General features: G+C 52.8%; 10 protein-coding genes across 27 annotated transcripts; 5 read left to right on the top strand and 5 right to left on the bottom strand.

Moving 5' to 3' along the window:
- The first annotated feature begins 3,599 nt into the window (after positions 1-3,599).
- LOC120498326 (glial fibrillary acidic protein) lies at positions 3,600-8,997 on the top strand. 2 transcript variants are annotated; one of them, XM_039700906.1, is made up of 9 exons: positions 3,600-4,290; positions 4,745-4,805; positions 5,156-5,239; positions 5,316-5,477; positions 5,726-5,851; positions 6,048-6,268; positions 6,392-6,435; positions 7,045-7,130; positions 7,542-8,997. In XM_039700906.1, the coding sequence occupies exons 1-9, from the start codon at positions 3,869-3,871 to the stop codon at positions 7,581-7,583; spliced, it is 1,248 nt and encodes a 415-aa protein (XP_039556840.1). In that variant the 5' UTR covers positions 3,600-3,868; the 3' UTR covers positions 7,584-8,997. The 2 variants fall into 2 exon arrangements, with proteins under 2 accessions (XP_039556840.1, XP_039556839.1); XM_039700905.1 differs by having other exon boundaries at positions 5,156-5,251.
- Positions 8,998-11,385: 2,388 nt separating this feature from the next.
- CCDC103 (coiled-coil domain containing 103) lies at positions 11,386-15,460 on the bottom strand. Its single transcript, XM_039700881.1, has 4 exons — positions 15,391-15,460; positions 14,622-15,081; positions 13,544-13,676; positions 11,386-11,946 (listed from the first exon to the last, which is right to left on the bottom strand). The coding sequence occupies exons 1-4, from the start codon at positions 15,458-15,460 to the stop codon at positions 11,479-11,481; spliced, it is 1,131 nt and encodes a 376-aa protein (XP_039556815.1). The 3' UTR covers positions 11,386-11,478.
- EFTUD2 (elongation factor Tu GTP binding domain containing 2) lies at positions 15,070-36,757 on the top strand. 3 transcript variants are annotated; one of them, XM_039700806.1, is made up of 28 exons: positions 15,070-15,084; positions 15,458-15,563; positions 16,115-16,280; positions 16,694-16,772; positions 18,802-18,877; positions 19,408-19,473; positions 19,725-19,760; positions 20,708-20,798; positions 21,639-21,721; positions 22,191-22,357; positions 23,359-23,483; positions 25,049-25,112; positions 25,467-25,557; positions 26,358-26,493; positions 26,782-26,909; positions 27,904-28,097; positions 28,232-28,343; positions 28,589-28,729; positions 29,176-29,277; positions 29,755-29,837; positions 31,422-31,508; positions 31,765-31,891; positions 32,332-32,419; positions 32,765-32,883; positions 33,279-33,373; positions 34,498-34,651; positions 35,550-35,657; positions 36,194-36,757. In XM_039700806.1, exons 2-28 carry the CDS (start codon positions 15,459-15,461, stop codon positions 36,287-36,289), a joined length of 2,919 nt encoding a protein of 972 aa, XP_039556740.1. In that variant the 5' UTR covers positions 15,070-15,084; position 15,458; the 3' UTR covers positions 36,290-36,757. The 3 variants fall into 3 exon arrangements, with proteins under 3 accessions (XP_039556740.1, XP_039556739.1, XP_039556741.1); XM_039700805.1 differs by lacking the exon at positions 15,070-15,084 and adding an exon at positions 15,106-15,128; XM_039700807.1 differs by lacking the exon at positions 15,070-15,084 and adding an exon at positions 15,252-15,266.
- Positions 36,758-40,935: 4,178 nt separating this feature from the next.
- GJC1 (gap junction protein gamma 1) lies at positions 40,936-65,324 on the top strand. 6 transcript variants are annotated; one of them, XM_039700810.1, is made up of 4 exons: positions 40,936-40,952; positions 61,381-61,494; positions 63,478-63,550; positions 63,681-65,324. In XM_039700810.1, the coding sequence occupies exon 4, from the start codon at positions 63,700-63,702 to the stop codon at positions 64,879-64,881; it is 1,182 nt and encodes a 393-aa protein (XP_039556744.1). In that variant the 5' UTR covers positions 40,936-40,952; positions 61,381-61,494; positions 63,478-63,550; positions 63,681-63,699; the 3' UTR covers positions 64,882-65,324. The 6 variants fall into 6 exon arrangements, with proteins under 6 accessions (XP_039556744.1, XP_039556748.1, XP_039556746.1 ...); XM_039700814.1 differs by having other exon boundaries at positions 40,938-40,952; positions 63,481-63,550; XM_039700812.1 differs by lacking the exon at positions 40,936-40,952 and adding an exon at positions 42,834-43,054 and having other exon boundaries at positions 63,481-63,550.
- Positions 65,325-80,233: 14,909 nt separating this feature from the next.
- Positions 80,234-90,880, bottom strand: ADAM11 (ADAM metallopeptidase domain 11). Its single transcript, XM_039700902.1, has 26 exons — positions 90,762-90,880; positions 89,297-89,484; positions 87,925-88,001; positions 87,518-87,584; positions 86,605-86,690; positions 86,461-86,527; positions 86,265-86,313; positions 86,094-86,161; positions 85,722-85,796; positions 85,562-85,633; positions 84,821-84,987; positions 84,661-84,745; positions 84,489-84,579; positions 84,302-84,353; positions 84,047-84,146; positions 83,708-83,779; positions 83,537-83,629; positions 83,353-83,433; positions 83,222-83,272; positions 82,655-82,718; positions 82,487-82,586; positions 82,294-82,413; positions 81,710-81,878; positions 81,521-81,635; positions 80,964-81,054; positions 80,234-80,544 (listed from the first exon to the last, which is right to left on the bottom strand). The coding sequence occupies exons 1-26, from the start codon at positions 90,817-90,819 to the stop codon at positions 80,499-80,501; spliced, it is 2,304 nt and encodes a 767-aa protein (XP_039556836.1). The 5' UTR covers positions 90,820-90,880; the 3' UTR covers positions 80,234-80,498.
- A 1,175-nt stretch (positions 90,881-92,055) lies between these two features.
- Positions 92,056-105,445, bottom strand: DBF4B (DBF4 zinc finger B). Of its 4 annotated transcripts, XM_039700861.1 has the most exons (12): positions 104,847-105,293; positions 104,552-104,692; positions 101,994-102,185; positions 100,644-100,694; positions 99,964-100,033; positions 99,047-99,117; positions 98,311-98,347; positions 96,412-96,454; positions 95,445-95,561; positions 95,157-95,283; positions 94,427-94,536; positions 92,056-93,929 (listed from the first exon to the last, which is right to left on the bottom strand). In XM_039700861.1, exons 4-12 carry the CDS (start codon positions 100,653-100,655, stop codon positions 92,552-92,554), a joined length of 1,965 nt encoding a protein of 654 aa, XP_039556795.1. In that variant the 5' UTR covers positions 100,656-100,694; positions 101,994-102,185; positions 104,552-104,692; positions 104,847-105,293; the 3' UTR covers positions 92,056-92,551. The 4 variants fall into 4 exon arrangements, with proteins under 4 accessions (XP_039556795.1, XP_039556793.1, XP_039556792.1 ...); XM_039700859.1 differs by lacking the exons at positions 104,552-104,692; positions 104,847-105,293 and adding an exon at positions 105,305-105,445; XM_039700858.1 differs by lacking the exon at positions 104,552-104,692 and having other exon boundaries at positions 104,701-105,293.
- Positions 105,446-105,492: 47 nt separating this feature from the next.
- On the top strand, positions 105,493-114,536 carry CCDC43 (coiled-coil domain containing 43). Of its 2 annotated transcripts, none has more exons than XM_039700863.1 (5): positions 105,493-105,981; positions 108,853-108,940; positions 111,110-111,245; positions 111,806-111,861; positions 113,132-114,536. In XM_039700863.1, exons 1-5 carry the CDS (start codon positions 105,757-105,759, stop codon positions 113,317-113,319), a joined length of 693 nt encoding a protein of 230 aa, XP_039556797.1. In that variant the 5' UTR covers positions 105,493-105,756; the 3' UTR covers positions 113,320-114,536. The 2 variants fall into 2 exon arrangements, with proteins under 2 accessions (XP_039556797.1, XP_039556798.1); XM_039700864.1 differs by lacking the exon at positions 113,132-114,536 and adding an exon at positions 113,004-113,037 and having other exon boundaries at positions 111,806-111,916.
- A 1,423-nt stretch (positions 114,537-115,959) lies between these two features.
- On the bottom strand, positions 115,960-134,271 carry MEIOC (meiosis specific with coiled-coil domain). Of its 4 annotated transcripts, none has more exons than XM_039700872.1 (8): positions 134,215-134,268; positions 132,281-132,403; positions 127,307-127,464; positions 127,075-127,179; positions 123,888-125,727; positions 121,751-121,885; positions 119,521-119,701; positions 115,960-117,695 (listed from the first exon to the last, which is right to left on the bottom strand). In XM_039700872.1, the coding sequence occupies exons 1-8, from the start codon at positions 134,218-134,220 to the stop codon at positions 117,403-117,405; spliced, it is 2,841 nt and encodes a 946-aa protein (XP_039556806.1). In that variant the 5' UTR covers positions 134,221-134,268; the 3' UTR covers positions 115,960-117,402. The 4 variants fall into 4 exon arrangements, with proteins under 4 accessions (XP_039556806.1, XP_039556807.1, XP_039556808.1 ...); XM_039700873.1 differs by having other exon boundaries at positions 119,538-119,701; XM_039700874.1 differs by lacking the exon at positions 132,281-132,403 and having other exon boundaries at positions 134,215-134,271.
- Positions 134,272-138,648: 4,377 nt separating this feature from the next.
- On the top strand, positions 138,649-212,501 carry NSF (N-ethylmaleimide sensitive factor, vesicle fusing ATPase). Of its 3 annotated transcripts, XR_005626660.1 has the most exons (22): positions 138,649-138,723; positions 151,578-151,663; positions 158,765-158,864; positions 161,632-161,671; positions 165,493-165,659; positions 167,401-167,508; positions 168,123-168,198; positions 172,672-172,827; positions 185,932-186,131; positions 188,876-189,041; positions 189,504-189,578; positions 191,269-191,456; positions 194,359-194,454; positions 195,004-195,160; positions 196,486-196,619; positions 198,063-198,129; positions 198,319-198,398; positions 205,631-205,765; positions 206,561-206,674; positions 210,445-210,500; positions 210,877-210,997; positions 211,077-212,501. XR_005626660.1 is itself a non-coding variant. In XM_039700869.1 (21 exons), the coding sequence occupies exons 1-21, from the start codon at positions 138,712-138,714 to the stop codon at positions 211,093-211,095; spliced, it is 2,232 nt and encodes a 743-aa protein (XP_039556803.1). In that variant the 5' UTR covers positions 138,649-138,711; the 3' UTR covers positions 211,096-212,501. The 3 variants fall into 3 exon arrangements, 2 of the variants coding, with proteins under 2 accessions (XP_039556803.1, XP_039556804.1); XM_039700869.1 differs by lacking the exon at positions 210,877-210,997; XM_039700870.1 differs by having other exon boundaries at positions 210,877-212,501.
- Positions 212,502-215,499: 2,998 nt separating this feature from the next.
- Positions 215,500-264,353, bottom strand: WNT3 (Wnt family member 3). Its single transcript, XM_039700904.1, has 4 exons — positions 264,273-264,353; positions 229,238-229,479; positions 219,144-219,409; positions 215,500-216,683 (listed from the first exon to the last, which is right to left on the bottom strand). The coding sequence occupies exons 1-4, from the start codon at positions 264,350-264,352 to the stop codon at positions 216,204-216,206; spliced, it is 1,068 nt and encodes a 355-aa protein (XP_039556838.1). The 5' UTR covers position 264,353; the 3' UTR covers positions 215,500-216,203.
- Between the last annotated feature and the right edge of the window lie 10,405 nt (positions 264,354-274,758).

Here is a 274,758-nt window from a genome sequence, read left to right as displayed (position 1 = left end):
CCAAAGGTGGTGGCATCTCTGCAGGGTTTCAGCAGGGAGCAGGATGTGCCCTCCAGGCTCATCTCCTTTGTTTGGGGATGTGACTTGAGGATTCCAGCACTCCCAAGAGGAATCCTGCTGTCCAGGAGGGCACTGTGGGTCCCAGCGATGCTCTGGCACTTGAACCGTGTTGATGATGGTGAGACAAACACCTGGTGAGGACATGAGAAGCACAGTCAGGGAGGGACAGAGCTGTGGAAAACAATCTGCATCTCCCACACTCAGGGATGGAGAAGGGTACAGCTGGTTGGGTCCTTGAAGGGCAACAAACCCGCCCAAAGCCCCAGTGAGGCAGGAGGGCTCACACACAGAAGCAGCTCCAGGCCTGACTCTCCCTGGGGACTTTGCCACCAAACTCAGCCCCCAGACAGAGCTGACAGTGTCCCCAGGGTGGCACCAGCCAGGGCTGTGTGTGCCAAGGCCAGGGCTGGTGCAGGACAGAGGAACACAGCCACCAGGACTCGCCTGGCAGCACTGCTCCATGCCTTCCCCTCTGAATCCCTAAAAATCTCCCAGTAGACCCCAAAGTGTTTCCCCCACTGCCCTTAATCCCCTCTCTCCCCCAGGATTAACCCCTGCAGGGCCAGAGGTGCTGGAAGCTGAGGGCTGCTCCTGTATCCTCTGCAGCCGTGGTTTGCTTGCTGGAAGGCAGAGCTGGCAGCAGCAAGGGCAGAATTCCAGCACAGCTCAGGGATTTGTGCAGGCAGGAATCCAGGAGCCACCAAGGAGCCCAGCTGGGAGCTGGCTGGAAAAGCATGCAGACACCTGGGCTGCTCCCCTGCCAGCAGCAAGGGGCTGAAGTGACAGCCAGAGCCTCCGTGTGCCCAGGCAGCCGTGACAGCCCTGGAATTGGGGAAGGGCCTGGCTGGGACTGAAACCCTCGGGCAGCTTTGCACCCAGACAGCAGAGAGCACACGAACAGAGCCCCAGGGGAGCAACGTTCCCAGCTCAGGGCGAGGGGACAGCCCTGAGGGGGACGCTGGTGCTGGCACAGTGTGCAGGTGTGCTTCCAGCCCCGCTGGCAGCAGCAGTGGGGCGAGCCCAGAGGCAGCAGCCCTCACCTGGAAGATGGCGTGGGAGCGGGAGGAGGCGGCGTTGGCCTTGGTGGCACGCTGTGCCCGGTTCTTGTTGCCTTTGGCCAACATGTCCAGGAGCTGCTCTGGAGAGGTGGGCTGGGGGAGAGCGGGCAGGGGCTGCATCAGCAGCTGGGCACGGCAGCCGGGCACCGCGGGGCCGAGCAGCCCCGGGCAGTGCGGCCGAGGCTCCCGGCAGCTCGGGGCCACCTCTGCTGCCAGCGCCTCCTTCCCTGCCCGGCCGATCTCGCCTTTGTCTCCTTGAGCCTGGAAGCTTCCAATTAAAACTGCCAGCCCGCTCCCAGTTCGTTTGTGTCATTAGGTGGGGAGGAGGAGGAAGAGGAGGGGGAGCCCAGCTCTGCCTCCCGCCCTGCCCGTGCTTTGATGGCGCCGCGTGGGAGCCGGGAGAGAATCGATCCCCGGGAGCAGCGGGTGCCCACGCAGGACCCCAAAGCTCCCCGGCCCCCGCTCTGTGCCCCCTCCACCCCTGAGCACCGGGGAGGGGCTGTCCTGCCAGCAGAGCTGTCACACAGCACGTGTCTCCAGGGATGCCACTGCTCTCTGGGGACACAAGAGTCGCTGGGGATGTGAAGGTGCCCCAAACCTGGAATTTTTGTGGGCACAACCCCTGGTGACACCAGCACAGGACAGCCAGGGGAGCACGGGGCTGGCTGGAGGCAAGGAGCTTCTGGGGTTAGAGAGGGAGGTGGGAGCTGTCCCAGTCCCACCAGTCTCACCAGTATGGTCCCTGCTGGCCCTGGGTCTCCCCAGTCTGCACCCACAGCCCTCCCCACTGGCCACTGTGGGTGGTGGCGGCCGTGGTCCAGGGAAGTGTCCCGTCCCACGGCAGCCAAGAGCCTTTCCCGGCCATCGGCTGCCATCTACTGCCAGCGGCGGGGCCAGCCCCTGTCCCTGTCCCCGTTCCCGTCCCTGTCCCTGTCCCTGTCCCTGTCCCTCCCCTGTCCCATTCCTGTCCCTGTCCCTGTCCCTGTCCCCATCCTTGTCCCTGTCCCTGTCCCTGACCCTGTTCCTGACCCTATCCCCATCCTTGTCCCTGTCCCTGTCCCCGTCCCTGTCCTTTCCTTGTCCCTGTCCCTTCTCTGTCCCTATCCCCATCCTTGTCCCTATCCCTGTTCCCGTCCCCATCCCTGTCCCTGTCCCTGTCCCTGTCCCTGTCCCCGTTCCCGTCCCTGTCCCTGTCCCTGCAGCACACTCCCAGGGACACTCCTGTCCCCCTGCTTCACCCCAGCTGCCCCTCGGGGCACCCACCCCGGTGCCACCACCTGCGGCTCATGTCCCCGTGTCCCCAGCACACGCCCATCCCCTGCCCGGGCTGTGCCCACGCTGGCCCCGTGCCCGGCCTGGATCGGCCCCCGCGCTTCCCGGCAGGGCCGTGCCCTGGCACACGGGCTCCTCGCGGCGGTGCCGCGGCTCTGGCTCCGCACAAAGCCCCTTTCAGCCGCAGCAGAAAGCCCCTGGCAGCCCCCGTGTGTGTCACCAGGGGCAAAAGGCCCCCAGACTCCGTGCATGTGTGCCAGTGCCACGGGCATGCACACTGAGCGCTGTGGGATCAAACCTTCCCACGGGGACCTGGGAACACTGGGGACAGGGACCGGGGCTCCAGGGCCACCAGCCAGCCCGTCCACAGCCCATTGGGATGGGGACTTCCCCGTGTCCCCAGCACACGCCCATCCCCTGCCCGGGCTGTGCCCACGCTGGCCCCGTGCCCGGCCTGGATCGGCCCCCGCGCTTCCCGGCAGGGCCGTGCCCTGGCACACGGGCTCCTGCCGGCTGTGCCGCGGCTCTGGCTCCGCACAAAGCCCCTTTCAGCCGCAGCAGAAAGCCCCTGGCAGCCCCCGTGTGTGTCACCAGGGGCAAAAGGCCCCCAGACTCCGTGCATGTGTGCCAGTGCCACGGGCATGCACACTGAGCCGTGTGGGATCAAACCTTCCCACGGGGACCCGGGAACACTGGGGACAGGGACCAGGGCTCCAGGGCCACCAGCCAACCCTTCCACTGCCCATTGGGATGGGGATTTAGAGGCTCCAGCCTCCTAATTAAGATCCCACCACCAACCCCACTAGCCCATGCAGCCAGATATCTAATTTCATAAAGACACCTACAATACCAGAAGCCCATGAAGATCTCTCCCTCTCCGTGGTGCCAAGCATTGCCATCACCCTCACAGGACTTGGGATGGGGAAGGCATGTGTGTGCCATGACCCTTCATCCTCCATCCTGCCAAGCAGTCCATGGGAATCCAGGGATGCGCAGCACAGGGAAGTGAGCTCATGCAGTCATGAGGTTTGCTGAGGTTTGCTCAGCCTGGAGAAGAGGAGACTGAGAGGAGACCTCACTGCAGCTACAACTTCCTCACAGAGGGAAGCGGAAGGGCAGGCACTGATCTCTTCTTTGCGGTGACCAGTGACAGGACCTGAGGAAGAGGCATGAAGCTGTGTCAGGGATTGAATATCAGGAAGAGTTTTTTGTGGGATCTTCATTAGCAGCACCCCCAGCGCCCCGTGGGTCGGCACCAGCTCCCACCCACGGGGTGCCGTGCCCAGCGCGGTGTCCCCCGTGTCCCCCCGGCGCCATCCCCAGCGCAGGAGCGGGGGCAGCGCTGGGCAGGGCACAGCCGCGGTGCCCGGGCTGGCTGCCAGGGCACGGCCGCCCCTGCGGGCACCACAGCCTGGCTCTGTGCCGCCCGGGGGCTCCATAAAACCCCGGGCCGGGCACACCGCGCCCGCCCGCCCGGCATGGAGAGCCGGAGCCTGCCCTCCCACGGCCGCCGCTTCGGCCCCTCCGCCCCGGGCCGGCTCCGGGCGCCCCGCAGCCCCCGGCCGAGCCCCGGGCCGGGCTCGGGCAGCGTGGATTTCTCGCTGGCCGCGGCGCTCAACTCGGAGTTCAGGGAGACGCGCAGCAGCGAGAGGGTGGAGATGATGGAGCTCAACGAGCGCCTCGCCGGCTTCATCGGGAAGGTGCGGCTGCTGGAGCGGCAGAACCGGGCGCTGCTGCTGGAGCTGGGCCGGCAGCGGCAGCGGGAGCCCTCCCGTGCCGACGGCTACCGGGAGGAGCTGCGGGAGCTGCGGCGCCGCGGGGAGCACCTGGCCACCGCCACGGCCCGCCTGCAGATGGAGAGGGACAACCTGGCCCAGCAGCTCGGCAGCCTCCAGCAGAAGTGAGGCACTGAACAGCTCGGGGCGGCCCCGGGGACCAGGGTGGCCCACCTGGGATGGGTGTCAGGCGACTACCAGGACCAGGGTGGCCCACTGGAACCAAAGTGGCAGCAGGGACGGGGATGGACACCAGGATGGGGATCAGGATCTTCCTGGTGATGGAAACCATGGTGGTGACAAGGACAGAACGGAGCCCAAGTGTTCCCAGGGGTCAGAGTGACTCCTGAGACAAGAGCAGGGTAGCCCTGGGGACCAGGGACCGGTGTGCACCAGGATTGTGATGGGATAGGGGTGACCCCTGGGAACAGTGTGGGGGTGTGTGGGCTGGGCACAAGAGCTGACCTGGGTTTGGGGGTGCTGGTGCTGTGGGGCTGTGTCAGCCCAGGGGGTCTGTCTGTGGGCTGAGAGTGACCAGCCATGGTGCTGGATGTGTCACTGTGCCCTGCTCTGGCACAGGCTGCAGGACGAGGTCACCCTGAGGCTGGAGGCCGAGAGCAACCTGGCTGCCTACAGACAGGTGAGGGCAGATCCCAGCTTGGCCTCCCTTGGGAATGGGCAGGGATGGGGCAGGGATGGACAGGGAGGTAGCAGGGACAGGGAGGGATGGGCAGGAGCAGGAACTGAGGGACTGCTGTGTGTTACAATGGGCAGGTAGGGAGCAGGAATGGAGCAGGGATGAGTGGGAAGCGCAGGGATGGACAGATATGGAACATGGATGGGCAGGAATGGCAGGAGCAGGCAGTGAGGGACTGGGACTGGGCAGAGAGAGGCAGGGCTGGGTGGGAGTGGGAGGGAATAGACATGAGCAGGCAGCTCAGGACCCGGGCGGCAGCTGAGACAGCCCCTCCTGTCCCCCCATGGTGACAGGACGTGGACAATGCTGCCTTGGCTCGCCTGGCCCTGGAGCGGCGCGTGGGGACCCTGCAGGACGAGATCGCCTTCCTCCACAAGGTCCACCAGGAGGTAACCCCGCTCTGGGGCTGGGGCTGGGGCTCCGGGGGCTGCCCTGACCCCGCTGTCCCCCCAGGAGCTGCGGGAGCTGCGGGAGCAGCTGGCCCAGCAGCGGGTGCACGTGGAGGTGGACGCGCGCAAGGCGGAGCTGTCGGCCGCGCTGCGCCACATCCGCAGCCAGTACGAGGCCACGGCCGCCAGCACCGCCCAGGACACCGAGCAGTGGTACAAGTCCAAGGTGCAGTGGGAGCTGCTTGCCCCAGGATGGATGGCCTGGCTGTCCCCTCCCGGGGTGTCACCATCTCGGGGCCGGGGTTGGCGTGCGGGGTTTGGGATCTCTGCTGTCCCCGCTAGGCCAGGGATGTTTCTCCTTGCCACGAGCTCTGGGGCCTTGTCCCTGCTGTGGAGCAGAGCAGGGCTGTGTTCCCACACCAGAACACATCCCTGCCCCGTGCTCCCCTGCCATGGCCTCGTCCCCTGTCCCAGTTTGCAGACCTGACGGACGCGGCTGCCCGGCACGCTGAGGCGCTCAGGGCGGCCAAGCAGGAGGCCAGCGAGTACCGGCGCCAGCTCCAGGCCCTCACCTGCGACCTGGAGGCTCTGAGGGGCTCGGTAGGTGACAGCTGTGGGGTGCAAGAGCAGGGACACGGCCTCGGGGAGCTGCCAGCCCCGGGGGTTCCCTGGCAGGACCAGCACCCACAGCCAGGGGAACGGCTGGTCCCCGAGGGTGGGAGATGGATGGACAATGGGGAGAGCCCCAGCTGCTGGGAGAAGGTGGCCATGGGGCTTCACAGCCCCTTGGCCCCAGAACGGGTCCCTGGAGAGGCAGCTGCGGGAGCTGGAGGAGCGCTACGCCCTGGAGACGGCCGGCTACCAGGACACGGTGGGGAGGCTGGAGGAGAACAGCCAGAGCCTCAAGCAGGAGATGGCCCAGCACCTGCAGGACTACCAGGACCTGCTCAACGTCAAGCTGGCCCTCGACATTGAGATCGCCACGTACCGCAAGCTGCTGGAGGGAGAGGAGAGCAGGTGAGAGCTCCATCCTGCCCTCACCCCACCCAGCCATGCCCCAGCCCAGCCCAGCTCCTCGTGGTCCCTCTGGGGTGTCCAGCAGGACCTCGTGCTCTTCCCAATGCTGCCATTGCCCTGCAGGATCACCATCCCTGTGCAGAGCTTCTCCAAGCTGCAGATCCGAGGTGAGGCTGTGCCCCACGCAGGGAGGGGCAGCGGGATGGGGGCACAAACAGGGGAGGCTTCCAGGGGCTCTGTGGCACCTTGGCCATCCCTGCCCCAGTCAGAGGGATCAGGAGGTTTTTCTCTGAGTCCCAGGGAACCTCCTGGGCGGGGGGAGGAGGTGCCATGGCCGTATCCCCAAGGCTGAACGTGTCCCCAAGGCTGACGATGTCCCCAGCACTGATCACATCATCATGTCCTCAATGACAACCACATCCCTAAGGACAACTGTTCCTCGGTGACAAGTGTGTCCCCAAGGACAAGCCTGTCCCCAAGCTCAATCACATCCCAAAGCCACCCATGTCCTCATGGTCCACAACATCTCCAAGGCCAGAAATGTCCCCAGCTGTCCCCGCAGCCCAACAGTGTCCTCAGGACACATCAGATCCCACGGCCTGCCACATCCCCAGTGCCAGCCCTGTCCCTGAGGCTGGTGGTGTCTCCATGCTGTCTCTCATGGTTCAGGAGTTTCCAGCCCAATCCATTTTCTTTGGGCTTCTCCTCTGGAGTGTGGCTGGGAGGGCCATACCCCGGGCAGGGTGTCACTGCCTTGTCCTGCCCATGTCCCCCAGAGACCAGCCTGGACACCAAATCTGTGTCAGAAGCTCACGTGAAGAGGAGCATCGTGGTCAAAACTGTGGAGACCCGAGATGGAGAGGTGGGAAATGCTCATTTGTGTCACCCCGCTCCATCCCCACCTCCCCACAGGGTCCCCAAGGGACTTGCACATGGGGCCACCATCCCCAAGGCCACAGGCAGCCCAGGCAGGGAGCCAGTGATCCCTGAGGGTGTGGCACGAGCTGACCGGGTCATGGTGGAGCTGTGGCTGGCAGCTGATAGAGAAAGCTGTCCTGTCCCTGTCCCTGTTCCTCTCCCTGTCCTGTCCCTGTCCCTGTCCTGTCCTATCCCTGTCCCTGTCCCTGTCCTGTCCCTGTCCCTGTCCCTGTCCCCGTCCCCGTCCCTGTCCTGTCCTGTCCCTGTCCCCGTCCCCACCGCGTTCAGAGCCCGGGCAGGCTCAGCCGGTGGCAGAACCGATTTGGCGCTCACGATCCCTCTCCTCCACCTGCAGGTGCTGAAGGAGCCCAAGCAGGAGCCCGAGGAGGTGCCCTAGGGCGGGGCAGCCGCGGCCCGCAGGTGCCAGGGGAGCCCCGGGGGCGCTTGGGGGCACCTCCCCGCCGTGCCCCCCTGGCCTCTCCGGTGCCCAGGCCCCGGGCGCCCCTTTAGGGGGCAGAGCTCCGGTCGGACCGGGCAGCACCCGCGGGGGTCCGGAGGGCCGGGATGCTCTCAGGTCTGGGGGCCCTTCCTGCCTCACCCTGGTCTCCAGGGAGAGACTCTGTCCTGTTTCACCTCCGTGCACCCTCAGACAACACGATGGTGCCAGGAGCAGCTCCCTGCGTCCACTCCCTGGCCTGGGAGGCCTCCTGCACCTCCCCAGGGCACCCGGGCCCTGAGAGCCGCGGCTGGGGGGATGCAGGGCCGAGGTCCCGGCTGGACAGGGACATTTCCCTGTCACCAAGCACTGGGTGAGCTCAGCTGGAGGCAGGGCAGGGCCGAGGAGGGAGAGGCAGGGGTGGAGAAGGGGGATGATGGAGAGGCAGGGGCAGGAGGAAGAGGAGGGTGGAGAAGCAGGATGCTCGTGGGATGGTGGCAAGGGGTGACAAAAAGGGCATCAGGAGGGGATCCTGAGGGGGCTCAGGTGTCTGGGGTGGGTTGTGGGGTTACACAGTGGCCTCAAGGGCTTCTCCTGGCACAGAGCCATGGGGCTGTCCTGATCCCACTGGGTGACTGCCACCAAGGTGTCCCCAACACAGGAAAAACAGGGAAAACCAGACCTGAGGGGTGACCCACGGCCCTGAGGCAGGGGAATCTCAGGCAGGTGAAAATGGAGAGGAGAGGGGTGCAGAGGAGGAGGAAGAGGAGGAAGGTGTCAGGGCACCTGTGAGGGCCTCACAGCCCAAGGTGCCACCTGCAGCCGAGGAGTGACGGGGGAGCCTCGTCACTTGGGGGTCACTCTGGGAGCCAGGGACTCTGGGGCTGCCCCAGCCACTGTCCCTGCCCCACACAGCTGAGCCCACCCTGCCCGGGCATTCAGGAAGGGACTGGAGGAAACCCCTTGTCCCTGGGCTGCACGGGGCCCTGTCCCCCACCTGCCCTGGCCCCCGGGGCCATTGCCCAGCCCGGTGCTCCCCACAGCCCCAGCCCCAGCCTGGCTGCGGGCACTGACCTGCCAGGACCTGCCCGGTGCCCTGACACGGAACAGCAGCACCTCCCGTGCCCCGAGAGCCTTTGGGATGAGCAGGGCTGCCCTCGGGTGCTGTCCCCTCTGTCCCCTCTGTCCCCTCTGTCCGGGGCCGAGCAGCTCCGCTCTGAGCCCAGACCCACAACAGGGCAGGAGGTGCTGTGGGAGAGCTGGGTGGTGCCCGGGCAGGAATGCAGGGGATGGGACACCAGGAGCAGCCTCCCTGCTGCCGAATTAATGCACTAACGCTGCTGCAGGATGAGAATAAAGCTAACGAACACACTGAGCTTCCATGGCTGTGCCTCTCTGCAGCCAGCACTGCCGGGCTTTGGGATTATCTGGGGTGGTGGGGACCCCCGGGAGCCCAAACCAATCCTAATGATGCAGGAGAAGGTGCTCAGGGCTGAGCCCCAGGCATGGATACACTCCGGGGGCCAGCAGCCACAAGGGACTGAGCAGGGGAGGGATCACACAGTGGGGTGGGAGAGATCCCCTTCCCTGATGGGAACCAGGGATCTCCTGGGGGTTCTTCACCCTCAGACCCAGCTCCTTGCCCACACAATGCCAGGCTGCAGCTTTGGGGCTGGGGGTGGACTGGCTGCAGCTCCTGGGGCTGGGGGTGGATTGGGGATCCTGCACATCATCAAATGTTCAAGGGCCAGAGCAGCACTGGGACCCTCCGTGCCCTCCTGGACACAGGGACAGAGGGACAGAGGGACAGAGGGATTTCTGCTGAACTCCTGGCACATCTGCTGGCACATCCTGCTCCATGCTGAGGATTAAGTGTCCCCCAAAACCCTGCAGAGCTGTCACAGCCTTTGGAGGATGTTTGAGGTGACTTTGTCAGGCACAAACATTGACTCTCAACTGTGGGGAGTTGGGTGAGTTAAAAGCACCCCAAAAGCAGCCATTCCTGAAAAAAAAAAAAAAACAAAAAACCACCAAATCAGCTTGAAAAATATTTTTCCCTTCACAAGTTAAAAAAAACCACCAACAACAAAAATTAAAAGGTATGGGTTTGCTCCAGCTGAGGAGCTCAAAAGGGACCCTGAAGGGTTTGGGACACACAGTTCTCAACATGGAAAACAAGGCAAACAAGGGTGAGAAAAGCAAGGATTAATTGGATTAAAATAGTTTGGTGGATGTTTTTAGCAGCCTCTTAGAAAAACAGCTGTAATAAATCACTGGTGCAGATCAAGAACTCTACAGTTTGGCCAGAACATCTTGCACCAGCTCCAAGTTTTCTTTTGAAAAGGACTTTATTGAGCTTTAACCCCCACTGCCAACCATGGCAGAGCCAGGAACAAATCCTGGCAGTGTGAAATCCCACCTGGAGCAAACCCTGGCCCTGTCAAATCCTGCCTGTCCCTACTGAGCTGTGCCCAAACAGGGACTTTCCCACATCAGTCCTTGCTGTCCCACTGCCCTGAGGGGAGGGAGAGCAGGAGTTTGGCAGTGTTTGACTGTTGATGGCCAGACCTGGGGAATTTCCATTGGGAGAACGGCCCAGGGTGTCCAAGTGCCCCTGGGGATGATGTCCCAGCCTGGATAGGCTCTTGAATGCCTGCCAGCAGCAGCCCAAGTGGGCAAGGATGATGATGATGATGATGATGATGATGATGATGATGATGATGCCCATGTTTGTTCCCTGTGGATCCTGTCTGGAAGCCCAGATGGGCAAGGATGATGATGATGATGATGATGCTCATATTTCCTCCCCACTCAGGGCACTCAGACCCTGACTGAGTGCCCACACAGGCAAGGATGATGAGGATGATGATGATGATGCTCATGTTTCCTCCCTGTGAGCCCTGCCTGGATGCCCAGGTGGGTGAGGATGAAGATGATGATGAAGCTCATGTTTCCTGGACCCCACCTGCCCCCTCAGCTCAGCTCTCAGCAGCTCAGCTCACACTGTGACCTGGCTGACCTGGAAAGGGCCCCAGTGGGTCTCACAGCCCCATCCTGTCACCATTCCCACAATCTCTGCTCCACTGCGTTTCTCCTGAGCCTTCCCACCAGTCCCCAGGGATTTTGCCTTTCCCACGAGCTGGGCATGCAGCAGGCTGCTCCCAGCCCTGCCCTCCTCACCCTGAGCCTTGGCACCACTCAAGCAGCGTGCCTGCTCCCACCAGAGCTGTGACTCTTGTGCTGGGGCTGTTCTGGCACCAGAATCCTCCATCCTGATCTTGGGCAGCTCCAGGACCTTCTTTTGCTGAGGTCTCCAGTGCTCAGCTGTTGTCAGGTGTGCAAAGGCAGGAGGAAAAGCACCACAGCAGCGTGCAGGGACACATGTGTCCCCTCAAGGGGTGCCACAAAGGTCAATATTCCCACACCAGGCCTCGGGGATGAACCTGGACCTGCCATCAGGTGCCTGGTGGTTTCTCCAGGGCAGGTGGGAGCAGGTGCTTCCAGTCTGCAGGGGTGACTCTGCCATTTGCTGCACTGGGTTAGGGGGAAAAATCGACCTGAATTGTCACTGCCATCAATTACATCTCCTAGAACCCCTCAGTAACTGTGGACTGGGGTGGGAGAGGAAAGGGACTATCTGGGTCTGGGTTTCTCCTCCAAAACCACCACCCTGTTTTCTTTCCCTTGAACCTCTCCTTATCCAAGAGACTCTCCCATACCCATCTGTGAGGGCGCCCTGCTCAGAGACCACAGCACCACAGCCTGGGAGTTAAACTTTATTGTGCACAGCTTGTGCCCTGGCTGATGCCCAAGTCCAGCTCTGAGGTTTCTGCTCAACCCTGGTGCTCCTGCTCCCTCAGCTGACCTGGTAACACTTCATCAGCTCCACCACCATCCTCTCCTCCTCAGTTCCCTTTTCCAGGTGGGTCTCCATGGGATGGGCTTCCCTCCCTGCCTCGCAGCTGCCCAGGCAGCCAGGCTGGCCAGCAGCCTGCCAATCCCTGCCCTGCAGCTTCCTGAACAACTCCTGGCTGCTCTGCTTCTCCGCCTGGCTCAGGAGAGCCACGTTGAGCCCGAAGCGCTTGGTGCCCGCCAGGCTCTGCAGGATCTGCAGGACGGCAGCTCTGTCTCCAGGATGGATGTTCTCTGCCAGCACTGCCAGGAACTCCCCCAGCAGGCCAAAGCCCACATCAGCCTGGAAGATCCTGCCCAGGGCCTCCCCTCCGAGCTCCAGCAGCAGCTGGTATTTCTCTGTCCCACTTTTCAAGCATCTGCGCCAGCGTCGGTGAAATTCCGCCGCGGTGCCAGGCAGCTGATCCAGCTCCTGGGGAGAAAGGGACACTCAGCTCCTTTTGTTTTGGTCCCACTTGAAAACTTTGATCCCCTCACCCCAATCAGCCCATGGACAGCTGAGATGTTTTGACCAGGGGCTTTGGCAGCACAAGGAGCTGCTGAGGGGGAAAAGGGGAAGGCAGGGAAATGGCAGGAGCCTTTAACCCTGAGAAATCTGGGAATTCCAGGGGGAAAGGGGAAGGCAGGGAAATGGCAGGTGCCTTCAACCCTGAGAAACCAGGGAACACCAGGGGAAAAGGGGAAGGCAAGGAAATGGTAGGTGCCTTTAACCCTGAGAAATCTGGGAATTCCTGGGGGAAAAGGGGAAGGCAAGGAAATGGCAGGTGTCTTCAACCCTGAGGAACCAGGAAAATCCAGGGGAACAAAGGGAAAACAAGGAAATGGTAGGTGCCTTCAACCCTGAGGAACCTGGGAATTCCAGGGGGGAAGGGAAGTGTGGATGGGCTGTGACACCAGTGTGAACACAGAGGGCTGTGGAGTGACCCCAGCCCCAAGCAGAGTCAGACTCTGCCCAGCCTGGATCCACCAGCACTGCCTGGGAAAGGATCTCATGGAGATCAGAACACTCTGAGCACAGAGAGGAAAAACCAGAGAGTGGCAGAGAAAAGGTGGGAGATGCAAACCCCAGCAAATGTGCAGGTGCCCTGTCTGGTACCACCTGGCACTGGTGGGCATGTGGCAGAGCAGAGGCTGAGAGCTGAGCTCCATTCCCAGGTAAAGGAAATCCCATTTTATGCCAGCTCTAATGAACTGCTGAGCCAGCCCTGCTGGGTCACACAGGTTGAGGGAGGAGACAGAGGTGCAGCTTTTCTACAGCCAGGGAACAAAGCAAAGTGACATCAGCTGGGGCTGGGCACAGCTGGAGAAGCTCTGGAGATCTGAGCCTGGTGCTGATGGGGCCAGGAGCAGGATTTGCTTGGGGAGAGCATTGCTCAGTCCAAGCAAACACAGCCCTCCTCAGGAGAGATGCAAAAATAAACAGAGGTCAGTGAAACCCAGCACCATAAACAGCCCTTGAGACTGTTTATAAGGCACTCCATGGAACTGCCTTATCATGGGAACATCCATGGGAAACATCCAGTGACCAGGACACCCCAGCATGGACAGAGCCAGGGCAGGGCCAGGAGGTGACCCCAAGCACAAACAGGGACAGAAAATGTCCTGTCCCTGTTCCCCCCTGCTCAGGGACCAGGGAGCTCATCAGGCTGGGCAGGATGAACCCAGCCCAGCTCTCCTCCATGGCCATCAAACCACGGGCACTTCCCTGTGCTCAGGGAATGCCTGCAGCCAGAGGCTGCTCCAGGGAGGAGCCTGGAGCTCAGCCCTGGCTCTGGGCAGGCTGCAGCTGCTCCCAGCCAGGAGGGACAGCTCCCAGGCTGCTCCCGAGTCCCACTGGGAGCTCTGGGTACCACAGGGAGGGAGCAGACTCCTCCTGAAGGGGCCCAGCCTGATCCAAACCCTGACATTCCAGGGGCCAGGAGGGCTGGCTCACACCACAGTCCTGAGTGACTCCTGCATTGCAGTTGACAGCCAGGTGCTTCCTGAGCCACTTCCAGCCTCTCCCTCACCTGTGGGATCTCCACAGCGCAGGCAGGTGCTGCCTCAGCTGGGGCTGCACAGGGATTCCACAGCACGTTCCTCCTCTGTCCCAGCCTGTCCTTCTTCTCCAGAGGCTTCAGGTGAGAAGCCAGCACAATCTCCCTAGAGGGACAGGGACAGGAGGGACACGTGGCAGGAGGAAACACTTGGAGGCTCCAAGCTGCTGCTCTGGGCCAGTTTCTGACTTTGGGGCACCCAGAGGGGCTGGAGGAGCAGGCCCTGACCAGCACAAGGACAAACCAGCCTGAAATCCCTCGGGAATCCCATCAAGGTATCTGGGGAAGAAGCCACTTGAAGGTGTTTTCCTCCCCTCAGGGATGAGGGGGCATGGGGAACGGGGCAGCCATGAACCCATGAGGGGAATCTGAGCTGGTCCCAGGATGTCCCACCAGAGAATCAAAGTCCTGGATCTGCCCGTGGATCCTGGATGGCAAAGGACAGGGAGCCCCCAGATGGATCCTGGGGATTGGAGGGCACTGGGAATGCCCAACCCTGCCCCGTGGGACAGCCCTGGCAGCCCAGAGCCCCTGGACACAGCAGGGACACACCGGGGACAGGCTGGCAAGGGCCATGGGACACAGGGGACACAGGGCACAGTCACCCTCTGCTCTGCACTCCCTGCACGGCCTGGGGAGGGGGAGAGACGGGGTGGGACTGGGAGGAGGGGACAGTGTCCCGGGGACAGCCAGGGGACACAGGGGACACAGGGGACAGTCACCCTCTGCTCTGCACTCCCCGCACGGCCTGGGGAGGGGGGAGAGACGGGGTGGGACTGGGAGGAGGGGACAGTGTCCCGGGGAGGGGACAGTGCCACCCCACTGCTGGCTACAGCCGGGCCACCTCAGGGACCGGCCTCGGAGCAGGGACAGACCTGAGCCCACACGGGGCCACCTGAGGAGCTCTGGGACAAACCTCAGAGCGGGCTCTGCCCTCGGGGCTGTTCGGGCACCCGAGGGAGGCTGCTGCCGCTCGCCCATCGCACCCCGAGGGCTCCCCGAGCCCCCGGGCGCGTTCCGGCTCCCTCGGGCCGCTCCCCGAGCCCCGGACCTGAACTGCCCGTAGTCGGGGACGCCCTGGCGCAGCGCCCGCAGCTTGGCCTCGCCCTCCCGCTGCCGCCGCTCGTCCTCGGCCAGCGCCGCCCGCAGCTCCCGCTCCAGCACCGGCAGCGCCCCGGCCGGATCCAGGCCCGGCTCCATCCCCGGGAGACGCGGGGCCGGCCTGGGGGCACAGCGACCCTCCTGTCGAGCAGCCCTGCCTGGAGGACGCGCCTGTGGCACGGCAGCGCGGCCGGGCGGGCCCGACAGCCCCGACCTTATCGCGACAGTCCCGCCCTGTGCCCCCGCTGCGGCAGCCCAGGGCCGCGCCCGCGGGTGGCAGCCGGGACCCTCTCCCGTGTGCGAAGCCCCAGCCCCGGCACAGCGCCGGCCCCGCGGCCGCGCCTCTGTCGCGACAGCGCCGCCGGTGACGGACCCGAGAACCGGGACCGGGGCCGGGACCGGGGCTGGGGCTGGTGAGGGAGAGAGAGAACCGGGACCGGGACCGGGGCTGGGGCGGGTGAGAGAGAGCGGGAACCGGGATCGGGACCGGGGAGGGAGAGCGGGAACTGGGGCTGGGACCGGGGCTGGGGCAGGGGCAAGGGCAGGTGAGGGAGAGCGGGAACCGGGATCGGGACCGGGACCGGGACTGGGGCTGGTGAGGGAGAGCGGGGCTGGGACCGGGGCAGGGGCTGGAGCTGGGTCCGGGGCTGGTGAGGGAGAGCGGGGCCGGGGCTGGGACTTCGGGCAGGGCCGGGGCTTGGGGCTGGGGCCCCGGTGACAGGGGCCCCGAGGGGGTTCTGTCACGGCCCCGGTCTCTGCCCCCCCCGACCCTCTCCCCGCCCCCAGCATGGACACCGACCTGTACGATGAGTTTGGGAACTACATCGGGCCCGAGCTGGACTCGGACGATGACGACGACGAGCTGGGCCGGGAGGCCAAAGACCTGGACGAGGTGAGGAGGGGCAGCGAGCCCGGGGCTGGTCCCGAGCCGGCCCGGGCTGCTCCTGCCCCCCGCGGGGCCTGAGAGCTCCGGGTGGGGCTGCTGTTCAAGGAACTCCCAAAATCCCTTCCTGGCGTAGAGAGAGAGGTCTGGCTGGAATGGTGGGGGGAGCCAGAGCTCCTGGGCTGGGCTGGGTTTGGTGTCAGCCCCTGGTGGGTCTGAGCCCCTCAGGGGGGAGCTGAGGCTGCTGCAGGGAGCTGGATCCCCTCTGGGGAGGCAGAGCCAGACCCCACGGCCACAGGGGGAGCAGGGGGCTGCCCCAGGGGGGATTGGGGAGCCCCTGCCCTGCCCTGCTGGCCTGTGGGTGGGCTTGTGTTACCAGGGGTGGTTCTTGCCTTGGGCTGTGGGGGGTCCCTGCAAGTCCAGGGGTGCTGCTCCTCCAGGAGCTGCTGCCAGGGCACCCCGTGGGTGCTGGGGCTGCACTGGGGGGCCCTGCCTCGGGGGGCACCCCAGGCCTGGCCCCTGGGGGCTCCACAGCAGCTCAGGGCGAGCCTTGGTTGCAGCTGGAGGATGATGATGATGATGACGACATGGGCGAGCACGACGAGGAGCACCCCGGCATGGAGGTGGTGCTGCACGAGGACAAGAAGTACTACCCCACAGCTGAGGAGGTCTATGGGCCTGAGGTGGAGACCATCGTGCAGGAGGAGGACACACAGCCACTCACTGGTCAGTGGGGAGGGGCTGGAGGGGGGGAAGGCTCTCCATGGATCCTTGGGAAGGGGGAATAGGATTCCCTTCTGCCCTGCCCCTTTGGAGCCCCCTCATAGCCCCAGGAACTCTGCAGATTTGGGCACTTGTGGTCTTTGCAAACCCAAACAAGGGTATCTTTGGAAGAACAGGAATCAGCAGAGGTGGGAGAGCTATTTGAGGCAGAAGTAAATGTATTTAACTGATCTCCTTTGATCCCTGTGTGCTGGAATGGTTCAGTGACCATCTCCTGCAGCCTTGACAAACAGCTGGGAGAATCTGTCAGCCAGGAAACTGAGGGGTTGTCAGCTCCAGTCCTCATCCTGGGGCCATTCCTGACCCTGCTTGTCCAGGGCTCTGGGAACAGTTTGTTGTTGTGTCTCTTGTTGCAGAGCCCATTATCAAACCTGTGAAAACCAAGAAGTTCTCCCTGATGGAGCAGACCCTGCCAGTCACTGTCTACGAGATGGAGTGAGTGTGGGGCTGGGGGCACGGCTGGGGCTGCCACTGACCTCAGAGCAGCCAGCTCCCAGCTTCTGAACCCAGAACAAGAGACGTGCAGGACACTTCCACAGACATTTCCCTCCCCAGGGAACATGGGCACAGGGTGGGGATGGACACAAAAGGGAATCTCACCTCAGGGGCTGAGGTCAAGCTCCATAGCAACAGCTTGTGGCTCAGGAAACCTTCTTGCAATGATTTGGGTTGCAAGGGACCTTAAAACCCACCCAGTGCCAGCCCTGCCAGGGCAGGGACACCTCCCACTGTCCCAGTTTGCTCCCAGCCCAGTGTCCAGCCTGGCCTTGGGCACTGCCAGGGGTGGAGCAGCCCCAGCTGCTCTGGGCACCCTGTTCAATATCCACATGGTCAGTGTGTAGCACACATGATATTGGGACATTCTGGGTTGATCCCAGTCTCAGATGAGGTCCCATCTATTCCAGTTTCCATTGGGAATTAATTTTTTTGCTGCTGGGTGGGTGCAGAGTGCTGTGCAGTCAGCAGGACATTGCAGCTGTTCTGGGTGGGTCTGTTCCTTGTGTGCCAAAGCAGCTTCTTGGACACCAGGGCTGGGAGAAAACCTGGAAAAAATTCCAAATTAATTTAAAATTGGAGATGTAGTATTTCAAACGAGTTTTCTGTGGAATAAAAACCATCCTGGGCTTTTCCTGGTAGAAGCCTGATGTTGGTGTGAGCATTGTGGTGGGCAGGGGGTCTGTGAGCCTGTACCTGCAGTGTGTGTGTGCTGTCTCTCTCTGGGATGAGCAGGTGGAGCTGTGGGGGTCTCTCTCCTTGGGCTCATCTCTCCACTCACACTTTGTGGCCTGTCAGGCTTTCCCAGTTTAAGTGTTCCCCTGCAGGGGCAGCTGTGGCTGACAGCAGTGCCCTGGGGCTGGGCAGTGCCTGCAGAGGGACAGGGTGTTCCTGGAGCTGGGGTTCACTCAGGGCTCCCTCAGCTGCCCAGGGCTGTGCTCAGTGCCTGCAGGGTTCAGCAGAGCTGGAGCAGAGCCCAGGAGCTGCTGGGGCTGGCTTTTCTCAGCCCTTGCTTTGGCTCAGTCCCTGACCTGGGCTCTGCATTGTCCACCCTGATCCCTGTGTGCTCTGCTCCTTCCATTTGTAATTAATTCATTTTTCTCCTAGTTGTTGGTATAAATGGTTAGGATGGGCCACAAGGAATTCCTTGTGGGATGTAGCCAGAAACCTGCAAGCTTGGTATTGATTTCCCATTTAGCCTTATTTTCAGACCAATTAGGAAGGTTCTAATCTGGGTTAGTATTGATTGCTATATTTTTTAGCTCTTAATCAAAATGTTTTACATTAAGAAGTCTATTGCATCAGTGAAAATTTAATTTGTTTAAAAAGGAAATTATTTGACAGCACTTATTCTCTGCAGGCCTCTGGCAGTGACTGCATGTTTTATAGCCTCCCATTATTTTTTAGGGGTGGTAATTTAGGATCTCAATTATGTTTTGGCCAGCATCCATCCAGAAGTGACCAGCTCATCATTACCCAGCTCAGCTGCTAATTTGAAAAAGACTGAATTCCTTGAGTCCCTGGAATGTCACTGTTTTAAGGCTTGAAAATCAGAATTAATGGTGTGTGGAGCCCCTTTCAGAGCTCCATGGGGTGCTTGTTATCCAGCACCACCATTTACCTGACTGCCTGCCATGGTTTCAGTGGAAGTGCTTCATCATCTGAGTCCATGGATGTGATTTTTGCTCCAGTACTGACTAGAAGAGAAGAAAAATATTCAATAATATTCAATTGCTGGCAGCTTTACCAGCTCTGTATCCTCCCACCCACTGCCATCTGTCTGGGACTCCAACTCTCTTGTCCTCCCCATCTGGAAAGTGGGATTCTTCCTCCGCAGGGCACTGCCAGGATAAAAGTTTGGCAAAGATTCAGGGGGCACCTTGGATTGAAAGTGTAGCTGAAAAGCAGCACCTACTTTTCTTAGACACAGCAGAAGCCTCCAACAGCCTTTTGTGTTTTGTTCCTGCAGTTTCCTGGCAGATCTGATGGACAACTCGGAGCTGATCCGGAACGTGACTCTGTGTGGGCACCTGCACCACGGCAAGGTGCTCTCCATGTCCACAAGGCAGGGCTGGGGGTGGTGACCTGCTCTGCCAGCCCTCCTGGCCCTGGTTCTCTGCAGCAGCACCTTCTGCTCCTCCTGCTCATGCACTTATTTACAGAATCCAAGGATGGATTGGCTTGGAAGGGACCCTAAAGCCCATCCAGTGCCAGCCCTGCCATGGCAGGGACACCTCCCACTGTCCCAGGCTGCTCCAGCCCCATCCAGCCTGGCCTTGGGCACTGCCAGGGATCCAGAGGCAGCCACAGCTGCTCTGGGCACCCTGTGCCAGGGCCTGCCCACCCTCACAGAGAGGAATTCCTTCCCACTATCCCCCTTAACCCTGCCCTCCAGCTTGAGGCCATTCCCCCTTGTCCTGGCACCAGGTTTCCCTGTGAAATGTGTAGATATTTTTGTGGGTTGAATTTGTAGGTTTTACAATACCCTGCTCAGCGTGCTGTGCTGCTGCTGGAGGGATGGGGCTGTGTTTGTGTGTGTCTGAAGGAGGCAGCTCCTTTCTGTGCTCTCTTCCAGACGTGTTTTGTTGACTGCCTGATCGAGCAGACGCACCCGGAGATCCGGAAGCGCGACGACCAGGACGTGAGTGAGCTGCTGGGCACTCCCACCCTGGGGACACGGGGTGGCTTCTGCACCCTGAGGAGGGGGACTGTGCATGGGGACAGGGTGCTTCAGTGGCTGGAATGTAGGATTGGGAAGCCAGAGCTCAGTCCTAGTTCTGCTTCTGTCCCTTACTTGTCACCTTAGTGATGTGCCAGAGTTATCGTGTCCTGCTTCAAACTGAGTGTCTGGTACCAAAATGTGAGACTCTGATTTTTGTTTTGCCTTTGCAGCTCTGCTACACTGATATATTGTTCACAGAGCAGGAGGTGAGTGGTCTTGTAGTGATTTTATCCAGTTGTCTCATGCTTTACTCACAGTTGTTGTAGGCAGTTTCCTTGTCCATTTTAATGCCTTTTTGTGCCTTCCACATTTTGGTTATTTTCTTTATCAATAAAACAATCTGCTCCTCTTGTTTGCTTCAGGAAGATTCCTGATCCAACTTCCTTCCCTCATCTTCATGTATGATTTTATAACTTGTTTAATGTTAAATCTACAGCAGAGTCACCCCAGTCTGGGGATAATTTTTACTTTCTTTGAGAGAAAAAGGAGGAGGGGATTTGTGGTAGTGGTAGAAGAGAAAAAATTTTTTTTCAAAATAAATACATTTCTGCTTGTTTTCCTTAGCTCTGACTCCATGTGGTTGGGCATGAGTGGGAATGTTATTTTGTGTCATGACCAGAACAATCCTTTGAAGTATTTTTTTTTCTCCTCTCAGTGTTTATACTTTATACTCTGTGTGATCAAATCTTGTGCTTTGAGGCGTAACTTGGTGGCAGCAGAGGGTGAAAGCACAAACAAACACCCACATTGTGTCTCAGGTGTTGCCTGTAGTACCTCCTCAGCTGAGATCAGGTGTGGAGGGTGCAGTGGTGGCTCACCAGTGTGACCAGTACAGATGGGAGAGCAGGGCTGGGTGCTGTGGTGATCTGAGGTTATGGCTCTCTTCCAGGATGAGTGTTTTCTTCTTTCCATCTTTCTGATTTTTTTTCTTGATCTTATTTTATGTCTGTACGTGGTGATCCTTGTGTTTCTGTACAGGGTGATCCTTTTGTTTAGCTCTCTTCCAGGATGAGTGTTTTCTTCTTTCTGTCTTTCTGATTCTTTTCTTGATCATCTTCTATGTCTGTACGTGCTGATCCCTGTGTGTTTCTGTACAGAGTGATCCTTTTGTTTATTTTTTTTTAACCTGTAATCCTGGTTTCCTGTGTTTCAGAGGGGGGTGGGGATCAAGAGCACCCCAGTGACAATTGTTCTGCCGGACACCAAAGGAAAATCTTTCCTCTTCAACATCATTGACACTCCAGGTGATTGTGCAGTCCTGAAAATCCTGCTGTGGGAAGCACTTAGCTGTGTTTTGTACTTTTTATAGCTCACTCCAGCCTAGTCCTGAGCCTTCAGCTGAGTTCATTCCTGTGAAGTCACTTCCAGCAGTACTGACCCAGGATGGTTTGGGGTGAAGGGACCTTAAAGTCCATTGAGTTCCAACCCCCTGCCATGGGCAGGGACAAGTCAGGCTCGTGTCTGTGATTAGCTGGCCTGTTGAGGGCTGGTGATGCTGAAGAGGTGTTTCTCAAGCAGCACAGGTAGAATTTTCTTTCCCAGGTATTGCCATGTGCAGGGGGACCCTGCTTTGCTCAAATGCCTCACAGTTAGACTCAGCAAGTTCCTCAGGCCTCTGACAGGCTTCTGTGGAGGGAACATAATCACAGATCAACTTGTAAGAAACTTCAGGGAAGAGGGTCTTGGGACACATCTGCTGAGCTGCAGCTCAGGGAGGTTAGAGCGCAGGAGGAGGCTGGGGGGAGAGACATCTGTTGTCTTTGAGAAGAAATCTTCCTCCTTTTCCTGAAGTGCTTGCACAGAGCTGTGAGAAAAACAGTCACAAATGTGAGGAAGGATGCCTGTCAAACAAGTTGTGTACATTCTCAAAATACAGCATTAGAGCTGAGGCTAAATGCCCATGGGGAGCTCTGGCAGCTGCTCCCAGGTCCCCATCTGAGGAGGAACCATCTCCTTCTGCCTCTCTGGGTACCAGCAACCAGAGGAATCTGCAGAGCCCTTGGCTTCCCACCCTGTGTGCTGCTACTGCTGCTGCACCAGGGCTCTCAGTGCTTCTCACTGCCCCCCTTGGTGTGGTTTTGAAGGTCACGTGAATTTCTCTGACGAGGTGACAGCCGGCCTGCGCATCTCGGACGGCGTCGTGCTCTTCATCGACGCGGCCGAGGGGGTGAGTGCCACCTGCTCCTGGGGCTCACATCCCTCCCTCTGGACTCTGTGCTGCTGCCCTGGCATGGAGGCCTGGGATGGGTTCAGCTTTCTGGGGTGAAGGGCTTTTGGAGGACAGCTGGGGAAGTGAGAGTGTTTTCCATCTGAACAGGCAGCCAGGCCTGTGGCTGCTGTGTCCAGACTGATGTGATGCTGTGGCCTGCAGGCTGATTGTCTGACTTGTGTGCATCTCCATCCCCATGATACCTAAAACTGAGCAGGTTATTTATATCAGACATGTCCATAGGCTTGGATTCAAGGGATTTGGTTGGGTTAGCACCTATTTCTGAATTTCAGGAGAATTAGCTGATTGCTGAGCTTGGGCTTTTCTGCAGCCTGGCAGCAGAGTAAGGGTCACTGGTTGCCCCTCACGCCCCAGATAGCATTTTGGGGAGGCTTTCCTGGGGCTCTGAGCTCGCTTCTCCCTGCAGGTGATGCTGAACACAGAGAGGCTGATCAAGCACGCCGTGCAGGAGAGGCTGGCAGTGACTGTGTGCATCAACAAGATTGACAGACTCATCCTGGAGCTGAAACTGCCCCCCACAGATGCTTACTACAAGCTCAGACACATTGTAGATGAAGTTAATGGTCTGATCAGGTGAGGCTGCTTGGGGTACTGCATTGGTAGTGCTGCTGTCCCTGTCCCAGGGCTCTCTGTGAGCCCTGCACGTGCCTGAAAACTCATCAGTTTGTCTCTGGATGTGTTGAGTCATAGAAAATGGGCCAGGAAGAACCACTGGGAGTTCATCTCAGCTGATACATTGAATTAAGGAGGATTGGCTCTTCCTGGCAAACTCCAGGGATTTCATTTCCCCTGCCCCATTTCATTTTTCCTCCATTAAAAAGTAGAGAAAGTGGACATCTGACCAGAGCAGGGAATTTGTGCTCCCAGATGTCTCAAATACAGTGAAATGATCCAGGTTGTATCCCAAATTGGAGGTTGAGATGTCTCAAAGCTCCTAAATACTTGCTACAAAACTAAAAGGGGATTTACTGTCTCAGCTCCTGGACAAGGATTATGATGCTGACACAGTCCAGTCTCCTTGCCAGCCCTGCCCAGGAAAGGGAGGGACATCTTAGACATTTCTGTGGGTTCTTCTGCATCCAGGGATTTTTTAACAGCATTCTGCCCTTCAAGTGTGTGTGTTTGCACACAAGCTCCCTGGCATGTCTCTGCTCAGTGTGTGCTGGCATCAGGCAGCTGGAGCAGGATAATTCATCCTGCCTAGCATGGCTGTGAGCTCATTAAACCTGTTTGGGTTAAATTATATCCCTGTATAATCTTTTCCCTTACTTGGTTGACCAACTTGGCTGCTTTTTTAGAAGAAGAAAAGTTATCTCAGATAAAAAAATCTGAAGTATTTGTGCTGGTAACTTTTTAGTTCTAGGATCTTTAAATCTTTGCATTAATGCTTGAAATTTATAGGCAGAAAATGTTCCTGACCCTGAGATTCTGATGGCAAGCAAGCTGCAGCCTGTTTAAAGATGCTTTTTGGCAATGCAGGCTCCTTGCCTGTCACTGCTGTAGGGTGTGGGAAGTGGGCTGAAGTGTCTTCTTTGGTTCATAACATTGATTTGATTTTATTTTTCTCCTCTCAGCATGTATTCCACCGATGAGAACCTCGTGCTGTCTCCCCTTCTGGGGAACGTGTGCTTCTCCAGCTCTCAGTACAGCATCTGCTTCACACTGGGGTCTTTTGCAAAGATTTATGCAGACACATATGGTGAGGATTAGCCAGAAACCTGGTGCACTTCAACATCTCATTTCCCAACCTTTCTTGTGGGGGTTTTCTAAGCCATTCAGCTTCCCCTGCACATGGCCAGTGTTTGTGTTCTGGAATTGCTGACAGTTGAGTGGTGCTGCAGAGCTGAACCTTGGGGGTTAAAAAGCAGAAACACAGTTTTAGCAAGAGATTTTCTCCTGATAAATGTTTTGTGAGTCAGAAGCCAAGATTTTTTTCATACCCTGAGCAGAAATAACAAGCAGATGAAGGCAGGTGTGTGTGTGTTGTGCTTTGCCTCCCTGTCAGCAGCTCAGGAGCGAAGCAGTTAAGCTCTTCCTGCCTTTTCCCAAAAGTCCAAGACTCAGCTGCAGCTGGGCACAAGCTTTGCCCACAAGGTTTTGCACTCTTGCCCTCTTTCTTTTTTAAGAAACTGTCTTTTTCTGGCCTGGATTTAATTTTCTGCTCCCCAGGTGCCCACTCAAGGCAATCTGCTGCATGTAGCAGTGGGCTCCGTGCTGGCATTAGCAGCTGCACAGCCCAGGTTTTTGAAGTCCCCCACTGGGGAATTTGGGGATCTGTAGGAGCTGAGAGGAGGGGAAGAAGGAGGTTGTAAAGCAGCTGGGCCAGCTCTTGCAGAGAGCTTGGCCTGAGGGAGGATGAAGTTGTTGAGGTCAGGGACTGATGGTGTCAGGACTGTCACGTGTCCTGAGAGTTTGGAGCAATAAATGAGCTCCCTGAGTGTCAGCATTAACTCAGAGCCTGCTGGGGTGAGACCCCTCCTCGGGGAGCTGAGGATGCACAGTTGGCAGGAGATGCCAACCAGGTGGGGAAGGCAGGAGCTGAGTGAGTGCTTGGAGCTGGGAACAGTGGATTCTGGTCTCCAGGAATTGTGTGTGCAGCCACCACATGTCACTGACAGGAGTTAGAGCAGCATCAGTGTCCAGACTGCAGCCATCAGGCAATTCCTTGTGCTCACACATCTGCCCCCAGCAAAAGCTTGTTTGGAACCTGCTGTAGGTTCTCATTCTGTCCTGGTATTTGTAAATTCACCATGACAGCCAGCACTGCAGTGGACCTTCAGTGCTGGGTGTTTGGCTGTGTGCTCCCTGAGAAAGAGGAAGATGGAGATGTTCAGCAGGGCAGAAAATGCTGGTGCTGAGCCTGCAGGGCCCAGGGGTGGAGGCCATGCCAGCACTGGGCACTACAGCAGCAGTCACAGATTCCTGTTTGGAAATGCAGCAGATGAGGCTGGCCTCCTGCAGCACTCCTCAGCTCTGACCTGTGCTAGCAGGGAGCTGGAGTGTTCCTGGGAAGTCAGTCTGTGAGTGCAGTGTCCCTGGGCTGCTGGGGACATCCCCACTGGACTCTTTCTGCTCATCTCTGCCTGGGCTCCCCAGGACAGCGCTTAATCTTTCACTCAGAATTGGGACGAGGCATTCACTCATCAGCATCAGTTCATTAAATTGAATCCTCAGGCTTGTTTTAAAAGCCAAAATGTAAAGATATCTAAGCTAAGAAAAAAGCAGTGACATCTGAGAGGCTTTATCATTTGCTTTTTCCTTTAGGAGACATCAATTACCAGGAGTTTGCAAAGCGGCTTTGGGGCGACATCTACTTCAACCCGAAGACGTAAGAACCCTGTTTAAATGTTTTAATGTTGTTTTATTCCTGGGTTTTTCCCTCCTTCCCCTGTAAAATGTGGACCCAAGGTGACTCCTGATCCTCTGATCCTGTGGTGTGGAATTTGGGAAGGGTTGAGTCAGCCCTCCTGGCTAATGTGAATCCATGTGGATTCACACCTGAATCCCACAAGGAGGAGCAGAGAGGCTCCTCTGGCCTTCATTTGGAGTAAGCCTGACCCATGTGTCCCTGCCAGCTTCGCAGGGGCTGGGAGGGAGGAGAGGAGCAGCTGGGAGGAGCAGAGGCTGTGCGGGGTGCTGGCAGGCTGCAGTTCTTGCTGCTCACCTCTCTGGTCTCCAACAGCCGCAAGTTCACCAAGAAGGCCCCGACCAGCAGCTCCCAGCGCAGCTTCGTGGAGTTCATTCTGGAGCCCCTGTACAAGATCTTGGCTCAGGTCTGTCACGGGTCATTGTCCCTCTCTAAGGGAGACCTGAAGATCCTGCTCCAGGCAGGAGCAGCTGGGGCTGGGCACTGGCTCTGGCCCTGTCCTGTTCTGCAGTGGGATCTGCACAGGGTGGCTTTGGGGGTGCACAGTAATCGTTATTTCTGCAAGTGCAGTGCTGTATTTGCAGTGAATAGAGCAATCCTTGCTCTTCCTTGTGTGCTTTAGTAGCAGCCAAGTGACAGTGCTTGGACTTGGAGCAAAGACTTGGAGCTCAAGTTGGATGAGGAGGAGTTGGGGGGCTCAGCCTGGAGAAAAGGAGGCTTGGGGGGACCTTCCTGCTTCCTACAGCTCCCTGACAGGATGGGACAGCTGGGGGAGGTTGGGCTCTGCTCCCAGGGAACAGGGACAGGAGGAGAAGAAATGGCCTCAGGTTGTGCAGGGGGAGGTTTAGATTGGAGATTAGGAAAAATTTCTTCCCCCAAAGGGTTGTCCAGTCCTGGCACAGCTGCCCAGGGCAGTGGTGGAGTCACCGTGCCTGGATGGATTTAAAAGCCATGTAAATGTGGCACTTGGGGACTAACATGATTTGGTGGTGGTCTTGGCAGTGGTGGGGAATAATTGGACTGAATGATCTTAGAGAGCTTTTCCAGCCTTAATGATTCCACAGTTCTATGATTTGACCCATCTGGCTCTTGGGTGAGCTGTAACCCAGTGCAGGTTCCCTGTGGCTGGTGTTTGATGTTGCCCTGGGATGTTACTGACTGAGACCCCCCACAGTGAACCTGGGAGTGGGACTTGTTGTCTTGCAGGTGGTGGGGGATGTGGACACAACCCTGCCCAGGACTCTGGATGAGCTTGGCATCCACCTGACCAAAGAGGAGTTGAAACTGAACATCCGGCCCCTGCTGCGGCTCGTCTGCAAGAAGTTCTTTGGGGAGTTCACAGGTACAAGCTCTTTATCTTCCCCTCCCAATGCTCCTTGTATCCCCAGCACCTCACACCAAGAGTTGAGGGTTATATTTTGACCAGGGAGTGCTAACTTGCACAGATCCTGCTCAGTTTCCCAAATCTAAACTATGACATCACTTGTCCCCAGGACAGCCTGAGACACCGCTCACCTCTCCCCTGCTGCTGGGGCTGCTGCAGTCACTGTGGCTTTGCCTTGTGTTTATGGAGTCCATTTCTTTCCTCCTTGCTGGTTAACTGTGTCCTCACCAAGTGTTCCTGTTGCAGGCTTTGTGGACATGTGTGTGCAGCACATTCCCTCCCCAAAAGTGGGGGCCAAGACAAAAATTGAGCACACGTACACCGGCGGCGTGGACTCCGACCTGGGGGAGGCCATGAGCGAGTGCGACCCTGACGTAAGGAAACTCCTGTGTTTGCTCTGAGTGTGCAGAACCAAGGCCAGCAGGCTCTGCTCCCCCTGCCCTGCCAGGGCAGCTGCCTCCCAGCCAGCTCTGCACAGATTTGACTTGCAGCACTCTGAAACCTCTCATCCGACGCTGGAACAAATCTCTTCGCTCCAAGGAGCTTCAGCTGCCTGCCAGGGCAGCCCTGGAGAGAGGGAATTGTTTCAGTGTGTTCAGAGAAGAACAGGTCTAGGTCAGGACTCCAGAGCATGTGGGAGCTGCAGGGTGGTTTTGTGTCCTTTTGCAGTCTTTTTGTCCCTTTTCCTTGAAGTTTAATTCTCTCTCCAAACTCTAAAAAACTGCCTGGTGCTGATAAAAATAACCCTGTGTTAGTTAGTCAGCACCTTTCCTCTCCCAACCCTTCCTCCTCCAACAGCTTGCACTGAGCTGTCATTTGGAGTTGTCTGGAGCCACCAACGCTGGCAGCTGAGTGAGAAATTTGCCTGTGACTTTTGCTCTGATGTCTGCAGAGAAAATTATTTTAATGAGTTGTGATTATCCACATAAAACTCCACAGTGGTGACTGTCACCGCATCACCAGTGTGGAGTGACCTTGTGGCACTGGAAGCTGTGATCTTGGGGAGCTCAGGTGCTCTGCCCTGAGCAGGTTTGCAGGCCAGCAGGTGACATTTTTCCTCATGGCTTTGTCCCAGCCATCATTTGCTGTTCTACAGGAGCTCCAGAACTATCCACCATGGTCATTCCAGGGCTTTCCATACAGGGCAAGGAGATGTGGGGCCTCCAGTGGCAGGAACTGAAGGACTTGGCATATCAAAACAATTATTTCTAAATTCCAGCCCATTTATCCCTTTTATCCACAAATCATAGAATATTCTGAGTTGAAAGAGATCCACAGGGATCATCAAAGTCCAGTCCTGCCAGGTCTGTGACTGTTTCTTGACTGTGTTTTGAAAGAAGCTCATTTCTGTCTCTGTGTCACGGGCAGGGTCCCTTGATGTGTCACACAACCAAGATGTACAGCACTGATGATGGTGTCCAGTTCCACGCCTTTGGCAGGGTGCTCAGTGGCACCATCCATGCTGGGCAGCCTGTGAAGGTCCTTGGGGAGAACTACACCCTGGAAGATGAGGAGGATTCCCAGATCTGCACTGTTGGACGCCTCTGGATCTCAGTTGCAAGGTACAGAAAGCTCTGGCAATTTTTTGGGAGAGGAGTTACCTGGTGAGGGACTGGGAAGGAGGGAGAGCTGCCAGAGAGAGGGAGGAGGAAGGTGCTGGAAGGTGAGGCTGCAGTGGTGCTCTCCTGCCTTTCAGGTATCACATTGAGGTGAACAGAGTTCCTGCTGGCAACTGGGTGCTGATTGAGGGCGTGGACCAGCCCATAGTGAAGACAGCGACTGTGACAGAGCCTCGGGGCAATGAGGAGGTACCAGGCCTGGCTGGCATTGCTCAGCCTTCCAGGGAGGCAGGGTGATGGGGTGCAGCCCAAAAGCTCCTCTAGTGGGGTTAAAGAATCCCTGTCTGCTGCCATGGTGAGGCTAAAGAATGCCTGCCTGATGTGGTGCCAGGGCACAAGAGCCACTGAGGGAAAGAGAGCAGCTTCACAGGCTGTGTATTACCCTGAGGACATGCAGGGGTGCAGTTTCAGCTCTTTGTCCTCTCTGGTTCCAGGCTCAGATCTTCCGTCCCTTGAAGTTCAACACCACATCTGTTATCAAAATAGCTGTGGAGCCAGTGAACCCCTCAGAGCTCCCCAAAATGTTGGATGGTCTCCGCAAAGTCAACAAGAGCTACCCCTCACTTACAACTAAGGTACTGCTGGGGGCACTTGGATTAGATGATTTCCAGAGATCCCTTCCAGCCTTAACTGTTCTGTGATTCTGTGTGTGTGTGTGTGTGTGGCTGTTTCCATCCAGTGCTGGGGGCAGCCTCTGGGCTCATCTTCAAAATAATCAGTTTTTTACCACAGGTTGTTATGTGCGTTGTGGGTCTTTTCATGCTGTTTCAGTTGATCTTATAAATTATGTAGAAATAGCAGAAAAGTGTAAATCCAGCAGAAAACCACACACCCTGCTGTGCCAGGGAAGCAGCTTTCTGCAGAGCCCAGCAGCACTTCCTCTTGGAAAAGGCTGTGGGAGCTTTCCTTGGGGTGTTCTGACTCTTAACAAGTGCATTTAAGGCTGATCCTTCCTCAGGCTTGAGTAGGAAGGAGCTGTGAGCAGGGGGACTGCCAGCTGTATCCCTCTCTTGTCTTCCAGGTGGAAGAGTCTGGGGAACATGTGATCCTGGGAACAGGAGAGCTGTACCTGGATTGTGTGATGCACGACCTGCGGAAGATGTACTCCGAGATCGACATCAAGGTGAGGGAGTGGGAGAGGGATTTTCCCACTGGAAACCCTCGACAGGGTTTTGGTCCCCTCTCTCAGAAGGATGAGAAAAAGAACCTGCCTGAACATACAGCATGGATTTTGTCACGTTCCTGTAAAAGTAAAGAAAGGCTGTGAGGGTGTAAAAGGGCCTCTTACAGCCTGACTGTCACACCAGTGGGACTGAGAGTGGCACATTGGCTTGGGGAGGAGTTTTCCATGTTCCAGCCTTCCCTGTGCTTCAGCCATTGCCTGGCTAGCATCAAATAAATAAATTGAGCAGGATTTTTAATACCTGGAATTTGATTTAAATTTTCCTGTCTCATTTGAGAGCCTCAGTGCTTCATACATGACCCTGATTAAAACACTGCCAGTTGAACCGGTTTTTCCTTGTAGGTGCTCAGAGGTTTCAAACAGTCTTTTTACAAACAAAAAAGTACTGAAAACCTTACAAACCTTTTGTTCTTTTAGGTGGCTGATCCAGTGGTGACATTCTGTGAGACAGTGGTGGAAACATCCTCCCTGAAGTGCTTTGCTGAGACACCCAACAAGAAGTAAGGGTCCTGGACGAGCTGGGATGGGAGGGGGCAGAGGGAGGGTCCATCCCTCCAGGGGGGCTGTTCCCTCTGGCTGTTGTCCCCCAAGTGGCACATGCCTGAGTGAGCAATCTCCCATTGACCTGAGCTCCTCAGGAACACACCAGAGTCCCAGGAATGTCCAAGTGCTGTGTAGGAGCTCTGAGAATGGAGGGAGCAAAGCCAGATCCACATCCTCCTTTTTCCCTAAGTGTCACACCTCAGCAGTTCTGAGAGGTGTTCTGGGATCCTGGAGCAGGTGCCAAAGAGCCCAGTACTGCCTTCAGTAATTCCCCCTAGAGTTTCATGAGCAAGAGCTGTGTGTTCTCTTATCCATATGTAATCTTGGATTTGTTCTGGTGATGCCCTGGAGCCTTGCAGCTGCTCTCATCTCCCTCCTCCTGCACCTCACAGTGATTGGAAGAGGGAGGCCTGGGAGGGAACATGGGGGAGATCTGTGTGCACAGGATGTTGCCATACCTGAATTTTCAGAGACATCATGATGTGTTGAAGTTGACTCTCCTGTGTTCACCTGTGGTTTCTGGTTCTTCTTGCCTTCCTTTATTCTGAGACAATCTCTGCCATGTTTGGCAGCCTTATTTCTGGGAACAGAGAGGTTCCATTCTTCACAGAATCACAGGGTGGTTTCGGTTGGAAGCAACCTTAAAAACCATCCAGTTCCAAGCCCTCCTGTGGGTGGGAACAGCTTCCACCAGAGCAGGTTGTTCCCAGTCTCAGGTCAGGCTTTGACCTTCTGGGCACATGGGATGACCTGTGCAGGGGCAGGTTTCAGGCATTGGGGGTTCTCTGAGGCAGCATCTGGTGTGTGAGATGCAGCTCCCAGAGACACCTTGCCTGGCCCATGGGCTCCCTCCTGCAGCCCTGGGCAGGGGCTGGATGTGGGACAGGAGGGTGGAGCCGTGCTGTCCCTCAGCTGTCTCCGTTGGGGCTGAGCAGGCTTTGGGGAGCAGCAGCTGAGCACAGGGATGCAGGAACAGCAGTGGATGGAGGTGGCTTCATCAACCCAACTGCATCCAAGCTGGTGCAGTCAGAGAATGGTGGAGTTATTAAGGTTGGAAAAGACCCTAAATGAGCTCCAGCTGTCAACCCAGCACCACCATCATGTTCACCACTAAACCATACCTACAAGTGCCACATCCACGTGGTTTTTGCACAGTTCCAGGGATGATGACTCCACACTGCCCTGGGCAGCTGTGCCAGGCCTTTACAACCTTTTCTGTGTAGAAATTTTCCCTAATATCTCACCTAAACCTCCTCTGGCTCAACTTGAGGCTTCTTCCTCTCACCCTGTCCTTAGTTCCGTGGGAGCAGAGTCTGACCCCCACCCCTGGCTGCTCCCTCCTTTCCGGGATCTGTAGGGAGCCAGAAGGGCCCCCCTGAGCCTCCTTTTCTCCAGACTGATTCCCCAGCTCCTCAGCCACTCCTGGTGCTTCAGGCCCTTCTCTGGACACATCCCAGCCCCTCCAGGGCTGCCAGTCCCTGCAGTGTTCCCAGCTAGTCCCATTTCCATCGCTGTGGCTGATGGTGACTGTCTCTCCTCAGGAACAAGATCACAATGATTGCTGAGCCCCTGGAGAAGGGATTAGCAGAGGACATTGAGAATGAAGTGGTGCAGATAACATGGAACAGGTATGAGCAATCTGGGAGGGCAGGAATGCAGCTGGAGGTAAATAACTGGGAGAAAAGGGAATGCTGGAATCTGCAGGGTGCACAGTATCAGGCAACAGCCTCTGGGCAGGGTTCCTGGTTTGGTTTCCCTGCCAGCCAGTCTGTGAGCATCTCTGGCTGAGGCTGTTTTGTGCCTGAAGGGAACAGGGTTGTAAATGCATTGTGAGTGCAGGTCAGATTCTTGTTTCCTAAAACTTCTTCCCTTTCTCTCTACCAGGAAGAAGCTGGGTGAATTCTTCCAGACCAAATACGACTGGGATTTGCTGGCTGCCCGTTCCATCTGGGCCTTTGGGCCAGATGCTACTGGCCCAAACATCCTGGTAGATGACACACTGCCCTCAGAGGTGAGGGGGGGGGGCACTCTTCAGTGAGACCCTTGTCCCATGGTGCCAGGGGGTTCCTCCCAGAACTTTCAGCAAGGCCCTGGTGCCTTTGGGGTGCTCATTGTTGGCCTCAGATCTGCTGCTCTTTCCCCACAATGATCCTACACTGGTTACCAGGTCACCTGTTATTTTTCAGGTGTTGCTGTTTGGGCAAATGTCCTCCAGTTGCCAAAATTTGCAACTAATGGCCTTGCCTTTCAGGATCCCCAAAATGTGGACTCCTAATTTACAGTGCTCTTGAAATTACACAGTGCTGGTGCTCTTGGGCTGTGAGAGGGAGGGGTGGACATGGGGGGCACAGGGGAACACTGCTGCTCTTTTGGAAACTGGCTTTTAAACACTGGGTGTTACTGGCTGTGATGAGGTGTGGTCTCTGAAGCTGTCTGTCTGTCTGCCTCTAGGTGGACAAGTCTCTGCTGGGTTCAGTGAAGGACAGCATCGTGCAGGGCTTCCAGTGGGGGACCAGGGAAGGGCCCCTCTGTGATGAATGTAAGTGGGACCTGTGGGGAAATTGAGACTGTGAGATTGGTAAAATTCTTCCATCTCTGAGCATTCAGGTGTTCCAGGCTGAAGAGGCTTGAAGCAGCCTGGTCTGGTGGAAGGTATCCCTGCCCATGGCAAGGAGCTGGACTAGATCAGCTTTAAGGCTCCTTCCAACCTGAATCACTCCTCGATTCTGTGGTATGCAGGGTTATGATGTGGTGATGCATTCCCTGCTGGAATTAAATTTAGGAGAACTGCTGGTGGCTCTGGGGGTTTGGGCATCTGGGGATGTGGTTGGTGCTGGCAGAGGACGTCCCCTGGGGTCACTGGCTGTCATTTCTCCCTCTGCAGTGATCCGCAATGTGAAGTTCAAGATCCTGGATGCAGTGATTGCTCAGGAGCCCTTGCACAGGGGTGGAGGGCAGATCATCCCCACGGCCCGCAGGGTGGTGTACTCTGCCTTCCTTATGGTGAGGCCTTGCCTGTGCTGGGCTGAGCCCCACGGGGCTGCCCGGGGTGTGGGTGCACTCTGACTCATCCACCCATCAGTGTCTGCAGTGCCCTTGTGGGCTGGCACACGAGTCCTGCAGGCCTGCATTGCAGCCTGGATGGAAACTGGTGTGCATCTGCTCCTCTCCCCTTCTTGCTGCTGCTGGGCTTGCTGGGAAGGGTGGGCATGGGGGAGAGGGAGGCGTGTGACTCGTGCCCAGAGGGAGAAAAGGTCCTTTCAGTGTTTGTGCTGTTGGTTTGGGCAGCCATGGAGCAGCAGGACCCCTGTAATCTCATCAAGCACGGAGTTTGACTGTGCTGTTGAGCTGTGCTGGTGCTGCAAGAGGCTCAGTGCTCATGTCCCTGTCCCTCACAGGCCACCCCTCGCCTGATGGAGCCCTACTACTTCGTGGAGGTCCAGGCCCCTGCTGACTGCGTGTCTGCCGTGTACACGGTGCTGGCCCGGCGCAGGTGAGCTGCTCCTGCTGCCAGCACTGGGGCTTTGCAAAGCAGCAGCGTTGGCATCTGGGCTGGTGGAGAATTCCTGGCACTGGTGCAGAGGGTGAATCTCTGGGAAGTGACAGTTGGAAGCGTCCTGAGTGATCCTGGCCCTGAGCAGTGTGGGGAGGGATGTTCAGGATCACACACAGCCTTTGGGTTGTGCCTGGTTGCTCCTGAGTGTCAGAGAGGAGAATGTACAAAGCACTGGGGATGTGCTCAGCCCTGGAGCACAGGAAGGACTTGGACCTCCTTCAGTGGCTCCAGACAAGGCTGGGAAGATGCTCAGGGGATTGGAGCAACTTCCCTGTAAAAACAGGTTGGGAGATCTGGGGTGGTTCGACCTGGAGAAGAAAAGGCTGCAGCGAAACCTTAGAGCCCCTTCTAATGCCTAAAGGGGCTCCAAGAGAGCTGGAAAGGGGCCTGGAGTGCGAGGATGTCAGCACAATGGGTCCCCAGCTGGGTAATGATTGACATAGACTCCATGTATTACAGCAGGCTGATAATTTTCTTTATTAAGAAACCCATTGCTTTTTTATACCCTAATTCACTACAGGTGAACTGAAGCAGTTCAACCTAATTGGTCCTTTACTTAAAACACCATCACCATTGATTGATTAAGAAACCACTCTTTGGTAAACAAATCTCCATAACACATTCCACATGTTCATGATACCAGTGCAGCAAGTTAAGATAAGAACTTTCTTTTCTCTGATCTTCTCAAGCCTTTCCCAGAACAATGCCTGGGAAAGTTGTCTCTTTCTCTCTGTGGCCAGAGAGCTGCTGCCACACCAGGACAAGGGGGAATGGCTTCCCACTGCCAAAGAATGGGGTTAGATGGGATATTGGGAAGAAATTCCTCCCTGGCAGGGTGGGCAGGCCCTGGCACAGGGTACCCAGAGCAGCTGTGGCTGCCCCTGGATCCCTGGCAGTGTCCAAGGCCAGGTTGGACAGGGCTTGGAGACACCTGGGATAGTGGAAGGTGTCCCTGCCCATGGTAGAGGGGGTGGGGTTTGAGGTCCCTTCTCACCCAGATTTGAGGTCCCTTCCATGATTCTGTGACCCCTAAGAATGCTAATCCTTTGGCATGTTTGCAGAGGCCATGTGACCCAGGATGCTCCAATCCCAGGCTCTCCCCTCTACACCATCAAAGCCTTCATCCCAGCCATTGATTCCTTTGGCTTTGAGACAGACTTGAGGACCCACACGCAGGGACAAGCCTTCTCTCTCTCTGTCTTCCACCACTGGCAGGTGAGTCCATGCCCTGGGGAGATGGGAAGAGGGACAGGTAGGATCAGGCACCAGGTAGGTGCTCCCAGTGCCACAGCTCCAACAGAGCAGGAAAGCTCTGCAGAGCATCCTCGGAGGATCTTGGGGAGGCTTTGTGCACCAGCTGTTCCCTGTCTGCCAGGGCTTTGTTCCCAGTCCCATCACTCCCAGTCCTGGGGAGGGAACCCTGGAAGCTGCTGCTGGCTGAGTGTCAGGGTCCTGCAGTGCCTGGGGAGAGGACATCCCCCCTGGGAGGAGGGAACCTCTTTGGGTCCACTTCATGTCTCTCTGTACAGCAGAAGTCTTGGGGTGAGGCTCAGACTCACTGATCTGCCATAGGAAGTTTGATCTGTTCAGCTTTGCCTCTCAGAGGTGGTGTTTTAAACCTGTAGGAAACAAAGTTTGGGACAAAATAATCTTCTCTGGCCACTTCTGTGTCTGGGGCAGATCAGGTCCTGTGGGAGCCACAGCTGTGAGGTGCACAGTGCTTTGGGGTGCAGCTCCATGAGAGCAGCAGCTGCAGGCTGAGCCCTAAGGCTGATGTGTCAAAGCCCAAGGCTCAGCTCTGGAACAATAAGCCTGCCTGGTTTGTGGAGGGGGTTGTCCTGACAGGACTTGCATGGGTTGTTCTGTTAGGAGGTGTTATAGGGTCTTGCAGTACTCCCTGGGGAAGGGACATGTCCTTGGATTGAGTTCTCAGCTCTGTATTATTGACTTCTCACAGGCATGGTCACCAGCAGCGACATGGGTTTGTGTGCCAGCACAGCAGGTGGGGTGAGGAGTGTCTGTGGGACCCAGGGGTGTTTCCTGTTGCAGTTGGTGTCTCCAGGAGGTTGAAGCAGCCCCAGCATCACTCTCACAGCCTGGCCCTGTGTTTCAGATTGTGCCTGGGGACCCCCTGGACAAGAGCATCGTCATCCGGCCGCTGGAGCCGCAGCCAGCCCCACACCTGGCCAGGGAGTTCATGATCAAGACCAGGCGTAGGAAGGTGTGTCTGGGGCAAATCCCTGTGCTGTGCCTCTGTCCCAGCAGCTGAGCTGTTGCAGTGTTGTCCCTTGGCTGTGCCACATCCCCTCTGTGTTCCCAGAGTGCTCTGATGGCCTTTGTGCCCCAGGACCTCCCCTGTGCTGCCCGTCAGATCCTGCCAGTCCCATCAGTGACCCCAGTCCAAAACAGGATCCCGTGCCCCTCTGAGCCTTCAGTGGCCTGGTGTAGCCCCCTTGTCCAGCAGAAACAGCAGGAACTGGTTTCTGTGCTGGTTTAGTGAGCTGGACTGAGGGGCTGCAGAGGAGCAGAGGGAATCAAGCTCCCCTGTGGGGGGCAGTGAGCTGGCAGATGTGCTCAGCAGCAGAAACCACGTTTGCAGGTTCCTGAGGAGTGCTAGATGCTTTCAAGCTGCAGAGAAGCACCTGTTTTGGAGCCTAAATAAGAAAATGTATCTTACTGTGGGTCACAAGGTCTCTTCAGTGGGCTCTCTGGGCAGTGGCTGTGTGGGGAATAACCCTGGCCTTGTGTTACCTGCAGGGCCTGAGTGAGGACGTGAGCATCAGCAAGTTCTTCGATGACCCCATGTTGCTGGAACTGGCCAAGCAGGACGTCGTTCTCAACTACCCCATGTAACCCTGCTGCCCTGGCATGGGGGCTGACCCGAGCCCTGGCTGGCACCTGCTGGTCCCTCCCCATCCCTGCTCGCCCTGCCCTGCTCCCTGAGGCTCAGGGCAGGCAGAGAGCTGCTCCTCAGGTCACTTCCATGGCTGTAGGGGTCTCCATGGACCAATTGTGGGCATTTCCATGTGGGGAGCAGCCCAGAGCCAGAGCCCTGATCCATTTTGTATTGTTGGTCTCCAGCTGCTGGTGCCTCCAGGGAGGTTTTCCTTTTGGATGGGCTCCTCCAGCTCACAGAGCTGAGCAGTGTCAGTGTGGATTCCTGAGGACTGGGCCTCCACTGTGTCAAGCATTTCAGGCAGCTGACAAAGGGGCCAAGCTGGGGGGGCAGTGCTTTACCAGCCTCCCCAGGAGGAGAAATGTGGCTTTGACCTTTCTGTACCCCTTTTTTGAACCCTTTTAAACGTTTAGTACAAACTTCCAGGCTGGGCTTGGTCTGATTGTGCCCAGACATGGCAGTGCTGGGGGAGGCTCTGCTTTCCCAGTGCTTCCAGTACACACTGTCAGGATTTCTCCCACCCTCAGCCCCAGTTCCCCCTGGCCTCAGCACTGTACCATGCCCAAGGTCTCCCAGCTGTCCCACTCCTGCCTGTGCCAGTGAATGGACTAGCCTCCCCAGGCCTGTTTTTTACCTTTCTCACTCAGTCTTGCTGAGTTTTCAGGGATTTCATCAGCTGCTCATCCTCTGAGAGGTTTTTGGTGCTCCCTCTCCACTCCCCTGCTCTGTCTCTCTGAACTCTGCCCCAGTTCTGTCCCAAGTGTGTGCTGTGGAGTCAGGGCTGATTTACAGGGATGAATGTCTCCTGGGGACATTCCTGCCCTCCCTGTCCCCTGGCTGCCCCCAGCCTGGCCCTGCCCTGTTGCTGCTGTGCCAAGTTAGGCCCTGACAGCCTCGTCCATCCCAGCTCTGGGAACTGTCCCAGAGCATCCCTGTGCTCAGAGGGGCTGGAGATGGCCCTGGGGCAGCAGCACAGTGGGAGCAGAGGTTAAAGTTGAGGACAGCCTCCTCCCCCACCCCCAAAACCTGCCAGCTGCTGGTGGAAACTGGGAGGCACTGGGCTGACATAAGCACGGGATAGGAAACATCCATGGGACGGCACATCCAGCCATCCCAGCAGGTCTCTGTGGAAACTGCATGTTGTGGGGGATAATTGAGGCCAGTGGAGCATCCAAAGCAGGAAGGGGAAGGATTTCCTGATTTCCTATCACCCCCCTGGCCATGGTGCTGCCCCACCCGTGGCCCAGCAGGAGGGTGCACTGCCGGGCTCCAGCCGTGTCAGCAGGCTCAGCTTTTCCAGGGATGCATCCTGCTTCTCCAGCCCTGTCACCAGGCTCAGCCTTTCCTGCAGGGCAGTGCCAGGAGGGTCCCCCTCACCTCCCACATCTGCCCTGGCACCGTGGCCTCACCGATGGCGTGTCCCCCCTCCATCCTGGGGGAAAGTGGGGTTCAATCCTGGCTTGGTGCAAGCCAAATACAACCCTGGCACCCCCATGGCCACGCTGGGGGTGCTTGTCACCTCCCAGTACAGCCCAGCACCAAACTGGGCCCGCAGAGAGCAGGCAGGCGTCTCCCGGAGCGAGCCCGGGATGCTGCAGCGGGCTCAGCTGCGGGGCTCGGCCGTGCTCGGTGCTGCCCTGCCTCCGGAGCCGGCTGCTCTGGGCGGCTTTGGAGGAAGAAGACATCCATCATCCCAGCCTCGGGCTCTCCAGGCTGGGTAAGGGGCCGGACAGGGCCCTGGGGACACCCGTGGCATCGCTGCCAGTGGCACCTGCCCTGGGAGAGCAGCGCCCGGGGTGATCGCAGGGGGATCCCCGCGGGTGCGGGCATCGCCCCGGCCGCAGCCCGGGACAGGGCGGCGGGACACGGCCGTGGCAAGGAGCCGGTTCTCACGCAGGCTGTCCCAGCAGCTGGGACACGCTGACCCGGCAGCCGCAGACCCGGCCCCCGCACGGGAGCTGGGGATTTTCCGCGGAAACTGCTCCGCCCTGGCAGCGGGGCTTTGCGGCTGGACCCTGCCCCCAGCTCCTGTCGTGCGGCTGGAATTTCCCCACACGAAGGATCTGTGCGGATGCCCCAAGGGATGTGCCCGCCCGGCCCGTGGCGCAGGTAAACTGAGGCACGTGGTATCACGCTCTGGGAACCCGGCGGCTCCATGCGTGACACGAGATGGGCTCAGCTCTGGGACATGCCCCGGGGATGTGTCCCCACCCCCAGCAGGGCCATCAGCAATGAGCGACCCCGTTCGTCCCCATCCCCAAGGACTTGGGAGGTCCCCACAGGATCCGACACCTTGAGCAGCCATCTCCTCGTGGGATGAGCCCCCACCCTGTGCCGTGTCCCTGCCTCCATCCTGCTCCCGGGGACCCTGACTGCAGTCCTGCTTCTACTGTCCTCATGCCTGTCTTGTCCCCAGTGCCTCCACCCTGGTCCTGATGTCCCTGTCCACAGCCCCAATCCCACTGTCCACTGCTCCCTGTGTCCTTGTCCCTGTCCTGCTCCCACTGCTCCCCGTGTCCTTGTCCCTGTCCTGCTCCCACTGCCCCCTGTGTCCTTGTCCCTGTCCTGCTCCCACTGCTCCCCGTGTCCTTGTCCCTGTCGTGCTCCTGGTTCCCCCTCTGCTTTGGTGTCCCTGTCTCCATCCTACCCCAGTCCCTGTTCTCCTTCTCAATGTCCCTGTCCCCACCCTGCTCCTGCTCTCTCCATTCCCATCTTGCTCCCATTGTCTCCATCACCCATTCTGCTCCCAGTGCCTCCATAATTTTCCTTCTCCCCATGTCGCAGTGTCCTTGTCCCCTTGTCCCCATCCTGTCCCCCATCCTGCCCCTGTTGTTCATCCTGTTTACACTGTTCCCATCACTGTCCTGCTCCCTATGTCCTTGACCTCATCCTGCTTGCAGTGCCTGTGTCCCTGTCCTGCTTCTGATTTCCCAATCCTACCCTTCTCCTGTCCCTGAACTGCTCCCAACGTCCTTGGTTTCCTCCCTGCTCCTGATGTCCCCATCCCCATCCTGTTCCTGGTGTGCCTGCCCTGCTGCCCATGTTCCTGTTCCCATCCTGTTCCCCATGTCCTCGTCCCTGTCCCAGACCTCCACCCTGCTCTTGGTGTCCCTTGTCCCCATCCTGTCCCTTTCCTGTGCTCCATGTCCCTGTCCCCACCCTGTTCCTGATGCCCTTGCTCTCATTCTGCTCCAGATGCCCCATCCCCACACCTGTCCCAGTGTCCCCATCCTGCTCCTGCTGCCCCTGTCCCCATCCTGCTCCCAGTGTCCCCATTCTTATCCTGCTCTGTCCTGATCCTGCTTCCTGTGTCCTCATTCCCCTTCTGCTCCTGATGCCCCCATCCCACCCTGCCCCAGTCCCTGTCCTCACCTCTCCTGCTCCTGCTCTCCCCATCCCCATCTTGCTCCCAGTGTCCCCATGACCCATTTTGCTGCCAGTGCCTCCATATTTGTCCCACTCTCTATGTCCCCAGCCACTCCCAACATCTTTGTCCCGTTCTTTCTTCCACTGCCTCCATCCTGCTCCTGGTCTCCATCCACAGCCCTGTCCCACTGTCCCCATCACTGTCCTACTCCCTGTGTCCTCGTCCCTGTCCTGCTCCCGATGTCCCCATCCCACCCTGTTTTGGTCTCCACATCCCTACCCTGCCCCAGGCCCTGTCCAGCTCCCTGTGTCCCTGTCCTCATCCTATTCTTGCTATCCCCATCCCCATCTTGCTCTCAGTGTCCCCATTCCACTCTGCTCCTGTCCCTATCTGCTCCCAATGTCCTCGTCCCCACCCTGTTTATGGTGTCCTTGTCCACAGCCCTGCTCCAGTGTTTCTCCCTATTCCTGTCCTGCTCCCCATGTTCTGTCCTGCTGTGTCCTTGTCCCTATCCCCCTGCTGCGTCCCCACCCTGACCCCACTCCGTGTCCTTGTCCCTATACCCCGTCCTGTATCATTGTCCCTGTCCCCTGCTGTGTCCCCCTGGTGACCCAAATCCTCTGTCCTTGTCCGTATACCCCATCCTGACCCATTCCGTGTCATTGTCCCTGTTCCCCATCCTGACCCCAGTCCCTGTCCCTATTCCCCGCTGTGTCCCTGTCCCGTGTCTGTGTCCCGGTCCCGTGTCCCATGTCCGTGTCCCTGTCCAGTGTCCCTGTCCCGTGTCCCTGTCCAGTGTCCCTGTCCCATGTCCCTGTCCCCGTCCCGTGTCCGTGTCCCTGTCCCGTGTCCCTGTTCCGTGTCCCATGTCCCTGTCCCTGTCCCCTGTATCGTGTCCCAGTCCCGTGTTCCAGTCCCGTGTCCCTGTCCCGTGTCCGTGTCCCAGTCCCGTGTCCGTGTCCCTGTCTCCTGTATCGTGTCCCTGTCCCGTGTCCCAGTCCCGTGTCCCTGTCCCCTGTATCGTGTCCCTGTCCCGTGTCCCTGTCCCAGTCCCAGTCCCGTGTCCCCTGTCCCAGTCCCGTGTCCGTGTCCCAGTCCCGTGTCCAGTGTCCCTGTCCCCTGTATCGTGTCCCGGTCCCGTGTCCGTGTCCCAGTCCCGTGTCCGTGTCCCAGTCCCGTGTCTCTGTCCCGGTCCCGTGTCCCCTGTCCCGGTCCCGTGTTCCCTGTCCCAGTCCCGCCACGGGCCGGACCCGGTGAGTGGGGGCTGAGGGCGCGGCGGGGCCGGGCCGGGCCGGGCGGGGGCCTGAGGGCACCGAGCGGCGCCACCCGAGGGGCCGGAGCCACGGGAGACGGCGGGGGGCTGAGGGGACCGAGCGGCCGTTCCGGGGGCACCGGCAGGCGGGAGCCCGAGTGCAGCGGCGGGCCCCGAGGGGACGGGGCTGAGGGAGGCGGCAGCGCGGAGGGACCGAGCCGGGCGCTCCGGGGGCAGCCGGAGGCGCCGGGATCAGCCGGGCGCGCTCCGCCGCCGGTGCTGCCGCGAGGGGCCGGTGTCACCCCCCGGTCCCCGCGTCCTCCCCTGCCCCGCTGCCTTCCGCGCTCCGGGACGGGCCTCTCCGGGTGTTTATCCCGAGCGAAGCGATGCCCGAAGGGCTTTCCCGGCCGGAGCGCCGGTGCCCGCCCGCGGCTGCACGTGTCGAGCCCCTCGGTGATGAACGGAGCGCTGCCCGCGCTGCCGAGCGCGGGAACGGAGCGGTCGCACCGGGAGACGCCACCTGTGTCACCCTTGGCCACCTTCCCTCCCGTGTCACCCCGAGCACACCTTCCCACCAGTGTCACTCCCGTGCCCACCTCTCCTGCTGTGTCACCCTGTGCCCACCTTCTCTCCGGTGTCACCCCGAGCCCACCTCCCCACCACCTGTGTCACCCCGAGCCCACCTTCCCTCTGGTGTCACCCCCGTGCCCACCTCCCCTCCTCCTGTGTCACGCTGGTGCCCATCTCTCCTCCCTTGTCACCCCATGCCCCCCTCCCCTCCGGTGTCACCCCTGTCCCCCTCCCGGCTCCGGGCAGGACGGGCCCCGGTGATCCCCAGTGTCAGCTCCTGGAAGCAGCAGCTCCTGCTCAGGATTCCTTGCCTGGATGAGCCCTCACAGCGCTGCTGGCAGCTGGAGCCAGCCCTGCCCGCAGCTGACGGGCCGCAGCCGTGCGGTTTGGCATTGCTTGAGGAAATCCTTCTCCAGCTCCAGGAGTGTTTGGGCAAAGCTCTCAGACACTGGGGGGGTTGTTGGGGGTGTCCTGTGTAGGGCCACCAGTTTGGCTTGGTGACCTTGTGTGTCCCTTCTCACCGAGGACATTCCGTGACTCTGTGCTAGAGCACCATGAGAAGAATCCTGCTCTTGTGTCAGATGAGAGTTTTGGCCTCCGTGGGGCCTAACTTTCACCCAGCGTCATAAAATTTCACGGGAATGACATTTGTGCAGCTATTTTTACTGGCCTTTTAAAGGCAATTCTCATTTCTGTTGGTAGGAATTAGTCCTGACACTTTCTGGTCAGTGTGACCTTGCTTCCCAGGGAAGTGCTGATTTTGTTCCACCGTCAAATTAATTACAAATAGGAGATAGTTCACAGGGATTAATTAGGGCATGGATGTACCATATGGATTCTGGAGCAACAGTTGGTACCACCAGGTTCTGATTTTTCACTGGGTGTTTGATTGGTATTTGGAAATGAGAGGGAGAACAAAACCTTTCTATCCGACAGACCGTTGATTGTTGTTATTATTTCCATGTCTCCTGCCTGCTCTAAGTCAAGGATAATTGGTTAAGAAAAACCCCAAACTGTCCCTTCCTGTTAGAAATCTGTGTCCTGGGGATGTTCAATGAACCAGCTGTCAGTGCAGTTACCAAACCCTCCGTTCTTCAGGTCATTTAAGGGAAAATGCTGTTTTCTGTCAAGACTCGTGTTTAGGAAAACGCAAGGTGCCTTTCTCTGTATTTTTGGTACTTTCCGAGTCTGTTCCAAAGTTGTGCTTGTGCTTTCCTGAGGGAGCAGGTCAGCTCGGCGCTGGAAAGCAGGATGGGTAAGGAGTTCTAGGAGGGAATTTGAGCCTTGCTTGACTCGGAGGGAAATCCCTCAATTCCAGCAGCGCCTGCACTGACTGGGGAGCAGCAGGGACGCAGCTCTGTGGTCACTGGTGGCTCTCTGGGGGTGGGCTGAGCTGTCACACACTCTGCTGCTGCCTGGCCAACGCGCCCAGAGCTCCAGCGAGGGGCTGGCCCTCGGTGACACCGGCTGCGGCAGTGCAGGGCTGGCTGTCCCCGCGGCTCTGGGCATGGCTGCGGGCACCGAGGCAGCCAGGTAAGAGCTGAGGGGCTGGGGCTGGGCTGAGCGGGGGTCTCGGAGCCTTTCTCTGCTGAGAAGAGCCCTTTTGCAGGGTATTTCTGCAGATTTAGGAACTTGTCTGACATTTCCAAACGGAAATGCCAGCAGGAGCACGGTGACAGGTCCCTTTGGAGGTTTTGTATTGCATGGAACTTTCTCTGCTGAGAAGAGCCCTTTTGCAGGGTATTTCTGCAGATTTAGGAACTTGTCTGACATTTCCAAACGGAAATGCCAGCAGGAGCACGGTGACAGGACCTTTGGAGGTTTCGCGTTGCATGGAGCTTGTTTTACAGGAGTGTCTCTGTTTTTTGGACTGTGCTGGAGGCACAGCTGCTCCTTGGAGTTTGTCACCCAGCACCTCTTGTCTTTTTTGAAATGTGTTTTGTCACCCAGCACCTCTTGTCTTTTTTGAAATGTGTTTATCGAGATTTAGATCAGTTGGAGTGATGAAAAGTTATTAAAAATGTTTTGTTGACAGGCTGTTCCTTACCAAAAGGTGTGACTGCCTTTGGTCCTTTTAGACTAGAGTTTGTAATTTTGTCCTTCAATTGATGGAGGAGACTATTGAGTTATTGCTAATGAAAACGTTTCCATTTACAAATTCAAGTGTTTTCTTAATTTATAGAACAATACTACAATTTTTGGGTTTTTTAAAACAACTCACAAGTCTGAATGCAGGATTCCAGACAATAATTGTCATGAAATTCTCTTTTCTAGATGTGTACCATCCTCAGCCTTTCATTAAGGGTCTTTTTTTGCCCCTCACTTCAAAGCAAACACCCAGCTCATCACAGATAATGTGCAAGTGATGCAAATACTGGTAAATAACTGGAAAATTTGGGTCAAGGACTGAGAGCACAGTGCTTGCTTTGAACAAGGCAGAGAGGAGCCCCAAGAGGGTTGGGAATGTGAGGAATTCTAGGGGTCCCAGCCCTTGGTAGGGGGAAAGTTAAAACTCAGATGCTGGGGAAATTGAGAATAATTTTAAGAATTTAGCAAATATTCTGGTACACCCTGGAGAATTTTAATTATAGGCACAGTTTCTTCTAAATAATTCAGTGGTTCTAAAGGAAATTGGTGTGGAAATTATACTGCTAAGGTGAAACTTTGTATTAAAAAGCTTTTCTGGGTTTGGGTAGTTCTAGAGTTTACAAGAATCAGTTTCTTACAAGCTGTGAAATCTAATCACTGATGGAGAGTTTGTGATGAATTTTAACACCTAAATTTGTTGATTTAGTAATTTGCTGACTGCCAGCAACTTCTGTGAGTCAAAAAAATCCCCAAACTTTCCTCATCCACCACTTTTACCGAGAAAAGGATGAGATCCAGTGCCTGAGGTTGTACCTAGGAGTGATCCAGCCACTTAGGATCAGCAGAGCAGCTTAGGAACACCGAGTTTGGAGCTGGATCATCCAGAAGGTGCCTTCCTTGGGTGTGTTATGGATTGGGTCACTGAAAATCCAGTGCCTTGGTGCTTCTCTGGGGAGCTGGAGAATCCAGAGCCACCAGGGCTTGGTGGTGCTGCTGATGCTTCATTCCTGACCCAGCTGTGATGCTGGGGAGTGAGCAGACCTCATGGAATGGTGAGCTTTCCATGGAGAGTGAGCAGACCTCATGGAATGATGAGCTTTCCATGGAGAGCTGCTGGAGCCCCACAGAGTGTGTGAGCCCAGGCAGACCCTGCTCACTGGGGTGAGTTTTGGTGTTTTGTGGTCATTGGCACCTGCAAGGGGCTGCTGGTTGTGTAAAGTGATGGAATCAGGAGTTGGACTTGGATAGTTTTTGTGGGTCTTTTCCAGCTCAGGATAGTCTGTGATTCTCAGAAGTCAGGCTGCAGCCTCACCACCAGCGCGGAGCTGGGGAGAGGAGGCTGATCTGGGGGTTCTTTCCTTACACCACTTCAATTTTCAGCACCTCGTTTAAAGGTGGAAATCACAAGGTACCTCTTTTGTGCCTCACCCTTCCTGCTGGGACAGGATTCCCTGAAGCCCAGCAGGAGCTCAGACCGGGGTGGTGATCATGAAACACTTGGAGTGAAACCCTGCTGGATAATGGACCCCTTTGTTGTCCCTCCCGGGGGATGGGCACTGCTGCCTCATTAGGGGGAAGGTGATGCTTTGCTCCCACCCTGCTCCACAGACTTTGTGTTCTGTGCTGCCACTCCACAGAGTCGACTTGTGCTCGATTTATGCATTTTTAATCTGCTTAATAGGAGGCAAATTATTGCCATTAGAAAAGTTCCATTACAATTCCCCGGTTTTTGTGGTGGCTCTACCTTGTCCCTGCTGACCTGGGGAGGGAAGCACGTCCCTGCCCAGCCAGGAGGGAGACTCCCTGAGTTACAGATGGCCCCTGGACCCCTCTGCCAGCCCCTCGCTGTGTGCCTGCTTTGGAAGGAGTGAAGGTTTTATTGCAGGAGCCCCTGGCATTTATCAGTGTTTGCAGCTGGTCTCGGCACTTGCCCTGAGCAGCAGGAGTGCAATTCCACCGTCCCGTGCTTGTGCCATGGAATAACAGGCTGTGTTTTGTATTGACTCAAATTAGGGTTAATAATGGTCGAATTGTATTCAATCACATTTGGCTTGCTGTGTTCAGTATTGCTCAGTACGTAAATTCCGCTCTTGAAAAAAACCCGTGTTTTTAAAATGCCAATATCACCAAATTTCCCATTCACTGCCCATTCTTGGTCCTGGTTTTGGGAGGCTCGTTGCTTTCCATTAAAAGCTACAAAAAGGAATTTATCTCCAAAATGCTTCTTGGAGGGGAAAGGGCAATGTTAGCATTTCCTTTTCTGACCTCCTCATACCATAAATATGAATTGTTATTGCTGCATGGATAGTGACACACAGTTCTTCCCAAATTCAGGACTGCCTGGAAGATCTGGTTGGGATTTTTAAAAACTCGACTTCATTTGGCATAAAATGAAGATTTCAGGTGAAAGTTCCTGGATGTGATGTGGGATAACTGACGTACTCGGCGTGTGGCTGGGCAGTTGTGATCTTACTGGTGATTCCTGGTGAAGGAAATACGGAGAATGGCAAAAACAAATCCCTTTTCCTTCTGCAAATATAGAGAACTTGGTGTCATACCTCACTACTGGTCAGTAATTCCTCCGTGATTCTGTTTCAAGGAAGATTGTGATTCCATTTCAAAGCAGAACCCAGGGTTTTAAGCAATAACACAAGTTACAAGGTTTTCTGGCTATAAATAAAAAAATCTATATTTGGAAAAAACAAATAGTGTATTTATGGACAAAACTGTATAAAAGGAAATGTGATGGAAAAATTGAGTCAGATGAGCTGATGTATGAAGCATTTCCCTCTGGAGTCATTGGGCTGAAAAATGTTTTATATGCCTAAACCTGAACAGATGCTTCAGCACACACACACACACAGTCCTCCCCCGGTTCATATTAGCAGTTCTGCTCATACCGCTGTGATTAATTCCCAGACCAGCCTGGTTTAGGCTCTTTCCAGGGGGCTCCGGGGTATTTCCAGCTCATCCAGGTACTTAAGCCATGCCTAGCTGTAAATAAGCGAGCAGCCCGGATTGTTAGTGGGATTTGTTTCCAGCTTTGCATTAGGCATGTGTTTAAATGACTCATGAGCTGGGATTTACATTTTTACACGGGAGTGAAGGATTTCTCTCTATTACCTTGCCTAGATGGAAATTGGTGGAGTCAGCCAGCTTTTTTGCCTAAACAAGTCCATGAAACCAGCTTTGGGCTCTTGCAGTTATTAGTTCCAGCTTTTTAGTTACAAATTTGTCAGAAAACAAGTCTGAGTGTGCGTGCCTGACCTCGATTGAGATACTGAGGAGGGCTGAAGGAGGGAGGGAGGGAGCATCCATATGGATGACCAGCAGATTGTGCCTCGTGTCCTTTCCAGTCCCAATGTCGAATGCGCAGTGGGTGGCACTGGAGGAGGCTGACAACTGCATTGGATTGTTTTCCATTGAGTCCCTGCTCTGGTGTCCTGCTCAGCCATTAATCTGCTGTCCTGGGCTGCAGGGTTTGCCTTGTAGGTGGCTGTGCACAGCATTCCCTCTCCTTTGAACATCCCCAAAGTCTTCCCCAAAAGTGTCACATCTTGGGGATGGCTCTGTGTACTTTGCTTTTCTGATGAAGGAATGTAGAAAAATTACTTCTGGGTCTGAACACGGGTCTGTCTGTGGTGTGCCTGGGGAATGCAGCTCCTGCAGGATGAGGGATGATGCTGGTGGCAGCAGGGGATGGAGCTCCTGCCTGCGGTGACATCCTGGCGTGAGTGGTGCAGCCCTGCCAGACTCGGAACAAGCCATTGCCTGTGAAGTTCTGTATCTCTCTCATGCTTAAAATAGTCAAGAGCCTGGAAGGGTGATTGTATGTCTTGTGTGTGCCCATGTTCCCTTGAGGGGGAGTTTTGACTCCTTGTTAACTCCTGGAAGCCTGGCTGTGCTGTGGATGCAGGGACAAGGATGACACCCAGCACTGCGTAGTCCTGAGGTTAGAGATGTGTCTGTAGGCAGGCAAGGGGGTGGGTGTAGGTTGTGCACATGGGGCTGGCCTTGGTGGCAGTGCATTTTTAATAGCATAAAATTAAAATAGTTAAAGTTCCTAATGTGTCTTTCAGCTGTGCTGCTCTGCATGCAGCATGTCCTCCTAAAAATCTAAAAATCTCCTGATTCTCAGGGTAAACATTGAAGTAGTTGAGAAATGACTGAATTTTACTTGCAGCAGATTCATTCGCAGGAGTTACTCAGCTGGTGCTCAGATATGGAGTTAAACTATTTTGAAATGAGAAGAATTTTCATGGTGGAAACTGTGATTCCTGAGATATTATAAAGCAAAATAAAATTGAAGTGTTTGGGAGGAAGCACATGGCGATCTTCCACAGAGCCATATGGAAATTATCTTTATTCCATGGTTCGTGTGAAGTCTTTGCTCCTTCTGGAGCTGACTTGGAGCCTCCTCCTCAGTGCTGTCCCCAGCTTGGTTTGTATTCCTCGCCTGCTCTTGCTCTCTTTGCAATCTGTGACCAAAGCCTATCGATCCGGGCGTCTGCGGAATCCCATTCCCTGGAGGGCTGTGCTGGAGAGCCGTGGACAGGAATAAATCATGGCTGCCCTTCAGGTGTTCCATTGCCCGGGGTCGTCTGGCACATGCAGAGTTCCAGGAGGCTGGAACTGAGCAGTGATTAACAGCCCCTGTGCCAGTTCTGCTCCCTCTGGTGTCTGCTGGTGCCTCTCTTTCAGCTGGTTCATGGAGGGGCTTTTCCCCCAGCCCCTGGAGCCACTCGCTCCTGGCTCCTTTGGAGCAGCCACATGGATCAGATGGAATCTTGCCTGCTCCAGAGTCCTGTTCCTGACCTGTCCCATGTGGGGCTGCAGCAGAGCAGGGGAGAAGCTCTGGACTCTCTCAACATGCACTGCTTTGTGCCTACACTTACCCTTCCCTGAGGCACTGCTCCAGCTTTCAATTTTTGAGAGTTTTCCTTCTCCTGGCTGCTCCAGGTGTCACAGCTCCCTGCCTGTTTCCCCTCTGAGCCTTCTTGCTTTTTTTTCACTGTCCTTCCCTCACCAGCTACTCCATACCTCATCTCCAAACTTCCTCCTTCTGTTCTCCTCTCTTCCCATGACAGGAGCTGGCCAGGGTGACCAGAGCCACACCATGGGTGAGCCATGGGCACTCAGGGGGACATGGCAGAGTGACCAGAGCCACACACTGTGGGTGACATGGCAGAGTGACCAGAGCCACACCATGGGTGACATGGCAGAGTGACCAGAGCCACATGCCATGGGTGCATGTCACAGGCACATGGTGGCACAGCAGCGTGTCTTGTCCTCTGACACTGGTGAAACACTGTTTTGGGCTGTGCTGAGCTGTGCCAGAGCATTCACAGAGCAGCCTCACAGCCCCAAGACCTCCTGCTCGCTGAGGCCATCTCAGGGCATATCTATTTTTAGGTGAAATTGAGATTTATTATTTTTATTCAATGTATGCATCACTTTATCCATGTGGAATTCCATCTGCCATTTTATTTCCAGGTTGCATGGACTCATATGGTCCTTGTGCTGCTCTTCATGGTTGCTTCTCCACCCCCCTTGAATATTTCCTTCAGGATGCTGGGTCACATCCAGACAGTGTCCTAGTCTGGCACAGCCAGCCTCTCCTGTGACCCTTGCTCTGACTTCCCTGCCTTGCAGGAAATGATTGTTTACTCCTACTGCCTTGCCTCCCACCCAGCTGTCTCCATACAGGGCCAGTCCCTTTTCCAGTGGCCTTTTGGGGTCCCTGCAGGAAGCCTCAGATGAGAGAGACTCTCAGAGGTTAAAACCCAGACGATCTGGAGTCCTCTGTGGGGCTGGAGGTGCCTTTCCAGAAACCACGCTGACTTTTCCCCTGGTTTATTGTATTTATACAGAAAATCAATGCCCACTGATTCTGCTCTGTGGCATTATTCCTGTGTGAATGTTGGGTTTGGAGAACTACACTTTGCCAGGATTTTCTTCACAACCCCTGTCTTGCAGAGTTGACAAGGCAGTTGCTTCCCTGTCCCAAGACAATTTTAGGAATGGCTGTGCCCAGGCCAGGGCCCATCTCCATTCTCCATTAACCCCTTGGTGGCTCCATCCAGCCCTTCCTACTGTGACTCCTCAGTTTGGCTCTTTGCTCTGTGACCTCCCCTCCAGTCCCTGCAGTGGGAACCAGTTTCCCAGTGAGTCCCAGGGGAAAGGGCTGGCGAAGAGCCTGGAACTGTTCCTGGTGCCGTGAATTGTGTGTCAAGGAGTCACATCGTTTTTCCTGGATGGGTTTGTCATCTCTTTTAGTGACAGTAAAGCTGAGCCTGTTCCTGATGGTGGCTCTGCAGGGAGACTGTGTCAAGGTGCAGGTGGGAATCTGAAGTGGGAGTGCCTGAGGGCTGGAACAGCTCCGGAGATGGGCTGGAGAGCTGGGGGTGTTCGGCTGGAGAAGAGAAGGCTCTGAGGAGACTTTATTGTGGTCTTTCAGCTTATAAAGGGACTTAGAAGAAAAACAGGGACTTTCTGCTGTCTCCTGTAGTGACAGGAAAAGGGACAACACTTTAACCTGAGAGAGGACAGGGTTAGATGGGGCATTAAAATTAAATATTTTACCGTGAGAGTGGTGAGGCCCTGGCACAGGGTGCCCAGAGCAGCTGAGACTGTCTCTGGATCTCTGGCAGTGCCCAAGGCCAGGTTGGACAGAGCTTGGAGCAGCCTGGGACAGTGGAAGTGTCCCTGCCCATGGCAGGGGAAGAACAAGATGGGCTTTGAAGTCCCTCCTAACCCAAACCAGTCTGTGATTGTGCTTGGCAGAATGGGTGCGATTGTCTTAATGACTCCTTATCAGGAGCGATCTTATCTGCAGCTAATTCCCCTTTGTGAGAGTGACCGAGCTGTGACACAGCAGATGCTCAATTACCCTTTGTTTTAAGAATGTTTTTGCAAGCAGACCGGCTGGGCTCTGTGTTAGGAAGTGGCCCAGCCCTTGGTCATGCCAAACAGAGGTGATCTGCTGGCTCCTGGTTGGAGCTTGAAGTTCGCTCTGGGATTAACAACATGTCACCAGCCTCCTAAAATCTTGGAATCAGACCGGCTGGGCTCTGTGTTAGGAAGTGGCCCAGCCCTTGGTCATGCCAAACAGAGGTGATCTGCTGGCTCCTGGTTGAGCATGAAGTTCGCTCTGGGATTAACAACCTGTCACCAGCCTCCTAAAATCTTGGAAACTTGGGAATGAGAAGCTGGGGGAAGCTTGGCACTGTCGCCCTGACCGTAGCTGTGGCTGCAGTGTCTCAGTGGGTTTTCCTGCCTCCTGCAGCCCCACATCTCAGTACACACCATCCCCTGGCCCCTCGGTGCTCCCCTGTCCGGTCTCACGCCTGACTCAAGCACTGGGGAGGCTGATCTGCCTTTGGTTTGCTGCTCATTGTCCCAGTCTGTGTCGATAATAAGTCAGATTAAATCCTTGGCCAGGGAAAGCAGTCAGGTGGAAAAACTGACCCGTCTGCCACTGTGTGCTTGGTGCAGAGTGCCTGTCACTGGGAAAAGGGCTTCTGGCCTCCTTTCATAAAACAGGAGTTATTTCCAGCTGTTCTCAGGGGGAAAAGCCCCAGTTGGTGTGTGTGTGTTTCCCAGCTGGAGTGATGGAGCTCAGGGAGTTCATCAGTGCTTCAGGTCTCTTCCCAAGGGAGTCTCAAAGTATGCAAGTCTTTCAGAAATGGACAATTTTATGTTTCTTATTTCATTACAGGGAATTTATTTTCAACAAATAACTCACTTAGTGAATCTATGCATATTTATATTCTAAATTTTATCTTTGGCAAAATAAAGCTGTTAAGACTCCTGTTGAACTCAAGCTGGAGTAACATTTTAATGCCAGTATGGCAATCTGCTGCCTTACTCTGCTCCTTGTCTCAGAATAAACTGTGTGTAAAACCAACTTTATTGAAACAAAACTCTTCAGCTGTTTCTGTGGTTTTGCAGCAACCTGGGAGAAGTTGAAGCAGCAGTACAGTGAGTGAGGAGCTGGCTTGTTGTGGACCTGTTCTCTGGCAAGGTGCTGTCCTTGGCTGGCTGTCCCAAGGCCATCCTCATGGATTGTTGTGCCATTTGGCACAGCTGGCTGCTGTCCTGCTCAGCTTGGTGCTCTCCACCCGGGGACATGCAGGGTTTGGTGAAGTCACAAGGGGCTGCAAGGCTCTCTGCTCCTCCGTGTCCCAGTGGGAGCAATCCAGGCCCAGTTTGGCAGAGCTGTTCCAAGTGCTGGGTGCCCTGAAAGCCCCAGCACGGTGGGGAGGGTTTGCAGTGGTGAGGCTTTGGTTTGCAGTGTCCTCCTCTGCCTCTGAACATCCTTCCCTCTCTGCAGAGCTGCTGTTGTAGAAAACGTGATGTGGATTTGGTGGAGTTGCAGGCTGAGGCGGTGGCTCCCACTAGACCAGACAGAGCTGGGGAATAAAACTCTTTTTTTTTGAATGTAGGTCACAGAGAAGCAGCTGCCATGTTGCAGGATGGGTGACTGGGGAGGTTGTGGCAGACTGCGTCGGGCTGCGTGGTATCTGTTTCATTTACAAGCTGTTCATGGTAGTTTTTGAGGCTTATCTATGAAGCAAACACTGTTGTGGTTTCTCTTGACTGTCATAAGATGGTGGAGGGAGCATTAGGTGTTCATCCCCATTGATTGCCTCCCGCTCAGCCAAGTGAGAGCCTTTGATTTTGATGTACAGGAGCCGACAGAATTGCTCTCTTTTGGCTTCTCTCTCCTTTCCTGAAATGGCCGTGAGAGTGATATTTGGGTCAGCTGCCTCCAGTGTGTCATTTTCTTTTGACACTCATCCCTCTGAGCAGAGGAGGAGCCCGGTGGGGAAATGCTGTGGAGCTGTTGGCTGCAGTGGAATCGGGTGTAGTTAAAGGGGTGTTGTGGTTATTTGAGTCTCTCATCACATCAAGGCAGGGAGGTCTCTGATGCCTGACTGGAACAGTATGGGAGTGAGGATGCCCTTCCCCAGACCTCGCTGCCAGAGAGCTGGAGGGATCCAGGTAAGCACATGGGTGCTGCAGCCTGTCCTGGGCTCCTGCTCCCCAGCAGAGCCTGTCCCTCTGTGCTTGCCAGGGATGCAGCACCCAGAGGTGCTCTGTGTTCTGTGCCTTCTTCCCTTTGGATCCTTGGGGGTCTGTCTGGGGAAACAGGATTGTTCCTCCTTGCCTTGCTGCAGGGCTTGGGGTCATGGTCTGAGGTCTTGGGTGGGCCCAGGTGCTGCCATTCCCTGGGTGCCACAGGTGGGTTTGCATTGTCCAGGTTCTGCTCACCCCTGAGTGTCCCCAGGTGCAGCTGGGAGTGACAGTGCTGGTGCTGGCCTGCCTGCACAGGCAGAGTTTGCAGCAGGACCTTCTCCTGCCCTTTCTTTCTTTTCTTTCTTTCTTTCTTTCTTTCTTTCTTTCTTTCTTTCTTTCTTTCTTTCTTTCTTTCTTTCTTTCTTTCTTTCTTTCTTTCTTTCTTTCTTTCTTTCTTTCTTTCTTTCTTTCTTTCTTTCTTTCTTTCTTTCTTTCTTTCTTTCTTTCTTTCTTTCTTTCTTTCTTTCTTTCTTTCTTTCTTTCTTTCTTTCTTTCTTTCTTTCTTTCTTTCTTTCTTTCTTTCTTTCTTTCTTTCTTTCTTTCTTTCTTTCTTTCTTTCTTTCTTTCTTTCTTTCTTTCTTTCTTTCTTTCTTTCTTTCTTTCTTTCTTTCTTTCTTTCTTTCTTTCTTTCTTTCTTTCTTTCTTTCTTTCTTTCTTTCTTTCTTTCTTTCTTTCTTTCTTTCTTTCTTTCTTTCTTTCTTTCTTTCTTTCTTTCTTTCTTTCTTTCTTTCTTTCTTTCTTTCTTTCTTTCTTTCTTTCTTTCTTTCTTTCTTTCTTTCTTTCTTTCTTTCTTTCTTTCTTTCTTTCCTTCCTTCCTTCCTTCCTTCCTTCCTTCCTTCCTTCCTTCCTTCCTTCCTTTCCCTCTGCTGTTTCCAGGCAGAGTTTGCAGCAGGACCCTCTCCTGCCCTTTCTTTCTTTCCCTCTGCTGTTCCCAGGCTGGAGAGCATGTCCTGAAAGGGGCTGAAGCCCTGGGATTTGTTGGCAGGTGTGTGCAGGAATGCCAGCCCTGATCCATCACACTCTCTCTTGAATTGCTGTTGGCCACTCAGGACCTGTATTTGTCATTCTCCTCACTGCAATTTTTCTATCTTTACCCTTCCATTTGCCATATTTGTTAAAATAACTGCTGGGAACACGGTTCCCGATAGGCAGCAGTACATTATTTTTAATATTTTAATAATGTATTGTTATATCATGCCAGTACCAGTAGCACTGTGTGCAGTTGTCCTGCACTGGCAGGGGGAGGGATCTCAGGTCACAGTTTCACTTGCTTATGTGGCTCAAGTCCCTGTAAATTGTCCCCTCTCCATTATGTTCATTCTTACAGGGAGAATTGCTAAATTGCTTTTCTTCTGTTGCTGTTGCCCAAACTGTTCTTCATGGTGCCCAGGGAGTGGTGACATAAAACTGATCCACAGAAAATTCCACTTAAACATAAGAAAAGCTTTTTTTTTACTGTGAGTGTGGTCAGGTGTAGGATCAGACTGCCCAATCTGGCTTTTCAATGCTTCTGTCTCTGGAGGTGTTTGATAGGATCAGGCTGCCCAGAGAGCTTGTGGTGGAGTTATTTAAAACCTGGCTGGACATGGGCCTTCAACCTGCTCTGGCTGACCCTGCTTTGGGATGTAAAATGTGGTGGTTTAAACTACCAGTTATCAGAACACTGCACATTTCTGAAAGGGATGCATTTGGTACCAGGGAACCTTCAGAAGTGACTGAAATAAAGCTCTGCCACTTACAAAGGGGCTGTCAGAGCCTCAGAGCAGTCAGTGTTGGGGTGTTTGGTCTCGTGTTTTGTCAAGTAGCACATTGTGTGTCTGAGCCAGGGTTTAGTAGCCCAGGCTGAGGAGCAGTGGTGTCTCATGAGATGTTTTTGCCTGGTCCCAGAGCTGCTCCTGGGAAGAGCTCTGGGATTTGGGAGATGAGTGCTGACTGTGTGTGACCATGGAAAAGCTGCAGGATCCCTGTGGCGTGGGAGAGTGGGAATTGCCAGCTCACACTCTGGAGTGTTCTGTGCACCTGAGTCCACTGAGGCCACCCTCACTCAGTCTGATGGTCACTTCAGCTGCTAGGAACAGCATTTCTCAAGGATGCCCTCCAGATCTTTGGATTTTAAGGGTATCAGTCCCCAGCCCTGTTGTTTGCAGACAGCCTGGGCAGTCCAAGAGCTCAGGATTTGGTTAAACACTTGGTCATGATTTCAGAGCAGCAGTGTTGGGCATTTTCTCTAGTATGGCTTGAACTTCAGATTCAAATTATTTTTAAAAAATTAAAATTGTCTTTTACCTACCCTGTAATTCCTTGTTTTCAGCATCCAGCTGAATTACACAGGGAAAGCTTCCCTGTGCTTTACTGAATTCACAGAATTCACAGAGTCACCAGGTTGGAAGAGACCTTCAAGGTCATCGAGTCCAGCCCAGCCTGAACAGCTCAACTCAACCCTGGCCCCCAGTGCCAATCCAGGCTTTGTTAAACACACCCAGGGATGGTGACTGCACCGCCTCCCTGGGCAGCCATTCCAGAACTGTATCACTCTTTCTGTAAAAAAGCTTTTCCTAATATCCAGCCTGTATTTCCCTTGATGCAGCTGAAGGCTGTGTCCTCTGGCTCTGTCAGTTCCTGGTGAAAGGGACCAACCCCAGCTGAGCACAGGCACCTTTCAGGAGCTGTGCAGAGTGATGAGATCACCCCTGAGTCTCCTTTTCTCCAGGCTGAGCACCCCCAGCCTGGTGGGTGCTGCTGGACCTGCCAGTGCTGCAGGAGCCCAGTTCCTGCAGGAGCTGCTCAAACCATCTGGGCTCAGTGGGGTTAAACTGTGGAGGAGAAGAGCTGTGAGATGTGTGAGGCTGCAGGAGAGGGGAGAGGGGGAGCAATGGTGGAGTAAACACTGGGTTGGTTCTGAGCTCCAGTAGCCCTTCCTTGGACTATTCCTCATCTGCCAGCAGGTTGTGGAGGAGGGGATTTGTTCCTGCTGCAGACTGCAGTGCCAGCACTGTGCTGATCCCCAGGGTTTGGTGTTGGTGTGGCCCAGGCTGCCCGGGGAGCCGGGGTTTCAGTGCAGGCTGAGGCAGCACAGGTCTCTGACCACTTTGTTTCCTCCTTGATCTCATTTCACATCACCACAGTGCTGCCATCACCTGGGGCTCCTTCTGCCTCCTGACACCTGGATCTGCAGGCTGGGTGTGAGGAGCAGCCTCAGGCTGGTGTTAGGCTCCAAGAAGTGCCAAACTGGGAGCTCATTCTCCCCGTCTCTGAGCTGGAACACCTCATTCCCATCCTTCGGAAGGGACGCTGCTTGCTGAGCGCGTGTGAAGGGATTCAGCCTGACACGGACCCCACAACGGGCCTCCAAAAATCTCACGAGGTGACAGAGCCTGTACAGCCCGGCGTCCATTTCCCGTGGAGCCTGTTGGCACTGCAGGCTCCTGCTCTCGGGTGAACTGGAATCAGGCTCAGCCCGTCCTGTGCCCGTTGTGCCCGCGCGTTCCGGGTGCCTGCCCTGCACACGCTGCCTCCCGCAGCAGCATGCTTGCTGTAGGTGCAGCAAAAGCTGGTTTGGGCCAGCACAAAACACGTCGTGATTTCATTTGAATTTTGTCACTGCGGGGGAGTGTTGCTAAAATTGTCACTTGGCTTCCCATGTTAGCAGTACCTAGAGGGCACGCCGAGGCGACCGGAGGTTCATGTCTTAGCTGCAAATTCCAGTTTATCTGTAAGCTGAATGCTCGGGTGGGTATATGTTGATTTTCAAAAAGATACGTACTTGACATCTTTATTTTTTTGACAGCGCAAGAGTCTTATTATATCTCTACCTCTTACCCATATTTTCCTGTTCTATTTATATCCCACACAGGATCTGTGGTCTCATAATTCAGCGTGGGGTTTTTTAGACTCGGGGGATTGGTCTGGGAATCAGCAGAGCCTTGTTAGCATGCCTGGGATTGGAAGGCACCATTCAGAAATGGTTTCCAAATTGACATTGACATTGTGGCTTTCTCCAAACCATTCTGTGCTGTTGCCACGTGAGCCCTGCCAGATGACAGAGGATTTACTTGAAAGAGCACTGTGTGCTCTCCAAAAAAGTCCCAGCCTTTTCCTTCACAAATATTCTATAAGATTAAAAATAAAAATTCAGTGCACTCTTCTTATTCCTTTTCATCTTTATTACTGAAAATAGGAGTAAAATTGGTGGTGATTGAAGCAATTCCTTCACAGAGGATAGAAGGGTGATAGCTGTGAGTTCTCTTATCCCAGGGGTATCCCCACATCCTTGCTCTTGTGTCACTCAGGACAGTGGACACTGGAATTTCTGCTCAGGGAATGCAGGTGGCATCAGCACAATGCTCACCAGGGTTCAGGATGTGTTGGCCCCATTCCAGTGCTGGGTCTGGCCATGCCTCTCTGCTTCCTTGAGCAGTAAAGTCTTACTAATTTTCCAGGGGATGTGTTGGCCCCATTCCAGTGCTGGGTCTGGCCATGGCTCTCTGCTTCCTTGAGCAGTAAAATCTTAATTGTTTTCCAGGTAAAAAAAAAAAAAAAACAAAAAAAACACCAACTCCTCTGCTTCAAAAGTACTTGTAAATCATGTAATTTCTTACTTTTCAATGTAAATGAGATCTGAATGAATAATACTAATTATTCATTCATCCTAATTCAAACACTATTTTAATTAGCCTGTGGGCCCAATTTCACTTTCATGCAGCATGAAACCTCTTTTGATTAACAACAGAATTGCCATGCATTACTTCTTTTTTTTTTCCCTGCTCAGCACATGTCTTTTTAAACTGCTTAAAAACAAAACAAAACAAATAAATCATTAATAAATTAATCAAATTTCATTAGCATGACCTGGGAAGACATAATTTAGAGAGGAAAAAGTCTTCTGTAGATATATTCATTCTCCTTAACAACTGCCTTGAGGCTACAAAGCCTTCAGAGAAGCCTTGTCTGAGGAGGTGCTGGTGAAATACAAAAATTTGGGGACCCTCCACCACTCATTGCCATCAAAGGGCAGGGACACCTTCACTAGCCCAAGCTCCATCCAGCCTGGCTTTGGACATTTCCAGGGGTAGCCCCAGCTGCTCTGTGCCAGGGCCTGCCCACCCTCATGGTAGAATATCCCCAATGTCCCATCTAACCATGCCCACTCACATTTAAAAGCATTGTCCCTTGTCCTGTCACTACAGGTGTTGATGAAATGTCCCCATTTTTCTTACAAGCTCCATTTTTACGAGAAGGTCACAGGATGGGCTCTCCTTCTCCGTGCTGAATGTCCCTGTTGTCCCAGCCTGAGGTGCTCCAGCCCTTGGAGCATCTCTGTGGACTCCCACCAACAGCTCCACGTCTGTCCCATGCTGGGGCTCCAGAGAATTCCCCCCTTGCTGCTGCCCACCCTGCTTTGGATGCAGCCTGGGGGCAGTTGGGTTTCTGGACTGTTGCTGGTTCACATCCTGTTCTTCAGCCTCCAGTGTCCCCAGGTCCTTCCCTGCAGGGTTGCTCTCCATCCCCCACCCCAGTCTGTGCTGCTCTTGGGGGTTGCCCCAGCCCAGACCCAGGATCCTCCCTTTGGCCTTGTTGAAGTTCACGAGGTTGCCATGGGCCTTGTCAGGATCCCTGGGAATGGCATCCCTTCCCTGCAGGACATCAGCTGTGCCCCTCAGCTTGGTGCCATCCTTGGACATGCTGAGGCTGTGCCCAGCCCACTTCTGTCATTGATGGAATGGCATGAAATGAGTCCTGGCACCGCAGAAACATCACAGGAGAGCTTGGGTTGGGTGGGATCCACGTGGATCTGCAGTCCAGCTCCATGATCCTCACAGGCTGCCCAGTGCAGAACCAGACCAGCACTCCCTGCACCCTCATGCTCAGGTGCTTTGGGTGTAGCTGCTGAGCTGGGCTGAGCCAAGGAGCTCCAGTTTGCGCTGGGCTGGAGTCAAGGAGCTCCAGTTTGTACTGGGTTGGAGCCAAGGGGCTCCAGTTTGCACTGGGTTGGAGTCAAGGGGCTCCAGTTTGTACTGGGCTGAGCCAAGGGGCTGCAGTTTGCACTGGGCTGGAGCCAAGGGGCTCCAGTTTGTGCTGGGCTGGAGTCAAGGGTCTCCAGTTTGTGCTGGGCTGAGCCCAGGCTGTGCCAAGATGCAGTTTGTACTGGGTTGGAGCCAAGGGGCTCCAGTTTGCACTGGGTTGGAGTCAAGGGACTCCAGTTTGCACTGGGCTGAGCTAAGGGGCTCCAGTTTGTGCTGGGCTGAGCCAAGGGGCTCCAGTTTGTGCTGGGCTGAGCCAAGAGGCTCCAGTTTGTGCTGGGTGAGAGTCAAGGGGCTCCAGTTTGCACTGGGCTGAGCCCAGGCTGAGCCAAGGCAAGGCCAGGAGATGCTTCCAAAGGTGTTTGGGATTTCACTGCCTGGAATGAGGCTGCCTTGACACCCACCTGCTGCTGGCTGTCCTGCCCTCCAGGTGCCCTCCATCTCAGGGGAATGGGGACACTGCTGGAGCGTTTTAGTTTCCTCCTGCCCCGCTGCTGTCCCTGCCACACCTCAGCTGTCCCATCCAAGGGCTGGATTTGGAGCATTTTACAGTAACTGCTGCTCCACAGTGCAGTTCTTCCCACCCTGGGTGGCAGGAGGTCATCACTGTTTGAGCAGAAAGCTGAAAGGAGGTGAAAATTTGAATGTTAAATGTTTAAATTCACAGCCAGCCCCCCATGGGCTGGGTAGAGGAGGGGGCACACCTGAGGGGCCATTCCCTGGCTGTATGTGAACACCAGCTGTGTTAACTCCAGAATTTCTTCACCTGAAGCTGATTTCTTTTTTCTCATGTACCTGCTCCAAATTCTTCATTCTCTGTGGATGTCAGCACCTGCAAGGCTTTAATTCAGGAGCCAGCCCACTGTCAGAGATAAGCCTCCTGATATTTCATCATGGATCCTGCCTGCTCCAAGGAGCCTCCTCCACTGGAAGTGCTGAAATGAACTTATGACAAATACAAGAAATGAAAGTCTCTCTCAAATGCACTTTCTGGCATGACTTAAATTAGCTGAAATTGCTGACATTCTGCCTTTCTCAGATGCGTGTCAGTGTCCATAGACTTTTCTTTCAAACATTGGAAAATTATTGAGTTAAATGTTGCCAGAAACAGCCAATGCAGGAGCGTGGGTGTACGTTGGGTGAAGGCTACTGTGATGTGTCTGGGTGCTGCAGCACGTGGAGGAGAGGCACAATGGGCCCCTCTGACCTTGGCTGATCCCACACAACGGAAGGACACCACTGGAATTCCACTTGGAAGTTCTTGGGTTTGTACTGCATTGAATTTGGATGGGCTGAACCTTTCCAAGACTTAATGACTGTCATTTTGTCCGAACCAAAACATTTCCTTAAAGACCAGGAAGTTCTTTGCCTGCTCCTGGGTCCTCCCGTGTTTGTCCCAGCAGCTCTGCTCAGGACTAGGACTAAATGGACAAAGTGACACTTTCTTGGCAGACAGAATCAGCTCTTGGGCAGCTTCAGAGCTGCACAGCCAGGACCCACTAATTGGCAGGTCCTGGTTGCTGACCACAGGTTGGGTAAATCCTCCTGCATCCCAGGGCTGTGGGAGCCCCAATGTATGTCTGTACATAGGTCTGGCACTCTGTGCATTGATACAGCTGGTGGAATTTGGGTTGGGAATCACAGGAATGATTCCTGGGTTGGTTTTGGTACCTGTCTGCAGGTAGAAAATGCACAGTGAAAAGCTGGCACGTACCTTGAAGAAATTTCTTAGATAGGAAATAGCAGCTTGTCTAAAAGTAAAGATTCTCTTACTGAAATCTGCACTCATTTCAAACTTCCCTGTCCTTAACTCCTGAGGAATGTGACAGTATATGAAAATTTAAAGGCTGGTTCCTGCTGTTACTCCAAATTTACATTGGCAACAGTGTTTAATTAATTTCAAATTTACTTAGTAGTTTGCTTTCAGTGAAAAGTGTGGCCCTGACGTTTTGAGTGAATAAGAATTAGCCTCTTAAACTCCTTTGGGTTTTGTCTCTGTTTCAGCTGATGAATCACGAGGTGTCAGTGGGGACATGCCTGTCCTGTCGGTGCCCAGGGTGATGAGGTGGGCAGAGCAGTGTGGTGGGAGAGGGGTTTTTGTTAACCTCCTGATCCAGAGGTGGGGTTCACCTGCCTTTGCTGCCCATTGCCCTTCTCAGGCACGTGCAGGACCCCCAGATTCATGTGCCCCTCATCTGGACCCCAAATCTGAGTGGGAAATGCTGAGGGTGGGGTGTCTGAAGCACTGTGTCATCCCACTAACACAGAACATGGGTGGCAGAGCTGCTCTTGGGTGCCTTTCTGAAATGAGGGTGCCAGCAGAAAGGAGCTGCAGTGGGACTGGAACCTCTGGTCTCTTTGCCTGTTAAAAGGTGTTATTTCAGCCAGTGCTCTGTGGAATGATGGCAGCAGGGTTGTGTTGAAGGGGAGCTTGGATGGAAGCCTTGGGAGGATTGCATGCACCTCTAAAAGCTGTTCTCTGTGGAACACATCCCTTCTTCAGGGCTGAGTGCAGGTGCCCTGCCCACCTGAGTGAGGGCTGGACATTTTTGTCCTAATTGTAATTTTGATGTCACATCACGATCCTGACTCGTTGCTGTTGGGATTCACTTTCATTTTCCTCCTATGTTTCCCACCTAAACAAACTGATCTTTGTAAATCACTCACTTTTAGGCATCTTCCCTGTCCCTCAGCTGGTTTTGAGCCTCCTGTCCTCACTCTCTGATGCTGGAGCAACTGCTGAAGGATGCAGCCACAGGCGCCCAGGGCTGTCTCGCTGACAAGGAGGTAAGATCAGCCCCACTGCTGGTGGCAGTGACACAGCCAGGGCTCAATCCCTCACCTGCACTCTGTCAGCAGCTCTCCCTGAGACCCTGATCCTTCATGGGCCTCGTTCCCTTCCCTGTTAACTGACACCCAGAGCCTCTCCCCCGATACAAACCCTGCTCTGCTGGTCCTGGGCTGCCCTGATGTGCTTCAGGCCCTGGGGCTGTTCCAGGGGCCTCAGCCTCCCCAGCAATCCGTGTTTGCCTGTACTGGTAACTCTCATCTCCAGTTCCCAGCCTGCAAACTCCTGTCCCATGGGCACATTTTGTCAGCAGCCAGTCCCCAGTTGAGCTTAGGATGATCAGCCTGGCTGCCAGGGATTTTCAGAACTGCTGTAATTATGGAACTGATCTTGGGCCTAATATGGGAATCATTTGTCAAGACTTTTGTTACTTCTGATCACTTAATATGGCCTTTTTTAATACTCTCCTGTGCTTTTTTTTTCCTCCCACTGTCATAAAGTGATAAATCAAATGTCCTGCACAACCCATCCACACCATATCCCTGCTCTTGGCTTTTCAGTGAAACACTGAATTCCACCAGAGGGAGATCACATTGATATCCTTTAATTCTGCATGCTTGCATCTCCTCACATTTCATTATTTTGCCTATGAACAACTCTGTAGTTACATGGAAGAAGTTGAATAGTTCCAAGTACTGGTTTTCCTCCACTTTCCTGGAATTTCTTCAGGTTAAAAATAAGAACTCTTAAGAATAAGACTTTATAATTCTTATTTTAAGAATAACAATTTCTTCAGGTTAAGATCAGAGTGCTGGAGATTTGACAAGTTCTGGGTTCAGGATCTGTCACCAAATGTTTTTCTGATGTAATAATTTCTTTTAATAATCTTTGTGTCAAACTGATACTTGACATCACCAGAAGTCTTAAAGATGCCTCATCCCCTGTTGCTCTAACAGCGTCCAGCAGTTCTTCCTGTGTTTTACCAGTTTCACTCCTTGGAGCTCCAGGGGGGCCTGCAGTGTTGCTTGGGTTTGTTCAAAGTGCTGCCAGACAGGAGTTTCCAAGGCTGGGATTTTTACTGTTAGGATTGCAGATTTATCCTGGAGTGGTTTGGTTGGAAGGGACCTTGCAGCCCATCCAGTGCCACGGGCAGGGACACCTCCCGCTGCCCCAGGCTGCTCCAAGCTCGGTCCAACCTTGAACACTTGAACACTTCCAGGGATGCAGGGGCGGCCACAGCTTCTCTGGGCAACCTGGACTCTGCAGGCATTGGAATTTGGCAGGGCTGCCCCTGGCACGCTGTGCCAGCCCCGCTCGGGAGCGCGGCCAGGCCCGGCAGTTCCGGCCTCAGCTCCTGCCAGCGCCCTCCCTTGTCCCCTCACCCACCCACCACTCTGCTGTGGAGCAGCTCTTCTAAAAGCTTAGACAGGTGACTCTTTCTAACCAGGTTTTCATTACAGAATCCACACTGAAATATTTTCTGAACCTGGGAGGAAGGTTTTGAGCCTCCCAGAGGGGCTGGACCCAAATCCATCCACAGGATGGTTCAAGCACAGTTAGGAATGCCTTGGCCCAGCCCTGTCCTTAGGCTGGCCCTGCAGGGTGACTCTGTTCAGGCCACCAGGTTGCCCTGCCTTTGCATCACAGGTGGGCTGGGCCATCCCTTCCTGAATGAGGCCAGCTGGTCCTGCCCTTGGACACAACAGTGTCCCATGGGTTGTGGCTGAGACCATGGTCACCAGCCCAGGCTTTAACAAATTAAAATAAATCCTCTTGTCAGTGGTGGAATGTGGCCAACAGCACCCAAAAATCTCATGGGCGCTTGTCTTCCCATCCACTGTGTTTTGGAGTCTTCAGCTTCCACTCCAAATGTTTTATCAACCTGTGACATGCAGAGCAGCTGTGTCTGCCTCGGGCTGGGGAGTAGCTTTGGGAGCACATTTATTAATGAAATGATGTTGAACTGCTACTTTTTCTTACAGCAGATTCCTCAAAAGCCTGCGGAGGAGACGTAGGATCTTCAAGGAAATTGTGGCAGCTGGATCCCGATAGCAGGTGGTGGTCACAAACACAGATGGGTGTTGGGTGTAAAAGTCGAGTTTTTGGACTCTCTTTGTTGAGTTTGAACCATTTAGGCTCGAGCTGGTAAACTCATAAATATTTGGGGGTTCTGTTTGTTTTTTAGATAAACTCATTTGACCACCATGAGTTGGAGTTTTCTGACCCGCCTGTTAGAGGAGATCCAGAACCACTCAACCTTTGTTGGCAAAATCTGGCTGACAGTGTTGATTGTGTTTCGGATCGTCCTAATTGCTGTGGGAGGAGAATCCATTTATTATGACGAACAAAGCAAGTTTGTGTGCAACACGGAGCAGCCTGGCTGCGAGAACGTCTGCTACGACTCCTTCGCCCCTCTCTCGCACGTCAGGTTCTGGGTGTTCCAGATCATTCTCGTGGCCACTCCCTCTGTGCTCTACTTAGGCTACGCCATCCATAAGATCGCCCGGATGGTGGAGCACAGCGAGGCCAGCAGGAGAGCCAGGAGGAGGAGCTTGCCCGTCCGCTGGAAGCAGCACCGGGGCCTGGAGGAGGCTGAGGGTGACCACGAGGAAGACCCGATGATGTACCCGGAGATCGAGGTGGAGAGCGCCCGGGAGAGTAAAGAGAAGCAGAGCCCTGCCAAAGCCAAGCACGACGGGCGGCGGCAGATCCGCGAGGACGGGCTCATGAGGATTTACGTCCTGCAGCTGCTGGCCAGGGCCCTGTTTGAGGTCGGCTTCCTGGTGGGGCAGTATTTCCTGTATGGCTTCCAGGTGAGCCCCGTGTTCGTGTGCAGCAGGAAGCCCTGCCCGCACAACGTCGACTGTTTCATCTCCAGGCCAACCGAAAAGACCATTTTCCTGCTGATAATGTACGGGGTGAGCTGCATGTGTCTGCTCCTCAACGTCTGGGAGATGCTGCACTTGGGCTTTGGCACCATCCGGGACACGCTGAACGCCAAGAAGAAGGAGCTGGTGGACTCTGGGACCTGTAACTACCCCTTCACCTGGAACACGCCGTCGGCTCCCCCGGGCTACAACATCGCGCTGAAGCCGGAGCAGATGCAGTGCACGGAGCTGTCCAACGCCAGGATGGCCTACAAGCAGAACAAAGCCAACATAGCTCAGGAACAGCAGTATGGCAGCAACGAGGGCAACATTCCCAGCGACCTGGAGATCCTGCAGAGGGAAATCAAAGTGGCTCAGGACCGCCTGGACCTTGCCATCCAGGCTTACAACAACCAAAACAACCCCAGCAGTTCCAGAGGGAAGAAATCCAAAGCGGGCTCAAACAAAAGCAGTGCCAGTAGCAAGTCAGGAGATGGGAAGAACTCGGTCTGGATTTAACGTTGACTCAGTTGATATGCTGTGGTTTTTTTTCCCCTAGTTTATCATAACCAGCAGTCCCATGAATAATGGCTTCCATTAAGGGAATATTTGACTCTGCTGATTTTCAGGGATACCGTTGGCTCGTGATTCAGCCCCAGAAAGGGTTTATACACTGACTCTAGGACTTTAGAACTTTATTCTTTTGTCTTCCAAGTCAGGAGACAAATAGGTATATTTAATTCATTCTCATTGAACGGTTTATGCTGTATGTACAGTATTATAGTACATTTATTATGCACAATTTTTTTTGTATTTGTACACTGGATCTGATGTTACACTTTTTATATCAACAAGGACAAAGCAATGGATAGCCATTAGCATTTTGTTAATTTTATTATTGTTGTCTGCAGTTATGTCATTGTTCTTCCTTGTTTTCCAAGTAAAACTTTTTATAAAACTTTTCTATGCTGCGTTTCCAAAGTGCCTTGAACATGCAGAAGTGGAATCTCCGGGCAGCTCATGGGTGGGGAAAGATTTGGGAAACCTCTGTCAATGGTGCTTCTTTACTAAATTAATGTGCTGCTTGCAACCTGGAAGTATCATCCCATAACCTCCTGTGTCCTACAGGCTCTTTCCTCTATGGAAAATAACTAATGGGAAAAATGTGTGTGTGTGTGTAGGGTGTGGGGCAGAGAGGGTTCAGGGCTCCCTGCACACCTTGTGCAACAGGAGGGAGGAGACACTTCAAATTCCTGCAAAACATCCAGAACAAAAACTGAATAGAGATGACTGGATCCAGTAAATCCACGTGTTTCTGTGAGAGTGATGGGAAGAGAAGTTTGTGAGGCCTCCTGTTATGTAACCCCCTGTGCCCAGGGGCAGGCAGTGGTACCTTTTGGGGAGGATTCCTGTGCTTTCCCAACTAATGGGGTCAGATAGAGTCTGTGTGACTGTGGGATCCCTCCCTCTGCAGCAGCACACACGAGCTGGCTGGGGAGTCTCAGCCCCTCAGAATTCAATGATTCTGCCTTATTCCAGACCCCTCTTCCTCCCATTCTGCCCAAGTTTTGTTCAGACACAGCAATATGTATAATTTAGCTTTCTGCTTGAGAGACCAGTCCGATCTGGCATTCTGTGGGTTTGGCATTAAACTTGAATTTACAATTAGCAGAAGGGGAGTGAGGGACTGATGCCTTTGGCTCTGTCTTTTGGCAAGGAGCCGGCTCGGCTGGGAGAGACACTGATAAATGTCTCTGCTTTCTGCTGCTATTTATAAGGGATTCAGGACCTTGCTCTGCTCCCTTTCTTTTTTCAGGTTTCCATGCATTCTAATATCAAATGGGGGCCTGTTTCAAGCAGGACTGTTCTGTTTCAAGGCTACCTCTGTCCCTCATCAGAGCTGGGTCAGGAGCAGGATTCATCCCAGAATGTTTGGGGTGGGAAGGGACCTTAAAGAGCATCTCATTCCACCCCCTGCCATGGGCAAGGACCCCTTCCCCTATCCCAGGGTGCTCCAAGCCCTGTCCAGCCTGGCTTTGGACACTTCCAGGGATGCAGGGGCAGCCACAGCTGTTCTGGGCAGCCTGGCAGGAGTGAGGGATGAAGAGTGAGGCTCTGTGGAGGACACAGATAAATCCCTGCCCTCTTCCCGTCCCTCAGAACATCCAGGGGCAGCACCCACATTAAATTCATCCAGGGGACATGAGCGTGTCCTTGCTGTTCCCCTGTGCCCCAGCACCTCCTGTAAATGGGTGTTGTGCTGAGTTGTTGTGCTCTGTTTTCCCCTGGGACACCCGGCAGGCCAGGCATGGATCCAGACTATCCCTGAGCAACCTGGAGAGCCCCTGCTGTGCCCAGAGCCAGCACAGCCCCCGAGGGAGCCCCTCTGGAGCTGTGGGGGTTCTGGGAAGGGAATTGCCCCCCTGGCCTTTGGCACTGACCCCGGGGAGCAGGTGGAGGAGAGCCAGGGTGGTGTCTCCAAGGAAGTGAGAGTGAGCCTGGACGTGTGTGGCAAGTGGATGTGGGCTGGGACTGGCTGTGTGGTCCAGGCAGCTCAGCAGTTGTGCTCCTCTCATGAAGCTGGCCTGAAGAACGTCACAGTGATGAGCAGAGTGAGCTGAGTGTGGCTGGGGAGAGCGGGGTGGAAACCAGGTGTGGAAATATGAGGGAGAGACATTGGAGCCTGGAGAGGGCCAGGGCTGTGGCCACAGTGCACTCTTCACCCCAGCACTGCAGTTTCTCTGTTCAGGGTCCCAGATTGACATCTAACCCCGTGTGCTGCTTTGGGAACAGCCTTTCCCCACTGAGAGCAGGGAAAATCCTTCTCACTGCTCTTCCCAAGCTATAGCAAATTCCTATCCAGGACTTAAAGCAGGCTCCCACCTGTTGCTCTTGTGTTATTTCCCAGTTAATGACCTGTGTGAAGCTGCTGCCTCAGGGCAGTCCTGTAATCCAGTAAATCCCTGTTCATGAGCAGAGTGTCCACAATATTCCAATCCCAGTGCTGGATTCATTCTGAAAATCCCAAGTAATTGAGCTGTTTCTGTTGCTGCTTTTCATTTTCACTTTCATTGTGTACAAAGTGCACGTTTGTGTTGAAGCTGAGCGTGTGTTGCTGGTCATGGGATCTGTCCCACCTCTGTTCTGGCTGATTTTGGAATATCAGACTTTGTTTTTCCTTTTGAAGAAACAATAATTTGCTTTAAAATGCTCTTGCTTTGGCTTAATTTAGACCATTTTGAAATAAACATCCAGGAGAGACTTTGGGACAAAAAATGCTGGATGGAATTTGGATTTGTGGTGACATTCTCTGGGTTTGGATAAAGAAAAAATTATATTAAATCCAGTGGATTACTCCAGTCTGAGTGAGATGGCTTCTTTTTTCCAGCAATAGAATATGGGGGGGGGGAAGAGGGATATTTTTCTTACAGCCACAATTTGGACTTTTTATAGATGTGACCTTGTTTAGGTTCATAAGGAGCCGGCTCAGAATTACCTGTGCAGGGGTGAGAACAATGGCATTAGAAAAGGGAAAACCCACCAGGCTGGGAAGCCAGACCTTAGAAAGGGTGGAAAAGAGGGAAATAGAAAAGGAAAAATGCACCAAGCTGGGAAGCCAGAGCTCGGAAAGGGTGGAAAAGAGGGAAATAGAAAAGGGAAAACCCACCAGGCTGGGAAGCCAGAGCTCGGAAGGGTGGAAAAGAGGGAAATCTGCATTTCTGCATATGAATGAGCCGTGCCCGGTGAGCCGGCAGGATTTGCTGCCCCAGTTGGTGGCTGTGCCTGTCACAGGGTGGCTCGCTCGGTGTCCCGCTGTCCCCTCGCTGTCCCCTCGCTGCCAGGCTGAGCCCGGGCTGCGGAAGGAGGCCGGCAGTGTTTGTCCTGCCGGCAGCTGGCAGGAGCCGGGCTGGTTCCGGGCTGGAACAAGGGCTGTTTGTCCGGAGGGAGGAAAGGGCTGCTGGCAGGAGGGGTGCTGGCCACCCGGGCCAGCTCAGCACCAACAACTCCTCTTTTCTGCGCTGCCAGGGCACCCGAGCAGCCCCAAAGTGCCCAGGGAAGCCTTTGCCAGCTCCGTGCCAGGCAAGGGCAGCCCCAGCCTGAGCCAGGCTTCCAGTGCTGGGAGAACTGGGGCCAGGGCTGGACCAGGAGCTCCCAGTGCAGGACCACTGGGATCTGGGCTCCTGCTGCTCCCAGGCCCCCTGCAATCCTTACACACATGGATTTATCCCGGGTGAGCCCCTGCAGGCAGCCACGGGCCCCAGCCCAGCCCTGACCTGGTGGTTTTAGGGTCAGAAGCTTCTGCTGAACAGCGAATTCACAGTGAGAAGCACTGAAATTATTTTAACCACAGCTGAAAAAGTGGGTTCAGCCCCAGCACCCTGCCCTGGTGACCCTTTGGGGGGCAGTGGTGTGGTAAAGCCCACCCTGTGGTGGCCGTGTGTGATGCTGTGCTCCAGAGAAGCAGCAGAGGTCAAAGCTGGGATCACGCAGAGCCGCTGCAGGGGATGTGCAGAGCTGCTGGAGGTGCCCCTGGGTGTTTGTGTGGCCTCCAGCTGCTGCTCCAGGAGGGAGCCAGGCAGCTCCCAGGGGTCCCTGGCACATCTGCCAGCCCCGGGCGGATGCCGGGGGTGCCTGAGGGGCTCTCCCAGCACCACACGTCTAGACGAGATCCCAGGGGAGCCTTCGTGGTGCCTGCTGACAGCTCCACTGCTTTCCTCTGCTGAGAGCTCAGGGTAAGGGCATTGCCAGTGCGAGATCCTCTCTGCACACTGATTTTCCCTTTGGAGGCATGGGTTGGGTGTTAAATATTGTTAACGTTCAGTGTTCCTACCTGTAGTTCAGCTACGCTTTTGTAGCAGCTTGTGTAGAAGTGTTACATTCCTGAGGCTTGATTTGTTAATAATTCAGGAATTCCTGGCCCCAGGAACACAATTTGCTGCTGTGAGGCTCCGTCCAAAGGAGCTGTTCACTGAGGTGTGCTCAGTGCCTGATCTGTGAATGGGACACCGTGGAGCAGTTCCTGAAGGGCATTGAGTTAAAGGATGTTCTGTTAATCCAGAACTCGCTGTAATCCACCCTCCAAAGCACCAGGGGAAGGAGCCTGGGGGCTTCTGCTCCCAGGGAAATTGTCATTCATTTTCTGTGTATCAGAGGAGGCTCCAAATACCAGTTCATCATTGCTGGGGAAATGACATTTTGTTTTCTGCAGCGTGACATTATCGCTGTTGTGTAAATTCCATGTTGATAGCTGGGCAAAATGCCTTGGAAGGAGGATTTAAAGACATCTGACCAGGGCTTTTTGGGGCTTGGGAGCCATTTCTGTGCAGGCCAGGTTTTGCTGTCCTCCTCCCTGGTTTTATAGCACAGGATACAGGAGAGGAACCCCTGTGGGAGGGGGCACCGAGCCCCTCTCCTGTGCCTGAGCTGTGGCTGCCCCAGCCTGGATTCCCTCTGTGGGGTGAAGCATGGCTGAGCAGGAGCAGGAGCAGGAGCAGGAGCAGGAGCAGGAGCAGGAGCAGGAGCAGGAGCAGGAGCAGGAGCAGGAGCAGGAGCAGGAGCAGGAGCAGGAGCAGGACAGGGAGCCCCTTTTCCCCTGGAGCCCCAGCAGGGGTGGGTGAGCTCGGGGTGAAGCTCTCCTGGGAGCTGTCTGGAGGGTGCCCAGCCCAGGGGCTCCTCTGGGGCTTCCCATGGCACTCAGGATCCCAAGCTCTGATGATGGATGGGATTCCTTCAGCCAGCACACAAGCACTGCTGTGCTGGGAGTGTTGGGAAGCACCAGGGTCAGCTCTTGTCTTACCCTCATTTAAAGATGTATAATGACTGAAAGGATTTACTTCTTTTCTTCCCCTCTAAAAAATTGATTTATTATCAATTTATCTTAGAAAATTGATGTTCCCATTTGTGAATGTTTGCCAGGATTTTATTACATTTTTGATGAAATTGAAATCACCTGAAAAACTGTGAGCAACAAACTTTTAAGAAAGCCAGTTCTGTGCTGAAAAGAGCTTTGGGAACACACCAGGGCCCTTGTGAGTGTCAGGGCAAGGGGGAATGGCTCCCACTGCCAGAGGGCAGGGATGGATGGGAGATTGGGAATGAGGAATTGTTCCCTGGCAGGGTGGGCAGGCCCTGGCACAGGGTGCCCAGAGCAGCTGGGGCTGCCCCTGGATCCCTGGCAGTGCCAAAGGCCAGGCTGGACACTGGGGCTGGAGCAGCCTGGGACAGTGGGAGGTGTCCCTGCCATGGCAGGGGTGGCACTGGATGTTCTTAAAAAAGGTGTTCTCAACAGAAAGCAGTCTGATTTTGATGGTTTTATATATCTGATATCTATATAATATACATAATATAATAATCTCCAGCTCCCTGCAGGTGCTGCTGCCTTCAAGAGAGTTAGTGGGAGGCTTGGGACCCTTCCAGTGCCAGGAAAAGTGGTGGAGACCAGAAGGGCTGTGCTGCAGACAGGTAAGGACAGGTGTGAGTGAGGAGACTGGGGCAGGGCAGGGCAGCCTGGCAGTGCTGAGAACCTCCTGTGCTGCAAACCCAGGTCATTGTCTGTGTCTCAGAAAAAGTGAGTATTGAGGGGAGTGCAGGGAGAGAGGAACAGAGAGGGGAGCAGAGGATGAGCCCCATGTGGGGATGCTGAGCAGTGAATCCCCTCCTGCTGCTGCAGGAGCTCATGGATGCTGCTGGGCACGGTGCTCTGCAGGAACCAAACAACCACCTCACCCTAAAGGATTTGTGGTGAGAGGAGAGGAAGGGGAAGAGCCTTTTATCCCCTGGCACAGCCAGAACCCGGGATTGCCAAGGTGCCCCAAAACCTCTGGCAGTGTCTCCAAGAGGTCACACTGTCCCTGGGGCTTGTCCCCCGTGCTCAGAGGAGGGGGACAGTCCATGGCTCGAGGGAGGAGCTCAGCAGGGTGTGGTTTAATGGCTCAGTGGCACTCAGTGGGTGGGGGACACTGTCACCCACTGGCCTGGGGCACAAGGGGGTGATGGGTCCAAGGTTGGCCTTGATGGTCTCAGAGGTCTCTTCCAACCTTAAAGACTCTGTGAAATGAAATCCTGGTTTAATTGTTGCCTCTGAAATCTGGTTTCTTTTCCCATCTTGCCTTCCCTTTTGACCAGCTGGATGCAGCAGCATAAGGCACTGTGGGTTTTTGACAGAACAGCACATTAGGATGCTCTGCAGTGCTCAAATTTAGTCCTTTTGGGTATTTGGCTATCCAGTGAAGGAAGGGGAGGATCCTTGTGAAGAAAGGAGACCACAGAGAAGGTGCCATAGCCAGAGCAGGGTGAGGAGAGAGTTACATAAAATTCTCTGACCTGGAGGCTGTGGCTCCACTGACATCCCAGAGAGGAGAGCCAGGACCTTGGGAGACCTCGAACCTGATTTAACAAACTGCTCATTCTAGCTGCGAATTTAAATTCTCAGGGACTAGGAAGCAAAGCTCAGGAAATGGGAAAACAAACCCTGCCTTTGTCAGCTGCCAGTTTAACTCGGCGACCTCTGCTCCCTGCCCGCCGCTCCGGCCGGGTGCCGCTCCCCGCTGGGGGCCCGGGCTCGGCTCCCAGGGTGAACCCGGCATCCCGGGGGCCCCCGGGACCGCACGGAGCTGCGCTGACCTGGCTTTGAACCGTGACAAGCCGCGACAAAGCCGCCGCTGCCGTGCGAGCATCAGCTCCCATCGGGGCCACGGCGGCTCCGCCGCGGCCGCGCAGGGGTTAAACCGAGCCGGGAGCTCGGCCCCCGCCTGGAATGGCACGGGCTGTGAGCTGGAAAAGACCTACGAGGGATGCAGGCAGCGCCTGGCAGCGGGAGACCGCTCCTCAAAGGGCACCGGGGACGCTGCTCGGGCCGGCCGGGAACTCATTGGGTTTCCCCGTTCCCCCCGGGAAATGGCGCAGCCGGAGCTAAAGGGCCCCAAAGCCTTCAGTCCTGTTTCCGGGCCACTGGCTGGTGAAAATCCTTCCCTCCCTTCCTTCCCTGCTCATCTGGGCTCCGACAGGCGCTGCTGTGGCTGCGCTTTGACCCTGAGCTCCCCATCGGCCCCGGGGCTCCGGGGGATTCCGCCGGGGTTCCACTGGGGTTCCCGCTGGGGTTCCTGCTGGGATTGATTCCCGCTGGGGTTCCACTGGGGTTCCCGCTGGGATTCCTGCTGGGATTGATTCCCGCTGGGGTTCCACTGGGGTTCCCGCTGGGATTCCGCTGGGATTGATTCCCGCTGGGGTTCCATTGGGGTTCCCGCTGGGATTCCGCTGGGATTGATTCCCGCTGGGGTTCCGCGGTGTCCCCGCTGCCCTGGGGCTCTTCCTGCCGCCTCCTCGGTCCCTGAGCTGCCCTCGGGGCTCGGCTCCTTTTCCTTTTCTCTTTCCCGAACGTTCAGGGCTCCATCCCCAGCGCTCCCACCCTGGGCTGCCCCCGGCAGCTCTCTCCCCCTGAGCTCCTCCAAGAATCCCTACAAGTGATTTGGGGCTGGACCTGGGTCTGTTTTCTGGGCAGCCTTGCAAGCCCGAGTCTCTGCTGGTGTCCTTATTCCTCTGTTGGGGGTCCCCTCTGCTGGCAGAAATGGAGTCAGGGGCCAGCAGAAGGTTTCAGCTCGGGTATCTTTACCTAAAAGCTGAACAATCTGGGCTTTCCCCTGCAAATTCCTTGAACTCTGGGTGTGTTGTCACAGGAGTTTCAGCACTAAAGCAGATAAGAGGATGGGGACCAACTCTTCAGTGGTGCCTGTTGGGACAGGACGAGGGGTGATGGGTTCATATTGGAGGAGGATCGATTTAGACTAAATTTAAGAAAGAAGGTTTTTATTAAGGCACAGCACAGCTTGTGGCTGCCCCATCCCTGCAGGTGTCCGAGGCCAGGCTGGGGGGAGCTCTGAGCAGCCTGGGCCGGTGGAAGGTCCTGGCAGGGGGCTGGAGAGAGATGGGTCCATCTTCGGAGTGCGTGGTCAGCCCGGGTGGCTCAGCAGCACACCCAGCAGGGGCAGCCTGGGAGGCCACTGCAGTCCCCACGGCCTGCAGGGTGCTGGGCTGCCACCAGCCCTTGCTGAACCCCCTGTGACCCTTCTTCCAAACCATTCCAGCCCTGCCTGGCTCCTCCTGGGGCACCCAGAGGTGGAGCCGCCTGCGCTGTGGGTGTGCTGTGCTGGCAGAGCCTTGGAGCTGGGTGCTGGCTCTCTCCTTCCCCCTGGCTGCCTCTGGAGCGCCCTGTGCAGCACCCAGAGGTGGAGCCGCCTGCGCTGTGGGTGTGCTGTGCTGGCAGAGCCTTGGAGCTGGGTGCTGGCTCTCTCCTTCCCCCGGCTGCCTCTGGGGCGCCCTGTGCAGCGTCAGCTCCGCGCAAGGCGTGTGCAGCCAGGAGCCTCTTTCCCCAAATGGCCTCTTCCCCAAGCCTGGGTTTGTTTCTTGTTTCCATCTGGAGCCTAAAAAGCAAAATTCCCATCGTGGGCGAGACAGAGCTGGGATCTGCTTCCACCTGAGGTGTGCATACTCCTCCTGCCGAGCTTCTCCATGGTGACAAACCCGTCAATTTCCCCGAATTTTCCATGTATCAAATAAAGGCCTCCACTCAGAGAGGCTCGGCGAGGGTGCTCCACCACAGGGCACACTGTGCTGGGGCTCTGGAGAGAGCCAGAGTGACCTGGCCTGACCTGACCTCTCCTGTTTTCCACCAGGAGCACAGCTGGCACAGCTGGATGAAGCCCTGCTGTGTTCCAGGGTCATTCCTGGAGCAGGGAGCCCCCATCACCCCAGGTGTGAGTGCTGTGGCCAAGGGGCAGCTCTGTGCCAGCCCTGGGAGGGTTTCTCAGCTGCCATTGTCCTGCTCTGTGCTCAGAATTTCCCTTTATTTCCATGGCAAATCGTGGTTGTGGAACTCTTTTTGGGGCGCTCTTTCCTCAGCTGGGAGGTAACCCCGAGGGTCCGTGGATGTCCCCCATGGCTCACACTTCCCATCACGCTGCAGAGGTGCTCCCCACATCTGATGTGTCCTGTGCCCCTGAGGTGCCCCAAACACCCCAGCCCTGTGGTGGGGGAGCAGCCTGAGCCCCCCAGCACCCCCAGCCTGGCCAGCCACTGTCACGGGGATATTTGATGAAAATCCTTTCACTAGGATTTTCTCCTGAGAAGCCCCAGAAAAGAAATGTAAACAATCACAACAATCACCTCCCTGATTGCTTTGGAATGTGGTCTGGAGGTTGTTCACCAACAGGTGCATCTTTGGTTGGTCTCATGTGAGTTGTTTTTACTTAATGACCAATCACAGCCAGCTCTGTTGGACTCTGTCACAAGTTTTTATTATTCAATATCAGCCTTCTAAGAAATAAGGAGTCAGATTCTCTTCCCTCGTCCTGGGACCCACAAACACCTCCACACACCACGCCTTCCTGGGGACTCCTCGGGGCATTTCGTCCTCGTGCTCACCCCAAAACAGCTCCTGCCTCGTCAGATTCGAGCTGGGAAATCGCAGCCAGATGGTCAATCATGAGCTTCACCAACCAGAGGAGCAGGGATATTTTGGGTTCGAGGGTTTCCCATTATGCAATGGCACAGACACAGCGTGGGGGAGGCGTTGGGCTCTTCTTGCTTTGGGTTTGCTGGTAATGAGGGGTTTGCTGGGATTTTGTTCCTCAAGTTCAGGGTCTTGAGCAGGAGTTGATGAGGAGGGGCTGAGGGAGCTGGGAAGGGGCTCAGCCTGGAGCAAAGGAGGCTCAGGGGGCCCTTGTGGCTCTGCACAGCTCCTGACAGGAGGGGACAGCCGGGGGGTCGGGCTGTGCTCCAGGGAACAGGGACAGGAGAGAGGGAACGGCCTCAGGGTGGGCCAGGGGAACTTTAGGCTGAATCTTGGGAAAATTGCTTCTGGGAAAGGTGCTCAGGCACTGGCACATCTTCCAGGGCAGGGGTGGAGTCACTGTCCCTGGGGTGTTTAAAAGCCCTGTGGATGTGGCACTGGGGACAGGGCTCAGTGGTGGCCTTGGCAGCGCTGGCAATGGTGGAACTCAATGATCTTAGAGGGCTTTTCCAGCTAAACAATTCCCCGATTCTCTGATTCCAGCACAGGAACAGGAGACTCTGGCTTCCCCCATGGGCTCTGTGGCTGAGCTTTGGCAGCTGGGTGAGGAGTGGAGATCAGAGCTGAGCACGGGGACTGTCCCTGACAGAAGCAGTGAATTGGGAGAAGGAGCTTGAGGACAGGCAGGAATGCTCTGTGCCTGGAGCAGCCACGGGGGGAGCTGGAAAGGAAAGTTTGTGATGCAGAGGAAAGGCAGCCTGGGGTGTTGTGTGTCTCTGGGCACCAGACCTGCTGCCTCCTGCAGCTTTTGTGGCCCTGGGCAGTTGGCCAAGGACCATCTCCCTTCTGCCAGGCACATCCAACACACTGTAGTGTCCTTGTGTCCCCGCTCCTGGCAGGGGAACCCTGCCCTGATCCAGAGCTGCGGGTGCTGTGTGACCCTGCAGGGCAGCAGGCTCAGCTGGGCCCTCTTGAATTCCTGTTTTTTGCCCTCCTGACCCCGAAGATTTTGAATAACTCAAGATTCAGAAGCAGCCAGTGCATCTGGAATGTTTCTGACTCACTCATCGCGCTGGTATCTCGACACCAGCCCAAAATAACTCCGTGCTGTGGCACAGCTCTGCTGTGGATGGAGCAAAACTGCACCAAACCCCCCAGGGGGAGCAGAGCTGGGGGGAACAGCCCCGTCTGCTGCCAGCCTTGGCCTGGCCAGGAGGACACGGGGTCAGCAGGTCCTGGTGCAGACCCCCCACACCCCTGGGCATGGCCAGAGGAGCCACAGCCTCCTCCTCACCCTCACCCTGCCCAGCCACGGGGGCAGAGCACGAGGCTGATGGTGGCGGCTTCGATGAGGTGGAGCCAGAGAGGGCTGGGTGTCCTCCCAGGGAGCTGCACCCCGGGGTGCCCAGGCACCCCCAGCACCCCGAGGGGCTCAGGCACCCCCATCACCCCGAGGGGCTCAGGCACCCCCAGCACCCCAAGTGCTCAGGCACCCCCAGCACCCCGAGAGGCTCAGGCACCCCCAGCACCCTGAGGGGCTCAGGCACCCCCAGCACCCCGAGGGGCTCAGGCACCCCCAGCACCCCGGGGTGCTCAGGCACCCCCAGCACCCCGGGGTGCTCAGGAACGCCCAGCACCCCGGGGTGCTCAGGCACCCCCAGCACCCCGGGGTGCTCAGACACCCCCAGCACCCCGGGGTGCTCAGGAACGCCCAGCACCCCGGGGTGCTCAGGCACCCCCAGCACCCCGAGGGGCTCAGGCACCCCCATCACCCCGAGGGGCTCAGGCACCCCCAGCACCCTGGGGTGCTCAGGCACCCCCAGCACCCCAAGTGCTCAGGCACCCCCAGCACCCCGAGAGGCTCAGGCACCCCCAGCACCCTGAGGGGCTCAGGCACCCCCAGCACCCCGAGGGGCTCAGGCACCCCCAGCACCCCGGGGTGCTCAGGCACCCCCAGCACCCCGGGGTGCTCAGGAACGCCCAGCACCCCGGGGTGCTCAGACACCCCCAGCACCCCAAGTGCTCAGACACCCCCAACACCCCGGGGTGCCCAGGCACCCCCAGCACCCCGAGGGGCCCAGGCACCCCCAGCAGCCCGGGCTGGAGCTCAGCTCATCCCCGCCGGGAGCTGCGCCCGGGCGTTCTCTGCCACCACCGGGGACCAGAGCGAGTCCCTCCAGGGCCCCGCAGGGAGGGGGCACCGCCAGCCCCAATCTGGGGGCTCCGGGGGAGGTGGCACAGCAGGAATTGTCCCGACTGCTGTCCCCTGTCCCCGGCGGGCAGAGAAGGGCTCCCCCGAGGGTGACGCTGGGCTGGTGACCCCGGAGCAGCGCAGGACCCCGAGCAGGGATGTGACACCCGGGCCGGGGCTGGCACCGCGGAGACACGCGTGGCCCTGCAGCGTCCCGGGGAGCTCGGAGCGGCTCCTGCGCGTCCCTGGGCCGTGCTGGGAGAGCCCTCTCCTGGCCGGCGTGCGAGGAGAGCGGCTGTGCCGGGAGCGAGCCCGGGGACCGCGCTGCCCGGCTGAGCCCCCGGGCTGGTGCCGTGCTCCGTTCTCGAGGGGGCTGGGGACATGTCCCCAATCCCCTGCTGCCAGGACCTGCAGGGTGCTCGCTCAGTGAGGGTGGTGTACCCGGGATGGAGCCGTGTCCCCGTGTGGGACAGGGATGGAGCGGTGTCCCCGTGCTGGGACAGGGATGGAGCGGTGTCCCTGTGCTGGGACAGGGATGGAGCCGTGTCCCCGTACTGGGACAGGGATGGAGCGGTGTCCCCGTGTGGGACAAGGATGGAGCAGTGTCCTCGTGTGGGACAGGGATGGAGCCGTGTCCCTATGCTGGGACAGGGATGGAGCAGTGTCCCTGTGCTGGGACAGGGATGGAGCGGTGTCCCTGTACTGGGACAGGGGTGGAGCCGTGTCCCCGTGCTGGGACAGGGATGGAGCCCTGTCCCCGTGCTGGGCAGAGATGGAGCAGTGTCCCCGTGCTGGGACAGGGATGGAGCAGTGTCCCCGTGCTGGGACAGGGATGGAGCAGTGTCCCCGTGCTCGGACAGGGATGGAGCAGTGTCCCCGTGTGGGACAGCGATGGAGCGGTGTCCCCGTGCTCGGACAGGGATGGAGCAGTGTCCCTGTGCTGGGACAGGGATGGAGCAGTGTCCCTGTGCTCGGACAGGGATGGAGCAGTGTCCTTGCACAGGGACCGAGCATCCCTGTGATGGGACGAGGAGCAGCCACGTGTCCCCACGGCGGGACAGGGTCCCCAACCAGGCAGAAGCTGGCAGGGAGGGAGCTGGGTGACACTCACCGTGTGCCATCATCTCCACCCTGGAGCCGTACCGGGCGTGCCAGACTCAGCGTGGCAATGTGAGGGACAGACCAGGGCGGAATGTGGGGCCCGGGGGACACCAGTGGGATGAGCTGGAGGGATCCACGCACCGGAGCATCCTCACAGATGAAACCCTGGCCCCGTGCCCCCCTCCCCACGCGGCTGACAAGCGGAGCTCCATCGTTTTCCAAATCTTTATTGTAAATAAATTCTGCGGCATGGCAGGAGCGGCCGGGGCCGGGGCCGGGGCGGGAGCGGCTCCGGCGGCGGCTCCAGCGCGTGCAAAGCGGGAGCGCGGGGCCGCGGGCCCGGCGGCAGCGGAGCAGGCGGTGCGGGGTGGCGGCGGTGCGGGGAGGGGGACGGGGACCCCGCCCCGGGCCGGGCCCGTGGGAGCAGCGGGGCCGGGGGGCTCTGCTCTCTTGGCTCTGGAAGCACCGGGTGCCCCCCGCCCCGCCGCGGGCCCTCCCGCCCTGGCAGCGTTAAAATCATTAAGAAAAATCCCAGTATTTATATATATATATATATGTATATTAATGTCCCCAAACCCGGTGACAACGGTGGCTTCTTGCTCTGAACCCGGGGTGTCCCCTGGCCGCAGGGAGCACCCCGGCACTGTGGCTGTGGCAGCTGTGGGGACACTCTGGTGACAGTGACAGAGATGGGGGCTGATCCCAGACCCCTGATGCCCACGGTGGTCCCAGGTCCCCAGGTGTCCCAGAGCTGACATGTCACACAAGCAGCCACCCCCGGATCCCAGCCAGGGGATGTCCAGCCACCCCTGTCCTGCTGTCACCTCCCACCCTGTCCCCTGGGGTGCCACCACAGCCACAGCACCCGGGGGTGTCTGGGGGGGCTGTCACTCCAGGCTGGGTGCCACCACACTTCGGCCATGGCTGGGCTTGGGGACACCCCTGGTCACTCTCTGTCTCCATGGTGGTGGGCAGGGACCCTGGGCAAGGAGGGGGCACAGAGGGGACACCCCCACACTGCCACGGACAGTGGGCATCATCCCCCATTGTCCCCGTGCTGGGCGTCCCCACGAGTGTCCCCACACAAACAAACACACACCACGTTGTGTCACCAAGTGTCACCAGGGACGTCCCCTCCATGCTGAGTGTCACCAGTGGTTAAAGGGACCAGTGTGGCCCCGGTGCTCCGAGGTGCTGTGCTCTGGGTGGCTCTGCAGAGCCACCCCATGCAGGGTGACATGTGCCACGTGCCACAGGGAGAGGGTGATGTCCCCCCCGTCCTGCCATGGGGGTGGGGACAGCCAGTCCGGGGGGAGCGGGTGCCACAAGCCCTGGGGTGACAAGTGCCACCCAGCAAGCTGCCCTGTGTCCCCAGCCCAGGGCTCACCCTGTACCCTGGCCCCCCCGGGGGGTTCTTCTGTCCGCCCCAGCCCCAGTGTCACCAGTTTGGGGCTCACCTGCCCGAGCTGGGGACTGGGGGAAGCCTCGAGGCAGAGCTGTCACCCGTGGGTGCCTGTCCCTCCCCTGGGGACTTCGGGGTCCCATGGCTTGGGGGATGGGGGGAGAATTTGAGGGGACAAATCCCACACGGGGCTGCTGAGCTGCTTTGGGGGGTGGGGAGGCACATCTGGGGGTGCAGGACCTGTCCCCCGTGGGACCCAGCCCAGGCACTGGGCAGGGGGGACAACTCCAGGCCTTGAACTGGGGAAGGGCACTGGCCTGGTACTGGGGACACTGGCCTGGTACTGGGGACACTGGCCTCGTGCTGGGGACACTGGCCTGTGTCCCTGACACTTTTGGGGTCCCAGGCCCGGCTGGAAGATGCTCTGGAGGGCAGGGGCGGGCCGGGGCTCCGCGGGCCCCGCGGGTACATTCATTCCTCCAGGGCCGGGGGGGCCGGGGGTCCCCGTACATTCGTGGCGCTGCGGGGGGGCCGGGGGGCGCTCCCGGGTGCCCCCCCCGCTCTCCTCCTCGGCCGGGCCCTCGGCAGCGCCGCCCCATTTAATTGCTGTTAATGAGGCGCTGGGGGGCTGGGGCGGAGCGCCCCGCTCAGGCCCCCCCGGACCTGCAACACAGAAGTGGGGTGCGTTTAGTGGGGGGCTGCGACAGGGGGGTGACACACGGGGGACACTGAGCTGAAGTGAGCCAGCGCCGGGGGAGGGGCTGCTGCCAGAACCCCCCAGCCGCTGCTGCCCTTCAGCCCCGGGGGCACAGAGATGGAGACAGCACGGCCGGACACACAGCACACGGACAGACGGGCCCGGGGGCTCCCACGCCGTCAGGCTGCCGGACGGTGACGGTGACAGGGACGGTGACGAGACGATGGGGGGGACACGGTTACACTCCCTGCTGCGCCGGGTCGTACCTTCCTCGGCGGATGTTCCTTGGGGGGGTGGCGGGGGAGAGGAGAGCAGCATTAGTGCCACCCCCGTGTCCCCGCTGTCCCCCCCGGTGCGTGCCCCCACCCCAGGGTCCCTGGTCCCACAGGCAGCAGCGGTGTCCCAGGGCCAGGCAGGAGCACCCCATGCTTGGGGACAGACACGGCCATGGGGGCCGGGTGACAGTGACACCCCAATGGCTCATGCAGGCAGGGCAGGCAGGGCCGGGGGGCAGGCAGGGGCTGGGACAAGGGACCAGGCAGGGTCAGGGGACCAGGCAGGGCCAAGGGGACCAGAGGCCACACCCCGGGGGGACTGCAGTGCCCCGGCAGGGCACGGCCCGGCCCTGGCGCGGTGTCGCTGTGCAGAGGGGACGTGGCCGGTGACAGCAGCACAGGGGACGAGCCATGCGGTGGCTGCTTACTTAAATCCCCAGCCTGTCCCCCCTAGGACGATGGCAGCCACCAGCACGGCCCCCGCGATGGAGCCGATAATGATATTGGTGCCACTGGGACCTGTGACAGACGGGACAGGGAGGAGGGGACAGGGTCACACGTCTGTGGGAAAGGGACATGGGGACAGGGGGACATGGGGACAATAGCCCCAGGGATGCCCCAGGGCCATGGGGTTCGGGAAGGGGACAAACCCACAGGGAACGTGTCAGTGGGGAGGGGACAGGGGGACACAGGGACACAGCCCCAGGGCAGTCCCAGTGCTGCGGGGACCCGGGAGGGAGACAAACCCAGCACAGGGACCCACCTCAGTGGGGACGGGATGCGGGGACAGGGGGACACAGCCCCAGGCATGACCCAGAGCTGTGGGGACCTGGGAGGGGGCACAAACCCAGCCCTGCCCAGCTGAGCTGCAGCACCAGGGTGGGGGGACGCTCTGGAGCCGCGCTGTGGCCGGGGACAAAGCGGGACAGCCCGGGCTGTGTGGCCTGGGGACAGCAGGGAGCCTGGTCCCCGCGGGCACACGGACCCTTGTATCGCTCCGTCTCCCCCGTGGGCTTCGGCTCCGGGATGGGGTCGTAGACGCTGCAGTCCTTCCCCGTCCACTCCGCCCGGCAGATGCACTTCCCCTCGTTGCTGCAAACCTGCGAGAGGACGGCGTCACCCCCGCCACCGTGACACTGCCCGGGTGTCCCCCTGTCCCCGGCGCGCCCCTCACCCCGTGGTCGAAGCAGATTTTCCCGTCCCAGCTGCCGGGGCAGGAGCTGAAGTTAAAGGCGGTGGCTGGAAGGCATTTGCGGTCGAGACAGAGCATTCCGGGCCCGCAGGGCGTCCCGTCCTCCACGTAGCTCAGGTCCGAGCCGTCCACCAGCTGCACGTGGCCGCCCCTGTGCCAGGACAGCCGCAGGGTGACACGGGCACCGCTGGCAGCCGGAGCCCTGCCGGTGCCCGCGGTGGCATTGCCCGCGGTGGCATTACCCGCAATGACAGTGCCCCTGGTGGCAGTGCCTGTGGGGGCAGTGCCCGCGGTGGCAGTGCCCGCGGTGGCATTACCCGCAATGACAGTGCCCCTGGTGGCAGTGCCCGCGGTGGCAGTGCCTGTGGTGGCAGTGCCCGCGGTGACAGCACGTGGCAGTACTCGCGGTGGCAGTGCCCCTGGTGGCAGTGCCTGTGGTGGCATTACCCGCAGTGACAGTGCCCCTGGTGGCAGTACTCGCAGTGGCAGTGCCCCTGGTGGCAGTACTCGCGGTGGCAGTGTCCCTGGTGGCAGTGCCCGCGTGGCAGTGCCCGCGGGGTCAGTACCTGCAGTCCACGTAGCGGTTCTGGTGGTAGAAGGTGGTGGTGGCGATCTCCCCGCTGAGCTCCCCCAGCCGCGGCGAGCCCGAGATGTTGGCGCAGAGGAGGAAGCCGCAGAGGACGTCCCTTCAAGGCAGCGGTGGTGTCACCAGGGCGGCGGGTGGCACCCGGAGGGGCCGCGGGGACAGGGGTCACTCACTGCTTGTTGCACTGCAGCCAGCCCAGGCCCTCGCGCCCGCAGTTCCCCCGCTCCGTCCCCTCCACGTTCAGCTTCTCGTAGCAGAAGCGCTCGGCCGAGCCTGGCAGAGAGCGATTGTCACCTGCTCGTCACCCGCTGCGTCCCCTCCCGGCCCCGGCCAGCACTCACTGCGGCCCCACAGCGCGTTGCACTGACGGTCCCGAGTTTTGCAGCGCCCGCCGTAGCATCGTCCCTGCGGGAGGGGACAGGGGTCAGGGCGGGGACCCAGGGGCTGGGGAAGGGTCAGGGGACTGGGGAGGGGTGACAAGGCTGGGGAGAGGCTCACACACGTGCCCTGCAGGGACAATGAGCTCCCCACACACACATCTCCCCATGCCTGCTCCCAGGAGCACGGCCCTGGCTCATGTGGTGCAGGGATGTGTGCACAGCCAGGGGACAGCAGGACCCCCAAAACCCACACCCAGGGGCTCAGGGCCCCCAAAACCCCCAAACCCAGGTGTGTGTGCATGGCTCAGCTGTGGCTGTGATTGCTGACAAGAAGTCACAAACTGGTTTGGGTTGGATCTCAAAGCTCATCCAGTTCCATCCCCTGCCATGGGCAGGGACAGCTCCCACCAGGCCAGGCTGCTCCAAGCCCCATCCAGCAGGGCCTTGGACAGTCCCAAATGCACTTTTAACATGCAAAGCCCTGGTGCTGGAGCCTGTGGGGATGTACCCAGCCCAGGCTGAACTCACCTGCTCGTTCTCACAGAAGTATCCGTCCAGCTTGTGGAGGTTGGGGGGACACTGAGGGGACATGGAGAGGAGGCTGGGTGGTGGCACAAGGCCCCACAATGTGTCCCACCGTGTCCCCCGGCCCCACTCACCTGGCTGGAGTCCCCGGTGCAGGTCTCGGGGATGTCACACTCGTTCACAGCCTCCCGGCAGGACACTCCACGTGGCTCGTACTGCCCGGGGCACAAACCCAACTCAGCAGGAACAGGAGAGGATCCGACTGGATCCACATCCAGACCCTGCCCCCGAGCCCGCTGGGTGCTCCCAGCCCCGCACCTTGCAGCCCTTGCAGCAGAGCCCATCGCTGCACATGGCGTCGTGGGTCAGGGTGCATTTCTTGCAGCAGTTTCCGCCGCTCCTCGCACACTCCTGCCAGGATCAGCCGGGATCAGCCCCTGGCAGCCCTGCAGCCCCCAGGGCGGGGGGAGCAGCCCCGGCCCTGCTCACCGCCAGCGAGCCGCAGTCGCACTCCTCGCCCGCCTCCACGAAGCCATTGCCGCACTCCGGGGGGTCCAGGAGCTGCGGGGACCGAGCGGGGACAGGACACAGACACACGGGAGCTGCTGGGGACCCCGAGCCAGCCGCTGCCGTGAGCCCCCCGAAAAAGGCATCACATCCCCGGGGAATGGCAGCACCCCCCAAAAGCGCTGCCAGGCACGAGGTCCCCCCGCCCTGGGAGCTCAGCAGCAGCTCCTTGGCTGTGTCGGGGGCTGGGGACACCGCCAGGGACCCCGGAGCTGCCCCCAGAGCATGGCTCCCCACTGTGACCCCCCGAGGGGCCGTTACCTTCAGGGGTTTGTTGAAGAGGCAGCTGCCGCCGCCGTCCTGCAGGAACTGGTTGTACTCATCGATGCTGCAGCGGGAGAACTTCCGCGGGAGGTAGTACCTGTGGGGTGGGTCACTGTCACAGCGCCACACCCCGCCGGGGGCACTGCCCGACACACGAACCCGGGCGGGGCCGCGGCGATGTCCCCCGGGCAAGCAGCAGGGACGCGAGGTGCGGCAGGGGATGTGGCAGTGCCACCCCGAGCGGGCACCCACCCTGTGTCCTCCATGATGCAGCCCAGCCACGAGTCCGGGCAGCGGCAGTCCCCTGCGAGGAGAGGAGAGGGCTGCGGCTGCAGAGTCCCGCCGCCAGCCTGGTGGCACCGCGGCGTGTCCCCACGGTGCCCGTGTCCCCACGGTGCCCGTGTCCCCAGGTGCCCGTGGCCCCGCGGGAGATGCCTACCTGCGGCAGTGCGGTGCTTGTTCCACATCATGCCCACGTTCTGCCCCAGGGTCTGCGCCAGTGTCACCGCCATGGCCGCCACGTTGCCGTACTGCGCGGGAGGGACGCGGTGTCACCGCGGGGACCCCCGTGCCCGTCCCCAGCCCCCGCGCGGGGGTCGCGCCGCACCCACCTCGTTGACGCCGCCGGCGCGGGCAGGGGAGCAGATGCCCCCGACAAAGGCGGTGCCGCTGCGGCTGCTCTGAAACGTCCGACCCCTGCGAGGAAGAGGATGGTGGGGACGGGGGACGCTGTCCCCGGCCCCGGGGGGGACACGTGGCCACAGCGCTCACGAGAAGAGGTGGACGGTGTCACTGTGCTCTGCCAGCCCCTCGCGCCGGTACTTCACAAACTCGTTCAGGGTCTCCAGGGAGTCTTGCCCCATCCGGATCCGGTCCTCGGCCGCCCACGTCTCCATGGCCACCAGCACGATGCGAGTGTTCAGCTGCTCCTTGTAGATCTGTGGGGACAAAGGGACCCCTCCCAGGGACAAACCCACCAGCTCCCGGGGATAAACCTCTGTGGATAACTTCAGGAGCTGGGCACACGCATCCGTCACCAGGGACAATTCCCCCGGGACAAAGGACTGCTGGGACAAACCCACCATGTGCCAAAGAAAAAACAAGAGTGGGACAAACTCCCTGGGGACAAACTCTCAAGGGACCAACTGAGGTGCTGAGGACCAAACCCCGGGGTAAACCACCAGGAACTAGGGACAAAGTCCCTGGGAACAAATCCACCAGCTGCGGGGAACAGTCCCCTCAAGGATAACCCCCCCAGGGACAAACCCACCAGGATGCGGGATAAACCCGGGAATAAACCCACTGGGGATAAATCCCTTGGGAATGAAGGGCAATGAAGCCCCCAAGGGACAAACCCGCCAGGACGGGGGATAAATACTCTCTCCAGGAATAAAACACTTGGGAATGAAGGGTAATGAAGCCCCCAAGGGACAAAGCCATCAGATGCCAGGGATTATCCTCCCAGGGACAACCCCCCCAAGGGACAAATTCCTTCCAGAGACCCCCCCTCACCATGTCAGCCAGGTTGACCACGGACTTGGCGAAGTTGCTGGTGAGAACTACGGACTTGCGGAGCTGCAGGAACTGGGGGCACACCAGGGCCAGGTGGGACTGGGGGGGGGCCAGACGGACCCCTCACCGCCCCCGCCAGCCCCGGGACCCCCCCGCTCACCAGCTGGTGGTCGTTCACCACGGCCAGCTCGATGTACTTGGTCTCGCTGTGCACCGTGTGCTGGGCTCGGCGGACCTGCAGGGGGAACCCGCGCCTGGGCTGGCACCGGCTCCCAGATGGGCTCCCGAGCCCTCCAGGGATGTTTGGGGTGCAGGGAGCGGGCAGAGCCACCGGGTGGTTGGGATGCAGCCCCACCAGTGTTCCAGGGGGTGCCCTGGACACCCCTGAACCCCGGCAGGAGCAGCACTCTGCAAACACCCACGGAGGAGCCTGGCTGCACCCGCAGCCCACGGGCGGAGATAACCAGGGTCCAGCACACTCGTCCCCTGCCCGTGTCCTCTGTCCCCTGAGTACCCCGTTGTCCCCACTGACCTGCCGCCGCCGCCGCAGCTTTGGAATCCCACCCGGGACACGCTGGCTCAGCGCAGGGAAGAGGCAGCCTGCAGGGAAGGGACAGAGCTGGTGTGACACCAGGACACAGGACACGGGGCCAGCGAGGCGACGGCCGCAAATCCCCGGGAACAGCTTTGTGAGGAGGCTCACCCAGTCGGGGGCAGCTGGGGATGCGCTGCACGATGTGTGGTCGAAGACCCTGCCACGGGGAGAGGCGTGTCACGGCCACGCGTGGGAGAGGAGGACTGCCGCGTCCCCGTGTCCCCATGGCTGTCCCCAAGCCACAGGCAGACCCCTAAAGCCGCCCTGGGGTGCTCGGGCAGCACCTGGCGGTGGCAGCGCTCACCTGCCCGCGCTCGGCGCCCGCCTGGGGCTCGATCAGGTACGTGGCTCGGCCGTCCGAGAAGACCCCGCTGCAAAGAGAGGCGGCGTGTCGGGGGGCAGAGGGGTGCAGCCCCCCGGGCCCCCTGCGGGCACTGGGGATACTCACCGCAGGCCCTGGCAGCTGGAGAGAGCGGCGAAGGAGCGGGGCTGCCCCCGGAGCCGGCCCTGGTAGTAGCAGTGCTCCCCCGCGCCCTGCGGAGGGGGACGGGCGCTGAGCCTCGGGTGCCGCCCTGCCCCGCACCCCCAGGGCCGCAGCAGGCTCTGGGGTTCTCTGCCAGGCACCCCCAGGGTGTGCGTGGTGCCCACAGCACCCAGGATGCCCCGCTCGAGAGATCCCAGCACCATGGCAGCAGCACCCGCCAGGCAGGGGCTGGGCACCCAGGGGCGGGTGGGGGGATAACGAGCTGCTGGGGACCATTCCTGGGCTTTTGTGGGATTTAGGAACTGGCCACCACCACCCCTGCACTGGCACAGCACGGTTTGACACAGCATGGTGCAGTTTGGCACAGTATGGCACAGCGTGGTTTGGCACGGCGTGGTTTGGCACGGCGTGGTTTGGCACGGCGTGGCACACATCTTACCGTGCTGTGGCTGCCGTTGCTGCCCGCGCCGACGTGCCGCTCCACGTAGTGGGAGGCGAGGAGGTGGCTGCCGGGAGCAGGTGGGGGGTAAACCCCCAGGGCCGCAGCAGGCTCTGGGGTTCTCTGCCAGGCACCCCCAGGGTGTGCGTGGTGCCCACAGCACCCAGGATGCCCCGCTCGAGAGATCCCAGCACCATGGCAGCAGCACCCGCCAGGCAGGGGCTGGGCACCCAGGGGCGGGTGGGGGGATAACGAGCTGCTGGGGACCATTCCTGGGCTTTTGTGGGATTTAGGAACTGGCCACCACCACCCCTGCACTGGCACAGCACGGTTTGACACAGCATGGTGCAGTATGGCACAGCGTGGTTTGGCACAGCGTGGTTTGGCACGGCGTGGTTTGGCACGGCGTGGTTTGGCACGGCGTGGCACACATCTTACCGTGCTGTGGCTGCCGTTGCTGCCCGCGCCGACGTGCCGCTCCACGTAGTGGGAGGCGAGGAGGTGGCTGCCGGGAGCAGGTGGGGGGTAAGAGGCCGTGGGGTGGGGAGGAAGAGGAGGAAGAGGGAGACGACAGCAGCGATCCACGCGCAGGGCACCACCCCGGCGTGGGAGACCACCCACCATCCATACACAAGGTACCACCCCAGCACGGGACCCCCCAGTTTGGGAGGGCGCTGGCATCCCATGGGTCCCTGTCCCCTCTGCTCCACCCCCGGCCGAGCCCGCACTGCTGGGATGGCTCAGCACAGCTCCCCCATCCCGGGCACCCCCAGCTCCTGCCCTCCGCCCGGGGGGCAGCAGCAGCCCCGCGCTGGCTCCCCCGCCAGGACCCCCGGGTCACTCACTGGTTCAGCCGGAGATCGAGGGTGAAGGCTGAGCCGAAGGCACGCACCATGAAGCTCACCTGTGCCAGGTGCAGCCCCTGCAGGGGGCAGAGCCAGAGCAGTCAGCCCCCCCAAAACATTCATAACTAAAATAATCATTAAAACCCCAACCCAAATACGCCGCCTGTGAAGATGCACTTTTTTTTTTTTACCCAAAAAATCAGCATAAAGAAAACCTTTTTTTTTTTTTTTTTTTTTTTTTAACGCATCTCCCCTGGAGCACTGGGATGGCACCTGCGTCCCACCGCCCCTCCGCGGCTGCCGTGCTGGGGAGGGGGTGCCGGGGGTCCCCGGCGCTGGGCCCAGCCCGGCCGCGGCAGCCGAGCCGCCGCTCCTCCCGCCCTGCGGCGCCGCCGCTCCTGACCTAATTCCTGATTCCCAATTCCTGCCGCCGGCAGCGGGAGCCGAGCGCTGCGGCGCGGCCTCAGACCCGGCAAACTCGGCGCACGGGTGAGAGCCCGGCACGGGCTGCGGCCCCCTCGGTGCTTCACACGGGGAAACGGCACAAAAGCCAAACCCCTCCTGGCGTGCCCCGTCCCCTTGCTGGGAACCCGGCACAGCTCGGGATGAGGACACAGGGATGAGGAGCCGTCTGTCATCGCAGGGAAGGGATATCCCGGGCCCTGACAGCATCCCTGGGGTCCGGCAGCACTGCCGGAGGGGGCTGTGTCTCCGGGAGCCAGCCCCGAATTCCCGCGGGTCTCCGCTGCCCCTCCCGCCGCGACACCCCGGTTTAACACCTCCCTGGCCCCCCGCCAGCGCTGCCGGCGCTTCCCGGCGTCCGGCGGCTCCACTCGAAGCCGGGTGTAAATCACCTCTGCGGCGAGAGCAGCGCCTCATCCCGCCTGCATCCGGCGCGCACGGGGATCGATGGGCGCCGGCCCCCGCGGCTGCCGGCACCGCAGCTCCCCCGTGCCGGACGGGGCGCGCTGCTGCCCCCCGAACCGCAGGGACAGCAGCATGGCTGGGGGCACTGCCCGAGCCTGGGCTGGGCTGGGGAGCGGCACTGTGGGGCCCGGGGCCGCTCCTTCCTTGCCGGAGCCACGAGTCTGTTCCTGTGCTCGCCACCCGCCCGCTCCCGCTTCATCCCTCCCAACACCCGCGCGCTGCCGGTTCCCAGATTTAATGGGGTTTTGCGGCACAGGTCCGTGTCCCTCCGGGGAGCACGGCAGCGGGATGGTCCCTGGGGCACGAGGGCTCCGGTTCGGGGTGCCGGTAGCCGCGCACACGCTGGGGTGTGGCTGGGCCAGCGACGGCGGCTGCCTGGGGACCTGGAGCTGCCACCTGCCCGGGACCCTGCAAAGGGAGCGGGTTGGGGCTGTCTTTCACTTACGGGTCCTCCTCCTCCTCCTCCTCCGGGCTCATGCCTGACCCTGGTGTCCAGCTGATGCTTTGGGACTTCTCCGCCCGAGCTCTGCCCCACCAGCCGGCTGGGGTGGGTGATTTGGGAGAGCACCCGCCCCTCCTGCCATGCGGCCCGCGGGAGCCTCCGCGGCAGCGCTCCGGCCTGCGCGGCAGCACCTGGGGAGAGGGGACAGGGTCGCGGCCACCCTGGGAGGGCTGGGGGCACGGGGACCTGGGGAGGAGAAGGGACAGAGACACAGGGGCCTGGGGACAAGGGGACGTGAAGGTCTGCAGGAAAGGAAGAACAGGGAGATGGCAACATGCAGGGATGGGAACAGGAGGGGACAGAGTTGGTGAATGTGCTCAGGGGGTGGCCCAAGAAGGGGACACTCCTGTCCTGGATGGGATGCCCAGGGAACATGGAAAGTGGGCACAGGGATTGTCCCAGGGTGCACAGCTGGGGAACATCCAGGTACCCCAGTGTGCCCAGGAGGGGACAGCCAGCAAGCACAGGGTGAGAGGGGTGCCCAGGGCATGGGGGTGAGCAGGAGGGGAACACAGACAGCTGGGGAAGCTCAGGAGGTCTCAGATACCATGGCATGTCCTGGAGGACACACACAGGGGCCATGGGTGGCTGATAAAGTGATGCATCCCAGAAGGGGCCATGCAGCAGAGAGGGGGCTCAGAAATGCCAGCACACCTGGAGGAAAGGTTGGGGTGGGGTCAGCATATCCTGGAGGGAGCATGCAGGGAAAAGGGGGGGCTGGAATGGGGACACACCTCAGAGGGGACACCCAGGGGACAGAGAGGGCCGGGATGGGCCCACCGAATGGGAGGTGGAAGACTGGTATGGGGACACCCCCCTAGAGGGGACAACGAGGGGACAGCAGGAATGGTGCAGGGACACCTTTGCAGGTGACAGCCAGGGGACACGGTGCGTGGCCGCTATGGGGACACATCCCAAGGGGACGTGGATGGTTGCTATGAGGACATCTATGGGGCATGCAGGGAACGGGGGATGCGAGACGGGGACACATCCTGGAGGGGACACAGGGGCTGCTATGCGGCCACCTCCGGAGAGGGAGCGCGGCGGGGGCCCTGCGGGGACAGCGCGGTGGAGGGCGCGGGGCCGCCGCAGGTGCGGGGCCGGGGGGGACGCGGGGCTGCGGGGCCGGGGCAGGTGCGGAGCCGGGGCTGCGGGGCCGGGGCCGGGCAGGTGCGGGGGGATCGCGGGCCCGGCCCCTCCCGGGGCTCTGCGGGGCGGCGCTGCGGAAAAATGTGTCGATGCAGCGAAAAAGCCGCAGCGGCGGCGGCGGGGCCGGGAGCGGAGCGGGGCGATGCGGGGCCGGGAGCGGGGCCGGGAGCGCGGCGGGCGCGATGCGCGGCCGGTACCGGGGGCCGGTACCGGAACCGGTACCGGGGCGATGCCGGAGCGGGAGCGGGTCCGGACCTACCTGCCCGCGGGGCGAGCGAGAGCAGCGCGGCCAGCAGCCACCCCCGCAGCGGGCTCATGGCTCCCTCATGCTCCGCCAGCGGCCGCGCCGGGCCCGCCGCGCCGGGGACCGTCACCGNCGCGGCACTGCAGCACCGGAGCCCCGCTGTCAGCGCCCCCGGGCCGGCAGCACCCCGGGCCGGCTGCACCCCCGGCCGGCACCGGAGCTGCCGGTGCCATCACCCCCCGGAATGGTACCGGAGCCCCGGGCCAGCGCTGGGCACCCCGCACCGGCAGGGACCAGAGCGGAGCCGCCAGTGCCAGACCCCTCCCAGGCAGATCAGTGTCCCCCCACAGCCACCGGGACAGGCACACCAGGACAGGGACACCAGGATGAGAACGCCACAGTCAATACTGGAACCTCGGGACAGAATCAAACCCCCCTCAGCCCCTGCTGCCCCCCCCAGCCAGTGCAGGACACCCACAGCAGTATCAGCCCCTCCAGCCAGTCCCAAACCCCCCCAACACCAGCACCAGGCTCTCCAGCTGGGACTGGAGGCCCCCAGGCTGCACCGGGCCCCCCTCAGCTGGTACTGGCCCCCAGCCAGTCCCAGAGCCCCTGCACAAACCAGTACCAGGACCCACACCATGATCAGAGCTCCCCAGCTGGGACTGAAGCTCAGGAGGGGCCTCTAAAGCCTCGTGTGTCCCAAGCCCCTGATCCCAGTACATGATCCCACTTCAAGCCTTCCCTTTGAGCCCGGAGTGAAGGAGGGAGTGGTGTCCTTCACTCAAGGACTGAATGTCTCCAAGGACAGACAGACCCCACTCCTCTGGGTGCCTGGTCCAGGGCTGTCCCACCCTTCTGGGCCCTGAGCCTTTCCTTTTCCCAACCTGCAGCTTGACATGTGGCACCACAGAAGTTCCATTCTGCTTGGAACTGCCCTTCAAGAAGCCAGAGGTTGCTTTTAGACACTCCAGAACATCCTCTTGGCCAGCCCAGCCTGTCCCTGACCTCCCTCCCTCGGCCCCATGCCCAGGAGGGGAGAACAGGCTCCGAGCAGCTGCTCTCCAGGTTCTCCACACCCCTCCTTGCTGGGCACCACCCCTGCACTGGGTACAACAGCTTCCCAGTGCCTGCTGGCCACGCTCCTCTGGCAAACCACAGATGGGGTGAAGTTCTGGGGCTGGACAAACTGCTGTGCCCATTGCCCACAGACCCCTTCCAACAAAGCTTCCTCCACCCAGCCCCTACTGCTCCGCTCCTGCCCCCAGCCACGTTCCACTCACAGTAAGGCAGAACAGAATCTCATCCCTCCATTTTATTTCAAAGTTTAAAAGTTTGTAAAAAAATCCAAAACAAGTTAAAAGCACCTGAAAATACTCAAAGACAACCCCCAGACCACATGAGGAGCACAAATCTCATCTCCATGACCCTCCTTTCCTAAGTCTTTGCAGCTCTGGGGACCACGTGAGAGGAGGAACAGCTCTTCCTCTGGAAGGGCAAAGAGCACATTGCTGTTGGACAGAGACTTCCAGAGGCACCACTGTGTCAGTGGTGAGTCCTGTGAGAAATTAGAGGAAGCTGCTGGCTCTAAACGTGGCCAGCAGAGAAGAGGGAAGATCACAGCCAAGGACAGGGAAGCCACTGCATCCCCATCAATTCCCACCAGGAGAGCTGCCCACGCTGCCAGTGCTGTCCTCACTCCTGGATGTGCCTCCTGGTCCTGGCATGGAGGGTGCCTCTGTAAATCCCATCCCAGCCCCTCCTCAGCTCCCACCGAGGGTCCAGAGAGCAGCCTGCAGGTGATTTTAGCTGCCAAACAACGTCCCAAGTATGGGGAAAGAGGTTCCTCTGGTCTCTGTGCAGCAGTTCCTGCAGCTCTTGTCCTCTCTGGCTGCCCAGGCCAGCTCTGACTCCTCCAGCACAGGGCAGAGCTGAGACTTGTACCCGCTGTCCCTCAGCCTGATGTGTGGCTGCTGCAGCAAGTCCCTGTCCACAGCTGGAATCCTGCAGCCTTGGACACCTGAGAGGCTGGGGAGCAGCTGCACATCCCAGTGTGACTCCAAGGAACTCCTGAAGCCATGAGCAGCCTCTGGGCTCTGGGGAGCAGGCAGGAGGAGTTTGGGGCTCTGTGCCCGCTCCATGCCCTGCCTGGGCACACTGGGAGCTCCAGGGGCTGCTTCTTCTGCTGCCCTGACACGGAGCGAGCAGCAACATCTGCCTGCAGCCACAGGCAGTGTGGGAGAGGGCAGGCAGCCAGCAGGGCAGCTGGTCCTGCTCGCTGTGCTCTCCAGAGCAGGCCTGTTCCCATCCCTGGGTGTGTTGTCACCGTCCCCTCCGTGCAGTTTCCCTTGGGATCTGTCCCTGCTCCAGCCACGCTCGCTGGCAGTGCTGGCTGCAGCTGCCTCCCCTGCATCCAAACCTGCAGCCACGGCTCCCGGGGATCCCGGCTGGGATACAGGGTCCCCAGGGCTCTCACACAGGCACAGATCCAAAGCAAGGGAGCTGTGAGGTCTGCTGGAGAGCTCTGTGCCCAGGGGCAGGCTGCCAGCCCCCAGCACAGTGGGCAGGGCTGGCTCAGACACCTGCCCTGCACCCTGTGCCCCCATCCCACCACCCACCTGCTCCATCTGCTCACCCAGAGGGGAGAGGCCAAAACCCAGCTCCAGCCTGGGCCTCTTTCCCACCTGGGAGCTCTGTCTGGAGCACAGCTGGCGCTTCCTGGAGGCAGGCTGTGCTTGGGGAGGGTGGCTGACAGACCCAGGCTGTGTATGAGGTTCAGATGAAGAAGACATTGCCTCTCTGACAGGAGTGGGTGCTGCACAAGGCCTCCAGCCCAGCTCAGGAGCCAAGCCTAAACCTGAAGCCCCCTGCCCAGCCCCCTCCATGGTACCATGGGCAGCACAGGCCCCACTGCTGAGCCCTGCTCCCCTTGGCAGCTGCAGGGAGCTGTGCTTTGACAAGTCTCCTTCTCCTCTGGGATCTCTGACCCTGTCCTTGGGCAGGCAGGGGGAATGTCCCTGGGTTTTCAGGCCATGATCCAGCTCTGTATCCGTTACCAGTTCCACAGCACCCTGCTCAGGCTGCTCCCCTTCCTTTCCCAGCTCTGCTGGCAGCAGCTTCATTCCTCCAGTGCTGTGTGCTTGAGGCACTACACGTTCCTCTGCCAGGCAGGACCAGGGCACCCTGGGGGGAACCATCAGTTAATGCTCACCCAGCCCCAGCAACACTCCCCCCAGGGAGACAAGGCCTCTCCTGCAGTGCAGGGTGTTTGCAGCCCTTACTCAGGAGCAGGGAAGCAGTTTGAGCCTGGTGAGGCTCAGGATGACTCTGCTGCTGGCAGAGATGGGCAGCACAAGGGATCTCAGCCTCCTCAGCCCAGTGCCCAGGCACAGGGGGCTACAGAGCAGCAGGGTTTGAGTCAGACACAGGGACAGAAGAGGTAGGCTCAGCTGCCCTTTCTAGTTTAGGAGGCACTAGGAGTCCACAGGGAGTTTCCTGAAGGAGAAACCCCAAGGAAATGCAGAACACCTCCCATGGTTTGTCTAAGCTTTGCCCAGCAGGTACCAAGTTGGGCCAGCTTCAGCCTGAGATCCCCAGGCACAGGGACCCCATTCCATGGATGGGCCATGCAGCACCCTGCTGCCTTTGGGCTCCAGGAGTTCCCAGATCCCCAGACTTACTTGGCTGACCACTCCATGAAGCTGTTGGTGAGCTGGGAGATGACACGATCCACAGGGATGTACTGGGAGCTGTCCCTGGCAAACCTCTGGTGCTGGGGGCTCTGGAGATGCTGGAAGGTGGCAGAAGCCCTTTAACAACACTCAAAGCTTTGCCAGGAGGGGAATTTGCAGTAACAGGCACTTCCCACAGCCTAACAGACCAGAGGGCAAAGGGACAAAGCCAGTGTCTGCTGGTTTGGGAACACACAGTGTCCTGTTCCTGCTCCTGCTGATGAGGAGGCTGTGTGTGGATGCAAGGACAGCCCACAGCCTCCCCACAGCAGGAAATAGACTCCATCACCACTGTCTGGCACTAACAGCTGGGCTCTGAAAGCCCCCTTGCTTGGCACCTTCCAGGAGATAAAAAACATCCACCTTTTCAATCTGCCTGTGCCCCATGGCTGCCATGGAGCAGCCTCTTCACCTTATGGATCATGCAACAGGATGATCCTTGAGGCTCTTGCACCCCAAGAGAGGAGCATGTTGTGCTCCAACCTTCAAACCCCCTGTGCTCCAACCTGCTGGTCTGGGCACACAGATATACCAGTTCCCATCTCACAGGCAGATCCTGCTGGATGCAGCAATTCCTCCCGAAGCAGCTCATAGTGCTAACAAGCATGACACGATTAACAAAGCCTCTGAGTGCTCCCCACAACTCCTGCAAGGAACCAGCTCCCAGGGGAACCTTTACCTTCTGCAGCTCTTCAAAGGTCTCCTGGCAGCACTCACAAAACCCCCTCCTTTTCCTGGGCACGGTGACGTGTGTGGAGCGGGGGCTCTTCCCCCCGGCGCTGTGCAGGGCACAGCCCTCAGCACCCCTGCAAGGCACAGCACAGGGTCACCCTGCCTGACAGGGACAGCAGGGGCCAGCACAGGGCTCCTTGTGCCCACACCCAAGGGCAGGTGGTTCCCAGAGCCCAGGAACCAGCAGTGAGCAGGAGCGGGGTTAAACTCTTGCACAGAAGGAGCTGCAGCCTACCTGGCTGGGCAGGAATTGGAGAGGCTTTTCAGAGGCTCAAATGGGCTGGAGCTTTTGGGTGCCAGGAAGTTGAGGTCAGGAAAGCTTTGGAACTGGTGATGGAAGGGCCGGAATTGCCTGAAAGCAGCAGATCAGGACATCAGACTCATGGTAGTGCTGGCAAGGCTTCAGAGCTGTCCCTGCTGCAGCCTGGAGGGGCTCAAGGTGCCACCTCATTCATGATGAGGTGCTGCCCATTGCTCTCCTATGGCTGTGCCAGAGCTCCCATTTCTGACTGCACATGAGAATGAAATTCTCATTTCATTAAACACATTTAAAGTGTTAAACCCAGTTCCTAGTAACAGCCCCAATGGGGCATGTTTTGGACAGAAGGCAAGCTTGCCTGCTCAGCCCAAATTCCACCTTTTGTCCCAGGGCAGAGCAGTGCAGTATTCCCAGCTACCCCACTGCACAGGAGGGTTTTGATTCCCAGGCCACCTCTCTCCCCTCACACTTCACTGCATGCAGCATGTAAACCACAATATCTGACTCTTAATTGAGATGCCTTAAATGTTGCCTTTGGAATAATTAATTGGCCCTGTGGATGCTGGTAGAGTTACAGAGTCCTCAGAAACACCACAGGGATCAGGTCCCCTGTGCCCAAGGCGGTCCTCAAGTTACAGGCCCTGACCTCCTGTGCTTCAATCTCACTCCTCACTGCTGAGGGCTTGGGTGGATTAAGTGACCTGCTGAGGATCACACATGGAATCTGAGCAAGGAAGGAAACTGCTGTCAAGTCTCGTTTAACACCTTTTTTCTCCCTGACACACAAGACACCTGGATTGTTTCTCTCAACTCCATCTGCCTCCCTCTAGGAGAGAATCAACTTCCCAGTGTGGAACAGGGACTGCAGAACAGTCCCTGGGAATGAAACCAGTGAAGGAGAGACCCCGAGGTTTTAGGGTAGGATACTTAGAAAGGTCTTTACCTGCTCTGGTCTTCAACTTTCAGAAAAGGGGGCTTCAATTTTCCTGCCAGAGAGAAACCTGGTTAGTATTCCTGGCCAAATTCCCTATTTAGTCACTCATTCCCCAACAGAACTGGGCTCCAGAGCTGAGTGCATCAGAACCTCTGGCACTGGTGAATGCCAAGTGGTGGCCAAGCACAGACAGAACATCTCTAGGTGATCCTCAACAGCCCTGGGCCAAGTGTGCAGTGGGGTAACCAAACCCTAGGCAGCCCACTTGGGACATTTCCATCTTTGAAAGTGTATTCAGCCATTCCCTCACATCTTTAATGCCTCCTCAGCCATACAGCCACTGTCCTAACCCTAAGCCTTCTGACCCCAACCCCAAGAACTGTCACACAACTCCCCCACAATGTGCTACTGAGTATGAGAAGGGAACTCAGGGACTTCAGCAACTGCTGCACTGGCTCAGAGCTCTGCACCAACTTTCAGCACCTTTTTCTCCATTCACCCTCCCTCAAGTGCAGAACCTGGCTCACCACCCTGGCTCAGGCCAGGATGGTGATGTCAAAGCAGCAGGAGATGCTGGAGACAAACCAAGGTGCTGCCAGCCAAGCCTGGCACCAGGACACTACTCGAGAGCAGTATCTGGCCTCTGCTCAGTTCCCAAGGAGGGCAAACAGCAGCTTTGCTTCCTTTGGAGAGGAAGAAGAGAGCAAAACAGTCTCAGCAGTGCATTGAGGGAAAATGTTTTCAGAGCCAGGCTGGGAGGGGAGGTTCCAAGGTCCCTCCTGTCCTGCAGGTACGTTCAACTCACATTACGCTCACCTTGGAAACCCGAGTCCTGATCTGGCTAAGAAACAAAAAACACCAAGGTGTTCCCACAAGGCATCTGCCTGACCCTGAAATCAAGCCTCTCCTGCCTCCCTCATGGCCTCTGAAGGGCGAGGAGTTTTGTTTTCTTGTGATCCTGGCACTCAATGCTATTTTTTCCAAAGATATTTCACCCTCCTTCCCCAGAAAGGCTGAGCCCACCTGTCCTCACCAGCCTCACCCTCTGCTTGCCTCAAATGTGCTGCTACATCACTGAAGCTGCTATTTCAGTACAGTTTTTTCCTTGCAAACACTGCCAAATGCTCAGCACTTCTGAGAGAGAGGCCACGTGCAGGCCCCAGATCCAGCTCAGATGGTGCACGAGTCCCAAGTGATCCCAGCAGAGACAAACAGCTCTGATGGCACTGTGAGACCCTGGGCCAGGCTCAGAGTGTGCCCAGCACACATCTCAGAGCTTGCAGGCACAATCTGCCACATCCAACAGCTTCTCGAGCCTTTCTTCAGCACTTTCCCCTCACCCCAAACTGGGAAATAACTCCCAAGAGTCTCACACACCACCCAGGTTGGAGTCTGCTCCAAACCGGCGCAGACCAGCTGACGTCACCAGGGCCAATTTCAGCACCACAATTGGCTCTTGTCTAATTGCAGATGAGAACCTGGCTGTTCCCCCTCCCTCCTCCCTGCAAGAGCCATCCCCAGATTGGTGTCTCAGCAGCACATCTCAGCCCAACAGAAGTGAGTGGGCTGGGAGGAACACGCTCTCCTCTGCAGGATGCATTATTCCTCAAAAGCTCCTTTAAGCTGCTGGATTCAGCACTGTTCTCAGGTGCCTTGGGATTCTGGGAGCTGGCAGCAAAGGTTTTTAGGTATTTTTAAACACAGTGTGAAAGCAAAGGTCCTCAGCTGTCCTGGGAGGCTGCAGCCAGACTCCAACAAGGAGTAACAGACCCCATTCAAGGGGAACTCCTTGAAGAGTTGGCATATTTTGGGATTGAAATACATCAAAACCTTTGGCAAATTCTAAATGAGGCTTCTCCAAGCAGCTCCACATCTGAACATAAACAGCAGCACAACTTCCAGGCCTACCTTTGTGAATTTTGGATCTGGAGGCAGGGCATTTCACCTAGAGAAAAAAGGGACACACTCAGCATGGGAGCAGCACAAGCACAGCTGCAGTTGTTGATCCCAGAGCAGCAGCAGCCTCACCCACCACTTCAGAGCTCCTGTACCACGTAGAGCACCTCCCCTCATTCTGTGTCCCAAGTTACCCAGGGTTAGTTGAAGTACAGCATAAAGGCTGCCATGCCCTGTCTTACATCCCACCTTCCCTCTGACCTCTCCAATGCATTAACCAATCCTTTGGTGAGCCAGTGTACCAGCCACATCACCATCATCATCTTACTTTGATTTGCTTGTGTGTGTGGTTTTTGCTTTCCCTAATAAATCATCTTTATCTCAATTAATGAGCTTTCTCACTTTTTTTCTCTCCCAGCCCCCTTGCCATCCCAGGGGGATCCCAGAGGGTGGCTGTGTAGGGCTGAGTTGCCATCTAGGGTTAAACCATGACCCTTAGTCCCTTAGGGTCAAAGTCAGTATTAGCTGTGCTATGAATGCTGATACTTAGCAACATCCGCCTCACTCTCACCTGGATTTACCCCCAACTTTATAAAAATAAAAATTCTTTGATTTTTTTTCATCTTCATCACTACCACAAGCACCAGATTGGATCTGGCACCCCCCTGACTGGCCCAATGGCACTGAAACTGCTACAAGAACTGTTCAAACCCTGAACTCCTGAAACTGGCTGCAGGCAAGTTGTTACCTCTGTCTTCTGGCACTGCTTCCTTGCTCCCGAGATGGCTCGCAGCAGCTGCTGGGCATAGGACAACATTTCTGTGTAGGTGGGATGTCAAAGAGCCAAAGCCGAGCCAGGGAAGGGAGCTGTTCCCCTCAGACTGCAGCCCACCCCCCATGGCACTGGGAAAAGCTGGAGCCTGCAGCCCCTGGCAGAGCATCTCCCCAGGAATGGTCCAAGATGAAGCCAAGTGAACACTTTGAGGGACAGCCCCTCTGTTTGCTCTCTGGCAGAGCTGGAGGCTGCTGGGGCTCTGCAGGAAGGAGACACTGGCAGGAGCTGTGCAGCACACAGAGCAGAGCCCAAGGTCTGGCAGCCCCAGAGGCTGAGCAGAGCCCAGGGACATGATCCAGACAGGCTCAGTCACAGCTGTATGTCACTGTCATCAGACACTCAGGAACCTTTTACTCCAGACCTATTATTAGTATCTGAGTTCTACCATCTGTCTTTCCCATCACCCCCTCCCCATCCATCATGGGGACAGGAGGTGCCTTCCAGAACAGGTCCTCAAACACCAGCACTTCCTAATTAAACCCGACCAAATCCTGCCCTTATCATGATTGTACTTCCAGGTTAATTAGCAAAAACTGTCTTTTTGGAACAAATTGATGTACTGACCAAGATATTGACATTTCCTAATGTTCCACCTTCAGTAGATGACAATGTACCCTGTGTTTGCTGTTGCAAATGTGACAGTGGCACATTCTGTACACACAAATCTGGTGTTTGAGGGCAGACCCAGCCTCGGCCAGGATGGCATCACTCCAGGATATTTGCTTGCAATTTCTTCCTTCTGTTCTACTCTTCTTACATCACTTTTGCTCCACCTGTCTCCAAAATCCCTCATTACCAGCAGCCTCCTTGCACCCCACAGGGAAGGATACCATCCACATGCAGGATCTGGACTCCCCACAGGCGAGCGTTGGCGAGGATGCTGCTGCCACTGCAGGTGTCCTGTACAGAGAGGTTTGGCAAAGCACAGCTCAAAGCACAGCCACGTGCAGCTCTAAGCTGAGCCCAGAGCCCTGCCTGCTGCCCAACTGACAGAGTGTGGCTGTTACTAAAAATCAGGGCACAGCAGTAAATGATCGAGCTCATGCTTTATCCATCTCAAATTAACAGCAGCACCTTGGCTAAATGTTTAATCCCTGCTAAATCATGAGCTTCTAAGTGGGCACTGAGATTTATCTGGCCACTTGTGACCTCAGGGAAAGGACTGCAGGGGAGCCTTGTGCCCCAGCTACATTGCTTTAGTTCTTCTTAAGCTAAAAATTCATCTAACAACAGGCCTTGTATTAATAATTCTCTTGTGCTGAGCACCCAGGTGGCTGGGACAGGCCTCAGAGGTACAACACTGGGTGACATGGCTCCAGAAATAGCAGTGACCAAGAGCACTCCACAATGTTCTGCAGGCCACAAGCAACTGCTTCATGCCTTTCCCAGCCCCAGGATCTGCTGTGTCAGCAGGGCAGGGGCTCTGCAGGAAGGCTGGCACTGGTTCTGCTCTGCTCAGCAGAGCTCTGAGCACGCCCAGCCCCAGCAGAGCCCATCCAAGGCTGCCCACCTGGTTCTTCATGGCCTTGTTCAGCAGCTCCTTCCCCCGGCTCAGCAGTGCCTGTGGAGAGAGGAGACATGAACAGGTCATGGCAAAGAGCTGGAGAGCAGCAATCCCTGGGGATCCCCACACTCTGCTGGGCTCATCTCTGCCAGTGCAGAGAGCCTTTCAGAGAATGCAAGCTGCAGAGAGGACCACTCAACTGCACCTCCACACCAGCCAAGGCTTGGAATTATCGACCAGCAGGGAAATGAAGGCTCCAGAGTGAGCCAGGAGGGAGCAGCAATTTAGCCTGGAAACTGCCTGCTGCATCATGGAATTGTTCAGGCTGGAAAAGCCCTGTAAGGTCATCAAGTCCAACTCCTCCCCAGCACAGTCAAGGTCACCACTGACCCCAAGTGCCCAGCTGCCACATCCAAAGAGTTTTTAAATCCCGGCAGGGATGGGGACTCCACCACTGCCCTGGGCAGCTGTGCTGGGGTTGGACAACCCTTTCCATGAAGGAGTTTAGCTAACATCCAACATAAACCTGCCCAGCACAGCTTGAGGCTGTTTCCTCTTGTCCTGCCATTTGTTCCTCAGGAGAAGGGACCAAGCCCCACCTGGCTACAACCTCCTATCAGGGAGCTGTAGACAGATCAGGTCCCCCTGAGCCTCCTGTTCTCCAGGCATCTGAACATGCTGGCCAGGGTTAGGAACCTCCTGGGAACTGAGCCAATGGTCTCAGCAGATTGGTTCAGCTCTTTACAAGACAAGGGACAGTGCTGGGAGCCAGGACAGGGGAAAAAAAACTGGGAAAAACCTCTGCGGCTCAGGTTCCCCCTGCAGGTGGTTCAGCTCCTGCACTGGGGCAGCTGCCTTTCCCCACTCACAGCTTTCAGCAGACACCACATTCAAGGTGGGATGTTGGAGTTTGGCCACAAGCATTTGTGAGCAGAAAGCCCAGCCCCAACAGGCAAATGGGACCAGGAGAAGCCCCTCATGCATCTCCTCCCAGGATACAGGGGCCTTGCCCTGTGACTGTGAGTACCCAGAGTCTGCAGTGGTTTTCCCTGCCTATATTTCTCTGGCTTTCTCACCACACCTCTGCCTGTTCCCTCAAGAAGCCAGCCAAGGCCTCTGCATCCCCTGCCATTCTAGATTTCCTTGATTACAGCCCAAAGCTGTGACATGCATGTTTGAGTAGACAATGATGGCAGACAAAGAACAAGGATATGAATAGGGACAGCCAGGGAGACAGGAACAGAGCAGGGAAAAAACACACATAATATTTGCTCAGAGCAGGAACAACTCCACCTTCCAAAACTGCCCCAGATTCTACCCTCCAGACCCCTCGGACAAAACCTTTGTAGCTCTTACAGTGTATGGTGGCTTCTGGCGAGGTCTGGCTGGGGCTCCTTTGGGGGCAGCAGGCACTGAGCTCGTGGGTTTTGTGCCTTGTGCAGCTGGGCTGCCCTGCTTCTCCTCCCGAGCCCTGGCCTGGCCCTGCTTGGCCTCTCTGTTGCTGGACACCACGCAGGTGACTTCTTTGCTGAGGAAGCTTTCGGTCACCTGCAGCGAGACAGAACAGAGCAGCTCTGCAAGTGCCTGACCCTGAGCTGACAGAGCCCTGCTGAACAAAGCTGCTGGCCCAGCTCAACCCCCACACAGCCAGGGGCTGCTGGGAGCAACCACATTCCTTCTTTCATTCCATACTGACCAGGAGATCCTGTGATGCCCCAGAGATTCACTGCAAACAGACACCAGGAATTCAGATCCAGGCATCCAGGACTCTGTCACCACCACCCACTCCTCACAGTGCTTTTAAAAAAAACCCAACATCTGAGGAAAAGAGCCTGGACATCATGGATCAGCCTGGAGGAGCTCTGTCCTCAGGACAGCATAATCAGTTTTAGAAAAATAAAGGAGAAAGGGAACAATTGGGCAAGGAGCTCCACAGGCAACAGGGCAGGAGTGGAGCAGAGATGAAACACACACACACACACACCTTTGCACAGAGCTACCCAGCCAAGGAAGAGGTGGAAACCCAAAAGTTGGGACACTAATGGTATTATAAGCCACTAATGACTTGGCTTCTCAGAATCTGTGCAGGAGGCAGTCACAGGGCCCAGGTGTGAAGCCCTCTGGAAGATAAAGATCTTGGCAGCCCAAAATCACAGCTGCTGAACAAGCTGGTTCTGCTCCATTGCAGGATCCCATTGTAGGTGGAGACTCCCAAACCACCAAGTGGGTGTGAAGTGCCACAAGGGTCACTGCAGGCTGTACTGCAGGCACAGAAGAGAGGAATTCACAACCTCCCCATCCAAATAACACTCCAGAGTGTCACCATGTCCCCATGCCAAGCCCAAGGCCACAGGATGTCCTGGTCTGTGTCCTGAGCTACACACAGAGCCTGGGCTCAGATATTGCTGCCTTCACAGTGGCTGTGGTGTAGGTCAGTATTTCCACAGGAGCCAGAGGAATGAGAGCTCCACTGCCAGAGCACCTCATTTCAGGAGGGACAGCCAGGATGGTGTGTGACAGGAACCAGAAGGATGGCCAAAGTCTAAAATGATTTCCAAGTAACACAGCAGCTGCAGAGAGGAGTAGCTGTCTGCTGGGAGCACAGGGTTCTCAGACCTGAGGATGCCCAGCTGGGAAAGAGATGTCCCAAGAGTGGGTGGCACATCTAGGGGAGGGCAGAGAGAAACCAGCAAGTTCAGGGTGAAGGTGCAATTCATGGAAGGAAAAAGAGTGCAAGTCACCTTCCCCACGTGCCTGTGCAGCCAACCCCTGCTTAGGGCTGAAGGGACACAGCATCAGCAAGAATTAAAAGATTTTACAGTGTGTGTGTGGGAATCAGAAACTTCCACAAACACTGAAGGATTTGATCTATAGCTCTAGAAGAAGCTTAGATTAATATAAAAACACAATATACAGCTATTAAGCAGAAAAATCATAAACTTATGTTGCTATAGTTGTAAGCAATAATATGCCTTAAGTGACAAACTATATCAATAAGATAGTGAAAAGTTTATAATGTAGAGGTGTAGTTGTATAGAATAAGCTAAGAGTTTAGAAGTTATAATAAAAGCATATGTGTATATGTAAAACAGAAGCCCACTAGAGAAAAGTATCCACAGTACAACAAAATTAAGTAAAGATAAGAAGTTAAAAAGCAAAATAAACCTTGTAACCGTCTATTAGTTAAAAAAACTTATATACTGTTTTGTAACAAAAACTTGTTATTACTCTTGAACTATAACCAACAACTCACTTAAAATCTCACAACCTCTAAAACTAATATTAATCTAAACCATAAATTATTTTTAACCCACAAATAATCCAATTCCTTCATTACTAACAGCAACAATTGTAAGTGTGTACATTGTAGGATTTAAGTTTTGAGGTTACATGAGATGATCACCTCAGAGAGAATAAAGAGCTTGAAAACAAATAGTAGGAACTGCTAGAACCAAACTGTGCACAAGAGCAGAAAGATGAACAACAGGTACAACCACAGGTTCAGCTCCAGCTTGAGGGACTGGGGTGATGCTACTTTTTGAAAGGTTTTGGGACAGGAGATAAGGAATTGATGAGGAATATCAGCAGCAAGGAAGCCTGGAGGCCATGAAGGATGCCACAGGGATCCACACAAATAACAGCCTCCCAGGGAAAAGGGTCCAGATGGCTTTTCTGGGAAAATCATGATAAAAGCACACCACTCCATGATAAGAACCTTGGTTGGCATTTCCCTACTTTACCATATGCTGAATTGCATTTGGAAGTCCCACAACCTCCCTGAAAGATTAAACTGCCACAGGCTGTTGTCAGCGATGAGGGGGAACCACACACCAGCTACAACCACCTGGAAAAAGTACCAGGGAACAATTTATCACTGGCTGCTGGGACACCCATCACCCCCAAGCAGTTCTCACCTCTGGGAGGTGCCCCCAGGAGCAGCAGGCAGCTCCCAACCCTTGGGAAGCACTCCCAGGACCAAGTGACCACCACTGGAAGCACCTCCATGGGCAGGGAGCTGCTCTCAGAGAACATGAGACCAGGCAGACCAGGAACACCTGCTCACCTCTGGGAGGTGCCCCCAGGAGCAGCAGGCAGCTCCCAACCCTTGGGAAGCACTCCCAGGACCAAGTGACCACCACTGGAAGCACCTCCATGGGCAGGGAGCTGCTCTCATGGTGAGAACCATGAGACCAGGCAGACCAGGAACACCTAGAGTGTTGGGAGGGAAAGGAGTTCTGTCCCCAGGAGAACACAACCAGTTTTAGAAAAATAAAGGAGAAAGGGAACAAGGAGAAAGAAAAATAAAGGAGAAAAGGGCAAGCAGCTCCACAGGCAACAGGGCAGGACACACCAGTCCTTCCAGCACTTGTCGGACCTAGAACACCTGGAAGGTTGGGAGGGAAAGGCCAGAAGAACCGGAGCGTCGGGGAGGAAAGGCCAGAACAGCCGGAGCGTCGGGAGGGAAAGGCCGGTCCCGAGCCCAGGGGCCGCCGAGGGCCGGGGGAACTCAACCAGCCCCAGGACCGAGGAGGGAACCGGCCCCCCGGAAAAAATAAGAAAATCGGGAAACATTAAACAATGAGCAGAGTCAGAAAAGAGGCGAGGCCGCCCCAAGACACCCCCCGGAGCCCCGCAGTGCCCCCGGCCCCTCAGGGCCCCGCGCTCACCCCCCCGAGCCGCCCGATGGCCTCCGCCAGCTCCCGGGCGCTGCGGCCGCTCGGCAGGTCCAGGTAGAAGGACTGTCCGCGGAGGGGCCGCGGCGAGGCCGTGCCGGCCATGGCCCTGCCCGGCTCGGAGCGCCAGGAGCCCGCCGCTGCTCCGCGTTTAAATTCCGCCGCCCGCCCCGCCCCGCACGGCGGCCGCGCAGGGACGCGCCGCTCCCCGCGAAAGCGCTCTCCGGGGGAAGGAGAGGCCGTGCCAAGGGTGCAGGTGGCGCGGGGCGCTCACGGGGCACACCGAGCACACCGGGCTGGCTGGCTGGCTGGCTGTCCGCCCGGCCCGGCCCCGCCGCTCCTGTCCGGGCACGGCCGCACCGACCCCGACCGCGCTCCCTCCGCTCCCGCCGGCGCCACAACTTTGTCCCGCCGCGGCCGCCGTCTCCTCCCTGTGAAGGCGCAAGATGGCGGCGCCCGGCGGGGCGGGCGCGGCGCCGATGGCGATCCCGATGCCGGGCCCCATCCTGCTCCCGGAGCCGCCGCCCTTCCCGGCCTGGCTCGCAGCGCGGCTGGACGCGCTGGGGCTGGACCGCGCCGTCTACGGCGCCTACATCGAGGGGCTGCTGCGGGAGGAGGAGAGCGACGAGGAGCGGCTGGAGGCGCTGCGGGCCGTGCTGGCCGCCTGCCTGGTAAGGGCGGGGGTCCCTCCGCGGCCCGGCCAGCGGGGTCTCGCCGGCCGCCCCGTGCCCATGAACGCGCCCTGCTCCCGCCGGGGCTCCGTGGGGCGGACGGGCGGGGGGCTCCGGGCTGGGTGATCGGCCCCTTCCCGGGGCGGGTACCCCCTTCCTGGCAGGACACCCCCATCAGGGGCTTTTCTGCCCCCACCCGCCACCCCTGCGGGGTTTTCGGGGCTTGTTTGGGGTTTTGTGCCAGGCTCGGGCTGATGGAGGTTCGTGGGGAGCGCAGGGATCGCCCTGGCTGGGTGCAGCGCTCAGGGATCCCCGCGGGCCGGGCGAAGTGGCAGCGCCAGCTGGGCACGGGAGGTGACTCTGACCGGAGAACCCTCCGGAGCAGGGCGCGGGGCGGTGCTGCCCTGGCGCACACTCGCCTTGTCCGTCGGGAATGGGATCCCGCTGCGGCTGCGACGGACGGGAGCAGCCGTGGGTGGGCAGGGCTTGCCTCCGCTCCTGCCGGGTTCCTGGGAGCCGGGACAGGGCAGGGAGCCTTTTCTCTTCGATAATCCGCCTTGTGTGACTTTACAGTGTCTGGGTCTCGGGGTTTTTCATAAATGGATAACTCATAGTGTAAAACGCGAAACCATGAGTAGTGCTGGTGTTGGGAACTGTCTGCTCAGTGTCTGTCACTGGTTTCCTCCCAAAATATCAGTGTGGGAGCACAAAACCCAGAGGGACTGGGCGGGTACAATCAGCTTTTTGTTACCACAGGTGCACTGACTGTGCCATTCCACTTTTAGGGTTTCCTAAAAGCCAGAGCACCCTCCCTGCTGTCCCTGTCCCCTCCCCACCCCGGGGCACAGCAGTGAGCCCCTTCAGCTTTGAGCCTGAAAGAGCCAGGGAAGCAAAGGCTGCACCCTGAGGGACGGGGCCAGATGTCTTTGCAAAGTGCTGCTCTGCAGTAGTCGAGGTTAATTAACCTCCCTGTAATTACCAGACTTCATTCCATCCCCATCACTGTGCCTGGGAAGTGTGTCCTGGCTGAGCAGTGCTGGCTGCTCCTGCCAGTGATATTCCCCTTTGCTGATACTCCAGTTTTCTGCTGTTTCCCCTTTCCTGCTCCGTGCTCTGTTCCCTCCTGTGCTGCTGCCAGGACTGAGCAGCTGTGGGGTTGCCATGTCCCTCCAGTCCAGGGCTGCTCAACTCCACGAGTTGAGCTTCATTTGCAGTTTCTGGCTCACTTTGATTTTTCTGCCATTCCTGTAAAACATTTTTGTCTCTTGAACCCTCAGACTTTGTAATTATTCTTTGTAGTCTGTTCTTTTTTAATGTCTTTTTTGTTTCTTTATTTTTAGACTCTGTGCTTATTTCTGTACTGACTTTTGAAACAGTGTTTTATTTGGTGAATTTGGGGGTTTTCTTGCCAACTCTCTTCAAGTTCCATACACAAATTACAGGGGATTTTTTTTGTTCACTTGTTTGTATTTCACAAACACTATTAAAATAAGGTGACATCTCAATGTGACATCTGCTCTGTCCATGGTTCCTCAGTCCTGATCATGTCTTGCACTAGTGATGTTCTACCATTACTAATCAAGAAACTTCAAATTGAGTTGTATTTCTGTCCAGTTCTTCTCTTTAAACCAGACAGAATCCACCTCACTTGGACTTTCCATGGTTGATTTTTCTCTGTATTTACTGAATGTCAAACCAACATAATTTTCTTGTTTCTTTGAAATATTTGGTGGTGGCCCCTGAGCTCTGTGACCCCCATCTGTGGTGTTTGGCTCTCCTGTGTTCCATGGAGCAAATGCCAATGGGTTCCAAGACATTCAGCACTTTTAAGTAACAAATTTAAGCAGGGAGAAAAAAAAACAGGAACACAGCTGGAGAGGGGAGTGAGAAGCTGTGAGAGCTCTGCAGGGTCAGGAGCTGCTCCAGGTACCATGGCTGGGATCCCCCTGAGATTCTGTGGGGACACCACGGTGAGGCAGCAGTGCCCCTGCAGCCCCTGGAGATCCAGGCGGGAGTGGAGATCCACCTGCAGCCCCTGGAGATCCACCTGCAGCCCCTGGAGATCCACCTGCAGCCCCTGGAGATCCAGGTGGGAGCAGAGATCCACCTGCAGCCCCTGCTGGAGCAGGGCCACGTGTCCCACTGCCATTTCTTAGTCATGTTTATTGTTCCAGCAGGTCAAGGGGGACCAGGATGTCCCTGAGGTGGGAGGTGATGGTGTGTCAGCACCAGCACAGGGGCTCCAGCTCTGCACTGACCCTCACCTGTGATTTATCCCATGTAATTTATTCCCTCTAGTGAGCTTGGTGTGGAAGCACTGAGTCACTTCCCTGTGGCCTTGCTCAGGAAGAGAGGATGCAGGGCAGGAGGCTTTGGGAGCCAAGACCCCCAGTGGCCTCGTGGGTGTGGGCAGGGCTGTGGCACCTGCAGAGCCACCCTTGAGGTCTGAGCTCTTCACTGACCAGAATAGAAGAGAAAGTCCTCTGAGTTCTCTGCTTTTAGCCCCCTGTGTTCTCAGAGGTGTGTTCCTGTCTTCAGTGGTTACACCAGGTGTCAGTATTCAAATCTGACCACTGATTGGTTTGGCTGTGACTTCCTTCCCAAGAAAACTCACTTCCTTGTCAGCCTAGGACAGGAACCCACGTGTGTCAGTGTCCATGTGCACAGTGACCAGACACGGTGTGGTTGTGTCAGCCCAGGGAAACCAGAGTCCTGTGTGTGTTTAACAGCAGATTTGGGGTGACAAGCTGCTCCTGAGCTGACTGCTGGGTGTGCAGATCCTTTGGAGCTGCTGCTTTTCTTGTCTGATGGGTGCTTGTTTGAAGCAGCCAGCTCTGTTCCAAGTCTGAGGAGTCTCTTTTCTCTTTCTAGGAGGAAGATCTCTTGAATGATGTGTGCAGGGAGGTTGTGGAGAGGTGGTCTGACTCCCAGGTCGTTGATTCCAAAGAGGAGAAAGAAGGTAGAGTGCTGTGCCTGGTCCTCAGTGTGGGGTGCCCTGCAGGCCCTCACCTCAAAGGGAACTTTGTGTTTGTCCTGGCAGGAGTTAAAGCAAAGGTGCCCCGTGGCTGCAGGTCTGAGCTGCCTCTCACTCCATTGCTGCTCAGTTCTCAGTTACTCTTTCACCTGGCATGGGGATGAGCAGCTTCACTGTGGGCTACCCCAGCATTTGCTGCTCTTTGGGTTCATCATCCTGCAGGGGAAAAGTGTTGTGGGTTTTGTTTGTTTGTTTGTTTGGGTTTTTTGCCTTCTGTTGTTTTTTGATTTTTTTTTTGTGGTGGTTGTTTGGTTATTTTTTTGATTGCTTGTTTTGGTTTTTTTGGTTGTTTTTTTGTTTGGGTTTTTTTTAATGTGTGTGGTTTTGGTGGTTATTTTGTGTGTGTGTGTGTGGTTTTTTTTTCTACAGGATTTTTTTTCTGATGAGATGGTCATTAAGGTCGAGCCCGAACCATTCTGTGGTTTTTTCAGAAACCTTTCCCAGCACATCCAGGGCTGTCTGTGCTCAGTGCTGGCACTGCAGCTGTTATGGTATAAAAACCCATGCTGCTTCTGTGTGGGCAGTCTGGAAAGCAGCTGGTTTGTCCAGCTGCAGTGCCCCTGTGGAGAGCTGGGCTGTCCCTGCTGCTCACCCCACTCCCATGTCTGTATTTCCTCTTCCAACATTTTCCCTTACAACTCTCCCTTTTTTTCCATAAATGCTTTTTGGAGGAAGCTCTGTGAGGCTGCCAAACTGTCCCTGCTCCTTCCCCAGCCCCACTGTGCCTGTGGCCATCCCTCGTGCTCAGCTGGGAGCCAAGACCTGGCCCTGGCTGTGTGTGGGGTTTGTCCTGGTCCCTGTGCAGGGCTCTGGATCCAGTGGAGCTGGGAGGATTTGTGGTTCAAGCACAGATCAGTGACATTGCAATGGCACAGACCTGACAGGAGATCGTGACAATGGAATGTCCCTTTGGTCTAAATCCTGGTTTTTGTTTGCTTTGCATTTTGCCTGTGGTTGCAAACAGCACATTGTCAGTGCCTGGTGTCACACAGGAATGGCTCTGGCAGCAAGACCTTGATGACTGCATCAGCCCCAGATCCCCCTCTGCCTCCCACTGCATGGACACTGCAGCTCCACCACTCAGCAGCTCAGTGGCTTTCCCCAGAAATCCTGGAAATCTGCTCTTGGCCTGACCTTGCCTTTGGCTGGGGACAGCGAGAAGTTAATGCTGTTCCATGCACTAAATAAAATAAATTCCTCTTGAGGACAAGTGACTGGGATTGTTGGAGCTGCTGCTGGGCTCCTCCTGCTCCTGACAGTGCTCACCCACAGGGATTTTTCTTGTTATAAAAAGGCAGCACAGTGTGTCTGGGTTCATGGAATTCCAGGGTGAAATTATATCACTGGGGTTCCATAAAAGGATAAATCCCCACTGAAGTGTGTATCTACTCAGAATAACAGAGTCCTGAGGATAAGTGATTAACAGACTAAAAAAAAATTGTCATCAAAACCCAGATGTTATTTAGGAAATGGAATTTCAGTGTTAAAAGGTAAATAAGCTGTTGGTCTCTCTTGGTTGGAAAGAAAGGAAGAGCATGGAACTGATCCCTCACTTCAGGTTTTCAGAATTTCTCTTTGATGGGGGTTAAGTACATACTTAAATAAACTTATTAAGCTGCTTTGAAGCGGAAGAGAATGTGATTTGGAGTCAAATGGATTTTCATTAGCCAGAGCCTGACTGATTCCAGTTTCATTGTGAGACTTCCCTTACTCCAGGAATGACAGTGTCTGGTGGTGGCTGGGGGCAGCACAGGGAATTCCCCTCCAAGAGAGAAGCACAGGGTGCCATCACCTGTCACCTCAGGGTGTCAGCCCCATGCTGGCCCTAGCCAGCCCCGTGGTGGCTCCTCAGCAGCTCCATCTCTCCCAGATCCCAGCTGGAATTCCCCAAAGCAGCTGGCTCTGACAGCACCACTAGTGCCCTGGGGAAAAGCTCAGGGGGTGTTTTTGGGTGAGACATCTCCCTTTGGGTGGCTGCATTTCCCCTGCAGGGCACGGGCTGGGTGCAGCTGCAGAGGGAGCAGAGTGAGTGACACCAGGGGCTCGGTGGCTCTGTCTGTGGCTGGGCTGACACTGTCACTCCTCTCCTGCCAGATGAGGTCCAGGCCATCGCCAGCATGATGGAGAAGCAGGCCAGGATCGTGGTGAAGCCCAAGGAGGTGTCCCAGGAGGAGAAGCAGAGGAAGGCTGCGCTCCTGGCCCAGTATGCCAACGTGACTGACGAGGAGGAATATCCTTTTCCTGCACTGCTGGGGGCTGTGAGGGACCTCACCTGCTCCAAACCTCCTCAAACAACACCCTCCCAGCTCTGCAGGGCCCTGGGGAGAGCTGGGGAAGCTTTGCAGTCTTCCTTCAATAAAATAACTGCCATGGACAAAGCCTGGAAGCTCCTTGTTTGTGGAGTGCTGGGTGTTTGTCCCCAGCAGCACATGGCTGTGGCTCTTTGCCCAGCCCAGGTGTGTGGCAGGAGAGCAGTGAATGCCCCCATCCCTCAGCAGCTGGTGCTGATCTCTCTTCTTTCCCAAGAGAAATCTGCTGAAATAATCCTTTACAGAGAGAGTGTGTGGAGTGGGAGGGTTAGGAGTTAACTCTTCGTGGTGCTGAAGAACAAGCCCAGCAAAGTGAATCGTAGGCAACTGCATCTGGCCCTGGAGCAGCAGGAGCTGTGCATGCCTGGTCTGTGAGAGTCCAGCTGCTTCTTCCTGACTTTATAAGGCTGTTACTTGATTCCAGTGTGGCTGTAGAGGCACAAGATCATTACTGATGTCTGTGTTTCCTTAATTCCCTCACTGGTGGGGATGAACAGGATGGATTGACGACAGCTGTAAATATTGGATCAGAAAAATGTATCCTTTCAATTCCTGGTGACTCAGGCTGCTTGTCAGGCAGGCAGCCTCCATGGTGAGTTTCCCATCCTTCTCTCCCTGTGCTGTCTCCCTGTTTCTGTAGGGCCAGCTTTTAAGCCTGGGGATTGGTTTTTCTCTCTGTGTACCCAGACCTTGCTCACAGTGACAGTGACAATTGGTGTGCTCTGTGCACAGCACTCACACCAACCCTGCCATTCATTTCCTTCTCCTCCCCTCTTTCCCTCTTCCACCTTTTTGCAGCTTCATAGAACGTGCTTATTGATAAGGACAATGCTCCCAGAACATCAGGTTGATGATAACTGGTGTCCAGAGAGGGAAATCGTGTCAGGAGTGAAGCTTGGCAGGCCGTGGGGCAGCTGAGCTCTGAGGGTGGGCAGGACCAAGGGACCCGTGTCTGTCTCAGAATTGGGACCATCCTTGAGCTCCCAGCTGGCAAATCTAAGATGGAAGCAGGTTTTATCACATAATTGAATATGAAACCTAAATTATTCTTGTCCCTGCATTAGGGACATGTATGTACCTGCCTGTCTGCACATACACACATGTATGTACATGTATGTATGTGTTCAGACATGTCATACAGAGCTACAGTGAACCTACTTGAGGCTGTGCCCTGTGTGTTTGCTTCCTTTCAGGTTTGTAGAGGTTTGACATGTATTTTTACACATCACTCTTAAGATCCAGTAGGCAACCTTATTTTTCTAGGAAAAAACAGAATCACTAATGTTGGAAAAGCCCTCTGGGATTGAGTCCAACCATTCCCCCATCACTGCCAAGGCCACCACTAAGCCCTGTCCCCAAGTGGCAATGCCTGACCACCCTTTCCATGAAGTAGTTTTCTCCAATATCCAACCTAAACATCTCCTGTTGTAACTCGAGGCTGTTTCCTGTTCCCTGGGAGCAGAGCTTGACCATCACCTGGCTGTGCCCTCCTGTCAGGGACTTGTGGAGAGTGAGAAGGTCCCCCCTGAGCCTCCTTTTCTCCAGGCTGAGCCCCCCCAGCTCCCTCTGCCACTCCACTGGACTTGTGCTCCAGACCCTTCTCTGGGAGTGGGTGTTTTTTCAACCTGTCTGACCTTTCTGGAAAGCAGTCAGAGATTCCTTCTCTCTGCATTCCGCAGTTCCTTACCTGCCTGGTGAGGAAGCAGGGAGTCAGAAGCTGAGGGGGGAAGTAGAACAAACCTGCCATGTGCCCAGGCACTGTCCCAGGTGAGCTCAGCCAGAGCGTTGTGACCTTAGCCTGGCCCAGCGCTGTTCCGCAACACCAACGTGGAGGATGTGCTGAACGCCAGGAAGCTGGAGCGGGAGCTGCTGCGGGATGAGTTCCAGAAGAAGAAAGAGCAGGACAAACTGCAGCGGGAGAAGGACAAGCTGGCCAAGCAGGAGCGGAAGGAGAAGGAGAAGAAACGAACACAGAAAGGCGAGCGGAAGCGGTAGCTGCTGATTTCCAGTTGGACTCTCAGAGGATAAAATTAATTCTGAATACGGTGTGTGTTTAAAAAGCAGCAAGAATTCCAGGCACGTGGATGGGAGCAGTCCTTGGAAAGTGGTGCCTTTTTTTTCTTTTTTTTTTGTTTTGTTTTGTTACATAGCAGAACAGAATCTCTGAGCAGCTCCTGGACTCAGTGTGCCCTGTGCTTGTGGTATCAGTGTTCCAGTCAGTGATCGTGGCCAGTGTCTGTACCAAAGAAGGGTGAAGTGATTATGTCCGTGTTGTTAAATTGATCCATTTTTACTTCTGACCACCTGGGAGCAGAGCATGGTGTAGGAGCAGCCCCTGCACTGGCCATGGTTTGAGCTGAGCCTGTCCTGCCACTAGCCAGGACACGCTGCCCTGGGGCACACATGAATTCCTTGACACAAGCCTTGAAAAACGTGTTTGCAAATTGCTGTGTTTGCACTGCTGAGGCCAACACTCCACCCTGCTCAGGCTGGGCTGCAGAGCAGGACTGGAGCTGAGCTCAGCACAGGGCAGTGCTGGGCTGCAGCAGAGGAGTGAGATGTATGAAACAGAGGTGAGCTGCAGTGATGTGACTGCATCACCTGTGGACTGTGAGTGAGGGAAACACCACCCAGGCAGGAGCATTGGCCTCAGCAGCAGCAAATCACACTCCTAATGCAATTTTAATACTCTAGAGAGCTGGAAAATTGTACTCCCTGATGTTCTGTGCGTGAACATGGACTGTTACTTCCATGGCTGTTGCCAGAGTGAAGTCTGAAGGTGGTTTGGCACAAGCAGGGTGAGCCAGGGATGCAGTGGGGTCACTGCCCTCTGGGCACAGCTGCCTTCAGGAACTGCAGTGCTCCTCCTGAATGCTCCTCCTCCCCCAAAGGGCTCATCCCTGCTGCTCCAGCCTTTTTGTGATGGTGTTGCCCTCTGAGGAAGGAGAGCACTAATCCTGTGAATGAGGGGAAGGAGGGGCTGTGGGAGGAAGGGGTGTGCCTGGGCTCTGTGTGCAGCATGCTCCAGGTGTTTGCTGAGCTGTGCTGAGCTCCTGTGCTCCTGCACTCCCTGGGTGCCCGACCCAGCGCCGCTTTCAGCACCGCTCTGACTGCAGGGCCAGGCCTCCCTCAAGCTGCTGCTGTGTGTGTGTGTGTCTCCAGCTGCTTTGTCTTTGGACTTGACTATTAAATCTTGATTGACAAAAAATGGGTTCCTCTGAGTGATGTTGCCATTCATGACGGCAGTGCCAGTGGTGTGTCCTGTGTCCCTGCCCCTTGCCCAGCAGCATTTCTGAAGGCTTGCCTGTTGCTGCCTTGGTGCAGATGCAGCTTCAATCATGCCTTGTTTCTCAGGGCTGTGGTGCCCTCTTTCCTGGGAGTTGACTCAGCTGTGCTGCTCCCCAGGGCTCCCTTCCCAGCCTGGCCTGGTGCACTGCAGCGGTTCCTGGTTGGAATTTCAGGTGGCTCAGGCAGCTGCCAGGGTGTGGGACTGTGGTGAACAGGGCAGGGAGCAGCGCTTGAGGGAGGGGGTGTCACTCAGGCCCAGCTCCACAGGCCAGCCCTCACATCCTGGAGCCCTGTGCACCAGCCCTGGGCTGAGGCTGGGCAAGGCACTGGCTCTGCCCGAGGCAGCCCTGGCCACCTGCAGGGCTCAGGAGGCTGGAAGCAGGGCAATCTCACCTCCTGCTGGCATCCCCCTTGCTCTGGCAGCAGCTGCTGCCCCTCCTTGTCAGCTGAAGTGGCTTTTCCCAGAGCTCTGTGACCTGGCACTGAACTGCTCAGCCCTTGGCTTCCCAGGAAAATGCAGGCTGAGGGCTGGAGCTGTCTACCTGCACGGGCACAGCCCACCTGAGCCTGTCATGGCCTCCTGAGACCGTTGGTTGTGAGGGCCCAGGGAAGGGCAGTGTTCACCTCTTCAGGAGAGGAGTCCCTGAGCCTGTTCTGCCCATGCTGTGCTCCAAAGCCTGTCCAGGAACAACAGCTACACCGTGTGTGCACATCCATTGGAGTCAGCATGGATGCAAGAAGGGCACAGTCACACACATGGTGGGAACTGGCTCCCACAGCCCTGCAGATCCCTCTGCAGGCACCACTGGCCCCCTGCACTCCCAGCCAGGCACAGGGCTGGGCCAGGCTGTGATGTCTGTCTGGCTAAACCAAGGCCCTGTAAGGGACAGGGATCAGGAGCAAGGGCAAATCCAGCCCTTTGGCATCCAGCAGCTGTCCTGGGCAGAGTGGAACCATGGCCAGGAGCAGCACCAGTGGTCTTAAAAACCCTCAGTGGTGTTGGAAACTTGAAGTGAGCTGAGGCTCCCAGCCCATGAGTCTGCAGGGCTGCCCCCTCTGCCCACCCCAGGACGGTGGGCCCAGCCCTTCCCATGCCAGCAGTTTGTGCCATGAGCAGGTGCCCAGGCAGGCAGCAACTCAGCTTCTGGAGCTCCAACCTCTGCTGCTCCATTCAGGACAGTCAGCAGTGCACAGCTGGCACTGACAGCACAGTTATTTATAGAGCAGGAATACTCTGGACTCACCCCTAAGATTCCCAGTGCAGATGACAGAATTGCTGCATCAGCCTTCCCTGGCAGTGCAGAGCTTGGAGCTGAGACATTTGCAGGGAAGAAACATTCCCTACTCTGGCTCCCTTGGCATGTCCAATGTTATGGTCAGAGCTGTCTCCAGAGAGGCATTTCAGCATCCCCTTTGCTTTTCCTGAACACTGTTTCATAACAGACCGAATGCTTCCCCCTGGTAGTGCTTCAGGCTCGAGGAGCCTGGCCTGGAAACACACTTGCAGAACAGAAGCTCTTCAACAAAAATGAATTTATTTCTTATAGACAACTCCAGTCAGCACAGTCAGTTTTGCTTTAACATCAACACAGCCTGGGTCAAACTGAACAAGCCCCAGTGCAGTGGCTGTTAGGAAGCTGTGCTTGTTCTGCCCCTCTCACCCGGCAGCACTTCTGTCGTTGCCGTGATCACACCCCACCTTCTGCTGAGCCTTTCTCAGTCGTTTCTGCACATCATCTCATGACAATTTATCTAATGCCATCACCCCTTCTGCATATCAGCACTCCCAGCAGCAGGAAGGACAGAGCCATGTGGGTACCAGGGCGTGCAGGCGTGGTCAGCTCAGTAACTTTAACCCACTGTTAGAGTGGGATTCCCAGGGCCACTCTGTCCCGAGCACCAGCGTTGGGTGCTGGTGAATCCATCACTCCTGCTCCTAAAGACTGAGAGCTGCAAGCAAACCAGTGCTGGGAGATGCCCAAATGCAGAAGGGAACTAAGAAGTCTAGAAGCTGACAATCAAATTTTAAACCAAACTAGTAACTTTAAGAAAATCCAAATTTCAGAACTTGGCACGACCTTTTCTGAAGTTAAATTAAAAACAACGCTCATTATTGAAGCTCCTTCACAGCTCTGCAGGACAATCCTGTCTGCCTGTCGTAGTTTGATTATGCTTAAATACTTTACAACAGTAGTTCATTTGTTCCCAAGAGCATTCCATATATCTGAACACATTCACTAAATTCATGGTTTCACACAGCAATTATGCTCTACTGGTAATTTAGTGGCACCTGGTGCATATTGCCTTTCCCAAACGTAGACTTTAAAATCGCAAATTCATAAATATTTGTATTTTAAATATCTAGTTTTACATGAATATTGGGTATTTCTAGCCTTTTTTCTTTCTGTTTCCAGGTTTTAGTTCAGTAAGGAAACCATTTTACATCACAATCTGATCTGACACCAACCTCACACCCCTCACACCACAGTCTTTAAGAATCATTATTTAAAAACCTATTTCCTAAAGCAAAACTAAAAGGAGTTATGGGGAGAGTTGGACACCAGGCTTCACCTGCAGGAGTTAAATAATATCTTGGCTGTTAATGAATTAGTCTGATTATTTTTTTAAGTTAACATTCACCAGTTTGGCTTTACAACATTCTGACCCTGCCCATCACGTTAACAGCTTAACCTGAGAGCCCTTAAGGCAAATCTCACTTCTCATCAAGATATAGCTTTAAATATGAACTTTAGCACTCGAAACTTTGAAGTAACTAAAAAGAACCAAAAATTACGAGGAATTCATGTCTCCTCTCTCATACACACTGCGGAGCAGGTCCGTGCACGGCCCCGGGGCTCCCTCTGCCCCCCCTTCCCTGGGCCCCCGCGGGGCCGCGGCTGCAGCCGGGGGGGTCTCGGCTCGTTTCTCTTCGGGCGCTGCTCCCTCCTGAGGAAGTCTCTCCCGAGCCCGTTTGCCAGCCGAGGGTTTGGGCAGGGTCATCTGGAAGGCGCACCAGAGCACGGTGCGCACCTTGCGCGTGGCCAGGCACAGGGCTCGGAGCGCCGCGGCCAGAGCCAGCACCACTGCGGAGGGAAAAGGGCCCTTTAGTCCTGGAGCACTGCTGGGGCTGCCCTCGCCCCACACCCCCTTGTCTGTCCTTTTACAGGTTTATAAAAGCTGGATCTGAATTTCTCTGCCCTCACACAGTGAGGCAGGTGGGAGGTTTTTAGGTTCTGAGTTTGTTACGGAACCTTCCTGCTGCAGCTGCACCCCGGGGCCGGGGTGCTCCACGTACACACACACTAATGTCACCTGAGCCCTCCCCTTCTGGGTCACAGCGGGGTCCTTCACCTGTCCTGCCAAGAAATCCCTACCATGGGTGAACTGAAGCACACAGGTCATGTTCTGTGAATGGGTTTGAACCACAGAGCTGTAAAGGGTCACCTGGGCTGTGGTCCCATTATTCTGGCACAGGCTGCCCAGAGAAGCTGTGGATGCTCACCCCTGGGAGTGCCCAAGGCCAGGTTGGACAGGGCTCGGAGCAGCCTGGGACAGTGGAAGGTGTCCCTGCCCATGGCAGAGGTGGAGCTGGATGAGCTTTAAGGGCCCTTCCCACCTAAGCCACCCTGTGATTCTGTAATAAATGCTAATATTGGATCACATGAAATAGAAACGTGTTGTGGAAAGAGGGCTGGGCAAGACCTGCTCCTGAAAAGCTTCAGGCCGTTCCCTCAAGGTTTTGCCTGACAGAGCAAATACAGTTACTGCATCCAATAATTTACTGTTCAAAAAAATCCTCCCCAACTGCTGCTCCAGGTTCAACACCCCAAGACAGTGATGGCAGGCAGAGGACCAAGCACCACCCCTCCAGGTAAGTAATCAGATCCCACTGTGCAGAACCTCCTCTCCTCTCCTAGCAGCTGAGCTCCACCAAGAACCTGGATCTCCAGGTCTGACAACTCTTCCCAGACTACTCTGTTGCAAAGACAATTATTTTAATGGGCTTCAACACCCAAAAAAACCCTTTCACCTTAACAAGTCCCATAATCTTCAGTCAAGGTAAAGAGATACAAGAATGATGGGGAAGAGGTGAAAAGAAAGAATGCTGCAGTGTATCTTCTGAGGTAAACTTCAGCATTACAGAACTGCTTGATGGGACACCCCAAAGCAGTAAAATAATCCCTGTAATTCAGATGGAGAAACAACAGCAGAAGAGATCAGAAGATGTAGAAACGTAAGACAGCTTCTGACACAAAGTAGGGAGGTCAGAGTGTCGCAGGGAACAGGAATTTACCCTGACTCCTATTTCAGAGACCAGGGAACCTGCCACCCTGCCTGTGCACTGGTAAAGATTAAGCTATTTGGCTTATTTGGGACACCATGAAGACTGAAAACATTCTTCCCCTTGTATTTTTGTGCATCCATCCAAAATATGATTTGTAATTATGCCAGTCTAAGACAGAAGATGCTTGAAGAGGGAATCCATTTGTAACCTAAGGCCATCTCAGTCACTCTGGGCAGATTCAGCATGGAGATACCCAGGAAGTTCTAGACAAAGAGCTGCAGGGTTCATAGGAAGAGGAATATGAGGGACAGGGAGAAGCCAGAGGCAATAGCTTAGTAACACCTCCAATCCCTGAATGTGTTATCAAAAAACCCCACTAATTTTTATTCCTTGCTGGTTTATTAATTGAATGACCACCTCTAAATTGATTTAACCTATTTATCTCTAAAACCCAGTTTTAGTGTCTCCTCAAACCCTCATCCAAACCCCACCCATTCTGCCTCTGACAAAGCTCTAACATTGAAAACTAAGTTAAAACTTGAATTGCAACCCCCCTCACTAATTTTTGCAAGAAGCATTCAGCTTCCCAGCTACCTTATAAAGGTACACAAGCCCAGCTGTACCTCTCTCATCCTGGCACCTGGGAGGGCCGTGCCGCTGCCGGCTGGAAGCACTGACAATTTCATCCTTCCTGCGAGCCTGCACCACGTGGATGGACTCCAGGTGTTTATCCAGAGCAGTGGAGATGTTGGCGTGGAGCGGAGAGCTGCGCAGGCGCTCCATCTTCCCCAGCAAAGTCACAACCTAATGAACAATGCACATCTTGCAGGGGCTCACACTGTACCCATCCACACTCACAGGGGAATTAACTAACTAGGGAGAACAGATTAATGATAATCATTACTTTCTTTTAGAGCAGTTCATGAATGTTACAGCTGAAGTAGTTTTAAGTTCTTACCTGGGATTTGTTGATCTCCAAACCCAAAGCTGTGGTACAGCTGGGTGTGCAAAGCACAACAGCAAAGCTACAACACCCCAGTAAGGACCCCCAGGTTACTGGTTAATACCAGATCTGTACACCCCTGAACAAAAGGTGGTTTCAGAACAACGTGCATTTTCCTGAATTCACAGCACTGGGCTCCTCCCTTCTCACAGCACCGCTGCAATTTCTGAGTGAAAACCCAGATGGGCCCCTTGTGCTGTGCAGGGCAGCCTGGGCCAGCAGCAGTCACAGCTGCACTGGGAAAGGGAAAGCTGCTGTGGAACCATGTGTGGGCTGACTTTGGGACAAACCCTCAACACTAAGGGAGCTGAGAACAAACATTCTGAAATAATTCAGGTTTGTTTAGTCCACTGAAAATGTGCATCTTTGTTGTCTTATCTTACACCAGTCACAACACTTGTGAGTTTCCCAGTGGTGAGTGACTTCTCAGCCACAGTCACATAATGCTGAGAACCTGGTTAGTAGTCTGCAGAAAAAGAGAAACTAAAACTCCCCAAACTGGGATGTTCCTCGGGCCATGGCTACACTTAATGCCTTAAAGGAATGCATGTGACTGTCATGAAGATTTAACTGGATGCTCCAACTATGAAGAGTTAATCCTTGATTCAGCCAACTCAGCTTCCACTCAAACCTTTGTACCAGGGTTCCTCTCTGGCCATCATCAAGATTTCTGATGTTGGAATCCAGGTTTAACAGTCCCATTCTGCTGTTGAGCATCCTTAAAACTACCTAACAAGGTATCTGACAAGGGTTTGAGGCGCTGTACCCTGAAGTTTGGTTCCTCAAATGGCAAGAGAGGCTTAAGCAGTGTTTTGGAGGCAGTTTTAAATTACCAGGACAAGGGCAGGCAAGCCTTCTAAACATGGAAATGAAGGCTGTTCTTTTGGCATTCACAGAGCAGGAGTTTTAGTACACTAAGCCCATCCATGTCTTTCAGTCCGTCCCTCAGCTGGATGAGCAGCACCAGGCAGGTCCTGCAGGCAGTGAGCAGGCACAGCTCCAGGGATTATTCCTCCTGTGTGAGGCAGGCAGGGCAGGCTGCTGCTCCCCCCTGCTGCCCAGTGGCTGCCCCAGCACTGCTGCTGCCTCCAAACCCAGCATTTCCCAGAGTCCTTCCACCAGACAGCCCTGGTAGGGGGGACAGGTTGGTTTCTGCTTCTCCTTGCCTGCAGCAGCAGCACCATGGCTCTGGTCTCTGGGCCTCAGGAGGGCCACAGCAGTCCCTCACCAGTCTGATGGCAGAGTAATTGCTCCCTCTTCCCCAGCTGTCACCTCCCCAAGGACCCTGGGGCTGTCAGCAGCACCGTGGTTTGCCCACAGAGCTCAGCAGATGCCAGTCTCCCATGCCCTACTGGGTTAAAGGGCAAACTGGTAACAAACTCAGGCTGAAGGTGCATCAAATAATCATTCTGCATTAAAATATACCAGACTCAAGGAAATAAATATGTCATTATCTTCCAAACATTACTTAAACCTGGCTTTTCCCACAAATACAACCTCCAAATCCACAGTGGACATTTCCCTGCCAAGCTGCTCTGAATGCAGCACCCCTGAGAGCTGTGCACAGGCTCCAGGACTGGATGCTGCACCACGTGCACGCTCCTGCACCATGTTCTCCTGACACATGGGGATGTAACTGTGAGCCTCAGCCCCTCTGTGGTTCCCTGGAAACAGCACCCTGGAGCTGCAGAAGCTCTAACAGAGACTGCTGAAATGCTATTCCCTGCACAGCAATGAAGAACAAAGCTATTTTGGGAAAAGCTGCTCTGATCATCTTACCTATCTCACACCGTACTCTAAGTTCTGTGGGATAAGTTCAATAGATTTTTTTTTTTATTCCTACAACTCACTCTGGCTTGTTCCCGTAGCTGATCCACAATTAAGCGATCAACCCTTGATGGATTTGATGTCAGCCTTGGAATTGGAATGTTGTTAGTACTGGAAACCTTCTTCCCTTGGAAATTCTTAGCAAGAGCTGATTCAGTCTGCAGGAAAACAAAAGAACAACTCCCTCAGAATGTACATGCAGCGTGTGCTTCATTACAGAAACAAGAAAAAATATCAGGTTCAATTTCTTCCCATCGGGGTTTTGCAGATTTTTAAAGGAGATAATGAGGATTCAGGCATTTGGGATTTAACCCTCTGGTGAGACAATCACCTGCTTTAAGTGAACAACTGCTTTACTCAAAGCAGTTCAACTAAAGCAATCGTGCCAACACACCGTGTTCCAGCAGTGCTATGTCTGCTCACTCTGACTACAGCCTGTACTGGTTTTGCCTGGAAATAAAATGGAGGCAAGTCAGAATTACAGGGAAAAAAAAAGGACCAAACAGATGTGGATCTCACACATAAAATTAAAATAAAACTGTTTCAGTCAGCAATCAACCCAATTTTTGTACAGATTAAACTACAGAAAGATTTGTTCCTAAGCACCCTGGTCTAGTGGAAGGTGTTCCTGCCTCTGGCAAGTGGGTGGAGCTGGGTGGTCTTTAAGGTCCCTTCCAAACCAAACCACTCCAGGATTTAGATTTTATTTAGCCATCAGAAAACTATTTTGAAAACTATTTGCAAGATTCCAAGTTTCCATCTGTCATCCCCTTGTTATGTCACTCTAAAACACCCATAACAACATAGAATTAGTTAAAACTGATTTAAAACTGCAATTCTTGGATGGTTTCATAAGTGGTCCACTACCAACAAGAGCATGGAGTGCCAAGACAAGGGGGAATGGCGTCACACAGAGAGAGCAGCTTTAGACTAGATATTAAAAATAAATTGTTCCCTGTGAGGGTGGAGAGGCCCTGGCACAAGTTTTCCAGAGAAGCTGTGGCTGCCCCATCCCAGAAGTGTCCAAGGCCAGGTTGGATGGAGTCTGGAGCAGCCTGGGATAGTGGAAGGTGTCCCTGCCCATGGCAGGGGGGGGACTGAGGGAGCTTTAAGGTCCCTCCCAACCCAAACATTCTGGGATTCTGTGATAAAGCTGAATTCCTCCCACCATGGCTCCTGGCCATGCACATGCCAGCTTTTTCTCTCTTGCACTTTCCATGCACTCCAGACACCACCTGCCCTCCTTAAGCTGGGCTCACTCTTCCTCAGCCCCTCTATACAAAGCAACTACTGGCTTTTGTCAGGAAACACCACCAAAAGAATCCCCACATGACATCTTCTTGGAATTGGTTTCTTTGTAGGGACTAGCACAGGAGAACTCCCCAAGGCCCCACTATTGCCAGGTATCATTTGGCCCAGCTTCCCCCACAGACAACCCCAGGTATTGAAATTCAAACCCCATCTCAGCTGGTGAAATGAAGACAGTTTTCCTACAGACCAAAAAAGGCAACTGCTTTTAGCAGGGCTCCACACAGCACTACCTGAGCCTTTTACTGCAAGTATCTCAGCCTCTGTTTCTGGGGGAAAAAAAAAAAAAGAGAACTCCTTCAAATACACCTTAGGTTCAAACCTTCAGGGAAACAGGAGGTAGGACCCTTCTCTCAGCCTCTGTTTCTGGGGAAAAAAAAAAAAGAACTCCTTCAAATACACCTTAGGTTTAAACCTTCAGGGAAACATGAGGTTAGAATTCAGTATAGCTTCTAAAAAATGGAATTGAAAGAATTAAAGTTTAGTTTAAATTCAAAACATATTTACTGGATTTGCTTCCCAAGTTCCAGAGGCACTGTATTTATTGTATTAATAAAAAAGGTATAGCACATCTTTGTTCCTCATGAACACACCTTCCCCAGCCCTGGGACTGGAAAACCCCTGAATTCCTGCTTTTAGTGCAACGTTCCATTCAACATTAGCCATGCATCCAGCCAGGTTACAAATCTCCATATCTTTCACTTTCTCTCCCAAAACAAACTTGTAACTTTGAAGTCCCATCAAGCATTTCAACTTCTCATAGCAGAACTACCCATCATCTGTGACTGCACTGAACAGGACAAGATAGATCTACATCAAATCTGTAATATTTTTCTAGTTTGGTTTTCTTACCTTCTTTCTTTCTTTCTCCAAAGCTCTCCACTGCTCATAACACTCTTCCAGTCTCACGTGCAGCTCGCTGGCAGGCCCACTGCGACTTTTAACTTGCTTTTGAAATCCAAATGCTGACACAAAACCAGAAAGGGCATTGTCACCATATATCTTCTCTGTGAAGCAGGGGTAGAGGCGTTTGAGATCATCCTGGGAGAACAAGGTGTGGGGCTCCACCAGAGGCACCACGGAGCGACCCAAGAGGTGAGCAGATCTCATGGGGAAGGTGCTGGGGCCCAGCTGCCGGTTCCGCCTGAAGTCACCCACCACGCAGTTGGGAATGCCTGGAGCCTGCAGGCAGCTCCCAGCAGCAATGGCACTGGTGTCCCCGTTCCCTGCCCCGAGATGCAGCTGCCCCTGAGACTCCAGTAACTCCTGGTACATGTCCTGAAACACCCCATCTGCCTGGTTCTGCCCTTCCAGGTCACAGTGCTCGCTCTGCGGCTTCAGCTGGAAACGCTGCTTGTTCAGATTGTCAATGATCCCCAACTGCTGAGCCAAGTAACTGTCACAGAATCCATTTGGCTGCTTCAACTTCTTCTCACTGAGGTACTCAATGAGGTTCTCTTCTCCACCCCTAACCAGGGCTTCCATGCACGCAGCTGCCCGAGCTCGCTCTGCAGTGCTGTAGCCGAAGTCAAGGCTGGAGAGGAATGGGTTGTCTTGACAGTACTTGTGAAGTAAATTACTATTTAAAGGCAAATTTGAAGATGGCAACTGAAAAACATCATTAGAATGACGAGAGCTTTTTGGAAATGCAGGTGACTGATTATTCAGTTTCAACAAAGGACTTGGATTCTGGAAGGGGCCAGAAGCCGTGGGTTTGGTTTGGATGTTCATCCACCCTGGCCTGGCACTAGAGCCTGCTGAGGGGACTGCTGCACTGGGCAACAGTGGGAGTGATTTATAGAATTCAGGATTCTGAAGATCGGCCTTGGAAAACTGCTGCTTTTCCACACCATTATTCCCTGGACAAGCTGCAAAAGATTTTAGTCCATATTCAAATTTTTGCCCAAAATCAGTGCCGAAGGAAGATTCGCTTGCAAATTGTTTTTCTGATACAAGTCCTACAGACTTGGGAAATGTAAAGTCGTGCTGATCTGAAATTGTATCTTCAAATTTTTTCTGAGTTCCTGATTTAACTTGAAATAATTTAGCATAGGGCTCTGCATCCAGAGATGGTGCCTCAGGGGTTCCATTTACCAGCTTTCTATTTTCTTGGAGGTTACAACTGGTGCCCTTGTTGGGCTTTGCTTTACCAGCATGAGAATATTCAGTGTATCGGGTAAAATCTGTGTTCTCATTGTATCTGTGACACTGTGGAAGGAATGTTTCTGCCCGCTTTGGGTGCACCTGTGCATCTGCTCCTTTGGGACACACCTTCTCCCTTCCATAAGAATAAGCATCAGCTCCCGAGTCTTTGATTGCTTCTGAGTACCCAGCCTGGGCTGCAAAGGTGTTTTTCAGGTAGGGGTAGTTCTGATATACAGGTGCTGTCTTCACACTCTCATTAGCCTGCAAGTTGCAGCCATTGGCACGATCGCTCCTGGCAGAGTACAAGCTCTGCTCCTCCAGGTCCACGCCGGCAAAGCCGCGGTAACAATCGTCTGCTTTCTGCTGTGCCACCAGAGTGGGACTCTGCAGGAACTGCTTGTCAGCAGCAGGGACGGACTCACTGCCATAGAAACCCTGCTGGGGCACTGCTCCAACCACTGCCCTCCTGGCTTCTGGCAACAGGTCGTGGTGCTCCATTCTGCTCGTGTTCACTGGCCACACTGACTTCAGGGTGGGAGGGCAGCTCCTTGAAAAACAAGAAACACATGGTCAGACACTGATCTGTGCTGCTGCTCTTCATTCCCAAACACAAAACAAAGTTTAAGAAACAAATTATTCTCAAATAATTTCTCAAATGATTCCAAGATGTCTGACTTCAACTTCTACCCACTCCTGTTATCCTCAGTTTCCCATACTTAGCTGAGAAAACCGATTCTGCCTTGTCTGAACACACCACCACAGCTCAGGAGCTGTGGACAGGCCTTCAAGCTGCAAGGGATGTGTACACATCAAACCCTGGTCTGTCAGTCCTGTCCATCATCACCAAAATACTCCTGGTTCAGCACCAACTTCAGGCACCCAGACTGCTCTCAGCCTTCCAAAGCCATGTCCCAGCACTTCAGAGAAAATGCCTCTCTCTCACCTCACTTGTGCACTGCTTCCTGCAGGTAAAGCCAGAGGCACACCTCATTTCTTTCCACTAACCAGCATGAATGAACACAGGACCATCAATCCCTGACTGCCCATGAGAACTGTAAACAGACTAAGTAAAGGGGAAATGTTCCTGGAAGCCATTGCAGGCCAGATCTGGGAGTGCTGAACCAGCCCTGCCTGTCCATAGCAAAGGAATGAATGAGTTGTCTCATGATACCAAGACTGACTCTGAAGTTTTCCCTGATTTCAGCCCCATAACTCAGCACACATAGAGAAATCACTGGAATTGTTTGGGAAAAGGAAAAGCAGTGCCTGGCTTGGGAACCTGAGAACTGGACTCCCTGTCTTGTCTCTTAGACCTGGAAAAGACAGAGCTCTGTAAGGATCATGGGGATGCTGGACCTGCCCCCCTCAGTTCATGCTGTTATGACTATGGAATTGCCTCTTCTGGTGCAGGAATAGAGGCAAAATAAACCTGACATTTAGAAACACAAATATTGCTTAGGTAGCACTAACAGCAAGAAACATTAATTTTGCATGGAATTTTCTCCTGCCAGTTCAGACAAATGTGAAGGAATCTGTGCTTTTTGTATTTTTTCTGTGAATTGGCATTAATTAAGAAAGAAACCTAAAGTCTGAATTCAGTCTTGATTAAAATAAAAAAACAGACCAAAGCATACATCCAGGGGATTCATCTGAATACAGCATGTCCACAACACTCGATAAAATCTTATTAAAAAATGCCAATTAACAAGTTCTGTAAATACCAGAGAGCCAGAAGCTGCCATGCAATCTAAGTGCCTTCCAAGTATCCCAAACAAAATGTTGGAAGATGAGGGGAAGGGAGAGAAAGCTCACAGAGCAGGGGCCTGGCCAGCAGCAGATGGAGCTGACTCAGGAGCACAGTGAGAGGAATTTCTGCCACCTGCACCTCACTCACCCCTCAGCAAAGCACGGCTGTGGTTTGTCTTGTTCCTCCAAGATGTTTGACACGAGTCCATATAAATCAGTTTCACTGCCATAATCATTCCTTTCGGGCTGAATCCTGAAAACCAACTGTGTATTAATAAAAATAATTCCTTCATTCCAAGTACTTCCTATGTTAAATTAAACAGAAAAATATAATCCATCTACTCCAACACACGGACACACTCCCTGTCAAGGGTGAGTACCTGGACTTCAGGTTAATCTGAGGAGCAGCAGGCTGCTTGGTGTCATCTGTACACGTAGACCAAGGGGGGTACAAAAGGGAAGGGTCCATGGGTGCAGAGTACTCTGATGTTGAAAGGGAAGAACTGTAGGCCTGAGGTAACTCCACATTTTCTTCATTCTGCATTTAATGTACAATAAAAGCATTTATTTAACATGAAACACATCAAACTGTCATTTTGTCATTGTACATGGTTGTAACTGAGTTCACTCTTGGAGCAACCAGCACATGAGAAATAAGCAAGCCACCCACTTGGAATATAACTTATTTCAGGCCATGTTAATGTCTTTAAGCAGAATTCTCAGAATCCTTAAGCAGAACTCTCTGTCCCTTCCCTTGCTCTCTGTTGCAGATGGAAGCTGATGGTATGCTTCTCACCTTTCACCCCTCTTTTGAGCACAAACAGATGCTCTCAGGTGTGCTAAAGGCTTATGGAAAGCTTTCATATTTTACATCCTGCCTGGCAATTGTTTAAGAAGAAGGTGCTAGAACTGCACATCACAGCTTCTTTGTCACTCAGCCTTGGTTTCTGCATGTCCTGAGCTGACCTTTGCTGGAAACTGAGTAGGGGACACCTCCCCAACCACCCAGAGACCCCCCAGAAAGGCCCAGGCAGGTATTGTAACAAGTATTGGTACTGGACTTGTAAGATGCTTTCTTCTACCCCACCAGACACCAAAGTCAGGAGCTGTTTGCATTTGAATGGGAGAATCCACAAATGGGGCCAAAGACTCAATTATGCTGGACCTTACCACAGGGATTTAAGAACAAGGTTCTGGAAAGAACAGGATTTCAGAACAAGGTTTTTGGAAAACAATGTAAAACTCTGTACTCTTGGGACTGGAATGGGAGGCATCACAAAAAGTACAGTGAAGAAATATGAACCACAGTGTGCATCCACAGATCCAGCATCAGCCTTCCCCAGGACAAGCCAAAAAAGGAACACACCAGGAAATTATTGACAGATACACTTCTCTCATTGCCATGGCAGAATGGGTATCAATACTTATTGGTAATAGATGATACATTTCCTGGGGGCCTGAAGCCAACCGGGCTGAGGAGGTAGGTGAGGTACTACTGAAAGAGATCATTCCTAGGCACGTGGTACCTATAGGTGTGTCAGCAAACTGCCGTTACATTTCCTGGGGGCCTGAAGCCAACCAGGCTGAGGAGGTAGGTGAGGTACTACTGAAAGAGATCATTCCTAGGCACGTGGTACCTATAGGTGTGTCAGCAAACTGTCCTGCTTCTGGCCAGGACAGGATTAATTTTTGCAGTAGCTGGGAAGGGGACCCAAAAGTTATTCTGTACCACTCAACCTCACTGCCTGGGGTGGGGGAAAGGGGCTCTTTCCCAGGGAAAAGGGGATCCTTCCAGTTGAGAAAATGTGCTGGAGGGAGCCATCCAGAATCACTGGAAACTTTTCCGTGTGAATCCTTCCCTGTACCCTGTGCTGTTGCCTTCCCCTTTCTTCTCTCATTGCTGCTCCCAGTAGATTGTTCTTAGCTCAGCCTGTGATCTTTGCCTTTTGTGCCTCCAATTCTCCTTCCACTGTGCCCCAGCAGGGAGGGGAAGGGGAGAGCAGGGGAGATCAGTGTGTGGTTTGGAGAGTCTCAGTGGGAGAACTGAACTGGGTGCCATCCCCAAACCAGGACAGCCTTAACTGGCACCCCACAAACGTGAGACATGAAGGGTTGGGTTAACAACAGATCTGCCCAGAGCAGGCTGGAAACAAATCTGATCAAGCATTTGTTGTAGTGGGTATGGAGCACCAGGCTCTGGGGAAGCTGAACAGTACAGTGGACTGTCAAAAACCACACTGGAAACAGTGGGTGGTGGGACCTTCAAACATTGGGATCTACATTCAGTGAAGGTCACCTGGTCACTGGACACCTGAGGCTACACCAATGCAGCTGGCCCTGCCATCAAAACCTCCATGTATCACAGAAGGAATAAAGGACAAAACAAAGAGGGCTGAGATGCTGCCACCAGCACTACTGAGGATCAGAATAACACCTAGATCCAGAGATCAACTCAGTCCTTTCGAAATCTGTACAGGAGACCTTATCAGGTAGTCTCTTACAAACCACGTTCTGTGAATATCTGGGCCATGAACACTTGTGTAATTATGTTATCTCCCCAAGGAGAGTTTTGTCCTCTATCAACAAGTACTTTCAATGCAGAAATCTAATTGATCTGGACCTTCCTGTTCATGACATCCAGGTGGGAGATTGGGTCTGAGACCAGGGAACAATGAGGCACCACAGGAAAGGACCATTCCAGGTTCATTTCACAACACACACAGCTGTGAAACGTCAAGGACTAAAGCTGTGGCACCACCATTCAGGACTGAAGAAAACTACAGGACCAGGTTAAGTGAGAAAGCACCTCCTCTGGACCTTTGGGACTACAAAAGTTAAAAAGTAACTTCATGAAGTGTGCCTGGGAAGAAGGCCTGTCTTACACAGAACTTGAATGCCCTCAAGGGGTAGCAGCAATTCCAACTGCAGTAATTATTTTAGACAAACACAATTGCACAGATCAGGATTGCAAAGACAGTGCCAGATGTCAAACTTGCTATAATGTTGGTAAAATTTTACACTGGTTAGGATTCTTACTGTGACATGTTTCCCTGAACTGCCTTAACCCTTTTGAATATGACACTTACATACGTAATCCTTTTGTTCTTTCTTGTCCAGTCAAAGACAGGAACAGGAAACCAATTGTACAGTGGTTTAAGGAGGATGGAAGAGAATTAATTATTAATCAGTGTTACAACTAGATGGGAATCTGACAACATACACTCTCTAAAATTTCCTTTGATGCATAAGGAGGTTGAAGATATACATCATTGCTGAGGTATAGGAGATAAAGTAGTAGCAGAAGGCTACAAGTAATGGTAAAAGGAAACCCCTGACCATTAACACATCCCTAAGCATCTCAAATCTGGGAAACCAGTCTGTATGTAATCAAGGAAGCAGGGAACAACACTGACTATTTAACTGTACTTAAAACTATAGTATACAATATTCATGCTGTTATTGCTCTAGATAGGAGGATGAAGGTATACATCACTGCTGAGGTATAGGAGATAAAGTAGTAGCAGAAGGCTACAAGTAATGGTAAAAGGAAACCCCTGACCATTAACACATCCCTAAGCATCTCAAACCTGGGAAACCAGTCTGTATGTAATTAAGGAAGCAAGGAAACAACATTGACTACTTAACATTGACTGTACTTAAAACTATAGTATATAATATTCATTATATTGTTGCTCTAAACCTGATCAATAATGGAACCACAAGGCATCCAACAGGACACTGAGCATGGACCCATTAAGAAGGAAAAAGATGACAAACCACAGGTGTCAGCACCTGTACAGCACATGGACAACAGCTGAAGGAAATACAATTGAAATTCAAGATTTCTGCCTAGATATGGAACAGAACATCTGCAATTTTGAAATTTCACCAGTAATTAATATAAAAATGATACTCAGATACATGAGTAAAAGCTGGGTATGCTTTAGTACTCATTGTGAAGATATAGAAATAGATAATTAATTAAATCACATTCTATTTTTTGTGTTTGTAAACTTACCCAGCTCAGAGATTCTAACTCTTCAAGTCCCAGTAGCTTCCTTTAAACTAATAAGAAAACCCCTATATCCTAATTTCAACTGTACAACCTAGCCCTATGGGTAGGAGCCTTATGCTAGTATAGAAATTGCTACAATGTAAAAATTTGCAAAGGCAGTTTAAAGCAGCTAAAAACAATAGCAGAAACGCTTTCTTACTATCCATCAGGACACTAAAGAAACCCATCAGGCAATGGAATGAGCAAAGGAAGATGGAGATCACAGGTGGGATGTTTTATTCAAGGCTGCACAAGCTCAGTGACTGCATTAGGCAGGCAGGTTTATGCAAACTTTAGTGTCTAAATTCTCACTTTTCACTCCTTGGTGTGCCTGGTTTGTGGGAAACTTCCCCTGGCACCAGGCACAGAATAAACATCTCCTTTCTCAACCTGATCCTTCCTCTACACTTAGAGAGTTCTTAAAACCAGCAACCATGCTAGCCTAAAACACCTGCTCCACTTCCTGCTGGTTGGCCCCTGCCAGGAGTTAGGAATTACACCCCCTTTCTTCCCATCATTACAGAGTGTTAAGGTTCTGAAAAAAACTTACAGCCAATTGATTTCTTGAGGAAAGGCATTATATCCTGATTAAGTGAAAAGGAACATCTTTACCTTTGTCTCATCTGATTGTTTTAGACACAGGAGGTCTTCTTAGCTCTCAGTAAGTGAAACAATAAATGGTGTTTTGCAGGGTTAAATGTAAAAGACTCATAATACACTCCTTTGTGGAGCAGAGTAGTCTGACAAAATAACAAGTCCTGGACAGAAGAAGCAGCAAGTCTATCTTGAAGGTACTGAGAATGAATTTTCATTTGAGTCTTTTACCTCAGTGAAAGTTTATGGCTATGAAAGGCAAAAATTCTAAGAGAGCTGACATATTTAGTTCCTGTCCTGGCACTTTCTGCTGATCAGACTAATAACTGGTTCATACAAACTGTTGGATTACAGAAATATCTGAGGCAATAACTAAGGTTCTCTTTCTTACCCGCTTTCCAGTTTTCCTAAAAGAGTTGTTTGCTCCTTATTCTGCGTACAATTGTTTATGCCAACAGAAGAACAATTACCATGAACATTTCACCAGAACAATGGTGAAATACCATTTTAACAAACATTCCCTACAGCTTCATCAGTGACTGCATTAGAAAAGCCATTGTTCCCTCTGATGAAAGTTACAACAATGAAGATTTATTACAGTTACATCAAACACTGATTTATGTTCACCAGTGTAAGCAATGCTTTAGAAACATCTTCTGACCATTTTGTTCACAGAGCTATAAAAATAATCAATAACCAAGCAAACCTGTGATTTGTAGCAGCCATAGAGCGAGGCAGAGCCCGGCAGGGCGGTGCTGAACACGTCCGTGGGCCTCCCGCCCGCCTCCGCACTGCCCCAGCAGCGGCCGCCGCGGAACGCCACGTTGGGCTGCGGGGACATGGAAAGGACAGGGACATCAGGACACAGAATGGTGTGAGGGGCTGCGGGGACAGGGACAGGACAGGGACATCAGGACACAGAATGGCATGAGGGGCTGTGGGGACAGGACAGGGACATCAGGACACAGAGAATGGCATGAGGGGCTGTGGGGACAGGGACAGGACAGGGACATCAGGACACAGAGAATGGCATGAGGGGCTGCGGGGACAGGGACAGGACAGGGACATCAGGACACAGAACAACAGAACAATGAGGGGCTGTGGGGACAGGGATATCATTCCATAATGGCATGAGGGGCTGTGGGGACGGGAAAGGACAGGGACATCAGGACACAGAACAATAAGGGACTGTGGGGACAGGGACATCAGAACACACAGTCATAATTACACACAGAGACAACTATAAGCAGAGCTGACAGTTACGGATTTTATACCAATATTAACTTCTTTAACCCTTCTAATTTACTGCTGGATTCTGTTCCATCTGAATTTTTAAGGATGTGGCTCTACATATGGAGGTAAAACACATTACTATTTACCCTGAAGGAAAAGCTGGACCTGCCAAAGAAACTCCAAAGGTGTTCAGAGACAGAGGAGGTGCAGATCAAGAGGAAATCTGCACTCTCCCTGATTCCACCAGCTGAGCTTCCCCACATCAGAGCCACCACAGGGGAACACCAAACACAGAAGAATGCTCACAGAATCATGGTGGGGTTTGGAAGAGCCCTTAAAGCCCATCCAGTTCCAGCCCATGCCATGGGCAGGGAACCCTTCCTTCAACAGCAGCGGAGGAGTTATTCAGCCTTCACACATTCCTGGACACCTCTGGCCCTTCCACCACTGCTCCCAAACTCTGTTTAAGTTACATGATGGCATGGATGTGCATTTCCAGTCGTTGGGAGCTGGAAATTTCCTACAATACACACCCTGAGAGCTGTGGTGAAAATCTGCTCCATTCTGTAACTACAGGAGAAACAATTCCAACTAGAGGGACAACCCTCCAAGTGCCAGAAATCACAGGCCAGCAGGAGCAAGGAATGAAATCAAACAAAAACTGAGAACTGCTCTCTTCTCTCAAGGATGAGGCACACAAGGAAAAGCTAAATTGGCTAGCTAAAACCCCCTTTAGTCAACAAATAAAAATGTGAAGTTATCGGCATATTACCACAGCAGCTCATTTGGAATGATGAATAAATTCAGAAAAACCAAAGTTTCCCAGAGTCAGGTTCTGAATAAGCTCTGCTCTCTAGAAACACATCCTTCTGCAGCTCCCAAGTGACCTTCATTGTAGTTCACACCACTCTTATGCCCTGGTATTTTTGGTGTTTTTTCTGGCACATTTTCCAATAAGTGAGCACACTGAGCTATTGTAGAGCTCGGCTCTATGTCCTGAGCTTATTGAGCCATATTTTCTCCTCAGAGATTACCATTAACAGGGACACCTGACACTGCGATCCCACAGAACAAAGGCAAACTTGTAATGCCAGAGACAGCCCTGAGACACCCCCAAACCCACACTTTCTCCCTTTTCCCACAAACAGGTGTTTTTCAGGATGCTGAGGGGTACTTTCCCCACAGGCCTGAGCTCCGTGTCTCACACCTGCTCCCACACGGGAGGCGCCGGATCCCGGAGGGGGCAGCGGGGCTCGGACACCCACCGGGGTCGGGCCTCGGTGCCTCCTCAGCGCCCAGGGGGTCAAGCCCAGAAGAGCCGCGGAGGGCCGCCGGGTGTGCGACGGGCGGAGGCGCAGAGCGAACCCCGGCCCCCAGCTCGGTCCCTGTCCCGCTCCCGTCCCTCACCTCCATGGCTCCGGGCCGGTCTCGGCGCGGGCCCGCGCGGGGCGGCCTGAGGCGAGTTCCGGCCGTTGTCCTCGCGCCGGCCCAACGGCCGCCCCACCCCGCGCGCCCCCGCCCATTGGCCAGCGCCCGAGGCGCTCGCCCAATCAGCGCCCGCGCGGCCGCCTCGCACCTCCCCGCGCAACGTGAGCGGCTCTGTTGGCCATGCGGTGACAGCCGCCCGGCCGGCACAGCGCTGCGCCGCGATTGGCCCCGCCCGCCGGCGCGCAGCCAATGGGAAAACAGCTCGCTCGTGCCTCCCGCCAATGAGCGGCCGAGGAGACGCCGCTCGCCCGGAGACAGCGCTCGGAGCGCCCCCCCTGGTCCCTGTCACCTTCCACAGGCTCTGTCACTCCCGGACCCTGTCACCTAGCCGACCCTGCCACCCTCCACGGGCCCTGTCACTCCCAGACCCTGTAACCCCCCGGGCTCTGTCACCCTCCACGGGCTTTGTCACCCTCCACAGGCTCTGTCACCCCCGGACCCTGTCACCCTCCACGAGCTCTGTCACCTCCCCAACCCTGCCAGGGGCTTTGTCACCCTCCATGGGCTCTGTCACCTCCCGGACCCTGTCACCTCCCGGGCCCTGTCACCCTCCATGGGCTCTGTCACTGCCAGACCCTGTCACCCTCCACAGGCTTTGTCACACCCAGACCCTGTCACCCTCCACAGGCTCTGTCACCTCCCCAACCCTGTCACCCTCCACGAGCTCTGTCACTGCCAGACCCTGTCACGTCCCCGACCATGTCACCTCCAGGCCCCATCACGCCCCCGACCCTGTCAACCCCTTCACCCTGTCACACCCAGACCCTGTCAAGCCTCCCCAACCCTGTCACCCCCCCGACCCTGTCACTGCCCCCCAGGCACTGTCACCCCCCCCGACTCTGTCATCCCCAGGCTCTGTCATCCTTCCCGACCCTGTCACTCCAGGTTCTGTCACCCTCTCTGGGCTCTGTCACCCCAAGGTCCTCTCACACCCCCCAACCCTGTCACCCCTCCAGACCCTGTCACCCCCCCACCCCAATCTTGTCACCCCATTCCCCGAGCCTGTGACCCCTGAGCCTGTCACCCCTCCAGACTCTGTCACGCCCCCTCACACCCATCATTGCCCCGGCCCCATAAGGAATCCCTTCAGGGCCGGGCCCGGGCTGCAGGATGGGCTCTGGAGCCACTCGAGGCCTTTGCACAACAAAGGGCCCAGGGACATGTGGCCCAGGCAGGGGACTGCCACCAGGAGACAGCAGGAGCTGGTGACCCCAGACTGCACACACCTCTAAGGGTACACAAGCCAAGGATTTCCTCGGTTTGAGCTCTTGCTATTTAATCATTGCACCAAGATGAGATAATCTGGATGGAGATGGCTGAGACTCCGCTGTGGGCAGCCTGGTGTGACGCTGAGTGTGGGGCTGCAGGGGGGCTTTGGTGCCAGCTCAGGAGGTGACAGTGACTGCCAGCGTGGCTCCTGGATGCCTGGACAGCCCTTCCACGGCAGCCCTGACCAGTGCCAGCTATCCCCTCAGTCCTGCTCATCTCTCACAGGAGGAACCCTCTGTCACCCCTCACGGGTGACACAGCTGTCCCCAGTGCCTGTGGCAGGGTCTGTGCCCTGCCGAGGTGTCCCAGAGCCCCGGGGCTGCTCGCCTGGAAGAGAACACAACGGGGAGGCGGCGGCAGGGGAGCTGGGACAAGCAGGGGGTCACAGCCTGTGTTTGTTTATCCTTTTCATTGTTGCTGCTGCTTTAGATACTCTGCCGGCACATGACTATCGCTGCTCTGCCTCAAAATGACTAAGAAAAACCCACAAACTCTCAAGCCACACCCAACTTGTTTTTACTTCTAAAGATACTTTGTTTTGCACTCCTCAAGCTGTTTTTAAGGCACATGCAGACAGCATTTTTTGCTGGGCCACACAGGGCAGTAAGTACCCGCAGAAGCAGATGTTGTTTTATGAATCTTGGTCTTTTGTGCTGCCCTGCATCTCTCACTTCCTCAGTGTGTGCTGCCAGCCCGCAGGACCATGGGGAGGGTGGTATTCACATGCCCTGGGAACAGAGAGAAGTTGTGAGCAAGAGTGAGTGCGAGGCAGATTCAGTTTAGATGCAATGTGTATAGTATAGAATAATAAAGTAATTATTTAGCCTTCTGATGATGGAATCAGATGCATCATTTTCTCTCTCTCACACGTTGGAGTCGCCCCTGATTTTTAATAGGGGAAGGCAGCCAGGTCTGCCCAGCCCCTTCCTACACCCACCCAGGGACTGCAGACACAGATGTTCTGTCTGCGGGAAGCCAGAGGATTCACTCCAGGAGATCAGGGGGAAACCAGTGCAGGTCTTGGTTCCAGGGTGTGTCCCAAAGCCCCAGAGCTGTGGGGCAGGGATTTGGGGCTGGCTCAGGAGCAGCCGGGTGTGGGCTGTGCTCCCCCTTAGTCCTGGACTGCAGAGGAGTCGGTGTGATCTTTGTGCTTGGTTTGGGGGAGCTTTGCTTTGTTTTCCTCCACCTTTTGAAATGGTGAAAAGTGGGGAAGAACAGCCACTGCCTCACTGTTCCCCTCAGCCATTCCCTACAAATTCATATGCTGCATTTCCTGCATTCCTTGCTGCAAGAGACTCCCTTAAGGCCACAGAGCAGAGATGTGGGAAGCTGAGAGCAGTGAGAATCCCCCAGAACTCATCCTGAGCCAGAGCTCACCGCTGGGCTGAGCCTGGGCAGGACAACGGTGTCACATTGTCACCTGCTGGGGTCTGGCCACCCCGAAGCACAGGGCTTGTTTGCAATATTTAACAACCACTTCCCAGCGCTGTGATTTCTGTCAGGGACAGAGAAAGTGCTCAGCTGCAGACAGGGACAACAGGCTCTAACTGCAGGAAACTGAATCCCTGCAGTGCTGGGATCAGATTTAGGCACTGACCCCATCTCTCCCTCCGCTCCCTGAGGCACATCCACAGTCTGGGGCACTGTCCACTTTGGCCAGCGTGGTGAATTCTCCTTGGTGCCGGTTTTCCGTGGATCTGGCACTGCCCCTGGATCCCAGCTGCCTCTAGTACCTGTTCAAGGCAGTAACCAGCAGTTACAGTCACTATTAATATTTTATGATGCTGTCAAAGCCCACGCAGGAAGCTGCTGGGACAGGCTGCTAATGCGTTAAAGCTCCCAGGATGTTTGGGCTGGCTTTGCAGACACCGCTGAGCTTTGGGGTTGGCGTGTTTGCCGTCCCCTCCCTCAGAACACAAACCTCAGAGCACAGCTGGGATCTCATCTCTGGCTGGACATCCCACAGGGGATGAGCTCTGGGAAGAAGCCATTGTCACCTCCCAGCACCGCTCCTCCAGTGTCTCTGCTTCTCCAGAGTGAATCCCACAGGGATCCCCAGCCCAAAACCGGGCTGGAAGCTGCCGGTGCTCAGGCAGGACCCGGCTGTGCAGGAGCAGAGCTGCAGTGATGGGTGACGGGCTGGAGGAGCCCTGAGCCCCGCGGGGATGAGCCACGGCCGGCTGTGACACCTGCGAGGGGCTGGGGACAGCTCTGAGCTCCCACTGCCGCCTCAGGCTCACACACACCCGGGACTGCATCAAATATAAACAACCCTCAGTGCCAGAGAACGGGAAATCCATCAGGGAAAGTTAAACCATCAGGTGCCATCGAAGGAGACCACGAGGCCTGGTTCACAACAGCTGCTGTGCGGTCGCTTCAGAGCAGGAACAGAATCAAAGCCAGATTAAAAACGGAATGAAAACAGAATTAATTTTTTTAAAATTAAATACAGTTAAAAAAATTAAATTAGTATCCTGTTTTATTATATATAAATATAACATCCTATATTATGTTATAACATACAATAATATGTTAATAATATAACATAATACAATATAATGTAATATAATATAATATAATTATGTTATAACGTACAATATGCTATACAATACGGAATGTAAATATTATCACTAATATATCAATAACTATACAAAACTACGAAAAATTATTATAAACAATATTAATTAATCACAACCACATTAAAATAGAATTAAATAATTGAAATAATTAAAGCGGGCGTTGCCTGGCGGCTCGGCCCCGTTCACCCTCACACCACGGGGCTCGGCCCATCCCTACACGGACCGGGACCGGGACCGGGACCGACCCCACGCTCGGACCGCCGGCAACACCGGGACCAGCCGGAACCCTTGGCCCCGCCCACCCCGCCCCACCGACCAATCCCCGCAGCTCTCTCGATGACTGACAGCAGCACATCCTGCCCCTCACCACCGGGCAGATGGGCGGGGCGTTCCGTGACGCACCCCTCCGTGCCTTGAGCGGCGGGCAGAGCGACCAATGGAAAGACGGAATCGCTCAGGGGGCGTGGCCTCCGGGCCATGGAGGCCCCGCCCCGGCGCGCCGCGGCGCCTGCGCTGCGCCGCCCCCTGGCGGCCGCGGGGAGGGCCTGTCGGTCGGCGCTGCGGCAACATGGCGGGGCGGGGAAGTGGGGGGGACACGGACCGGCTATCGCCCATCCCCTGCCCGCTCCTCCGCCCCTCCGCCCCTGCTGCTCCCTGCGCCTCCGCGGCTTTGCGAGCTTCTCGCAGCCCCGCTGCCAGGAGGCCCGTCGGCCCCGGGGGTCCCCCGGCAGCGCTGTGGGGCTGTGCTGACCCCCTCACCGCCTGCGGTGTGGGGGCTCCTGGCGGTCCTGTGAGGCTGTGGGGACCCCCCGGTGGTGTGGGGGGCTGGGGGTGACCTCTCTCCCGGTGTTCCCCGGGCCTTTCGGGAGGCGGAGGTGGCCTCTTGGTGATGTGGCATGTGGGACGGGACTGGGGTTCCTTCAGGAGCCGGGGCAAGGGTGACTCTTCTCCCTGTGGGGCAGGATTTTAGGGTCCCCCAGGGGTGCTGTGGGACCCGGGTGGCCCCTTGGCAGTGTGGGGTGTGGGGCAGGACTGGGGGTTCCCCCAGGAGCAGGGTGACCCCTCTCCATGTGGCTGTCAGGCAGCCTTTAGGGCTCCCTAAGGGTGCCGTGAGGTTGCAGTGGCCTTGTGGGGGGCAGAGCTGGATTTTGGGGTTTCCTGGGGGTGCTCAGAGCCTGTGGTGACCCCTTGGTGCTGTGGGATGAGCGTAGGGCTCTCTCAGGGGTTGGGGTGCTGCCTCTCCCTGTGGAGTGGGGTGGGATTGTGGGGTCCCCTGAGGGGGCAGTGAAGCCCAGGGGTGTTTTGGTGCTGCTGTCAGGATTTAGGGTGCCCGGGGTGCTGTGAAGCTCTGGTGACCCCTCTCCCTGTGAGCAAGGACCTTTAGGGATGCTGTGACAGGCAGTGATCCCTTGGTGCTCTGGGATGTGGGGCAGAATTTTGGCATTCTCTGAGGGAACTCTGTGGGTCTGGGGTGCCCCTGTCTCCATGGGGTGTGCAGCAAAATTTTAGGGTCCCCTAAAGGTGCTGTGAGGCTCTGGTGACCCCTTGGTGCTGTGGGATACAGAGAGATTTTCTCCTGTGGGAACCAGCCAGATGCTGTTTTATAATGTGAGTCCACTTTTTGTTGTGTGGAAACACCTTAAGGGTCGTGCAGTGGTTTTATTCTGTATTAATTAAAAAAAAATAAATCCCTTATTAGTGATAGATCACATCAGCAAGTGGCCAGAAAGGCTTTAAAATATGAAAGAACAGCCTTGGCTGTGAAATCCCTTCTTGTGGTGCCTGCACATCCCCTCTTTTTCAGGTGTCCAGGTGCTGCAGGATGTGTTTGGATTGCTCTGCTCTTTGCCAGGAGCTCAGTCATGCTTTGCTGGGTATCAGCCTGGGAAAGTCACATTTTTCATTCATGCTTGCCTCTGGCTGGAATCTTGTCTCTAGGCCAGGTCATTCAGTGGTTGAAATGCTGGGGAATTGGTTTTCCCAGTGCTGTTTGCACTGTGCTGGGCTGGATGGTGCAGTGCTGTGGTGCAGAGCTGGGGTGAGGGCTCTGGCCCCGTGACGTGCTGTGCAGCACAGGTGCTCCACTGCCACCCCTAAATGTGCTGAGTAATTGAGAAAAACCCCACGTTTCGTGGTCTGCCTCTTGTTAAGAGCTTTTCTCTGCTCCAGATTCCTGGTCTCACCTTCCTCCTTGCACCTTCTTTTCTTCATCTCACCCTTTGCACTCACCCATGGAAATCTGTGAGCCTTGCCTGGCTTTTTTCAGCATTCTGTTGCCCAGAACAGAAACCCAGTGCTCTGGTCAGTGGTGAGATAATTTTAGCCACACTGGATGTGGTTCTGAGACTCTCTGGGCCTAACCCAACCTGGCTGCAGTGCTCCTGCCCCCTGAGCCCTCCCAGCTTGTCCTCAGGGAACAGCCTGGTGCATGCTGAGTGCTGGGATTGGTGACTGGGGATGTGGGGAGCAAGGAGAGGAATCAACCTCAACTTTATTCTTCTGCTTTGAGCTTTTCTTCTACTAAAAAATGTGAGACAAATGTGCCTTTACTTGACCAGCTTGGGAGCCTGGTGAAGGAAAGGGGGATTTGTGTGAATTTAAAGGAAAGATCGATGCTTAGCTGCCTCCTAATCTGGAGTTGGATAAGTGGTACTCTCCTTGGGTTATCAGGAAGCTTCTCAGAATTCAGTGTTTTCATGATTTGCCTACAAATGCAGTTGTTGCAGCATTATCAGGTTGTTTCATGCTGCAGAGAGAATCCTTTAGCTGAGTGTTCCATCTCCCTCTCCAAGCTGGGTCTGATCCTTCAAATGCTGTCCACGTGAGCTGCCAAGGGAGCTGCCTGCTCCTTCCAGCTGGCCCGTGGGCCAGCAGCAGTGCTGGGGAGGCTGAGGAGCAGGGGGAGCAGGCAGCAGCACCTGGGGCTGCAACCCGGAGCTGTGTTGGGTGAAACACGGAGCACTTGGTGGGAGGATGGAGCAGGCAGCAGCACCTGGGGCTGCAACACGGAGCACTTGGTGGGAGGAGGGAGGTGTGTGATAGCTCCAGGCTCAGCAGGTGAGCTGGTGCTGGAACACAGGTGCTGTTCTGTTGGCAGCGTTTTTAACAGGTGCTTCAACCTGCAAGGTGGGAAGAGGAGCTTCAGTGACTCCTCCTGCCCTGCAAATCTGTTCTGCAATGCCATTTAGAGCTTAATCTCTGTTGCTGGACTGGTGTGATTCGATTTGTGCAGTACATTCTCACAGGGAGAAATGAGTGGCTGTCTTGATGTACCAGAGAGACAAAATATTTAAACTTCTAGTAACATTTTGAATAATTCAGGTGAATGGTAAGCCAAATCTGATTAATTGTGTGATGCTCTTTCAGGTGTGTTACTCTGCTCCCCTAATTGCACTGGGTCTCTCTGTGGCAAGGAAGAGATGGTGATTAGCAGTGATTGAAGTTTACAGGAAAAACAGTTTATGATGATTAGAAATAATGGCTGTTTCTGTAATAATTTATTCTGTATCTCTGCATGGGGATCATTAGGCACGCAGGCAGAGCAGTGAGGCATCTGCAGGAGAGGGAGTGGGGGGAAGCTGCTGTGTCTGCAGCTGGTTATGGACCTCTTGTACCAAGTGGACCCCTGGAAGTTCACTGGGGCTGTCTGTAACTAATTGATTTGAACTACATCAGGAATTAGTTCCCAAAGGCACCTGGAAAGGCCAGGTGATTTCTGTGCCTTGTTCCAGTGAGTGGATCCAGCACAAGCTGCATTCCTGCCTGTGTCTGCACAGGCTGGAGAGCTCCATGGGGCTGGGGTGGGGCAGCTGGGTCAGTGCTGCTGGCTCCTCTGACACCCTGTGTGTGCTGGCTGCTCTTGTGGATCCCTCAGCAGAGACACTGGTGTGCTTTTCTCTAAGGAATATGGGATTTTTAACAGCTGAACTTGTGTAATGTTCATGGTTAGAAATAATGGCTGTTTTAGGGGGTGTCCCTGGTGTAACACACCCATTTTTGTTCCTCAGCTGTTTGGGGCTCCTTTGGGGCAGTGCTGCCTTTAGCTCTGTTGGCTCCTCAGTAGAGGTTGCCTTTGTGTTGGGTTGGAAATGGTTTTGGATTCCCTCAGGTGCTGGATGGTGTCTGACCCTGCAGAGTGGTGCTGTCACTCCTCTCGAGAGCCTGAGACTGAGCACAGGGTCCTGCTGGCATCTGGTGGCACCAGGGGCAGGATCCAGAGGTGCAGCAGGAGGGGAAGGTGGTGAAGGACAGACTGAGGCCCTTGGTGCTCTGCTGCCAAAGGCAGTGCTGGCCTGACCCTGCTCTCTTCTGCTTCCTGCAGCCAGCACAGAATCCCAGAATGGTTTGGGTCAGAAGGGACCTTAAACCCACCCAGTGCCACCCCTGCCATGGCAGGGACACCTCCCACTGTCCCAGGCTGCTCCAGCCTGGCCTTGGGCACTGCCAGGGATCCAGGGACAGCCTCAGCTGCTCTCTCCACCCTCACAGGGAAGAGTTCCTAACATTTAATGCATATAATATACCCAAAACAGCACTAGACAATTCATAACATTTGGCTTATTATTTGCTTGAATTATTTAAAAATACTTAAAATGTAGACAGTGTGGTTTTAGGTTGGATGGTTTGGTAGGGACTTTGAAATAATGGGGGCTGGGCTTTATGTTGATGGGTTAAAGCTGTAAGGTGATTTCTGGTAACATATGGAACCAGCCTTCAGAGATGCAGGGGTTGTCAGGCAACTAAAGAAAGGTTTATGAATCAACTTAGCTCCTTCTTGCAGGCTGGTACTGTTCCTGCTATCGTCACTTAGTTTTTTTTAGTCTTTCCTAGGGTGTAATATGAAGAAATGGGTTTTTAGCAATGTTTCAGGGAGATGGGAGAAAACTCTATCTGAATCTCTGTTTCTGTAATCACTTCTGAAACCTCATAACTGTCTTGTGAAATCATCACAAATCAGCTTGTGGCCTGCTTTCAGGACTTCTGCCTTGCTGAATTATTTAAAATAAAGTCACATAATTTGTTAAAAACTCTACAATTATTTAGAATAAAATTCTGAAGACCATGTGAATGTTTGTGGGCATATCTGGCCCTGTCATCTTTGATTAATTTGTTGCTTGGCTCAGTGTTGCAGAAGCTGTGTGTCCTAAGCTTGTGCTTAAAAAGTCATTGCCAAAGGGAGATGTCAGTGCTGCCTCTCCTTCTCCAGTTTTTGGGGTGCTGGTGTGTCACACTCATCATGTGGACCTGCCAGAATAATTAAACTTAGGTAATAATTTTTTTAGTAGAAAAAAGTATTTTTAAAAAGTCAGAGAATCTTTTTGAGGATCATTTAAAGTGTGAACTTTGTAAGTATTACTTTTGATTTTTTTTTTCCCCAGAGCACAGCAAGATCTTCTCTTTTCCTCTCCTGTTCTGGGTTCTGTGCCTCAGACCACAGAGGTCATTCATGCTCAGGATAAACCTGAATTTGGAAGAAGTTCTGCCATAAAACCAGATCTGCTTGAGCCCACAGAAAAGCAGTTGCTAGAAAGTAGTGGCACTTCTGTTTTGCTGAATTACCCACCAGGCAGGACATAGTTTCAGTGCAATGAAATTACCATTGATTCATTTTTTTTCCATGAAAACAACTAAAATGTCAGTCCCCATGTCATGCAGTGATCTTTTTTTGATCCAGGGTTGGTGAAAATGTTCAGATGCCTTCACAAGTGCAGGAGGGGATGAGCTTTAGGGAGAGCTGGTGCAGTGACAGCCCTGAGCAGTGGGACAGGGATCTTGGGAACTGCAGTGGCTTTTGGAAGGATGAGGCCCAGCCTGGGGGCTCTGCATGATGTGTTCAGGATACTGTGTCACACCAGGGAGGTTCTCGGGCAGAGACCAGAGTTTTGTGATGAAACACCCATGCTGACCATCTCCAGAAGGTTTTCAGACCCCCAGGAACGGGAGAGCTGTGTTGGAGAAGGTTCTGTAAACAGAAAAAGCCCAACAAGAAACCCAGTTGCTGAAATGAATGGAGGAGCTTGTGTTGCAGTGCCTGGAGCTGTGTCTGAGGCAGCTGATCGTGCTGCTGCTCATAAAGCAAGGCTGGGTGTGCGGTTCCTCAGGCACTGCTGCTCTGCTCCTCCCTGTGAGGCAGATCCTGCCCTCAGGGAGGGCAAAGTTGGAAGTATGAAAAGATTTAACACATTTCTCTGGTCTCCTGGGATGCAATAAAGCAATGACCTTCTATCAAAAAATCTGGAGTAATTGATGCCCTGGAGTTGTGTCATGTGCTTTTTCTGTAAAAAATAGAGCAGTACTTGCAAGCTGCTGCATCTTTAGCTGTGTGGTGTTTGGCACATCAGAGTCGTGGGGAGTTCAGTGCCAGGGGTTGCCCTGTGCAGTGCTGGGACAGCAGCATCCTGGGCTTTTGCTGGGCACATTCCAAGGGGGATATTTTTAACATTAACATATATTCACATTGTCCTTGTTGCCATCGGGTAACTTTTCTAAATATAAATGGGATGAAATTTGCATCCATGAGCTGTCCTCACTGCTCAAGTGGCAAAATCCTGTGACCTGCATCCCAGCACCTCAGCTTACTCTGGTGGGGTGGTGGTTCATTGCCTTGGCATTTTTTAAAGATGTTTAGATGCAACACAACAAGCAACAATTCCCTGTAATTAAATTGTTGATCATCCTGGCTTGAGAAAGGAATGTGAGGCAACATGCACTCAAAAAATGGATGTGTTAATTAAAATGCACCTATCCTTGGTCATTATTGCTTAATAGGAAGGTGGAGCTGCTGTTCCTGCTGAGCTGGCAGAGAGCAGCTCCCTGGTTCTGTGGCCCAGCAGCTCAGGTACAGGTGCATTTCCTAAAATCACTGATGATATTGTGAAGAGCTCATGTGGAAAAGGATATTTCTGGGCAGAGCAACCTGTGTAACTCGACTGTAGGTGCTCTGCTTGGAGAAGCTCTCCTTTAGCTCTCTTATTTCTTCTGCTCTGTTGGATCAGGCAAACTCTTGGAACTCTTTGTTCTTGGGACTGTAAATTGTCTTTCTCGTGATGTTGGCAAATATTGGCAGTAGCAGAGCTGGGTTCCCAAAGCTGTGGCAGGTAACTGCAGTAAACAACACTGAAGTGACAGAGCTGCCCCTGCAGACCTGGGTTCACTTGAACTTGGCAAACAAAGGGAAGCAGCAGTAAAAGCCAGTGTCCTTTAATTGTGGGAGAGGCCCTTCTGCCCTGATAAAGTGGCTCTGGAGTGCCAGGACAGGCAGCAATTTCCGGATTCAAGCCCAGAGAGAGCAGGGCTGCTCTCAGAGAGGGAAACAGGGAAATGTGCTGAGTGTTTGATAAACAGTGCCCAGTGCAGAGTGTATGGCTGATCCTTGAGAGGCTCCCTCAGTGTTAAAGGAATAAAGTAGGGATTTATTAGAAGGCATTCAAAGGATACACCTTGGGCAGTACAAGAGCGTGGCCATGGCTCCACCCAAGATGGACTCAGAGTCATGAGTTTTCACACTTTTATAAGTTTTGGTCCTTTTCTATATTGGGGTTAATTACAGCTTCAATTTCAATTACAGCTTCAGGTTATAAAGTCATATCCTCCCAGATTGTTCTCCTCAGTTTGCTGTTGTTTATACTTTTTGGGCCTTCTTGGGCTGGAAAAGGATTGTTTTGTCTAGCTGAACTGTGAGGAGAACTTGCTAACACTTTATATGAAGTTCAGAGTTATATACTAACACAGTGCAGAATCTGGAAAATAAGAAAGTCAAACCTTTCCTGTGTCCTGCTGCCTGTCTGTGCTGGGATAGAGCTCTTAGCAGGCAGGGATGTCACCATGCCACAGGCAGACAATGCAGGGGACCATTCCCTGTTCCATTTCCAGCCCTGGCTGATGCAGGAGGTGCTGATGGGAGCTCTTGCCTCTCTCCTCGGAGCTGTTTGGGTTTCTGCTGCAGCACGATCACCGGGGGTGATTCACAGCGTGGGAGTGGCTCGGGGGGCGTGGGGAGGAGGGATCCATCTCACCCAGGCTCTCTGGATGCTGTGCTGAGGCTGCCTTGGTGGCAGCTCACTCACTCAGTGTTCCCTGCCTGTGTCGAGAATGTGAATATTACTTCTGAGATTTTAGCTTCCCAATGCGTTCCTCTTTAATAGGAGAAGAAAATTGGTATTGCTGACTTGGTTGTTGAGAGAGAATGCAGCTCCTTCCTGAAGGGAATAAAAGCTTCCAGCAAACAAATAGAAGTCATGATGGGCAGGTGGAACGGCCAGGTCTGAGCAGGGAGTCAGGGCTGTGTGTTCCAGGGACAGCAGCTTATCCTGGCACAGCCAGGAGGTCTGGAAGGGCCTGTCTGGCCAGGCTGCTGGTCCAAAAAGTTCCTTGTAGGTTGATTTCCTCTTGTGGCTGCAGGAATATGGAAGCTTTATTCAGTGGGTTTTTTTTGACATGTCCAGAAAAACCATCTGCAAGTTACTAAATTTCCTTAGTTAATTTCTAAAATTGTTTAGAACCACAACATTTGGGACAACTTGTGTCCCTGATGGTGACAGCATGTTGTCATTCCTTTTATGAATATTACAGAATTGTTCTTTAGGGGAGTCTTGGTTTTGTCTTTACTGTTTCTCCCTGTCACAGAGCCAGCTTCCCCTGCAGGTCAGGAACCCACTCTTAGCTGGCAGCCAGGAGCTCTGCTGGTGTTGCTGCTTTATGGCCATTTCTTGTGTCCTTCAGTGCTGAGCTGTTGCTCATCTCCGTGGTGTGTTTTGGGTGTAGAGAGCAGGCACAGTCCTTGGGCTTCCCTGAGCTGGGAGCTTGGTTGGTGCTGAGCCAGCTCTGCAGCTCATCCTCCTGCTGGAGCTGCTGCTTGTCCCTGTGTCCCCAGGTGGAACGTCCACCTCTGTCCCTGGGATCTAGAGGTACAGTCAGGGCTTTGTGCTTGTGTTTCCTGTCAGGAGCATACTCCTGGAGAATGTGTAGGATCTGTCATTCATCATGTCAGTTCCCTGTTTGTCTTCAGAGCTCCTTTGACATCATAATTCTTCCTGTCAGTATTCAAACTTCATTTTATTGGCAGATCCGTGGTGGTGAGTGTTTGGTTTGGAGTCAGCCGTGGTTCCACCCACAGAGGCACCTCTGCTGGGGCTCTGGGGAGAGTGGACTGCACTGCTCACCAGGAATTACACCTCTGCAGGTGTATTACACCTCTCTGCCCTCTTTGGGTGATGAGGCTCTGGGCTCAGAGAGACTTTGGTGCCCAGCAGCTGCTACAGGAAAGCTTGGGTGCTTTTTGGAGCAGGGATCCCCATCTCAAAGCAGCTGGCAGTGGGCTCTGCTGGGGAAGTGGAAATGTCTGGTACCCAGAGTTGTCACATTTCCTAACACTCCTCTGTCAGCACCTGTGTGCCAGAAATTCCATCTCTGTGCACCTGCATATACATGGGATGTGTATCTGGGTCTGTTTTACACAAAGGAGAATTTTGAACATACAGTACTTGAACAATATTTGTCTTGTACAAACCATGTGAGAACAGGGCACAGAACCAAACCTGCCTCAGCTTTAGAGGCTGTTTCATAATCTCTTGCTCAGCATTAGGAAATGAAATGAGTTCAGTTGTCTTGGATGGGGAGCATCTTTGCCTTAGCACTTAATGTTTCAGCTCTTCTCAGTACCAGCTGTCAGCAGTGCTCTTCAGTCGTTACCACCACCTTATCTCTGTGGGGAGAAACATGTTTTTCCTTGGCTTCCTCCACCGTCAGCATTAATGATTCACAAGAGGTGAATTGACAAAACACGAGAGGTGTGGTTTATGTGTGTGTGAAAATATCCAAATAGCAACACCACTTTCTGGGCTTTGCCAGGGGTTTGGACTGGATGATCTCCAGAGGGCCCTTCCAACCCCAACTGTTCTGTGATTTTTTGAACATGTGAGTTTTGTATTTTCTGTGGAGGAAAACGAGTCCTTGCAGCTTTGGAAAAAAAAATCTCTGAAAGAGCAGATATTGTGGTGATTATTTTTATTATGTAGCTGTTTGTTCTTCAGGACAAGTTTTCTTAGTAAAAATAAAATATGCCAGCATCATTAAGCCTCCTGGGTTTTGAGGCAACGTTCGTGCTTTGTCACAAACCCAGAGGTGGGGTCCTTCATGTTTGTCTCTCAGAGTGAGATTTATCAGTGCATCATATGGTCTCGTTTTCCTCTTGGCAAAGAGAATGAATGCTGGAACAGGTCTGGGTTTAATAGCAGGTGCTGCCTGGCTGATGCTGGATGCTGGGAATGCTTTAGCACTGTGCAGTCACCTCCTCAGGACTGTGCTGTCCTTGGAGTCTCCTCTTTGCATAAAGCAGAACAATACCTGGAGCTATTGTGAAGATTCTTTTGCCTAATTTAACCCTAATTTGCCTTCTTTAAGCCAGATCTGTGTTTTGGATGTGGGTGTAACAGCAGCCCGTGAGGGTGGGTGGGTCAGCTCCAGCCTGGCAGTGCCAGGGGGTGACTGCAGCAGGTGGCATCTGCTGTCACCTGCAGCAGCTTGCACTCTGGTTTGTTAGACCTGTCTTGCCTGGTTGCCAGCAGTAACCTACCAGTTTGCTTAAAATTAGTTTGTATAAATCTACTTTGAGATCCCTAGGAATACTCACAAGGATTTTCCTGCCCCTGTACCCTGATGTGTTAGTGCTGGCAGTACAGTGGGTGTGGGGTGGCAGAGAGGGGAGAGGGGGCAGGTTCTGTGAGTCCTTGTGCTGCTGTCCTGGGAAGCTGGAACCCAAAATGCAAGAGCTTAAAGTGTTCCTGACAGCAGCACCACTGGCATATGCCAGCCATGTGTTCCAGCTCTGGACTGCTGCATTTATGCCAGGAAAGCTTCCTCAGGAGCAGCCTGTGCCCGTGTCCTGGCTGTGACAGCTCAGCTGCTTGACAGAGACAAGAATCCATCCCTAGAGCAGCAGCAGGGTATGAGCTCTGTGGGGAGGCCAGGTAAAAGGGAGCCCCTGCAGCTCCCCACAGCAGCGTGTTCCTCCTTCCTACCTGGGTGATTTCCAGTTTAATTGTCACCTCTTCATGACCAGATTTCCTCAAGCTGTCCCTTGCCCCCTTGTGGAACTCCGTGCCTGGGAGTGAGACCCCTGTCTTGCAGCTTTTCAGAATATAGATAAGATTCTGAAGATCTGCAAAATCTTGGAGCTTGAGGAGGGTGTGTAGCGGAGGGCTGGGAGCAGAGGTGCTGCCTGAGATGTTGGTCATTGCCAGGGAGAAATGGGCTCCTGCCAGACCCCAGGAGGATGAGCCAGGCTCTGGGATGGCTGGCACAGCCTCTGCTGCTGCTGCAGCCACGTTATGTCACGGGTCAGACACCCAAGGGTGTTCTGCCATCGTCTCTGCTGTGCTGCAGAGCTTGCAGTCGTTGCTGGGTCTGGAATGCACTCCTTGCTATTCCTGCATTTCCCAAAGCTCTGTGTTCCCAGTGCAGCTGGGAGCGGCAGCTTGGCCGTGTGTAGGAAGCAGTTTGTCACCAAGGATTAAAAATGCACTCGAGGATAGTGCTGTAAAAAGGTTTAATCCAGGAGCTCCGTGTCCACTTTTCTCCAGAAATATCCCCTGTAATGCGTTTTATCAGGGCATGTCCTTCACAAAACTGTGCCCTGCAGATGGGAGCAGAAGTGATAAAGTGGTGAATGTTTGCTGTGGAGTGCCCCAAGCCAAGGGGCCTCAGCAGACAGGCTGTGTATCTCATAAATCCACTGATGTCATATATTTTATTACAAGAACAATTGAGTCTTTTATTACACTCAGCATTCAGATAAATCTGCTTCAGGTCTGAAAATGGAGTATTTTTTGGTTGTCACATATGTCAAGGGCAATTGAGCATTGTTTAGTAAAAGTAATGAGTTGGTCCTTTTCTAAATAGCAAGTACTTGAGACAAATCACACTGTGCCATGAAAGTTGATCTGAACTTTAGAACAGGCTGGGGGGGAATTTTTCTGATTCTTGTCCCAGAGGGGCTGGGGGACGAAGGCTGAGCAGGGCAGTAACTCCTGGGAAATGATTTAGATGTGTGTGTTGGGATCAGTGCATTTCCTGTGTTTGCTGCTGGGATTTAAGGGTGGTTTAAGAGAAAATCCCTCCTGAATTACTTTTAGCAATAGGTTGATGCTGTCAAATAGTTTCTGTTGCACTGGCTGCAAATTTGTATCTGACAGAGGTAGCTGTGCTTTGATTCTCCAAATGACACCTTGGGGGACAAGTTTAGCTTTCCCCAAATGAAATGTCTTCAGTCCATAGCTAATGATAGAAACATTCTGCCTTTTCCATCCCTTTCTCCATTTCTGGAGGCATTTTGATGACAATTTTCATCGTTCAGCCCTTGTTTTGTGGTGTAGTTCTGCAGGAGCAGGTGGGGTGGGGGTGTAGGATGGGGCTGAGGTCCCTCTGCTGTGCTCCCCCCATGCTCCATCCTGCCTCATGATGGGGATGGGCAGCTTGGGCTGGGAGTGCTGCTATTTCAGTTTTTAATTGCTGATTGATGAGTAATAGTGGAAGGGACAAAAACAAGCAAATACTCCTGAAAAAGGATTGATCCTCTGGCATTAGAGAAAAAAAGAGGGGGAGGATTCCCCCACAAAATTTGTTGCAGTAATTTTTTTCATAGTGATAGACTGGAATTAACTATTTATCTAATTTTCTTCAGTGTGTTACAGATCTGGGATGTTTCCTGTAGGGTGGAAAATATTCACGTGTGATATTTCTTTTGAGAAGTGATACAAAGGGATTGGGGGGCTGGATAGCAGCTGGCTGAGGTTAAACCTCCCTGTGGACTCTCAGTGCTGCCCTGTACTGCATGGGGTGAAGGGGTTTATGCAGAATGGACATGCTGAAATTCCAGTTTTCTGAGTTATGTTCAGGGAAGGTCACATCTTTATCCCTGCCTTCCTCCCCACATGGGCTCTGTGATCCAGCCCAGCACCATGAGACAGGGTTGTAGGGGAACTGCTCTGCTCCAGGCTGCTTTTCCTTAGCAGCTTCCAGAAGATCCCAGTCCTCTGTCAGTGTGCAAGAAACACCTTCCAGGGAATGCTGACTACCTGCTGCCTTGTGCCAGCATTAAGTGGGGAAGCTTCAGTGCCAGGGTTCACTTGCAAGCTAACAGTGTTTGCCCTGCAGGCTTTCTCCCAGCTAATTTGGAAGTATTTTTGTAGGTAGGGTAGAAAATACAAAGTACATAACAGTCCCAAAATGCAGAGCTTTGGGATACAAATACCTGTGACGCGTGGAAATGTTTGGAGGAAGCTGGAAGAGGAGCTTGTTGATACCAGTGGGCTCTGACAGTGTGCCAGGACTCAGGAGATCTGTTTTGTGCTTTGTGGTTTTGCAGGAGTCTTGAGGCTTGGCTTGGTAAAGGAAAACCAGAATTTTATTTGACATTTTTTCCACCCTCTCTTGCAGCCTATGCAAGCAGCGAGGTGTCCCACTGATGAGCTGTCCTTAACCAACTGTGCTGTGGTGAACGAGAAGGACTTCCAGTCTGGGCAGTAAGTGTGCACTGTTGCTCTTTCAGCTTTTAACCAAAAAGGAGTGGTTTTCAAAAGTTGTGTGGAGGGGGAATGACATTTCAGGTTTGGAAAGGTGAACACAGCAGTTTGATTAACAAAACTTGTGTGTCTTTAGGGATCAGAACTTTCAATGTGGCTCTTTCTGGAAATGGCAGATACTTGAAGAAGGGTGACTGTTTCTCTAAAGTATTTCTTTCTTGGGAGCTGCTCTGCTTAACTAATAGAATAATTATTTTGGAGAAGTACTTATTGTGATAATTTTTGTTAATTTTGGTTTTGCTGTTGCTCCTATTACATAATGAGAATATTTGAACTATTTCAGAAATGTTATTGTGTTACTTGGGGCATCTTCTCACTTTCACATCGTATGGGAGTGCTGAGAAGAGCCAGGAGAACTCTTGTTCTCAGGGTTTTTCTGCACAAGAACAAAAGGGAGAAGCAGCCAGAGTGTGGGCACAACAAGCTGGATTCTTTATTTGCATTTTTGGGGTGGCTGATGGAACCTGACTCTGGGGTTTATTTCTCTTAGGTGGAAAACACCTGCATTGTTCAGCTCAGCCCACACAGAAGGGTTTGGATTACAAGAAGCCAATTCACACAGTCAGATTCTTTGCTTTGCTGCAGCTTTAGGGAAGCTCTGACAGATTTTAGTATGTAGGTTGTAGACAGAAGTCATTAATTTCAGCTGAAAGGGAATATCATGTGCAGCACAAGGCAGAAGGGCTTGGGTTTGAAAAATGAGAAAAATGTTAAAGGAGATACTGAATGATATGCCCGCCTTTATCTAAAATACCTGTCCCAGTGAACTCTGCTAAGGGTGGAGAACACAGCAGTGCTGAGCTGCAGCAGTGCAGGGGTGTGTTCAGCCTGTCCATGCTGTCAGCCAGCTCTGCTGCCCTGGCACCTGTCATGGCTCTGGAGGGTTGAACTGAACTGTGATTTCATGAGCCCAACTGGAGTACAAAATGCCAAAACCAAACAAAAGCACCCCCTAAACCAGCAGAACTTTTTGAGTCAGAAGCAGGCAAAAGTGTCTGCTTGGGCAGAAGAGTGTCCTGGTCTTTTCAAAGTATGGTTTTCCCCAGGTTGATTTTTTTCAACATAATTGAGTTACAAAAATACCTGAGCTGAGCATTGTACCTCATGCATTATAAAAACTTTAATTTCCTCCACTATGGATGTCCTGCAGGGACCCAGCTGCCAGCCCTGCAGCCACTGTGTTCCTTTTGCTTCCAGAACCTTCTCTCCTGGCATTTGTGGCAGCATGCAGGAAGCAGTGCCCTGGGATGTGCTGGCTCAGCAGGCTGGATGTGATTCTGGCTGTTCTTGTGCCCCTGGGAGCTGTTTATTTCTAGCAGAGGTGCTCACACACCAGCAGTGTGTTTGGTCAGGAGCAGGTGCTGCAGATGGCTGTGCAGTGTCAGAGGGAGCACAGGCAGCTCCTGCTGTTGGCAGTGCTGGGGCTGGTGCTGCATTGCAGGTCCCTGGGGCCACCCTGCTGCAGATCCCCTGGATCCAGCCCTGCTGCAGCTCCCTGGATCCAGCCCTGCTGCAGATCCCCTGGGGCCACCCTGCTGCAGCTCCTTGGAGCCAGCCCTGGCTGCAGCTCCCTGGATTCAGCCCTGGCTGCAGATCCCCTGGATCCAGCCCTGCTGCAGATCCCGAATCCAGCCCTGGCTGCAGATCCCCTGACAGTGCCCCTGGCTCAGGTCCCTCACTACGTTGCCTGCTCAGGAGGGTTTTTGGTGGTACCTCCACAAGGCTCTGCTCTGTTTGCAGCTGGGGGTGTAGAGCTGCAGTTTGCACTTGGATCAAGGAGATGCTTTAACCCCAGGGTGCTGCTGATCATTTCTCACGCTTTGCTTCTTGCAGCCCCTGAGCTGGGCAGGGATGAGTCAGGGCTGAGTTCACACCAGGCCATGCACTGTGTGGTCCCAGTGTGTGCTGTGCAGTGGTTTGGGGAGTGGCACCATCTTCAGCTCCAGTGTCCTGCTTCTGCCTTGAGGACTCTTGGTGCAGTTTGGAGAGAGAAACCAGTTCTGAGCACAGCCAGGCTGTGAGGGACAGCAGTCAGGGCAGGCTGTCTCAGTGGCAGGTTTTTGTTCCTGTTAAGAACTGCTTGTTCCCTTTCACATGGGAACCCATCCCTCCTAGGCCAGTTTAGTTCTCTGAGGAGCCCTTGCTGCATGATTGCTGTGGGTTTCCAAACATGCACTGCATGGGATGAGATCCCTGCTGGCACCTCCACATGGATACCTGAGTCACCCCCTCCCTCACTGGAGCCCTGCTCATGCTTCAGCACCAGCAAATCTGATGCACTCACAGGTTAATTCATGTCTGCTGCAGTTTCTCTTGGTTTGCTCAGCCTGGCCAGCAAACTTCCCAGCAGTTTCCTGGGCCCAGTTTCCTGGAGCCCTTCCCAAGAGCTGGCAGCACATGGGTTGGGTCTGACAGTTGCAGGCGAGGATTTACACACGGAGCAGAGCAGCAGTTCCTCCTGGGAGAGCTCTGGGAGCTGTCTGGCCCTGGTGATTTGTTGTTCCTTTTGCTCGTGTTTAAGCAGAAGCTCTTAATGAGTTTGAGATTTCCCCCTTGTGCCTCCATGAGCTCTCTGAACTCCTTCTTGGTGAACATGAGGGTAGGAAAATGCATTTAGTTTTTCTGCTATTGCCTTATTTTAAGCATTTGTAGTACTTAGGTTTACAGCTTGTTGGAAGCTGCCTGTTCCTGCTGTCTCTGAGAAGAAACATGGATGTTCCTGTGTCTTATGCAGATTTTTCTCACAGAACCTGTCAGGATTTGACCTTTCCTAGTATTTTCTTTCAGAAGGCTGATTTTTTTTTCCCATTTTTTCTCTTTATTTTTCTTCCTGACATCTATTTGTCTGTTGCCAAGCTATACTGTCTTTCTGCTTTGCTGGAGATGTTTCTGGTGAATGGAATATCCCAGCTTAGTAATTGCTATCAAATTTTTATGGATACTCCTCCCCAGTGTTTTTACCAGGTATTGTAATTTTCTTGCGTTTTGGGTTTTTGAAGTGAAGCCCAGCAGTGATGGAGTTTGTTTCTTCCTGCAGAGATGCTGGATCTCTACATGTTGAAGTCACTGTTGCTTGCACTGCTCAGGACCCATTTGGGGCTTTAAAAAGCTTTAATTTTGGGTTTTTTCTTGTGTCATGAGCTGCTTCCAGTCAGGTGTTAGCTGTCATCAGGTGCATTTTGTGGTGAAATATTTCTGAATTGTAGCTGGAACTTGTTTGTTGCCTCTGGGCACGTTTCTCTCATATTCTGCAGTGTCACACCTTCCTTTCCAGTTGGTTGTGTGTCGATACTAATTTGGATTCCTCAGGGTAATACTCTGCTGGAAAACTCCTGCTTTCAGTCCTGTCCTCCTGGATAGTTCTCTGCTTTACCCACTGCTGAGTTTGAAATGAGCTGTCCTTGGAGTGCTGTTCCATCCAGGGAGGATCACTGCCTGGTCCTGCTGCTCTCCCTAATCATGGAGTAACCCAATGCCTTGGGCTGCAAAGGGACCTTGAAAACTTCCACTTCCAGCCCCTGCCATGGGCAGGGAGACTTCCACTGTCCCAGGGTGCTCCAAGCCCTGTCCAGCCTGGCCTTGGGCACTGCCAGGGATGGGGCAGCCCCAGCTGCTCTGGGCACCCTGTGCCAGTGCAGCCTGTTCTGGCTAATGCACCCCAAGGGGATCTCACCACATTTGCTGCAGGGATGTGTTACTGCCTCCTCTTGAGCTCATGTCCATCTGGTTCCCAGGGCTTCTTGGCCCCCAGCATACACTGGTGCATGGGATTGTTCCCCCTGGGTGGGGAACTTTGACTTTTCCCTTATTGAGCTTGATTGGGATCTGTTGAGGTCCCTCTGAGCAGCAGCACACCCAGGTGTGTCCCCTGTGGGCTGCCTGAGGAGCTCTGTCCCTTCAGCTGCTCAGAATGAAGGGGTTAAATTTCATTTTGGCCCCTTGTGGACTCCTGGGGTGACCTCCTGCAGTGAGAGTTGCAGATCCCAGTGACCTCCTGCAGTGAGAGTTGCAGATCCCAGTGACCTCCTGCAGTGGGATTTGCAGATCCCAGTGACCTGCAGTGGGTTTGATGCTGTTGGCTAGAGCCCCAAGTGCAGCTGCTCATCCTGCAGCCCCCTCCCTGCCCAGTGTGTATCACAGCAGGGTCTGAGGATGGTTGTGGTTGTGCCAGGCAGTGTGCAAAGTTTGCCAGTGTTAGGACAAATCCAGCTCTCCCTTCAGCCCCAGAACTCACCATTTCATTGGAGAAGGCTGTTGTGCTGGTCAGGATGGATTTTCCTTTGTAAATCCATGCTGACCATTCCTAAATCCATGCTCAGAGTGATTCCCAGTCACTTTCTTGTGCTTTAATCTGTTTGGCTTCCTGGATTAGTTGCTCCATCACTTCCCTGGGGGGTAAGGTGAGGCTGACCAGCCTGTAATTCCTTGGATCCTCCTACGTGAAGGCAGAGTGATATCTGCTGTCTTCCAGTCTCCATAAATCTTCCCTGGCTGCTATGCAACACCAGTTAATGCCTTGTTCTCCCCGTAACATTTGTGTGGAACTTCACCAGCTACAGCAGTTTCCTGGATTTATGCCTGGGGCAGGAGGAGGAGGCAAGGAAGGGGTGTCCTAGCAGCTGCTAGGTGATTTTGGGTCAGAACCAGTGAGGACTCAGCTCAGTGTCTCCCTGACCTGGGAGCTCTGTTGTCACTTTGGTGTGTTGAAAATGCTTCTGACTGCCAGGCCACCAAGTGCCAGCAGTGCCTGGGAGGGGTTTGCAGGTGGCAGCTGGCCATGGCTCCAGGTTTGGGCTGCTGTGGCTCCCAGGTTTGGGTTACATTTCCCCTTGTCTCCAAGGGCCATATGCTCCTTCCAGTGGGTGGCTGGAGCTGTTCTGCACACAGGATGGAGCCAGTGCAGATCCTCACTTGGATGTGCTGGATTGGCTGGGCATGTGCAAATGGAAGTATAGGGAGCATATGTGCATGGAAAACATGGGCTGCAGGGAGGGAGGAAGGCCAGGAGTGAGGACCTTGGCTGCCAGCAGAGCTCATCCTGACCCTGGGGTTGGTGAGGGGCAAAATCCCATGGAGATGGTGCTTTGTGTAGCCCAGGGGTGCTCACAGTGCCAGCAGCTGTGAGAGGAAGATGAGGTGAACCCTGATTCCACCATCACCCTGCTGCCAGAGCACACAAATCCCAGCCTCCTTTGGTTTTGCTTTCTCATGCCAGCAAGCTGTCTGCCTATCACATGATAAGAGCTATCAGGCGTAGTCTGAGGAAGCTGTAAGCAGCTTCTGAGTATCTTTGTTGCTGACAGCTTCAATTCTGAGTGTGACAGACAGACACATGCCATGGCTGCTGCTGTGTCTGCTCCTCACTGCTTGTACTGCTCTGGTTTTGTAACTGTTCTATGATGGAATCACAGAGTCATTGAGGAAAAGGTTTCCCAGATCATTGAGTCCCACCTGTGCCCAATGCCCACCTTGTCCCCAGCCCAGAGCACCGAGTGCCACGTCCAGGTGTTCCTTGGACGCCTCCAGGGATGTGGACTCCAAACCTCCCTGGACAGCCCTTCCTGATGGTCAATCCAAACCTCCCGTGGCACATCTTGAGGCCATTTCCTCTCATCCTGTTCCCTGGGAGCAGAGGCCAACCCCCCTCCCATCCTGGCTGTCCCCTCCTGTCAGGGAGCTGTGGAGAGTGAGAAGGTCCAGGCTGAGCCCCCCAGCTCCCTCAGCCACTCGTGGTGCTCCAGACCCTTCCCCATCTCCATTCCTTGGACACGTTCCAGCCCCTCAAGGTCTTCCTGGCAGTGAGGAGCCAGAACTGACCCGAGTCCTTGAGGTGTGGCCTCACCAGTGTTGCAGTAAGGTAGAAAAATTATAAAGAAAGGCCTCAGAAAGTCAAGCCTGCTCTCTTAAAATCAGTGGCTGGCCTTGTCAAGGTAGCATTTTGCAAGTTCCCAGATGAAAGGAATCCTAGTGTGAGCAGTGCATTAGCATAACAATCTATTCCTGCGTGAAAACCAGTTAGCACCTCTATAACCTGCTTTTATGCTGTTAGGTAGAAAAATGAGAACTATCTCTTATAAACAACTTTTCCTGTACGTACACACTGGGGGTTTGGGTGACCAATCAATACAGAATGCCAGCTTGTTGCTAACCAATAAAGTAATTTGCAAGAAAGGTACTGACCCATTGGAGTCACACATAAGGTGTGTAAAACTGGATAAAAACCAGTTATGTGAATAAAGAGGGAGCTTTTCCATCATGAAGAAAATGGATTCTGCTGATTTATTGTGGCACCAGTGCCTGGCACAGGGACAGTCCCTGCCCTGGGCCTGCTCCCCACTCTGTTTCTGATGCAGGCCAGGTGCCCTTGGCCTTTTTGCCCACCTGGGCACACATCAGCTCCTGCTCCACTGCTGTCCATCAGCACTCCCAGGTCCTTTCCCACAGGGCCACTTTCCAACACTGATGCTGTTTTTCCAGCCACACAGATGCTGTCTGAGTTCAAGATCAGCTTGTCACTTGTGCCATGAGGAACTGCCCCAGGGCCTGTGTGATTTTACTTCTTGTACAGAAATTCCTCCCGTTTTTTTCTACTATCAAACTTCTAAACAATACACTCAGATCCCTGTATGGGTTTTGGATCTACTTTTTGTTGGCATCACTGCTGGGGATGGTGCTTGTATGAGGGTAAAATATTGGTGCTCTGGTGTTAATGCTTGAGATGTGAACCTGTGTTGATTTTTAACTGTGGTGTTTGTGGTTTGGTTCTCTCTCATTTGTACAGTGCAATCCTGAAGTACTGACTACTGGGGATATAAATATTAATTTTTGGTGCAAAGTCTTGCAGCTGGGCTTTGAGATCACATTGTACCAGTGAGGGTGGTGGGCTCTGTCACCCTGCTGCGTGTCTGAGTCAGGCTGTGCCTCCAATGCTTTTGGTTTTCTTGTGTAGCCCCAGAGATAAGCTGAGTGTTCCTTTTGAGCTGTGAGCAATGCAAAACCCTCCTGGTACACATCAGAGTAAAACACTGATCTCTTTTCCAGACATGTTGTGGTGAAGACCTCTCCCAACCACAAGTACATCTTCACGCTGAGAACTCACCCCTCGGTTGTCCCTGGCAGCATCGCCTTCAGCTTGCCCCAGGTATGGGCTGATTGGCCTTTCCACTCTGCTACAGAATAAGCAAAATCTCTTTTTGGAATCAGGATTGAAGATAAGTTCTCTAATTGGAATAAATGTATGCCGCAAATTTGATTTCTGCCAGCAAAAGTTCAAGGATACTCATACTGCAACTGAAGTGACTGTACTTTGATATATTTTTAGTGCATAGTGGGATAAAGATACTGGAAAATGTGTAATTTAACCTTTTAAAAATCCACCAGAAAGAAACTATTGAAAAGGAAAAGTCTAAGCAATATCTGCCCTTCCTTGTGAATCTTTATTGTTCCCCATTTTCCCTTTACTTTAAAGGGTTTCTTTGCTGTGTTTTTCATTTTTAAGACTTGCTGGAAGTTTTATTGACCACATTCAGTCATTGTTAGTATTTCTAGATGAAAAGTGCAGTGAAATGAATAAAAAACCCCAAACCCCTTTGTCTCCTCTTTCTTAATTAAGTCATCATCAGATGTTAAATGATGGTTGGAATAAATAATGAATATAATTAACTTCTAAATTGAAAAATGAAGCTTGTAGCTTTTGACTGCTCACGCTGTCTCATCCCATGCACCTGCAGCAGTTGTTGTCTCTGATTCAGTGCTTTCATATCTCCCTGCCACTCACTGCTCCAGAGCCCAGTCTCAGTGCTGCAAACACAGGAGATTTTTTTTTTTTTTCTCAGCACATCTTGCCACAAGCCCCAAAATGACATTTTACCTTCTGATGTGCTGCTGGAACTGGGTCTGTCTGAATGAGTGGGTGGGGGATGTTATGTTCACCAGTGTCTGGCTGTGGTTTGTGATGCCCAGCAGTGCCTAGCTGGAGATGTTGGTGCTGCTCAGGTCAGTCTCGGGTCTAGGCTTGGTTTTTGTGTGTTGCAGTGGTTGTTGTGGAGCCAGGAGAGCCCATCTGCCACGGGGGAGGCCTGGTGCTCCCCTTGGAGAAGGGGCTGTGCAGGGAGTGCTGCAGCCTCTGGGAGGTGAATGCTGGGTGTGTAGGGTTGTGGAGCTGTTTGGGTTGGAAGGGGCCTTTAAAGCCTGGCTGAACAGGGACATTTCCCACTGGACCAATTTGTCTACAGCCCTTGTCCAATATGACCTTGAATGTTCCCTGGAACTCTCTGGGCAAGGTTTTACCATTTTCACCCTGTCTGAATTCACCTTCTTTTAGTTTAAAGCCACATCCCCTTTTTCTTTTGCCACAGTCCCTACTAAAAAGTCTGTCCTCTTGAAAGGATTTAAGCCCACTTTAAGTATTGAAAGACCACAGTGGGATCCCCCAGAGCCTCCTCCAGGCTGAACAACCCCCATTCCCTCAGCCAGTCTTTACAGCAGAGCTGTTTTCTCTGAGCATTGGGGCATTCCTGATATGGGTTTTAATTTCAAAATCCCCAGTATTTCCCAGAGCCTCAGATAATTGCAGTCAGTCTCACCCCAACTGTGTGTTTACTGCTCCTGTTCAGGGATGTCTGTGCTCTGAGGCCTCCAGAACATCTCTTTGTTGTACACTCACTGTTCACATGGAGTTCTTGACCACCCTTATTCTGTGGCAATCTTGACTCTTAACACTGAAAGCTGTGACAAATTTTGTATGCTGGGAGCCTAAACATGAATTGCTGCACAGTGATGACACCTTCAGCAGAAACCAGCCAAGTGAGCATGGGGGTTGAGCTGTATCTCTTGCCACAGAGAACATCATGGCAAATCTTGCCCCAGAGGGTGCTGGCACTGCCCAGGCTCCCCAGGGAAAGGGCACAGCCCTGAGGCTGCCAGAGCTCCAGGAGCCTTTGGACAGCACTGCCAGGGCTGCCCAGGGCGGGATTGTTGGGATGCCTGGGCAGGGCAGGAGCTGCACTGGATGGTCCTTTGTGGTCCCTTCCCACTCAGGATATTCTGTGGATATTGGGGAGGGTGTAAAGGGAGAAATGTTCACTTTGTAAGCAAAGTTATTGTGTTCCTTGTCCCAGACAAAAAGGCACACACAAATGACCATAAACTACAGCTTTTCAAATGTGATCTCCCCAGAGCTGTTTGTAACAACACCTACCTGGGATTGGTGCCTCTATTTGACACCTGAGGGGCTGTGAACACACTGCAGCCTGTCTGTAACACAGCAGCAGCCACTGGGAAAACCACATCTTGGCAGTCATCAAGGCAGAACTGTTGGAATTGTAAAGGTTATAGATTTTCTTGTGTCACATAATTCGTGAACCATTTCCCACTTCTGCGGTTCCATGCAGCACAAGCCTTTCTAAAGGAATTTCTAAGGGACCTAAAAGATTTGAACAGTTTCATTCTTACTGGTTCAGGTAATATTGTACCTTGGAGCACATTAGAACAAACTTCTAAAATGCTCATGGGGTGTGTAACAGCCATTCTGGTACCTCTGAGTGCTCAGAACTTGGGCTTTGAAAATGAGCAGAAGGGCAAAAAGCCCCATCCAGCACCACAACTTCTGCCTCCAGGATGGTGGGGAGACCAGCAACCTGAAGGAGGTTGGACAGAATGACCTTCTGAGGTCACAAGAATTATTTGGAGAGATTATTCAGTGTTTCCTGTTTGTAACTTGTTTCCTGTTAATTTTGGGGTATTTGGGATATTCCATTCTGCTCCTTTTTTCTGCTGCTGAAGGTTCTCCAGGGCATCCTGCTCCTCTGGGTGAGAGGGCAGGTGTTTGTTTTGAGGGACAGGTGTTTGTTTTGAGGGACAGGTGTTCTGCAGGGCAGGTGTTCTGACCTTTTTGTCTTGTTTTTCAGAGAAAATGGGCCGGCCTTTCCATCGGGCAGGAGATTGATGGTGAGTCAAAGCGACTGGGATGTGTTCATAAAGCTGAATTCATGTTTCCATCCTGAAGGGAAACTGAATTGGGAACTCGCAGATCTCCAGTCCTTCTCAGGTGATGTGAGGCCCTTGTAGTGGAGGAGCTGCTCTCCTCTCTGCAGCTTTTCTGCTTTTCATGTTTTCCAGACCTGGGCAGAGAGTTTTGGCAGTTTCTCCAGATACTGCTGGTATCTCAGCCTGGCTCTGTGTGGGATGTCAGTGTCCACATGCAGATATGAACATTGAACATCTCCTGGATAGCCTGTTCTGGGTCTCTGGAGAACACTCCCACTAACAGAGGACAGCTCTTATCCTTGGGGAATTTCTTGGCACCAGCATTGGAATGAATTGGGATGTTCTAGTTCCCAGAGCAGCAGTGTGCCCTGCAGTGCTGAGCTCTGGGAGCAGCACTGATCTTGGCACCAGTAACTGACCAGAATATTCTGCAGCAAGGAGAAGGGCTGAAGTGAATCTCTATTCCTATTTCAAATCTTCCCCAAGCCTTGCAAGCCTTGGTGAATGTTTGGAGGGGAGTAATTAGCTCTTCTGTCTTTGTGCTGTGTGTCACTGTTCCCTCTGCATGGATCACTGTCAGCTCCAGGTGCAGCAGTTGAACCTGTCTGTAGCTGCTGGAATGCTGACCAGACTCCTTGTTACAGGAGGGTCTCTGTGTTCTTTGCTACAGCAGGTCCAGGTAATGGCTCACATTTGTTCTTTGGACCATCAGGAGTCACCTCTGTGCTCCTGGAGAGGGCAGCTGCTCCTCTGCCTTGCTGGGATCCTGCTGTTTTCACTGAGGCACACTGTTCAGGAGGCCACTGCTTTGCCTCTGGAGTAGCTCCCAGTGGTTCCAGGGAATTTCCTCCTCTGTGACTGTGGGCAGAGCTGATGGCTGCATCCTGTCAGGATGAGGAGGGCTGAGCCTGAGCAGTGTGTGGCTGTGTGTCTTGGTTTGGAAAGACAGGTGTCTGCTGAGGAAGGCAGGAGCCTCTCTTGAAATGGAAAATGTAAAGCCCCTCCCTCTGAATGATAATTTTGAAATTAAGGGGCTCTCAGGCAAAGATAGGGGAGTAGGAATAACAGTTCTTTGTTAGGAACATTAAAATGCAGTAATACAAACCTGGAAAGGAGCTTGGTCTCTTCTCCCGGGAGAAAAGGGACAGGTTGAAAGGAAACAGTCTCAAGTTGTGCCAGAGGAGGTGTAGTTTGGATATTAGGGAGAATTTCTTCACAGAATGGGTTGTAAAGGCTTGGAACAGGCTGCCCAGGACAGTGGTGGATTCACCACCCCTGGAAATGTTTGAAGAACTGGTAGATGTGGCACTTGATGACATTATTTATTGGTGACCCTGGTGCTGGGTTGTGTGCCAGAGGAGGTGTAGTTTGGATATTAGGGAGAATTTCTTCACAGAATGGGTTGTAAAGGCTTGGAACAGGCTGCCCAGGACAGTGGTGGATTCACCACCCCTGGAAATGTTTGAAGAACTGGTAGATGTGGCACTTGATGACATTATTTATTGGTGACCCTGGTGCTGGTGCTCAGTTGAATAGTTGGACTTGGTGATCCTGGAGGCCTTTTCCAACCTTGATGATTCTATTAATCTGTGTTTGCACACAGATTATTATTAATCTGTGATTTTTTTTGCCTGCTGGTCTTGTTTTAACTGAAGGAGTATCTGTAACAGGGGAAGAGTCATAAATTAATTTCTCACCCTTGTTTGGCTAGTCATGTGCCAACTCACTAACAGATCAATGCTTTTCAGTACTCAGGTCTTTTGGGGAAAGAAGCACTGATATTCTGTGTGATCAGCTCTTAGAGCAGTTTGTGACTGTCCTTGTCCTGGGTTTTGCTGTAAACCTTCCAGCTACGTGGGAGCCTGTGTTAACAAAAATAATGCAGTGATTCTGTGCAGAGTGACTAAATGTCATCTGACTCCGTGCTGGGTGGAAGGGATTTGTAAAAGCATTCTGCAGGTAGGGAGAAGTGTTCACAAAGCCAGTGATTTCCCAGGGCCCCTGCTTTGTCCTGCTCCCCTGATAATGTGGAAGCTGTGTTTTAAATGTCAGTGTAAATGCAGCCCACAGCTCTGTGGAGCAGTGCTGAGCCCCTGATGATGCAGTAAAGGTTTTCCAGGTGAGTGGTTTTCCTGGTGGGAAGGCAGAGTGCCCTGATGGATGTGTCTGTCCTGCCTTCCACGCACTCCAGCTGCCCCAGCTGCTGTGTTCCCAGCAGAGATGCCCAGCTGGAGCCAGGGCAGGCTGTGCCTTCCCACCCCAGGGAGGTTCCTGGTGCATTCCCAGCCTCTCTCTGGGACATTCCAGGCTCTTGGAGCTGGTGCTGTACTCTGCTGGGTTTGCTGCATGCGGGGGGTTCCCCTCAGCTCTAGTCCTGGATGTAAGGGCTGCTGACACCTCAGGCCTGTGATGTGACCAAATCCAGGGACTGATATTCCAGAAACTTTTATTTGACAAAGCCATGAGGTTCAGCAAGGAAAAAGAAACTGTTCAGAGGTGACCTGTAAGGTGAGAGGAGCTCCTGGTGTTTGCTTGCAGGCCCAAAGGGATCACCCTGCTGCTCTACCCCTTTTGGGAGAACTCGGTGCAGTAGATCAGGAAACAGTGTAGTGTTTTCATCTTTACCCTGTTTCCTGGAAGATCTGTCTGTGGCAGCTCCTCCCAGGGTGGCCCATGCCAGGAAGGATGTTTGGGGGGTGTGCTGTGTGTTCTGCTCACACCTTCAGCAGGAGACAGGCTCTCCTTGTTCCCTTCATGTGAACAGTCCTGGAGCAGCCCATGCTGGGGGCTTGTGTTGCCATCACAGCTCAGCATCTGCAGCTTTGTTCTGGAGCCATCCTGCTACCAAGGGCTGGACAGGGAATCACAGATGGAGTGAAGCACCTTTCCCACATTCCCCTCCTCCTGCTTCATCCTTACTGCTCTTTGTTCTCCAGATTTAAAGCACACCTTTAATGTTCCTCAGTCTTCTGGAGAGCCATTGGGTGCTTTCTGCATTGCTGGGCCTGCCTGTTTGTGCTGCTCTTTTCTTTCCATCCTGTTTTCCTCTTTCCACCCTGAATGGCCTCGTGCTTCCCACGTGCTCTGCCTGTGGCATCAGGGTGGCAGTGGCTGTGCAGTGCCTTCCCTGCCCCTTGGCTTTCTGTTCGGGGGATTCTGCATCACTGAAGGAAATCTGGAAATGTCAGCATGTGCCCAAGGGCACCCCTGAGGTTGGGACTGTTTCCTCAGTGTCAGGGATGAAGGGCAGTTGATGATGTGCTTTGTATTGGGCTGACAGATTGCATTGCTGCATTTGAATGTGCAGTAATTCACTTTCTGCTTCCTCATCTGGACAAAAGCTCTGCAACCTGTTGCCACAGAAAACCAGTGATGGCCTCTTGTCACTGCAAGGCAACCCTTAGAGCTGCTTTTGGGCTTCCTGGAGATGTGTCCAAACCCCTGGGTGGAGATAGAACCATGTGGGAACATAGCATGTGTGGATTTGCTTTCATTGTCCTCATCCCCCAAAGTCTGTGTGGTGTTTGAGCTGTTTTAAAGGTTTATTAAGATTTTTTACAGCAATGCAGGCATTTGCAGTGAAAAATGGGACTTTTCAGTGAAAAATTTACTGTATTTTTGACCTTGTAGTTGAACATGGGTTAAGAGAAGTAAGGGTCTTTATCAGAAAGAATATATTCAGTTTTACCAAGTGAAATTCTCAAGGGTAGGATGTGTATTGCCAAACTTGTTTAATACACTGAGGGGACCTTAAATATGCTGTTTCTTGGTTTTTTTTTCAGTTTCCTTATACACTTTTGACAAGACCAAGCAGTGCATTGGCACCATGACCATCGAGATTGACTTCCTGCAGAAGAAGAACATCGACTCCAACCCCTACGACACAGACAAGATGGCTGCAGAGTTCATCCAGCAGTTCAACAGCCAGGCCTTCTCCGTGGGCCAGCAGGTGGGCTGTGCCCTGGGGCTTTGAGGCTACCCTGGGCTGAAACACCTCCTGCAGGCTTGTGAGGGACCATCTGAGGGTGCCAGAGCTCTGCAAAGGCTGGGTGAGGGGCAGGAGTTGTTCCTTGTGTGAAGTGATGCCTCAGGTTTTAGCTTTTCTATTTTTCAGGTTCTGTGCTGCTTTAGTGGATGGGTCTGGGCTTCATATCAGGGGATGGTGAGCTCTCTGCACCAAGTAGGGAGACAAAACAATTCCTGCTCCAGCTGGGGACCAAGGACAAATGATCCAGATCTCAGGCCCAAGAGCACAAACAATGTGGGTTGGAGAGAGAAAAACAAGGATGGGACTGCATGGGCTGGGGCTGTAATTTTACAATTAACTCCAATATGCAAATGGAGCAAAACCTATATAAGTGAGAGACCCCGTGACCAGTGGGGCATTTTGTGGCTATTTTGGGTTCACCTGGAGTGCAGCCCTGGCTGGGCTCTTGTGCTGCCCAAGGTGGATCTGTTGAGGCCTCCTAATAAATCCCTACTTTATTCTTTAGCTCTGTCCAGTCTCTGTTCTAGGTCAGCCTTCTCAAGGCATCAGAGGGATGTCTTTATGAGCAGTAAAACCATTGTGGCTTTCACTGAGAGCATGGGCAAAGGGGTTTAGAATCTGCCCTACCCTAAATCTATGAGGAAAATCCCAGGGCTTGGGAGAGTTTGAGTCTCTCTGTGTTGTGGCCTGGTTGGATGTGAGCATGGCAACTCCTGGAATCTTTTGGGAAGTCAACTTTTGTTTCCTTCTGTATAAGATCAAGACAAAGACCAGGTTTAATTAATTCTCAGTGGCACCTCCCAAGTGCAGTGTATTTTACTGTTCTGGAAGTGCCCAAGGCCACATTGGACATTGAGGTTTGGAGCAGCCTGGAGTGGTGGAAAATGTCCTTCCTATGGCATGGGTGGCACTGGATGAGCTTTAGGCTCCTTTCCAGCCCAGACTATTCTGGGATTCCATAATTTATTGCTGCTCTAGGGACTTAAGCAGCGAAACAGGGATGAAGTATTTCCCTTGGGGACCTTGGAAAGCTGATGTCCCTGTGATTGAGCCTGCAGGGGTCTGCAGCAGATGGGCTTCAGCCCCTGCAAGCCCTGTGTGACAGCCTCTGCTTTGCCCTGTTCCCTAAACAGGTCAAGCTTGGTCTCTCACAGCATTTACACCTTGCAGGGTCTGGATCTTAAGCCAGTTGGAAATACAAATTCAAGGAAAGGGAGGCAAGGCTGCACTCCCAGCCTGGTTTTCTGTGGGATGGACCCTACTTGTCAATACATTCTTTCTGGCTCTCATTAGCACTGTTCCTGAAGTGTCCTTGTCAAGCTGAAATGCAAAAGATCTGAAAGTTTTGAGCTGAATTGTTCCCCATGACTAGCACCAATTATTGAAGTGAGAGGAAAATGTCATCAGATGATACAGAGCATTGAGCTGGGGAGAAGGGAGGGGGGGAATAGGTGATTTTCTTGGAAGGATAATTTTTCTTTGAGTTTCTCCAGCTGACTTCATGTTCTGCAGCTTTAGGTCTGTTGCCCTTACATTGGGGCAGGGAAAGGACATGGTCAGCACTCCAGAGCTTTACAGGGAGGAACCTCCAGGGGAGCTGCTGGGTGGTTAACTTAGTGTTCAGCCCTCTCTCCCTTCAAATCTCAGTAGTCTCAGAATCCTTTTTAGCTTTTTTAATGAGATTTGTTTTCCCTTTCCACAGCTGGTGTTCAGCTTTAATGACAAGCTCTTTGGGCTGTTGGTGAAGGACATGGAAGCCATGGACCCCAGCATTCTCAAAGGGGAGTCTGGAACAGGCAAAAAGCAGAAGGTGAGCTCCCAGGAACTCCAGTGCATTCCTTGGGGACTGCAGAGCTGCAAGTCCTACAGGTCGTGCTCCCAAGGGCAGTTCAGGTGACCTGGTTTGGAGAGGTCACACATCTGCCTCATCTGCTGTGTCAGAGGAGACAAAGAGCCTTGTTTGCAGTGCAGTGCAGCCTCCACTGAACTACAGAGCTGGGGAGGATACAGGAGTAGCCTTTTGCTCTTTAAGTACTAATTCATGGAAACAGCCTCCCTTGAGTTTTTTTTTGTCTTCCAGATATGTCCAGTTTTAATTTTTCCATCTGTAGAAATGACAGGATTTTATTTTCTCCTTTGCATGCTAGATCTTGCTGAAATAAAATAGTTGGGTTTAAACTAAACCAGTGACTTTTAGAAGCCAGGTTGTTGTACCTGGTTGTTGTACCTGGTGAGCTTCTCCATTCAATGGTGTTTGTTTTAGTGGAGGAGTTGTTGTTTTTCATTCTTCCCAGGGACTTTTGAAATGGAGCTTTTGCTGCTTTTTTCCTGCCTTCTGAGATGTTCTTGGAGATACCAAAGGATCAATCTGAAGCTGAGTCTAATGGTAATTAATGTAGTTATTTCTTTCCCTTCCCTTTGCAGATCGAGGTTGGTTTGGTTCTTGGAAACAGCCAAGTTGCCTTTGAGAAAGCTGAGAACTCCTCTCTCAATCTGATTGGTGAGTTCCTGCACCCACAGGGAAATAATGCTTGAGATCTGCTGCTTTTCAGGCCCAGGAGACTTCATTGCCTCCAGGTTGTTGTTTGTCTTCACTCCTAGGCTGAGATTAGCAAGGCCAAATGGACCAGGAGATCCAGAGACAGCAGCTGTTTGAAATATTTTAACTCTTCAAACATCAGAGAATGATGTTTTCAGGGATAGTAACAAGCCAACAGCTCTCCCATTACCTTTAATTACAGGAGAAGGGATTAGGAAATTGAGAGCTTTTTAAAATGTGTGGTCAAAAATGTCAAAGTCCTGCTCTTTGGAAGGCCATGGGAGCTGCAGAGCAGCACTGGGGGTTGTGTGCAGCTGCTTCCAGGAGTTTATTCATATAACTGGGAACTGATTTAAACAGACAGTTTCTAAAGCCTCAACAAAACAAATCCCTGTGTACAATATGACACTTGGCCATCAAAGAAATTGGGGAATAATTGGTGTGTCCTCCACACAATCCTTTAGAAAGAAACTGCTCTAGGGGCTGGGCTGGGTCTGGAGTGTTCCATAGAGGCCCCATTGGAGTGGTGGGACCTGGGTCCCAGAGAGGGCACTGAGGCCCTTCCCTGCAGTGGCTCTGTGTGCTCTGGGACTGTGGGGGTTTCCTGGGGACCAGGGACACCTGCTCTTCCTTTGGCTGTCCCTTTGCTTAACAGTGCTATGAGGTGGGTGACTCTTTCCAAGCTTCAGCTGCAGATCCCTCCTTGGCTGTGATTCAAGGCCGAACACACACTTTTATTTTAATTTTTTCTTGTTTTTCTTCCCTGTTTTGTTCCTTCCTCCCAGAATCCATGAGCTAGGGACACTCCTCCTTTTGCTGCTGCTGTTGCACAGATCAGGAGTGGCAGGTGCAGGCTGCTGAGGGGGCTCAGGGAGCCATGAGGTTTATTTTTGCTGCAAAGCACAGCTCTGCTTGGCTGGAAGTGCTCAGTGCTGTGAGTACTTGTTACAGGAATAAACCCTCTGAGGGGAGCAGCCACTGAGGAAAGGAGAATTGAGTTCAACCAGCACTGCAGGAGCTTGTGGCAGGGGCTGAGGTTTGATGCTGCCCTCAAGGGCCACATTTGGGGCTGGGGTTTGTGACCTGCAGCTGCTTCCTGTGCAGTGGGAGGGTGTGAGGCTGTTGTGTAACCACACCTTGCACCTCACCAGAGTTTGGGTCTGAGCACTCAGCCTGTGCTGAAACCCTAACTTACTGTATTTGTGGGGACCCAGAAAAATCCTGGGCAAAGGGATTTTTCAGAAAACGTGGATGTGACACTAACACAGCTCTGTGGCTGATGGCTGTAATGAAGCATCCTAACGAGGGTACAGCTGTCAATAGCACCAAAAGGAACTTGCAGGGGCAGGGCAGTGAGTTCCCACCTGTGACTGTGGGATCACATTGTTCAGGTTTCACTCTGCTGCCAGGACAGCTGGGGGCAGTGTGAAATAACCCTGTTCACTGAGGGTTATTTCAGCAGGGCATTGTACCTGGTTGATATTCAGAGCCGTATAATGAGCTGGCATCTCCCTCTTGGCACGTGTGGTCCTGTGGGAGAGCTGCTGCATTGGGAATAGGGACCTTCCCCAGGATTCTGTTTCATTGTCTTCAGACAAGACAAAAGAGCTTCTTGTGCCTCAATTTACTTCTGTCAAATTGGTACTTCATTTAATCTCCTCATTGATCTGAGGCAGAGCTGCTTAATGTGCTTTGTTGGTCTCTGGGGAATTGTAAAGTTCTGAATAATTAAATTGTGAGAGAGGAGATGAAAGTGAAGTGAGTGTCACTGAGCTCTGCCTTCAGTAAAGGGCCTGCATTATTTCAATAGAGAAGAATTGTAATAATTTTTTAAAAAGCCAATTCTGTTTGTTCTGTTTAGCATAAAATTGTGTTATGAAACCATTGGCAGAGGTTTTAATCCAATCTGCAAGAATTTTACTGTGCTGAGGTGCAGCCAGAAGGGGGAAGTGTAGGCCAAGCTCTGTGGGAGCAGGAGCAGCCCTGGCTGAGGGGTCTGACCTAAAAGCTGGAGTGCAGCACTGGGCTAATAAACACAGGGGAATTGGGGATTGGTGCTCCCTGCAGGGCTGTAGGTGCTCTGTGTCCCAAGTGCTGCTGGGCTGTCCCTGGCCTCTTACCCAGAGGCACGTTCCTGTTTGTTTGTTTTGCTGCCCTTGGAATTGGAATATTGATTCCAGATGTGTTTAGACCAGGATTAAAGAGTCTGGTTGAGCTCACACAGAGCTGCTGTTTGCTGTACTTCCTGGACTCTTGCTGCTCATTCATTATCTGGCTGAACTTGAAATACCTCTTAGAAGAGCTTGTGGAACAGAGCAGCAAAATGCACACTGGCTGTTTGCTAGGATTGGATATTGGGAAGGAATTGTTCCCTGTGAGGGTGGGCAGGCCCTGGCACAGGGTGCCCAGAGCAGCTGGGGCTGCCCCTGGATCCCTGGCAGTGCCCAAGGCCAGGCTGGATGGGCTGGGAGCCACCTGGGACAGTGGAAGGTGTCCCTGCCATGTCAGGGGTGGCACTGGATGGGTTTTGAAGTCCCTTCTGACCCAAAGCCACCTGTGACTCTGTGATTCTGTGATGTTCTAGGTTGGGAATGGCCCCCATTGGGAAAACCATTAAGTGCCAATCCTTAAAGCACTGTGCAAGTCTGAGGAAACATCCCATTTCTGCAGTAGTTAAGGATAATTGGCAGTGTCTTTGCTTTTTCTCTGGGTTGTCAGATATCTGTGTGTTTCCCTGGTAGCTGAGGGTGCTGAAAGCCATGTGGAAGGTTGATCTGATTGATAAAAGTGTCAGTGCTTGAATAAACCGAGGGTGAGACATGGCTTTGCCAGCATCCTTCCAGGAGCATTTGTGCCTGTTTTCTGCTTCCTGAACACTCTGAGTGCTCCCAAGCTCCTCTGCAGAGGGAGTGGGGAGCTCTGTGAAGCTGTGGTGCCAGTGGCTCAGCAGCAGCAGGGAGGGAAGGTGGTTAAAGGGCTGCAGACCTGTGCCCAGGGGTCTGGAGTGCCTCTGGAAGAGCTTGTGGAACAGACATGAACTGTGAGGGTTTGCCAAGTCTGACCTTGGTTCTTCTGAGTTGTAAAGGAATTGCTCTGTGTAACTTTGCTGCAAATTGCTCTGGGGACTGAGTGGTGAGTGTGCTGCTCCTTTCCAAGGGATTCTGGAGAAGGTTTGGAGAGGTGCAGATCTTTGAACCTGAGATCTGTACAGGAAAAAATCAACAGAAACTGTAATAAAGCCTTAAATTAGAAGAAAAGGGTGATACACTGGGAAGGGCCAGGCTGTCTTGTCTGAGGGCAGCCCTGCCTCATGATCCTACTGGAGTTCATTACAGCAATCAGAAGGCTCTGGCAAGCAGGGCTGACATGGGCTGATTGTCAAAGCTCCTCCAGCAAAGTTCTTTGTCAAAGTTTCTTAAGAGGGAATCAAAACAGAGATCTGTGGGAGAGAAGGTCCTTGCATGAGTCAGTGAGTGATGAAAGGGAAGGAGGAAACAGCTGATGTCATGGAGTTCAGTGGGAATCTCTGCTGGGCCTTTGCTGCCCATTGTAATTATTGAATAAGCTGGGAAAAGGCTGGAGCAACGAGGAGCCCAGGCTGGCTCTGACTGAGCCCAGGGACTGGGGCAGGAAATGGCAGGGGAGATTCAGTACAGAGAACTGCAAATGATGTGTGGGAGGAAGAGCTCTCCTGACCTGGGTAAAACTGGTGGCTGTAGAGGGCCCAGATCCCAGGCATGACCAAGGGAATGCTGCACCCATCCTGTGCAGTGTGTTCTTTGTTAGGAGCTGGTAAACATGGCTGCTAAGAATGATCACATATTGCTCTGGAGGGATATGAACAAAGCAGAGCATCCATCATTCTGTGCCTGTACTGAAGGTGCAGCCAGCCTGCAGCACCTGCAGGTGCATTTGCCTGTCCAGAAGGTGTGGGAGGAAGAGAGAAGGCAGAGAGGAAAATGGTTCCAGTGTGGAACTGCTGCTGCACAGGGAAGAACAGCTGGGCACTGGGAAAGGCAGGACTGAGGAGGATGCAGGACAAAGCTGTTGCCATCCCAGCTGGCCTGGAGCAGGGTGGATGCTGGTTCTGGCAGCAGCCATGTGAGCTGGGTGCTGAGCTCACGTGGGTCCAGGGGCACCTTGGTGAATTTGTGACAGAGAAATCTTTTGTGGATTCTTCAATACATAGGAGCTACACCTGGCTGGAGAAACCCCTGAACTGAGCAGTTGGAACCTGGGTATCATTTACCAAGCTGGGTCCCTGGTGTCCTGTCCTTGTGTCGTTGTCACAGTGTGTCCTCCTGGCCAATGTTTGAGACTGAGCACAGAGTTTGTGGGATGGGGCTGAGCTGCAGAGCTGTTCTGGTGTCTGTTCCTGTGTGTGCTGCAGTTCTGCTGGGCTGTGGGCTTGAAACCATTTCTTGGCTTTTGCAGGTAAATCAAAGACCAAGGAGAACAGGCAGTCAATCATCAACCCCGACTGGAATTTTGAGAAAATGGGCATTGGAGGCCTGGATAAAGAATTCTCAGATATCTTCCGAAGAGCTTTTGCTTCACGAGTTTTCCCACCTGAGATTGTGGAGCAAATGGGTGAGTACAACCTGGAAAAGTGTGCCTGGGGCACAGGCTGCAGGCCTGTCCCTGGTGTGTGAGAGCTGGACACAGCTGACTCCCTTGTGCTGCTGTAACACAGCAGTTTCTGAGGGATCCAACAGGCCAACAGAGCCTCTACTTCCCCTGGTGCTCCCAAATGTATTTTGGACTCTTGCTGCTTGGCTGGGGAAGGGAGACAAACCCAACACAAGCACTCAGCCCTGCACATGGAATGTCTGAAGGAATGAGACAAGTGGTTTAACTGGATTCTGTTCTGGTGGAGCTGAAACTGGGGCTCTGAGCAGCCTGGTCTGGTGGAAGGTGTCCCTGCCCATGGCAGGGGGTTGGAATGAAATGGGCTTTAAGGTCTCTTCCAACCTAAACCATCCCATGCTTCTGTGAAACCCTCCCTCCTTGAATCTTCATTTATCCATAGCAGTGACACTGCTCCTGTTCCTGACTGCCTGGCCATGTCTGTCCATGCAGCTCCGAGGAAATTTTGCCTTAATGCTTCTGCCATAATCTCTTTTACATCCCAGTTCTCCTGGCAGCTGCACCCTGAGCCCTGTCCTCCCCAGCCTGAGCCTAGTAATCCCAGCATGGGCTGTGAGTTCTGCTGCTCAGGTTTGAAGTGCTGGCAGGATGCACAGGCCATGGCACGTCCTGGAGTCTGTGAAATAAAAGCACAGATTCTAAATATAACTTCTCTTTTTGGGTCAAGGAAGGAAAGGCAGTCGCAGTACTTGGTAAACATCTGCTGGCAGGCAGATAAATGGTGCAGGGTTTAATTTTTAGTAAGCAGTGTGCAGCTGCAGGTGTCTGATTCTGTCACAGAACGTGGCTGGGGATGTTCTGGCTGCTCCTTGTTCTCGGAATATAATCTGTGTGGGTTCCTATTTGAACTTGGAATCCATAGCTGTATAATTTCTGTGTATGTTTATGTTTCTGATCCACCTTCCCTCTCCCCACAAATGAAGCAATCAAGATTTTGATTACAAACCAGATTTCCATCAGGAGCTACATCCTGTTTGTGCGGGGGTGTGCGGAGCATGTCCGCTTCCAGTGCCTGTGGAATTGATGCAAAGTAAACTTTCCTGGGATGTGCCTTCAGTCTTGTCTTGGGGATTTGGACACGTATGGAGGAGCTATGGAGAAACCCCAGGGCTGGGCCAGCCAGTGCCTGATTCTCTTTCTCTCTCCTGCCTTTTAATTCCTGTTGATGTGAGAGCTGAGGCCTTTGGGGGATGCTCTTGGGTCTCATGGGTTTTGTGGCTGTGAGCAAGATACAACTTCTCTGCTTCTGCTTGAGAACATAAAATGCTTAAATTTGTTAAATATTTAACTGCTCTGCAGAGAGAAGAAATAAGAGAAATGGTGCTGGCTGTGGAAAGAACAGCTTTTACCCAGAGGCGCTGGTGTCCAGCTCAGCACTGCTGCTGACAGTCAGCCTCCTGTACTTGAAATATTTTTACCTTTTGAAGCAGCTATTGTGTGTATTCATGAAGTCTTTCCATGGAGCCAGGCTGGGAGAGCTGGGGCTGTTCAGCCTGCAGAAGACAGGACTCCAGGAAGATCTTGGAGCCCCTTCTAGTGCCTAAAGGGGGCTTATAAAACAGAGGAGAGTGATTTTTTCTTTTTTTTTTTTTTTTACATGGACAAGAATAGGAGTGGTTTTAAACTAGCAGAGGAGAGATTTGGGTTAGATATTGGGATAGAATTGTTCCCTGGCAGGGTGGACAGGCCCTGGCACAGGGTGCCCAGAGCAGCTGTGGCTGCCCCTGGATCCCTGGCAGTGCCCAAGGCCAGGTTGGATGAGGCTTGGTGCCACCTGGGACAGTGGAAGGTGTCCCTGCCCTGGCAGGGGTTGGCAGTGGATGAGCTTTGAGATTCCTTCCACCCAAACCATTCCGTGATTCTCTGATTCTGTGGCTGCAGTACAGAGCCCTTGGCTGGGACCACATGTGAAAGTAAAAGGTAAAAGATAATTGGTGTTGTTTAATAAAGGAAGACAAAGATTCTGTGAAGGACCACTGGTATTTGGATTACCCTGGGCAATGAATTAAAGGAGTGCCCCATTAAATTCCATTAAGTACAAATACCCTTGCTGTGCATGTTTACACCCAGGCTGCACAAAGAGACTTTTTTCAGGGAAGAAGTTGGACTGGGAGCAGAGCTCCTGAGCTCTGATTAACCCCAAGGCTAAAGAGCTTATCTGAAATTTGAAAAAACAAAAACTTTCTGACATTCATTTTCTTTGCCTTAGTTATAACTTGCTCTTAACTATATTTCAGATCTGAAATGTCAGTGTGACAGCTGTTCACCTTTGTGAATAATTTATTGGGAAAGGAAAAGATGGAATTTGCTTGCTCCCTGGTGCTGCAGTGCTCACCCAGTTGAGTTCTTTGCCCAGTGCTCCCAGACTGCAGCTTCCACGCCAAATGCAATAAATATTTCTGTCCAGAACTACACAGAGGCTCTATAGACCCTTCCAGCATTACTTGCAATTTGTGTGTGGTTTATCTAACTTCCAAGGAATGTTCTGGGTTTGGAGCACATAAATCAATGTTAGTTAGCCATATCATCCAAGGGGGGAAATTCTGCTCTGCTGGTACAAGCCTTGGTTTATCCAAGAGCAGAAATGTTAGATCAGCCCCAGCTGGACACCAACCCTGCCCAAGCCCCCTCCTGGCCTGGAAGGGGCAGTTTGCTTTTGCCATCTGTGGATGTCCCAGCCCTGCTCTGGTGGCTTTGGCCTTGCATGGCTCTGTAGGGAGCTAACACAGTTGGCAGCAAAAATGCTATTAATAAAGACAGTTTATAGGTCAGTATTCAGCTAGATCAGCTCCCTGGTGGTGTGAGTGACAGAATCCCAGAATGGTTTGAGTGGGAAGGAACCTTGAAGTGCCACCCCTGCCATGGCACAGACACCTTCCACTGTCCCAGGTGGCACCAAGCCCTGTCCAGCCTGGCCTTGGGCACTGCCAGGGATCCAGGGGCAGCCCTGTGCCAGGGCCTGCCCACCCTGCCAGGGAAGATTGACTGGTGCTTGACTCCTGATAATGCTGTGGCTGCCAAATGGGATTAAATCCTTACCTGGATGAGTTTGAGGAAGATGTCTGGAAACGTTTTGGTGCCTCAGTTGTAGGAATGACACTTCTGAGGAAAGAATTTCACACCTTGGGGCAGTGAGTTCTCCCTGAGGGACAGCCCTTCACAGCCCTGTTTCCAGGGAATCCTCCTTTCCAAGCCCTTTCAGGATGTCTGTGCCAGCTCAGAGTGAGGCTGTGTCACTCTGTGGTGAAGGGAGTCTGCCTTTGGCTGCTCTCAGCTGCAGTTCAGAGCCTCTTGCTCCAGCTGAAGCTCCTCTGTTTATTTGACAAATGTGTTTTTTTCCCATCCATGGTAGATGCTGGTTTTCTGCTGAGGCTTTAAACCCAGCTCATTGAGCACCTTGTGCTCTTGCCTAGAACACTGTTCTCTCTTCTTGTTGTTTTTTCTTTCCCCCTGACTCCAACAGGTATTTATTCACTTGGAACAACATTTTTGGTATTTAGTGCCTGGAGCTGTAATTTGCAACAAATCTGTAAAGTCCCTTCTCAGCCCTGAAAACAAAACACTTGTGCTGACCCTCTTTTCCTTATTTAAGAACCCTCTGGTGTCCCCAAGCTTTGAAACAGAGTCTTGACTTGCAGCAGGGAAGGGATTTCTCTGACTCCTGTGGCACATTAATTGTTAGAGGCCTCAAAGAGCAAATTCTGCATGGACATGTTGTTTAATAACAGGCAGAGAAATGTTTGGTGTTACAGGTCACGTTCCTTCTAAGAGACTGAAATGGAACCCAAACTCCCCATCCGCTCCTGCTACCATAAATAAACTAAATCAGACTTTTTGAAGGTGGTTTCTGTTTCCTGGGAACCATCTTAACCTGTGCTCTTGACCTGCCCTCTCAGGATCAGTTTCTCAGAGCTCTGTAATTTTGAAGTCCAGCTCATGATGGAGAAGTTAAATACCAACAGAACACAAGGGGAACATTGAAATGAGCAGACACTCAGATTATTTTCTTCCTCAGATTCTGTCTGAAGTGGAGACTTGTCTGTTAAGCTGCCTTAAAAATTAATGCATTAATGTTCTCAAAGTACTCAGATACTGTAAGAGAAGAATAATGATGGAAAGGTTCTCACCCAGCTATTCTGAAAATAGGGTAATTCTAATGAAAAATCAGTGTCAGGCATGTCTAACCTCAGCTGGGGTGCTGGGAATGCCAGGCCCTGCTGGGCAGCCTGTCCCAGTGCTGGGTGCTGCTCTCTGCCTTTGCACCCAGCCTGCTCCTGTCTCTCCAGCATTCTCCAGGGCAGCTCTGGGGTTCTGAGGCCATTTCTGTAACCTCTACCTCATCCATCATTGCTTCTCCTCCCTTCCCTGCTCAGGACTGTGGTGCCCAACCCAAACCATGGATCCATTGTGGATCAGCAGGTCCTGGCTGTGCCTCACTGTCTGGGCTGGGCAGAATCCTCACTGAGATGATTTTTTTTTTCTTTTTTTTTTTCAGCATGCAGTTAATTATTCCTCCCCAATTAGAAATTCGTGCATCAGGTTACATGGATTTCAGATGAATTTTATCCTGTCTGTGTGTTTGTAGCTCTTGGCTTTGCAGTGTGCAGATTTAATTGGAGCATTCTGTTCTGTTCCATCTCCCAGGCACCACATGCCACTAAATTCAGGATGGATCATTTCTCACTGTGCTTTTAAGTTCATGGGGTTTAATCTACTTTTCATCCACCTCTAACTTCATTCAGCCTGTGCTTTTCCTGTATCTCTAGGAGGGTGTCTAGCACATATTTATATCTTTAGGGATGTCTAAATGTCTCTCTCTTGCTTTCTTTGTTTCCTCAAACCCTCTGTGTGGGGACCCCCATGTTTTCCTTGAGGGAAGTTGTCTCAGACTGGCCTAATAAAGTTGTTCTGGCTACTCCTTGTAGTCTTCTTTACTTCTACCTACTTAAAAAGACATTATCTCAGAATTTTCCAGCCATCTGGTTAGTGCTGGGTCTGTACAACACAATCAGAAAACAGCTGAGGTTGAAAGGGACCTCTCAATTTAGTCCAACCCCACAGTTCTCTCCCTTTTCCCTTTGCAGCACCAGAGATGACATTCGCCATCTGCCCCCTGGTTTCTCACTCACCCTGTTCAAGTTCTCACTGACTTTGAGATGATTTCACCCACTCTGAGTGAAGTTCATGTCCAGGTGATCTGCCAGTATCCAACAGTTGTGGGCTCTTGTGTCCCTTGTTCTTTTTCTGCTTCTGTTTGCTGTTCCTACCCGTTTGTCACTTTTATTAATACGAGCTGTCACAGAATATGTCAGCTCTTCACTGGTGTAAATTAGTATTTAACAGCTTGAACTCAGCATTTGCTGTTGTTAACTCTTCTTCTTTGCTGAGAATGGACCAGTGCTTTCCTGCTCTTCTCCTCCTGATGGGATTTCACCTGGAGTGCTCTGCTCACCCTGGGGCACCTGGATCCAGGGCTGGCCAGGCTGGGTCTGGGCACTGAACTCTTCCTTTGGGGAGAGCAGGGAAGAAGTCCCTGACATCTGTCACTTGCCTCATCTTCTGAAAAGCAGAGATTGACTTCGGCATCCCCCAGGGATGGGGAAGAAAGTGAAGTTGCTGAATTAATCAGAATTACTTCATGTGTTGGGTTGCTGGATGCAGCACAACTGGAAAATTTTGGAGGAGGGCATCAGAATGGGGGGCAGGAAAGCTTCTGGACACAGAGTGAGCTGACTTGAAGGACTTCAGTCCTTGGAGGGGTATGAGAGAGAGGGCTTCCAAATTCTGCACCAAAGGAAATTATTCCCTTTTAACACAGGAATGTGGAAATGGGAATGTGGCAGATGGTTTGGAGGGAGGGGAAGGAGCTTTACACCAAACCTGCAGCTAGGAATTTCTGCATGGATGGCCAGAGCCATCAGTGGGTTCTGGGAGGGCTTTGCTCCTGCTCCAGGTGGCTTCAGGGGTGTTGGTTGGTGGCATCACCATGGTCTGGCACCTCCAGTTTGTCCCCAGCTGGGAGCCCTGGGTGTCTCCATGCCCTGGGGTCTCTGTGTGTGTTCACAAGGCAGGAAGTGTTCAGCAGGCATTCCCAAATCCCAGTGTTGGCTTTCTAACAGATGGGAATGATCCAGCTTTATCCCAGGAAGCAGGGAGTGCTGGTGGGATCTGTGCTGCTGGCTTCCAGGTGGGATGGGGCTGTGAACATCCTGGCTGTGCCCAGCTTCCCACAGAACCTGCCTCTGGAATTAGGGATCTTTCTGCAGCACTCTTAAGAGACATTTACTCCTTGCTACTGTGCTGGCTTCCCTTAGTGCTTGGTTTTGTTTGTTTATACTCTTACCAAAATCCCTTCTCCTGAGTGTCCTGGTGCTGTTTTTGTAGCCAGAGGCATTCTGTTGGAAGTGTCTCTCTGAGATGCTGATTTATTTTAATTTCCAGCACATTCCCTCAGAAATGGATAAATGCCCTTGTCATAAATCTCATTATTGCCTCCTGATGGATGTGTGCACTGAGCTCCTCAGAGCCAGTGGATGTGCTGGGGAATCACTTTCCAAAGCTCCATGGAGAACTTCACTTTGTCTTCTCTTTCCAGTGGCAAAGGATTTGATAAATCAAAACTCTGACCATTGAGAAAATAAAAAATTCTGGTTCAGGTGTGGTCCTTTCCCTGCTCCAGCTTTGAATTCAAAGCAGACACTCTGGGCTTGCAGCACGAGAGGGAAATTCCACCCAGCTCTACTTTTAGGGAAATTTTGCCTGCATGGCAGGTGAAGTCTGGGAACCCTGAACTTCCTGTAACCTGCCCCAAGATGAATGTGCAGAGATAAAAATCTCCCTGCTGTGCTGGGGCCTTACCATCCATGCAGGTTCCTGGTGGTGCATCTGAGTGATCCAATCACACCAGAATGCTTTGATTTTAATTAAAAGGGGAATTACACTCCCAACGAGAAAATCCCTGTTATACTAAATCAGTTCTTCTGATCTCTCCAATAAATTGAAGAGGGAGAATTGAACAAATAAACTTTATCTTGTCTTTGGGAAGGTGATGTTCTGGGTCAAAACAGAGTTTGACTTCCATTAGTAACACCAGTAACTCTCCCATTCTCAGCAGTTTTTATGAGTTTTCCCTCATATTTTGTTTCCCATATTTGTATGTTTGAGTTCCTGTTAATGTCCCTATTCAGCCTCTGTCATTGAATGCCATAATTTAAGGCTCAGGTTACAGCAATGACCTTTTTTTGGAGCTCATCAAATGATGAGCTGAACTGGTTGGAGATGTCTGCACAGCTGTAATTTGTGTTTAGAAAGATTCTCATAATGGTATTGACATTTGGGCCACATTGGTGAAATCAGCAGAGGGGAGATAAACTTAATCAAAATTCCTGTGTGGTGCAGAGGATCCCACTGTGATTTGAGAGGTAACATTAGTGATTTGTCATCACCTGTCTATTTTAATAAAGTCCTGCTTATCCTTAAAACTTTGATTTTAGCCAGGTGAACGTGGCTGTAAAGGGAAATCTCTGCTGGAGTAGTTTGTGGCAGTTTTATTTGAAGAGGAACTAATTGCTTTGGGGTCAGGAATGTTCTGCCACCTGCCCCAGACCCTGCTCTCAATGTTGCCCATTCAGTGGCACCCAAGGCTTGCAGCAGGTGGTCAGGGATGTCCTCAGGGTCCAGGCAGGGGGAGCTTGGGGAGCTCAGAGAATCCCTTGCTGGGATTTCTCTGAGGAAAACTCCAGGGCCCAGCTGGAGCTGTGCCAGGGGAGGGCTTGGTTTGGTATCAGGGAAAGGTGCTTTGCCCCAGAGAAGTTGAATTTTTAACCATTTCTGCCCTCATGTGGGGTTTTTCAGAGGATTGGGGCTATTTGGGATGATTTTGGCTGTGGAGTCAAGGATTTTTTACCTTTGGGAGAGGAAAACCCAAAACTCTAATCCACAGGGTAAGGGTGATGATCTGGATTTTACGTTCCTTTTATTGACTTAATATTGAACCCTTACAAATGGTCTGCAGAAAGTTGAACTTTTAACCATTTCCAACCTCATTTAGGGTTTTCCAGAGGGTTTGGGGCTGGATATTTGGGAATTTCACTGTGGGGTTGTGGATTTTTTACCTTCGGGGGAAGAAGGGAAGGGGCTCAGTGTGAATTATTATGTTCCTTTTATTGAATTAATCTTGAATTGCTGTAGGAAGTTGAGTTTTTATCCATTTCCAACCTCAGTTGGGGTTTTCCAGAGGGTTTGGGGTTGTATTTGGGATGATTTCCCAAAATGGAAATCCCCACTGTGGGGCTGTGGATTTTTTGCCTTCCTGGCTGTGGGATTTGGGGAGGAAAACCCAAGGGAAGGCGCTCAGTGTGGATTTTGTGTTCCATTTATTGACTTAATCTTGAATTGCTAGGCACTGCCCAGGCTCCCCAGGGAATGGTCCTGGCCCTGGGGCTGCCAGAGCTCCAGGAGCCTTTGGACACCACTCCAGGGATGCCCAGGCTGGGATTTTGGGATGTCTGGGCAGGGCTGGGACTGGATGATCCCTGTGCATCCCTTCCCACTCAGGGTACTCCAGCATTCCTTTCCTTTCCCTTGAACAGGAGGAAGGTGAACATTCTTGGAGGCTTCTAAGCAGATTAGTCCAAACCAGTTTGTGTTTGGTGTCCCAGTCTCCCCGTGGGAGATGAGATTCTGGGTGTGGGGTGTTCCAGCTGAGGCCAGGGCAGCTCTTGCACAGAGGGGAATGTTTGTGCTTCTCAGGAAGTTCAGATTTTTGGGCTGTGGAAGAGAAGCTTCTGGGACATGTAACTCAGTTGTTCTTCTTGTAGGAGAGGGATTGGTAGCTGCAGGAATCCCAGAATCACTGAGATTGGAAAAGACTTCCAAGACCATGGAGCCCACCCTGTGCCTGATCCCTTCCTTGTCACCAGCCCAGAGCACAGAGTGCCACATTCCTTGGACAAGGGTGTTCCTGGGACACCTCCAGGGATGGGCACTCCAAACCTCCTTGGGCAGCCCCTTCCAAGGCCTGACCACCCTTTCCATGGAGAAATTCATGCTGATGTCCCACCTGAGCCTTCCCTGGTAGAGCTTCAGGCAGGTTCTCCTTGTCCTGTCCCCGTTCCCTGGAGCAGAGCCTGACCCCCCTGGCTGTCCCCTCCTGTCAGGAGTTGTGCAGAGCCACAAGGTCCCTCCTGAGCCTCCTTTGCTCCAGGCTGAGCCCTCCCAGCTGCCTCAGACACCTCTCACAGGACTTAGAAGAAAACCAGAAGAACCATCCAGAACCAGACTGTTGGTGTTTGTGTTGTGAGCACCCTGGCACAGCCACTCCCTGCAGCACCATGGCCCTGCCTGGCTGGGCTGGGAGCAGAGCCCTGACCTGCCAGAGCCCTTTGGTGGCCTCTGTGGGCCTTTGGTGGCCTCTGTGGGCCTTTGGTGGCCTCGTGCTGGAGCCCAGGAGCTGCTGGAGCATTGCTGTGCTGGGATTTCCCTGCAGAGATCACTTGTCAGCACCACCCTGCCTGGTGCAGTTTGGTTACAGAGGAGATCCTGCTCCCCCATGAGCAATGCCCTCATGACAGGGATTTGACATTTTTATGTCAAATTTTAATTTATCTGTACTCCCTTCCCTGTGAGATTTGTCTGCACTGCCAGTTTATGTTGTTTATGCATTTGACTCACAGATGCCTCAGTGCTGACTCATGAGTTCTTAGCCACAGCTCTGGATTTCTGTAGTAAATTTTTTATCTGCAGAGAAGCCCAGCAGGATCTCTCAGCTTTATTGCTGGGCTTACCCAGTGCAGCACTGCTGCTCCCTGGGTTTTGGGAGGATCAGCTGCTCCTCAAGGCAATGTCCTGGAGCTTCACTGCAGTGAATGAGCAGCCAGAGAGAGAGGGAAGAGAGCCTGTGGGGTCACAGGAATTAAATAATATTGAGCAGTTGTTCAGACAGAAATCAATTCTTTATTGCCATAACCTTCAGGAGTAAGTGAAATCACAGCAGAGGGTTGGGAAGGTGATAAGGGGTAGGTGTTTGTCCTTTACAGGCAGAACTGCCCTGAGGTCTGAGCAGCCCTGAGGGCTCTGTGGGATGGGCTGGGGTTCCCATGGAGCTGAGACAAGCCAGGCACCAGGAGGGAAGTCATCCTGTGGGGTGACAGACAACTCCAAGTGCTCAGGCTCCTTGAGCCTGGCAGAAACTGAGCTCAGGTCCCCTCAGTCTGAGCTTGGGGCCATCAGTTTGCTGCCTTTTGTTGGTTTTGATTTTAGTGTGCATCCTGAGCACTGCAGGGCTCTTGTTGGGTGGGTCACATTCTTAAAGAAGTCAATCCACAAGAATGCAGTAAAAAATAGATTTTCATATATTTATTAAAAAATAAAAAAACCCTCAGAGTCCCACCATTCCCAGCACTCCTGAGGCCACCACTGACCCATGTCCCCTCTGTCCTCTGAGGCTTTCCCTGAGCCTGGTGCTGATGCACCATGTCCTACTGCAGGGTTTTCCAGCAGCAGCTTCCAGGCCAAAGGTTTGGTCTGTGCAGTTAAAGGAACAAAACAAACCTGGATGTGGACAGGGGCTGGTCTCACAACCTCTCTTGGCACAGTGTGAGGCAGGGCATGGGAAGCTGAGGCATAAGGATGTTCAGAGACAGCACAGTGATAAAATGTGGGGCTCACAAGCTGTATATCCACAGTTCCACAGATCCTTCAGGGAAACTCTTCTTGTTCACCCTGCAGCCTCTCCCAGGAGCTGTGAGCACACCTGGGACACATGTGCCTGTCACTGGTGGGATGTGTCCAGCCTCAGCTTGCAGCAGTTGCATCCCCTCTTTCCCTACAGGAGGGAATTTAAACACACAGTGTCCAAAGTCTTTTTATTTGAACAAATTAGAATATTTCAGGTCTTTCTAATTACAGCATTTTGGGTTGATGATGCTGGCATTTCTTGGAAGATTTTTCAGTTTTCTCAATATTTATTCTATGAACTCTCAGCCAGAATTGGATGTGTGATTTGGGACTCACCAAAGCCCAGTACAGGGGTAAAAAGTTTGGCATTATCACACAATATTCCTTATTTTCTCTTTGAAGAATCAGATGAGTGTGTTTGACCTGCGTCTGCTTTGCTTGGTGTGCAGGCTGTAAAAAACAATCTGCAGCCCCTCTCTACCTGGGGATTCAGCATCCCTAGAACCTCCTTTTGGTGAGAATTGTGTTATTCCCACCTTTCCCAAGGGATCTCTGGTGCTGTGTGTTCCTGACCAGGAGTTACAGCTCGGAGTGGCTGATGGATGGAGAGCCCTTGAGTTGGTCTAGGGGTTGTTTTTCCTTGGCACATCCCTGGGATGATGCTTATCCAGCCTGTGTTTGAATTTCTCTGACAGCAGCACTGAGCAGAGCTCAGGCCCATCCCTGCCAGCTCCCTGTGCCTTCCTCAGTGCTCTGGGGCTGTCCCCTTCCTCTCTCAGCCCTTATGGTGCATCAGGTTTTAGCTTTTCTATTTTTCAGGTTCTGTGCTGCTTTAGTGGGTGGGTGTGGGCTTCATATCAGGGGATAGTGAGCTCTCTGCACAGAGCAGGGAGACAAACCAATTCCTGCTCCAGCTGGGCACCAAGGACAAATGATCCAAATCTCAGGCCCAAGGGCGTAAACAACGTGGGCTGAGGAGAGAAAAACAAAAAGGATGTGACTGCATGGGCTAAAGCTGTAGCTGGACAATTAACTGCAATATGCAAATGGAGCAGAGCTTATAAAAGTGAGAGACCCTGTGACCAGTGGGGCATTGTGGCCATTTTGGGTTCAGCGGGGGTGCAGCCCTGTATTGTAAATTCAGGGCCACTGATGAAGGAAGGATGAGGAGGACTCCATCTTATCAGAAGGCTAATTTATTACTTTCTTATACTATATTATATTAAAGAATACTATACTATACTATACTAAAGAACACAGAAAAGATACTTACTGCATGCTAAAAAAATAATAATAGAACTCGTGACTCTTTCCAGAGTCCTGACACAGCTTGGCCTCAATTTGCCAATGAGTGAAAACAACTCACAGCAGAATCCAATGAAACAATCACCGTGGGTAAAAAAATCTCCAAACACATTTCACATAAGCACAACACAGGAGAAGCAAAGAGATAAGAACTGTTTCTCTTTTCTCTGAGGCCTCTTGCCGCCTTTTCAGCTTCTCAGGAGAAGAACCCTGGGCGAAGGAATCATGTTCAGAGAATGTGAATGCCCCAGCCCTGGCTGGGCTCTTGTGCTGCCCAAAGTGGATCTATTGAGGTCTCCTAATAAATTCCTACAGTAAGAGCCTGAACGAGAGATGCAGGACTTCAGGCAGCTCTTCCAAATGCAGTTTATTACATCCAAGATGTTGCAACACCCCAGGGTTGTGGGTGACAGGGCCTGTGCCTACAGCTGGCAGCTCCAGCTTCAGGCAGGCCTGGGGACCCTTAGTTTGGGTTACAAATGCATTATATACTTTTCTTTGCTGAGCATCTTAATACAGTAGAACCAATCTATACCTTAACTTTTATCTATAGCCTGTCATAACTACTGTAATTACCATATTAATGTTACTATTCTCCAATCACTAAAAGTTAGTACATTACAGAACATTCTACATTACAGTAGAAGTTGTTTTTCAGTTTTCTTGCAGTGGAAAATTCTGAGACCTTTTTTTTTCTACTTGGAACTTCAGCAGGCTTGTTTGCCTGTGCTATCTTTCTGCTTGGTAAAAACATCTTGTTTGAGGTGGGTTTATCCTTTGCTCTAAGTCATAAAAACCCTTCTAACCAACATACCCTTTGCCTCCTTGGTTGTCCAGTGAGCCTGGCTCAGCAATTCTTTTCTTCTATATCAAAACTTGCTCCCATCTCTATTCCTTCTTCAGATTCCGCATTCAAAAATCTTTTTGCCAAGCATCCATATCTATGAAATATGAAAATTTTTTGGGTCAAACTTTCATCCTTCCCAACAGCCTCCTGTATTCTTTAGCTCCTCCAGTCTCTGCTCCAGGCCAGCCTTCTGAAGCACCCCTCCCCTGTCCTTGCAGGCTGCAAGCACGTGAAGGGGATCCTGCTGTACGGGCCCCCGGGCTGCGGGAAGACGCTGATGGCGCGGCAGATCGGCAAGATGCTCAATGCCAGGGAGCCCAAGGTGGTCAACGGGCCCGAAATCCTCAACAAGTACGTGGGAGAGTCCGAGGCCAACATCCGGAAGCTGTTTGCTGATGCAGAGGAGGAGCAGAGGAGGGTGAGGACACACAGCAATGGGGGTGGTGGGAGTGAGACCAGTGTGGTCTTTGTGAGGTTCCCCATGAAGAGATGAATCTGACTCCATGTTCTCAGAAGGCTGATTTATTATTTTATGATATTATATTATATTAAAAACACTATATTAAAACTATACTAAAGAAACAGAGAAAGGATACAGACAGAAAGCTTAACAAGAATGATAATAAAGGCTTGTGACTGACTCCTCGGAGTCTGACACAGCTGATGGTGACTGGTCATTAAGTAAAAACAATTCACATGAAACCAATCAAACATGCACTTGTTGGTAAACCATCTCCAGACCACATTCCATAGTAGCAAAGCATGGACAAGCTGAGGCTTCTCAGCTTCCCAGGAGAAAAAAATCCTGGCGAAGGGATTTTTCAGAAAATATGACAGTGACAGACCAGGAGAGACTGGAAAGGGTCTGGAATCTCAAAATTACTGCTTGCATTAAAGGCAGAGTTGTTGGAACCCTGGCTGCTGAGAATTTCAGACTTTCTGTACTGACAGACTCTGACCCCCAAAAGAACACTGAATTTGACCTGAGGCCATGAAGAAAGCTTCCAAAATTGAATAATACAGCTGAGATTATAGACGTGTAGTTTAAATAGAAGTGTGCATTATCACATAGTAGAAAACTTAGTGTTTAATGTTTTAGAATATAGAATATATATATATATATATATATATATAACAAGGTAGAGGTTTTAGAGAGGAGGCTAGTCCTTCTTCTTCACCTTCTTCATAGGTTTAGCTAGTATTGTGTAATTAGATAAAAAAGTCTACATTGCAGGCCATGGGTCAAAAGTAAAAGTCATTGGGTTAAAAGTAAAAAAAAGTTATTGGGTTAAAAGTAAAAATAATTTCGGTGTCATTTCTTAATTAGACAGTTTATCCTTAAAAGACCTTATAGAGAGAGAGAACTCCATTTTTTAGTTTGTTAATGTGAAGTGCTGTAGAACTCACAGTTTGTGAGACTGTAATATGGATAAGAACTAATAAACATCTAAGTCTGAACAAGAAATAACACCTCACACATTTAATTCCAACTCTAACAAAAAGAAAATAAGACTCAGCACAGGATTACTGCTTGGCTTGGGGTTATGGTTATTCCTGGTGAGTTGTGGAGTATTGGTGTTGTGCAGGCTCACAGTGTCAGCTGTGGAAACAGCCTTGGAAACTGGGAAGGCAGCTGGGCTCCAGCCAGCCCTGCAGACAGGGACAGTGTGCTGAGATTCCCTGCACAGTTATTTGGGAGCAATACAGCACTGCCCACCCTGCTGGCTTTGGGTCATGTCCTGTCACCTTCTCCAAAAGTCCTTAAAACTCAGATTGTGCAAATTTTCCTGTTTTTAGTTGCCTTTTTTTTTTTTCTTCTTTTTGTGGGAGAGACATAATTGAATCTGTTTGGATTTTTCTTACTGAATTAAGCTGGCACGTAGGCTTTCAGGTTTTTAGGTTGTAGTCATATTAGTATGTTACAGCACTTGAAGTGTTATAATCAATAAATGGTTAATTTTTCTCAGCAGAAAACTAATGGTTGAGAACAATGTCTTGAAACTAGAGATCTTTGAAACTGGAAGTGAGGATGGATAAAGATTCTATTTTTTCCAGTGATTTTTTTATCCATTGCTTTAACTGGCTTTCAAAACCCCAGTCTTTAGTTTCATGGTGTAAGTACTTCTTTCATGTGTGCTATGGTAATTTTTCTCTGCTGTGGATCACTTGATCTTAATAGATTTTTCTGATAAAGAAAATCAAATGTCAGGCTAGTCACAGTTAAATACAGGGAAGTCTTTTTAGAAGTCATTAGCAAACGATCCCTTAATTTTATTCAGCTCACAAGACTCAGATTTTGGTGGTGACTTGAAATAATTCCATTTCTTCAGCAAAAGGTTTATTAGTCAGTCAATCAGCTCTGTGTGGTAACAGACCCACGTGAGCAATCTCCTGCTCCCTGGTGGCTGCAGCATCCCTGGGAGCTGCTTTCCTTGGCAGTAACACACCTGTTAAAACCCACTGGATATTGGCTGCAGGGGCTGCTCCTGATGACAGCTGGGAGATTAAAAAGGTCTCCAAAAGGTTGGCATTGTGCTGCCTGTGTCTGGGGCAGATTGCCAGGGCCAGCACATGCACCCAGTGATAACGTGGTCTGCACTGGCCACAAAAGATGTTTTAGAGGTGGAATTTGAAGGGAAGAAGCTTCATAATGCAGTCACAAAAAGTATCCTGTTCTCTTAGCAGCTGCAACTGCCTCACCCCTGAGTGAACCTGGAAATGGCAGTTCTGGGGCTGACTGGGCTCCTTAAAAACATTATCAGCAGAGCTGCTCTGGCAAGCTGTGTGTTTACCAAGGCAGTCCAGCCTGGGGTGTTCCCACCCTGGTGCATCCCTCCCTCCAAGACAAGCCTTGTTCCCTGTCCCTGGTACCTGTCCCTTTCCCAGGTGCTGAGTGCTGGCACCCTTTGAGCTTTGGCCTTTGCTTGGCTTGCTCAGCCTCGTGCTCTTCCTTGAAACCTGTGTAGCTGCAAAGTCCTGAGTTTGGGCAGAGCCCCCTGATGTGGAGATGGGCCTGGAGAGGGGTGAGATACACACACACACACACACACAGGTGTGATACTGAGCACACAGGGAGTCTCAGTGCTGTCGGTGTGGCTGAGCTTGGTGTTGATTTTGGATTGCTCTCAGCAATCTGTGACACTCCTGTCCTCTCTCCCACAGCTTGGAGCCAACAGCGGGGTGCACATCATCATTTTTGATGAGATTGATGCCATCTGCAAGCAGAGGGGCAGCATGGCTGGCAGCACCGGCGTGCACGACACCGTGGTGAACCAGCTGCTCTCCAAAATCGATGGCGTGGAGCAGCTCAACAACATCCTGGTCATTGGTAGGTGGGGCTGGCTGGGCACTGCTGGGGTTTGCCTCACTGCAGGGCAGCTGAGGAGCAGCATCAGCAGCAGGTTTAAAGGGAGGTGCTGCTGTGGTTGGCAGATATTGCTGCTTTCAGGAATTTCTTATCTAGTTTTTGAGAAGGAGGGTTTCATAGTTCAGGGGAACCTGCAAGGACTGATAGAATTGATGTATCAGCCTGTGGGGGAGTGGGGCTGCTCCTGCTGTGCTTGTCCTGCTGCAGGAGCCCAAGGACAGGCAGACACAACCACAAGCACAGGTTTGATCCCTGTTGCCCTGACTCCCTCAGGGCATTTCCCAGCATTCCAGAAGATGATTGCCTTCTGTCTGTTTTCTTGGGATTCTTTGAGTGTCTCCCTAGCTCTATGGGCTCTACCAGGGGCTGGAAACCCACTCAGGAAGCTCAGATAACAGTGTTTTGTTTTAACTTTGCCTTCAGGAATGACCAACAGACCTGACCTGATTGATGAGGCCCTGCTGAGGCCAGGGAGGCTGGAGGTGAAGATGGAGATTGGTAAGCACACTGCAGAGCCCAGTTCCTCAACTCCCTGGACCTACAGCAGCAAAGCAAATACAGATCCTAATGTGAGCAATCCCCAGCATGGCTCAGGAGCTGAACTTCCTGCAGCTCCCTCCAGAATATCAATTGAATCAGATCAATAGAGCACCACTTTGGACTTCCCTACTGATAAACCTGATCTGAGTTTCTGCCCAGCAGAGCGGGCAGGGATGGGCAGGCAGGACCCTGAATATATTTGTGTGAATGAAGGGAGGCAAATAAGGGTACAGGTCATTCCTGGGTGGAAATTGCAGGAAGGCCAGGCAAGAGCACTGGGTGAACTAAAAGTGGGCCAAGAGCTTGGTTTGCCATTTCATCTGGCAACTGGAAAAGCAGCTTTCTGTCAGTAACTAGAGAGGGACTTCTGTAACTCTGCACACCCAGTGCAGGGTAAATTAGGGAATATCTGATCATATAGGCTTTGTTAAGAAAGTAAGCCCAGATCATCTTAGATTCATGAGAACAAATCACTGGCTTTGCATTTGAGGTCAGAATTTGGTCAGTGCAGGTTGTGGTGCAGCCTAAAGGGTGCCTGGCCTGGGGCTCAGTGCTGAGGTGACAATTCTCTGAAGGAAGATGGAGTAGGGAACAGCCTGGGACTGCTGGAAAGCTCAGTGATCCTGGAATGAACTATCAGGTGACAAGGCCTGAGTGCTCCTGGGTACTGTGCATGTTGTAAAATGTCTTTTCACATCCCCTCAGCACACACAGTGATCAGTGCAAATACCAGATCCCTGGAGCAGAGGCTGGAAGGGGCTGGGCACAGTGGGGCTCAGGGTGATGAGCCACACTGCCAGCTTACACTGCTAAGAGTAGGATCTTCTGTGTCACCCATTGTGGGCTTCAGAAATGACTTGCTGAGGTGCAGGCTGGGAAATTATCACCTCAGCTGATGGAAAGGAACATTTTAGGGGATGATATGGGCCATGTGAAGAGGCTCTGGATTTTGGGAGAGTAAACTTTCAGCTGATTCAGTGATTAGTGGATGTGACCCCTTGGGAAAGGGCACTCAGGGATAGAGGAGCAGAACAGATTTTACCAGGGTCTGTGGTGACAGGGCAAGGAGCAGAAACTTTTAATGGACAGAGGACAGGGTCAGATGAGATATAAGGGAGAAATCTGTTATGGACAGGGTGGTGAGGCCCTGGCACAGGGTGCCCAGAACAGCTGTGGCTGCCTCTGGATCCCTGGAAGTGCCCAAGGCCAGGTTGGATGAGGCTTGGAGCAGCCTGGGACAGTGGAAGGTGTCCCTACATGGCAGAGGTGGCACTGGATAGGCTTTAAGGTCCCTTCCCACCCAAACCATTCCATGGTAATTGCAGGGTGTGAGCTGGATTGAAGGATGCCAGGGGACTGACTAGATTGTCACTCCTGGTGTGGAAATCTCATTGCAGCCAACTTGGAAGAGCCCTGAGGAATGAAACTCAACCTTGTGCTGTTCTCCCTGGTTTGGTGGTGGCACAGTTCAGTTTAGCAGTTAATGTAATTGAATGTTCTCAGTGCAAAGCATCATCAAATACCCTCATTGTGAGTGCAAGCTGCTCATGGTGGCAAGGGGTCTTGGAAGGAGGGGACCCTGAGGGGAGGCCAGGGGATTTGCAGTGCTGTGCTCAGGGGGTTGGGTGTGTTCTCTTCCCCATGCCAGGCCTGCCAGACGAGAAGGGCCGATTCCAGATCCTGCACATCCACACAGTGAGGATGAGAGAGCACCAGCTCCTGGCTGAGGATGTGGACATTGCAGAGCTGGCAGTGGAGACCAAGAACTTCAGTGGTGCTGAGCTGGAAGGTTTGGTTCGAGCTGCTCAGTCCACTGCCATGAACAGACACATTAAGGTCAGTCTCCTGCTGGGGCCAAAAAGGGAAAATAATTATGTTTGGAATATGGAATGTTTACCTCCCACTGGAAAGGGGCCTATCAGTGTACCTTAGGAGATGAAATTTATGTGGGCACCACCTTTTCCCTGTGCTTTTCTTTTGTTCTGAATTCCCTCTTCCCACTCCTGCCCTTCAGATGCCTCTTGCACAGGGGTGGGTTTTGAGGATATTTTGCCAAAACCTGAAAGTCTTGAGCACAGCTTGTGCATTGGACCCAGGAGACGAGGTGGGAATTAGAACAGCCATTTATGGGGAGGCTGTGCTGGAGCCTGAGCTGCTCAATGTGTTGATAAATGTTCTGTAAGGAGGGGAGGTTACAGTCTCAGAGCTGGTTTGGGGGCATAAAGACAAAGGTCACCAGTGGAGATCTGCAGGGGGTGTCAATGCACAGAATGCCAGTGAATTTTGGGTGTCCTCTGGGAGAGAGAATTGAAACAGGTGGAGGCAGGGATGGGGACTGACCTGACCATCACCTGGGGTCAAGTTCTTGGAGCTGGAATGGTCTGGAAATCCCAGCTCAGTCCTTGTCAGTGAAAATAGCAAAATAGCAAGGTTAGAATTTACCAGGAGAGGTAAAGAGCAGAAGTGGGGCTGTGATTACATCATGGATCAAATCCCTGGTGTACTGGGATTGTGCTGGAACCAGGGTGTGGGATGGTAGCAAGGGGTCAGAGGTCCAGGAGGGTTTTCTTTGGAAAAATGGTTAAACTGGGATTCCTCAGCCTGAAAAAGCGTGGGGAAGGGTCATGGAGAGTGTGCTGGGATCAGGGAATGGGGATGGCTGTTCACTGTTTCCTCATGCAACAACCAGAAGAGCAGAGGAGATGTGCTTTGTGAGGAGAAGTGTTCCAGCCAGGGAAGGGACCCTCTGCTCCAAATCCAAATTCAGAGGGCTTTGTACAAAGCCTTCCATTGCAGATAAGTGCTGACATGGTGATCAGCATTTCAGTCTGATTCATGCAACCTTCCCTCTGTTCTCTGGGAGCACCTCCCTGCCCTCCCAGTCCCACTGCCTGGGGGGGTCAGTGTGCCTGCAGGAGGGAGCTCAGGGCATGAAATGTCAGGGCTGGGAGGGCAGATGCAAGGCTCAGTATTCAGTGGTGTTGAAATATGAGATGATGAGGTGGTGAGGAAGGAGCCTGAGGCACAGCCCCTGCTCCCCTGGCCAGGGCTGGGGGCAGCTCCTGCAGGGAGAAGCCCTGGACTTTAATCCCACAGCACAGGGGCTGTAAAAATCTGTTCAGCCTCAAATGTGAGGAGAGCAAATCGCACTTTCATTTCAGTGAGAAGTCATTTGCTGCTTAGACATTTGTATCTCCTGGGAGTGCTCCTTCTAAAGGAAAAATTACTCTTCCTGCTAATTAGTCTTGTATAACCATAATACTTGACAAGTTACTGTTTCATATAGCAGAAAACCACAAACATCATCACTTTCTCATTTTCTTGTGCTCTCTCTCAAAAAAACCCCCCAAAAAACCAGTGCTTCTGGATTCTTCCCTTTGCAGGCAAAACATTTTCCTTAAATAATTAATTTTTCTTATAGTTGATGTTTTGTCAGTGCTTGAGTTTTGGGTGAGTTTGGGGAGCGTTGGTGTTTTGATCTATTCCCTGTTGTGCCAAGAAATCCTGTGGGAAAAGGGGAGATGGCAATGTGCAAATGTGAAAGAGCAGTCCCCTCCTCTGGGGTGCTTTGTGATCCACATCTCAGTAATGTATGCATGTGTTTTCCACATGGGAAGTAGCCACGTGTTGTTTTGCTTTTCAAACACTTTGACATAGTAATTTTGGGTAATATTCTTTATTCTGAAATTGCTTTTAGCTAAATGAAGCAGTAAAGTACTTTATTCTTTCCTACAAGTACTGAAAACTTAAAATATACATCACAGGCCTGACCTAGTTTTCAGAAGCACCTGTGAGAAGCAAGAGCATGAATGGAAAATGAAGGGGCATTGTCTTCTGAATCATTTAAACGCTTGTGATTATCTCTCAAAGTGTAAAAAATTAAAACATGAGCTCATTAAAGGCTGGGGAGGTAAGAGCCCCCCTGGTTTTAAGTGTACACACAACTTCAGGAATTTATTGAGTGTTTCAGGTACCTTCATCTCCCTCTGCAAAGTAGAAAAGTGATCACCTGTACTAAAGATGCCCTCAGATGTTTATTTGGCATGTGTGTTTGTGCTTGGTGGTGTTTTTGGAGAAGGGACTCTCATTTCAGCCATCCTCTGGCTGCAGGTTTGTGTCTGGCACAGCAGGATTGCCCAGGCTGGGGTCCTGTGGTGGCTGTTTAGGGGCTGCAATTGCTGCTTCTCAAGACAACCATGATGTCATTGTTTTTATTGTTATTTTTTCTCCCATGCTCTGGTGCACTCTGTTCTTGCAGATCCCTGTTGGAGGTGAATGTCTGAGACGAGTCTTTGAGGGTTAAATGTAGTTTATTTGTCTTAGCTCCCAGCTCCAAAGGGTACCTGTGTAATCCCAGTAGGTTCTACAAGTTTGAGCTGGGCTGAGGTCAGTCCCACACTGGCACCAGTCTGAGCCTCACCGACTCCTGCTTTGCAGCACAGCAGCAGCAAGGGTGGGCCAGAGCTCCAGTGCTGTTCTTAGCTGGGGTGGCTTCTCTGAAATGGGGGTCACAGAGCTCCTCTGCACTTCAGCATCACCCACTGGGGTGGCACAGCTGCCCTGAGTGGCCCTGTGGGGCTGGGGTGTGGCTCTTGGAGGTGGGCATGGCTCCAGGGGTACCCAAATGCCCCCACAGAAGCATTTTTCTTACTGAGCCCACAGGGCTGGGGCTGTGGAGGGAGGCTGGGGGGAGCTGGGTGGTGCTGCTGCACCTCAGTGCCCTTTATTGCCTTTCTAGGCCAGCAACAAAGTGGAGGTGGACATGGAGAAGGCAGAGAGCCTGAGAGTGACCAGAGGAGACTTCTTTGCATCCTTGGAGAACGATATCAAACCAGTAAGTGAGCACTGTGGGGCTGCAGGAACAGCCACCAGTGCAGTCATATGGGAGGGACACTTCCTTTGGGGTCACACAGCACTGGCATGTCCTGTGTTGTGAAGATGGGAGCTCTGAGCTCTCTGTGTGCCTGTTGCTGCCCAGAGGGTCATAAAGAGAGCTAGAACAGATAAAGAACAGCTGGGGGTTTCTTCTCCTTGTCACAGCTTTCCCTTTTAGGCCATTTCAGTTCCTGGGTGACAGCTTTACCCTGGGCTGTAGGAGGAGGTTTAAGCCTCATTTCTGGGAATTATCTCCACACAGTGTGGAGTCAGAGCACACTGGTAACCTGCACTGACTAGAACTGGTTGTGAGGGCCTACGAAAAGATGATTCTGAACATGCCTGGTTCAGCCCTCTGAGCTGGAATGCTGTGAGTCACCAGAGGCTGTGACTGTCTCACTTCAGCATCTTCCAGAGCCTTGCTCCTGGTCATTTTTGTTTGTTTAATGGTTTTTCAATGAGATGAAATTCTTTTTTTGCTAAAAGAAGTGTTCCCTCTCTCCTACAGGCATTTGGAACCAACCAGGAGGACTATGCCAGCTACATCATGAATGGCATCATTAAGTGGGGGGACCCAGTGACGAGGGTGCTGGATGATGGGGAGCTGCTGGTGCAGCAGACCAAGAACAGCGACCGCACTCCCCTGGTCAGCGTCCTGCTGGAAGGTACAGCTGGGGAAACAGCTGGGAAATCCCCTCTGGAGGCTGCTCCTGCTCACCTCTGGCATCCTGCACCTGCAGGAAACACCTGCGGGAGGAATGGAACTGGGCTCTTTCAGTTTGCTTGGGTGAAACTGCTTTGGATATCAAAACTGGCTGCTCAGCCAAAGGGATCCTGTGCTTGGAATGAGGGAGAAGGGAATGTACCCAGTGAATAACCAAAATGTACCCAGTGAATAACTAAAATGTACCCAGTGAATAACCAAAATATACCCAGTGAATAACCAAAATGTACCCTCTAAATAACCAAAATATACCCAGTGAATAACCAAAATGTACCCTCTAAATAACCAAAATGTACCCAGTGAATAACCAAAATGTACCCAATGAATAACCTAAATGTACCCAGTGAATAGCCAAAATGTACCCTCCAAATAACCAAAATGTACCCAGTGAAGAGCCTGCATTTGGCTGGTTTACAGTGGAGCTGTCTCTAGCTGAGTCAGTTGTCTAAATTCTCTTTGAAGTCACTGGAGAGCTCATCAGTGCAATTAGCTGAGTTCAAACAGCCACATTTGGGTTCTCTGTCAGTTAAAGGTGGATCCCCTCTATCCAGACTGTTCTGCCTAAGGGGAGTTTTCAGATATTGGAAACTGGTTCCAGTATCTGTGTTACAAGTTTTGGAGGAGAATTTGTTATGTTGGAGTAGAATTTGTTATTTATCTCTTCCCTTTTTCCTTTCCCAAAGTCCAAAAAGATGCACTACCACTGTTGCTTGTAGTATGTAGCCTTGGAGTTAACCCTGAGTAATTCCTTATGTTAGTGCCCAGCAATTTCTTCTGTCCTTCCAAACTGATTCATGTTGGCCACATGGATTCAGGTGTGTCTTTGGTCTCGGAATTATCCTGGTGTGAATTCAGGCAAATAACAAATTGTCTTTGCCAGTGTTTCCCTGGTGTGCCTGTTGCTGGCTTGTTTGCCAAGGTGCCAGCAGAGATCATACTGAGACAGGACATAAGCTCAAGAAATTTATCCAAAATACAAACTCACACATTTTGGTGCCATGGCTGCTCCTACAGAAAGTGTAATGCCCCCTTTTGTGTCATGGCACATCATTCTGCATATGCTCAAGTAGTTCCATTAATTGCCTTCATGAGGAGGATTGGGTTGCACCAGGAGCTAGTCTGCTCCTTCTGCAAGCAGGAAAAACATTCATTTCACACTGCAGATGCCTCTGGATGGAATTCAAACATACCCTAAGTGTCATTCACACTGAGCATTGTCAGAGCTGTTTTCTCCCTTGTTTATTCCTTGTTTGTCCTTTGCTTCAGGACCCCCCCACAGTGGGAAGACTGCTTTAGCAGCAAAAATAGCAGAAGAATCCAACTTCCCCTTTATCAAGATCTGTTCTCCTGATAAGATGATTGGGTTTTCTGAAACAGCCAAGTGCCAGGCCATGAAGAAGGTACGTGTGTGTCATCCCCTGTGCCTGCTGACAGCCCAGTTCTGGTTCTCTCCTGCAGGGAAAGGTGAATTACCTTTGGCATGGTATTTTCAGCTCTCTGGGTCTGGAAATCCTGCATGTATTTATTTATAAAGTTGAATGTATCACAGAATTGTAGAATGGATTGGGTTGGGAGGGTCCTTAAAGCCCACCCAGTGCCACCCCTGCCATGACAGGGACACCTTCCACTGTCCCAGGCTGCTCCAAGCCCTGTCCAGCCTGGCCTTGGGCACTGCCAGGGATCCAGGGGCAGCCCCAGCTGCTCTGGGCATCCTGTGCCTTGGCCTCACCACCCTCCCAGGGAACAATTCCTTCCCAATATCCCACCTAACCCTGTCCTCTGGCAGTGGGAGCCATTTCCTCCTGTCCTGTCATGCCAGACTCCTGTCACAATGTTTTTGTGGCACTGGCACTGAGTGTCTCAGGGAAGGTTTCAAGTCTCAGTTGTGGTGTGTGATCCTGGCCAACAGTGCATGAGAACAGATCTGGGATGAGCAGGGCTGGAGCTCTGCCTGTGGAGGGGGAGCCAGGAAGTGCTTAGGGCTGCACTTGGAGGAACAGATCTGCCTGTGTGGGACTGGGACCCATGCTGGGGTGGGGTTTTTATTTAAACAGAAGGTTTAACAACCTGGGCAGCCAGGGAATGTGAATGTGTTGAACATTTTCATTTCCTGGAGCAGCCCAGCACTTACTCTTCAGGTGATGGGTACTGAATGGAGCATGTGAGCTGAATGTTACTCTGATCACATTGGTGCAGGGTGGTAGAGTTTGTAAGGGCAGGAAGGTTCTTAGGAGAAGCAGTGGAGGTCCAGTTTGTGACTTGGATGCAAAAGGAGCCTTTGGATTCACTGGAGTCAGGGTTTGCTGGAGGCAGGGCTGCAGCACCACTGCTGTCCTTAGAGCTGCCTCCTGCTCACACCCAGAGCTGTGCAGGGCACTCTGCTGCTCCAGGAGGGGTGACTGGGGCTGAGATCCACAGCTAAGTCAGTCCCTTCTCCCTGCAGGCTGCTGTTCTGCACAGTGCCCAATATCCAGCCTGAGGAGAAGAGCTTCACAGCTGTGTTACAGCTGGGGAGGTTCTCTGTGTGTGTGTGACATTATCAGTGTTGCCCCAGCTCCTAAAACAGAGAAATGGTGCTGGTTTCTCCCTGTCTTCCAGTGAACCTCAGGGCAGCTGCTTGTTGCCAAGGGTGGGGGGTAAATGAATAAATAAACCAAATTTGTGGAGATGGCAGTGTTTTATTGCCTGCAGGGAGCCTGATCTCTCATTACCCACCTGTTTCATTCTCAGATTACTCCTCTCAGTGCTGCTGTGTTCAGCTGAACCCACATCAGCAGGCCCAGCTGTGGCTGTCACAGTCCTGTGGCTGAGGTTTAGCACTGAGATATTTCACTGTTTTTCAGATCTTTGATGATGCCTACAAGTCCCAGCTCAGTTGTGTTGTTGTGGACGACATTGAGCGACTTTTAGGTGAGTCAGGAGGAGGGAGAGCTGTGCTGGCTGCTGCAGAAGTATTGATGTATTTGCAATGTTGAAACAGTGCAAACTGGAAATTATCTGGAACCATTTACTTCAGGGCCATTGAACTGGTTTTGATGCAATGAAGTGGCTTAAATGTGCATCTGCTCCAAGGACATTAAAATGAGTTTTTCCTTTCAGATTATGTCCCAATTGGACCTCGCTTCTCCAACCTGGTCTTGCAAGCCCTTCTGGTGCTGCTGAAGAAAGCCCCCCCTCAGGTAAGGCAGGGATGGGACAGTGGGACTGTCCCTGTTCCTGCAGGAATGGACAGTGGGAGCTCTGTGGCTGCCTGAGAGCTGCCTGTGGTGTTAATGCTTTGTCTGAGTCAGCCATGTTAATCCCAGCCTGCTGCTCTTCATTCACTTGGACATTTCTAGGATAACCACAAGGGATTCAGCTTGAAATATCGAATTACTGGGGGCTGTATCTTCTGCAGTTAGTCCTAAAAATACTGACTGAGGAAACCAGTTTAACCTTCACCATGTAAACTGAATTGTGCCAGCTGTGCCCTCTGAGGAGCTGTTCAGGCCAGATCCACCCCTGGCTCAGCCACGTGCTCCCTCCCTATTTATAGATCAATTTCTGTCTAATCTGTGATTGTGGTTGTCAAGGGTTTAATTTGTTCTTAACTTGAAATGATCAGGTGTTAATTACAATGACTGAGGGAAGCTTAAGATCTTGTCTCGTGCTGATCCTGTCTGTTTGCACTCTGTGCTCGATGAGATTTAGGAACATCACAAGTGCTGAGGGTTCTGCAGCTCGTGCTGGGTGAGACAGGCAGGCTGAGCCTCCTTTCTTGTTTGCCATTTCCCTGTCCTTCACTGCCTTTCTGCTCTGTGTGTCAGAGATCTGCATGAATAAATAACATCCTAACAGGAACACCTTGAAAGTTGATGTCAGGAAAAAGCAGAGAAGCACAGTCTGGGTGAAGTCAGTTTTTTGTCATGTTTAATATCCTGGCACAGGAGCCTGTGTGTGAGTGTTGTTTTCATTAGAGAGTTTGGTGAAAAGACCTTTCAAATCCAGGACTTTGAACTAAATTGTAATGCCACAGGCCCTGAGTTCCCCGTGTGACTGTCAGCCTGGGAGAACAAAGATTTTCCCAGTGAGCTTTCTAGGCCATGTGAAGTCTGTAACACAACAGCATCCAAGTTTTATCACATGCTTGGAACAGAGCAGCTGCCTGTGTGCAGCAGCACAGCCATTCCTGGTGCCCTCACCTCCTGTAATCACTGACCTGCTGCAGGCTGTTCCACAGTGCCAGGACATGGCTGTTCCCAGAAATCAGTAGGGAAAACAGAACTTGATTTGGCTCAGCTTTCACAGGAACTTAAAGTATTCAATTGTCCATTTGCCCATTGCATGCTGAATGTGTGCTGCTGCTGGGCTGCCCTTTGGGTGGCACCTGGGGCTCCCAAGAGCAGGACACAGATATTTGCCAAGTTTGCACTTGTTGCAGAGATTTGTGCTCAGCAGGGTTTGAAATGCCCTGGGGGCTGGGAGACTCTGCCTTGACAGCCAATATTATGGTGACTTAAGCCATAAATTGTTGGAGAGTAGAGAGTGAGTTTGCTGAGGAAATGTCACTGGTTGATTGATCATGTGGGGTTTTATTTTATTTATTTATTTTTTAAGTGTCTAGTGTTGGCTTTGTGGGAATCAGGACATGGGGTGAGCTGGCTCCTTTGGGCTGCCCTGCTCTGGCACTTCTGGGGACAGGGCTCTTCCTGGTGTGTTTGTAGTGAGTTCCCTGGGATAGCCATGGCATGTGGGGATCTTGGGCATTTAAAAACCCAAAGCTGTGTGTAAGAAATAGAGTTGTGCAGGAAAGGCCTTTTCTGCTGTGACAGTTTACTGGTAAAAGGGCTGGATTTGGGCACAGAGACCCTTTGGGGGTTTTGAACTCAGGTAAGAAACCCATGATGGAAATAATCCTGAGGGTTAATCAACACCTTCCAAGACCCCTCTGAGGTTACAAGTTGCCTTGAGGAGCAGTTTCTTTGGAGGGAATCTCAGGGGGTTGCTGGAATCTGAGGTGCAGGTACAGGCTCTAAGTGCATCAGCAGCACTGGGACTGACCTGCATGGGCTCAAAGCACTGTGGGTTTCTGTGGGACTGGGATCATGGTTTAGCATCATTCCTTGTAAAAATGGGATGTCCTGGGACATCCCTGTGCTGAGAGGAAATCTTGGCAGGATGCTGGGGAGACAATACCTGTTACCCTTTGCTTCAGTGCTTCACTCCTGGGGGGTGCCTGAAATACTGAGCTGATTTAAAAGCTGATTTAATCTTTGGGTTGGGAGGGTCTTTACAGCCCATCTCATTCCACCCCCTGCACTTCCAGGGATCCAGGGCTTCTTTGGGAGTTCCATTCCACACCCTGACAGGGAAGAATTTCCTTCCAATGCCCATCTGTCCCTGCCCTGTGGCAGGGGGAAGCCGTTCCCCCTTGTCCTGTCACCACGGCTGCTCCCACTGCTGTGGCCCAGATTATGAATTCACTGGGGTGTCACGTCACTTGCAGGGATATTCTTGATGTGCAAGCAGCTCCCTGCAATCACTGCAGGCTCTGTGTGGAAGAGAAGCATTTCTGGGATGAAATGTTATTAATTATGCATCGAGGTGCATGTCTGTGTTGAATTGAAGCTGCCTCCCAAGCTCCACTCTTCCTCCCAGGCTGGATTATTGGAACGTGGTGTGGGAAGGGCAAACACTTGAAGGTTCTGGTTTTCTTTTGAGGGTAAACACTTTAGACTTTAAATAAACTAGAAACCTCTCTGAGCTTGCTTTAAATTGCCAGTCACAGCTCCTGCTTGTGGTTCACTCAGCAGCGTTAAATAGTGCTATCTGTTACTGCTGCTTCAAGAGGACTGAAAACCATTGCATTTTGTTCAGCATCTTTTTTTAAACCAATTAAAAATCTTTTCTGAAATGCCTTGAAGAGAAGAAAATAAACCATGTTCTCTTGGGTCTTTAATTCAATCAAGTTTGCCTGTGTTGTGCAGGAGCAGGGACTGGGGGATGGAAAGGCTGAAAAGGGCTGTCTCAGCAGGGAGCCAAGCAGGAGAAAAAGCCTTCCCTGAGAACTGAGCAGCAGCAGCTCCCAAAGCCGGGGCTGCTTCATCTACATGCAGAGTCACACGGGGCTGGAGGCTCTCCCCAGCCCCACCGAGTTCACATGTGCCTCCCTGCTGCTTCCCAACAATCAGCCTGCGAGGGAAGGAGGGACCCTCAGCATCCCCAGCGGGCTGGGCAGGCTCAGGGAATGTCTGCCTGGGCAGGGTGCCCTCCAGGGGACACCCACTGCTGGGGCTGCCCCTGGGGCTGCCCTTCCACTGCCCCTGAGCCCCCAGCCCCTTCCCTCCAGGGGCACCCACTCCTGGAGCTGCCCTTCCACTGCTCCCAGAGCCCCCAGCCCCAATTTCAAGGTCAGATTCATGCCTGGGGATGTCCTTCCATTTCTCCTAGAGCTCCCAACCCTTCTTCTTGAAGGAACACCCTCTTCTGGAGCTGCCCTTCCACTGCTCCCCAGCCCCTTTTCTCACTGGGACACTGGAGGCTTTGAAAGTTACAGGGAAATAATCTCCTTGTTTGATGTAATCCCAGGTGCATTCCTGATTCCACATAACTTGGTGTGAATTGGAAGCAATTCCAGTCACCAGTGATGTTACTTTTATGTGCACAAACCTGGGGAATTGTGTTTCTCCCTTTGTATGTGAGGAATTCCCAAACACAAGGATAAAGGTGTACAAGGGTTCTGGGCAGCTGGTGGGTGACAGAGGCACCTCAGTGTCACCAGTGCCTGCTTCCAGCAGAGCTCAGGCTCCCCTGGCCTGGGGCTGGCTGGATTTGCTGAAATTCTGTAGGTGGGGACTCCACTGAGGTGTTGAGGCTGCAGCTGCTCACAGCAGGGTCTGTGACTGTGTCATATTGTGGTTCCCCCTGGGCAGGGATGTGCCTGCTGGGAAGTGGCTGCTGTGGTAGAGAAATCCATCCTGGAATATTTAGTTGGTTCAAGAGGCTTCTTCAAGTCCCACAGTTGTGTGCATGAGAGCATCCTTCAGTCAGGTGAAACCCCTGCAGCAGAGGGGTCAGCTCTGGGCTCATCCTCCTCTGGAAGGCAGCAGGGCAGGACACACACCTCTGTTCTGTCCCCCTGTCAGCACAGAGGGACCTTGGGCTCCAAATTGGGGCACTTTGCCTAAAAATGGACAGGATGAATGCAGGTCTAAGGCTGTGCTTGTGTGTGATCTCTGGTGGTGGAAGAACTGGGCTGGAGCTGCCCTGGTTGTGAAGCTGACACCAAATCACCCAAAGCTGTTCCTCCTTCCTTGGTAATTTACTCACATGTTATGCCTGATTTTTGGAAGTTTGGATTGAATCCTGATTTTCTGTGGGCTGGACACGTGGCACATTGCCTTCACCATGGCTGCTGTAGAACTTAAGGATGAAAAAAGTGAATTTTTCTGAAAGTGGGACAGCATCATCAGTACATGAACCCTGTGCTGTGTGCTCTGGGATGACCCTGCAGGAGCAGGGAGTGGCACCATGAGCCAGAGCCATTCTGGGGTCCTGGAACAAGAACAAATCCCAGGAAATCAGTGCAGAGGAGCTGGGTGGGGGCAGCTTTTTCAGTCTGATGGCTTTTCCTGCTGCCTCCATAATTCCTGGGGCAGGCAGTGCTGCCCTGGGGGTTCTGACTTGTTTGTTGGGTTGCCTCAAAGTTGGAGGAGCTCGAGGGGCTCCTGCCCTGTCAGGTCACTGTGGCTGCTTTCCAGGGGTCAGGTTTAAAGCAGGGAGTTGAAGGCATGGCTTCTTCTGAGGAAAGCAGGGAAAAATCAGGATCTTTTGGGTGGAGCTGTTAAAAATTTGAAGCACTTTTACAGAGTAGCCATCTGTTCTGAGGAGCTCCCAACCACGTCAGTGGTTCAGGGACCTGGGAATAGATTTTAACAGAAATATCTAAAAATTGCTGATGGATCTGCCCTCTGGAAACTCATCCTGGTGCTTTTCAACCTTGTTAAGCCTTTCCATTCTTAGCACTGTGCGTGCCTGAGTCCAGCTGAGCTGTTGGTGAGAGCAGCCACCCTTTAGTTCAGTTTATCTGATGTTTGAGAACTCCTCCTTGTGCTCCCTGGTTTCTTTGATGATGAGCAGCAGTCTCTCCCTCATCCCCTCTACACCAGCTATGATTTTATAAACCTCTCTGTTTTTATCAAGGATCTATTTAGGGAAATTATTCCCTATTTCATCCCCAGAGCTTTCTCTACTCCAACTAAACAGAATCACAGAAACATGGAATGGTTTGGGTTGGAGGGGACTTTAAAGCCCCTCCAGTGCCACCTCTGCCATGGCAGGGACACCTCCCACTGTCCCAGGCTGCTCCAAGCCCCACCCAGCCTGGCCTTGGGCACTTCCAGGGATCCAGGGGCAGCCACAGCTGCTCTGGGCACCTGTGCCAGGGCCTGCCAACCCTGCCAGGGAGCAATTTCTGCCCAATATCCCATCCATCCCTGCCCTCTGGCAGTGGGAGCCATTCCCCCTTGTCCCCAGTCCCTCCCCAGCTCTCCTGGAGCCCCTTTAGGCACTGACGGTGCTCTAAGGTGTCCCCAGGCCCTTCCCTTCTCCAGGTGAACACCCCCAGCAGGGAAGTGATGGATTTGAAGTTGTATTTGGAACAGAAAGGAACTCCTGGGTTCACATGGCAGAATGATGATCCTGCTTTGCTCTTTTCCTGTTGTAAATCTGTCCCAGTGGTCACACACAGTGAGACTGAGTTGGTGTTCCCACAGAATTCCCACAGGGAGCAATGCCAGTGGTTCCCTCAGTGCCCCAGGGCTTTAGAGCCCTTTCTGTGTGTGCAGCCACCTCCCACTGCCCTGCTGCCTTTGGGTCCAGCTGACTCAGGGTGGCACTGGCCAGCTGGGCCAGGGAATGTTTGCTGGATGAGTCCAGAGGGTGGGCAGCATTCCTGGGAAGGGGAATGTGTCATCTGGGCTCCAGCAGCTGGCCAGGAAAGGCTGACATCAGTCATGGACACCTGAAGTGCCAGCAGGTACAACTCCCCTCACTGTGGCATTCCTGTGCTGCCTGTGTCCTTCCCTGGTGAAACTCCAAGCTAAATTCCATTTTTATTGTAATCAGGCACAGACTTCATTAATGTATGAGAGCAGCATCCCTCAGGCAGCCTCTCTGAGGTAGTTATCCCCTTGATTGATGCCTGATCAGTGTGCCAGGCACTGTGCACATGCTGGGAGCTATATTTGGGGAACAGACACTGCCTGGGTGCAGCTGAGCAGTTTTTTCCCCTCTTAAATGCTCATAGTTCATGGGAAACTGTTATTAGCACAGACCCTTGCCCAAGCTGTTCAGGATTTTGAGAGTTCCATGCAGTAATGAACAAGTTTTTAGGAGAACCACTTGTGAAGCAGATGGGTCTGGGTGTTCAGCACTTGCAGGAGGGTTGCTCTGTGTTTTGGAGGCCTCAGTCCTGGTCAGGAGTCTGTCCTTGGCTTCCTCTGTGCCCTGGTACCTCAGCTGTGCAGCACTGAAGCTGTTTGGGGAGCCTGGGCAGTGCCCAGCACCCTCTAGGTGGGCACTGGACATTCCCTTCACTCCTGGAGCCTCAGCCAAACTTCTTGGACAGCAAAATAGGGGGGCCCTTGGCCAGCCAGGTCCCTCCAGCCCATGGGCTCCCTGTGTGCTGGGACAGAAAAGGGATTGATGATCTTGCCTGACAATCCCAGCAGCTCCTGCTGTCAGCCACTATTGATCAGTGTCCAAACCCTGCTCAGGGAAATTCCAATAGCAGTGGAAAGGGCTCTGCAAGGTGAACAAACAGCAGTGGATTTGCATTTGCAGCTGATGTTTTCCACAACTTGCTCTATTATTCATAAACCCTGTTGTTGCCTGGGCTGACTTTGTGCATTCTGCATTGGGAATTGGAGCCTGCTGGAGTGGGACTGTCCTGTACAGCTGCAGGGGGAACTCAGGGACTCACAGCAGCCTCTGCTCAAAAGGCTGAGCTGGAAATCCACTGGAACTGCCTGTGCAGGAGCAGGGAATTCACTGTACCCACAGAGTCCTAAAGACAGGCTGTTCCCCCGAGAAGTCATTTGTAATTCAGCTTTTGGGAGTGGGAGTTTGCTCAGGCTTTTAAATTTAATGAGGATCCAGCTATTTATAATGCAGGGTTCAGAAGGAGCTGTGAGTGTGGTGGGGCTTTGTGCACCATAATTCTTGGACCCTGTTGGTGGCATTGCTCCGAGAGCTGATCCTGGTCTCCTGTGGCTGCTGTTGGCGACTTCAATTACTGACAGATTTAATCCCATTAATTTTATTTGAAGTGGGTTTTTAAATGGCCATTTATCATTTGTAGTTAGCTGAACCTTCCCCAGGCTGGTTCTCTCCAGGTTTTCCTTTCCTGACTGTGGCTCCCTTGCCTGGACAGGGCCGCAAGCTCCTGATCATCGGCACCACGAGCCGCAAGGACGTCCTGCAGGAGATGGAGATGCTGAATGCCTTCAGCACCACCATCCACGTGCCCAACATTGCCACAGGGGAGCAGCTCATGGAGGCTTTAGAGGTGAGCAGAAGTTCAAAGATGACAAAAGACTCCAAACGTGAGGGATTTTGCAGTAGCTGTGTCTGGTAACACCACCCCGCTTGTCATCATGTCATAACAGAGCAGTTCTGAGGCTTTTCAATTTGCTTTTTCATGAATTAAATTAAGGCAAAATTAGAGAACAGTAGGTCTGGGGAGAGGTTTGTGGTCTGGATTGAAGCATTCCAAGGGCAGGGAAGTGGGTAATGAGTATAATTGGGACACTTAAACTGAATGTGCCCAGAGGGTGCTCTGGTGAATTGGAACAGCATCAGCTGAAGGTGTTTGGTGCTGAGGAATTAAAAGTTCTTTATAAATTCCTGCCTTCAGTGTCCCCTTATTCTGTGCCCTAGTGGGAGTTGTAGTGAGTACTGAAGGCTGTTAAAATAAACTGAATAGCCAAATCTTTGGTGCCATTGGCAAACTTGTCCCAGGGTGGTGTCACCGAAGCCTGAGAGACACAGACACTTCTGCAGCAGCTGTGGAAACTCCCTGTGGCTTGACCCATTGTTTCCTTGTAGACCCTGATCTGGAGAAGACCTGGAGTGCAGCATAAAAGCACAGTACTAACTGTTGGATAAGGGGTATTATGGAACAAACCATCAGGGAATTAAAGAATTTTTTTTGTGTTTTGTGTTGTCTAAGATACATTGCAACAAAATTTCCTTCTCAGCTAGTAAATGCTTCTAGCTTCCCATTCCTTTTCTCCCAAGGTAGGTACCATTATTCCTACTCTCAGTGTCCTGTTGTTGATTTTTTAAAATGCTTTTCCCCCAGCTCCTGGGTAACTTCAAAGACAAGGAGCGCAGCACAATTGCTCAGAACGTCAAAGGGAAGCCGGTGTGGATCGGGATCAAGAAGCTGCTGATGCTGATAGAAATGTCCTTACAGGTAGGAATGGTTCCTTACAGGAAGGTCTGGGGTCCTAGAGCACTCCTGGAGGTTCCCTTCTCTGCAGAGCCCTGGTGTGGGAGGGAGCCTTTGCATTGGTTTAATTGGGAAAAGAGTTGTAGTGAGGGGAAATGTTCAGAACAAAGAAATCACCACATTTTGGTCCACAGAGATCTTTCAATCCCCCTCGTGCCCATGGGCTGTTCAGAGCTGCACTTCAGAGCATCTGGCTATGGGAGGGGTTGGATTAACTCACCTTTCATGGAATTTCTTTTCTCCACCCAGCATGTTAAGATTGCAGATAGCAATCACCTCAGGTTTTTGGTTTTTTTTAAGAAGAAGGTGCCTGTGCAGGTGTATGTGCTCTTTCCCTGAAGAAGATAAATCTGTCAGGCTCTTCAGCTGCTCTTCTCTTTATTTACCACTTTCAGCACTTTAAAGAAAATAATTGCAGAGGGTAGAACTATGCAGCTCTGAGCCCTCCCCCGCAGCAGCACCCATGCCTGGAGCCAGCCAGCAAGCTCCTGCTCATGCTGACACGGGCTGAGGGTGCAGCCCTAATCCTCCCCTGACATCCCAGTGCTCCCCCAGCCCCCCCTCTGCTCCCATCAAATGGATTTAGTGCAGCTGAGTGAGCTGTTCTCAGATCTTCCTCGCAGAGGCAGGGCAGAAGTGAAGAGACTTGTAGTTCAGAGCAGACGAGTCGTGTACCCCTCTGTTCACTCCTCACAATTCTGTTAAAACTTGCTCAGCACTGAGGATGTGCTCTGACTGCATGTCACCTCAGGGAATAAAGTCATTTATCTAGATTACTTTTTCCTCTTCTTCCTTGGCTTTTAATTCCATACCTAGAGGCAAGTCAGTAAGTCATTGCTCACATGTATTAAATGTGTTTAAGGGGTGCTGGCCTTCAGGGGCTGCAGGGCTCTGCTGTGCTCCCTGAGCCCTGACAATGGCTCCCTTCTTCTGACACAGGACATGCTCTTGTGCTGCTTTCTGCTGAAGTGCTGGTTGTTTCCAAAGCTGAATGTTCTGTAAACCAAGTTCTGAGGTGGCAGTGGTGACCCAGCCCTGTCCCCAGCCTGGCCCCTGTGCCCGTTCCTGGGGGGCAGTTCTGGGCACCACAGTGTCATAGGGGTAGAAAGGAATTAGAGAGTGTCCACAGGAGGGAGCTGAGGATGGGGATGGGTGTGGAGGAGCAGCTGAGGTCACTTGTTCAGCTGGAGCAGAGGGGGCTGAGGGCAGAGCTCAGTGGGGCTGCAGCTCCTCCTGAGGGGCAGCTCTGATCTCTGCTCTGGGACAGGAGCCAGGGAACGGCTGGGGCTGGGTGTGGGGAAGATTAGGTTGGATATCAGGGAAAGGTTCTTCCCCAGAGGTGCTGGGCACTGCCCAGGCTCCCCAGGGAATGATCCCAGCCCCGAGGCTGCCAGAGCTCCAGGAGGGTTTGGCAGCACTGCCAGGGATGCCCAGGGTGGGATTGTTGGGGTGTCTGGACAGGTCCAGGTGTTCTGGATGGTTCCTGTGGGTCCCTTCCCACTGAGGGTGTTCCATGATCCTGTGACCAGTGACACTTGACACAGAGTCCTCACTCTGCTGAGGCTGTGCAGGCAAGCTGCTCTCGGGTGTTAATTTTTTTCAGCAGACCATTGTTGTGTAGGTGAGTGCAGGACCAGCCAGGCTGGGAGGGGACAGGCAGAGCTGGGCCTGTGCCCTTTCCCACACACTGAACATCAAGCACCAAGTGCTGCCACTGTCCCTAGAGCCACTGAGGGTGTCCCTTTGCTGCCCATGGAGGGTTGGCAGCAGGGTGGTTCCTCCTCTGGCACTGGGTTCAGGTGGTTGTGTAACAGCAGAGGTAGCAGCATACGGCAGCTAAATATGAACCAGCTCTGTTCCAAAAGGTCTGAGGTGTTTCCATGACTCCATCTGCTGAACTGCTATAAATACAGGAGAGCAGTGCAGGCTCTCAGGGAGCAGAGCTGGGATCTGAGCACTGGAGCCCACAGAGAGCTGGGATCTGCCAGCCCTTACAGGAAAGCACAATTGCACTAGGTAAGAAATCCAGCACTGCAGCTTGTTTTCACTGAGCTGTACCACAGCTTTTCAGATTTCAGTCTGGAATCACTTAAGAATTCCAAGTGATGGATGCAATTTCTCAGAGCTCAGCTGATTAGATGCCAGGTGACTGAATTCTTTGTAAAAAATGTGCACATTGTGTCTTCCTCTGAATCTAGTGGTGGGTTTTGTTTTGTTAAAGCAGTGACCCCACCCTCAGCTCTCTGCAGGGATCCCTGAGCTGGTCAAATAACTTCCAGTGTGTTTCAGACTAAAGTCACAGTGAACCAGACCCCCAATTATCAAAATCCTTTCTTGGGATACCTGAACTGCTCTGGTGCCCTGGGTGAATTCTAACCTTGTTTATGAGCTGTGCAACCCCACAATTTCTGGCAGCCTCATTCCCCCAGACTCTGTTATTGCTGTTCTTTGCTTTCTTCATTGTCCAGCTGCTTGTGTTTTGTGTCACATCCTTTGGTCATTTGTGTACACTGGAATGATTCTGTGCCTTTGATCCCTGGCTGCACTCAGGGTTTGCCACGTGAATCCACAAGTGTTGGCAGTGGCCTTGGCTGAAGGGCAGGGCCAGCTCCAGTGCTCCTGGGTCCCACACTGGCTTCAGCCTGCCCTGGCTGCTGCTGGCTGCTCTCTCCAAGGGTTCCTCCTTCCTCTCCCTGCCTGTTGCTCTTGGGCCTTGCTGGCAGCACTCCCAAAGCCAAGGTCTCCTCCTGAGCCTGGGTGAGTCAGGCAGTGTTCCCAAAAGCCCCTTCTGGCACCTCCAGGCTTTCCTGATTTGGTAACTTCTGTTTAGCATAAATAAAGCTTAATCAGCATAAATAAAACTTAATCTAAGCTGCTTGTCTTTAATGCATCTTAACTTTCATGGGAACTTTGAAAGATCACCACAGAATATTGCCTGCTTTATTTGGGGGATGGGAACCCCCATCCCTGTTGTCCCTGTCCTGGGGGAGGCAGGGCTGCTCCTGGGGGCTGTTCCTGGTTTATGGATGCACAGCACTCACTGGTGCTGCCCCTTCTGGAGCCCTGTGCTGGCTCAGGTTTGTGCTGCACCTCTGGGGGGAAAGGAGCCCTCAGAACATCCTCAGTCCTCTCCTCCTGTGTGATTTGCTGCCCCAGTCCTGGGAAGGGGTGCATGGAAGCAGCCTTGGAGTGGGCCTGGCTGGAACTGGCAGCAGGGTGTGGGTGTGAGGAGCCTGTGTGTGCTCCCACCTCCTGCCCTGTGAGCACTCACAGCTTGTGCCACTCACCTTTTCTCAGGGTGCAGGGCTGAGCCTGCCCTGGCAGCGCCAGAGCTCCTGCCCAGCCAGGCTGGTCCCTGCTCAGGCCAAGCAAACACAGCTCCAGCAGCCTTTGTGGCCCCAGTTCTGCTCTCTGTGACCAGTGACAGGACCCAGGCCATGGCTGAAGCTGTGCCAGGGAGGGTCAGGCTGGATCTCAGGAAAGGTTCTTCCTCCAGAGGGTGCTGGCACTGCCCAGGCTCCGCAGGGAATGGTCTGGAGGCTGCCAGAGCTCCAGGAGCTCTCAGGGATGCCCAGGGTGGGATTGTTGGGGTGTCTGGGCAGGGCCAGGGGTTGGACTCCATGATCCTTGTGGGTCCTGTCCAACTCAGAACATTCCATGATTCTGTGCTTTCTTTTTTGGCTGCTTGGAGGGTTTTCTGGCACTAATGGGGATCTCTTGGCTTTGGTGTTTAGATGGATCCTGAGTATCGGGTGAAGAAGTTCTTGGCTCTCCTGAGAGAAGAAGGAACGTAAGTACTTTATTTTAAAGCAGTGCTTAAATTCTCTTTTCTGCTCAGAAATGAGCTGCTCTGAGGGGAGCCAGTGGGCTGGATCTGCTCTCCTTGTTGGCCCCTCTGTATTGTCAGAGCTGTATCTGATCAGTTCTTAGAGCAATTTGGGAGGGGGGAGGTCCTGAAGGTTTGGGAACCTGCATGCCTGAATTCTCTACTTTTCTGAATTTGCCCTTGACTTTTAAAGTGTGGGCCAAAATTTACCTTTCTTTAACTAAAGTAAATCAAAAGAGATTCTGCTTGAGTTAAAATCCAGCTGTTTATCTAAAATCTGGAATTTTTGGTTTCTTGTGTCTGCTGTCTGAGAGAAGGATGTCCTACTCTTTCCCCATAGGTGCCACAGGGAGTAGTTGAGCCCAGTGGGACAGTGGCATCTCCTAGAGAATGACTTTCTAATACATGTAGGGCAGTACCTGTGCTGGGGAAACTCACACCACTATCTATCCTGGCTACATGTGAGTGGGTTCCAGTGTGTGCTTGATGCTTTATACATGTGCATGATGCTTTCCTGATGGATTTGGCTTCTTTTGCAAGAGTCCCTACCCTAGACTGAAGGTGGACCAAGTGCAAGATCAACAGCTGGAAAAGTGACCAACCTGGAGAACAAACACTGGGATCTTTACTCTTCTGTGCTCAACACACTGGACAAAGTGAAATGCTCCCCTGATCCCCAGAGCCCCATGTGGAACCTGCATGTGTAGTGCAATACAGTACCTTTATTCTTTGTCTTTCATATCCTGATGTCATGTGGAAGTGTCTCCTGGACCACCGTGCTTCTGTCTCTGTGCGTTTTGGGGTGAGCAGGGGCAGTGTCCTGTGAGGTTTGGGGCTGACCCTCACTTGTGTCCAGCATTCCTGCAGTAGGAAAGAGATCCTGGCTTCCAATAATCCTGCCAGTGTGGTGGGGGGATGCTGGAGCACTGCTCTGTCTGACCCTGGTCAGGTGAAGCTTTTTGTGGTGCCCCCCAGCCCCACAGACAGAGCCCAGAGGAGTCCAGCTCCAGGAGTGCTGGATGCTGCAGCCACTTTATTTATATCCAGGTATTTTGGGGCCTGATGGGACACTGCTGGTGGCACTGGGGACTGGAAGAGGGCAGGGAAGGGTTGATCAGAGTAGAGGAAATTTCCAAATCCAGTATTTAAGGCATCAAACCTTGCTGTTAATCCAACAACAGTTTTAGCAGTGCTGGTTCCAGCCTCCAGCTCTTCCTGAGCTCCTGTAGTTGGCAGCTTTGGTATCCTCCAGCCTCATTTTATCCCTTTTTCCTGCCATGTTACCAAAGGTTGAAATTCCTCCTTAGAGACAGAGAGGAAGCCAAGCTCTGCAGGTGCACGAGATGTGTGTTGCCATGTTTTTGCACTGAAATAAAGGAATGTATCAAACCTTGCTCCTCGCTCCTTCCCGTCTCCTGAGGCCTCAGGGAGATGCTGAGGCTGCTCCCCTGGGCTCCACTGCTTCCAGAAGGTTCCTGGAACATACCTCAGTGTGGTGGGGCATGAAATCAAAGCCATTTAGCAGATGTTAGTCAGTGTAGCTTCCTAAACTCGAGCAGACCCACTGTAAGGGCTAGCAGTGGCATGCAGAGGGGTGTTCCCAGGGAAGGAGGGTGCCCCACGTCCTTCAGGCCCAGGTGGAGGTCCTGTTGTCCTCAGTGTGCTCACAGCAGTCGGAGTGTTCCAGGCACTCCACTCTGCTCCTCTGGCAGTGCTGTTGTGTTGTGATGCTGTTGTGAGTCCCAGTGGTGGTTCCCTCTCATTTTGTGTAGGATCTTGTGAATTTATTTGTTCCTCCCTTCCCTCTGCCAGTCTGAGTGACAGCAGCACACAGTAACTTATATTTCAGAGTAAATGATGTAAAACCTTATCGTGTCTGTGTCCAGAAAACTATATTGATGAATAAATATCTGGTTTAATTGCACATTCAATGGATTCAATAAAAAGCACAACTCCTTGTGATGACCTGGGTGCCATCTGTGTCTGCTGCTGGTGTGTGTGAGGGGCAGAGCTGCTCCTGGGCTGCTGCTGCTGCCAGAGGGGTGCTCAGAGTGTGCCTGAGTGTGGATGGGTTGAATTTAGCCCAGCCTGGGTAGAAGTTAGTGAGAGGACCCTGGTCCAGCCCATTCTGGAGCTGTGTGGGCTCTGCAGGGCTGAGGAGGTCTCATGTGTGTCTGTGTGTGTGGGGTGGGGGGATCCATGGAAATTATTCATTTCCATTATTCATGGAAAGTATCCCACCCCTGGGGAAGGCTGGAAAACCAGACTGGGCTGCTGGGTGTGACACCTGAGCCACTCCAACCTCTGTTCCAAGATGTCCATCTGAGATTTCCCTGCAGCTGGCACAAGGGAGGGCAGCACCTTCACACCACCTGTGTGTTCTCCTTGTAGTAGAGGGGCTTTAAATGTACAATAAATACACACTATTGCTTTCAGTGTAAGGGCTGAATTCTTCACCCCCTTCCTTACCCTGTTTCATCTTGAACTTTCCAGAAACGTGTCCCTGAAATGGAGTTGTTGACCAGAGGCAGATTTGAAGGTGCTGGGATGGGTTTTGGGGCGCAGTGTGGGGTGGAGGAAGGTTTGGGGCAGTCAGGGAGAGCTTTACCCCCAGAGCTGTGAAGTCCAGAACCCTCCATGGGCCAGGTGCTCTGGTGAGGACATGTCAGGGGTGGTGGCACCAGCAGAGACACCCTGGCCATGCACTGGATCCATGGGGTGGCTTTGTGAGTAATTTGGGGATAAAGACAAGAATATGAGTGATTCTATATTTTGCCCTTCAGACAGGTGCATTTGAGGCCAGTGCAGTGGAAAACTGTGTGCACTTAAAAGCATGGCTGATGCAAGGGGGATGCTGCAGAAACACCCACAGAATTATTCATGGACAGGAGAATGAGTTTTTATATGAGAAAATGTGGACCTTGGTCTGTCCAAAGTGTTGGAAGGTGATTCAGAGACAGCCTGTCACATCTGGGGAGTGTGCAAAGTCTGGAGCCTTCTTGGATCCATTGCTTAATTGGATCTTTATCCATTGCTTAATTTGATCTGGCTCTGCAGAGCTCCTGCCAGGAGGGGACAGCCGGGGGGGTCGGGCTGTGCTCCAGGGAACAGGGACAGGAGGAGAGGGAACAGCCTCAGGCTGGGCCAGGGCAGGTTTAGATGGGATTTCAGGGAGATTTATCCATGGGAAGTTGTCCAGCCCTGGCACAGCTGCCCAGGGCAGGGGTGGAGTCCCCATCCCTGGAAGGATTGTGTGGATGTGGCACTTGGGGACAGGGCTCAGTGGTGGCCTTGGCAGTGCTGGTAATGGTTGGACTCCATGATCCTAAAGGGTTTTTCCAACCCCACGGGTTCCATGACTCTGTGCTGAATGTCACTTGTGCACACTGTGCCCTGGCACTCCCTGAACCAAAATCTCAGCATTCAGCTGTAAAATCGCTTCTTTTTAAAATTTTTAAAAAAAATTTTTGGCCATCATTGTCTCGATTCCTTTAACAGATACCCCTGTCCATGCCAGGGAGGTGGAACTATGTGACCCTTAAGGTCCCTTCCAGCCCACACCACTCTGGGATTCCATGATTCCGTGGCTGTCCCTGTCCATGAGCAGCTGGGACATGACCCACTGCTCTGTAGCTGTTCATCAGGACCCTCAGAGCCAAACCACACAAGCTGGCAAGTGCATATTTTTGAATTTTTACCTTTTCTTTAATGATGTACCACAAAAAATGGAAGTTGAAATATATTTTTCTCCAAATATATATATTTATATAATATATAATCTTAGTTAACTCAAGTATATACATTGTATAATAAATAATGCTTATAAAAAGAGAAATTTTCTGAATATAAAATAAAAAAAAAATCGACCTCTACAACTTTATACAAAACTTTGGATACAGCAGATTGATGGAAAAAGATCTTCCATTCAGTGCTAGAATACCTGGCTACAGTAAAATAATTACAAGGCAATAAATGTTCTATTTAATATTAAATACCTTTTCTTGATTAAAAAACAAACAAACAAAGAAGGGATTTTGTTTAAAGTCGGGTACTGGGAGTCTTTCCAGACATGGATTTAATATATACTTTAAATAGATGCATATCAGAGGACGGCGTGGCTCTGGCTGGGGGAGGCTTTTGGAGCTCTATGGGATTTGAATTTTCGGGAGCAAAGGCTGCTCTGAAGGGATCTGGAGCTCTGCAGGGAGGGACCTGGGGTTCTGCTCTGCCTGAGGGCCCCCTGCTCCCTGCCAGGGGTCTCTCCCCTGTATTGCTCTGTGCAGCTGCAGGGGTCTCACTCCCAGGAGAAGGGAGAGTGGAGCAGCAGCCCCAGCCCCAGTGGCCCCACTCCCTGGAGTTCACTGTCTGGGCTGTGTTTGAGCATGGCTGTAGGTCCTGGAGCCCACCAGGACAGAGGGAGTGTTTATTTATTAATTTCACAGGTCAGTCCTCCTGGAGGAGGTAACCCAGGGAGAGGGGATGTGCTCAGGGACAGGGGTGGCCTGGGGAGCAGGGCGGGACAAACACTGGTTCTGCTGCATGGGATGGGCTGTGGGCTGTGGGATGTGGGGGAATGTGGCCCAAATCCCTGCTCGTGGCACAGGAGCTTCCTGGATGATTGCTGACAGCTCAGTAAATCCCCTGGCAGGGGAGGGCTCTGCCCGGCTTTGTGCTGTGTGGCCACACCTGGCTGGAGGGAAGGCAGACAAGGAGGCTGGGACAGAGATTTCTTCTCTCCCTGGAGTCTCTCACGTTCAGAGCTGGTGCAGCAGCTCACCTGGCAGGTAACCTGTCCCCAGAGAGATCCCTGAGCTCCCTCTGGGGTGTAAAGTCATGTTAGGGAATGCAGAGTCAATAGGTACTGCCCTGATGCTGGGCAGCTGCACGCTGAGGAGGGGCTGGGACGATGCTGTGCCCTGTAGGAGGTGGCAGCAGTGCCCTGTGCCCTGCTCCTGTCCTGGGCCAGGTGCAGAGGGTCAGCTCTGGGCTCTGCCTTCCTGCAGTGCTCCATGGGAGGTGTGGGGCAGGGGGAGCAGAGAGGACAGAGGGGAGGGGAAGGAGAAACCACCAGTGGGCTCTGTTGGTGTGCTCAGACAGGTTTGGTTCTCCAGCATCACCTGGGAGCAGGGAGGAGGGAGCTGGGCTGGGCTGGGGGCTCCTCCTCTGCCCACTGCATCTGCTGAGACCAGGACAGCAGCAGCTGGGGGAGCTTTCACTGTGAACCATCCATTTCCACCTGAACCCCCCTGTTGGTGCCTGCAGGGGCTGGACCTGTGGAGCAGGACAGATCTGGGAGCTCTGGGGCTGCTGTGGCAGCAGCTCTGCCTCGTGGGGCTGTGCCTTGCTGGTCTCTGCTGCCTGCCTGTCCTGTCCCTGCTCTCCCTGACCTGTCCCTGCCTTCCCTGTCCTGTCCCTGCCCTCCCTGTCCTGTCCCTGCCCTCCCTGTCGTGTCCTGCCCTCCCCAGGCAGTCTGTCCTGCCCGAGGGACCAGCAGTCACACCTCGCCTGGGTGAGGTGCCCAGAGTCTTCTCGGTGCCCTGGCTGGGGCCACCAGGAGTTTTGTGCCATCCTCTGCAGCGTGAGGCCACGTGTGGGGCTGACCACGGGGCTGAGGGACCCCTCAGCCCTGCTCTGGAGCCCCCTCCACCAGTGCAGACCCACCTGTGCTTACTTGCAGGTGTGGACGTCGTAGACCCGCGTGCACTCCTGGCAGCTGACGTAGCAGCACCAGTGGAAGATGCAGTGACACTTCTCCTTGCGCTTCTCAGTCCGGGTGTTGTGGCCCCGCCCGCAGCACAGGAGGTCGCAGCCGTCGATGCCGTGGGAGGTGACGTTGCACGTTCTGTCCCTCGTCCCAAAGGAGCCCGTCTCCGGGTTGGGCTCACAGAAATTGGGGGAGTTCTCGTAGTAGACCAGGTCCCGCTCCGTCGGCGGCTTGAAAAGCGCGTACTTGGCCCTGAGAGTTTCCACCCAGCCGCGGGACTCGCGGTGCTTCTCCACCACCATCTCCGAGGCGCTGTCGTATTTATCCTTCAGGTAGTCCCCGATGGCCCGGAAATCGGGCTGGGCCCACCAGCAGGTCTTGACCTCGCAGCTCCCCGAGAGCCCGTGGCACTTGCACTTGAGGTGCATGTGGTCCAGGATGGTCTGTGCGGGGCAGAGCACGGTCAGAGCAGTGGGTGGAACACGGGGTTTGCTCTCCATCGCCCGCCTGTGCCACCTGGGCTTAAATGTCTGAGCTAAGCTCGGTCTGGGAAGCCTCACCTTGAGTTTTGGGGGCAGTTTTGGGCCCACAACATAAAAAAAGGCATTAAGCCACTAGAGAGCGTCCAAAGGAGGCCACAAGGATAGGGAAGGGTCTGGAGGGGACGTATGAGGGCATTTAGTTTGTTCAGCTGGAGGAGAGGAGACAGGTTAGACCTCAGTAAGGTCCTCAGCACCCTCAAGAGGAGCAGTGGATGGAATCAATCTCTTCACTCTCGTGACCAGTGACAGGTCAGTGGCTGGAGCTGGGCCAGGGGAGGATTAGGTTGGATCTCAGGGAAAGGTTTTTCCCCAGAGGGTGCTGGCACTGCCCAGGCTCCCCAGGGAATTGTCCTGGCCCCGAGGCTGCCAGAGCTCCAAGAGGGTTTGGACAGTACTGCCAGGGATGACCAGAGTGGGATTTTGGGGTGTCTGGGCAGGGCAGGAGATGGATCAATGATCCCTATGGGTCCCTTCCAGCCCAAGATATTCTCTGGTTCTGCGATTCTGTAAGCACGGGCTGGTTGGAGATGCTGGGGGGCTTGAAAGGTCTCTAGAGATGTCACACTCCAAAAGCACAGCTGAGGTGGGCAGCTGCTCAATCCAATCCAATCCAATCCAATCCAATCTATTTTAATCCAGTCTAACCTAATCCCAATGTCTGATCCTTTTGTGGGGGTCCTTCCTGTGCTATGTGTGTGGACAGTCAGAGCCCAGAGAAGCTGAGGGCTGGAGATGTTTCTGAGCCCTGTGGATGGAGACTGATCCCTGTTCTCTCCTTGCTAATGACCCTTCATTTATGTCCCAAGTCCAACAGTTTGTACTAAAAAGTGTGTGAAATTGGGAACCTACAGACAGGACTTTTCACTAAAATCTCCTTTGTGTGGAGAAAAATAATCACTGATTGTGAATAAAATTATTGGAGTTTGGTGAGGGATGGAAGGTGTCAGGCTTCTCTCCTTCCACCTCTACTTTCTGTGGTATGGAAAACTCATATCAGTGTTAGCTTCAGGCACTGTCGGAAAGGTCCTACTGGGTTTGCAAATGACCCAGGGCAGGCAGAGGCCCTGGTACTTGGTGACTGCAGGAATGGAATGGAATGGAATGGAATGGAATGGAATGGAATGGAATGGAATGGAATGGAATGGAATGGAATGGAATGGAATATTCTAGTTGGATGGGGCTGTGACTATCATCTTCTCCAGGTAATCATTGTGTGGGATAATGTTGTAACAGGGAACATGCAGGAAGGAGGCACTGGGAGGAAAATCCTCTTCAGCCACTGCTGGCCTGGGGTTGGGTTTCTATGGCTTTGGAAGGTGCTCAGGATGCCTGGGGAAGCTGTGACTGCCCCACCTGTGGAAGTGTCCAAGGCCAGGTTGGACGGGGCTTGGAACAGCCTGGGATAGTGGAAGGTGCCCCTGCCCATGCCAGGGGTGTGGAACAGGCTGGGCTTTAAGGTCCCATCAACCCAAACAGAATTCTGGAAGTTTGCACTGGAATCAAGGAATATTTTAGCTCTTAATCCCATGTGTCTGTTTGGAGGGAGAGGAAATGCCATGCCCTGGAAAACAATCCTAACAAGTTGCTGCCTGGGAATTCCTATGATCCCACTCCATCAGGAGGAGCTGCACTGGGCTGTCCATGCAGGACTGGACACTCAGCCTGTCCCCACTGGACCTCAGCTGTCACTGTGATATTTTCTGAAAAATCCCTTCACCAGGATTTCTTCTCCTGAGAAGCTGAGAAGCCTCAGAGAGGAATGAAAACAATAATTATGATTGCTGCTCCTGTGTTTTGCTACTTTGGAATGTGGTCTGGAGATGGTTTACCAACAGGTGCATGTTTGATTGGTTTCATGTGAATTGCTTTAACTTAATGACCAATCAGGGTCCAGCTGTGTCGGGACTCTGGAAACAGTCGTGAGTTCTTATTATTCATTCTGGATAAGGCTTCTGATGTATCCTTTCTCTATAGTTTAGTATAGTATTAGTATAGATAATATAATATAATATAATATAATATAATATAATATAATATAATATAATATAATATAATATGATAATAAATCAGCCTTCTGACATGGAGTCAGATTGTTTAAAGAAAGACTGGACTTGGTGCTATAGTCTGGTTGAGGTGCTAGGGCATAGGTTGGACTCGATGATCTTAGAGGTCTCTTCCAACCTCATTATTCTGTGATTCTGTGATTGATCTCTTCCCTCGTCCTGGAGACCCTCTCAAAGACCACAGCCAGCCTGTCCCCTGTGTGCTCTCATCCTGTCCCCTCTGGGCTCCCAGCCTGTCCCCTCTTGGATCCCATCCTGTCCCCTCTGGTCACCCATCCTGTCCCCTCTGGGCACTCACCGTCCGGCCGGCCTCGTTGTTGTGCCTGTTCATGGCGGAGCGCGCGTCCGGCCGGTTCTCCCGCGCGTCTGCGAACTCCCGGGACACCAGCACGCCGAAGTCGGCGTCCTCGCTGCACCCGCCCCACTTCCAGCCGTCCCCCGGGGGTCCCTTGTGGTGGGAGTCGCAGCCACAGATGGTGGAGGTGCCCTCGGCGCAGGAGCGGGTGACGGCGAAGGCCACCCCGGCCGAGGCGATGGCGTGCACGAAGGCGGATTCTCGAGTGGCTGCAGACAGAGCCCGAGGGTCGCTGGTCAGTGCCTCCTTCCCAGCCTCCCCCAGCAGCACCCCAACCGCACTGAAATGCCAGAAGTTATTTTGTTAATTCGTTAATGGAGGTTTCCTGGAGCGGGAGGTGCCGGCGTTGCCCTTGGGCAGGGGTGTGACTCCAGCTCTGGGGGTCACACCTGCAGCATCTCCCAAACACAGGGTCCAGGATTCCAGCCAGCTCAGGGGTGAACAAGGCATCAGCAGCAGCTTGAGGGGCCTCAGGAGAGAGCTACTGGAGCAATTCCCAGCCTGGGAACTCAGAGAAGGGCTCCATGCCAGGGGTTAGAGATGGAGGAGCTCATTGACCTGGGGAAATGTTTTGGATGATTCAGGACACACTGTGGGAGGACAGGTTTGACCTTGGCCTAGTGGCTGCACTGGCCCAGGCTCTCCCAAGCACAGTTGGTATCTCAGAATCAGCTTTCTCCCTGGGACACCTTTTGGCTCAGAGCTCTGCAGAGGTGCAGCTCCATGGGCAGTGACACCAGGCTGCTTCAGCCCAGCTGTGAGGATGGAGACCTCAGGTCTCTCAATCCAGAGCAGATGTTGGGGTCAATCCAGCCTTGTGCCAGTGTGCAGGAGGGGCTGGAGGCTGGAGCTCAGGGGTTGTGGAGCCTGGGCTGGAGGGCTCTGACTGCCTCGTGGGTCTGGTGTGATCAGATCATGGGAGCAGTCATCAGCAGATGTGGGATGAATCAGAAATTTCTGCTGAGAAAACCACCTTGGAGCCAGTCCCCTCCTTCCAGAGCAGGAGCCACGAAGGAGCCATCTCTCAGCTGTCCCCTGCCTCCCTGCCCTGCTCCTGCCTGGTGCCTGGGGACAGCAGGCCCTCTCCCCAGCCTCAGTGTCCCTGCAGAGGTGGCCCTGGCTCCCAAAAGCCAGGTTTGCCAAGCTGAGCTGATGCCAGCCCCAGCAGGCTCTCGGGGGAGGTGGCTGTGGGTGGCTGCCAGCAGTGGGAATGTGCAGCCCTGCCCGGGGAGCTCCAAATGGGATCTGCAAGCAGGGCTGCTCAGTCCTGGCTGTGCTGGCAGCACCCCGCTGAGGTTTTCATCTCCTTTCAGCTCAAACTCTTCCCTCCTTGCCCTTCCCATCTCCGATGTGCCAGCAGGGATGCAGCCTCTACGAGCCAGGTTTTCCTGGGGGATCTTTCACCAGCTGCTCCCACTGGCACCGCTGGGCACCGGTGGAAGGGCCCTGCTGCCAGTGAGGGGTCTCAGCCTGACAAAGGCTCTTTGAGTGGCCGTGATCCACAGCAGATCACATCAAGGAGCCAGCGAGCCCTCCTGGCCCCAGCCCAGGACAGCCCGGGGACAGGGGGAGGACGCGAGTCGCTCTGGGACCGAGGTGGCTCCGCTGTCCCTGGGAGGTGTGGATGGGCACGGGGAGCAGGGTCACTGCCAGGGACTGGGCCGGGCTGGGCCGAGGCGGGCTGGGCAGGGACAGAGCCGGGCTGGGCTGAGCCGGGCTGGGCCGAGCCGGGCTGGCAGTGCCTGCCGGGCAGGGCCGCAATGGACACGGCTCCTGCAGCTGCTCCGTGGCCTTCGTTTCCCCGTGTCCCCATCCCCCCGGTGTCCCCTGTACCCCCGTGTCCCCTGTACCTCCCTGTGCCCCCCGTGTCCCTCCTGACTCCGTGTCTCCCGTTCCCCCCGTGTCCCCCGTGCCCCGGTGTCCCTCGTGCCCCCCTGTACCCCATGTCCCCTATGCCCCCCGTGTCTCCCGTGTCCCCCCTGAACCCCCCGTGTCCCCGGTGTCCCCGTGTCCCCCGATGTCCCCCGTGTCCCCTGTACCTCCCTGTGCCCCCCGTGTCCCTCCTGACTCCGTGTCTCCCGTGTCCCCCCTGAACCCCCCGTGTCCCCGGTGTCCCCGTGTCCCCCGATGTCCCCCGTGTCCCCTGTACCTCCCTGTGCCCCCCGTGTCCCTCCTGACTCCGTGTCTCCCGTGTCCCCCCTGAACCCCCCGTGTCCCCGGTGTCCCCGTGTCCCCCGATGTCCCCTGTACCCCCTGTGCCCCCCGTGTCCCCGGTGTCCCCGTGTCCCCCGCACGGTGCCGGCGGGGGGCAGCGAGCTGCGCTCACACCGCTCGCCTTGAAATTCTCGCCCGGCTCTGGGCGAGGAGCTGGGAGAATTTCCCAGAGATGAAATGCGGGAGCAGCGTTCCCAGAACCAGGGGAGGGGCTGCCGAGGGAGGATTAGAGCCGCCTTGACAGTGCACCACTGCGACTGTCTCCCAGCCGGGCCCGTTACCTGCTGGGACACTCAATTTGCCATTGTTCCCGCGGTGTCACACTGTATTACCAGCATAATGCGGAATGTTTCCGCCGGCCAGCGTACCCACGGCACAGAGCACTGGCATTCCCCAGGAGCACCTCGTAGCAACGGGGCAATGTTCCCCTGTCCTGCCGTCACCCTCCAATCCCGCCAGCCCGGCTGGGAAATCCCTATTGATGGCGCTCCCCAGCCCCCCAGAATGGCTAAAGGGCGTGTGAATGCGGCAGCGATTTGAAACGACTGCGGCGCTGCGATGGTATCGCTCGCCCTGCCTCACAGTAGGGGAGGAAGCTTAGCTCTTTCTCATCGGTATAAGCTTATTTTTCTCTCTCCTTCTCTCCTTTCCCTCCCCCTCCCTTTAAGCTGCTGAGTTTATATCAAGCCGGCCCCTGATCCCACACACCCCTGTTTAGATGCAAATGACTGCGAGTGTCATGGCTGAGAAAAGCCCTGGGTTATCGTGGTGCGGGTCTGCCTTTTCACAGCTCGTGTCAGGGGCTTAGCCGAGCTCACCGGGACCCCCGACGGCAGCCCGGGCCCAGCTGCCGCCCCTGCACCTGCCCCGGCCCCGGAGCATCTTCCCGGGAATGTCCCGGGCCAGGAGAGGAGCCAGGGCTGAGGGGACAGGAGCGCAGGGACTGGGGACCACCATGGTCCTCCAAGGGAAAGGGGAGCATCCTTTTCACTATGGGCTGCACCTCGGGCTGCAGGGGAACCTGAGATCTGGAGCACCTCCTCCTCTTCCTCCTCCTCCTCCTCTGCCCCTGGTGTCTGCAGAGCTGTTCCTCTCACTGCTCTTCTCAGGCCACAATTACACCTGCACAGTAACTCATTTTTTCCTTCTTAAATCTGTTCTCTCAGAAGCATTACCACTGCTTCTGGCCCAGCCCTGGCCAGTGCACACCCATCTTGGAGCCAGCTGCCTTTGGCTCTGCTGCACATGGAGAAAGCTTCCAGCAGCTCCTCACAGCCACTCCTGTAGCCCCTCACTACCAAAGCTTGGCCACACAAAATCCAGAGCAGGAAGAGGATTCAGGGCAGCCGGGACAGGAGCTCAGGGAGTGGGGAAAGGTGTGAGCCTGCAAAGCTGACCCCTGCAGGTCCAGCCCCACTGCCCTGCTCCTCCTCCCCAGCCCAGGGATCGCTGTCCAGCTGCCCTGTGTGTGTGCCAGCTTTAACCAAAATCCTGGATTTCATCACCAGCCCAGAGAACTGTGATTGCTCCCCCCCCAGAGCAATGTGTGGCTGCTGGCTCAGCCCTGGTTTGGGCAGGACTTGGCTGGAAGAGCCATTGGATTTAGATAAGAGCTGACCTTATTTTACAAAGAAAAGGGAAAGGAGGGAAGGGGAAAGCAGGTTTTTCTTCCCTCCTTATCCCAGACTGCACACCTGCAGTATAAATCATCTTGGGGAATCTGCTTGTAAAAACATGATCTTACCCCACACTCAGGGGTTTGTTTTTTGGGATTTTTTTTTTGATGGCCTGGGTTAAAAACTAAGACATGGGAAAAAAACCCCCAAAACCATAGAATCACAGAACTACAGAACAGTTTGGGTTGGGAGGGACCTTAAAGCCCATCCTATCCCACCTCCGCCAGGGCTGGGACACCTCCCACTGTCCCAGGCTGCTCCAGCCCCAGTGTCCAGCCTGGCCTTGGGCACTGCCAGGGATGCAGGGGCAGCCCCAGCTGCTCTGGGCACCCTGTGCCAGGGCCTGCCCACCCTGCCAGGGAACAATCCCTCATTCCCAAGACCCCACCCACCCCTGCCAATGGCAGTGGGAGCCATTCCCCGTGCCCTTTCATTGATAGATTCTTGTCCCCAGTCCCTCTGCAGCTCTCCTGGAGCCCCTTCAGGCCCTGCCAGGGGCTCTGAGCTCTCCCTGAAGCCCTCTCCTCTCCTGGGTGAGCTGAGTGAGCACCCCCAGCTCTCCCAGCCTGTGTTTCCTTGCAGAGGATCAGTGGCCCTAGGAAAGCAAAGCCTGGGCAGGTACAGCAGCCAAAACCTTGTGAGTCTGACCCTGGGGTGAGAAATGTGGAGGAGCCCTGGTGGGTGAGGGCAGAGCCTTGCCAGGGGAGTTGTCCAGCAGCTCCCACATGGGTTCAGCCCCTGGGGTTTCCCTGAGCTGCCTTTGTGTTCTGTGCCCTGCCAGAGGGAGGAGGAGAGGTTGGGGCTGACACTGGGGAGGCCCTGGAGGCAGGAATCCCTTGGGTATCCAGGGAGGGCAGCCTGTGCCCCACACTGGCAGCAGAGCTCACAGCCTGGAGGATGCCCCAGGGAGGAGCAGCCCAGGAAGGCTTGGACACACACTGGGACGTGAGTGTCTGCTCAGCTGAGTGCTCCCACGCTGTGCTGCTCTGCAGGCTGAGCCCTCCTTCACTGGAGCCCTCCACCACTGACCATGGTTAACATGTTTGCAGCTCCTTTAAAATGAAATTACCCTCAGTTTCTTTTCAGGCTCTATTAGAAAAGATTTTTGATGCTGTTGTAGTGAGAACTGCACCTTTGAAGCTTTTCCAAAATAGCCTCAATCTACCTGAGGGAGCAGCAGCTGAGACGATCCGAGTTAATTCTGACAGGGGATTTCACCCAGGTGTTTGTGAGGTGAAACCCCAACCCTCTGTGGCCAAATGCAGAGTGTGGGCTGGGACAGGGATTGTCTTGGTTTGGGTTTGGGTTTGGGTTTGGTTTGTGGGGCTGCACCCCTGGGTGTGCTGGAAGTCAGGAAAAGGGAACGTGGCAATGGTGGCCACAGGATCCAGATAATGGGCCCAAAACTCTTGGTTTGAGAACCACCTAAAGGGGCTCCAGGAGAGCTGGAGAGGGACTGGGGACAAGGGATGGAGGGACAGGACACAGGGAATGGCTCCCACTGCCAGAGGGCAGGGATGGATGGGAGATTGGGAATTGGGAATTGTTCCCTGTGAGGGTGGGCAGGCCCTGGCACAGGGTGCCCAGAGCAGCTGTGGCTGCCCCTGGATCCCTGGCAGTGCCCAAGGCCAGGCTGGACACTGGGGCTGGAGCAGCCTGGGACAGTGGGAGGCGTCCCTGCCCTGGCAGGGTGGCTCTGGGTGGGTTTTGTCCCACCCAACCCAGGCTGTGGCTCCTGTTCCATCCAAGGAAGAGGCTGAGTGGGATCAGATGCTCATTGAAAGGTCCCCTCCAGCTCAGACTGTGATCTCTGAAGGCCCAGGAGTGTCCACAGCCTTGTCAGGGATGAGCAGGGCTGGTCCCACCCTCCTCAGAGCTGCCAGCACCTCTCAGCTCTGTCACCAGCCCTGTGAGCTCAGCCACATCCCCTCTCTCCTCCCTCAGCTGGGGGAGCCTGGGAAGGTTCTGTTTTCTCTGCTGCAGACTCCTGGGATCTCAAAGGCTCCCTGTGTTCCTCACTGCCACACAGTGACACCAGTCCCATCCTCAATCTGCTCATTAATTTTGAAGGCAGCAGGGAAAAGACACGAGCACAGTTCAAAAATGTGAATAATCCCCACCATCAGATGGGCTGGGCTTTGATGTGTCCTCCTTTGCAGATGATGCTGTTTATTTTTAACTGCTCCACTTACAGGTTAGTGAGACACCAGGATAAATACACGCTGGGAGCCTGGCAGGGCTGTCTGGAGATGTCACAGGGGGACTGGCAAAGCTGAATATCCAACGTGCTCACTCATTTTTCTCCATCTGTCAGAAGAGTTTCAGAGCTCTGGGTGATATTTTACCTTGTCAGCTCGGGCTGTGTGGAGATGCTGAGGCAAGTCCACACACGAGGCTTTGCTCGAGTCCCTGCAGCCGAAAGAATCTTAAAATATTCTCCATAAATTCAAAGTTCAGTTTGCTCATTACAGGGAGGATGGTTCAAATCTGATCTTTAAGTGCTTTCCCGCTGACAGAAATGGTGCTGAGAGATTTTCAGTGTCTCAATGCTTGAGCAGTTCTTTCATAACTTGTTTAGAATTTTTTATGACAGTTTTTTAAGAAAATTAAAACTTTCTGATCTTTTAAGTGCTGAAATTTAGGACAGGCTTTTATTAGGCAGCAAATCAGAGTGTGTTGAGCCCTGCTGACAAGTTATTTGGTAGTAAATACAACAGTTACCCCAAAATGCACTCTGGCACAACAGAGGGGAAATGAATCTCATGGTGCCTATTAGTGCTCTAATAAGGCTTGACAATCCTGGTTCCTGCAAAGAATGCCACATTAACACAAAGGAATGATTTCCACTGAAATTCTCAACTGACATTTCGTGGATCTGAAACGATACCTACCCTCACTGGGAGGCTGAAACTGGAAAAAAAGGATATCATGAACTGTTTCTTTGCAGAATATTGGGGCTTTGAAAGAAAGATTCACCAGGACTCCTGCATTCTCCAGGGGACTGTTGGGAAAGAGCCCAAAGTCCTGCTCTCAGCCCAATTTCTCCAGTTCCTTGAAGCCTGTACCATAAATTTCTCATTTCCAAAGTACCACTACAAACAATAATTTCTGTGCAATAGAGAGATTTTGGGCTGCAGGGACCCAGTGGTGTCAGCAGCCAGGAAGGGGAGGGGGAAATGGTTTTGGTTCTGTTTATGAAGCTGTGGAAGCAAGATATCACCTGTGGATGTCCCTTGTGCTGAATGTGGCACAGAGTGAGCAAAATCCATGGGAAAACTGGAGATTTTTATCCACTGGGAGCTTTTAATTCTCCACTTGGTTCAGTTTTGTGGGAATGCTTTTCATCTGGGCTCTGGGCCATCTGAGATGTGGGACAGGTTAGCATGGGGCTGTGCTGGGGGGTCAGGGTGGATCCCAGGGAAAGGTTATTCTCCACTTGGTTCAGTTTTGTGGGAATGCTTTTCATCTGGGCTCTGGGCCATCTGAGATGTGGGACAGGTTAGCATAGGGCTGTGCTGGGGGGTCAGGGTGGATCTCAGGGAAAGGTTCTGCCCCCAGAGGTGCTGGCACTGCCTAGGGAATGCCAGAGCTCCAGGAGGGTTTGGACAGCACTGCCAGGGATGCCCAGGGTGGGATTCTGGGGCGTCTGGGCAGGGCAGGAGCTGCACTGGATGATCCCTTCAAACTCAGGGAATTTTGTGATTCTATGATTTGTTCCTCCAGCACCTCCCTCCAGGCTGTTTTGGGGCCCTTTCTCCCTTTTCCAGTGTCATGCCCCATGATGTCTCTGGGAACCCCAATTTTCTGGTGCCTCATCAGTGCTTCAGTGTGCCTGACCTGTGCCAGTTTAGAAAGGTGGCATTTCAGGAGCAGGGGATGAAAAGGAGTTTAGAGAGAGGAGAGGGAAAAATCAATTTATAACCTGTCCTTGTTTCCTGCTTTTTGGGCTCATTTGTGAAAAGATTCATTGAAATCCCATTGAAAAAAAGATTTCTTGAGCTAAGCCTGGTCAGGACCATGGATTTCAACCATGGTTCCTCACTGGAGGGGAAACCTGAGCCCAGGGACCTCTTGGGGTGGGCAATTTGTGCTTCAGTGGCTCGGCCTTGATCCCAAAGAGCTCAGGCACAGCCCCTCTCCTTGGCTCTTCCCACGGGTCTGCTGGACCCACTTTGGAAATGCTGCATGCCCAGGACAGGGAGGTGGAGCCCCTGATCCCAGAACTTGAGAGTGCCTGGGGCTAAACCTTCCCTTCCTTTACATCCTCCCTGACCCTTCTGAGCTCCTGGGATGGGAACCTTTCCCTCCTTGTGATGGAAACACACCAAAAACTTGGAAGAGAAAGAAACTGGAGACATTTGGGTTGAAAGCTGGCACATGAGTGTGGTAATCACATATCCTCTGAACAGACAGAGACAGCTCTCTGCCAGGATTTTCCTGGGAAGCTGTGAGAAAGCTCAGAGAAAACTCACAGAGAAAAGAATAAGAAACAATTCCTATCTCCACTTGCTGCACCTGTTGTTGTGCACATGTGGAATGTGTTATGAAAATTGTTCACCAAAAGATAGTTTCTTAATTGGACACTAAATGGTGTTTGAAGAGATTGACCAATTAAGTCAAAGCTCTATCAGACTCTCCGTGAGAGTTACAAGCTTCTTAATAATGTAGTATAATAAAACAATTAATCAACCTTCTGCAATCATAGAGTCAATACTAATTATTACCTGACTTGGAGCCTGCCACGACACATCAGACCCTCTCCCTCTCCAGCAGGACAATCCTGGTGCATCCCAAAGTCCAGAGGAGCTCAGTACATGATCCTGGTGTACCCCAAAGCCCAGGTGAGCTCAGCACACAATCCTGGTGCACCCCAAAGCCCAGGGGAGCTCAATGCACAATCCTGGTGTATCCCAAAGCCCAGGGGAGCTCACTACATGATCCTGGTGCACCCCAAATTCCAGGGGAGCTGTGGGGAGCTCAGTACACAATCCTGGTGCACCCTAAAGCCCAGAGGAGCTCAATACACAAACCTGGTATACCCCAAAGCTCAGGGGAGCTGTGAGGAGCTCAATGCACAATCCTGGTGTACCCCAAATCTCAGGGGAGCTAAGTAGATGATCCTGGTGCACCCCAAAACCCAGGGGAGCTGTGGGAAGCTCAATTCACAATCCTGGTGCACCTCAAAGCCCAGGGGAGCTGTGGGGAGCTCAATGCACAATCCTGGTGCACCCCAAAGCCCAGGGGAGCTCAATGCACAATTCTGGTGCACCCCAAAGCCCAGAGGAGCTCAGCACACAATCCTGGTGCACCCCAAAGCCCAGGGGAGCTGTGAGGAGCTCAATGCACAATCCTGGTGCACCCCAAAACCCAGGGGAGCTGTGGGAAGCTCAATTCACAATCCTGGTGCACCTCAAAGCCCAGGGGAGCTGTGGGGAGCTCAATGCACAATCCTGGTGCACCCCAAAGCCCAGGGGAGCTCAATGCACAATTCTGGTGCACCCCAAAGCCCAGAGGAGCTCAGCACACAATCCTGGTGTACCCCAAAACCCAGGGGAGCTGTGAGGAGCTCAATTCACAATTCTGGTGCACCCCAAAACCCAGAGGAGCTCAATGCACAATCCTGGTGCACCCCAAAGCCCAGGGGAGCTCAGCACACAATCCTGGTGTACCCCAAAACCCAGGGGAGCTGTGGGAAGCTCAATTCACAATCCTGGTGCACCTGGTGCACCCCAAAACCCAGAGGAGCTCAATGCACAATCCCTGGTGCACCCCAAAGCCCAGAGGAGCTCAGCACACAATCCTGGTGCACCCCAAAGCCCAGGGGAGCTCAATGCACAATTCTGGTGCACCCCAAAGCCCAGAGGAGCTCAGCACACAATCCTGGTGTACCCCAAAACCCAGGAGAGCTGTGAGGAGCTCAGCAGACAATCCTGGTGCACCCCAAAGCCCAGGGGAGCTGTGAGGAGCTCAGAACACAATCCTGGTGCACCCCAAAACCCAGAGGAACTGTGAGGAGCTCAGTGCAGAATCCTGGTGCACCCCAAAGCCCAGGGGAGCTGTGAGGAGCTCAGAACACAATCCTGGTGTACTCCAAAGCCCAGGGGAGCTGTGCCAGCCCTGCCCCTGCCCAGCTGCCCCCCGGGGTACCTTTGTCCAGGACGGGCCCGAAGATGGCCAGGCTGTCGTCGATGGTGGTGCAGTTCCAGCGGCGGCCCCGGAACTGGTGCTGGCACTCCTGGATGCCCAGCTTCACCCCCTCGGCCACGCTGGGCATGATCTCGATGTAGTTGCGGCAGAAGCGGAGCTGCTTGGGGACCAGGCCGGGGATGGAGCCGCAGAGGATGGGCTGGGAGCCCAGGGAGCTGTACTGCTGGCCCAGGGCCAGCGACCTGCAGGGACACGGACAGGGCCTGCAGCTCTCCTCACTGAGAGCAGCAGGCACAACTTCCTAAGGGCTTCTCTTAGGGAAAAACAGTGAGGAACTCACACAAGAAGAGAAAACAATTATTTCTATTTTCTGCTCCTGTTGTTTGGCACATGTGGAATGTGTTACGGAGATTGTTTACCCAATGTGATTTGTTAATTAGACACTAGTGGAAGTTGTTTTGATTCCTTGGTTAACTGAGTCAAAAGCTGTGTCCTGACACTCTCAGACAATCAGGAGTTTTTCTTTAGTATTCCTTAGTATAGTATCTCTTTAGTATGTAATTTAGTACGGTATTAGTGTAATATAGTATAGCTTAATAAAGCAATTGTTCAACCTTCTAAATCATGGAGTCAGAACACATTGTTCCCCACATGAGGGTCACCCTACATCAACAGGAGACAGTGTCAGGGCTGGGGAACACCCCATGCCTGGCCGTGCCCTGTCCTGGTGCCACTAATCACCCCAACCCTGCCCCCACCGTCCCCAGGGGTGTGGGAAATGGATTTGTAGGGAATTCTCCAAGCCTGGCAGAAGACTCACACAGTGTGCATCAGCTCACCATCCCCTGATATGAAGCCCAGACCCACACACTAAGAAGCACAGAACCTGAAAACCAGAAAAGCTAAAACCTGAGGCATCAAAACAAGTTTCAAAAAATAGCCTTGCAAATAACACTAGATACTTTGGAGAAATAGAACTGTGAAAGATGCATTGTAGTAGGAGCCACAAGGGGTAGTTTGAGATGATTGGCATTAAGGCATTTACAGCATGGTGTGGCTAAAGCTGATAGGCCAAGAAACACTTACAGTGTATTGAAATTAGGAAATAGTTGGCTTCTGATTGTGATGGCATGAATTATAACGTGTATTTTCTCACCCTTCACATGAGACTGAAAATGGAATAAAAGTTTTTAAAACACCTCTCAGCTGCCCCATCAGAAAAGGGCTGAGTCCAACACAGGGGGAGTTTGGTGAGCCAAGAGCTCAGGGGGACAAAGTTCTGAACCCCAGGGATTCCTGAGGGATTCCTGAGGGAACAGAACTCTGCTGACAGCCCTGGTGTGGGCAGGTGGGACACCCCAGGCCTTGGGGGGCACAGGGGGACCCAGCTCTGCATGGAGCCATCCTGGGTACCCCAGAGCCCCTGAGGACCCCAGGGGGCTGGAGGATCTGGCAGGACCTGCCAGGGGCTGCACCCAGGGCAGCAGCTCCTGGGGCCTGGGGAATACTCTGGGATCTCTTGGCTGTCAGGAGAGCTGATGTGGAGCTTCTCAGCCGTGCCAAGGTGGAAAATGCCCTGTGCAAGGCCAAGCTCAGCAGCAGAGGGATCAGCATTGCTGCACAGGGCTGCTCTGGGCTCAGAGGTGTCAGTGCCTCTGTTCCAGGCTGGGCACCTGTGCAGGTGGCCCTGGCAGAGACTGAGCCACCACAGCTCCACCTGGATGGACACCAGGCTCAGGGAGCAGCTGAGAGCTGGGCAAGGTGCAAGACAGGTCTGAGAGGATCCTTTGCACTGCACCAAGGAGATATAAATGATAATAATTCCATTAGCATACATAATATTCACATACTTCATGAATCACATTTCCTCCCTTCTGTTTGACATTATTAAAAAAATAACATGCATTTATTGCATTTTCCTATGCAATAAAAAGGAACCATTTCTCAGCAGTTTAAATGGAGAATTAGATCCAATATTACGATGGAGTCTTTCCATATGCTCTCTTGTTATTTAATTCTTGCATAATCTTTGCAATTAAGTGTTTAATAATGTTTGGTTTTTTTTCCTCACCAAATTAGGGACTAGTCTTTTGTTGCTTTTCCTCCTTCAAGGAATGAAGAGTTAGGTAAGAACTGTGGGATTGATTTCATCAACAAGCCTGCAGAGATTATTTTATTATTTTGTTCTGTTTGAAGGCTTGAGGAAGTAAAGCATAATGACCACAAAAACACTCTGTGGCCTTAATGTATGTCATCTGCCCAATGCCCACAGGAAAAAGACATCATATGTTATATATTTAAACCTGCTTCTCCAATGAGGTTCCTGTTTTGTCATTCCAAATTTTGAAAAATCACAGGAGGTATGTTCACAAAACCCATTAACAAATAAGATTTGTGCTCACACTTCCTGCACACTGTTTTGAAAATTGGTCCCTGAGGGCTGCCAGTGGCCCAGCATCAAACTGTGGGAACAGTGGGTCAAACTGGCCAGAAATTGCCACTGAAGGGTGAAGACACAGGGCCCGAGGAGGCACTGAGACCCCTGTGCTGCCCAGGAGCAGGGGCAGCCTGGGGGTTCAGAGGTGTGTGAGCAGCAGCTCTGTGCCACGGTGACCACCAGAGCAGAGACCTCCCTGAGCAGGCACCGCTGCGGGCAAAGGAAGAGAGCTTTGGCTCAGCGTGTTCTCAGCCCTTTGTGGGATTGTTGGGGTGTCCTGAGCAGGGCCTGGAGCTGGCCTGGGTGGTCCTTGTTGGGCCTCTTCCAGCTCAGGAGATTCTCTGACCCCTTGGTTCTGTTTCTCCAGGGGCGGGAGCTGAGGTGAGGCCCCAGCAGTGCTGAGCAGCCGGGCAGGAGCTGCTCCCTGGCCCTGCTGTCCCTGGGCCAGCCCTGGTGGCTCTCTGGGCTGCTCCACACTCAGGCTTTGGCCCAGGTCTTGCTCTGCACTCTCTGCTGGCTGCCCCAGCCTTTGCAGGTGTACAGGGCTGCTTTATTCCAGGTTGTTTTTCCCCAGGCTGTTTTCTCCCAGGTTGTTTTTTCCCAGGTTGTTTTTACCCAGGTCCCTTGGTTGGAGTTCATCCCATTCCTGTCACATTCCACCCACCTGTGGTACCAACCATATTCCCCCCCTGCATTTGTGTTTCTTCCCCAAGCTCCTGGAGACTGCGTGGAATAAAACAATCATTTTAGTGCTTGGTTCACCCAGGCTGGGAGAGCCCTCAGGAGGGCTCAGAGCAGGGCCATTTCCACGTCACATTTGGTTTCTCAGGGCCTGGTCCTTCCACAGTTTGAGCCCCTCCAAGGACAGAGATGCCATGGGACACGTGGGTGACTGTGTCACCCAGAGCTGCTCTGCCAGGCTGGAGACTGAGCTGGCATCAGCTGATTTCATTACACATGATTGATTTTAAGGATGGAAAGGGAATCCCAGGGAACCTGCTCAGGAGAAATCTGCTGGAGACACTGACTGGGAGGACCTGACTGCCACCCCTGTCCCAGTGCTGTCCTTCTGCTCCCTGCCCCTCTCTGCCCCTGGGGCACCTGCCTGAGGCTTCAGCAATCTTTGGGCTGCACATCTCCCACTCTTGGATGCACGTGGGGAGAAGCAGATGTGGCTGGGAGGCAGCAGCAGTGCCCTGGGACTGGCTCCCAGAGCTGCTCAGAGCTTCCAGTTCCCTCCCAGCCCATGGGATTCCCTGGAACCATGGGATGCCCTGGGACTGGCTCCCAGAGCTGCTCAGAGCTTCCAGCTCCCTCCCAGCCCATGGGATGCCCTGAGACTGGCTCCAAACCCCCTGGGGGTGCTGCCCTCCAGGAAAGCAGCTCCTTGGGAAGGTGTTTGTCTGTCCTGAACCCCCTGGGGGTGCTGCCCTCCAGGAAAGCAGCTCCTTGAGAAGGAGCTTATTTGCTTATTTGTCTGTCCTATGCTGTGTGAGCAGGGCAGGGTCTGGGCTGGCCCTTGGGGTGTGCTCACAGGGGCTTTTACAGGTTCCTGACAAGAGATAAGCAAAGGGCCAGGAGGGGACCCTGTGTGCTGGGGACAATCTGCTGGGTCACCCCTTTCTCCTTCTTCTGCAATCCCATCAGCTGGTGCTGTCTGTGATGAGTCCTGGGAGATCCGGGGGTCCTGGAGATGGGCAGGAATTTGCTCAAACCTGGGTAAAGTTGGTATTTGTGTGAGGAGTGTGCTCCAGCCCCTGGGTCTGCTGAGCTCAGTGCTGCAGCTTTTTACTGGAAATGCAGGGAGAGCCTCTCTGGGATGTGCTGCTCTGGGAGCAATCTTTGCTTCTTTTTTGCCAGGGATGAAATGTATGAGATGGTATTTCTTGTTGGGACCCAGATGTTTATTAGTTCTTATCCATGTTACAGTCTCACAAACCCTGAGTTCTGCAGCACTTCAACAAACCAACAAACTAAAAATGGAGCCCCATCTCTCTCTACAAGGCCTTTTAAGGATAAACTTTCCAATTAAGAAATGACACCTAATTATTTTTACTTTTAACTCAATAACCAACCACCCATGGCCTGCAATGTGCACTTTTTTATCCAATTACACAAAACCACCCACACCCATGGAGAAGAAGGTGAAGAAAAAGGTGAAGGAGAAGAAGAAGAAGGACCAGCCTCCACCCTAAAACCTCCATCTTGCTCTCTATATATTATTATATTCTAAGACACAAAACCACCCACACCCATGGAGAAGAAGGTGAAGAAAAAGGTGAAGGAGAAGAAGAAGAAGGACCAGCCTCCACCCTAAAACCTCCATCTTGCTGTCTATATATTATTATATTCTAAACCTTTCAACTCTAAGTCTTCCACCCTGTGATATCACACACCTCTATTCAAACTCCACACCCACAATCCCAGTTCTATCATTCCATTTTGGAAGCCTTCTCCACAGCCTCAGGTCAATGCAATGTTCTCCTGGGGGTCAGAGCCTGTCAGCACTGAAAGTTTGAAATTCTCAGTTTCCAGGGTTCCAGCACTGCTCTGGGAGTGTTTTCTGGCTCTGAACCCAGCAGCTGGAAGCAGATGAATTTGAAGAACTCTTTTTTCCCCTCCCCACAGCAGGACAGCTCCAGCCCTGTGGCAGGAGATCTCTGGGCTGTCACCAAGGGCACAGCTTGTCCCCTAGAGCACTCCCTGCATTGCAGCTCTCCCTTGCCCTCCTGAGGGATCGCCCATATAAAAGGGGACAAACTGCAGGGATCCTGGGTCCCTCTGTGCCCCTTGCCCTGACAAGGCACACGGAGGGATGGAGGAGGCAGGAAGAGGCTCTCCCTGTGGACAAACTGGCAGAGGATGGATTATTTTCACTCCGAGTTTCTAATTTCAGTCTAATCCAGTGTCTAAACCCACCTTTCTAACAATTTAGCCTGACAAAATTGTTAGAAAGATTGTACATTTTCCTCACTGGAGCCTCCAGCACACCAGGAGGTGCAGGAGGAGACCCAGGAGTGCTGCTGGTCGTGGTGGCTCCTGCTCTTCCTGAGCTCCTCCAGAGCCACGGCCAGCAGCACCCCTTGAGAGCTCCCAGCAACTCCAGTAAAGCTCTTTGAAACCACAACTGCAGAATCCCAGGATGGATGGGGTTGGAAGGGACCTCAAAGCCCATCCAGTTCCACCCCTGCCATGGCAGGAACACCTTCCACTGTGCCAGGCTGCTCCAAGCCCTGCCCAGCCTGGCCTTGGGCACTGCCAGGGATCCAGGGGCAGCCCCAGCTGCTCTGGGCAGGAGCTGTTGGTTACAAACATTGTCCTGCTTGGCTCCCTGACACAAATCAATGCCTCAGATTGATCCCTGGAGCTCTCACACAGCACTGGGGAAGCTGGGAGCCAGCAGGGAAAAAAGCTCACAGCTGGGATCCTGTTTGCCACCTGCTGCCTTTGGAAAAACCTGTCTCTGCCTCGAGGGGGTTTTCTTGCACGGTTTTGGGATGTATTTGGTGTTTTCCAGGTCTGGTCAATGTTTTGGCTCTGACCAGAGGCACTGGTGCATCCTGGCAGTGCTGGCCTGGGGACACAGTGCTGGGAGCAGCAGTTTCCATCCTGGCTCCTTCCTCTGTCTCACTTTTACCTGCTGTAATATTCACCATTTTAATTCTGGTGCTGTGCTGGCTGCAGCCCTTTGTGGGCAGAGGAACACAAAAATTCTTGGGATTGCCTGAAGATCAAGAGCAGCAGCAGGGAAAGTTTTGCAAGTCAAAGCATGCCATGGATGTTCACATCTGAGAGGGGAAATGTCAGGTCTTGACTGAATGTGGAGAACAGACAAAACCTGACAGAATTCCAATGAGGAGAGGGACTGGATAGCAGCTTTTCACTCAGGAATCCCCCTCTGAGCGTGTCTGGAGGTTGGAGCTTTTCCATAGAGGGGGCACCTGTGTCACCAGACTCCCCACCCAGCTCTGCAGTCCTTGGGGGTCAGCAAAACAGACTAAAAATTCATTTTTTAAAAGGAGATTCAGCTGCCTGAGCTTTAGAGGCTGATGGCCCCGCCAAGAGTGAGGACAGGGCAGGAATGGGATGTGGGGTTTGAATGTTTAACTCTCGCAGAAAGTGGAAAGATTTCACAGCCCAGTGTGACCCCTTGAAGCAGAGAGCTCTTTTTCCACTTGGTGTGCTGGAAAATGACCTCATTAAAGAGTGTGTATGAATTGTATGATCTGAATGAATTGTATGATCTGGTCGTGGTGGCTCCTGCTCCTCCTGAACTCCTGCTCTTCCTGAACATTTAGCACCCACAAGGCCAGCTTCTGTCCCATTAAACTTCCCCCTTAATGTAGTCACTAAGGGCCATAACCTTTTTAAAAGGCAAAAGTCCATTAGAAATCATCACTTATAATGTATTGTAATTAGGAAATAGTTGGCTTCTGATTGTGATGGTGTGAATTACAACATCTGTATTGTCTCACCCTTCACATGAGACTGAAAATGGAATAAAAGCTTTTTAAAACACCTCTCAGTAACCCCATCTCTGGGTCAGAAAGGGTTGAGTCCAACAGGTAACCTGCTCCATTTGCAGGTAATTTCCTGCAATAACCAACGCCCCTGCTGTCCCCAGGGGGAGATCCCCTTCTGTTCCCTGGGGGATCCACCAACCCTGTCCAGGTTATTTCTGTCAGAGCACTGGCATGGGGGGGAGTCCTGCAGAGAGATGCCACAGGGAGCTGAGAGGACAACGAGGGCATGGAGAGAGGGATGGAGGATGGATGGATGGATGGATGGATGGATGGATGGATGGATGGATGGTGGATGGATGATGGATGGATGGATGGATGATGGATGGATGGATGGATGGATGGATGGATGGATGGATGGGTGGATGATAGATGGATGGATGGATGGATGGATGGTGGATGGATGGATGGATGGATGGATGGATGGATGGATGGAGGAAGGGATGGAGGAAGGGATGGAGGGATAGAGGAAGGGATGGAGGGATGGAGGGATGGCAGGAAGAGGCTCTCCCTGTGGACAGACTGGCAGAAGATTGATTATTTTCACTCTGAGTGTCTAATCCCAGGGATATTGAATGGGAAGGAGTTTCAGGGGTGCAGTGATGCAGCAGAAAGGGAAAGCCAGAACATGGAAAATCCAGGGTGAAGCATTAAGGGCAGTGTTGGGAGGAGGCTGCCCTGCTCAGTGGGAGTGTTTGCACTCAGAGAATAATGGCCAGCATTTTATGTATTTCTCATTGTGCCCTATCAATCATTTTAAAAATTGCCAAATGACACCCATTAATGACAGATCATCCTCCTAAAGAGGAGTATTTGGTTGTGCTTTATCTTCTTGTGCTCTAAAAAAGTCACTGTGAGATGGGGTTTTCCTGTTTCCCTTTAAAAATGCACCCAGACCCTTCAGATTTAATGAAACTTAGGGGCAAAGAGGGGAGAACATCACTCAAGCCCCAAGCATTTGTTCAGAGCTTGCATCACCAGGTGGTTTCTTCACTGAAAGCTGGAGCCACATGTGCTTGGTTGGGGCAGATTTTTGTGTCTAAACCCCAAATGTGTTTCCTCCGATCTCCCAGTGACCTACCCAATAACTGGTGCCACTTGTGCCATCTCCAAGTCCTGAGTGCTGCTCAAAAACCCCAAAATCCATCAGCTGGGCTGAGTTTCCCACGTTGAGCAGCCCCAGGAGCCTCCTGCCCTGAGCACTTCGGGGTGGGGATGAGCACAGGGCAGGTGGGAGAGGAATCCCACTGGGGCAAGGACACGCAAAGCAGGGAGATGTCCTGGGGTGGGACAGCAATTCTGGGCAGGGCTGTCTCCTGAAGCTGCTGCCAAGCACAGAGGGGTTGGGAACCAGGGGTTTTCCCCACTGAAGGTTGGTCTGCTCTGCCAGTGGGTTCCTGCTCAAACTCTTGTTCCCTCTCTTGTGTTCAGGACCCATCTTTTGTAAGAAGAACTAATTTACTGCTCTGTTAGAGTTCTAGACAATAAAAAATTTACACCTTCTATACTAACAAACTCTAATCAAACCCAAGAAAACACTACATTTAACCTAAAGCTGTGGAAAAGGCTTCCAAAATTAATTGATAACACTAAAATTACAAGTGGGTAGTTAATTTAAAAGTGTGTAATATCACAAAGTCAAAAACCTAGAGTTTGAGGTTTTAAAATATAGTAATATAGATATGAAATAAAACAGAAGTTTTAAAAAGAATGAATCCTTCTTCTTTACCTTCTTCTTCCTTCTTTTTCATGAACTTAAGTAGTATTTTATAATTAGACAAAAAAGTCCGCATTGTGGACTTCGAGTAATTAATTATTAAGTTAAAAATAAAATAATTTAAGTGCAATTTCTTAGTTAGAAATTAGTTTAACCTCAAAAAACCTTATAACAAAAAATAGTTAACCATTTTATACCTCGTTAATAAAATACTACAAAACTCACTACCTATGAAACTATAACATGGATTAAAAAAAAATAAACATATAAACTTAAACACAAAATATAATCTGAAAAACTTCAGTCCCAACTTCAACAAAAAAACCAAAAAACCCCTAAAAACCCAAAGACAAAACCAAGAAAAAAAAAAACAGAAAAAAACCCCAAAACACAACATTTAATGTTGTCCTGTGTGAGGAGTGAACTCATGACCTTCAGATTATGAGACTCCCAAATCTCCATGGAGATCACCCCCAAATCTGGGCTGGCCCTTGGCAAGCACTGGCCTGGGTGGCTCCTGAATTTGGTGAAACATTCCTGGGCTCTGGGCTGAGCAAAAGCTGCTGTGGGAATCCCTGTGCTCTGGAAGAGGCAGGAAGGAGATCCTGGAATTCCCAGAGCTCACCACTCTGGGATCCCCCTCTGCTGGCTCCTGGGGCTGGCAGTGCCTAAAATCCACCTGAGCAGAGGGAGCTGAGCTCTGCCTCAAAGCCTTGGGGGGTTTTGGGGTTTAGAAGGAGCAAAAGCAGAAAAGGAGGTGAAGGTGTGGAGCTGCAAGGGGTTGTTCATCCCCATGGTGAAATCAATTCCTCTCTCCCAGGGTTAACCCTCCTCACGTTTGCTGCTGTTTCTGGTCCCACAGCCATTCCTGATCCCCACAAATCCAAACTCACCAGCTCCCCATGCCAGTGGGGTGCTGCCCAAGAACTGCCCCCTCCAGCTGGCTGTGCTGAGCAATTCCCACTGCAGCTTCCCCAGCGAGTCCCCAGCCAGACCTTCCCTGCCCCACACAGCCCAGCCCTGCCCCCTGATGGGTTTTCCAAACCTTAGATTAAATTATGTGAGTTTTTTGGGCCATTTGTCTCCTCTCACAATCTTCACTCACAGTTGCTGGGCTGAATGTGCCCAGTTTGAACCCAAACCAGTTTGAACCCTCTCCTCATCAACTCACTGGGCTGGGCCAGGGTGGGCTCAGCACATCCAGGGGCATCACTGGTGGCACCAGACTGGGAGTTCTGCGTCCAGAGGGACACTGGAAAGGGACATTGTCCAGGAGATGTGACCATGTGCTCGGGGTTAGGTGGCTGAGGGGTCCCAGGAGAGGAGGAAGGGCTGGGCAGGGTCAGTGGGCAGGAAAAGAGGTTGAGGGCGTCCAGCAACAGCCCACAACCACTTGTGGGGCAGTTCCAGGTGTGGCAGAGCCAAACTCATCCTGGGGCTGCCAGATGATGGGAACAACTGGAAGTGCAGCTGGAAATTAGGATGGGTAGAGGAAAAAATCCCTTTGCAGGTGCCCAGCAAAAAGGGGGGATCTCATCCATGGGGGTCTGGGTTGGACACAGCCCCTGCTGCCCTGGGGTAGTGTTAGGGATGTTTCTGCCCCAGGGGAGGTTGGACTACAGACCTGGCTCAGGCTGAAAGGTGTAGCTGGGTGTGAATTCCATTGCCATCTGTCAGAGGTGGGACAGGTATCTGCTGTTAACTGGGCAGGTTTCTTTATCTCTCCCACAGCCAATCCTCCCTCCAGGAGATCTCTGCTGTCCATGGGCCATTGATTATTAATTATCTTCTGTCCATGGCCAGTGAGGGTCCCTGCATGGCTGATCAAATTCCAGCATCCCATGGGGAGATGCTCCGCCCAGGGCAGGAGCCAAGCATCCCTACCTGGATACAATCTGAGCCTGGAACAGCACAGCAGCCTTTGCCCCCTGCATTCCCAGAGGAGCAGCTTTCTCCTGCCCTGCATTCCCAGAGGGAGAGCAGGCCCATCTCCAGCAGCCCTGGAGCTTCAGAGGAAAACTCCCCCCTTGTGCAGGATCCCTGCTCCAGCAGAAGCACAGCTGGCACTGCAGGAGGGCTGAGCCCCCATGGGATGGGACTGTGCCCCCACCCTGACACACAGGGGGCCAGGGCATGTTCTGACTCTGTTCATGGTTGTTTTCTTTTTTTGTACTATTGCATTTGTATTTTTAATTTTTCTAATAAGAACTATCATTCCTATTCCCATATCTTTGCCTGAGAGCCCCTTAATTTCAACATTATAATAATTCGGATGGAAGGGGTTTTGCATTTTCCATTTCAAGGGAGGCTCCTGCCTTCCTCAGCAGACATCTGTCTTTTCAAACCAAGACACAAGGCAAAGGAGCAAACTGCATTTCAGCAGGGAGAAAACAGCCCTATTCAGGGGTGTTGCTGTTGGAGCATTCTCACTCTGGCCTGTTTCACATCCTGGGTGCTCTGAGGGGCTGAGTTGGCTCCTGTCACCTGGGAGAAGCATCTTCCTTCAGACAAGAGCATGGAAAATCCACACCCAGCTCTGAAATGGCCAAATGGCTCAGTTCCCCTGAGAGTGGTGGATTCCACTGCAGTGCTGCTCTGCCTGGCAGGGAGTGAGGGCTCTGGGCGCTGGGAGGGATCAGAGCCACCAGGGAAGTTTAAGTTCTTTGATATGGAAGATTTTAGAGAAATGCAGACATTGGCAGTGCAAACAGGTGCAGACCAAGGGCAGAAGAGTCTCAGCGAGGGGAAGGTTTGTTGGGGGTGTGAAATGACTGCCAGGAGGTGTTGGGTGCATCAGGGTTTCTGAGAACACAGATTTCTGCAGCTTTCCTCCTAAGCTGACCCTGAGCTGAAGGGATCTCCTGTCCCCCTGTCCCTGGGCAGGGTTCAGTGCTCCCCTTTAAACTCCAGGGGCTGTAACCCAGAGAAAATTCCTGAGGAACTGGAGGAGAGAAGGAGGCACTGAGGGGGTTCAGGTACCCTCGTACATGGAGAGTTATTGTAGAGAGGAGGTGTCACAGCCCAGAAAAGCTCCCCACAGAGAATCAGGGAAGGACTTAGATGAGGTCAGCTGAGCCTGCCCCTGAGTCCTGGACAGTGCAGAGCACATGGGCCTTAGCTGGGTGAAGGATGACCAAGGACTGACCCCTAGGAGTTCTGTGGTGAGATTTTTGCCCCAGAAACAGAAATAAATCTTGTTTTATTAACTTTTTTTCTCTTGCTTCCTTTTGCCCTGTAGACATGGCATGAGCTGCTCTCCCGTGTGTGCTGCCAGACCTCAGCTGCCATTATTTTGTAGTTTTCCAGAATCGGGTAGCTGCAGGTGGCAGCTGAGCTGCAATAAATGGAAATAAGAGGGTATCTCACAAGACCCAGGTGTTCCCCTGCCACTGACCCTGGGTTTGGGGTTGCTGAGTCAGAGTTCTGATGGTTTGGGAAGTCAAAGGGATTTTTGCTTTGATCCAAGGACATCACAGAGCCACAGGATGGTTTGGCTTGGAAGGCACCTTAAAGATCATCTTGTTCCAACCCCCTGCCATGGGGAAGGATGTCACCCACTAGACCTGGTCACCCAGGGCCCATCCAGCCTGTCCTTGAGCACTCCCAGGGATGGAGCATCCAGCTGCCATTCCTGACTCCACTGAATGGGTGGGGAATGCTTCCAGGGAGGACCAAAGGGAGCAGAGGTGGAGCTGCAGGTCTGAGCCCTTCTGAGAGGGGGAATTGTTGCCCTGACCTGGCTGCATCAAAGCCCTTCTGGGTGGAAACCAGCCAAGTTTGGGTGAGGAAATGTAAAACCAACCCTCAGAGGACACCTGAGCTGCAGAGTCCAACTCTTGTACTGGAATTGTGTTTGGGACATGGGGAGCTCAGAAATTCCTGTGGAAAGGACAAGAGGAATGGGGGATTCCAGAGGATCAGGTCCTTCAGGAATACTCTCCCTGGGGGGAGCAGGGACCTCTCTTCTCCCTCAGCACCAGGCAGGATGAGCTGGGGAAGGAGTGACCAGCTCCAAGTTGAGCTGCCAGCCAGAAAAAGCCATTGTGACCCTGTGGCACTGAGCAAGGCCCAGGAAATGCTGGCAGAGGAGTCTGGTGAGGTGTCAGGGGGTGTGAGCCACAGCCTGGGCACAAATGTCACCTCTCTGGGAGCAGGCAGGACGTGTCACAGCCCTGGAGCTGCTGCAGGCTGAGCCTCAGTGACATCTCCAGGGGGATGCAGCCACCCTCTCACACTCAGCAGAGGTAAATGAGACATCCAGGGCCAGGAGGACAGGGTGGTGTTGATGGAATTGGATTCTTCAGCTCAGGATTTGCCTACAGCTTCCCTCCTGGACGTGTTCAGGGTGGTTCTGTCCTGTTTCCCCCTGGAGCTGTGGCTGTGCTGTCTCACCCAGGCTCTGCTGCAGGAGCTGGGGTGGTTTAAGCCTCCTCCCTGTTGTAAATGGGATGTTAAACACGGGCAGGGGACAAAGGAGCAGCAGCAGTGAGCTGAGGCAGTGGCTTATGCTGACAGTTTGATCAGTCTATTGGAAAGGCTTCTGAGAGATTATTTAGTTACAGTGGGAAGAAGGGGAAGATTAAGACTTTGTGTCCAGCAGAAGAGGGCAGGACAATAGCTGGTGAGTGGGGATTCAGACCAGGGGGGTGCAAAGGCACAAATCTCACACCAAAAGAGCAGTGCCCAACATTTGTTGCAGATTCTCTTACACTGACTGCCCTCAAATCCAGCCTGTGCCTGTCTGAAAAAAGCTGCTGGAGCCAGGAAAAGTGAATTTCTCACCCTCAGGGTGAGGGGATCACATTCAGGGGTCACACAGCCCTGCCTGCCTTTGCAAGGGGGATTCTTCCTGCCCCCTGTGCCCATGAGGAGGGAGAGCCCCTCAGAGGGTGTTGTGCTAGCACAGGAGCTGTTGTGTAGTGGGGGATCAATATTATCAACAATCCTGAATATATCAATATTCTCTGGCTAAAGTTGAGTCCTCCAGGAGCCTTTGGTGAAACACCTGAGCTCTGCAGGGCATGGGCAGGCACAGGAGTTCGGCACACCACGAGTCCAGGGCAACTCAGTAATTTCAAATAACACTGTGGTAATTGCAGAGCACACAGGGATCCCAGGCTCCCCCGTGGTGGAGGAAGGACGGAGGTTCCCTATTGTATTTAGGGAGTTTTTGAATTATTGGTATTTGATTTTATTGATTTAGAAGGTTGAATAATTGTTTTATTAAAATGATATTATATTATTTATGTTATATTTTAAGTATAGACATATTCTATTCTATTCTATTCTATTCTATTCTATTCTATTCTATTCTTATATTATTGTATTATATTGTATTATATTGTATTATATTGTATGATATGATATGATATTATATTATATTGAAAAATTTGTAATTGTTTGAGATAGTTACGATATAGCTTTGATTTAACTGGTTAAGGAAATAATATAAGTTTTACTGGGGTTCAATTAACTAAATTATTTTAGGGAAATAATTTTCTTAACACATTTTACATGTGTAAAAATAACAGGAGCAGTAAGTAGAAAGAAAAATTGTTTTCTCTTCTTCTTTTTGCCCTTCTCTAGGAAAAAACTTGTGAGATAGAATTATGTCTCTCTGTTCAGAGAATGTGAATACTACAGCTCCCCAGATGAGCTGTGCTGACCCCTCCATTGCAATGGCTCACGCTGCTACAGGGTTCCTTGAACCCACAGACACTGAGGAAAATTCCTCTGTCCCCTGCTGATTTTTTCCCTTACTGCTCTACTTCTTTGTGACCCAAACAAGCTTTGTAAAGAAATCAGCTTTAAACCTTTCCCAGGTGCTCTGTCTGCAGCTCGTGTTGCAGAAACATCCAGAGTCTGCACACCCCAGAAACATCCAAATCTGCAAACCCCAGAAACATCCAGAGTCTGCAAACCCCAGAAACCTGGGGCTGCTCCAACCCCCCGGTGAGGCTGCTCCCCTCCATGCCCTGCTGTGTCCATCTTCTTGGCACCTTTCTCACAGTCTCTCTTGGGTTTGGAGTCCTGATGGCTCAGGAGCAGAAACAAATTCTGCTCCACAGCCCTGCTGTACCTCAGGCTTCCTCAGAACTCCAAGTTCAGTGTCCCTGGGCCAAACCTGGGTCATTTTATTGACTTTTCACAGGTTTCCTGCCCACCCGTTGCCTCTCTTGGTTCCCCATCCCTACCAGAGGGAATTTGCTCTGCAGACCCAACCCTGGTTTGGCATTTCCAGAGCTGCACTGGAGAACCATGGAATCCCAGAATGGTTTGGGTGGGAAGGGACCCTAAAGCCCACCCAGTGCCATGCCCTGCCACACCTTCCACTGTCCCAGGCTGCTCCAAACCTCATCCAAGCTGGCCTTGGGCACTGCCAGGGATCAACGGGCAGCCCCAGCTGCCCTGGGCACCCTCATAGTCAGGAATTCCTTCCCAATATCCAGCCAAGCCATTCCTGTCACTCCATGCCAGCTGCAGCTTGCCCTGCTCACTCTGCTTGCCCTCCTGCTCTCAGATTTTTCCCAGCTGGGCAAAGCCCTTTGAGGAGTGTCCCAGATCAGGACTTGGTGTTCTCCTCTGGTTTCACACAGCCCATGTGGAGCCACGAGTGCTGCCTGAGCAGGGCCCTGGCTCCTGTAGAGCTGTCCAGGCATCTGTCTGTGCTGGAGCTCACCACTGCCTTGCTGTGCTGTAGATCTCAGAAAGAGCCATGGATTTTTGTAATTTTTTTTTTCCCCTGTCAGAGAAGCTCACATTCATTTCTTACAGGCAGATGGAGATCCCTGGGCACAACAACTGACAAAGGGCTGGTAAAATTACACCTTTGGCAGAGAATGGGGGTAACCTGTGCTAAATCCTAAATCCCTGAGGCTTTTTTTTTTTAAATTTTGGAGTGAGGAGGGTCTTAGCTAAAAGAAAATAAATGCCTGATCCCCAGGAATGTTCCTTGTTGCACAAATAAAACTCTTTCTGTGGTCACATGGTGTGATTCAGTGGCCAACATCAGTTCTCCAAAAGTGGGTTGGTTCTTGTTCTTACAGGAACCTGGCACCACGAAGCACAAGTGGTGCTCTGGTTGTGGATGGAAAACTGAGTTGGGTCTCAAAGTCCTGACAGTTACAGAAATAATGAAATTCAGAGGCTTGTGTGGAGCAGAGAAGGAAGATCAAGATGTTGGCTGTTTGTTAAATGAGTTGAGCACAGGAATTTCAATCACAGCATAATCCCCTCCCCTCCCTGCCAGCAGCCGGCTTTGGAGGCAGAGTGAGAATCATGGAACCACAGACTGGTTTGGATTGGATTTGGTTGGGTTTGCATTTTCCATTTCAGGGGTGGCTCCTGCCTTCCTTAGCAGACACCTGGCTTTCCAAACTGAGACAAACAGGTAAGCAGAAAGCCACCAGGCTGTTGGAAAAGCCGTGGGGATGTTTCTCCCACGAGCTGGTACAGGAACACAGCCCTGACTGATGCCTTGAGAAGGCTGCCCTAGAACAGAGACTGGACAGAGCTAAAGAATAAAGTAGGGATTTATTAGGAGGCCTCAATAGATCCACCTTGGGCAGCACAAGAGCCCAGCCAGGGCTGCACCCCAGGTGAACCCGAAATGGCCACAAAATGCCCCACTGGTCACGGGGTCTCTCACTTTTATAAGCTCTGGTCCATTTGCATATTGCAGTTAATTGTCCAATTACAGCCCCAGCCCATGCAGTCCCATCCTTGTTTTTCTCTCTTCAGCCCATGTTGTTTGTGCTCCTGGGCCTGAGATTTGGATCATTTGTCCTTGGTCCCCAGCTGGAGCAGGAATTGTTTTGTCTCCCTGCTCTGTGCAGAGAGCTCACCATCCCCTCATGTGAAGCCCAGAGCTACCTACTAAAGCAGCACAGAACCTGAAAACCAGAAAAGCTAAAACCTGAGGCACCATAACCCACAGCAGAGCCTGTGAGAGCCTGGAAGCAGCCTGGCATTCCCAGAACATTCCAGAGGAGCTGTTTTGGCAGCCTTGGCTGTCATGGCCTGTGGCTCCAGCAGAAATGAGGATGCTCAGGGAGGAGTCCCCAGGGGTGGGCTGGGTGTCACTGTTGGTGGTACCACCCTCAGCACCCCCTGCACCCTCAAACACCTGTGCAGGGGAACTGTGCAGGTAAATCAGGTGGGGTTGGCCCTTCTGGGGGCTCTTCTGCCTGGATAGGTGCAGACTCAGAGGATGAGGCTGGGAAAAGTGGAGCTGGAGGAGAGCATCAGGTGAGCATTTAGCCCTGCCTGGCAGTCCTGAGTGTTGTGAGGGCAGATAAGAGCCCTAAAGAGCATGGAAATGATCTCTGCAACGGCCTGGGGGCTGTGAAACCTCTGCATCTGATGTGCAAGAGGCTGGGAGAGCTGGGACTGTGCAGCCAGGAGAAAAACCCAAGGAGACACCTTGTCAATGTGTGGAAATTACTGGTGGGGGAGGGTGGAGAAGCTGCAGCCAAACTCCTGTGACAGGACAAGGGACAATGGGAACAAACTGAAAACCACGGAATTCTCTCTGAGCATGGGAAAACTGGTTCACTGTGAGTGTGGCAGAACAGGTGACCTAGAGAGCCTGAGGAGATTTCATCGCTGGAAACACAAACCAAGTGGACACAGCCTGGGGCACCCTGCTCTGCCAGGCCCTGCTTCGAGCAGGCTTGAGCTCTGTGATCTCAAGAGCTCAAGAGGTCACTTCCAACCCCAACTACTCCTTGATTCTGTGACTAAAATTCACTTATTTAGCAACACACCATGGATTTAGTGTTGAAGGACCCAAAGCATTTCTGTGGGGCTTTTAGGACAGATCTGCCTGAAACCATTCTAGGATCCATTAGGTCACCCAGACACGTGGCAGGGGGTGGTGGGGAAGAGTGGGAAGAGAAGAAGGATGTCCTAGGTGAGTTCAGTGTCACTGTCACAAAAACAAGGATTGTTGAAAACATTCCAACTTGCCTGCCTGTTTGAGCTTTCCAGCTGGGAGCTGGAATTGCTGCGACTCTGACCAGAGCCAGTGCCACTGCTTCCTTAGCTTTTACAGAGATGGGACAACTGAGAGGCATTTTAAAAGATTTTACATCATTATCAGTCTCTATGAATAGTGAGTCACAAGAGATGTAAAACTCAATGCTACTCTATTAGAAGATAACCTATTTCTTGGTTACAATACCTTATAAATGTTTTTTAGCCTATTAGCTTTTGCTACACAATGCTGCTATTGCTTTTAACACTAATCACTTATATTCTTTCTTCACGTGGTCTTGTTACAAAGTATCTTTCACAGTTCTAATTCTCTAAAATATCTGGTCTTTTGTAAGGCCATAATTTGAAACTTGTTGAAACTTGTTTCTAGTTCAATCTCCATAATGTCATCTCTATTTTATGGTCTTCCTAAGTCAGCACACCTTATCTCAGTGTGTACATACAAATATACAAAACTATATCTATCAAGTTTTAAAAATTCTTTACAAATCCATTTCCCACACTTGGGCAGCTCCTCTTCCTCCCCTCCCCACCTCTCCTTTCTCCCATTTCCCTCCTGTGTCCTCCTTGGTCAGTACTGAGAAGGGAATGATCCCAAGTGCCAAACTTCCCAACCTCCTGCTTTTTTAGCACCTGACCCTGAAAACCTCTCATTTCCAGTTTGGGTTCTAACACCCAGCATCACTTGTGAAAAATCCCACCTTAAAAGCCATTATCTTTCTGATGGGAGGAGGTCTCATCCCCAAAATATCACCTATCTGCTCAGTCACAAATTCCTTTCTCCATAAATCTCCCACCCCTGGATTTGCTGCTCCACTTTGTTCTGTTGCTCATTTTAACCCTCTTGCCTCATGCTCCCCTCCTCGTGTCACCCTCTCTGTTTTTCTGTTACCAACCAGCATGACAGAGCTCCAGGAGGGTTTGGACACCACTCCCAGGGATGCTCTGGGTGGGATTGTTGGGTGTCTGTGCAGGGCCAGGGGTGGAATTGGATGATCCTTGGGGTCCCTTCCAGCTCAGGACATTCTGTGATTCCCTGCAGTGGGAGGGGGCACAGAGAGGGGTCTCTGATGCAGTGACAATGGCATTGGAGCCTGGGGGTGACAGAGACATTGCTGGGGAGGAACTGGGGCCAAAATGCTCCTCAGATCAGAATGGGTATGAAGAACAGCCCAGCTGAGATTTTGAGGCCTCAAGTGGCCTCGTGGAGAAGTCAGGAGTTGGTGCAGACAGCAACAGGGGCTCCGTTTGTGGCAGAGTTTGGGGTCAGTCAGACCCACCCCAAGTTCTGACAGGGAATCCCTCTGTCCCTTCCTGGCATGGAGGAATTAGTCCTGGATTAGGTGGTTTATTCTGTGAAAAACCAAATTGAATCTTGCAGAAACCAGATCTAGAATTAGTCCTAGATCAGGTGGTTTCTTGTGGTGAAAAACCAAATTGAATCTTGTGGAAACCAGGTCTAGAACCAGTCTTGGTGGTTTCTTGTGGTGAAAAATGAGGCTGCTTTACTACTGAGTCCTGTTATTCTCTTTCCATGGAGAGCAAAGCAGTTGGAGTGGAAGGTTGTGGGCTCTGGAAAGGTGTGAGACACAAACTGCCATGAATATTGCAGGAAGGACTGAACCAGGTGCCACACTGGCATGGAAGGGACAGAAGGGTCAGAGGGGTCTGTGGTCAGAGGGGTCTGTGGTCACTGGGGACAGTGGTCAGCTGGGCTGTCCATCCTGAGCACTGTGGCTCAGATTGAGGCACCGGTTCTGTCTCAGCTGGAGGAACTGGATCTTAAAGTGCCTTGTGTCAGATCCAGAATGGAAAAACCAACTGGAATGAAGTCAGACCCGCCCCAAATTCCAGGGAATCCCTTTGCCCCACGAGAGAGGCCCGTGGCAGGCACGCAGCTGCCTGCAGGGGAGCGGGGCAGTGCTGCATCCCTGCAGCATCCCTCTCCTCCCACTGTGGGTTAGCGCTGCTGCAGCAGCAGCACTCCAGTGAGATGAGCCCGTTCTGGGCTGACTCAGGGCTCTGTCATGGGCTTGAGGGTGATCTGGCATCTGCTGCCAGTGCTTTGTCTGGGCATCCACACGGGCTGGCCTGAGCGGTGTGCCAGCAGAGGGGGAGGCGGGATGGGGATGATGGGGATGGGGATGGAGATGAAAGTGGATTTGGATGGGGATGTGGATGGGGCTGGAGCTGCTTCTCCTCCCCAGGAACCTGAATGAAGTTGCTGACAGGGACTGGGTGTGCCCAGAAGCGGGTCCTGCATTGTTCCCCCACCAGATAGAAATGTTCTGCTCAGCAATGCCTGCTCAAAGCAGTGCCACTCTCGCCTTGGAAAACACAATCAACTGATTTGCCATGGCAGAGGATCTATTCTGCGGGGACTGTGATAATATTATTCGACCCAGAATTTACATAAATGCATATCATTTGCATATGCAAATGTAGGCTTCCAGGCTGTGACTGCAATAAACACAGTGAGATTTCCAGTGCTGTAAAACCTTTCCTCCAAAAAAGAGACGCTGGGGTTTGTTTGGGTCCTGGCAAGGCTGTGAGTGAGGCCATGCCACCTCCCAGGGCTGCTGTCCCCTCACTGCCAGCCCTGCCTGCCAGCCATTCCCCTTCCTTTCCTGCCTCCTTCCCAAATCTGGCACCGGGGAGGGAAATGTGTCCTGCCAGGGATGCGGGACACTGGGACCAGAACAAGCATCAGAAACCCAGGGAAGGAAGGAACAGCTCTCCACAGAGGCCAGTGAGGGTGCTGGTCATCTCCCACTGGTCAGCCAAGCCCTCCAGCCATGCCTCCAGTTTGGGGAGGCAAACTCCAGTTTGGAGAGTCCCTTTTGGAAGGCAAACTCCAGTTTGGGGAGTGCCTTTGTGGTGGTGGGTGGCCTCAAGAAGTGGTCGGTGCCAACTGTGCCGAAATCAGCCAGGGTGAATCACAGTTTGGCACTGGGAAGCGGCTTCCCAACACTCAAACATCATGGAAAACACCCCGTGGGTGGGAACTGCCACATCCACTCAGCTGTGCCACAGCCTGGAGTGGGATCTAAGGGGGATGCCTGGGCTGCCTCTCTTTGGAGAGTCCTTCCTTGAGCCCTGAGACCAGGACTGGAGTCCCCAGGCTGGTTCTGCTCCCATGAACAGCTTGGGGTTATGCCAGGAAGGAGGAGCCTGGCATGGAGGGGTCAGTAAGGTCAGTGGTCAGCTGGGCTGTCCACCCTGGGCACTGTGGCTGAGACTGAGGCACTGGTTCTCTCTCAGCTGGAGGAACTGGATCTTAAAGTGTCTTGTGTCAGATCCAGAATGGAAACCCCAAATTTAATAATGTAGGAACCTGATCTAGAATTAGTCCTAGATCAGGTGGTTTCTTGTGGTGAAAAACCAAATTGAATCTTGTGGAAACCAGGTCTAGAACCAGTCTTGGTGGTTTCTTGTGGTGAAAAATGAGGCTGCTTTACTACTGAGTCCTGTTATTCTCTTTCCATGGAGAGCAAAGCAGTTGGAGTGGAAGGTTGTGGGCTCTGGAAAGGTGTGAGACACAAACTGCCATGAATATTGCAGGAAGGACTGAACCAGGTGCCACACTGGCTCTGCCCCAAAGCTCAGTGTGGGTGCTGCTGCCTCCTTCCCAGGAGCCTCAGCTCTGTTGGAAGCACCACAAGGAAGAAGGCAAGGGTAAAATTTGGCTCAGCCCAGTTCATGCAGGTCCCAGCAGGGATGGGATGTGGGGTTGATGCCTCAGGTTTTAGCTTTTCTATTTTTCAGGTTCTGTGCTGCTTTAGGGTGTGGGTCTGGGCTTCACATGAGGGGATGGTGAGCTCTGTTCCCAGAGTAGGGAGACAAAACAATTCCTGCTCCAGCTGGGGACCAAGGACAAATGATCCAGATCTCAGGCCCAAGAGCACACACAACGTGGAATGAAGAGAGAAAAACAAGGATGGGACTGCATGGGCTGGGGCTGTAATTGGACAATTAACTGCAATATGCAAATGGAGCAAAACCTATACAAGTGAGAGACCCTGTGACCAGTGGGACATTTTGTGACCATTTTGGTTCACCTGGGGTGCAGCTCTGGCTGGGCTCTTGTGCTGCCCAAGGTGGATCTATTGAGGCCTGTTAATAAATCTCTACTTTATTCCTTATCTCTGTCCAGTCTCTGTTCTAGGGCAGCCTTCTCAAGGCATCAGTCAGGCCTGAGCTGGACATGGGCTCTGGACTGTTGTGCTCAAGGACTGTGAAGAAAGGGGACCCTCAGGTGAAATTTTGTGTAAGGCCAGGGAACTGGGGAGTTACTGGAGCCTGATCTGACTCAAAAACCTGAAAACCCAACCTCAAGGCAAATGTTCTTTGAGCATCTTTTCCCAAAGAACACTTTCCTGATGTAATTCCTTCCAGCACTCAGGAGAGATTTTACCCCCAGGTGTTACCTACCAGCCAGCCTTGAATTCACAGCCTTCAGAACCACACCAGAAATTTGAGTTTCCACTTTGTGTGTGGTTTCCAGCCAAGCAGAGAAGCCAAGGCACACTTGAGCCGAGGTCTCAAGGCCTGAGGTGGAACCCAAGTGTTTCCTGCTCCAAGCCCTGGTCCCTGGAGCAGCCTCAGGAGCTGGGTGCTGGGCTCAGGGGCTCCAGAGGGAGGCACAACTAAAGCTCAGCCTGGATTTATACCACAGACAAAGACTCCTGTCCCACAAGTGTGGCATTCACATTTTCTGGAAAAATCCCTTCGCCCAGGATTCTTCTCCTGGGAAGCTGAGAAGCCTCAGAGAAAAAGGAAAACAATAATTATCTGATTTGCTTCATCTGTGTTTTGCTCCTTTGGAATGTGTTTGGAGATTGTTTACCCACAGGTGATTGTTTCATTGGGTTCTGGTGTGAGTTGTTTTGACTCAATGGCCAATTGGGGCCAAGCTGTGTTGAAAATCTGGAAATAGTCACGAGTTTTCATTATTATCTTTTTAGCCTTCTGTAAGTATCCTTCCTGTATTCTTTAGTATAGCTTAGTTTAGTATTCTTTAATATAATATAGTATCATAAAGTAATAAATTAGCCTTCTGAGAACATGGAGACAGATTCATCATTCCTCCCTGCCATGAGGGACCCTGCAAATACAGTACACAAGGACCATGGACAGTGTTAGGACTGAAACTACAGCCCCTTGAGCCAGGATTACTGGACTGGGCTGGACAAAGGCAGCTCCTGCAGAGCAGGGCTGTGCTGGGAGGAAATATCTGCACTCCACGGGGTCACAGCACTTCTGAGCAGCTCATCTGTGTCCTCTGGGCACCAGAGGCTGATTTTCAGCAGCCTCCAGAGCCTCTGGGCATGTCGTTGGTGGTGCTGTCCCCTCTTGTCTGGCTCTTCCCAACCCTCCTGGCGCTGGGGTAAGGGACATCACAAAGGTGCCACTGCTCCCAAAAGGCTGTGAAAATCACAACCCCAGCCCCAGCACACCAGGGAAGGGTCTCCTTTGGGGGTTTTCTCCTCCAAACTCTGTTCCTGAGCATTGCACCACTGTTTGAGGCAAAGGATCTCTTTTATATCCACTCCCAGCCCTTTTTACGTTCTCATTTCACCAACAGAGCAGCAGCCTGTGCCCCAGCAAACCCACAGACAAGGATTTGGTGTCTGGAGATCTTCTTTTTACATTTGTAGGGGAAAATAATCAGCAAATTGAAAGGAAAAGTAAAAATACAGACAGCCATGGCTTGGTGTTCTGCATAAACTCCCTGTGAGACAGACAACAGGTGAATTTCATTAAAAACTTATTAAAGGTGAGTTGGTTGTCACCAAACCTAATGATGCCTGAGCAATAATGAGAACTTAAAAATACAATAGAAATATTGTGCAACAATAAAACAAACAAACAAGCAAACAAAAAAAACCATCAAGAAACCCCCTGTAAAACATCTAAAGAGACCTCTGCAGGTAAAACCTGCCTTGCAAATGTGCCCCTGGCTGCAAGAAGCTCCTGTGATATTTTTCAAGGACCACTGCAAATTTCTTAATTATAAACATCCACAATTTCTAGAAAGTAACTGCAGGAAACTTGGGTGAGTCTGTGACATAGAAATGGGACAAGAATAAAAAACCCTGAAGATTTTATCACCCAACACTGACCCTTCCTGCCCCAGTGAGGGTCTTTTGTTGAAAAGGGGGCAGAAGATCTGGAGCCTGAGCCAGGGTGGGGCTGGAGGGCAGCAGGGAAAGAGTTTCTCATTCACAAGCGTGAGCACTGGGAAAGGTGCCAGTTAGACTTGATTAGATTTGTAAGATTAATTAAAAGCAGACAGGTTCAGTGAATTGTGAAAAAGACAAATTAGCAAATTATCAAATCAGGAAACCTATCTTCAGAAAAGGAATTAGAGACTTTGTCTCCTTTATCAGGACAAATTTGCTTTTCAGAGTGTGGTACTTTCATGTTCCAGGGATGGCATTTTACTATTCTACATAAAAATCATATATAAAATATAATTTTAGTAATAATTTGTAACATATATATTTCACAGAATCAAAAAATAAAAAGTAATAATTTTATATAAAAAACATAAAAAAATTACAAAACTGCCACTAAAAAAGGAAATATGTCTCTATAAAAAACACATGTTAAAACCCAAAAATTCCCAAAAAATTACTCTTTTACTTCTAACCTAAAAAGAAATAACACAGCACTGCCAACCCTGGTGACCAACAGGCATTTCCAGGCCCGGAATCCCTTCCAGCCAAGGCTCCCAGTCCCTGCTGTGGGTGTTTTTAGCCTCAGCAGCAGCCCTGGTGTCTGCTGGATGTGGGACTGGAGAGAGATCCCAGCCAGGACAATGAGCAGTGTTAGTTAAAGACCCTGTGGTTTGCAAACAAGCACCTGGTTTTGGGGTTCATTTGGGATTTCTGATGAGTCCTGGGTATGGTCCCAGAAAGAGAGGGCTCCTGGAGTGGGAGAGCTGAGGGCTCTCAAATTCCCTTTGTCCCAAGGGAAAGCTTATGCCATGAAAAGCTGCAATTAATATTAAAAAAGGTGGAATAATATAAATTCCCAGGAATCAATATTAAATATTAATATTTTTAAAATAATATTTTAAAAACTGGAATACAATTAATTCCTGGGCATTAATATTAAATATTAATTTTAAAAAGTTTTAAAAAGCTGGAATACTATTAATTCTCAGGAATTAATATTAAATATTAATATTAAAAATAATATTAAAAACCAAAATAATATTAATCCTTGTAATTAATGTTAAATATTGATATTTTAAAAATTAATATTTTTTAAAGCTGGAATAATACTAATTCCCAGGAATTAATACTTCAATAGAACATATCAGACATGACAGACCACAAATGACTAGACTTGTTTTGGGGCTTATAAAAGATGAACTTTCTTTGCTTTCTGATTTGTTAACAGCGAACTGTGACATTACTTCTCTGGGATTTCTAACAGCTGAATCCCAAAGGGCTCTCCTGGACTGGAGCAGGATGAGACCTCTCTGACTGGGGCCTCAGAGCAAAAAACCTCTCAATGTTGCTGTTTCTGCCACAGCAAAAAAAGCCTGGGATGGCTCAGATTATAATCAGAGCCAGAAAAAAATTAATATCCATAGATCAAACCTCATTTATATTTCCTTCAGCAAAATTGTTTTTATTTTAAGTATAGGCTGTTTAGATTTTTAATACCTTTTGTGTTAATAATATGTGTTGATTTGCAACAAATCAGGGCACAGCAGGTGTTAAAGGGCTCCAAGTGTTAATCACAGCACAACAAACACAGAAATCTCAGCCTGTGTCCCATCCAGACATTGCCTTTATCCTGAAAACTTCACCCAAACAACCTTAAATAACACAGCCTGGTACTGAAAACCTCTCACCACATCCAGCACCGCTGTGACTTCACTACAAAGATCAATATCACTGAGCCACTGCCATTTGTAGACTCAAAAATGAAAGATTAGGTCAGCAAGAATTGGATTGCAATGCCAACAGAAGGCTAAAATTCAGCTTCAGCAAAGTGAGAGGACATGAGCTCTTTATGTGATGTGTAAATTTCATAAATGAGCTCCTGACAAGTCCTCCCCACTTCAGGTCCTCTGGGAAAATCCTTGAGAGATCCTCTGAGAGGTGCTGGCAGCTGGATGAGGCTGTGGGCATGAGCAGGGGCAGGTGAACATCAAATCTGTCTCGTCCCAGCAAAAGCAGTGAAATGCAGGTGTCGAGTCTGGAGCCACTGGGCTGCTCCATCCCCCAGCAGAGCTGAGCCCAGGAGGCTGTCCTGGATTGCCAAGCAGGTTGTGTTCCATTTGCCATCTGGATGGCAGCTGACTGCTGTTCAGTGGGAAGTTTTCCTTATCTCTTCCACACCCAGTCCTTCCTGGGAGGAACATCTGCTGATAACAGGCTGTGGAATGTCCCAGCATGGCTGATAAGAACTACAGCAAAGTCCAAAATCCACTGGGAGATGTAAGCCCAGAGGAGGAGCCAAGGTTCTGTCCAGGTAGGTATTCCTGCCTGGATAGAATCTTGAGTCTGGAACACCAGCATGGCTTCTCCACTGGATTTCCCAGAGCTGCCTCTTCTTCCACTGGATCTTCAGAGGAAGATGACACCCTTTTCTCCAGGATCTCTGCTCCAGCAGAACCACACCTGCCACTCCAGGAGGGCTGCAGCCACAATTCCAATGGGACTGCTGCCAGCACCCTGACCCACAGGGTGTCAGGCTGTGTTCTGACCCTGTCAGTGTGGGTTTGGTTTACTGCATTGTTTATTTTATCTTTTTATTTTCTTCCCTAATAAAGAACTGTTACTTCTGTTCCCATATTTTTGCCTGAGAGCCCCTTAATTTTAAATTTATAACAATTTGGAGGGAGGGGGTTTGCATTTTCCATTTCAGGGGAGGCTCCTGCCTTCCTCAGCACACACCTGGCTTTCCAAACTAAGACAAGGCTCCAACCCCTCAAGACCAGGGCTGAGACAGAACTTCTGGACCTCATAGAAGGGCAGCAGCAGCAGCAGAGGGTGCCTTGGTGACTTCCCAGAGCAGAACCCTGGCTCAGACATCCCATCACAATCCCCTGGATGCAGATCAGCATCTCCAGGTGCAGCTCAGAGCTCTTCAGAGCTGGGCCAGCTTGAGCACAATTCCATCCCAAGCTCCATTTTGAGCTGCTGCCTTTGGGAAACTGAGAGAAGGAGTGGTCTTAAACACAGCAGGGATTTAAGTGTGCAGGTTCCAGTCTAGCTACAGGGACAGGATCACAACCATGTGAAAAGAAAATCCATTAATCCACCTTCAAGAGGCCTTTGGTATGAGCTTCATTATGTAAAAATTATTATGGCTACTCAGTATTTATGGAATGAGCCCTGATTTTCATCAAGGACTGTGATGAGTCCACACTGGTGAATGCTTGGACTCTGAATCCAGAGTTTTTTCTATCTTAATACTCAAAAATATTCCATATTTGATATATATGGTGTCACACGTTGAACCAGCAGACACCAGTGAGTGAGAGCAGCCAGTTCAGGCTCTGCTGAAAACTCCTGCTGGACAAGCCAAGGGTGCTTCACTCAGGCCTGGCACGAATCAGAGGGCAGGCTCAGGCTGGGCCAGGCTGCCACAGACACAACCTGGGCTCCAGGCAAGGCTGACAGGGCAGGGAGGGTCAGCACTGGCCCTGCCAGATGTGCTGGGGGTGCTGAGCTGCTGTCACACCAAGGGCTCTGTCCCCAGCAGCCCTGGGCCTGAGCAGCACTCCAGGAGATTCCCAGAGGGCTGAGGCTGAGCCTGGGACATGGGGATGAGAAGCACAGGTCAGGTCAGATGAAAACATTACTCAGTTAAAACAGAGATAATGGAAGTGCTGTGCATCACACCTGCATGTTTCAATAGACACTCAGTTCTTTAGTCTTTATTACTTCCTTGGTAATACTTTTTTTTTTTTTTTCCTCTAAAACTGGCTGCTTGAACATTTTCCTGCCTTTCCACATGAAATCCAGCCATGCTGAGCTGTTTGACCTGGCAATGGAAGGGTCTGATGAGCATCACTGAGACTCAGATCACCAATGTCAGGGGGAAGAGAACCTTCTCCTGCTGCTCACAGCCCTGGTACCCACGCAGGGAATGTCCACTTGTCCTCCAGGACAGCAGCAGCAATCAAACACCCCCTGAGTGACAGCTAGAGGATGAAATTCAAAAGTCAGGATGATTTAGCGACTCAGAGCTCTATCCCTGGGTTCAGGCTGCCCTCAGGGAGGGCTGGAGACACCTCCCTGTGCTCCCACACCCCTCTGAGAGGGATGAGTGAGAACATGAGCTAAAATCCTGCTCTGACCCAGCTGGGATAGCTGTGCCTGGGCCCAGAAGTGTTGTGTAGAGCAAGAGTGTAGGTGTGACAGTCTGGTCAGAGAGAGAGAAAGCTAGATAAGCTTTCCCATGAGTTGCTCTGGGAACTTTTAGGGAGGCAGAGAGAAAGAACTGTAAACTATCTGCAGGTGGTGTTTACAACAATTTGTTTTCCTCAAAGTTGTTTACCCCAAAGGGTGTCTTCTTAATTAACCAATCATGTGAAATTATTAAATGACCAGGCAGGTACACCTGTATCAGACCAGGGTATGAAAGAATGTTCAGGCTGCCCTCAGGGAGGGCTGGAGACACCTCCCTGTGCTCCCACACCCCTCTGAGAGGGATGAGTGAGAACATGAGCTAAAATCCTGCTCTGACCCAGCTGGGATAGCTGTGCCTGGGCCCAGAAGTGTTGTGTAGAGCAAGAGTGTAGGTGTGACAGTCTGGTCAGAGAGAGAGAAAGCTAGATGAGCTTTCCCATGAATTGCTCTGGGAACTTTTAGGGAGGCAGAGAGAAAGAACTGTAAACTATCTGCAGGTGGTGTTTACAACAATTTGTTTTCCTCAAAGTTGTTTACCCCAAAGGGTGTCTTCTTAATTAACTAATTGTGAAATCATTAAATGACCAGTCAGATCCACCTGTATCAGACCAGGGTCTGAAGAAGGGGTTCCAATAAACTGGCTGCTTTTAGCCTCCTGATCTAGAGTCTGTATCATCCCTGACTCAGTGGTGACAGGAGGGGCCTCCAGGTTTGTCCTGTGGCTCCTCTGGAGCCTTGGGCTGCAGGTGGGTTGGAGCTGCTGGGGGTCCAGGAGAAGGCAGAACCCCCATTAAATGTGCCCTGGGAATGGAATGACCTGGAGCTGTGTGTCAGGAGGAACATAAACACTACCTTTGGTGGCACTGGCCTCAGCAAAGGGAGCCACAGCCACGGGAGGGGAGCCTGAGGGGATCCCTGGAGGTCAGAGTAGGACCAGCCAGGGTGGTGCAGTCTGATCCTACAAATGTCCCAGCACAGTGCTTCCTCACCTCCCTACAGCAAGGAGGGCCCCCTCAGGAGTGAACCTTTATTTGGCAATTGACATTGGATGTGACAGTCTGCTCAGAGAGAAAGCTAGGTAAGCTCTCCCAGAATCAGCCTGGGAAGCTCTCGGGAGCTGGGGATAAACAATGATAGCCAAATATTAAAACAACCTGCAGGTGGTGTTTTTCTAAAAATCTGTTTTGCTTTTTTTCTCATAAGGTTGTTTACAAATGGGTATCTTGTTAATTAGCCAGTCATGTGAAATGGATTGATTAAATGACCAATCAGGTCCACATGTAGTGAACTAAGCTATAAAAGAAGAGAGGATGAAATAAACAAGGCCTTTTTGCCATTTTGCCTTCTGATGTGACTTTGTGTCATCTCTGACTCAATGATGACAATTGCCCTTTGTTCAGCACTGGGGAGGAGAGATCAGCCCTGTGCTGTTTGTGAGAGCCCCCCAAGCTGCCCTGAGCAGCTCTCACCTCCCTTGGTCATCCTGCACGAGCTCAGGACCTCCCTTTCCACCTTTCCAGCCCCACTGGCCACACTCCAGTTCCTCTGCATCCCTCCTGAGCTGTGCCTGAGCTGCCCACAGCAGCACAGGAGCCCCAGGTGCCCCTCAGCTCACTGGGTTTGAGGTGAGCCCAGCTGTGAGTTCTGTTCCTGCCACCCTGTCACCATCCCCTTGATGCCTCAGGTTTTAGTTTTTGTATTTTTCAGGCTCTGTGCTGCTTTAGGGTGTGGGTCTTGGCTTCACATGAGGGGATGGTGAGCTCTCTGCACAGAGCAGGGAGACAAAACAATTCCTGTTCTAGCTGGGACCAAATGATCCAAATTTCATTCCAAGAGCACAAACAACGTGGGCTGAGGAGAGAAAAACAAAAAGGATGGGACTTGATAACCTAAAGCTGTAATTGGACAATTAACTGCAATATGCAAATGGACCAGAGCTTATAAAAGTGAGAGACCCCGTGACCAGTGGGTCATTATGTGACCATTTCGGGTTCACCTGGGGTGCAGCCCTGGCTGGGTTCTTGTGCTGCCCAAGGTGGATCTATTGAGGCCTCCTAATAAATCCCTGCTTTATTCCTTAGCTCCTCCAGTCTCTGTTCTAGGGCAGCCTTCTCAAGGCACCCCCTGCCTCTGTCACAGGGTGAGCTCCTACCTGACCCCATCAGGGTGACAGCAGGGGCAGTGGCTCAGCAGGCAGCACAGCTGGCATGGGAAATCACTGGTTTGTGGCCTCCCCCACCCCAGCACCTCCAGATGAGAGGGTGGGGTGGCCAAAAATCCCCCCTGAATTACCAGTGCTCTTCCTTGGGGTGCCTTTAGCAAGGGCTTCACTTCGGCAAATGCTGCTTTTAGTGAAGGAGTCAAAGAACAACTGGTTGCAATTCAGCAGCCTCTTCAGAGCTCTCTGTGGCCACTTAAATTTACTTCTGACTTCAGTGACAAGACTGGTAACAGAGATTTGTGTCTTAAGGCTCTTGAGTGCCTCAGAGCCCTTCTCCCTGGGCTCGTGTGGCTCCAGGCTTGCCCTGGCCTTGTCCTGGGCACTCCAGGAGACACAAGGGGCTCATTTAGCTCCTCCAGTCTCTGTTCTAGGGCAGCCTTCTCAAGGCACCCCCTGCCTCTGTCACAGGGTGAGCTCCTACCTGACCCCATCAGGGTGACAGCAGGGGCAGTGGCTCAGCAGGCAGCACAGCTGGCATGGGAAATCACTGGTTTGTGGCCTCCCCCACCCCAGCACCTCCAGATGAGAGGGTGGGGTGGCCAAAAATCCCCCCTGAATTACCAGTGCTCTTCCTTGGGGTGCCTTTAGCAAGGGCTTCACTTCGGCAAATGCTGCTTTTAGTGAAGGAGTCAAAGAACAACTGGTTGCAATTCAGCAGCCTCTTCAGAGCTCTCTGTGGCCACTTAAATTTACTTCTGACTTCAGTGACAAGACTGGTAACAGAGATTTGTGTCTTAAGGCTCTTGAGTGCGTCAGAGCCCTTCTCCCTGGGCTCGTGTGGCTCCAGGCTTGCCCTGGCCTTGTTCCGGGGCACTCCAGGAGACATGAGGGGTTCATTCTGAGGGAATGAGAGCTCCTGAAGGGCAGCAATGTGACAGTGCTTACTGCTCTGTACTGCCATGCTCAGGGAGCATTTTGAAGCTGTTGCTGAGCTCAGGACTCCACTGGCAGGGCTGGAACAAAACGACCTCCAGGGCTGCTTCCAACCCAAACCACGCTGGCATTCTGCACTGGGGAGGGACAAAACCAGCAAGAGGTGCCACCTGGAACACTCTGCCAAGTCCTGAGGCTCATGAGGCTGTGCATCCTTGCAGATCTGCTCTGGCACTGGTTGGGGCTGTCCTGCTGGTCAGGACTCAGGATCCACCTCAATCCCAGCTCCAAAACTCTGCTTTTCATGGCATGGAGCGACCATCCCACTCAGCAGGGAGTTCCCACTGGCTAAACCTGGCTGGGAAAAACTCTGAAGAAAACCTTGAAGCCCACAAAACCCTTTAGAGCCACAAGCTCCTGACCACATGTGGCCAGTCAGGTACTCAGGGCTGTTTCCATGGGCAGCCCCAGGTCAGCCCAGCTGTGCCCCTCACTGCCCACAGCCCTGCTGCCCACTCTGCCCCCAGCCACGCCACTCCTGGGGGGTCAGGAGGAGCAGCAGCCTCGTCTGCATGGCCCCACCACAGCTCCCCATCTCCTCCTTCTCTTTTAGCAGCACTAACCAGACAGCCAAAGTGTTGGACACGTCTCTGAGGGAGCTTTGTTGGCCTCAGCTCCTCCTGTCAGCACTCACAGGCAGCATTTCAGTGACCTTTTCCCATCTGTGCCCTGTTTGTTCCCTCTCACGGCTGTGATGGGATGGCAGCATGTGAAGAAGGGTTGGACCTGTGTCAAAATACCTCCCTGGAGGTTACATCCACAGCCTGAGCCACCCCTGGAGCTCACTCACAGCTGCCTGGCTGGGGACAGGGAGATGGCAGGGAGTTTCCAACAACCCAGCTGGGCTGGAACCCCCTCTTGGCTTCTCCATCCTGCTGCCACAAGCGGGGCTGGACCCCAAGCTCTGGGTTTGCAGCACAGGGACCTTCCCTTTGAGCTGGGGCAGGACCCCTCTGCAGAGCTCCAGGGCTGCACTTGGGTTCTCCTCTCTCTGGACAATGCCAAGGACCACGTCCTTCCCTGGCCCCTCAGTAAAACACACCCCACAAACCCTCAGCAGCTCCATCCCTTTGCCTTTATCCCCTGCAGTGTCACTGCTGCTGGGCTCCTGGCATTGTCTGGCTCACAGTGGAACAGCAGGATAATTCCAGCCACCCCCAAACCCATTTACAAGGAGATCAGGCCCCATTCTCATCACTCTCCTTTTCCTAGGGCACACACAGACACTTCCTCCCCACCACAGGAATAAACCCTTTTCTCCTTTCTGTCCCACAGCAGAAAGGATCTGTTTCGATGTTGCTGCCAAAACGTTTGCTATCCAGCAGGAAAATCCCCAGGAACGTGGTGCCAGCAGGACAGGGCACTGCCTGTCAGCATCCTTGGGGCTCTTCCACATGAACTGTCCCCCTAAAAGTCTCGAGTTTAGCAGAGATGGGCTTAGATGGGGGTGAGGAAGCCCAGGGGAGCCCCAGTCCAGCCTGGCCTGGAGAGCAGGACAGCAGCACAGGGGTCCAGGCTGATGCTGAGCCCCACCTTTGCTCTCCTTGCCCTGTTCGGGGGTGTGCTGAACCCTGCAAGTGGGGCTCATCCCCCAAATCCTTCTTTGTGCCTGCCTAAAAAGCAGAGGAGCAGGAAGACAACTGGAAAATTATGTTCTTTTTTTAAGAGCATAGATAACACTGTGCCAGAGTCCACCACACAAACCTCATTTCCACAGAGCAGATATTGAAAGCCTTCCATGGGACCAAAGGACACCTTGAATTTGTGTGCTCTGGGAGCATTGTCTGTGCCTGAGCACCAGGGAGCCCTGGCCCAGGTATTTCTGCCCTCCTGCTCCCTCAGCCTTCAAGAAACCTCTAAAACCCCACAGCATCTGCAACCTCAAATTGCAAATTGAGGCACCTCAATCACGTCCCTCCAGAGCAGCAGAGACTCTCTGGCACTTTGGTGTTGCCAGAATCTATAAAAATACACAAAACCTGGATCTGTGGATGAAATTCTGTGGTGAGTGTGTTCAACTCCCTCCTTTCCCAGGGATGCTGCTTGCCATGCCCCTGGCGTCTGTGCCCTACATCCTTTGTATTGTTCCTTTGGGGTGAAATCAGAGGGGTTTGGGAGAAGAGAATGGGGCAGACACCTGTCTGCAGCATTTGCTCCTGAAAACAGGCACAGGAGACATTTTGCTCTTAGGGACATTTTTGTTTCACAGGGGAAAACGAGACCTTTTCATCGAGAAGGTTTCGCTTCCTCGCTCTGAGGCTTGAAACCCTCCTTGATTTGGGCATTAAATCCTGATTTATATCAAAGCCTGAGGCAGCTCAGGGGCTGGTGGGATGAGCTGATGCCATGGTGAGGTGTCCCTGCCCCAGGCAGCTCCTGCCCTGGCATCCTGACCTGTTCCTCCCCGTGCCCTGTGCCCGCACAGCGGTGCCCAGGTGGGGAGCAAAGGGATGGAAGGAATCAAAGTGCTGCTCTCTGTATTTCTGGAGCCTCCCCTGCCTTGGGCTGAGGGCCTGAAGTTCGGCAGCCACGCTCAGGGCGAGGAAATCATTTAATTCTCCAGGAAAACCTGCTGTGATTTAGCCATTTCATGAACCTGCGGAGCTTTGAAACGCTTCCTGAGCGGGGACTTCTCATTGTGCTCTCAGTCTTTCTCCTCTGGAACGGCACATTCTCATCCCAAAGTCCACAGTAATAAATGGATTATTAAAAAAAAAAAATTAAAAAATCGTCTTTTCCCTCTTGAATTCTAAATATTCCCAGACATGGCAGACCATTCCCAAGTTCACTCCCACCTACTTCTTGCCATCTCCATGTTGGCACTGAAAGGATCTAATTCAGTAATAAAGAAGAGAGACTTTTCTGGAAGGGCGAAAATAACCCAAGAATCTCAGTAGCACCAAATTCCACCATCTCCCTCTTTTCCCTATGGATCATCAGGCTCACAGCCCCTACCTGGCACATACAGAAACTTAACAAGAGATATTCCAGCAAGAAATCCTGCATAAAGACAGAAATAAACTGAAATATTTTGTTATGCAACTTGCTGGCTGCTGGATTTAAATGACCTGGAGTATTTAATTCTATATTTCTTATTCTAAAGGGCTTCCAATTGCATTTTGTTACTGTATTCATTTATATAGAGTTAGATTTATTTTTAAAATAAGTAACTCAGGTTACTTACCAGCCTCATTATAAGATACAACCAATTCTTTTAAAATCTATTTTTCTCATTGGTGCAAGGAAATTAGTGACATTTCCATAATTAAAATGAACAAAATCCACCTTTGAGCAATTTTACTAATGAATGTTTTCTCAGGTGCCATTTGCGTTATTTGCCGGACTAAATTCACATGACAGAATACAACAAAAGAAGGGAAAGAAGTCCAAAAAAACGCAGCAACCAAACAGAAAATAGAATTAAAAATTTTTTTAAAGCATCCATTGCAGTTTCATGGAAAGGAAGAAAATCCCTGTGGCAGAGAGACAAAATTCCCATTGCACAAGGAAATAAAACCGCATCCTTTCATATCTGAACCAAGAGCCCATCGCTACAGTGCCGAAAATGGAGAAATTAAGAGTGGTAGGGAAGCCTCCATTTGCGCAAAGGGAAACCCAGGCATGGCCCTTTCGAAATAACCCCCAAACTTTTCACTGATTTCATTAATTACAGGTCAAATCTGAAGAAATCACGCTTCAACTCCAGCATGCAGCCGTGGGCAGCTCCGCAGGGCGAGGGGTGAAAAGGAAGGAACACACAGCTCCCATGGCTAATAATTAATGAATTCATTAATCAATCATAGGGAGAGGAAGGGCGAGGGGAGGAAGGAATCTTACCACCAAATTGGGTAACCGGCTAGGACCTTTGTGCCATTGAAGAGAAAAGACAGAATTAGTCCAAGCAGGTGGTAATCCATTAGTCCAGGCTGGTGCAAGGGGAAAATCGCCGCGAAGTTTTCAGAAAAACATGAAGTGCCAAAATGAAGAATCCCCCTCCTCCCAGGAAAAAAAAAAAAAAAAAAAAAAAAAAAAGGGGGAGGGGGGGTAAAAAGAGTGAAGCCAAGTCCCTCGTGGCTCGGGTGACTTTCTGGCTTGTCAGAAACACACCTCTCCAAGCCTTTCCCCCGTAGATCATCCAAAAGCGTCTATTAAAAAGTGCAGGGCTCGGGGATGTCAGCAGGCGGCCAATCAGACCGCATGGCCCAAGGTGAGGGATGAGGCTCAGCCCAGGGCTGTCAATCACCCTCTCCTCCCCCTCCACCCCACAACTTTGTTCTGAGCCCTCGCTGCCACAGACAAACCCTCTGTGCACCACACTCCACTGGGGCACTGCGATTTGGGGGCGAGGATTTTCAATTTTTAATTTTTTTTTCAATTTTTTTTTTTTTTTCACTTGAAGCCCAGGATGTGCTGCCCCTGAATGCCAGGACTCAGCAAGGTAAGGATGAAGGGTGGCTGTGGTGAGGGGTGGCTGTGGTCGAGCTTAACCTCACAGTGGGAGTGAGACAGAACTTGTTCTTCAGATGGACAGGGATGGGGGCACGGAGGGGCAGAAAACCCTCTGCCTGTGGTGGTGTGGGCAAAACTGGTGATAAAGTTGAAATGAAACCTGCAGAGCCCAGGTTTTCAGCATGTGGGGGTGATGGATGGAGGGGGGAGCAGGGGCAGCCTGGCTTTCTATTGAGAAAAAAATGCCATGTCATGGTGAGAGGGGAGCAGGCAGATGGGGACGTGTCCCACGGATGGATTGCTTGTGAAGTGCATCTCTGGATGCAGGAAGATGAAAATATTATCAAAACCCCACACATGTAACACTAAAAAAAACCCAAAAAACAAACCAACCCAAATCAGTTTCATGATTTGCAAACAGACCCAACAAAGATTTGACTTAAAAATCCTTGTTATTGGGTAGAGAGCCTGTTTTAACAGGAGCTATTGTGCAGTCAGAGGAGATGACTTGACAGAATGGGACAAAGAAATGGGAGAAGACAAACAAGTTGCTTTTTCTCCTGAAGCATCTCAGCAACCACAGCTCTGTTGCTGCCCTGGGGCTGCTCAGGGTGGAACCACCTCGAGATCAGGTGCTTTAGGAGCAGCCAACAAATCAGTTTATTTCAGAGCCATGACAGTAATGGAGATTTAGGGTCCTGTCTTGGGCAGCTCAAGGCATCTCCTGATTTTGAAAGCTCTAGACCTCCTCTGGATCTTAAGGCTCTGGGCACAAACAAATTCCTCGTTGTGTTTAATCACACACTGGCACAGGGAAGCTGTGGCCGCCCCTGGATCCCTGTCAGTGCCCAAAGCCAGGCTGGACAGGTCTTGGAGCAGCCTGGGACAGTGGAAGGTGTCCCTGCCCATGGCAGGGGTGGAATGAGATGATCTTTAAGGTTCTTTCCAACCCAAACCATTCCATGATCCTGTGATGCACCTGCCTCTTCCTTCTGCCGTTCTGGATTGCCAGTTCTGCCTGATTTTGGTGTTTGGGTGCTGAGTTGGGGCAGTGCTGCTCTCAGGAGGGGTGGGTGGCTGTCCTGGCTGTCCTGGCTGTCCTGGCTGTGGCACACCCAAGGGAGGACACAGCAGCTGCTCACACTTCCCCTCTCCATCATTCCCTGCACCTGCTGCAGGCACTGTGAGGCCAAATTTCCCCAGGCTTACTCCAATAGATTTTCCAGCTGACGGTGACCCACCATAGATATTAAATATTCTTGTTCTTTTGGGGGGTTTTGAATCCTAAAGAGGATGTTGGGTGTAGTCTGTCCTGGCAAATCTTCCTGGAACCCAGATGGGTTTTATTGAACTGGGTCTAAGAAAACAGCAATTGTCCAATAACATTTGGGGACACATGGATTTAAGCTGCTCCAGTAAATTTAACACTAGCTGGAAATCTTCCCCAGATCTTGACATTTCCTGCCCATGTTTTTAACCATGAGGTTGGACCCTGGTGTGGAGCTGGCCCAGCCAACTTACCCAGCTCTAAGCACATTTTAGTCACACTTTGGGGTTAGTGTGGGACAGGAACTGTTCCAAACAGACCCTTAAGATTTGACCCACCTGTTCTGGAGCTTATAGGAGTCTCTCAAGATGGATGAAGGTGCCCTGTCTGCCTCATCCTAGGGCCAGGGAATGGTCCCAGGCTCTCTTTCCTTACTGCCTAAACAAAGCCCTGGGCTGTGTGAAATGCTGTGAGCTGTTCTGGCAAAAGCAGAACTGGAAGTGTTGCCCAGGTTTGTGTTGGTTGATGTTTTGGAGCTGCACAAACAGAATAAGGATTAAAAGTACCAAGGGACAGAATATTTGTCGTTGAAGTGTCACTGCTAGAGAGGCAGCAGCTGGAGAGACTGAAGTGAGATGTCTCAGGTGATACTGCAGGTGGCTGAGCCCACTGGAGAGGAGGAAAACCTCAGACACTGTAGAATTCCAGTTGGGGAAATCAGAATTGAGTTGTTGGCTGGAGACCATCATCAAGGTCTGGGTGGACTGGGCAGTGCTGGGCTAATGGTTGAACTTGATGATCTTTAAGGTTTTTCCAACCTCATTTCCAACCTGATTCTGTAGTGGCTGAGATGTTCCTGTCCATCAGACATTGGGGAGAACAAAATGCTCCTTATCCATTTCTGGGTGCTGGTATTTATAAACCAAGCCCATAATGAGTTACAAAGTGCTTCCTGTGCAGGAACCAGGAGGGAAAGTGACCCCAGACCCAAATTCAGAGGTTTATTTGCTGTTATGGTAGGGCAGGGATCTCAGTGTGCCTCAGGAAAGGCTGTGCTACAGCAGAGCAGAGATACAAAGCTCCCACACACTGATGTGGCCACGGGCAGGTCCTCAAAGATGCACAGTCAAGGGCTGATCCCAAGCACACTGAATTCATGGGAATGCTCTCCATGGCTCTGACAGGTGTCTGAGGAAGTCTCTGGAGATGCTCATCCCCCCAAATCCTTTCACTTCTCTATTCCACTGCTCTCTGAACATCTGCTTGTCCCAGCACCATAAGGAATCTGTGTTGTCCCATCTTTGGTGAGGAGATTGGGTTTGAGGTGTGTCTGTAATTGCTTTGGGTTGGAGATCCTGGGAGCAGAAGGTCCTGCCTGTCCCTGATTCCACTCCCAGTTTCTCCCAGTGAAATGAACAGAAAAACAAGCAGGAAAACAATGGCAGTTCTCAGCTGTGTCTTTGGCTGTGTCAGCCTTGAACCCCAAAGCCTTGAGGCAGCAGGCAGGGCTCCCCAGGGAGGAAGACCTGTCTCCCAGGGATGAAGACTCCATTGGCTGTGAAGGGAACAGACTCACTTTGAGTCTCCTCTGATGTGAAATGAAAATCTGATGCGTACATGCTAAAATTATCCCGGGCATACTTCATGCTAGCCTGAACAAATATTTATAAGTTCTACAGCAAACATTAATTTTAAATGTAATTTCTAAGAGCAAATGACAGTTACCCAAAAGAGTACAATTTCAAAATTTCCCTCATAGATACCTCCTTGTGCTGCTGAGTGACAGTTTTATTAACTGAGGGTCTTTCAATCACATCACTCTGTCTAGTTTGGCAATATTGACTCTCATAGCCCAGTTTCAATATGCCCAGAAATGAAAGGAATTGAGGAAGTAGAGGTTTGGCTGCTCAAGAAAAGTCCTGCTGCCTTTACAATGTCACTACAGAGGTCCTTGTGTGTTGTGGGACATTGTGGCACTGCAAACTCTGCTGCTGGAGGGGATCCTTGGTTTATTCCAGCAGCACTCCAGCAAAGGAGCATTGTGATCCCGTTGGAAACGTGCCTCTCCTTCCCCTTGGGCTCTAACTGTGCAACTTTGCCTTCTTTCAGCTTTTCCTCCTTTCTCCATCTGAACCTACCAGCAGGAAGAGACCAAGTGCCTGGGGAAGGTGATGGGACCACGGAGTCTCCTGGATTTGTGCTCAGCGTGGATTTCAACGTGAGGAACCCCTGAGGAGCTCCAGGAGCTCAGACCCCTCGTGGAGTCACCCCAGGGTCAGGATGATGTGGAGAGGACAACCCACACCTCACAGAGGGGGTTTAGAGCCCTGGCTCAGAGTTTTGGGGATGTACAAGGCCTGTGGTGCAGCCCTAAGCAGTGAGAGGCGTCCGAGGGCTTGACCTGCAGGTCCACCCCAGGTCACAGTGAAGGGTGGCATAGGTGGGTGCCAAGGTTGAATTTCAGGTCTGGGCATAGCCAGCAGCAGAACTGGAGGTGGATCTCTTGGACAATGGTCTTTTCAGGGTTAGCAAGGCCTAAAACCTTGAAGCTGGGTTTGAAGACCTAAATTTTGTTGTTAGAGTCTAAAGTGGAGGTGAAATAGGACATTGGTGCTCTGATGGATCATCAGTTCTAAAGTTAATAACTACAGAAAATCTGTGAAGAGCTGAGGAAATCCTTCCTCAAAGCCTGATGAACTGTCTGACTCCTTCCATCTGAAACTACTGAAATCCTGAGGGCTCTGTTTGCTGCTAACCTGTGACAGGTAACATTAACATTCCCTCTAAACTTCCCTGTTCTCATTTTTCTTGGCCAAACCTCTCTTCTGGATCCTTGTGTTCCCTCTGGCTCTTCAGGCTCTTCACCTCTGGTGGGGATGCTGTGAGTTGGTGTTACCTGGGCTGCTCTCACCTGGACAGAGCCATCCTGTGACAACACCTCTGAGATTAACAAAACACTTTGACACTGCTTTTACTGGTTTAGCAATAACTTTATGGCTCTTTTTTTTCCCCCTGCAAATATCCTTTACCTCACTCCATTTATTTACAAACTATTCTAAGTAGAATTCCTCCACTTGGGATATTTTTTGTCTACTACTGTTGGTAGAAACTCTTTTCAGCCAGTTTCCTGCAGTATCCCAGTCTTGTGGCCAAGGCCTTGGGATTTCTGGTTTAGTTGTTTTTGGTTTTTTTTCCCTTAATTTTTTTGTTGTGTTTTGGTTTGGTGTTTGGTTGCTGTTGTTGGTGGGGGTTTTTTTGGTGTCTTTTTTTTGTCTTGTTTTGTTTTTTTTTTCCCTTTAGAAAGGAAAAACAAAAGATGTATTTTTGTCAAAAATTATTACAAGGGAAAGGTTGCATTTTAAAACATCAGCAGTGTAACCTGCTGTAGTACCTGTTCTCAGATCCAAATCAAGAAACTTGTGCTGTGTTCTCAGCTTTCCCAAGAGCTCCTCACACAATTTTACTGGCCCAGGTTCTTTATCTATCCCTGGATTTCTTGTAAACCTGTGAAAATCACATTTTCTGTGTGGATCCCATTAGCTGCTGCAGGAAGGAGCTGCCTCTCACTCTGTGCAGCCAGAGCTGGAACACCTAGGGACAGCTGTGAATCTCAGCTGGATAAATACTGAGCAGAGGAGCAGAACTGGAACCCCAGATTTCATATCTGAAGGGCAGAAAAAGCAGAAATGGTGCTGCCCAAGGTTCAGTTGTTCTTTCTAGTCACAAATATCCTCTGTGGCCAGGGGATCACAGGAAATGAGCGAAGTGGAAGTGCTGAGTGCTGGCTCCTCCAGGACACTTCACCTCAGAGCCTGTGTGCCCATGAGCTGGAGCACCTACAGACAGTCAATAAAAACAACTTTTTTTTTCATGTCATCCGCTTTAATTCCTTCAAACTCTGTTACATTTTCAGATCTTTGCTCTATTTTGCCAAGAGGATGTTAAAAAACCAAAAAAACCACAAATAACAAAAACCCCAGCCCTAATGAAGGCCTAACACATGGGGTTTAGTGGCTATGGCAACGTGGAGCACAGAGAGTGTGCAGTGAGACCCATCTCAAACTTCAGTAAACACAAGGACTTTATTATGTTTGACTGGCATGGATTTGCCTGAAATAGTGTTGGCATCATGTGGGGTCACTGCTCTGGGCTGACAGAGCTTGGGTTGCACTTTCAAGTGTTCTCTGTTCACCTCCTGCTCTTCTGCCCATGCCATCCCTGCCCCAAGGCATCCCCACTCTCTTCTGGAGTAAAGGGAAATCTAAGTCTGGTCCTCTGGGGCACTTTTCCCTCCAGCCATTGGCTCTTAGTGAGAAAATTATTTCCAGATGGCATTTAGAGCTCTGTTCAGTCTTCACCTGAGCCACTCAGGGCAGTCTAAGGAAAGGACTCAGAAGGGAAAGGCCTCAGAAGGTTTTCTCGCACAATAATGTGATTTTTGCACCAGTTTGAAGCAGTAGCTGGGGATCCAGGGGAGGCTTGAGTGGGATGGGGGAGTCTGTGCAGAGCCCCAGCTGCCAAGGTGTGTGTGAGGGGTCTGGGGGTGAGCAGGGCTGGGTGAAGGGGGTGAGGATGTGCCAGGGGTGTGACAGCTCTGGCTGGTGTGGGAGCAGCCTCAGGGGCCTCCTGGAGCAGCTCCACTGCACAGAAAGCACTGTAAGGGCCAGTTTGTGGTGTCCCTCTGAAGCTGGAACTGAAGAAAAGTTTTCACCTCGTGTTTGGGACAGCCCGGATCCACAGGAGAGGCTGAGCTGCCTCTCAGGGCTGCAGTAAATCTGACTAATTGAACAAGCTGAGCACATGAAGGAACTACGCCCCAGGTCCTGGGCTTGTTGAAGGCAGCTCTGTCTACCTTGACATCTGCAGGAATGCATCCCAGGGATGGGGGAGGGATGGGGAGCACAGGAGCAGAGTCATTCCTGCCCTTCCTTCTCTCCTTCTCCAGGACTCCAGCCCAGCAGTATCCTGGAGATGGGTAAAAGAATGAGACCAGCTATTTTTTGCTGCAGGCTATGATTTTCCATGATGTTGTAGCTGGAAATTGTGGAGCCCTGTGATGTGGGTGAGTGAAGGAAAAGGAGATTCATGGATTTCCATCTATGCTGTGCTTCCCCTGGGCTGTGTCTGGCTGTGAGTGCCCTGGAGCACTGCAAGGATTGGAGAGCTCCTCCTCGCTGAGCTGCTGTGCCCACAGAAAATGTTCCCACCTGGTATCATGGGATGAGACTCAAGGAATGTCCTGAGCTGGAAGGGACCCCCAAGGAACATCCAGAGCAGCTCCTGCCCTGCCCAGGCCCCCCAACAATCCCACCCTGGGCAGCCCTGGCAGTGCTGTCCAAACCCTCCTGGAGCTCTGGCAGCCTCAGGGCTGGGACCATTCCTTGGGCAGTGCCAGCACCCTCTGAGGGAAGAGCCTTTCCTGATCTCCATCCCAACCCCCCTGACAGCTCCAGCCATTCCCTGACTTCTGTCCCTGTCACAGAGAGCAGAGATGGAGCCTCACTCCCCAGAGCCCAGATCTGCTCCCACCCCAGCCCTGGCCATGGCACTGGGGAGGTGGCACAGCCCAGCACAGGCAGCAGAGCACAGGAGAAGCTCTAATCCACGGGGTTTGCTTTTTCCCTGGCTCCAAGTCACGGGACTCCTGTGCCATGGGTGCTGCCAGGGAGGGAAGGGTGACACAGGTCACAGATCCTGCATGCTGGGCTGTGCCCTGCTCTCACAGAGGGTGTGGTGGGTGCTGGGTCTGGCAGGGCTGTGCTTGGCCAGGACTGGCTGTGCCAGAGCAGGGGATCCCAACAGCCCCTGCAGCCCCAGCACCTGGTGCAAGAGGGGCTCTGCAGAACGGGGCTGCCAGGGCTGGGCTGCCCCAAAATGGGGGTGCCAGGGCTGGGCTGCCCCATGCCCCTCCTGAGACAAAGCCCAGCCTGGAGGGAGCAGAGTTCCCATTTCTGTCTGAGCACTCTGGAGATGGACTCAACTGCAAGAAGCCAAAATATCAGGCAGGAATGAAGTGGGACAGGAAAAATATCCTGATGTGAAGTTGGGCTGAGGTTTACTGAGCTGGGGCTGAGCTCGGACTGGGCTTTACTGAGCAGGGGCTGAGTTCTGACTGGGCTTTGCTGGGCTGGGGCTGAGCTCAGACTGGGCTTTGCTGGGCTGGGCTTTACTGAGCTGGGGCTGAATTTGGACTGGGCTGTGTTTGGACTGGGCTTTATTGAGCACGGGCTGAGTTCATACTGGGCTTTGCTGGGCTGGGGCTGAGTTTGGGCTGGGCTTTGCTGGGTTGGGGCTCAGTTTAGACTGGCTTTACTGAGCTGGGGCTGAGTTTGAGCTGGGCTTTGCTGAGCTGGGGCTGAGCTGTGCTGGTGCAGGGCAGAGGAGAGGCTGGCTGGAGGCGGGCAGGAGCTCTGGAGCGCTGCCTGCCCAGCAGCCTGGTGGGGATTCAATCCGGGAAGTTTTAATGACACAACAACAACAACAACAAAAGAGGAAAGAGGGGAAAGGAAGAAAAGGCTCCTGCAGGGCTGGTTGCCACGGAGACCCCAAGGAAGTTTGAACCAGTCCTGCTCTTTTCACAGCCGCCTTTGAGCCAAGGAGGGAATTATGGCTGGCCATAAAAGGGGACATGTGGCCCTTTGCTCACAGGGACCGGCCTCTGCAGTTACGAGCCTTCAGCTCATTTTCTCTCTTGTAATTGTAAAAAAAACCCCCTCCTGCAATTATACATTCAGATCTCAGGAAAAAAAAAAGGGGTGGGGGGGGAGAATATAGGACAAGCTGTGCGTCCTTTGCCTTGGGGACCCATCCCCACAGGGCAGATCGCTGCCTCTTCCAGCCCATTATTCCCCCAGCACAGCCCTCCTCCCCTGCTTGCTCTGCACTTGGGGAATGTTTCTGTGCTCAGGGCTGACCAACAGCTCACACTGTCTATCCTCACACCAACCCCAGCTCTCTAACAGAATTTGATCAGCCCTGCAGGGACACTCACCGGCCATGAAGAGAAGCTAATTAATAATTAATGGCCCATGACCAGAACAGATCTCCTGGAGGGAGGACTGGCTGTGGGAGAGATAAAGAAAAACTTCCCTAATGAACAGCAGATACCTGCCCCACCTCTGACAGATGGGGACAGAATCACACCCAGCTACACCTTTCAACCTTAGACCCTTGTCAGCCACCTCACCCCCAGTGGAGAACCTCCCTGCTCAGGAAGAACTGACCTTTAATGAAGGCAGGTTAACATCTTTAAATGAAGAGCAGCTGCATCAATTGACACTCAGCTGGACAAATGTTTGCAGACAGGTTTGTGCTGCCTTTGACAGATTTCTGTGTCCTGGGCAGCTGGATCTCCTGTTCCCACTGTGCTCCCTGGACACACCATCCTGCATCCCACCCTGCTCCCAGCCCCTTCCTCCCCAGCTCCTGCCATGGTCCTGCTTTGTAGAGCAGCTGATAATTTTCAGGCTCTGTGCTTGGCGCTTCTGCAAGGCTTTGCCTGCTGTCTTCAGACAGAAATAAAAGGAACTTGCACCCCTCAGTGCCTGAGCATCATCCTTCCCATCATGGAGCTTGACAAGTGTGCCACCCTTGGAGGACTTGCTGCAGGGGAAGCTGGAACTTCAGGGAGCTAAAAAGATACCAGAGCTTCACTTTTGATCCCCGTATATCCACTTCTGCTCCATAACAAGGCAAAAAAGCCAACAGGAGCATCCCCTATCAGTGTGGTCCTCTCTGCGCCCATCCCACAGCTTTCCCAATGTAGAGAGAGTGGGGGGGCTCCTCAGGCTTTCCTTGCTCACTGCTCTGGCTTTTCTGTCCCTGTGTCACCACAATCATATGTTTCCCCCTGGGGTTACCCCCTCAGCTACCCTAGTGTCCTGTTTGTGGGGCTAAGTGGTGAATCCCAGATGTAAAATAACCGTTATTAGAGGGAAATCTCTATTTACCTCAGTTCCACCTTTATCTACTGCTCCATTTGTTTTATTATCAGATTTTTGGGGGAAAATGTGTTCAGGAGGGAGAGTTTCTGTGTGTTGGAGCAGGATCCCTCTGTCTGTGATCACAATGTGAGTTTGGGATGCAGAAATGGCACATCTTGTGTCCTGCTCACCCTTTTGCAACCAGTGGCTGACCCTCAATCACTTGAGTTCCTCCAAGACCATCTTAATTTGACAGGAAGGCTCTCCTAAAATGCAGTGAGGGTGATGCAGTCCCTCCTGCTGAGCTGCAGAACAGATGAGCTCCCTGTCCTGGGGAAAGAGCTTGGCTGGATGGGGACCTTTTCCAGGAGAGCTGGGGACAGTGGGACACAAGTGCCACCCAGTGGGCTGTGACAGCTGCCAGAGCACCACAGAGTCACAGGGTGGGAAGGGACCCTACAGAGCATCCCATGCCATGGGACACCTCCCATGATCCCAGGTGGCCCTGTCCAACCTGGCCTTGGACATTCCAGGGACCCAGGGGCAGCCACAGCTGCTCTGTGTCCATTTGCGGTGTGGGTTGGAGCCCTGGGTCACTGATTCTCCCCTGGCCCCAGCACAGACAGCCTAGGCTGTCTAGCAGAGTGCAGGTACAGGGTCTTTCCCCAAAACTGAGGATAGACCC

This window comes from Passer montanus, unplaced genomic scaffold (assembly GCF_014805655.1).
Source record: "Passer montanus isolate IOZ18808 unplaced genomic scaffold, ASM1480565v1 scaffold145, whole genome shotgun sequence".
Classification (NCBI taxonomy): domain Eukaryota; kingdom Metazoa; phylum Chordata; class Aves; order Passeriformes; family Passeridae; genus Passer; species Passer montanus.
Note: the sequence above shows the minus strand (reverse complement) of the source record. Positions and strands in the feature narration are given on the sequence as shown.

Bases quoted from the DNA above. Each gene is read 5' to 3' on its own strand.
- CCDC43 (XM_039700863.1), top strand. From the start codon at position 105,757: ATGGCGGCGCCCGGCGGGGCGGGCGCGGCGCCGATGGCGATCCCGATG. The intron at 105,982-108,852 runs GTAAGGGCGGGG...TTCTCTTTCTAG, and splicing joins CCGTGCTGGCCGCCTGCCTG to GAGGAAGATCTCTTGAATGA. The intron at 108,941-111,109 runs GTAGAGTGCTGT...CTCTCCTGCCAG, and splicing joins TTCCAAAGAGGAGAAAGAAG to ATGAGGTCCAGGCCATCGCC.
- WNT3 (XM_039700904.1), bottom strand. From the start codon at position 264,352: ATGGATTACCACCTGCTTGGACTAATTCTGTCTTTTCTCTTCAATGGC. The intron at 219,410-229,237 runs GTACCCCGGGGG...CTCTGTCTGCAG, and splicing joins CGGGCCCGTCCTGGACAAAG to CCACTCGAGAATCCGCCTTC. The intron at 216,684-219,143 runs GTGAGTGCCCAG...TGCCCCGCACAG, and splicing joins ACAACGAGGCCGGCCGGACG to ACCATCCTGGACCACATGCA.
- DBF4B (XM_039700858.1), bottom strand. From the start codon at position 104,823: ATGGTTCTCACCATGAGAGCAGCTCCCTGCCCATGGAGGTGCTTCCAG. The intron at 102,186-104,700 runs GTGAGCAGGTGT...GTCTCGCTGCAG, and splicing joins CCTGGGGGCACCTCCCAGAG to GTGACCGAAAGCTTCCTCAG. The intron at 99,118-99,963 runs GTATCCTTCCCT...CCACCTACACAG, and splicing joins CCAGATCCTGCATGTGGATG to AAATGTTGTCCTATGCCCAG.
- LOC120498326 (XM_039700905.1), top strand. From the start codon at position 3,869: ATGGAGAGCCGGAGCCTGCCCTCCCACGGCCGCCGCTTCGGCCCCTCC. The intron at 4,291-4,744 runs GTGAGGCACTGA...GCTCTGGCACAG, and splicing joins CTCGGCAGCCTCCAGCAGAA to GCTGCAGGACGAGGTCACCC. The intron at 5,478-5,725 runs GTGCAGTGGGAG...CCCCTGTCCCAG, and splicing joins AGCAGTGGTACAAGTCCAAG to TTTGCAGACCTGACGGACGC.
- EFTUD2 (XM_039700806.1), top strand. From the start codon at position 15,459: ATGGACACCGACCTGTACGATGAGTTTGGGAACTACATCGGGCCCGAG. The intron at 25,558-26,357 runs GTCTGTCACGGG...GTTGTCTTGCAG, and splicing joins TGTACAAGATCTTGGCTCAG to GTGGTGGGGGATGTGGACAC. The intron at 31,509-31,764 runs GTATGAGCAATC...TCTCTCTACCAG, and splicing joins GTGCAGATAACATGGAACAG to GAAGAAGCTGGGTGAATTCT.
- GJC1 (XM_039700810.1), top strand. From the start codon at position 63,700: ATGAGTTGGAGTTTTCTGACCCGCCTGTTAGAGGAGATCCAGAACCAC.
- CCDC103 (XM_039700881.1), bottom strand. From the start codon at position 15,460: ATGCTGGGGGCGGGGAGAGGGTCGGGGGGGGCAGAGACCGGGGCCGTG. The intron at 15,082-15,390 runs GTCACCGGGGCC...CTCCCTCACCAG, and splicing joins AGAACCCCCTCGGGGCCCCT to CCCCAGCCCCGGTCCCGGCC. The intron at 13,677-14,621 runs GTCCGGGGCTCG...CTGTCCCTCTAG, and splicing joins CCCGACTACGGGCAGTTCAG to GGAGATTGTGCTGGCTTCTC.
- NSF (XM_039700869.1), top strand. The intron at 167,509-168,122 runs GTGAGCTCCCAG...TTCCCTTTGCAG, and splicing joins GAACAGGCAAAAAGCAGAAG to ATCGAGGTTGGTTTGGTTCT. The intron at 205,766-206,560 runs GTGAGCAGAAGT...CTTTTCCCCCAG, and splicing joins AGCTCATGGAGGCTTTAGAG to CTCCTGGGTAACTTCAAAGA.
- ADAM11 (XM_039700902.1), bottom strand. From the start codon at position 90,819: ATGAGCCCGCTGCGGGGGTGGCTGCTGGCCGCGCTGCTCTCGCTCGCC. The intron at 86,691-87,517 runs GTAAGATGTGTG...CCCCCTCCGCAG, and splicing joins GCAACGGCAGCCACAGCACG to GGCGCGGGGGAGCACTGCTA. The intron at 85,634-85,721 runs GTGAGCGGGGGG...GTGTGCCCCCAG, and splicing joins TGGTGAACGACCACCAGCTG to TTCCTGCAGCTCCGCAAGTC.
- MEIOC (XM_039700872.1), bottom strand. The intron at 119,702-121,750 runs GTGAGTTGTAGG...ATTGTTCATTAG, and splicing joins AGCTACGGGAACAAGCCAGA to GTTGTGACTTTGCTGGGGAA. The intron at 117,696-119,520 runs GTACAGCTGGGC...TTCCCTCCGCAG, and splicing joins CAGGTGCCAGGATGAGAGAG to TGGTGCTGGCTCTGGCCGCG.